The sequence below is a fragment of the Chelon labrosus genome (assembly GCF_963514085.1).
Source record: "Chelon labrosus genome assembly, chromosome: 11".
NCBI classification, from domain to species: domain Eukaryota; kingdom Metazoa; phylum Chordata; class Actinopteri; order Mugiliformes; family Mugilidae; genus Chelon; species Chelon labrosus.
Window position 1 is genome coordinate 2,559,117 of NC_140344.1, and position 266,970 is coordinate 2,826,086.

The 266,970-nt window shown below is 40.6% G+C and overlaps 5 protein-coding genes across 6 annotated transcripts; 3 read left to right on the forward strand and 2 right to left on the reverse strand.

Moving 5' to 3' along the window:
- Window positions 1-2,098: 2,098 nt before the first annotated feature.
- tdrd12 (tudor domain containing 12) lies at window positions 2,099-25,006 on the reverse strand. Its single transcript, XM_084555916.1, has 35 exons — window positions 24,974-25,006; window positions 23,891-24,055; window positions 23,673-23,809; window positions 23,251-23,370; window positions 23,026-23,081; window positions 22,430-22,515; window positions 22,142-22,304; window positions 21,019-21,125; window positions 20,818-20,930; window positions 20,489-20,540; window positions 20,214-20,296; window positions 19,970-20,152; window positions 19,262-19,330; window positions 18,830-18,890; window positions 18,338-18,445; window positions 16,319-16,501; window positions 16,073-16,226; window positions 14,807-14,934; window positions 14,512-14,703; window positions 14,176-14,304; window positions 13,516-13,633; window positions 13,229-13,368; window positions 11,567-11,796; window positions 11,054-11,135; window positions 9,908-10,089; window positions 9,240-9,447; window positions 7,782-7,874; window positions 7,372-7,544; window positions 6,966-7,265; window positions 6,623-6,678; window positions 5,716-5,794; window positions 5,408-5,521; window positions 4,065-4,218; window positions 3,905-3,965; window positions 2,099-3,799 (listed from the first exon to the last, which is right to left on the reverse strand). The coding sequence occupies exons 1-35, from the start codon at window positions 24,995-24,997 to the stop codon at window positions 3,726-3,728; spliced, it is 4,377 nt and encodes a 1,458-aa protein (XP_084412042.1). The 5' UTR covers window positions 24,998-25,006; the 3' UTR covers window positions 2,099-3,725.
- Window positions 25,007-28,692: 3,686 nt separating this feature from the next.
- On the reverse strand, window positions 28,693-34,154 carry LOC311495293 (serine/threonine-protein kinase pim-3-like). The gene is made up of 6 exons (XM_084554688.1): window positions 34,023-34,154; window positions 33,052-33,143; window positions 32,163-32,213; window positions 31,365-31,728; window positions 31,025-31,201; window positions 28,693-30,274 (listed from the first exon to the last, which is right to left on the reverse strand). The coding sequence occupies exons 1-6, from the start codon at window positions 34,084-34,086 to the stop codon at window positions 30,075-30,077; spliced, it is 948 nt and encodes a 315-aa protein (XP_084410814.1). The 5' UTR covers window positions 34,087-34,154; the 3' UTR covers window positions 28,693-30,074.
- A 5,185-nt stretch (window positions 34,155-39,339) lies between these two features.
- Window positions 39,340-40,965, forward strand: kbtbd13b (kelch repeat and BTB domain containing 13b). The gene has a single exon (XM_084554617.1). It carries the CDS (start codon window positions 39,368-39,370, stop codon window positions 40,808-40,810), a length of 1,443 nt encoding a protein of 480 aa, XP_084410743.1. The 5' UTR covers window positions 39,340-39,367; the 3' UTR covers window positions 40,811-40,965.
- An 8,777-nt stretch (window positions 40,966-49,742) lies between these two features.
- LOC311495630 (peroxisomal succinyl-coenzyme A thioesterase-like) lies at window positions 49,743-58,023 on the forward strand. Of its 2 annotated transcripts, none has more exons than XM_084555151.1 (11): window positions 49,743-49,881; window positions 50,935-51,136; window positions 51,246-51,345; window positions 51,426-51,616; window positions 51,835-52,004; window positions 52,968-53,087; window positions 54,385-54,467; window positions 54,629-54,722; window positions 55,578-55,658; window positions 56,425-56,566; window positions 56,897-58,023. In XM_084555151.1, the coding sequence occupies exons 2-11, from the start codon at window positions 50,941-50,943 to the stop codon at window positions 57,016-57,018; spliced, it is 1,299 nt and encodes a 432-aa protein (XP_084411277.1). In that variant the 5' UTR covers window positions 49,743-49,881; window positions 50,935-50,940; the 3' UTR covers window positions 57,019-58,023. The 2 variants fall into 2 exon arrangements, with proteins under 2 accessions (XP_084411277.1, XP_084411278.1); XM_084555152.1 differs by having other exon boundaries at window positions 49,825-49,881; window positions 50,940-51,136.
- A 16,237-nt stretch (window positions 58,024-74,260) lies between these two features.
- Window positions 74,261-195,865, forward strand: LOC311495063 (metabotropic glutamate receptor 8-like). Its single transcript, XM_084554374.1, has 10 exons — window positions 74,261-74,911; window positions 115,334-115,550; window positions 142,890-143,025; window positions 143,563-143,717; window positions 143,798-143,935; window positions 157,327-157,527; window positions 172,926-173,065; window positions 173,549-174,484; window positions 192,936-193,182; window positions 195,337-195,865. The coding sequence occupies exons 1-10, from the start codon at window positions 74,372-74,374 to the stop codon at window positions 195,384-195,386; spliced, it is 2,760 nt and encodes a 919-aa protein (XP_084410500.1). The 5' UTR covers window positions 74,261-74,371; the 3' UTR covers window positions 195,387-195,865.
- Window positions 195,866-266,970: the final 71,105 nt, after the last annotated feature.

Here is a 266,970-nt window from a genome sequence, read left to right on the forward strand (position 1 = left end):
TCCACAATCACTAACCTAAACCTAACTGATATAGTTTGGGATGCCTTGGCTCAAAGACTGAAGGAAAACAGGTAACATACTGTCAGCATGCGACAACTTCAAGACTGGAAAAGATCAAGAAGACTGCCTCTGCCGTTTGAGAGAATGAAGAGTGTGCAAAGCTGTTTTCAAAGCAAAAGACAGCTAATATGAAGACTCTAAAATGCATACGTATGCTTTTTGGCTTCCATAGATGTTACTTTAGAGTTCTGGGTTCAATAAACAATGATTAAAAAAATAAATACATAAAAAACTTGAATGAGTTGGTAATGTGAGTTTTTACTGGGAAAAATCCTAATTGTGTAACTTCAAAAGACCCGAGAAGGCACAAGAACTAATTTCAAAAGCCATGAGTGAACATTTTTGAAACTAACTGTATTATGGCTATAAACACAAAAGAAAAACACTGTCCCTTCAGTGGCACTGGAAACACAAATATTCTCAAGAATCTAGTTCCTTAAACAAAACACAAACATATTTTACTGTGTACCTGAGCGTCATAGATAGAACTACGAGAGGGTGGGGATTTCAAGTACAATGGCAGACAAAGTCTTTATGTTAAAGGTACAAAAAGTATAATACTTAAAAACAAAAACCATTACACACTTAGTGTTTTACAATCAGCTCATAAACTCTACTACACTTCCAAACTTTTAACTATTAACTAAACATATACAAAATAAAAAGAAAATCATGTCATCTGATCAGCTGTTTCACAAAAGCTACTAAATTGACCTTAGACGATGAATGTTTTGTCAAATTTTTATACTCCTTCAAAATCTGTGCTGCTGTGTTTGTCATCAGGTGGCAGGCTGAACTTCAGCACTGAGAAGAGTACGGGCAGACAGGACTATGGGAGCATATGAAGAGACTGATGAGAGCACGCATGTATGTCACTTTGGTTTCCATTCTAAGTTTTAAAGTCCCCCTTTACTCATCTTCACTCAAAAATGTGTCTGTCTTTGCTACATCGCCTGGATCTCTAAAATCTTAAAGCCAGTTTGGAAGTACACCGATCAGCCACAACATTAAAACCACTGACAGGAGAAGTAAATAACATTGACCATCTTGTGACTATTCAATATTCTGCTGGGAAACTTTTGGACCAGGCATTCATGTGGATGTTACTTAGACATGTACCATCCACCTAGACCAGACCAGGCACCCCCACCCCATAGCAATGACACTCCTTGATGGCAGCAGCCATCCCCAGCAGGATGCAGCCTGACACAGACACACACACACACAAAAACGCTTTAGGAACAACTTAGGAAAAACATAAAAAAAAACAGCACAAGGTGTTGACCTGGCCTTCAAATTCACTAGATCCCAAACTGATCAAGTATCTGTGGGATGATCCACAGGGGCCCCATTCTCTGATGAGTCACAACTGTTTTGGAGACACAATATTAGGAAGGTGGCCATTATGTTATGCCTGATCGGTGTATATACAGAATTTTCTGATGACTCAAAACATCAGATTTTCACAAGTACAGAAAGCAGACAAACAGAACCCAATCAAAGAAATTAAGCAGAAATATAATGTTTATATTATTATATGTTATAATATTATATTATTTGTTTAGTCAGGAAAATGAGTCAACATAACATATCTGTGTGGTACGAAAGTAAGCGCACCTCTAGGATTACAAGACTCAGGTGTTGTCCAGTGTAAAGAAAATCATGGATTCGTCACAGTCTGATCTTCACAACACATTTGTAGAAATGTATGATGGCACAGACCAAGGAGCTTTCTGAGGAGCTCAGAATAGTTGTCGGTTAACAGTCAAGATGGTTAACAAATGATTAGATTTAAAACATTTCAAAATGACGGCCACCCTCCACAGGAGTGGTCGACCAACAAACATCACCCTAAAAGTAAGATGCATAATAGTCTGAGAGATCACAAAGGAACCCCTGATAACTTCTAAGCAGCTAAAGGCCTCTCTCAAACTGACCAATGTTGATGTTCATGAATCCATCATCAGGAGAACATTGGTGCACATGGACAAGCCAGAACACTACTGCGAGAATGTTTTGACACATGAGACCAAAGTAGAATTTTTTGACTTAAATGAGAGACTTATGTCTGGAGACGAAACAGCTGCATCTGGGCCAGGACGGCTTGTCATCACTGATGGACCAAAGAATTCTTAATTATACCAGTGATTTCTAAAAGAAAATGTCACGACATCTGTCCATGAGCTGAATCTTTAGCCCTCGTGCTACCCTCTCGCATAATCTCTCTCTGTCTGTCCATTCACTTGGGGTCCCAGAGACCCCAAAGGTAGCACGAGGGTTAAAAACACTGGGTCATGCAGTAAGACAACGAGCCCAAGAACACAAATAGTGCTACAAAATGGTTGATTAAAGAACAAAATGAATTGTATGGAATAACCAAATCTTGACCTTTAAGGGTAACTACTATTTTTTTTTTTTTTTTTTACAACCTGGACCTTATTTCTGGCATAAAATACGATCGTTTACTCATCCATATAACTTTTGTGTCATTTGTAGTTGTTCGGGAGATAATTAGATCAGCGTTAGATCAACTCATTCATTTCACCAACATTTTGTTATCGTATGCTAGTGCTATTCCCCGTTGAGTCCGGAGTTACCCATTATCATCATCCGGGGTCTGTAGATTGACCTACTGACCCCAGATGATGTCTTCTGACCTGGATGATGTCATCTCTGAGCGCCACGCACACCCGTGACGGTCGGCTTGTTTACCTGTAATTTGCTACTGCTATGGTTCGTCCACAACCTCAGAATCAGAAAAATTTTCAGTCATGTTGCAAAAAACTAGCAGTAGCAAATTACAGGTAAACAAGACGACCATTGCGGGTGCGCGCGGTGCTCAGAGATGACATCATCAAGGTCAGAAGACATCATCCAGGGTCTGTAGATCAATCTACAGACCCCGGATGATGATAAAAGGTAACTAACAAAATATTGGTGAAATGAATGAGATTTAGAGTTATTTAGAGGCTGCGTTTTGGTGCCCCAGTCACTCCCACTACATGGATCTAAATATCTCCCAAAAACGTTATATGGGTGAGTAAACAATCGTATTTTATGCCAGAAATAACATACACATACTCTCATACTTTTGCAACACACAGATAAGTGATTTATTTTCATGAGTGAATAAAAGTACAATATTTCTTTTGGGTTCTCATTGTCTACTTTCAGGATGTGTGAAATCTACAGAAAGATTACAGTTCAAAGCCTGCCAGATGTACATTTATTCAACTAAGAGGTCAATTTAGAAACAGTAGTTTGTATTGGGGTATTGTATTATGCCATACAGCATGAAGGTGTTTCAATTATTTTGGGAGTTGTTGCTGACATAACTGTGAATGGTAAAAACTTAAAAACTAACTAGGTCTGAGAAAGACAGAAAAATGAACTACGCTGTCTTTTTTCTGGATGTTGCACATATCCTAACAAAAGTTGTGGCTAAACTCCTTCATGGCATGAAATAGTATCAGAAACTTTGAACATGAAAGTTTAAATTACAAGGTCCAGTTCACTATACTTGACTGCTTAAGCTGACATCCCCAGACCTTAACAGCACACGCTTCAACATCAAGCTGTTTGCCACAGTGCCTGCACTTCAGATGACAACAATATCATCACCATGACAGAAACTTTACAGGCGATACAAAATGAGGCCTTTCTCTTCAGTCACTCTCACTGCCACTCTCAGAATTCACATACCAGTTATCATCTCCCATGTCCTCCACAAACCACAAACCTGAAAATCAAACCACAAAACGCACACACAACAACTCAATGTAGCTGGACAGTCATAATAATATCATAGATTATATTCAAATATCACAGTTTTCTGCAACATTACCATTTGGTGTCCTGTCTTCATCTTCCTCAAAGTGCTCCATGTCATAACTCACAAAAATATTCTATGAAAAGAATGACTTTTTAAATTCAGTTATTTTACAACTGATGTGAAGATCATCATTTATTACTGCTGTGTATTTACAAGAAAAATATTTCAGTACCTTCTTGGTGAGGAGTCTCTCCCAGTGTCCCTGCTGCTGTTTGACCAGTTTTAGAACTGGTTCATTAGACTTCATTGCCCAGCTGCAACAGTCAGCAGCAATATTCTGGTGCAGCTCCAGGTCGGCTTTGTAGCACTGACCATTCACTGTGCCACTAAACACAATCATCAAAGAGGGTATTAATACACTGAATATAGAGTTTTCTGCATTGTCTCCACTACAATGCACATAGAGCCATTTCATTTACACTCATAAAATCCAGTTCCTGGCATGCTTGCACAGGATGTAAAGTACTACATCCCTAGAGGATGTCAGGTCAGTCAGTTAGAAGCTTGTCTATCAGAAGGATAGACGGATCTGAGGCCTTCAGCACACACAAATGTGCACTCCATTATTTGCTTTTGGTTTCAGACTCACCTCTGTTGAATATATTAGTTGGTGTGTTTTATCTATTAAAAGCACTTTACATATTTGCTTTTAACTTTACACACAGAAAAGTGCCACTTACTTTGATTACATTGTTGTGACAATGATATTTACGAAAGTATATTCAAAAGCATGTTACAACATGATTACTGTGCTGGCAAAATCACCTTGTTAGGCTGATGGATGATGTTCACGCTGTCATTTATAATGTAAACAACCATGTAGTTACACATCTGCTCGCAGATCAAGACAGAACAATGGCAACCAACTGTTGATTGATGAACGTACCACCGCATAATTTTAAAACTTTTTATTAGAATGTAAAATAACTGTCAAATCTATGCAAAGTTTCAACTCAGTCTCAGATTAATGGTGGCGCAACAGAACATCTGGAGAAAAACAAATCAGCACACACTTTTTAATCTATACTAACGTGTGCATTAGTGTAGGATTTAGTGGCATTGAGACTGCAATGAATGAATACCCGTTGCCTCACTGTCCTTCTCCAAGCATGTAGAAGCATAACCTGCAATGGCAGGTAAAATGCAAAAAATGTGAAAGAAGCCTGTGTTTGTTTTGTTTGTTCTGGGCTACTGTAGAAACACAGTGTACTCTATCTAGATACGAAGGGCTCATTCCAAGCTAATGAAATACAATAAATCTTATTTTAAACTGAGAATGCACTAATGAAGATGTCAAAGAGCTGTTGTATTCAGGAACACTAGAAGGGTCAAAAAAAGAATTATTATGAAGTATTTCAAAAATCCTGCTTATGTATTTAATTCACAAATAGGCTGGCCTTGCTAAACATGTACCCACTACCACCAGTGTACAGTGCTCTGGATAAGAAGCTCCACTGCATGTTAGATGAAATGAGAACCAAGTGAGTGATCATTGGTGGTTGGGTCCTGACAGACCTGTAAACGACTCTGTCAGGGTAGAAGTCACAGCGCTGACTCTCCGGGTTTATAAGCTTCACTGTTACAATTGCAGAGTCAGGCGTCTGATACCAACGGATTTGAGGGTGGAACCTGAAAGACAACCAGTAATAAAACATATCAATTCAAAGAAGACAATATAAAGTGAAATTTCACTTTTACATACTGGATACCACTGTGGACTGGAGAGGGTAAAAGTACCTTCATTTTTTCCTACAATGTTTAAACAAAGTTTTAAATCTTACAGAATTTTTTGTAGGAAGGAAATCTTTTAAGCCATCTTGTACCTTTTTGGCAAATCATTGCAGTCTGTTCCATTTGTGCTGATGACTTGTTGGCTGTTGCTTTTATCATCTTCAGGTACGCCTGTGCAAACAAAGATGCACAAAATTCGATACCACCCACTGATTTCAGGAAAGAACATCCTATGTTTTCACCTGCATTTTCCAAAACCAGCAGCAAAGGCTTGTTTTAGCAATTTACCAAATTTTTCTTTGGTAATTTTTTTTTTTTTCCATGAACACCATTTTTGCAGCTCCTATGTTGTGTGTACTGACAACCATCTATAAGGATATATAAAACCACATACACAAAGACGCATTATACAGCTCTTCATATGTAGTAAGCTACATGCAGGGCTGGACATTAACTTTTTGGGGTCCTTCTCCTACTTTTCCAAGTATAAATGAGATAAAGATGCTTTTCACATTTTGGCTACAAATGCTGAATTCAGACAGCTGAAAGCTTCCTAAATGGGGAGCCATTCAGAACAACAAAAATAAATAAAATTTCAAGATATTTATTATGAATTTTTATTTACATCTGAGTCATTATTTCCCTGTCTCTGATCTTTTTCGTTGGTCCTTCTAATGCTAGTTCGCTACGGTCACAGGTCAGCTAAGTCGGGTTGATCCCAGCACACTGCAGAACATTAACCCTTCCTTATAGCACACCCAGTCAAATGACTCTCTGTAGAGCGAACAGTTACTGCTCTACTTGTATCATTTCAGTCATCTTAATGTAACAGTTATTCGTTTAAATAAATATCTGAGTAATGAAGAGCCTTACTGTCAAGCTTGGACATGGCCAGTGTGATGACAGTGTCTACCACTTTAGTGTCCGTCTACAATCCTTACTGAAGTTTGGATTGTATAACGTTAAAACCTGAAGAAGGTGCAAAGACATTTATTTTACCATTTTCGCAGGCAGCCAAGCTGGTTGTTGGGTGAAGCTGATTTCCATCTCTGTCCCTGTGTATAAAAAGCATAAAGTTTATGTTCAGTTCAGCAGCTGGATCAACAGTCATCTTGGGCACTTAAACACTTATGTCAGTATGTGTGAAATGTTTGTCTTCTGTGACATTACTGTCTCACCGTGGAGTTGTACTGTACATAATTTATACTGTTATCAGTCTCTTGTGCAAAGAAGATTGTGATCTCATTTCTCTCTATATAAGTTCCACTGAAGAAAAACTATTTTACACTTAACACACTTTTATTTTATGTCACTGAAAAAAATTATCAGTAAAGACACCAACCTGTCCATAAGTTTGGCTGACTTCACATCAGGAGGGTGAACAGTTCTCTGTCCATTGTCAATCTGTTTATCCAGTTGGGAATATGGATCACAACCTGGGACAAGGTAGAGTTCAGGCACTGGTGATGCTCGTACCACAGAGTGGCTTGTTGAAGATATTTTACTGAGAGGCTCACATGACCCAAGGTGAAGAGGGTCTGGAGCAGCAAGCTTCCTACACGCAGCATCTTTGAAGGCTTCAGCCAGGACTTCTTCCTCAGCTTTGATCCTGACCCCCAGAGACGACAAACCATTCTCTAGCCTGCAACAAAAATGCATCCCTTCAGTCTTGTTTCAGTGGTGGCTGGTATATAAGGACATATTCCCTCCACTAAATGATGGGATCCTTTTGTCAGTTGTTTCCTTACTCAGATGTGTGACCTGTCTCCTTGTTGCTGCCAGCCAGACCCTCTTGGCAGAATATCCGCAGCAGGTTAAGATGCTCTGAGTTGCTGACTCCCATCCCTGTTTTCAGGATCTCAGACTGGACGCTGTATTCACTGATGACAATTTTCATACCTGGCAACTTGGTGATCCGGACCTTGGGAGAAATACAAAAGTATGCCTTCACCAACCTGTTCCTGAGTCATAGTGTTGAATAATAGCAAGAAATGTGTTTCTCGGACAACATTATGTCTCCATAAAGTTGACATTTGATCATTTGGATATAAAATGCCATAATTTTGTCAATTTATCATCCTATTGCACATTTGCATCAAGCTTTGTGCAATAGAAAATAAATTGTTAATTATTATTCATATTCAGTATTTGAACATACCATAGGATCAAGAAAAACTGTGTTTCCCAGACTGAGAACTGCTCTGGCTTGATGCTGCAGACCTCTGATCTTCTGACTGATTGCTCTGGTGACCTGAAGGACCAAAAGTGTGAAATTATATGGCGACCACATCTTGCGGTTATCTGTGAGTGATGACTGGTGAATACACAGGTTCTCAAATTTTGGCAAACTGAATATTTTCCTCCTTCAAAAACGGCCATGCTGCCCTAATGCAGAATTGGTTTCGAGCTGCCACAAACATTTTGAAAAGCTCTCCTGGTGATTTAAGTCTTGTATACTTTAACTATATTTAACAGTTGATAAAGATGCAACTTTGTTAACAACACAGGTTACATTTAGATTTTTTGTTCCTCAAAAGGGTCTCCACTATGACCTCTTTCACCACAACATTGTTATGAATAAAACGTCTTCTCCAGTTACACCACAATCTTCTTTTCTCTTTCGTGATTCAAACAGCGTAAGACTAACCCAGTTAAATATTTATGGTTCGATGGTTCATAAAAATTATCAATAGTTTCAACCGTCCAAATGGGTAGCATGTCTTTCCAGATAGTAAATGCCAAGACTTATGCAATGTCTCTCTTTCAGTGCCCTGTCTCGTGACTGCTAAAGTTTGCTTGCCTTTTTGTTGTGGTTTTCGGTTTCTTTAGGAGCTAGCATTACATAGCTTTAAGAAACTCTAGACCACTGGAAAATTGTGCAACATGTCAGGAACTTGTTTTAATCGTATGTATTAAGCCAGTGAGGAATGTTATGGCTCTAGAATGTGAGTTAGACACCAATCAAGCATAACATTATGACCACCTTCCTAATATTGCGTAGGTCTACCTTGTGCCTCCACAACAGTTGTGACTCATCAGAAAATAGACATGGTCCTTCTGAGGGTGTCCTGTGGTGTCTGGCAACAGAATGTTGTTAGTGGGGGCCTTTGGGTCCTATGGGTTAAGGGGAGGGGCCTCTGTGGATCATCCCACAGATACTTGATCAGTTTGGGATCTAGTGAATTTGGAGGCCAGGTCAACACCTTGTGCTGTTCTTCATGTATTTTTTTAGTTGTTCCTAAACTGTTTTTGTGTGTGTGCCTGTATCAGTCCGCATCCTGTTGGGGATGGCTGCTGCCTTCAATGAGTGTCATTGCTATGGGGTGGGGGTGCCTGGTCTGGTCTAGGTGGGTGGTACATTTCCAAGTAACATCCACATGAATGCCAGGTCCAAAGGTTTCCCAGCAGAACATTGAATTGTCACAAGATATAGTTCTCCTGTCAGTGGTTTTAATGTTGTGACTGATGTATAAACCCTAGTAAAGTTTTTGAAATGGTATATAATCACATAATTAGCTAATCAAATTAGCAAATGGAATGGCTAAATATATAAAGTGAACGTAAAAAAAAATCTAAAGTGCAAAGTGATTGCAAAGTGTCAAGGAAGAGAGAAAACCTTGGGGTGCCAGTTGGTCTCAGCATCAACTGGCTTGACGTGGCAGACAACGAACTCCACGGCCTGGGCAGGCAGAGAGTGAAACTGCTCTGGCAGATGAAGGATCTGATGGGATTTGACCTCGTCCTCCTTTCCCACATCAATGAACCGAACAAAGACGCCAAAAAACAGTTGGTCACCTGTGTTCAGTACAGACAGGATCTTCACCCTGCCAATGAGAACACAGTTACATGACATATGGGTGTAACTTACATGTCACAAAGCACTCATTTAGTTTAGTTGTTCACTCCACTTGCAGGAGCATAGTTATTTGCGATTTATGGTTTTCTAACATTAAGAACTAGACACTCAAAATGAATGTAAATGAGTAGGTATGAGCATATTAGTGTGAAATAAAATTAAATACAGGAACACTGTGAGTATGTTTGTTATTTCATGTTGTGTTATTTAATACTGTAATTAAACTGTTTCATTCCAAATGCAAATGAGGAATAGGTATACAGTACATACAGCATGAGTGCTTTCATTTTTACAGTAACGACTAAGGCAATTAAAAGAAGTCAACCTTACATAACTTTTAGCTAGTTAAAACTAGCATCAATCAAGCTTTATGTATGGTGACTGAAATGGGTGTTTCCTTAAGTTTGTATTTAGGGTTAATGTCAAACCTGTGGAAGACGTCATCTTCCTGTACGGCATATAAGCCCCCTTCCAACAGTTCCTTGGCTCCTTTTTTCTTGTCAGCATAGTAAGAAGCCATCTTGGAGGCGATTATGTTAAAATCATCATCCTCCTTGCTGATGATACGACCATAGAAAACTGATGCAGTCTTAATGTAGAGAGGTAAAACCTGGGAGACGTAAAGATACAGAAATACTAGTTTACACATGTATGTTACTCTGCCTTGGGCAAGGATGCAAAGATACAAGTGGTCCCCGTTGTTCAGTGTTATCTATGAAGCCGTGTTAGAGAAGTCTAGAGGGGATACTTACTATTCGACACATATTTAACAACTTCACATGTATGACATGGTAAAGAATAGCCTTATCTGGACATATAAAGAATGTGAATCTGCATTGGATGTGGTGAAATTTGGCCTGGCACTTGGGGTAGGGTTTTGAAGTGAGGTGGCACTGCACTGTTAATCTCTGGTCTACTCTTTATCAAGCTGTGTGAGAAACTGGGTTTCCTGATAGTTTCTGCTTTTAAAATCTGAGGTATGTTATGTGATTAATAGAGATTAGGAACAAATATTTTAACATTTGGGTATTCATTTAATCTGTTGTTGATTATTTTGTGATGGCAATTGGTGACAGAACAGAAACAGTTTTTACGCATTTCTGAGATGGGATTTATCTATATCTCTATATATCTGCATCACATGATCTACTTCACAGTTGGAGGATGCTTTATTGTGGGCCCACGTAAGTGCACTGTCCAAATGCAAGCCATTTGAATGAACCACCATCATATTTTCACTAAAATACTACTGCCCTAGGCCATTATGGGGCCCCAGAAGAATGACAAACTTTTCTCTAAATTGTGCCAGAGATCACAACGCTCTATACCGTAAACAATCAATGGGCAATTTGAAATGAAGGCCAAAGTTTAGCATTGCCAGGGTATACAACATTGGTCCTGATCAATACATCTGGTGTGACAAACGATGTGCAGAGTGAAGTTTGAATCAGTAGTCCTCCAGAAAGCTGCAAGCAACAATCTGCCTGTTCCCAACAGGCACATTTTGACAGAGTACTGCACTAGTTTAGAGTGAAAAGCTCACACAACACAGAGAGATGTCCCAACATGCTCACTTCTATGAGTCCAGATGCAGGTAGCTCAGACTGATCCAATTTGGAATCGAACCGGTGACGGTCAGGACACACAGTGCTGTCTCTGTAAAAGAGAAGACACGCCATCATGTTAGGTTGTTCACTTTCGCACTCAAAGGTTAATACAACCTTTTACTCAGAGCGGCTCATCCTCTCAGTAAGAAAGTGTTCTTGAGAGTAATGAGCAGCTGATGTAAAGTCCAAGGTGGTGAATCTTTTTCATTCTCAATTACTTTCATTAAGTCTGTGTAGTCTTCTGTTTGTCAGAAAAGCTACCACTGTTTGGCATTCCAGTTCAGATTTCAGTAGAAATTCAGATGGGTGTTTCCATGTATTAAATATACTGAGCCTCCCATACAACTTATACAGCTTATTATTCAATAGATGAACAGACATGCAGATCACATCATCACATATCACCAGAAATATAAAAAAAAACATAAACCACAAGGCATGCTATTATACATTATTGTTGGAAGAAGTGAAAAAATAGACCTGCACACTCCAAAACTCTTCAGGTAGCTGCACAGATTGCGGTCTGTCTTTTGGTCTTCCCGTGCAATGTGCACACCCTGGGCGAAGGACAGTAGCTCAGAGGGAAGCGGGGCATTAGTTCGTCCCAGGTAGCGAAGAACCCCAACTACATGGCGGGCATTCCTCTCTGAGATCAGCAGCACTGACCTGGTGACATGAGGGCAGCTCTCTGGTTCATCCTTGAGGCAAACCTCAGAGATCAAAACAGAAAGAAAAAAAAACTTTTAGCTGCAAACACAAAGCTGGACCTGTTGTTATGCCTATGCATTGATAACATAAACTCACTGAAGTGTTTATTAGGAACACCATTCTAATAAAGCATAGGGCCTCTCTTAACCCTCCAAAAAAGACATACATCTTGGTGACAAGAACTGAAAAGAATGTTGAAAGCATCTGTTTAAAGGGGAACTCCGGCGCAAAATGAACCTGGGGTTAATAACACATGTGTACCGAGTTCAACCGGTCTCTGGTATTTGTTTTCATGCATTTGTTTTGTTAGTCAAATGTGACCAGTTTTCTTGCAAAATGCTATTTAGCGTCTAACGCTAGACTTCGGGGCACACCTACACATAAAAAGAAATCGCTATTTCTATACCACTAACAAGGCTCACAATATCACCACACTTACACGGTAGCATAACTAGGGTCTCTACATGTAAACCGAAGCATTGAGAACTTTGCAAGTATACAGGCAGTTTATTAAAAAAGGAATACAGTACCGTTCGCGTCCGGCTCGCTTATCCAGGCGGGCGCCATCTTGGGGAAACTGAACTGTCTGTTGCCGGAAGAAAGCACTGAGAGCATAGAAGCACTGAACGAAGAGAGTTCAGTTTCCCCAAGATGGCGCCCGCCTGGATAAGCGAGCCGGACGCGAACGGTACTGTATTCCTTTTTTAATAAACTGCCTGTATACTTGCAAAGTTCTCAATGCTTCGGTTTACATGTAGAGACCCTAGTTATGCTACCGTGTAAGTGTGGTGATATTGTGAGCCTTGTTAGTGGTATAGAAATAGCGATTTCTTTTTATGTGTCGGTGTGCCCCGAAGGCTAGCGTTAAACGCTAAATAGCGGTTTGCAAGAAAACTGGTCACATTTGACTAACAAAACAAATGCATGAAAACAAATACCAGAGAACGGTCGAACTCGGTACACATGTGTTATTAACCCCAGGTTCATTTTGCGCCGGAGTTCCCCTTTAAGATTCTGACAAAACAGGTAGACATTTGCTTTGCTACATTACATGATGATAAACAACAGCAGAAATACTCAGTGTGGTATTCTAATCATGATTGACTGGTATTACGGTGCTTTTTTTTTTTTTTTTTTAAATGTCAGATCAGCAGTTTCCGAAATGCTGAAAATGATCAAATGACCAAAATGATCCTCCACTGCTTAAGACAAAGACAAAGTCACCGAGATCACATTTTTTCCTTATTCAGGTGTTTGACATAGTCAAACATTAACACATTACCTGTACTTTTAGGCTTTAATACACGTTCTGCTGCTACATGTGTGGCTGTTTAAGTGACTGCATGAATAAACAGGTGTTACTAATAAAACACGAGAGTATCCAGTACAAGAAAACTAATTTATCCTATCTGTTCTGATAGGATCCCATCTTACTCGTTGTGAGAGGTTTCTGAAGTTTTCTGCCATGCAGAAGAGACGGCTGCCAAACAGTTTGGGTGAAGAGGGAAAACTGTAGTGGACAACACAAGTTGCATCTCTGATGCCCAGTGCCTTCAGACACTGGTTGGTGGTCACTGGAGTTGAAAGGTCCAACAAAAACAATGAGAACGATAGATACAAGCATGTGCTGTGTTCAAAGAGGAATTTCAGTGAATGGCTGTAAATGTCTTCACTCTTGCTAATGTTCTGCATACAAACAGAAGTAACTTGTAGAAATTTACCCAGAATAACGTGAGTGCCAGTACTGATGTTCTTCCTCCATTGCTGGATGACAAAGTCAAACTGGTGTGTTAACCCCTCGTGGGTCTTGAGGCAGAATGCTGATTTGTTGCTCACAGCCTAAAGGACAGACAAAGTTAGGCTGGTAAACTTGAACACACACACGTACACAAGGTTGTGTGCTATTAAATGCACCTAGATGACTTCAAATTAAGGAAAACAGTAAGTACTTCACAGGAAAAAGGTTCTCTTGAAACATAGCCAATAACCTAACACACCTCCACATGTTTGACTATTGTTTCAACAACTAACTTTGTGAATCCTGTTTACTTTCACACTTTATGGACTAAGAGTGTACTTCAACCTAACAGTCTAACTTCATCTGGTCCCTGACCATCATTTCAGCGGCCCAGTGTTATGGAGATTTAACAGTTCTCTCTTGAGGATAACGTATTATTATTATTCCAGGATGTTACAGTGTTTACTATTACTGTAATGACTTCAGAGAACTTTTTCACATCTCTTGTGTTGGTATTGTTTGACAGAGGACTTGCATATCTTAATTTTGCCATTTTGGCACAATTTCTAACATTCAAAAACTTAAAACTGAAATTAGAATTCATTAAAATAATGTGATTTGTATGTATAAATGAAGCAGTCACCTTGAACACGTCTTCAACCTCCTCAACAGAGTCTACCACAATCAGAGTCTTCTGGCCAACATCAGGGTTGCAATCCAATGTACTCAACAATACTGAGATCTTACTGCTTTCAAAAGTCATGAGGATGATCTGCAGGAAAAAAAATAATAATAATAATAAATCACTTTAAAACTAATACTAGGCTACAACTTATGACAGATGCACAGTTTGTGTTTTGAAACAATTTCTAAGAGATATAAAATAGTATATATATGGATATCATATATAGTAACTATTTCAAGATTTGTTCAGACTTGTTTTCAAGATAATATTTTTATTATATGGGAAATGACTGACCTGCTGAACATTGCCATAGAGAGCAGCTTCTTCAGGGACAGTAATGACAATGCAGGAGTATGGCATGTGATTGGTTAGCAAACCCTCCATATGACTGGTCCACCTTTTCGCCATGACAACCAACTGCTGAGGACAGGAAGATTTCTCCTCGCTGGAGGTCACCTTCTTAAAATGCTGCAAGATAGTTGCCATCTGACAAGAGAACATTCATCAGGAAACAATTGAACAGTCTGTATTTTCTGTCAGAAGGAAGGTACTAGCAAGTATTAAATGAGTTCAAAGAATGAGCCGTCACCTGGTCTGGAGCAAGAGCAAAAAGCTTGTCAGCTTCATCTAGTAACAGGTGGTACAACCGCAGGAACAAAAAGCAGTGACATGACAGCAGTCGGACCAGTGTGAAAGGAGTGGTCACTAACAGGAGGCCTGTTGGACAGAAATTATATGAAATTATGACAAATTTGCAAAGGAATTTGCAGATCTTCTATAATGACCTCCAAAAATGTAATTGACAAACAACTAGTACATTGATTCTAAAATGGTTTGCAGTGGGTTGGGGGCCTTTGCAAAAAAATAAATGCATCTAAAGAATCAAGAACACAAACATTTTGTTTTAAAAAGTGGAGGTAACATAATTAGTGAACAACACATATGCGAGTTACGCGAGTTGACTGTGCCGTTTTCTCTGTCAGGTTAAATTCAATACAGAGCAGGTGAGGAGAGTTGAGTGTCTGTGGGGAGACAGCTTTGGGAAGGAGATTAAGGGAGAGATGCTTTCGAGAGCAACAGGGAAAACAACGCAAGCACAATGTTATTTGAAACGTGCAAAAATATTTCCGACCATGGTGGAGTAAATTAGACCCTGGCCGGCTGCCATAGTATTAACATTGTATGGGAAACACTCCTGTGGCAACAGCCTAATGATCAATGGCTTATTAAGTGCTACCGATTGAATATTATTAATACAGGGTTGTTCAGTATGTATCCACTGGCATAGGTTTATCACAGCTACAGTCAGTAATATTCTAGAAACCTCCCTAAAATGCACTTTGTCTTAGTAGTGTAAAAGGGAATATTTTCCTCTGTAGCATCGCCACCTGCTGGTCATTTTGGTTTATCGTTAAATTTGACATTCGGTCAGTTTGTTTACCAGTAATTTGCTACTGCTATGGTTCGTCCACAACCTCAGAGTCGGACAAATAATCAGCTGTGTTGCAAAAAACTAGCAGTAGCAAATTACAGGGAAACAAGCCGACCGTCGCACACCGCTCAAAGACATCGTCCAGGTCAGAAGCTTATCATCCGCGTCACGTGACCACCTTGTAATCGCGCAAATTACGATTAGAAAATCATTATCATATCGCGATATTATCGCAAATGCAATTAATCGTTCAGCCCTAACTCAGGTTCAGCCTCTTATCATTAAATAAATTAGAGAGGTTGAAAATTTTCCTTGATTTGGGTCACGGCTTGTCATTAAGGGGTGGTGGTGGGTCCCGAAGCCAGACCAGTTGAGAAATTCTGCACTAGTAGACCAAGATATGACGGAATGTGCTTTGCTCACAGTTTTTTGGGATCTTGACAGCTTTGGCCTCATCCTTGCCAGTGCCCAGCAGCACAATAACAGGGTGCAGAACCTGGGCAGTTTTGATCCCCTCCAGGAGCTCATAGACCGCCTGGACCTTCTCCCAGCCTGGACAGAGCAGCACCGCTATGGGCTGGACGCAAACACATCATCATGAAGTGTACAGTTCCAAAAGTGATATCATGTTTAATATTATATTTGAAGGTGCATAGATTCTGTACTGACCCCTAGGCTGGAGGTGAAGGAGGTGAAGATAGAGTTGAGTAGAATGTGAGTGAGGAGCGGGGTGAGATAACTGAGAGGCTGGTCAGCGTTGTGAGAGACTGTGATGGTGTTGCATCCTCGAGCCACTGCTGGCCAGCTGTAACAGTCAGCTGGAGACAAAGTGTACCGTTTCCTCTGCAACACCTGGAGACAAATCGGTCAGTATGTTAACCTGACTCCGATCCTAGTTAATGGCTACCAAAACCGTTTTGAATTCCCTATTTCAAGTAACTTCTTAGTTCTTCTCCTAAAATATCATAAAATACGTAGCTCTATCCACTGCCATTTCCTAGTGTTTCACAGCACATAAAAGAGCTTTATGTTGCATGACTGCAATGTGCAACAAAGTGTAATGTAATAAACCTGGGAATGGCCAGAAGTACAAACTATCTAAGAGGGCTTTCGCATCTCTTTTTTCATTTCAATACAGGGAGCTATTTGATACAATGCTGCATTTAACCTTGATTCGGTTCGTGTTCACAGGGCAATCAAAACGAAGCAATGGAGACAAAATTCTGACACAACCTCAAAACAGTTACGTTACTGCTTTTAGTAATTTTGATATCAGGAAATAATCAGATCATCAGTGGGCACTGTCATTTATTGCCGTTCTGTGGTTCATGTACCAGTGTTCTGTATATGAATGACATGTTCAGTTTGATAGAGCATCTATATGCTGAGAAGGTACACTGTTGCTACCAGACACCTTCTAAGAAGGACAAGCTGTGGAGGCACACAACAACCTAATTTTATTTGTCCGTGGGTAATGTGTGACTACAAACGTAGCGATGGCAGTCGGGCTGAGATCATCCTTTTGAACTGGTCTGACCTCGTTGAATTGTTCTGGAAAGGACTGTGATTGCCGTGTTCACATAAGCTCAACTGAACCGACCTGGGGGATGAACGTTCCCTGTTTTGTAATAACAAACTGGGTGTGAAAGCATCTGAGGAATCTGGAAGGAAAATCGTCATAAATGTCAAAAAGAACACTTTTGTGAAGATTGTGTTGCTGAAATTGTTTCTTCGAGACTTGAATATTCCAATTGCAGCTGAGGCTTTTTATTTAAAGTCAAGTCTTTTATGTCTTTTATAGACTTTGAAAGGGTTATCCATATTTTTATCTCATCTTGTCTTGAAAAATTTGACATAAATTGACACTGACATCAAAGAAGGAAGTTTGCCTATGGCCATTTGAAACATGGCAATGAGTTTTGGAAATCTGTCCTTTAGTCTGATCAACTGGTTGAGAACATGGAAGTTTGACCTTAACTGTAGGTGCACTAGCAATCAACGATTGGAGGAAATTTGGCAATGCCAGATAAGGCTAATGGTGTGTTCAGCCTGTAGGGGAAAAAGCAACTGGCTACAAATCATTTTCAGGGTAAGCGATATGAAGCGACATACAACGAATCAAAAAGATTCGGACGCACCAACAAATCATGTGTTTCCCATTGACTGCCTAGACTATGGTGTCCCACTAATTCATAGCAAACTATAACGAACAAAAAACATGAACAACTTTGTGGAGGTGTTGTGTTTTGCACCATTCCCACAAGGCATTTCACATAAAATCCTGTGGGAATCACTGTGGGGACCAATTTCCAGTTCTGTTGTATATTTAATTAAATCCTTTGTTGCTCATAATGTGACATAGCAAACGCCATAAGTACACTTTAGTTAAATTAAGGATTAACAAATAATTTGGACATCCTTATCCATCTTTTCAAGCCACAGTAGCATTTCAGCTTTGGCCTTTCCTTCTTGAAAATTATGAAACTGCAACTTTGTCATCAACACTGAAACCGTGAAATATCTCCAACTCACCCCTGTCACCAAGTTAATTTTTTTAATCACACAGTTGAACTCTCACAAATCCTGCCATGTAGGATTTTTTTCTGATTATTTGAGTTCCTGTCTTATTTCCTTTTTTATTTTCATTTCACTGCCTAAAAACAAAACTCCTGGCAAATTCTTTTTTACCAAACGTAATGCATCTGTGATGGGGGCATCATCCAGGTTGTTACAGGGTTCAACTGGGAGTGCAGAGTGAACCAGAATTCCATTCCTCCTTTCATCACTGAGAGTAACCTGGAAAAAATACAGAGGGAAAGACAAAGACAATGCTGAGACTGAGATTATGTTTTCTTTCTACTTCTGTTTAATTTTATATGGTTTGGCTGAAATGATCAATACATCAACTTGGTATATTCAACTGTAGAGTCTGACTGTTTATACGTAGTCGGACCACCTCAACTTAGAAGCAAAGTTGGGATTGTAAAAAGCAAATACCATGATTTGATTATTTGTAGGCTATTATTTAGTAATTCCACTGAATATTTTATGGATATGGATTCCTTCTTGCAGTGTTTGAGTTACTATTGTGCCATTACAACAGGAACCATAAACCTTCAGACCACAATTTAGAGCAATACATTTTGTTTGTAAAGTTTAGTATTAACTGAGGAAACTTACCCAGTCATGCGTAGGGTCAGGATCATGGTGAGGAGGCCCTGGGTTCAACCACTCCAATAGGCTAACAAACAGTCAAGAATGTAACAATATTTATTACTCAAATTCTGGATATCTAGAAATACTGTGGGAAAAATTAAATTGTATGTGCTTTTCCCAATGTGAAAAAATACAATTAAGGGATGCCACTGGACTCATGCAGTTATACAAGAACAAGCACAGTTGCGTTTGTATATTGATGATATTTTTAAGAGAAGGAGTGCTTAAGCGCCAAAACTTTTTTTGCGAGTGACTCTGGGTTCAGCTCAAGGACACTTTAACGTGTATATTCAGACGATAGACCATAGCTGATTGAGCTTGTTCACAAATTATTGTGGGTAGCCCTCATACATGTTTGCCTGTCATAACAGAATTTCCCTCCGAGCTGCAGCTCACCGAGAACAGGCCCAGTCCTCTTCAGTCCTCCACTTCTCGTCTGCCTCTGCTGGTCCTGACTCAGCTGATCTACTGCATGGAGATTAGCAAAATGTACTTTACACCTGGTAGCAAAATGTACCAGTTATGCAGGCAGAAAGTTTTCTGCAGCAGAGATTATATCGGTTCATTGTCATTTAACAGATGCTCTTAGTTAGATGGAAGGTCCACACAGGATAAGCCTAACTCTTTTCCCAGTTTACTTACCTCTTAATAACTGTTATACTGCAACCTGTGTTCATTTACACCTTTTATGCCTGACTGAGAGTAATGTGACTACTACAACATGCCAGTACTTCCCCTCATACATCAGGAGTCTAACTTCCCAACAAAAACACTCATTTAGAACAAATAACACATACATATGCAATTAGGTTACTGGAAAATAACTAGCCTGTATTAATCCATCTGTTTCAGTATGTTTTTGCCTGTCATTTTTAACAAGTTTTCATCCAATCTACCTAATAAAGACAAGATTCAAGCAATGGTTGTTCCTTAGCGCACTTCAAATTACAAAAATACTGTGAAAAACAAAAAAAGAAACCTCTTTATCCACAAGGAAAAACTGGACAATATTTTAATCTTATTACACAACTAATCTTAGCTGGATTCGTTGTGTACTTCCCATCTACTCTGCAGTAAGTTATATCAATAAACTGCTATTAATACAGAACACTGTACCTTGGTTCTTCATCTGCCAGACAGTCAACAGTCTCCAGATGAGCTTCAGCTCCACTTTTTTGAGTGATAAAAAGAGAAAATTGTATAATATACATGAATAAGATGTATGTACAATTACACTGAGAAGTAAAGTGTTCTACCAACTTTAACAGGATAAAAGTGGTGACATTTCTCTAAATAATAAGTGAAAACTGTATTCTATTGAGTTTCTGAAGACATTCTATTAGCATACAGTTCTTGTTCTGGACAAGGAGCATTGGCAGTAACAGGCATCTCTTCAGATTGACAGTCATTCCGCTCTTCATTCTTGTCAACCTGGAAGAAAAACAAACCAAGCAAGCTTTTGATTCTTGACTTCACACACCACATCAAGTGGTTACTGCTATACCGCCAGCTGAGTATGAACCTAAAGTTTAGAACCATGAGGATATAGGACAACTGTAAAGTGTACCAAAGAGTCTTAAGAGTGCTGTTGCTTTGCTTGAGAATCACTTGAAATGTACTCACATGGGGAGCCCCTGGTCGGTAGATGCTTCCAGGATTCAGAAACTTCAAGAACCTGTTGAAAGGGCAAATGCTATGTCAGTAACCACCTGTCAGATACGTTGGCGTGAAATGCTCTATGTTTCTATATACTGTATTTTGTTTGGCTCTCACTTTAACAGATTGAGGTTTTTGGTCAGAGCTGCAGCCAGAGACGAGTCAGTCTCCTCAGATGAGTCACTGCAATATCAGAGCAGGACAGTCAACTACTCTGTACACATGTATTCTAGCATCATCCTTAATAGCATTTCTGTTCAACAGGAAACTGCTGAACTAACTAAGTAAGCACTTGCCTCTCTGCAGCAGCGTCCAAACCATTCCTCAATTGGCTGCTTGGAAACAATTGTTCTTCTGGGACCTTTGACCTACCGTCACCCTCGGCGGTCACAACCTCATGTTGATGGCTCTAGAAGATGAGTCTCAGAGATGTCAGCGGGCAACAAGTGTGGCTATATACTGGAGTACTAAGAATGAAAATGAGTAAAGATGCAAACCTTTGGAGGAGTGTCCGCTGTCAGCCAAACGCCTGCTTCTGCTGCGGTGGCAAACTGTGACTCACTGTTCACTGAGGGTAAAACCCGATCAGAATCAGTGGGCACCACTGTAAAATGAATCTAATTAACAAAACTGTCTCACTTCATGTTAAAGCCCTGGGACATAAAATATCACATCAGAAAAGACACTTCTGCTCAGATTTCATTATATATAACAGATGGCTGAAATAAATCCAAATTGACCAGTGTCTGGAAAGGACAAACATTTCATATCTACAAGGTCTACTGATCTACAACGGTTATATCCTAAACTTCAAACCGTCTTTAAAGGTTTATATCCAAGTACCGTATTTTCCACACTATAAGGCGCACTTAAAAGCCTTTAATTTTCTCAAAAAACGACAGTGCGCCTTATAATCCGGAGCGCCTTATATATGGATTCATTCTGGTTGTGCTTACTGACCTCGAAGCGATTTTGTGTCGTACACGGCGCTCACGGCGCTCAAAGCCGCACCGCTTGCAGCATTACGGCTACCGTAGTCAGGAGAATCACGGAGCAATGCTCAGCAATGCAGGACGAAGGCAGAAGCATTAAACGAGGTGAAAATCATTATAAATCGGGTCATGTCGAGAGCTGTAGTTACACCAAGGGAGTTTTGGTCGGTTCTGTACGCGCCAGCATGCGGGACTTGTAGTTCGTTTAATTACGTATTTTCCATAGCGTTTTACTTAACTATCTGGCGACAAACTGTGACATTCTTGACATGTAAAATCATTTTTTATTCTGAAAAACAACATATGTATAATCCAAGGCACAAGTCGATCGGGACCAGAAAATAATTTATCTTTCGCCATAGACTGCCGTTCATATTTTTTCAAAAGATAGGTCCCATAACCCGGAAGTAGAGGGGGCGGGACTTCGGCTCTCTTAATGCGCCTTATAGTCCGGTGCGCCTTATATATGAAAAAAGATCGAAAATAGACCATTCATTGACAGAGCGCCTTATAATCCAGTGCGCCCTATAGTGCGGAAAATACGGTAATTCATTGTAGTGTACTGGGCAGGTATAAAGAGTCTTACATCAAACAATTCAACACGCAGGACTCTAAGAAGCCAGCTTACCAGGTGGTGGTTCATTCAGCTTGTTAGGGGCTGTCGACCCAATTTGGTTTAAGATGCTGAACATGATAGGAAATCGGTCTCCCTCATCCATGCCGCCACTGTCAGTAGAGCCCCTACTGTAATAGGCAAACTTCTTAGACACCAAGTCGTCATTCACACATATCTGGGAATAAAAAAAATAAATAGTCAAATCCAGGTCATTTGTTTTTCTGACAATAAAAACGACAATGTACTTATATCTGTATAAACTTCTTTATTAATAATAAATGTTTAAGATTCAAAGTTCACCTTGATGTTGCCGATGGTCAGGTAGAGCTCAATGGAGGTGGAGTCCGACTCAGATTCGAGTAACACAGCCTCTGTCCAAGTCGAACCTTTGACATGTAAAGATATAAACTTTCATAACTTTCAAGTCATTTTGCAAATAGGTTTTATTAGTTACTTTCAGGACCAATCAAATGCTGCTTTTAACATGTAAAATCCTTTAACGTTAAAATCTAAAAAAAAAATAAAAAAATCTAGAAATTTAATACATTACGATGTCACAGAGAAGCTGACCTTTGACTATAAAATGTCACCACTTGATCATTTTATCCCATTAGACATTTGTGTGAAACTCAATGTCATAAATAGCATTCACATTTTTGAATTGTGGCTTGAAATAACTCAAGAAAATTACTTTTTGATTCAACACTGATCTTTGACAACTAAATTCTCATCACTTCATCTTTAGAATTAACATCTGTGCCAATTTGGAAGCAGTTCCCTCAAGCTATTCCTGAGATACTGCATTAAGAAAAATGTGACTGATGGACAGGCTGCCACTGGCACAAATGTTTCAAAATCATCCCAGTTGCTGTCCATTTATCTGTCAAATTGCTCACCTTGCAGCAGTTTGTGCAGGTAGAGTGTGGCAGAGCTGTCCCACTGACTGGATGGACTGCAGAAGAAAAGAAAAACACATCAAGCTGAAGCTGAATCTAAGGTTACAGATCAAATATACAGTAAGCAGACAGAAAAGCTGGAGAGGCTGTTCACACGACAGATTCAAACCATAATTTATGTTTCGTCATTTTGTGTTAAGCTTTTACTCAATGAGCTTCTCGTACGCGAGCTCTGCCTTCTCCTTGCATACAGACACTCGCAGAGTTGTTGGTTTGATCCCTGCTAGATGGAACTTCCTCACCCAGAAAGGCAGTTGAAGAAATTCCGGCATTGCCATTTGGATTCTTGTTAGAAAAAGACCAGAAAAGGGGAGTTAAAAATCTATGATAAATCATGCTGGGCTGGCACAAACCAAACAACACATGTGCTTTTGCATAACGTCGCCACTAGATGGCACTAAATCCTAAACACTGCACCATTAAAAAACCTTAGCCTTACTGTACAGCATATTCCCCAAGTTTTCGGTGACCTTAGGTAGATCAGGGAATAATACTGCTGCTATGACATCCAGTAATTTACACCTGCCCCCTTATACAGTAGATCCAAGCCCCAATGGCCGATGACTGATGCGGATGCTCAGTCTTACTGGTCTGAGGGTATGAGGACTCGTTCTCCGTGGTCGACGAGGAGACAGCGAACTTTACAGGATACAGAGTCTCTGATGATGGATTCCACCACAGCCCGACACCATGTTTTCATCACCGACCAGTACACCACACATACCTGAGAGGAAATACAGAAATATACATATCCAATCGAGGTGTCACAGGAACAAATCTACTTAACTGAGGAGTAGTGTGTTACCTGTCCTTCCTCTAGTGATTTGGGCTTCAGCTTGCCCAAGTCAAGAGTGACATCTTGGTAGAAGAGGTTCATTTGAGTCAGCAGATTGTTGTAATGTTCTGCGGTCTCAGGGTTACCACTGGGACCGTGAATGACCCGACCCCAGAGGCAAGAAGGGTTCTCAATCTGAGAAGCCAGATGAAAAGAAATAAAGCCAAGTTTTAAAACAATATATCAATCAAATACCAGAATCTGTCACTCTTCATTTCCCTCAATGTCCTCCTAATAAACTTTTCATTATTTTTTTTCCTCCTTTGAATCTACAGATTGTAAACCATACACTTGTGATCAAGTTGAAGGAAATTCATTGTATCAATAGAAAATACTTTTCTGTATTCTGTAATTTTCGTCATATACCTTTTCCACTCAATTTTTGATGAAAAATATTTTAAAAAAACAGAATATTCTCAAAGTAGTGTTACAGATGAGTACGAATAACCATGGTTTTGCAATAACACGTTATCACTAACATTCCAAATAACTTTTATTGTGTGGCAGTTGTTACATTAATTTTGTGCTGCCAAATAAGGATATTCAACCAAAACGGGAACCAACATGCACACCAAAAAAAACTGTATTATAAATGAACTAATCATTTCAGCACTAATGGCCAATCTTCGTGATGTAAATTTAAATAATAATCGAGATTAACACACGACTTTGTGCACTAGTAATATTCAGATTTATTGAGATGTTGTGTTGAATTGATAGGAACAGTAAGGATGCAAAAGTTTGGTTTATTGAAAGTATCCCAACGTCTGCCTAAGCCGGTGGTTGATGGTGTTAACAGCAGATCGTTTATGGATAGTGAAATATGTTACGAATTTTAAATTGTTTTAACTTTTTGTTAGGTTCTTCTACCTTCTTACGGAGAAATCATTGTCACAAAAGCAGATCTTTGAGGAACTTACACAACTCAGGAGTGTTAGCTTCTAAAAAAATACCATTAATGGCGACACTCGTGGTCAGTTAAGCTAATATATATCAACCGCTCCAGCAACTGCCAATTTACAAAAAAAAAAAAAAAAAACTGAGGTCGCTTACCTTCAAAACTGATATTTTCAGCATTTCTTGGGTTCCTCGGTCCACGCCACCGTCTTAAAACATAAAAAAAGACACTGCAAAATGCACGGCTGGTGTTAACAGTTTGGATCGAAACCAACTGAACTGAAGTCTACCGTTTGCACTTGAAAGTGAACCGCGTATGCTAGCTAGCCGGTCAGCTCATTGGCATTATGCTAGTTATCTCAAAACTAACACTAAACAAATGCCTACACAAAGCGGACATTGACGGGTTTTGTTTTATGCAACTTCTACCACGGTTTTGCCATATACCTTAAAACGTACAAGATACCTGTTTTGGAGCTTTAACGGTCAGAGACAGCCACCTCGCTGTTTGACTAAAAAGAGAGGGCTGGTGTAATTCTGGTTCTGACCGCTGGAGGTACATGGCGCTCGCAACCATATGGCTCGCAACAATCAAAAATCAAGAGTTTTTTGTCATTGTGAGAACATAACGAAATTTTGCAGACTCCCGGCTTAAGAGGCACACATATAAATAACGTAGCATTTAAATAAAACACTCGTGAAAAATATAAAACACCCTTAACAGAAGAAGAAATGTAAATAAAGTGCACCTTAGTGCAAGTCCCAGTTTATGAGATGTTGTGAGTGTGTGATTGTCTTACTGCTGAGGACTGGTGGTCTGTTTGATTGTCAGACTGGTAGAAAGTCTCCAGCAACTTGTTGCAAACGTTAAAAGACCTGGGCCCGTACTCCCAAAGATTCTGAGAAACCTCTCAGAGAGCTCCTAACTTAGCCTAAAAATTTCTAGCAAGGACTCTTAGCTTAGGAGTTGGTGCAAATGGGCATAGAATAGACCATCAACTACTACTTCAATATCCTACAAAATGTGTGAAAACTCAGGCCCACTTGCACAGTATGCACATGCTGATAGTTCTATGTATTTGCTTCCATTCATTTGCCATGCTAGTCATTTTTGCACTTCATCCATTTAGTATTAACGAGGGTAATGTGGCTCAGCTTTCATCAATTTCTGTGATTGCTAACCGGCCTGTAAGAAGCAGTGCTGGTTGGCATTCAAATATTCCGCAAACCAAACAGCAATGGAGAAGAAAAGAAGCAGGAAACCCAGCTGGACAGAGGAACAGTGTTTGCTTCTGGCTCAATTGGGCAATGATGATAAAAGTGTTTAAGCGGTGGATTTGGCCACCGTGTCTCACTACAAGCCAAGAAGCAGGCATGGGAAAATATAGCACAACAGATAAATGCCTCCTTTCTGCCATTTTCTCCTCTGCTTAAGAAACTCCTAAGCCTCTTACAAGTCCTCCTCCCTGATCTTAACAGATCTGACCTTAGGATTCTTCAGGAATCCTGTTTATCTTTACTAGGATCTACTCTTAACTTTGAGGGGAAATTCTTAGAAAACATCATGATTCTAAGAATTTTCTTAGAGCTTGGTCACTAGGAGCAACTCTTTGCGCAAAGAATCTTTAGGAATACGGGCCCTGATACTTCTGTTAGACTTTTCATCTGGTTTTTATGGCATACCCTTTATTTCCCTTCACAGGACAAGTGGTTACAGAAGAAGATTTTTTTTTCAAGATCGATGGTAGATATATAGCATATATATATGCTATATATCTACTGTAATACTATACTGTATTTGTCCAGTATACCTGTACAATACTGCAGTTTGAGGTACTTGGTGATCGGGCAATATGCAATCAGTCTCATGGCAAGAAAGAGCTTTGCTTTGCAGTGCATAGAGAGGATAAGAGTGGTTATTCATAATGGCTTTCAGACCTCCTTTCATCCTCCACCAAACTGTCCAGGTCCATCCCCACTGCCAGTCTGCTCGTTTGCCAAAAATAAAAACAGCAAAGAAGAAGAAGAAGATAATGAATGAAGGCCCTAAGGTGGAACAAATAAGCCTAGCGAATAAAATAGCTGTGGCTACATGATGTACAATAAATTATTAGCAGCATGACAGAAAAAATGTAACATTAAATTGGCTGTATATCATGAAAAGTAGCAGCATATTGAAAAGGGTGAAGGTGGTAGCATGATTGAATAGCACCAGATGCGGTAAAGTGCTTTTAGCGCAGTCCTTAGATGTGTTTGTGTGTTAAACCAAAGGGCATGAGGTAGGGGAAGGGAGTGTGGAAAGGTTCCTCCCTACCGGCCTTTGTGGGGATGACACTCATTTATATATTTTTTATGTTTTTGAATCGCTAAAGAGGGCAGCACAGGGGCAAAGTGGTTAGCACCGATGCCTCACAGCGAGAAGGTCCCGAGGTTCGAATTCATGTGCTGACTGGGCCTTTCTGTGTGGAGTTTGCATGTTCTCCCTGTGTCTGTGTGGGTTCTCTCCAGGTACTCTGGCTTCCTCCCACCGTCCAAAGACATGCTGGTTAGGTTAACTGGTGATTCTAAATTGGCCGTAGGTGTGAGTGTGAGTGTGAATGGTTGTCTGTCTCTCTGTGTTAGCCCTGCGATAGACTGGAGACCTGTCCAGGGTGTACCCCGCCTCTCGCCCGATGGCAGCTGGGATAGGCTCCAGCAGACCCTGCGACCCTTCACAGGAACAAGCGGTTACAGAAGATGAATGAATTAATCGCTAAAGTGTCATTAGCGTATCAAATAAGGATTTCTACAAAACGTAAGACCTTACTATGTAAAATATGGCCACTGAAAGTCACTGATATCTACATTGACTCTTTTGTTACTGGTGCAGACCTCAACTCTTTATGTACAAATTTATTTAATTTGAGGCAGGATATTCTTGAATGGCACATCGAGGTGCTCAAATGTGAGATAAATAATATTGTATGGGTTATCCTTGCCTTCAGAATCCATTTAAAAGGTTGCAAAAAGGAAGCTGTCAGTTATGTGTGACTTATTCATTTGCTGCAACAAATACATCTGACTGAAAAGCAGTAGTAACACAAGAATGAAAGCTGTGGGGTGCAAGCTAGTATATACAGTCAATGGGTGCAAGCCATAGTAACACTTGGATGCATAGAGAGAAGAGAGTGGATAAGGGCTCATTTGTTGACGACTGCCTTCACTGTTGTCCATGGTATACTGTATCTAATGCCTATGACTTTATTCATTTGTTCTTTCAACAATGAGATCCTGTAAACTCTTTGTGACTCTCTCTTGTAGTAGCAAGCAGCCATTTCTTAGAAGAAAAGCTGAGCTTCAGTCGCTTCCGACGAAGACGTTGTATTATTTCACAAGGTTGAAGATAATCTGATTCTCACAGTCAAATACCAAAATATGCAATTTTGTGTACAGTTATGCTATTAGATTATACACCGCTCAGGCATAACGTTATGACCACCTTCCTAATATTGTGTAGGTCTTGTACCTATAAAACTCCCAAGTTGTGACTCATCAGAGAATGGACATGGACCTTCTGAGGGTGTCCTGTGGTGTCTGGAAACAGAATGTTGTTAGTGGGGGCCTTTGGGTCCTATGGGTTGAGGGGAGGGGCGTCTGTGGATCAATCTTGTTCCAGTGCATCCCACAGATACCAAACTTTGAGACACATAATTACAAATAATCATTTCATGACAATCAATTGACCAGGGTTTTAGCACTATTTGGGGAGAAACTGGTGTAAATCTGATGCTGAGAGATGTTAGACAAAATGAAGGAAATCAGACTAGAAAAATACAATATGTACAAAAAACAAAGTTTAATTTGAAAATCTTTGAAAAAATATTTTCTTTGTACATGAAGTGAGAAAACTCAAATCATATTTTATTCTTGTTTTCAGCTCACAAAGAAAAAATACAAAAATGTGAAGTTAAAAAAATAGCTATGTAAGGAATGTAATATTAAATAAATAAAAACAAATGTACAAAGATGAATGTTTGCATTGACTGTGCATTTTACCCTGACAACTGGATAAGGATAGAACTGACTTCAGGTATATCCTGCAAGAGAGACACGCTAGAAATGAGAAGGGTTGTGGAACTTCAGAACCCTTTGATTAAAAAAATAAATAAAATAAAAATAAAAAATTCTTCAGTCAGTTCTCCATGTGTGCATCTTAAATCTTCATGTAGTATCAACACTGAAATTCACTGTATTTTCAAACAAAAACCAGCTCTGCTTGACAAGATAAACTATCAAACTGTAGAAACTAATGTAAACAATGAAGAATGAGGAAAAACATACACAGCATACAAAGCCATGTTGCTTGGGTCCTGAGTCAGCCCCATCTCAACGGGGCTGTGCGTGTTTGGGTCTGGTATTTCTCCTTGTCAGCAGGAGAGTGTCCTTCATTATTTCAATGACGACATGACTGGGTGGATGGCTCAGAAGAAGACTGAAAAAAACCCATTTTTTCCTGCAAATGCTAGCCGATTTTCAGTTTCCCCTCACCATTACTTTTGTAACAAGATATCTGGAGCAGTCTCCTTGGACTCTGTTAACGAGATTTTGCATTTTTTTCCCATAGGTCCACATTCTGCTTGGCTGAACACTATGAATCTAAACCTATCAAAGTAAAGTATGGTATGTACTAAAGCGTGGTAACAGTGGCAACAAAACTGAACATTTAAGTTCAAGGCCACACAAGTCAAAATGCAATCTGCAAAAGCTGCTACCTCCTGGGCAAGTTAATCCCCATAAAAAGCTTAGGCCAGGTGACTTTACAGCATAAACAAACATGTTTACAACCTGGTACAAAAGTATTTCAAATCTGAATTATGGACTAAACACTTAATTGAAAAAAATACTAGGTAAAAAAATGTATATTTTTTCAGTCTCTCTGTGACCCGCCATTTAAAAAATAAATAATGGAAAAAAACATTTGCTTCGTTTTTTGATTTTTTTTCCTCCACTGGAAAACAATCTGGCTGAACCTCTGAGGAACCATCCACCCGTCAAGACTGACCCCTTGACAGTCTGGTTTCTGCTGCACTTATTACCATTTTCTCACAACAGCTTTTAAACTCAAGGCACTCTGAAAGAAGCACAGAGGTGCTGAAGGATCCAACTTCATTCCTGAACTGAGACCATGACTTTACAAATCCATATTCAAGAAAATGTTTCTGGGCGGATGGGGGGGTGTGGCAGCTTTCAATCAAGTCCGTGCTACGCTCCCAACCAATCAGAGGCTCTCTTGGCAGGAGGAGGAGGAGGAGGAGGAAGGCGAGGAGGAGTCAACTGTGAGAGGATGAAGTGTGACACTGCCAATGTCTGTTTGTTGACCATCACTGCCCGTCACCCAGGGGTGGAGAAGGATCTGCTCCAGGGTTGGCCTGTCGGATGGCTGCTGGCTCAGACACCAGCCAATCAGCTGCTGGCACTCTGTAACAAAGACACAAGAAGGTGAAGAACTGCAATCTTAAATGACGTCTCCATCACATGTCCTGTTTAAAAAGAAAAAAAAATCCTTTTCATTGTTAAAAATGCGGATTAAATTGCGGATCTTGCATTGTCATAAATTTTAAGATAATTTTTCAGGTAGCTTGACATGGCAAGTTGTATTCTTTTTACCTGATAAATGTTCTTTTTATGAAACTTCTGTTGACTGATCTCAATAACTAAATTAGTGCAATCAACCTTAAAAACACTGTTCACAACTAACCTCCTACCTTTGTCAGTGACAGGCTCTGGTCCACATTAGGACCAACCAACTAACTGCTGATGACGTAAATAAAGATAATGTTGATTTATGTGGATTTACAGTATGTGCAGCTTGATGAGAAAGGCTGCATTGAAACTCACAGAGGCCACCAAAACACAAACAAGGTCTGTCTCGTATTCAGAGCTCCTTTTCATCTCAGTGGGGTTGAGGCCAAGGCTCAGTGAAAGCTCTTCCACTTAAGAAGGACCCAGTTTTGTGCACAGGAACAGCATCATGTTGAAACTGTAAAAGTCTTCCTCAAACTATCCACACAGAGATGGAAGTATTGTATAAAATACAACACACATTCCCTGCACTGGAACTAAGAGGTGTAGACTCAACCAAGGAGAAAAAAGGCCCAGATAAAGGTGTCCACATAACTTTGTTTGTTTTTTTATCTAAGCAGAGAAGCCTTGTGACATTAGACTGACCTGTGGAGATTTTGAGTCTGAAGTAGATCTTTCCTCTCAGGATCTCATCGTCCTCTTCGAAGGGGATGTCCCCGCACACCATGTCATACAGCAGCACACCAAGCGACCAGATGGTGGCCGACTGACCGTGGTACTGACGGAAACGGATCCACTCTGGAGGACTGTACACCCGTGTCCCTGCAGGGCGGAGGGAGTGCACTTTAGGGATTTTAAACATCTGACAGAATTAAACTGTGCTAACCAACAACAAAACTCTCTCCTTCCTTCACTGCCACAAACGTATAAGGGGGCTTAGGCTGACAAAGCAGCTCTCATTGTGTCGTGATGTGGTCGGACTCACCATCAAACTCTGTGTAGACGGTGTCTTTGAGGAGGGCCCCTGAGCCGAAGTCAATCAGTTTGATCTGTCCGGTCCTCAGGTCCACCAGCAGGTTCTCATCCTTGATGTCACGATGGACTACACCACAGGTGTAGCAGTGACGCACAGCCTCCAGCACCTGCAGGAAGAAACTGCGTGCCGCCTCCTCGTCTAGAGCGCCGCGCTCTGTAATGTAATCAAACAGGTCCTGCCCCAGCTCAGGACGCTCCATCACAAGTAGCCAGCCGTCGGCCCGCTCCCACCAATCCAAGAGCCGCACTACTCCGCCGAAAGCCCCGTCCACCTTCTTCAACAGCACTATCTCTAGAGGAACCACGGAGCCGCACTGGAAGAAAAGTTAGAATAAATAAATTGCTCGTTTTAAATTATAGACTACAATAAACAACACAAGATGAACATCACATTATATTCATGTAGTGCAAAAGATTAAAAATGATATTTCTCCTTAATTTACTACTTATTTTTCCTAGTACTTCACTACTTATTTAAGTGCACCTGCCACAACATTGTTGTAATGTATTTTTTATTTTTTTGCACTGGTCACCTTCTTATCTCATAAACAAATTTGTTATTCTGTTTACTGCGTACTGTGATGGTGATAACTAATCCAAAACGGTTTCAAAAGTTAGTATCCCTCCTGCACTCTCACACCTAAGTTTTATTTTCAGTACCTTCATATTCTTCCTTATTTATTTGACCTATTACCATAATGAAATCACATTGCTTTTCAGTCAGCAAACAGGAACACTGCTATCTTACCAGAGAGCCCCACTCAGTCACTCTGTCCCTGCACACATGTTTCACCGCCACCTGCATATAAACAAATACAACATTAATATATACAACTTCCGCAGAGTATAGAATAAATGTAGTTTCTGTATTAAAAGTGTCTAACAATCATAATAAAGCAAAACAGCAGTTACGACACAGATCTGTGACGTAGCAACATGAAGCTTTTTGTTTACTGCCTCCGAATTTGGTGGTTGACGTTAATTTGTGATTAGACTAATCTTTCCTCACAGGTTTGGCTAATGCCATAGAATCGTTGTCAACACTTAACTGCTTCCTGAAGTTAAACTAATATTTTAGCCTAACTACAACCAGTCTCCTTTGTGAAAACAAAGACACATGCCAGGCAGGACTGAAATCTGTCAAGTTGTCCAGCTGGCAACAATAAAAAAGGAAGTAACAGATAGACAATAGGTCAGGCCTTCAAAATAAAAGCAGTTTTGCTGGAGCTGTAGCACCATAACCTGAAAATGTTTTAGACGTTACACTAGATATAAACTGGTAGTTTCAAACATTGTAACACAAAACAAAAATTTCATTAAATAAAAAATAGACTACTGAATAGATACGAGTGTTAACACAAGTTTGTGTTACAAATGGATGTAAACCAGCAGTCTATAATACAATGTTTTGAATTAAACAAAGTACAGAAGCTCACACTTCACCTGCGAAATATGTGTTTGGCATTAACGCACGGCAAACAACACAGTTATTATAAACAAATTAGTACAAGTACTTTAATATGTGGCTTTATTTCAAGGGTTCAAACAGGAAATTCAAATGCTTCCTGAATAGTAACTTGACGCCACGAGTCGCGGCCATGTGGTGGGACCAAAACAAAGCAGCAGCCCGCTCTTACCGGCAGTCCGTCGGCCAGGCGAACAGCAGAGTACACGGTCCCGAACCCCCCGCTGCCGAGCACCGAACCCAGTCGATACTGCTTCTCTTTGGCTACAGGGCACATGGGAGAAAGTCCGGGTTATCATTAGGTCGGTTGAGACACTCTACAGAGTTGCGCCAAAATTTCAGCCCCCCCCTTCAAAAAAACAAAAACAAAAACCACACACACACACAAGCGATTCCGAGGATGTCTCCTCGTTTTACGGTTATGTTTAGCCACTTCAGCATCACAGCCAGCCCCTATTATAACACGTTTAACGAATACGGTTGCCTATATTCTACAAAATACATGAGAAATCACTGAGCACACAAATGCTTTAAGCGGCTCATGCTGTTCTTGAGTCGACCGTTTAAAAATGGCTGTCTATAGCGACATCTCTAACACGGAAAGAAAATAATATTTAGTTTTTTTAAATCACCTTTTAAACTTTAGAGGTCATTTAATTATATTATTACTAAGAGGTAGCCACACATTTTGCCTCAACTTCAATCTCAGAAACAATATAAAGATTGTTTTGTTTAAAAAAAAAAAAATCATAAAGTAGCAACAATCTGCTTTACGACTGGTGGACTAAAAAGGTCTTAATTTAAAAATGACTGTCGTCTGTTCAGTAGAAATACTTGAAATACACTAGGTTTCTAATGTTTAGCACTATTAAACAGCCCTACCAAACACATATGTTAGCTAGTCGCGTAACCAAGTCAGTTTCCCCCAGTTAAATCGCCGGTGCACGTGTTACGCCGCATTTGACCCAGATTTTCTGACCTGATTAGACATTTCATTTTTGAAAGATTTATTTGCGGCCAGGTTTGGTGTACCACCAATAGCAGGTTAGGTAGTGTTGTGGGAAACTAAACTGGGTCACAGAATCTAACAGCTACCGAATGTGTTGTAACGCGACAATGACAAGACGCCCCCAACAGCGTTACCTTGCTGCAGCTTAGCCGGTAGATCCATGCTGGACGAGAAGGAGCCCAGTCTGGAGAGCAGCATACTGCTCGTGAATTCTCCCAGAAAACGAAACCAGGAAAATATTCGGGCAGAATATCTCAGAACAAAACTCCGCAGTCCTTCTTATTGCCAAGTTAGTGCCCAAACACGGTTAAAATCCGTCGTTACTCCGGTCATGTTCTGTACACACGAGGGAAGCCTGTTACGGTATCCAGACAGAGTAGCGCGCCCTGCCGCTGCCAATATTTACAAAGAGCAAATAGATCCCTCCGCCTGACCCACGATGAACATCACATGGCACCACGGGACTTGCCGCATCCCCACCACGCCAACACAGCACGATTAACAATGGGGTGCCGAATCGCATCGACTCGTTGTGAATTCTAAGTCGGGGACGTGAATATGGAGCCATAAAGGAATGAGGAATCACGCGAACTAGGACAGGCAGGACAGGCGCAGGGATCCAGAGGGTCACTGAGCAGTGCTACGCCACATTAAAGAGAGTAGAGGTTTCCCTCCCAATAAGAACATCACAACATCATAAACAACAACAATGATAATAATAATAATTTAGTTAATACTACACAACAAAAAGTGTAATCCAAGCATTGATATCGGATTAAATTGTTAAAATTATCTCCAAATGTTGAAATAATAAAGTTGTGAAGTTGTAAAATTGTGAGAACAATACAAATGTTTGTGTGTGTGCACAGTGAATCTGGGAGATAACAGACAAAAAATAATTAAATGTACAGGTGTTTCATTGCGGACAGAGATCTTGCAGGCATTCATTTATAATTTAATTTGTAATCATTTTCAGTTTTAGCTGATGGACTGAAGTCACAGTTAGAATCAGTCTGACATTATTTAACTTAAATTGTCCAAATATCTGGGGAGACTATCCAAACAGACTATCATTTTAAATATCTAGGTATTGTCCTAGAAAATAAAGGGAAAAATGCATTGCAGACCGCTAGATATAACCTGTCAAATTTTAGATATATTTGAAACTGCTTGACGACACCTATTGCAAAACTTTTCATGAACGCAATGATCATTCCACGTTTAACGGATGTATGACAAGTTGGACCCAGGCAACAAGCACGACACTGAAGCCTTTTCTACCACTGCATGAGCAAGCTCTCAAGGTGCTGGATAGAGAGCCCAAACTCTATCATCACTGTAAGATTCTTGATAAACTTAACATCCTTAGTTGGGATAATTTAATAAAACACACTGATGCCTGCATACTGTTTAAAATCATAAATGGTAAGGCACCACCACCACTCTGTGCCTTTATAAAGCAGAAAGATTCCAGCAGCAAAGTAGCAAGGCCTGTCCTCAGAGGGGACTGTGTGATCCCTCATAGATCTAGTGCCTTTAGTCAACTGTGCTTTTCTGTGAGAGCTTCTAAACTATGGAATACAATACCTATTGACATAAGAAACTGCACCTCTTATTTTACATTTTCCACCTGAAGGACTGCTTCTGAATAACCAAATATGCTGTATCTGCCTTATAGCCTGCATGTTGTTGTCTACTGATAAGATAAGATAAGATAAGATAGGACTTTATTTATCCCTGTGGGGAAATTAGGATTAGGGTATTGCTCTGTTTATGTTGTCATTGTTCTGGTTTCAGTATTTGTTTTAGTTTTGTATTTGTTTTAGCTTTGAGCCACCCTAATGGCTAATGCCTAGTGTTTAGTGATGAATAACTCCCTTTTTTTCACAGATATGATAAAGGTTCTTAAAGCATCTTACCAAAAGGACTACAGCTGAAAATTAGCCAGCCGGCTAACACTGGCACATTTACTATTAACTAGATTAATGTGCAATATCCTTTTTAAATAAATAAATAAATAAATAAAATGAAATGAACTCCTTTCAGTCACTAGACACAGTTCATGACCGTAGGTGAGGATTGGAACAAAGATTTTCCCCACGACAGTTCGACACTCGCTCCAATTTACCATCACCCGACGACCTTCTGGCCACAGCTCCTACCAGCCACTTCTGCAATGGAGGATTTGAACATGGCCCACTCGGATTCCATGTCAGTTCCCTCCCCCGGGATGCATGAGAACATGAAAAGCTCTTCCAGAGGTGGGAGTTGAAGATCTTGCGAACAGGGCCCTCCGCCAGTTGTTTCCAGTTCACTATCAGTTTGGGTTTCCCAGGTCTGACAGGTCAGGTAGTGATCAGTTGACAGCTCTGCGCCTCCCTTAAATCATATGGCCGCAGATCTGATGACACAACCACAAAGTACCATCGATCTTTGGCCTAAGGTGCTCTGGTACCAAGTACACTTATGAGCCACCTTATGCTCAAACATGGTGTTCATTATGGACAATCCGTGACTGGCACAGAAGTCCAACAACAAAACCCCACTAGGGTTAAGATTACGAAGGCCGTTCCTCTCAATCACTCCCCTCCATGTTACTCCATCGAATGCATCGTTACCCACTTCAATGCCACTTCATTCTAGCAAATCTGTTGTGACTCATCTTAGTCCCCAGTTTACAGCCTGACATCAGGTTATGTGTAATACCAGGTATTACTCAATGTTGCATAAAGCTGCAGAATGAATAAATCCCACCTCACTAACAAAGATCAATGAATATGTATTTATTTATCCAACACCATCATTTGCATTTCAAACCCACAGTGTTTAGCTGGTGAGCTGTCGTGGTAGGGCCACATGTGGAGGAAGCTGACACTAAATTACTGCAGAGTCACACACAAATTCAAACACATATTTAATAAAAGATTAAATACCATAACTCACAGAACATACCTGGACTAAAAAGGACTTAGGAGTACATATGATGGCTCAGAATTTTGGGAGATATGTTATCAATTTGCCCAATACTTAATGCCATTCCCCTCAACCTCAGCACTACTATGAATATCATGCTGATTAGTAACTCTTAGTATGCCAAATTGCTACACTAAGGTCATAAAAATGGTGTCATACCTGCTTCTTAGGAACATGTTGGAATTTTCAATGTGACTAAGTGCTATGTTAGCAGTTAGCCAGGGGTCTGCAACCTTTACGACCAAAACAGCCATTTTGTCCTCTCTCCCACAAAAAAATAAAATAAAATAAAACTTGTCTGGGACTACAAAACATATTTGACCCCCAAAGTAATGATAACACAATAATCTAATCTTATATTGTTATACTACAGTTGTTTGCTCAATATCATTTCATATGACTCCACATTGGTACTTTCTTGTCACATATTAAGCATTCAGGTAAGACAGGCTCGCTGGTAGCAACAGCAAATGAATCTATGCACACAAAATGTAACTCTATTATCCTCCAAGACTTTACCGTTAGTTTACCCGGAGTGGGGGCCAAAAGCAGGCAATGGCACATATTTTGTCAAAATATGAAAAAGATTACTATTTGTTTTTATTTCTGTGTCACTGAATCACATTGAACTCCAAGATAAGAGTGGCCTAGGGTAAGCAGGTTCAATTCTTATTAGATTATGAGTTTTGTAACACCAGAGATTTCCTTATAGTAATAGCCCACACAGAAAGGAATACCTCTGGCCCTGGTATGGCAGTTATTCTGGGTATTATTATTGTTATTATTCATTCATTCATTCATCTTCTGTAACCGCTTGTCCTGTGAAGGGTTGTGGGGGGGCTGGAGCCTATCCCAGCTGTCATCGGGCTAGAGGCGGGGCACACCCTGGACAGGTTGCCAGTCTAACGCAGATTACTATTATTATTATCATCAGAAATCTAATGTAAATGTATGTTAATTAAAATGCCAGTAGGTTTGTAAGAGCTTTTAGCTGAAAACTGCCCACTGTTGTTGAATAAGCTGAGTCTGAACCACACAGTAAACAGACAAATTACTTCATATTTCTATTTTGTGTATTTGACATCCTGTCTGTGTGCAGTCTTCTTTGTGCAGTAAGTATACGGTATAGTTTAGCAGTAGCCACAGTCTCTTTGACAGTTCAAGGAAGCCACATAGCATTACATTAGCTGCATTGTATGCGCCCCAGCGAGCTCAGATCTGGGTCAGTCACTTCTTCCTCCATGCAAGTGAATGTAAAGACAGAGATCTATAGGACATAGATTTTAAGACGCATGAGTGCTGCTGTTATTGTCAGGACAAAAGTTGGTTGAAATGATCTGAGCTCAAGCACAAACACTCGCTTGATGATTATTAGGTTAGATTATATTCTGCTATTCAGCTAGGAGAGTGCTTACATGCAACAGCCTGTGGCTTTACATCATGAGCTACTATTAAATGTGTAGTTTATATGAATGTTAACATAGAAGACTTTCACCACTAGATAATTATTTAATCTTACAATCTTACAATCACTGAACAATCATCAAATTCTATTGGACCTTTGGTAAATCTAATTATTTGCAATGCCAGCTAAGAATCTCCATACCACCCTAATTTTAAATATGAGGGTAACAGCTCGCAACATTACCCTGGAAACGTATTAGCCAAAGGTAGGAAAACAATCTCCCTGCCAGCTCCACTAAACCTAAGAGATTAGTCGCTCATTTATATAAAATGTTTTCAGCTTTTTCTTGGCTAGATACACTGGGGGATTTATCTCCACGCTAGCTGTTCTCCAAATTCCAGTTTATATGCTAAGCTAACTGACTTCTAACTGTGTCCCTCTATTAATCATACATGATACATGACACAATAGCATTGACCTTTGCATCCAACTCAAGGCCGTAAAGCAACTGAGCCTATTCACTGGATTTGACCATATTATTATGAGCATGCACTGATGATAAATGAGACAAACTGTGAACCATCTCCTGGTTGCTGATCATACTGAATAGTAAGGTTCCCTCAACATGTTGCTCCCCCAAATGAATGACTTTATTTAATGTGAGTTTCAGCAAGTGTTATCCTCACCGTGAATATCTGATTGTCATATTAAACGTCTTTTGTTAAATATACAGTCTCTGTAGTCTGTCAGTAAACTATCACCATGCAAATTGTTATGCTCAAGTCAGTGTTTTCCAACATTCTCTAACAGTGTAAGGACTGTTTTTGTTGGGACAACTGAAACGACCTTTAAAGTTTGCAGCAGAGATCTCTGAATCTGTGCTTGTGTGTCCTTGTCCTGTCCACGACATGAATGTGGCTCGCCATCATTTGTTCAATGCTATGTTTAGCCGTTTCTATTTTGAATGCTGTGAAATAACTGATCCTCCCCAACTGGAGTCAGTGCTCTCCAGCTCCAGTGCGAGTTGTTTGGAAATGCTTCAACCTTTCGTTTCATTTTGGTGGGGGATATTTTCTTGAGTGTCGCAGTCACAGAGGAGTAATGTCGGTGCCCAGAGTTGGATCAGAGGAAAGCAGCAGCAGCTGTGACGGTGCAGACGTTGAAAGGCATCTGCCATGTTCTAGCTCTGGCTTCGTCTCAGCTAGATTAACTGTTGTAGTTGGAGAGACACACTTCTCTGAGGAGAAAATGTTACTTGTTCAGAGCTGTGACTATTTCCGGGCTCTGTATCGATCTGGAATGAAGGAATGTCAGCAGGAAGAAATCCACCTTAAGTATCTGCATGCTCGAGGCTTCCTCATTGCCTTGGCAGTTTTACGTGGAGGAACGCCAATTTTGGATGGAGACGACATTGTTGAAGCTATTGAATGTGCTGCATTCTTGCAGGTGATACCGCTCACCAAGCATCTTATCAACCTCATTGATGTTGACAACTGTTTACTGATGTATCACACAGCTGCCACCTTTGGCCTCATGGATCTTTACCACGCTGCTGCGCTGTTCATTCGAGACATGTACAGTGACCTGGAAGCAGAGGTCAGGAAAACCTTACCATCAGAGCTTACCTCTTATGTTGAGTCTCTGACCCCAAGAGTTTTTGTGGCTGTGGGGGCCCATGTGACCTGCGGTGCAGAAGATACTGTCCACGCAGCCTCCAGGACGGTCTGCTATTTGGATGAAACTGGCAATACCTGGAAAGTATTAACAGATCTTCCACTAGAGGCCAGCACCTCCATGGCTGGAGTAACAGTTTTAGACAACAGATTGTACATCATTGGAGGTGTCCATGGACTCCATAAACAAGTCGCAGAATCTTTTTGCTACAACCCTGAAAACAACAGCTGGAGCAGGATTGCCAGTCCAGCTCAGCTGCGCTATAATCTCAGCCTTGTGGGTGTAGATGGTTGTCTTTATGCCATAGGAGGAGAATATGAGCGGACAACAATGTCTTCTGTGGAAACATACAATGTAAATACCAGGGGTTGGACATTTGCTGCTCACTTACCACGACCAGCAGCAGGAGCTGGTTGTACTAAAACCATGGGCAGGATATTTGTTTGTTTATGGAGACCAATGGAGACCACAGAGATCTACGAGTATGTTCCAGGGAAGGACGAGTGGCAGCTCGTTACCACGATGATCAGGCACCAGAGCTATGGACACTGCATGGTCGGCCACAGGGACAACCTCTACATCATGAGAAATGGCCCATCTGATGACTTCCTAAGATGTTTGATGGACTGTTACAACCTGAGCTCGGGCCAGTGGTCATCCCTGCCGGGACACTTTGCCAACAGCAGAGGTTCACTGTTCACAGCTGTAGTGAGAGGCAGCTCTGTGTTCACGCTCAACAGAAGCATGACACTTGAATACATAGTTGACGGTAATAGTTGGAAGCCCAGGCGACAGATGAAGGGCTTCCCCAGAAGTGGATCTGTGTGGACATTTCTGCTGAGGCTACCAGAGGCTCTCGTGCTGAAATAGTGACTTTATTTGCAGTAGTATGTATTTTCTACAGCCCAATGTACAATTTTGGCTCAACCACATATTTATACTGTTCTGTCTGCTATTTCTGTCTGTTACAGGCCCAGCTACCACTTCATGCATCAGCCATAGAACCTGTTGTGTCTTATGTAGTTTTTAACAAGTTTAAAATCGATGAATTATAAGGCACAGTTCTAACTTGACTGCAAAATGCTTCCATCTGCAAAATGACTGAATTTATTTTTGCAGTTTGTCCTTGCCCTTAACTTTTGAGTGTTCTTTTACTACCTCTTTTGTGTTTAGGATATTGAACTTCCTGCATTGTTTGTAGATCCTGTAATCAATTAAATTTGAAAGTCTGTAGTTGTGGATACAGGGGACAAGTTGGATAGCAATGATAATTCTCATGGCTCCTTTTTTGTAATATGATAAGCGATCATAAACCGAACCCAAATGGACATTCGCGCCAAACTGAAAGAAAATTCTTCAAGGTGTTCCTGAAATTTTGCATTCACAAGTTATTAGTTGATTTGTCCTTCAGTCCAAGTGAATATTTGTGTCAAATTTAAAGAAGTTCTGTCAAGGCATTCCTCATAATGTCTGCCATTTACAAGACGGTTTTTAACCCTTTTTAACATTGCTGAGTAGTTTGTATTGACTGACATCTACAGACCTCAAGGAACGTCATGTACAGCATCTGGGGAGATTTTCTGCAAAGTTAGTTTTTGATAGAAGAATATAAATGCATGGGAAAATATAGTATATTGTAGAGTAAAATAAATAAATAAATCACAAACTTTCAAATTTTAAGAGGACATCATAAACCTATTTTTAAACTGCCTTTTAAGGCTTTTATGTAAATATACAATAGACAGCAAATTAAAAGAAGGAATTCAACTGTTGATCAGCATAGTACGTCACTCTTATAAAATTACTTTCTGATGATTTCATGTTCCATTTCATACAATCTGGTTCCCAAATAATTCAGTGTTTTGAAGCTACAGTTTAAATTGCACAATAGTCATGTCCCTTGTGTCAAATAATCGTTTCTCTCGAAAGCCATGAACTGATACAAGAAAAAGAAAAGACACAACAAATTTAAACATTCAGAGGACTCAATTTTGTCTATTGAGCTCTTGGATGTTATAACCACATAAAATAAAAATTAAAAATAGTGTTTGACTATGAAAATATATGAATAATTATATTTTATTAACAACAACACGTTTCTTGAAACATGACATGTTTGTTTATTACGATGAAAATGGGCACTGTAGTTCTTAGGAACTGGCTCCATGTGAAGTCCAGTGTTTGTCCACACACAGAGCTTCTGTTTCCTGCAGCAGCCTCTGTTTCCTGTTGGCACAGAGCGACCATGATGATGATGCTGATGATGGAGGTTAATGACAGGCAGAGCCAGGCACCGCGGTCTGCTGGGCAGGATGCCAACCTCAGTCAGTAATGCTAAATCTGACAGAGAATGATGAGTGAGGCCGGGGTCAGGCCGGGACACAGCGTTCAGGCCGACGCCCTCCACAACCCCCGAGCCACAGGGACAACCTCTGCATCATTCAAATAAAATTTCCTTAAATGTTTCTGCTTCTACAGAACAAAACCTAGACTACTAAAATAAAATGACTAGCCAGCTTATCATCTGCCTCACTTGGGCATTTATATTCAGTGCTACTATATACTTTAGGGTCGGGGTTTAAACAGGGCTTTTGTTGCATAGATCGTGAAGGTTGTCTGCTACACTTATATGTCAGTAAAGTTTTAAGGTTCAGCAGATCCCATTTATTTTAAAAATCATGAAACAAATTCACATAAAATCAAACATTTCAGATATCAGAACTAAAAGTCATAGCAGCTTTAGCTTCATGTGCTATACAGAGCAGTCTCCTAATCATCAATGCTTTGGGAACAATGTTCCTTGCCGCAGGTGAAAAATGTGCCAAGAAAGCATATGGAGGCAACATGGCAATGTTCTTTTTATGTAAGGTGTCTTTGAGTATCTTGAAAAGCGCTTTTAAATAAAATGAGTTTCCGGTAAGTAACTGGTTAGAACCTATACTTGCAATGTAGCAATCACACAAACCCGTTTAAGATGTCTGTGACCATGTTTACACTTGATTTTAAAACTTTCATGCTTGTGCAGCGTCTCTTTGAATCTCTGCCATTAGAGGAAGAAGGCCTGCTTGTTAACAGTGTGGGGCTCCAGGCCAGTTGGGCGCTAACAAACTTTAATCAGAACTGCCTCTGATTATAAGTATAAACCCTCATCCCCCACCCGACCAAGGACTCCTCATTGTAGCCTCGAGAGACAAGTGTTTTCCACTCATCTGAGACTGACTCATAAACGGTCATATCCCCTGAGTGTGGAACATTTTTTTTTAGACTGAGTAATGCAAGCATATTGTGTAGGACGCAACATGCAGTTGTTGCAATGTCAAGCAGGGAGGTAAGACGTGGATGCAGGATACACACAAGGAAACAAGACTGGATGAAATAATATAGTTCAGTTTCTCATAACAAAGGTAACAGATGGTACTGCAGAGTAAAGCATGGTAATCCAAAAACCACAATAATAATAATAAAAAAACAACGGAAATCAACCAGAAGCTCCCAGGTACATTGGGCATGCATAACAGGTATATCTAGGGAGAGCCATGGACTATATATACACTGAGAACTAATGAAGGAACAAGACACTGGTGAGACCAATTAAAGAGGAGCAAACAGTCACAGAGGAGGGAAAAGTGTAAGGGACCACTTCCAAATAAAATTCGAAACAAGGAAAACTAAATGCACGTTGCATTTCAATTTGAAAAGTCTCAGTTCCGCAGAAAAATATCCCTCAGCCCAGAGGATGACAGGTGTCTCTCCCTTTGTGTGCTTCGCTTGTGAATGAGACCCCACCCACCACTGTCTGTATAAGGAGACAATGCTGTGCGACTCCCATGAATATTGAATAAATGAATATTTTAAAGCAGCTGAGCTTTTCTGTCTGCTTCCCTTTAACCAGTCCATGGTTAGTGTGTGTGTCTGTGTGTCTGTGTGTTGGAGGGGCGTGGCTCAAGTCATTTCTCACCAGGCTAGAGACAGCTGACCCTTGACCTTTTAACCAGATTCAATATGGTCGCCCCTACATATACACTGAGTTGTTATTCATTTGATTAATGTCATAGCATCCTGGAGGGTGCTGGTTGTCAGAGAGCATCGTACAGATAAACTGCTGAAATAAATGAGGATGATTGTCAGAGACACTCAACACATTTATTACAGTCATCATGAGGCAATGAGTGGTAATGTATCAAAACATTGAATTCATAGACAATGGACTCCATCAATGACAGGATTTTAAGCATGTATGAAGCAGCATGACAGGAAAGCTCCGCAGCTGTAAAACAGAGGTAAAGTTAGTGGTCTGTTAGTTTAACATAGCCAAGGTCTATATACTGTACAAAAAACACATAACAATGTGTATACATTTTGTTTATTCACAAGAATTTGTGTTCAGAATTTTATGGTCAGGTTTAAAATCATGATCCAGTGTTAGATTTAAGGTGCGTTCACACTAGCAGTAAGAGCGCGACGAGCTACAATACATTTTGAATGGATATGAAAGCTGATGTCCAACACTAGACGCTATGTGTCAGGCAAGACTCGCATGAAAGCTGTCTCAACTTTTTTTTGTGGTTCCTCTGACACAGAGATGTGTCAACCAATCACGTGCATTTGCTTTACCCATTGGCATGTTGTATATACAATCAATACCCATTCCAAATGTTCATAGTGTGACCGAACCATTACAGTGCCATCACAGTGAGATCACACTATCAGGGACAAGAAGCTACAACTTGGTCAGCGTTGCCAGCGACATTCTCACCACTGGAGTGTCACTCAAGCGCTTGGTGACAGCAGCTCAACTTCTTATCGCTGCTAATGTAACCACACCATAAAACTATAACAACAGAAAAAGTTCAGTAATATATACAATGGTGTCCCAAAGGCTAACCTCATCAAAAACATTCCACATTTTATAAAAAAAAAAAAAATCCAATGCTTGAGGATTTAGAAATATTTACTTAAATCAGATTTATGTAAAATAATGCAGAAGTGCTTACAATATTATGGCAAAGCATAGCACTCCCTGTGGAAACTGGTTCAGCTGTATCCAAAGCACAATCAGACACAATCAAGTATTCTACAGAGACACACCACCACACCCTACGGTTTCCATCTTTGTGCAGAAGGATTGCTGCAGCACAATAATGAGCCCAAACACACCTCAATTGTGTGTACTGTCTTTGGCCCCTCGTGAAGCCAGAGGGCCCCCTGATGGACATATGTTGCTGACTGACAACCAGTCAACAACACTTTGCAGTTGTGCGCTTAGTTAGCTAACAGCAGCACCTTCCCCTCCGTGTTCCCTTCAGAGGTCAAAGGTCAGCATGTGTGCAAGGCTGTCTGGAAATATCAGACCACCTAACTGCTGCTTTACATCAGCATCATTTATTCATGTATTCAAACATATAGTGTGTATTATTTTTTTTTTTATTATTTCATCCTTGTGTCCCATTGTTTCCATTTTCACTATTGCCCCCTGAATGTTACTGAATGGGACTTTGTCATGTCAAAGCACCTTCCCTATGCTGTTGCAATATAAACTGTTATAAAGGGGGATTTAGTGATTCAGTGCTATGTAGCACCACAAAAGGTGATTTGTGTCTCTGCTGTGAATATAGTCATTATTTGCATGTTCTCCCTGTGTCTGCGTTGGTTCATGCATAGGTGTGCATGTGAGTGTGAATGGTTGTCTGTCTCTCTGTGTTAGCCCTGTGATAGACTGGAGACCTGTCCAGGGTGTACCCCGCCTTCACATTTGAACAAATTATCAATGGTTTACAACGCTTCTAAATCTTATTAAAAATTCCTTCTGATCCAATCAGATCTGTTTTGATTGAGGTGATTATATGTTCTCATGGGCTTCTATTAATGAAAAAACAGTGTCTATCCTCCTCCTCACACACAAAGCCCTCCATAACCAGGCCCCCTCCTATCTCACTGACCTGCTCCATCGCCACAATCCATCCCGCAGCCTCCGTTCATGTGACGCAAACCTCCTTACTCCACCACTCAAGACCAAGCATCGAACCTGGGGCGACAGAGCCTTCTCTGCAGCTGCCCCCTCCCTCTGGAACTCTCTCCCCAAACACATCCGCGACTGTACCGACCTTCCTACCTTCAAATCTCTGACGAAAACACACCTTTTTAAAATTGCTTTTAATGTTTAGCTCAGTCTATTGTGTTTTTGATGTTATATTTCACATTGTTTTGCTAATTTGATGTTCTTTTTATGTAAAGTGTCTTTGAGTATCTTGAAAAGCGCTTTTAAATAAAATTTATTATTATTATTATTATTATTATTAAATGGAACCAGTGTTGCAATGCTACTAGGAACTGTACCAAAAAACTTTCTACTAAAATAGTAAAATAATGTTGTGTTTTTGATCTCATCTCATCACATCTCAATCTGGTGTGGCTTGGAGTATTTTGGGGTTTTTGACTTTATTTTATATACTGATTAAGTGTTGAAAAATCATTAAGTGTCTATTCAGCATTTTTAAAGTCAGAGTAACCATTTCAATGCAACAGAAAATCACACTTTAGGTTACGCATTAGTGTAAATGGAGGACTTTTAGTTTGTAAAAAGTATAAAAAGCATTTTATCTTTAAACTATAAAAGCTATATTAAGCTATACAAATAGTATAACAAATGTGGAGAAAATGTGAAGTTTACTAAACATCCATGCAAGATTTTCAAAACTATAAATGCACATAGTATATAATTAAGAGCATATTTCTTGCTGATAAATTAAAATGGTACTAGCATTATTAAACATGCTGCACCCTCTTGTGGACCACTACTGTCCATATAGAAACTATAAAGAAAACACTTGAGTTTATTAATAAAATCAAGTAATACATGCATACACCACTGATGCAATGGTGCCATCAAGAGATGACATGAAGAAACTGCAGGACACTGTAGACTAAATAAGAAACCGAAGAAAACAGAAATAGTTTGGGGCTCAAACATAATAAATATGTAGTATGAATTGTTTTCTGTGATTTTACATGAGTTACTGTCTTTATAAGGGAACAAAATGATATTCACAAGGGGCATGGAAAAGTCTTTCAAAATATTTACCATGCATTTGCACATATTACTGTTATTACAACTGTGGACATTTGTAGATGATCTTCACATTTATGCAGATTATTCATTAGTAATGTGGCATTATAATTTCATATAAAATATGATTCACTTTCTAAATGGGTCCACTTTAATATCCAAATTATCTTTTCATTGACCTAATCATAAATAAACTGTGAATAAAAAGTTTAAAGACTTTAAAGTTGAGAGCAATCTGGATATAAATATTATGATATGATTAATCACTGACATTGGAAGAACTGATAAAAGAAGAAGCACAAACTTGATCTAAGCCCTCATTGTGATTTGATCCAGTGCTCTAATGGATCAGCAGCTAGCGTTTGCCCAATAGCGACACCATCTGGCAAAATAGTGTGATTTCAATTGGTGGCTGAAAAAAATGTCCAATCTACATTCTCTTAATGAATGAAATTTTCTATGTTTATTGAGTCTGTGTTTACGTGTTTATACACGTTATCTAAGAGGAATGTGTCTGTTTTTAGGAAGGATGATAAATGTGTTGAGTTAATTTAAGTAATTTTTTGTGTTATCTGTCTCCTTTCAGACAAATGAATAGAGACAACAGAAAAAGAAATCTACATCTAACCTTAATGTGATCTTTCAGAGTGATTGATAATTATTGAGATGCTCTCTAGATCTCAGCCTGATTGAGCATGTATTTCATACACTGAAGACAAAACTAAAGGGAGAATTGCATCAACAAACAACTGAAGACGGCTGCACTAAAGGCCAAAGCATCACAAAGGAATAAACTCATTCTCTGTTGATCTTCATGGGTTCCAGGCTTCAGGCTGTTATTGCAGGATTCTGCAACATGTTTACATCAATATTACCAGTTTATTAATATTCTTATTCAAGTAAATGATGTTAGGGTCCAAATGGGTTCTTTTTATAGAACTGATAGATGCTCGATCAAACTGAACATGACGTTCATATACAGAGCACCAGTACCACAGAACAGCATTAAAAGCCAGTGCCAACACTCACTGCTGATGCACCTTTCTTAATTTGATTACTTCCTGAAAATTTAATTTGCAGCAGAATTATAACCAATCACATGACTATTTGCAAGCACGTAGTGTTGAGGGTGTGTCAGAACTGTGTCTGGATTGCCCTGAGAACTCAAGCAGAATATAGTATGGTATCAATTACTCTGTGAATCTGAACCGAGCATACCTGTGGGTGTGAAAACATCAAAATGACCAAAGTGCATCTCAGATATATCTGGGATCAAGTATACATTCAGTGAACATGGACCAATGTTACTGCACTTTGATTTGGCCTAGCTTAAGAATATGAATCATAGCAACATGTGGACAGGTTAATATCGTTTTAGGATAGTTCCTCTGTTTTTGCAAAGTAACACATGGCTCATTTATCAAAATAAAGTGTTTAATTCTTCATTCACAGCACTGAATTGAGTATGTCAGTTGATGCATTGAAACTTAACTTGTCCTTTTAACTTGGATTTGATGTTAAGAAACATGTGGGCTATGCAAAGAATGAAAAACAAATTTATGCTAATATACTGTATGTTCTCTGTAGAAATGTTAATAATGGTTTGTTTCCATACATTCTGTTTAATTTTACTACAGGATATGTACAGAGAGTAGAACACAGTGTGTACATGCTTGACGGTGTATGAAGACTCTGCTTAATGGTTAATGGTAGTTTGCGCTGTTCTGCAATGCAATGCACATATAGAAATACATTACACAGAACAGACAGCAGCACCAACTAACGAGCAGAGTAACAGAGTATGAGTTAGGGCAGGCTAAGATGTAGGCTCTGTGTAGATCTATTGCAGGAATATAAAGCAATCTTAACATTGGGCTAACTAACCTTTCACTGAACGATTAGTTTCAACTATCCAAATCAGGTAGCAATACCACCAGTAACCACTGGATTGCTGCCATTTATCTGTTCTGCCGTTTTGGATGTAAAGGCAATCACTTCAGTAGAATTAAATAGACTCCTCACAATCAGGAACTACTCATACATTTTATTTAAGACCAGTGGCACAGTCAAGTTACAATAAAAATTATTCTTTGGCTATTCAGTAGAACTTTTCAATTCAATGGAATGAAAAGGCCTTTGGTGTTTGGTGATACCTACAGGAGAATTAAGGCATTTATTTTGATGGAGGGGCCATGTGGTCATTTGCCAACCCCCTTTGATAAAACAACAATCCTAAAATTAAACGGCCCATGTACTTCTTGGTATCTCAAGTTTGGCTTTAGACTCTGAAATAAAAAAGTAAGATTTAAGATTTAATTTTAAAAGCAAAAGTTAAAAATGCTAAACAAGACTTTAATATTTGACAAAAAGAAAACAGAAAGAGAACTAAACGAGAAATTTGATATAAAACCGGACTTTATGTATGCGAAGAAGACGGTAAAGAAGAAATTAGTTGTTCACATTACTAATTTTAGACTTTATGAGACAAGCACCAGGAAAATACGACTGTATATGTATATATTTTTTTATGTTTTTAAATCATGTTTCTTTTTTGGATAGAAAAATAAAAAGGTTTTCGAAGCAAACTTAAAATACGTACATGCTGACCTGTTTCATTTTCTCCAGCCAGATGCAAGACGTTCACGCCGAGTGGATGCGCGCTCCCGCGGTCGATTGCGCGCTTCCTATCAACGGGAACGCGTCTGTGGGTGGAGACTGTCGCTCCACGGAGAGGCGGCTGTATGAAGTTCAGATTTAGGAAGGGTTCCACAGAAATACAGATCCTGTGGCGAGTTCAGCACTCCGAGAGACACACAGAGCAGAACATAGCAAGACGACGAAGTCGAGGACAGCTGCTCTAAGGTCTGCTCGAACAGTAAGTGGGTTAAAGACGTTATTTAAAAAGCAATGGCGAAGAGTTGTGGACTTTGATCTTTAATATTCACATGTTTGTCTGGGGGTACGTATATTAGTCTGTTTTAAACTGTGTGTCCTGCAGTAGAAACCCCATACTATGTTAATGACTTTATCTGCGGTGGCTGTGATAGAAAAAAACAGTGCGTAGGCTACTTACGATGGTGAGTAGTCCAGTAAGTCAAGAGCGACAGTTCTTCGGTCTTATGGTTCATATATGGTAGATTTGGATAATAACATTGTCTTGTTGAAGTACGTCCAGCAGCTTAAATGAATAACGTCACTGACTGGACTTTACACTGTCACACCACTACATCAGAGAGCATCTAAAAGCTTTTAATGAAGGCTTAAAAGCAGTGGAAATCTAAAAAAATATTTATGCCACACTACAAACACTGATGTCTTTGCACTATTTTCAGTTACACCTGTAGCACCTGTTGTTTCCGTCTCCTAGCATTGAGAGTACACTGTATATTCCTATACAAATGTTTGCAGTTGAACTAGGCCCCAGAGCACATTCATTAATGGCTCCCAAGTGCAAATAATGACTAAAATCTATCTCAAGTCTGAACAAGAAGTGTAGCTTTTTTTTATCTGGAGCATTAGAAACGTTCGGGCTCTTCCTAGGTCAAACCACAATTGTCTCCGTCCTACCCCTAGTTTTTGTCACGTACTGTTTCTCTGTCCTTCTGATTAGTCCCCTCTTCAGCTCTGGTATTGTTCTTTACAGTAAAGTGCATCACCACTGATGAGCCAGGACACGTATGTCGTCACAGACATTTGATTTAAAAACGTGGTTTATTGCGAAATACAGAGAAATGAACCTGGTGCTCAAAGGCTTAATACGCATTCTTTACTCATTTAACAAGGGCTTGAATGTTACAGATATTAATATCTGCTACGATTTGGGTAAGTGGAAGAAAACGGATGGATGGATGAATAAAATGAAAACTAACCATGTGCATTCAGAGTATTAGCCCAGAATTTGATGTGATTCTTTTCTTTGTCTGCTCAGTTCAGGATGGACAGGAAGCAGTCCTGTGTGAAGCTGTCAGTTCAGCCAACCAGAGGACTCATGGATGAGAAGTTCATCATCCTGGTCCAGAAAGTCTTCCCTGGTTCTGAGCTGACTATCCACGCCCTCCACAAGTGTGAAGATGGACACAGTTGGGAGGCGTTTGCTCACTACACTGCTGACGCCACTGGGACTGTGAACGGTATGTTGTTTCTGCTTCAGCACCGAGACATGGAAACGTTTTAGAAATGGAACAGGGACATTCATACTGAAGTGTTGCAGGTATAGGTACATGTTTGTGCACTCTATAGTTTCACAGGATTGCAGTCTGGGTGGATCATATTCTGGGGTCGAACCAATGGGTCTTCTGTGGAGCCTTAAACCAGTCCCAGGCAGCAAACCTGGGCTCAGGTAGGGCAACTGTGTAAATGACTCCAATCAGTACACAATCTATTGTCAATGTCAAAGCTGACTGTCCCATCACTCCTCAGAATGAGGAAGAAGAACGTCCAGATTCCCATGGAGGTTTTAATTTCAGTGTACCAGGGTCACCAAACTGAAGGATTTGTGGATCAGGTGCCACTGGCCGGTGTAGTGGTGGAGCGCTGGCACATGGCACCTGGCGTCCGCAGGATCCCGATCACAGAGGATGGACTCACTGCAACCCTCTTCCTGCCCTCAGGTAGGACCAGAGGAGAGTTTGGAGAAAGGTGTTCTCAGGGTGTAGGTCAAATTGGCACTAAATATGGGCTGCATCAGGGAGCCAGTGTAATGAATTTCACCAAGTTCAAGATAACTAAGTAAAAATGCTGCCAGGAAACGATCAAACAGCTGGAACGAATCCAGAGTTGTAGAAACATGGCGAATGCAAATTATTACATTGTAAGTTATTTTCTGAAGGACCTGGACCCTTCCCTGGCCTCTTGGACCTTTGGGGGGGTGGAGGGCAATTGGTGGAGTACCGTGCAGCAATGCTAGCCTCCCATGGTATTGCTGCTCTGGCCCTCGACTACCTGACAACTAAGTACACCATGGAGACCGGAAAGATGGTGGACAACCAGTACTTTGAGGTAAGTCAGATGAACGTTATATTTTGGTCACATGGGAGCAGAAGAAAACATCAATTTATTTTTTTTTTTTCATTTTCGAGGAATTATTTGTTTTTGCTAATGCTTTTTCAAGTACATTATCATCCAAGTTGTCCTCTCTCACTGAAAAAGACAATCTGAAATGCTCCGGGCATTGCACAGGCTTTTGAATACACACTGAATTGACTAAATGTAACTTAATCCTCTGTCAGTCATTGTGTCTCCTATTTGTGCTATGGGTCAATAAACCTATAAAAACAGTGAAGTTCATTCACCTTTATAGATCCTTTCCTTCACTCACATCATAAAGTACTTAAACTAAATTACTGGCGTAAGCATGTAATATAAAATCTGTTTTCATTTCATTTTGTTGTATGCAACAGTAAACTTTATATATAAAGTATAATATATAAAATATATTCCCTAAAACAATATATATTTTTTTAAAAATGGTACGGTGTCTGGTAGTGTCCTTAAGCTAAAGATAGGCAGCTCACTGATATGTATTTATTGTTCATTTGCTTCTGTTTATTCTGCTTATGCTTCCTTAATGAATTCTGATTCTTGTGATAGTTTTCACTCATCCACTGTACTGTCAATATTTACCGTGGCTTTTCAGATGCTATGTACTCCCCTTTAGGACAGAGATGTGATTTTTAATTTTTTGTTTCTTGAAAAAGACTGATTCTTGACAGTCCTTTAAGGTCACACAATGTGATTGAAAAAATCAGTAGGACAGATAAGATTAAGAGGCCGCACCTTTTTAGTTGCCTATTTCATCTTGGCAGCTGTCAAGATGTGATAAAAGATGGTGAACTTGATAGTTCTTTGAGGTCACCAATGGATCTGTGATGGATGGAAAAACAACCGGATGAAAGATAAGATTAGATAATGAAAGATGTGTGGCCTCTAAAATAATTTTTTTATTTTGTTTTCCTGCTGCAGAAGGCCTACAAAGTTCTGCAGCAGCATCCCCAGATCCTCGGCAGTAAGATCGCCATGATGGGCCTTTCCTTTGGCACAAGTGTCACTCTCAAAATGGCAGCGTACTCTGAGGTTGTAAAGGTAAGATTATGTAGCTGAAATGTATTTTCGTCATTTGCTGTGTCCTCAGCCTCCTTCTGTACTCCTGCTACAAAGCACAACACTGCTCCAACACCGTTGTAACATTCACAGATGACACAGTGGTAGTAGGACTGATTTCTGATAATGAGTCAGACTACATAGACAAGGTGGCGATGCTGTCTTCATGGTTTAGAGATAATAACTTGGACCTGAATGTCACCAAAACAAAAGAGGTGGTGGTTGCCTTCAGGAAAAGAAGGCAAGACCAACCTGAGGATTTTCTAAATTTCTTCCGAGCTCTGCAAGGTCTTCTACAACGCTACGATCTTGTCTGTACTCTCTGGGAGCATTTCTCCCTGGTGCGGAAACTGCAGCTGCTAGGTCAGGAATGCGTTCCAGACGGTCATCTGCTGTACAGAATGTATCACTGGATCTGCTCTGCTCAACCTGAAGGACATTACATCAGGCGACGCAGGACAAGGGGATTATCAAGTCCATTCAACATCCAAACCACAGACTATTAAGCTGGCTTCTCTCTGAGGAGTGCCTCTGCTCCATTAGGTCCAGGACTGAGATGCTGAGATAGAGGTTCTTCTTCTTCCCACAGGCTATATGGATTATAAACATAAAATAATAAACCTTAAATCCGTGAAAAAGGCAAAGATTTTCATTGCTTTCTTGCAAGTCTTGAGAGTTTATGAATGAAGACTGTTCTTATTCCTGTACAGTGAGCATGAAGATGCTAACAATATCTTGGAGACTGGAAACATGAGGCATCACAGTGCTCATTGTCAGGCAGGCAGGGCTGTCTATGGGACTCCTCTCAGGAGCTGGAGCAGAGCTGGACCTTTTCAACTTCCTGATAGTCCTTTATGAGTACCCCAGTGGCAGATAACGGCCTGACAACTCAGCTCATGCTTCATGATGAGGATCCTTGTCGTGTGGGGAAATCTTTGTCCTTGTCCACATTTTTTTTTTTCTCCACCACTGTCAGGAGCCCTGCAACGGCTTTCTCCATTTCCTCAGCTGTCTGTTGGCCATATGGCTGCTGCTAGGCAATGTTTCACAAGCACACTAGGCCTTATCAAGGGCCTCTCAAGCCGGGACACCTACAACCTGGAAACATTCTCTAAATTTCCCCTACCATGGCCTGGTTTCACTAAGCAGACTTTTGTCCCTTCACTGAGGCAGTCTGCTTTTGACCCTAGAAAACTGTTTGTGCTGTATGCAATACTACAATACTAATGAAAGCAATTCTAAGAGTTTCCTGTGACGTTTGTGTGTGTGTGTCTTCCAGCTCAGTTGTGCAGTGTGCATTAGTGGGAGTCATGTGCAGCCTATTGAAGGATCCCTTGAAGAAATCATGAAATACTTTTTCAAGTAAGTTGACATGCTTAAAGGTACTTTATACTTTTGGTTGAAGCTTACGTGAAGCATATACATTTTCAAATTGAACTGAAAGAAAGATAAGGACATGAACATCTTTAGCCATGTCTTGGTTGACTTTTTTTCTTTTTGTTATCACGCTTCTGTCCAATCAGAAACCGTGAGAAAACTCGCATTAATGAAGAGAACCAAATGATTTGGCGAGATCTGCTGCTGCCCATCCCCACCGACCCTGCATTTAAAGTGGATGTGAGTACCGCCAGGGCAGCCACACTGACTCTTTTGAACAGCATTCTTACATTTATTTGCTGGGCGGTCTTGTTCAGGTATACAGTCATTTTGTCAAGGCACTTTTTCATGGAACTTTGCTTGTCCGAATGTATAAAAATAAGCCAACAATTCCATGCGATGAAAGAAACCTATGTTTTCCATGACTGTATCTGGTTTGATGTCCATGACTGATGTACCTTGAGCAAGCGCGTCATAAAAAAAAACAAAAAACCCTGCTCTTCGCTCCCTGGCTCCTTTTGTGGCTGAGAAGACATTTCTTATGTGGACATACAGTATATACATGGGAAATAAAGCTAATTGTATTACCTGATTAGTTGTGCGATGAGCTGTTCGTAAGCATACAAAGTTAGCTGGAGTAAGCTTCAGTACGTTTCAGTCTTTGCAACACCCACCATGTGAACCTGAGGGTCTAGTTATGTGTTTCACCCCTAGGATGAAATGTCAATACTGCTTTCGAGTTGCTTTTCTGCATGCTGTCCTATAATTGTCTGTAAATCACGTCAATTCCTCAATTTCTTGCTTGCTGTACAACTTTGAGTGAGGTTCGAGGACCTAGTTTCATTCTTTTTCATTTCAGTTTTCAGCTATATACATTATGTTTATCAGTCTTATATTACATATAATGTATGTACTATATGTCCTAAAAAATCTTCTGGTACACACTTGTTACTGTGAAGTATTTGTGGATTAATTCCCCTCTCTGTGGTTTACCATCTCAAAATTCCACAGATAAATTACTCCTCATGTGATACATAAATATTTAAAGGGACAATAGAGAAGTGTGAAAAGCTGCTGCTGTTTGTCTCTGAACAGATGGGACGGATCAAGTGTCCTCTGTTGCTGGTTGTAGGTGAGGATGATCAGAACTGGCCTGCCGACGACTCTGCAAAGGATGTGAGTTTACTGATTTGACAGAATTGTGTGTGAATAACATGAAGTTTAAAGTCAGGTCAACAGGATGACAGAAGTCCATTTGACATATAAAAATCCAAAATGAAAACATCTGAAATAAGGAGCCAACACTTTATGAAATAAAGGAGTAGCTTATTAAAACCCACCAGTTTCTTTGTAGTAATAATATTATGTAAAAGGCCAAGCTAGCATATTCTGATATGTTAAGAAATAAAGCAAACTAGGGTTGTAATATCTGCTATGTTTTTGTTGCCAAGCAAATTATGTAGCGTTTACCACAATTATCAACACAAATCTCAACAAATTATATTTTGTATAAGTACAAATTGTGTGCGTTTGTGTTAATGCAGATATGTTATTTTAGGATTACAATCAAGTATTGAATTCTTACACACTGTCAGTCCTGAGTAGGTTGGAGCAACTAACTGGAAAAATACTTGGTTTGACAGTATTGTCCAAGATTCATAGAATACTACACCTCTTTTTACTATTTGTTTAACTTTTTGGCGTGTGACTGTCAACCTCACAATTTTAAGAGGGTGTTACATGTGTGATACTTAAAATTGCTTCAGTTTGGTTGATAGCTGCTTAGAACTTTGTGACAGACTGAACAATAACTCTTTCAATGACCAGAGGTACAACATTCTGAGACCAGGGGTGAGCAGGTTTACTGCTGTAGTTATCTCAGCATCACAATAACTAGATGTCTGACAATATGAGCTCAGGTTTTGAACTTTTTTTATTCCAGATTAAGGAGATGATGGAGCAAGCGGGGAACAGCCACCTGCTGACTGTCCTGTCATACCGAGACGCAGGTCACCTGATTGAACCGCCATACACACCTCATGCGCGAGCCAGTGCCTTCAGAACAGTAAACTTGCGTGAGAAGGGTTAGTGAACATTACAGACCTTGAACTGCATGTTTCTTGTCTGTGGTTGTGACCCCCAGCAGCCAGTTATCCATTTGTACCTAACTGTTACGCACAATTTTCCAATATCTTTATGATATATCACAAATTCATACTTTACCCCAGCCTATTCACCTATAATGTAACAACTATTATCACACACATTAGAAAAAAAAGCTATCACAGTAAGTTGATGAGCACACTGTATACCGACTAAGCAGTTTTCTCTAATAAATACTTTAAATCAATACTTTATGCATCATTTTTATCCATTAACACTTGACTTCTGATGGCTGTTTCTTTTGTTTCTAGTAACGGCTCTGTGGGGTGGAGAAATGGTGGCACATTCTCGTGCCCAGGAGGACGCCTGGAGGAAGACATTGGTCTTTCTGAAGGAGAATCTGTACGGTGACGCAAACCCTGGTGCAACCTAATTTTCCCACCTATGATCAAGATGACAGCTAATGATTGTAAAGTTGCAAAAAGTAGCTGAAATGCCAAAATCATTCCCCCAAAGACACAGTCAAGGGATTCACATTGGAAATGCTTCTAATGCTATGCAGTGACTGTTCAGGTGATAATTCTCTGTGGGATCATCGCTATGTGCCTCTTTTTGTAGAGATATCATATTGTTATAGGTTTAGGAATGTGATTCAGCTTTTATAAACTCAGATGTAATTTCATGAGCAGCTCTCCATGGCAACGGACAAGTTGAACAGGTACTATAATAGAGGCCTTTCGCCATGTCATTAAATGTTTATTTTTCTGTTGAATAAAAATGAGGACATTATATTAATAGGAACTCAATGAAAAACAGATGAGAAACCTGCAGACCTGCACACCTTCCTCTATGGGGTGCAACAACATTCTATATTAAGACACCCTATGTTTCAAGTCACACTCAGGAAGTGCCTTCTGGTGAATGGAATGTAATTGACCAATCAGTGGTTTTCCTCACTGTTATTTGCAAAAGCTGACAAACGTTCACTGCACTTAAATGTCATGTTAAATCAACCGCATTAGGAGTGTGTCTCATAAAAGATCAGTTCTTAAAATAATCTGGTTGGAGTTTGTGGTGGTTTAATCACTTAAAAAAGAAACTACTTTTTTTTTTTTTTCACAGTATTGATCCTACATTGGGAAATCTTTCTGCATTTGACCCATCCATTTTTTGACTCACATTTTCCATTTAACACAGTAGTCTGTACACTCGGGGGAGTGGACTGTATGAGATGAAGCACATAAAACTCACATTATTGTTTGCTAATTCACTTTAATTCAGCTCTGCACAAAAAGCTAGGCACTGTGACTTTTAAACTGATTCATTTACTGTTTAGTGTAAAAAATATCCTGCCTTGAGTTTACAGTGAAACAAATACTGGAGGGTTTGCTGAGAGCAGTGACAATCAATGAATCATTCTTCAATATATATGTCTGATTATCATATTGTATCATCATTACTTTAATAAAATGCTAAATTAATTAATGAACAAGTGTCTGGGAAGTCTTATTAGATTCATACTGACTGTTTAATACTATATTTATAACCTTTGTTACATATTCTCAACTGTGAGGAGCAAACTGGTGTTCCTGCCTCTGTCAACATTTAAACCACCACACTCTGTGCAGTGCTAAATATCCTGCTGAGCTTTATCAAAAACAAAATAATTAAAAGAGCTCAGATTTGAATGAATGCGTGGAGCAGTGGACACAGCAGAGCAACAGGTGCTGGAAATGATCATCTGTATCATCATCACCCCAACCAAATTCCCGCCGTCGCCGCCAAAATCTCACTCTGAACACAGTTCAAAACTTGAGAGCCCTGATCTTGTGACAATTCAGTGTTCTGTTGGGAAAGTTCTGGACCTGGCATTCATGTGGATGTTACTTAGACATTTACCACCCAACTAGACCATACCAGGCACCCCCATCCCATGGCAGTGACACTCCTTGATGGCAGCAGTCATCCCCAGCTTCAATTCGGCAGTTGGTGACTACACTGGTCGTTATTTTTTTATGAAATTATTATGTAAAACTCACATTTCTGGTTGATACTAGGTATACTACATAAAGCATTATGTATTTTATTTATTTTTTAACTCAGCATTCTGAAATGGCTATTTGACGATGTTAAGCTAACATTTTAGCGGCAAAGTTTTAGTTCTTAAAGTTCTTATTTCGCATTTTAAGTCATAAACTTTATGCATATGTACTCTCTGTGCTAACCAGCCAAAGTTAAGCTGTAAAACCCCTTACATTAAAGCGTAAAGTCGAGTTTACACACGTACCGTTCCTAACTCTCCTGGTAGACTACTTCATTACCCTATCAGATTTATTCATTGTCTGACGCTGTTTTATCTGAACCACGTGATGCTGCTAAACTCTAGTCTTGTAATGTTACTGTGATAACACGTTTGGACTATAAGGCCGTGTGTTGGTACCGTGTCATTCCAGTAATGCACAAGCTGTTCTGTCAGTCTCATATTTCACATTAAAAAATGTTGTAAGCTTTAAAAACACAAACCCTGTGTTGTCCTCTCCTCTGTTTTGTTATAGATGGCAAGGCTTTTAACAGCAGACACTGTAAGTTTGAACCCACTTGTTTATGTATCTATATATTTACTCATTCTGAAGATTTAATTTCTTAGTCACAAGAGTCGGGGCAACTTGTGGTTTGGCTCAGCATCTGGGTACAGCTCGTGGCTCTCTCACAAAGGAAGAGCCATCCGATCTGGAGGGGAGCATTAGGTGCTTGGCCTTCAGATGGTTAAGGACTTCTCCCAGCCTGCTGCATACACAGGTAGGTGATGTGAAAATACTCACACTTTGTCATGACTTGTAATGGAGCTTTAAAGAAACCCTCTACCCTCCTTCTGCCATGTCACGGGAGAGTTCATCAGGATGGAGTACCTGTACCAGCAGACTCACAGAGTGCTTGAGGATGTCAGCTTGGACCCCGAGACTCTGGAAGAGGCTGCTGCCGTCGAGCTCAGATACCACCTCCACCAGCACGAAAGGAGCAGCTTGGTCAGGTGATGCAGCTGACCAGCTTGTTTAATTGTTTTATTTTACATGTAATTTACTATTTTCTTACTCTTAAACATCTATTCTATTCAGTTCTTGTGGCTTAGGGCATTATGCAGTGTCAGGATATCGCCAGCTGGCCAGTGCCCTGGTGGAGGCCAGGAGCCTTATGAGGCTTTCTAACAAGAGTGTAGACGGACGCATCAAACAGTGAGTTGTCTACTTTTCCAGATACCGGGAAGGGCAGCCCAATGGACAGCTCAAGGCAGCGAAGGGGAAGAACACCTTCGGTCTTGGGAAGGAGAGTCTCGAATGGTAGGGCTCTGTCATCAGCGGTGTGGTGGTCCCCGGAGAAGTGGGTATACTCTCAATTTTGCCCTTTGTCATGTCCTGGCTCGTAAGCCATGGCAAAAAAAGGAGAGACACAGATTAAGCGTAAAATTTAACCACTTTATTTAAATAAAGTCAACAACCAACCCATAAGGTGGGAGTATCAGTATGTCTGTAAAACACAGTAACTAGGCCGAAGCCAACATAACAAAAACGTGATGCTGGAGGGATCGAGGTCGAGAGGAAGAGACGAAGAGCGAGTGAGGGCTGTGACTGCCAGATCTTAACGGATCAGGGAGACTGGCCAGGTGCTCCCGATTACTCAAACTGAGACTTGCCCACTAAGGTACCTGTAGAAAACAGCAACAACATGAGAAGGAAAAACACAGAACAGGCCCTACAGCAACAGGCAGCCGTCACACCCTTTTAAAGAAGTCTAGAAAAATGCACTGTTGTAGAAACATGTAAGACTACTCTATTTAGTTTACCCAGAAATCTGTCAGTTGTATTTACTCACTATTTACATTTACATTTTGCATTTACAACACATCAACAGTGACATACTGTCTCCACCCAGTACTGGGTTTCTCCTAGTTGGGTTCTCCCAGCTGCCAGGGCTGCTGGTTTCATGGCTGGGGTCTGTCTGGGCCTGATCTGGGTCTGACTTGTGCTTCTTTACAAAGAAGTCTGGAATATTTCCCTTTCCTTTTCATTGTTATCTGTCCCTACACAAAATATCACAGACATTTCAGGGAATCGGCTTCTTTCTTATTAAGGTGACCTAGCACTAGCTACATTAGCAGCAAACTCATACATAGCTTCAAAGCCAGTTGTCCTACAATCTAGCTATTGACATAATTTACTCACAGTCTTTTGATTTTTCATTTAGGTGGAGAATCAGAACATGAGAAAACAAGCCGTTATCCGTTTTTTTTTTCAGTTTCAAAATGTGAATGAGTTCAGAATAAACTCTTTCGCGTACCCCCTACGTCACTTTGCATACACGTACCCCAGAATGGGAATCACTGTCCTAGAGAATTATCAGCTCAACAGTAGCATAGCCATAGAAGTGCTTCCATTGTGAGTCATCTAGCATTTTTCTTAAATGCTATAAATCAAGTTTTTGCAGGTTATCAAATGGCTGAGCTATTCATTTCACATTCAAATGTATCTTTAGTGTGACTACAGCTCCCATCTGGTAAAACTGATAATTAGCCCTAGGTAGTTACAGAAGTGTGGATTACTCATGAAAGACTGTATTTCTACATAGTCAATGTTGTCTCATGCCATTTAACAGTGGTGTCCCAAAATATATTGTGACTAGGGATGTCAACAGATTAAAATATTTAATTGTGATTACCGGTAATCACATTTCCATAGTTAGTCTCAGGTAACTAATGCTGCTTTGCCGTAATGCATATTAATTGCACATTTTTAAATTGGTTTTAAATATAACTGGAAGGGATCATTTTAGTGTTTCTGTTCCTCTTATCAACATCTCAGCGGTTCAGAAAGCTCCCTACTCATTTCATAACTCTGTAAATGCAGAAAACTAAAGCTAAACTTGCCGTTCAAAATATCTGTCTTTATCATGTCTTTATCCATTTCTGCTTCTTTGCTCCTGCTTGCTTTCTTCTTCTACTTCTTTATGATTTTTGCCAGTTTCGAATTATCTACTCCACCTGCTCTTCAGATTCTGCTTGCTTTCCTCTGCATAGAATTGAAGAAGCTACTCTACAAAAGAGTGGTGATAATCATTTGCAGTTTGCATTAATAAGTTAATTTTGACAGAAATGATTCAGCTCAGACTGAAAGGCTCAAGTCTTACATTTAGATCTGTTTTTGTTCTAATTTGAATTAAATTTGTTTCACATCACCTTTGATAGAAATTGCTTGGTACCTTTAAGGAGATCAACTTACTTTTCATAGATACACAGTATTTGTGCAATGGATCCATTCACAGACTACACATGGCTGTCACTAATACACACCACACATCTAGGCTGGGATATACAAAGACACAATTAACATACTGTGCAAACATTTACACAGGATAAACTGAAGGGAACCTGATGAGAAAGAGTTTTAATTGACGAACAGGTTCCAAAGAGTAATATGGGACAAAGAAAAATACACAAAATGATAAGGTAACACACAGTGTTACAGAACTAACATCAAATCAGCAAGAATTACTGTTATTACTGTTGTCTTATGTTTGTCTCTGTATTACTTATAGGCTTTTCAGTGTTTTCTGTCGAAATACTAGTTTATTCCAACAGTACCAGCTCAAGGGTGACAGGAGAGTCCTGGCTAAGCTGTCCTCCATGCTGGACAATGAGTCCCACCCCCTGCATGGTGACCTGACAGAACTGAGGAGCAACTTCTGACATACTGCTTCACCCTCGCTGTGTGAAAGAAAGATGCAGCTGCTGGTAGGCTCAACAACAACCCAGTTACGCCTGGTCTGTGCAATATCTGACAATTCATCTGTGTAATTTGTTTTATCCTATTTGATTTCCTTATTTATCTTTTATACGCTACTCTTATTGCTCTTGTTATTTTTTCTGCCCTTTCTGTATGCAATTTCTTATGTTTTGATGATTTTGACTTTAGTTTGTCATTGTTGCTATTAAAATTATGATGATTAATTATTAATTTGTATGTATTAGTATAGTATTTGCATGGTACAGTCAGCACAAAAGACCTAAGGAATATTGAAATGTGACCCATAACTTATTTTTTTAATTATATCCTTTAAAAAGTAAACGATGACTGTATTTAAAACTATATAATAGTTTGTAAACTAGCCACTAGTACCTCGGATAGTGATGAGCCTAGCTCAGTAGTCTGAGCTAACACGGCAGCGGAGTGTTGGGTGGGCGGTTTTCAATGTCTGGGCTGCCTTAACACAACACCCCTGGCCATGTTTGGAGTGTCCGACGAGTGTGTGTGGAGTATAGCAAAACCAACATGGCAACTGCAGGCTCTGCCCATTTGAGGGCTTCATTTTGAATTTCAGAATCCAATGGGTGACGTCATGATGGGTTTGTATATAGAATCAACGGTCTGTACGTGTAAGAAAACAATACACAAAATTAGACCAACATCCCCATAACTGTGAATGGCAGTTATTCATAATTCATACACCTCATCACTCCTGCTGATAGGGGGGGACAAACGGGTCTGCTGTCCCGGGCCCAGGGTAGGGGGGGGCCAGAACTGGGCCCTCATTAAATTATGGAATAATTAAAAAAAAAAATAAAAAAAAAAAAAATAAAAAAAATAAAAATAGGCCTATTTGTGGAAAAAATATGTAATATTTGAGTTACATAAAAGCTTTTCATTTGTTTTCTTCCTAATTGTTCTTGAAATAGTGGTCAAGAACCACCCAGCCCCAACACAAAAATGGTTTGGCCACTGATCAAAATTTGATGTTGCTGTTTGATTTGAAGTTCAGTATGCTCAAAATGTCCGGTCAGCACAAGTTCTCTATAATTCAGCCATTGTATGTAAAGCGATTACGTGTTGTTAGTGCCATTTTCCATATTGTAATTTAGACTCAGATTTAGGTATAATATTATTTTGATTCATATTTACTGATTGTTTATTTTAGCATGATATTGATTGTGCTATGATTGCATTATAGTATTTTATATTTTACATTCTAGTTCAGTGCACATTTAGTGTACATGCATTGCAGTACCTAGACTGACCAGAGAGGCATAGGAGTGCGTGCTGAGCCATGACGTGGTCAGTTCGCAGTCAGAAGGAGAGGGAAAAGGCTGTGATTTGTTTTGTTGTCAGTATTCAATAAAGGACGGAGCGAACACACCGTTTTCTACCGTCGTTCAACATAAACACGCGTAGAGACTCGTTCTTTCCGTCTGAGAGTGGTTAATGAATGAATATGCTGTGAAATACTTACCGATCACAAGAAGGAAACTTTAGCCACTACACGTGTTCTGCCGTAGAAAGGACAAGGTCAAGACAATATATGTGCCCATGTCTTCTGCAGGCAAATAAATGCTGGAAAACTACCCCTTGGATCGTGTCTTCCTCTATGCCCTCACCACATCCGTTACACCGTGTGCTAAATGGTATTTCTTCTAATCTCAGATGCCGCAGTCTTTAACTTTAGTGTCCCCCGTCACCACTGGTGTGCCCCAGGGCTCTGTCCTGGGGCCCCTTCTCTTCATCATCTACCTCCTTCCTCTTGGCAATATCTTCCGTAAATATAACATTCATTTCCATTGCTACGCGGATGACACCCAGCTCTACCTCTCCAGCAAACCAAATTCCACTCTCCCACCTTCCTCCCTCACTGACTGCTTCACCGAGCTCAAATCTTGGTTCTCCTCTAACTTCCTAAAACTCAACAGTGATAAAACCGAATTCCTTCTGATTGGCACCAAATCAACCCTCTCTAAAACTGACAGTTTTTCCCTCACCATCGACCACTCCTCTCTCTCCCCCTCCCCCCAGGTTAAGAGTCTGGGTGTCATCCTCGAGGGCACATTATCTTTCCAATCCCATATCAATAACATCACCCGGTCTGCATATTTCCACCTACGCAATATTAATCGCCTTCGCCCCTCTCTTTCTCCTCACTCCACTGCCATTCTGGTACACAGCCTTGTCACCTCCCGCATCGACTACTGCAACTCCCTTCTCTTTGGTCTACCTCACAAATACCTCCATAAACTCCAACTGGTTCAGAACTCTGCAGCTCGGATCATCACCAGAACCCCCTCCACCCACCACATCACCCCTGTTCTGCAGCAACTCCGCTGGCTCCCGGTCAAACTCCGCATTGACTTTAAAATCCTCCTGTTTACATTCAAGGCCATCCACAATCTTTCCCCTCCTTATCTGTCCGAACTCCTCAACATCGCCACCCCTTCCCGTTCCCTCAGATCTGCATCGTCTGTCCACCTCTCTGTCCCTCCCGCCCGCCTCGTCACCATGGGGAGCAGGGCTTTCAGCCGCTCTGCCCCTCAACTCTGGAACTCACTCCCACCGGACCTCAGGAACTTGGACTCTCTCACACTCTTCAAATCAAGACTAAAAACTCACCTATTCCGAACTGCCTACCCAACTTAACCATCTTCATTGTCTCTTCTTATCTGTTTCTTATTTCTTCTTAGTGTTTTTATTATTATTTATATGTTGTACGGTGTCCTCGAGTGCCCAGAGAGGCGCCTCCAAATAAAATGTATTATTATTATTATTATTAGCCATTGACGTGAGCCATCACACTGTTTAATTTGATCATGTCTTGTTTTAACATCACGTCTCCTCACGTGGTATGAAACCCTACCCACGCTGACGAGAGCGCTCAGTCTCCAAAGGCAAACCACCTGCTCCAGGGTATTGGCCGAGGATCTGAAGATCGGCGGTTCGAACCCCGGTCGGGACAGTGATGGAGAGGCGCTGCGAGGAAGCTTCGTTCAGCCAAAACACCTGCCCTGCAGAGCAGAAGACGCTGGTCCTGAGTACACGCTGCCAAGAAGGAAGGAGGACGATACAGTGAAGAAGCCAGGTAGGTTTACCTATGGGCTGAGCACCTATCAGTGCAACATAAAAGTGAGCTTCACGATCAGAGAACAAGGACGAAGGTTGAAGGATTTCATAATTGATGAGAGAGTTTACCTTGTGTGTTAAGAAATTTGCAATTACTACTGTTTTACTGTAGTATTTATTTTTTACTACTGGCTGCAGGTACAAGAATACATTTCACTGTGCATTGTACTATGTATAACTGTGCATGTGACAAATAATAATAATAAAAAACTATCTAGCCCTATCCTATCTAGAGAGTTAGAGGTGTTTCATGTGAAAATGTTACAAAAAGGTAGACGATTGTGCCATGCTACTTATTGGGCGCGGTTGGCGTTCATGGGTCCCCGGCCTTACCTATGTACGTCAAGGCTGCCGTAGCACAATGCAACAACCTGCTCCCGAAAACTTCAATTACTCGGCGTGTATTTATACACCTCCAATGAAAGCTTCGTCTGACTTATGGTGCACACTCGACTTTTCTTCTCAGGTCACGTCCAAGTCTCAGACTTGGATTATTAATTTACCAGACACCGTTTTAAGGTGTCCAGGTGATAGATTTGACGCGATTTTAGCTTCAAATATGCTTTAGTTGCAGCTTGGAATTATGGGTAACTGCTCAAAGAATGCTGCGCAGGGGTGTTTTTTAGAATTCTCATGTCATATCTGTAAAATATATTCAGATATGTCAGATGGACTCTATTTACTTTTCTAATTTCCTGTGGAGATGTCCGTCCTGCATATTGCCCGTTGTGTGCCTCTCAAGTTTCCGTAGCTCCTTCCGGTTTGCCACCGTCCACTGTGTCCAATGCCTTTGAGGCGTTGCCAAGGTTACTGGTGTGGAAGGTTAGCGAGGGGGGGTGTTCTCTATAATTCAGCCATTGATGTTATGCATTTGTATGTAAAGCGATTACACGTGTTCTGCCGTAGAAAGGACAAGCTCAAGACAATATATGTGCCCATGTCTTCTGCAGGCAAATAAATGCTGGAAAACCACCCCTTGGATCGTGTCTTCCTCTATGCCCTCACCACATCCGTTACACCGTGTGCTAAATGGTATTTCTTCTAATCTCAGATGCCGCAGTCTATAACTTTAGTGTTAGCCATTGACGTGAGCCATCACACTGTTTAATTTGATCATGTCTTGTTTTAACATCACGTCTCCTCACGTGGTATGAAACCCTACCCACGCTGACGAGAGCGCTCAGTCTCCAAAGGCAAACCACCTGCTCCAGGGTATTGGCCGAGGATCTGAAGATCGGCGGTTCGAACCCCGGTCGGGACAGTGATGGAGCGGTGCTGCGAGGAAGCTTCGTTCAGCCAAAACACCTGCCCTGCAGAGCAGAACTCGGGAAAGGTGTTGAAGAGGGCACACTGGTGGTGCTGGCTGCACATAATTTATGTTGTGTCTTAAGACGAAAGCATTAAAAAGAATCCAGGAGATGTCAGTAAGCAGGCTTTTAGACAACTTTGCTGTCAGCAGTTATTATTCATTCAAACACGTTTGCACTGTGTGGATATATAAACAAATAACACTAATCAAATAAAGAAATGACAAAGACGCCAGGAGCACTGCATCGTCTGCCGCCACATGTTGGTCCCTTAGACGCAGCCAGAGCCGCAGCCGCAGCCTTAAGACGTCTTGTCCTTCCTGGAGACGCTGGTCCTGAGTACACACTGCCAAGGAGGAAGGAGGACGATACAGTGAAGAAGCTGAGCTTGAGGAAACTCGGAGAGGTGCTGCGGAGAGCTGGGATAGAAGAGAGACCAGCTATGATGTTGTGAGCTTATCCAGCATGTTGCCAAGACAAACTCCAGCTTACCTCATTGCTTCTCCCTGGTACTCGATGCTGCATTGCCATCCACACATCCTCAAGCTAGGTGATGCAGTTATTATAATGAGCACTCGCTGCAGGAGCATACCTATAGCCAGGAACTCTGTCCCAGTGGTAAGGACTGTCATGAAATTGTGTTAGAATCTGTACTGTGATTCATTGATCTTATAATAAAAACTCAGGAAGCTAAAGTCAGTCTATTTGTCTTTTAACAAGTTCTCCAAGCACCAGAAACACTGGACCAGGGTTGTGCTGGAACAGGCAATTGGTGTTACATACAAGTAAGAGAAAGAATAACAAACATGTCTGTGTGTGCACACAAAACTTACTCTTTGATGAATTTCCATGCTGATTAGGTTTTGTTTTGTTTTTGCAGGCTATCTTGTGACCAGAGGGTGATTGTGTAGCTGAAGTCTATCACTGTAGGCACAATGCCACTCAGATGAGAAAAAAGCCAAGATCATGTCCACCTTCTTTACAATTATGAAGATGAATTCGACCAAAAAGGCGAGCAGTGTTTTCAACAGTTGTTACACTTGATTCATGATCTTCTCACAGCTGCTCTGATGCCACAGCTGTCCGTTCTCATAACCACAAACTATGTCTTTATGTTCAGGTGACAAATAAGCTTACAGGTACCTCTTTTGATGTGGCCGCCTGGGTTACCAACGTTCGTCATGTTGGTCCTCATCAGTGTCCTTCCTCTGAGGGCTCTGATAGCCTGTCCAGACTGACTGGTATGGCAGTACTGACTTGTCGGGGTACCTTCCCCCATCTTATCTATGTGGGCCGTGACTGCTGCAGCAAAGACGGTGTGTTGAAGAGAGCTGCATTATTTCCACTACGACACTGATATTTTTTATATTTTTCAGCAAATTCTGAAAGAAAATGTCAGGACATCTGTCCATGAGCTCAATATTAAGAGACACTGGGTCATGCATCAAGGCAATGAGCCCAAATTCTACAAAAGAATAGTTGAAGAATAACAAAATGAGTGGTGCGGAACATCCAAGTCTTAGCCATTATCCAGTAGACCTGTTGCATTTTGCGAAGGACCGGAAGTTCATGTGAGGAAACCCAACAAACATTTTTGAATTGAAGCTGTTCTGAACTGTGGAATGGGCTAAAATTCCTCCAAGCAGCTGTAGATGACTGATCAGCAATTATCAGAGATGTTTAGTTGCTGTAACTGTTGAACAAGGTAGTCACACCAGATACAGATGACAAGGGCTCACTTACTTTTGCACCTCATAGATACAGAATGTACAAATTATACTTTTTCTTGAATAAACACTTACCAAAATATAATATTTCCTCTTTGTCTACTGTCAGGAAATCTGCTGATGTTTTGAGTAATTTCTATGCAGAAGTGTGGAAAATTCTGAGGCGTGGAAATACTTTTATGGGACACTGTAGGTCATTGTGACAGTGTCCTTTGGTGTCTATAGTAATTATGACGGGAACAATAGAGTAAGTCAGGTTGTGGTACTGAGCCCCAAATTCCACAGAGAGAGGAACATGTTGATGCTGATGGGTGGACAGACAAAACATTTGAATTTTGTTGCACCCCTTTTTCCACTGGAAACATTGTGGCCACTCAATTATCTTATGTTTATCATTACAACAGTGACCTCTGAGCTATATTTGAGAGGGTAGGAATGACATGAAGGTTGGAGGACTTGTATTAACAAGTTAATATGCAGCTCAGTAGCACTTTGTATATACATAATTTGTATACTGATTTTTTTTTCTTTTGGATGATCTACACATCTATATCTATATATTTATATATAAACTGATCAGCCACAACTTTAAAACTACTGACAGGAGCAGTAAATAACGAAACAAGACCCGATATGCACTGTTCCAAAAAATTAAGGAACACTTTGAAAACACATCAGATTTCAATGTAAAAAAAAAAAAAAAAAAACCTGCTGGATATCTATACTGATATGGACTGGGTAATGTCTTAGGAATGAAAGGATGTCACATTGATGGATTGAAATGAAAATGATCAACTTACAAAGGGCTGAATTCAAAGACGACCTGAAAATCTAAGCTAGTCCTTTTTGCTGCAATTTCATTGCAGCAACTCAGAATGGCACTCAGTAGTTTGTATGGTGCCCAAGTACCCTTTCATGTCTGTCACATGTGCTCAGGGTGAACCTGCTTTTATCTGTGAAAAGCACAGTGCGCCATTAGCAGATCTGCCAGTTCTACAACAAATGCCAATCAAACTCCACAGTGCAAGGCGGTGAGCTCAGGGCCCACTAAAGGGCATCGGGCCCTCAGGCCACCCTCATGAAGTCAAATACTGTATATAAGATGTAATGAAGTATCAGATTCTTGTTGAATAACATTAAAGTAGCACAAAATGGAAACACAGCTGTAGGTTGGTAATATTTAATATATTATTATTATTATTATTATTTTTTATTATTTAAGCTCCCTGCCATAATATCCACAGCAGCAAAGAAAATGTATTCTTAGACCACAGCCACAGACAAATACAGGCTATAGTAAAAACACAGAAAGTACTCAATTTCGTATTTGTTGTAGGTAGTTCACGCAAGGTGTCGCCATTACCACAATTTGCATTCCGCCATCGTGACACACACACACACACACACGGGCGCGCACAAGGTATACTGTTTAGAGTAGGCCTGTTTGTCTTGTATTATTTTTTAATTGCTGCGTGCAACATGCAAACATTGTGAAAGGCAATAGCAATTCTAAACTTACACATCTAAAACCTTGAATTCAATGAGTCTGGGGAAAACAATGAAGATCTGTATGGGAATGTGTGTGTTTGATGCAGTCACGTCCAGCATCCGGTTGTGTGTAACTGTAGTGTGTGTCCGCTAGGGGGCGTCCTGCCTCCGTGTCTGTCGCTTCAACCCTCAGTAGTTGCTCTCCCTGCCAGGCTGCGTGATGAAGCTCATTAACTTCATGTGAGACTGCACGAGCCGCGCACGCACTCTTCCTCTCTGCCACGATGTCAGGACGTGCTTTTCTCTCCAAGGAGTCCGGGATCATGTAGTTCCAGGTCAGGCTTGAGAAAAATTCTGCTACCGGGGAACTTGAGGACACCCTTGGACTCTCATCAGCCTTAACTCGGCTGGTGTGATGAGCCTGAGAGGCTCCTATGTTTTCAGTGACGCGGGACTGCCGCGCCGTGCCGCACCACACCGCGCACTTTGAAGAGCTGCAAGAAGCGGAAAAAAAACGCGCGCTTCTCTCTTCTGGAGTCACCCGCAGGTGTGATCGGGGCTGCAGTTTAGAGGAATTTACCGACTCTCTGTCAGGACAGAGATTCGCCCTGTTCTGCTGCAGCAGAAACGAAAAAAAGTGGATATTGGATTGAATATTTTTCTTTATGGATGCTGATGCGGAACTGGCTGCATGGAGGAATTTAACAAAATAATGTTAACGTGTGACCAGCCGCTGGGGACATCTGCCTGACCTGTGACACCAGAGAGGAACGGAGAAGAGCGGCGTCTGACCGCGTCACATTCATTCAGGGTTGAAAAGATTTAACAGGTAAAAACAACTCATGTTCAACTGTGTGTGTGTTAAAGGCTGCTCGTTCTTTTTTTTAGGGTTGGATTATGATAGAGAAAAGAGCTCGGTCGTACTTTGACACCCTCCAGATATTGTTACTCCACTTGTAAAATCAACAAATGAATCCATCAGCACCAGCCAATAAAGCTCTCGTACTGCAGCACGGGCGTCATGCTGTGCGTTTCAGCTGGGTTCAGATCAGGTTCGGGATTTTATAGCTCCAGCTGATTCTGCTACAGGGCAACTTGAAGATGTAATGGACTCAATTCTGCGCGTGCACCAACGTGGATCAACGTATTTTATGTGCGTCTTGGCGGTGTGCGCTCCTGAAATACTTCTAGTTAAGATTTGAGAGATGCATATATTCTGAGAGCAAATTTAAAAGAAAGAGAGAAAAAGAAAGAAAGAAAATAAATGATGCCATTTAAAAAATAAGGGAAAGACAAATGGAGGCGTTACATAGAGACAAAGAGCTTCGTAAAAGTGGAGAGCGAGAGAGAGAGAGGGTGTGTGTGTGTGTATGTGTGTGATCTTTCTTCCTGCAGGATCCAATAAGAACATGATGCGTGACAGAAAGAAACTCACATCTTAACCATCATCTGTTTAACTACACTACATGGCCACAAGTATATGAGTGCCTGAACACATATGAGGTCACCTGAACATGCCATACTTCAAAGACACAACAGTCCAACTCACTTCCAGATAGACACAACTGATTCATCACTTTAAACAGAATAATCCCCTTACTCTTCAATAATATTTTTACATTTAAGTGAATAAGTGCATTCATTGGAGGAGCAAAGGATTGCATGAAAGGTGAAGTAATTATACATTGACAACATGCGCATAAGGAGGGGGTCAGGGTGGACTGATTGGTCCTCACAACAAAGGTATTGAGGACCAATTTATAATGTAACCGTAACTGATCTATTCTTGTGTAGAACCAAATTATTCTTGTAGTTATTCAGACAAATATACTCACATTTTACTGTGGCATTGAAAGCATGGTGAAGCATCATCAGTGATGGGTGACCAAGGTGACCCAGCCAGGGTTAATCTGGCCCCAAATTGTGTGCCTTTAATCATGGGTCCGCCCTCTTTATCCATAGCTGCCTGGAGGCTTTCTCAGCTGCCTCTGCAGCCCACCTCCACAGCAGGACAGTGCACGTGCCACCACTGTCCACTGCGCTCCTCCAGTCAGCCCTGGACCTTGGTGTTCTGAGGCATTGGCGTGGTGCCCAGGCCTGACCTTCCTGTCATCATTGCTCCGATCCACTGCCTTATCCATGCTACTTAACCAGGTGTCCAACTCTTTGACCGATGACTGGGTGAATACTGCATGTCTGAGGCTGCTGAGTTGCCATCCAGAGAAAGGTGCTTTACCTTAGCACTAGTGACCTGTACTTGGCAGGCTTGAAGTCCATCCTTGCCCATTTGGTGAGCCTCCTCCTTGGATGTACTCATATTTAACTCAACTGTCTATAAAAACTTAACACAACCTGAAATATGTTTTTCCATGCCAAATCTGTTTCCTGCTTTTTACATGCACACTGGCCTGGAAGCTAGCCTGACTTCCTCCATCCACAAAATGTTAAGAGTAACAGCGACATAGTCACCCATGTCATGGAGTCATGGGGCGCCATGGAGCTGAAATAGTTTACAACAAAATGACTCTGATTGGTTGTTGGGCTGTCCAATTGTGTGCAGAGGTATTTTTCTTTCTCCACAAACACACTCCACAATGATACCCAGAGGGCATGTTAGACTCATATTTGATAAGAATTGAGTTGAGCCAAATAAAAACAGTATCTGAAAAGCCCTAACATTGTTAGAAGTCCTGAAGAATCCAATTATACAATCCTTTCAAGCGGTGGACCACCTGCTGAGCACAGTCAGCTGGATTGCTCCACTTCAATCTTAGCCGATTGTTAATTTGTAACTTGGTGACAACAAGGAGCCAGGAAATGCTAAAACAGATAGTTCCACCACAATGGTATATTTTTGAACTTGATACATACAATACAGTCATACAATGCAATAAAATAAAAATATACAATATTAAATCCTATGGTATTTTACAGTATTGCTTTCTTTATTTTATTTTATTGTATTTTTACACCTTAAACCTATTCTTTTACTAGTGATATAATGTTTCTTTTTTTCTAAGTGACAAAGTTACTTAGAAAATGATTTTTAGTTACCATTTCAAAGGCTACCGGTTCTATTGTCTGATGACAAAAAAAGAAAAACATTAACGTTACACATATACAAGGATTTTTTGCTTTCCATTTACCCTGTCCATTCATACACAACTTCTTCTCTCCAACTTGTCTCCTTCAAAACAGTTTTGAACCAGCAACCTAGGGATCTATGCCATCTGCCTGTATTGTCCTCTGCTATACCAACTGAGCTATAAAACAAACAAGCCGAATATGTACGGTAGTTTAAAAAAACTCCCTTTTACCAAGAAAAAGCCTTGTGCCTTACTCAGCTGACATGTAGAGGACGGACAGAAGCAAACAGATGTAGGGTTCACACAACTCCTGCCCCCATGCATCCATGCCTGCCATTAATAGTTAAGGCCGCATCATATTAAACGACCCCAGCTAGTTCTGTATGGCAGTTTGGATGTGACATTATGATGACGTAAGCTGATGTGTGCGGGCTGTTGTCTGTGACATATTGTTCTTGTTCCATTCTGCAGCCTGATTCATGATATGTATATGATGTTTTTCCAACCGCTTCTGCATCTTTCTCTCCTGGAATTCACACCGTTCAGTCACCAATTCACTCTTAACACATGGATATATTGTTAAAAATACCCTGATAGGGAGGATCCTAAATGTTGTACCTCCAAGCAAGGAAAGCATCAGCTTTAACATTGGTAAAAGCTAAACTTCTGATTAATTTTTCATTATTTTTGTGCAGCTATTTGTCGTCTGTATAGTAATAAAACTGTCTATTCTGGCAAAAAAAGGTCTCTTCATTTAAACATAAATGATAAGAAATCAGCAGTGCTGCTATGGTGGGAAGATACCGCATAACAAGAATATAAGTAATTAATTGCATTTATATAGGTGCACTGATAGAAGGGAACCAAGGTTTTGGTAGACTGCATGTTTAGAAATTTAAAACAGACCTTAGACCTTTGGTTTGAAGACTGATTATTAATAACATATTGATTGTTGTCTGTTGTCTGTATCTTCACCAGGTTTTTTGGGATAATGTGATACTGAAGCAGTAGAGACTCTGAAGTTCTGCCTCACACAGGTATGCTCACCACATGAAACTGTACCACAGGAAAACCTCAGGGTCGGTGCTCGTAGGTTGAACTGCCCACCGTGGTCGGCGGTGCCCTGGACTTCATGTTCTGGCTCATCCTGCCCTCGCCACACTACCTTCATAGCCTTCACAGCCACCTGCCAGCTGAGTGTGCAATATTACTGCTCTGTTTTCCTGTAGTTCTACTGACCACAAGATGGCAACCGGTTTTAAGACCCTGACCTCCAGCCACTGCTTGTTCTCACTGCTTGTGCTGAAGAGCTGCTTGCTCCTAGGCACCACCTCCCAGAAGCCCCTTGTGTTAACAGACGGCCAGCAGCCTCTGCAGGAGTATGCCCATTCCATCCGTCTTGATGGCGACATCATCCTTGGCGGCTTGTTCCCTGTGCATTCTCGTGGCGAGAGGGGTGTTCCCTGTGGTGAGCTTAAGAAGGAGAAAGGTATCCATCGACTGGAGGCTATGCTGTTTGCCATCGACCTCATCAACAAGGACCCAGAGCTGCTGCCCAACGTGACACTCGGAGCACGCATCCTGGACACGTGTTCACGTGACACCTACGCCCTGGAGCAGTCGCTCACCTTTGTCCAGGCGCTCATTGAGAGAGATGGCTCTGATGTCCGCTGTGCTAATGGAGACCCGCCCATCTTTGCCAAGCCAGATAAAGTGGTGGGTGTCATCGGGGCATCGGCCAGCTCTGTGTCAATAATGGTGGCCAACATCCTGCGCCTGTTTAAGGTAAGAGAACACTGATGTGTTTCCTTGAATTTGTTTGCATTTTGATATGTTGTGCTTATTGCAGTACTCCAACTGTGACTCAACTTTGGTTGACATCTGGTTTGTAGCAATTGTCATGATGAATGGCAAACAACCAGAAACAGCAGAGACGTACCGATTCATTGGCCATGCATTGATTGATTACCATTGGCCTATTGGCAAATGTTCACCAGTGGCAGTGGCTGATGTTTATCTGATGTAAGCGGGGCGGCTGTGGCTCAGTAGGTAGCGCGGGTTGTCCACGTTAGCGGTTCGATTCCCGGAATGTGCCACATGCCGAAGTGTCCCTGAGCAAGACACTGAACCCCCAGTTGCTCCCAGCGCGTGGCACTGGTGTGTGAATGTGTGTGTGCTTGTGTGAGCGAATGGGTAGATGTGTCTGTGACTGTAAAGCGCTTTGAGTACCAATAGGTAGAAAAGCGCTATATAAAAGCAAGGCCATTTACCATGTATCAGGTTTTCCATGGCTAAATGCTTAAGTTTAATAGCATTATTTTACTTGTGATGAAATTATTTTCACAGTCATTTTAAACACTGTATCAGGACTGGTGTTGTGTCTCTCTGACAAATTGGAATAAGACTACAAACACAGGCTTGCTGGGCTAGACTCACATAGCAGGTGTAACATGGTTAAGCTAAACCTTGAGTAATAGAGCAAAAAAATAGAGCTCATTCTATTTTATTCTATTTTTTTATTTAGGTATGTATGCGTGTAGTATATATGTGTATATGTATATGGGTGTGTATATGTATGTATATATAGATACATAGATATATATATATCTTATATTTTTACATTTTGTATTTGTGCATTTTGTGTTTAAGTTGCTGCACCGTAGGCCTTTGAGGAAAGTAATTTCAATCCTGTTATGTGTTGCACATGTCAGAATTGACAATAAAGCTGACTTTGACTTTGACTTTTGACTTTGAAAACTGTGGTACCCGAGTCCCACATATTGTTAGTTGGTAAACTCAAACATAACAGCAGGCACAGAACCTGGCCAAGGTACAGCATGGATGCTAGATTTATCTTCTAGTCCATCTTCAAAAAAGCCTGTGTTTGGCCACTTGTTTGGATTTAATAACCCAAGTTGAGGCTAACACCCTCTGCAGGAGTTGTGCAGAAGTCCAGAAGATGTCAGGATAACTGCACAAACTAAGCGTATATACTTGTAGAGAGGCAGAATATTTTGATGGGAGAACCTTATTAATGGTAAACTAGTTGGGAACATGGAACATGTCGACATCTAGACAAAAATCTTGTCTTATATTATCTAAAATAAGATTTTGTCCTGATTATTAAATCATTTCAAACTAAGATAAGCAGCTATGCCTAATTCCATAGATTCCTCATTTGTTAGACTGTTAGGTACCTCCTTTCCTAACCTTTATCAGCGTGTCATTATCTTTACAACAATTTCCTTGTTTCTCTTGGAGGAAATTAGGATGCGTGTGGGACTGCAGTTTTAAAGCAGAACAGACAGATAAGTGTTTGATCACTTACTGCTGCCCATTTTCACAGCCTGTATAAACGTCGTGTTGGCCTGAGAAGCTGCAGGCGTGCAGAGTTTGAAGAAATATTAGTCAAAAAACCTGAAGCTGCTCAAATGCGACATAAGTAAATGCAAACTATGTGACTGTGGACATAGGTTGGAAAGCACAGTGAGGGGTAATAGTACAGTAAATATGTTATACAGACAATGATGTTCAAGATGTAGAGCAGATGTATCAGACAATTTGGGCACAACTTCTGAAGTGTCAGTAGATAACCTGAGTCTCAGTACCATATTTTGTTGAATCTTTTCCCCAGAAATGTGGTTTGATCACTGTTATTTTGGAACGAAAATGTGCAGAATGATCTAAGAGCCATTTATCTGCTGAAGGTTGAAGTTTTCTCTGTGCTAAAATCTCTGTTCAATGCTTTGATATACAAGTTTGTTCTGTAGTGTCACAACTAGTTTTCGAGCCTGTCCATTATGAAACTTTGCTTTCGAAAACTGATTTTCATTTATGAAGTAGGAGACATGTTATGAAAAACAGAATGTTTTTTGGCATATTCTGGATTTTTCCTTGAGGGTGAAGGACCAGATTTCCCATTAAGACAACGTTTACGTCTGAAAAGACGGTCACCATGTCAGATTTGATAATGAAATTATTTAAATTATTGCTGTGCCTCAGCCAAGATAGTGTGGTCTGGCCAGACTAAATTCTTATCAAAATATGAGTCCGATAACACACAATGTGGATTTCATTATGGCTGTTTCAACTGATACAGAGAAATAAAATACCTCAGAATGCAAGTGGATAGTCTTACAATCAATCAGAGCCATCTTGTTTTAAACAAATTTAACTCAACAGGGCTCAGATAACTATGTTGCTGTTGTTTTTCTGTCCATCATTACATAAAGCCTTCTTAAACGATTTGACTGACATGGCGAGTCTGGTTTCCAGGCTATAGCCAAGGAAGTGTCAGGGGAAAAATATAATGAATGACTTGGCTGTGAACCCGTCACAGGAAGCAGACAGTTTAAATGTATGGGTAAATTTCCTTGATGCACCATTTTTGATCACTGTCTTGGAACACATTGTAGAAGTTGTCATACAAGACCGATCAGGCATAACATTATGACCACCTTCCTATTACTGTCTAGGTCTCCCTTGTGCCTCCAAAACAGTTGTGACTCATCAGAGAATGGACATGGGCCTTCTGAGTGTGTCCTGTGGTGTCTGAAAACAGAATGTTGTTAGTGGGGGCCTTTGGGTCCTATGTGTTGAGGGGAGGGGCCTCTGTGGATCATCCCACAGACACTTGATCAGTTTGGGATCTAGTGAATTTGGAGGCCAGGTCAACACCTTGTGCTGTTTTTCATGTTTTTTTAGTTGTTCCTAAAGCGTTTTTGTGTGCGTGTCTGTGTCAGGCTGCATCCTGCTGGGGATGGCTGCTGCCATCAAAGAGTGTCATTGCTATGGGGTGGGGGTGCCTGGTCTGGTCTAGGTGGGTGCTACATGTCTAAGTAACATCCACACGAATGCCAGGTCCAAATGTTTCCCAGCAGAACACTGAATTGTCACAAGATGGTTAATGTTATTTACTTCTCCTGTCAGTGGTCATAATGTTGTGGCTGATCAGTGTATCTGACAATGCAGTTGTGGCATCTGCAGTAGTCCACTATGGTACACTAAATAAGTATGAAGAAACAATTGTCATGCCTGACACCCATTTGCTGACCTGTTGTCAGTCTGTGGTCCAAGGTAGTCATCACTGCTGATCCCAACAAGCCTTGCTGTTTTGGAGATGTTGCATGCAGATCACCTGGCTGTGAGGATGTGGTCCTATTCAAAGTTGCTTCGTTTCTCAATTTCTCAAGACAAACAATTTATTATTCACTTATTGTGAAAAGTCCTAAACCTTGACATGTGCCATTGCTGCAAGCTTAACTGATTTGCTTCATTTGTCATGGTCATAATGTTTTGTCTCATCATGTATTTGTGAATAGAAAATGTATCATAGTTGTTTTATGTTTATAGTCATACCCCCTTTGTGGGTTTAACCTGAGCAGATCTCACTACTACTGCAGGCCAAGAGAAGCTTAAACAGTCAAACCATTAAATTATTTAACCGTTAACCTAATAGTGGCGGAGAACAGTCTTTTGTTCTCCATTAGTTTCATCCTTCCTCCGAGCTGAATGCATCATAGATAATGTGTTCAGAAGGATGTTCCTCGGATTGTGTTGACATAAGAAGTTTACTCCAGCTGTTGACTTCTCTGCAGCGCGTGCAGACAAACTGCCTCTGAAGGTGGTGTGTTGCTGTGCGTAGCAGTGAACAAATTCCACTGTGTTAAATTAATGATGAGCTGTATGATGCATGTGTATGTGTTAGAGCCCAACCAGCCTAATGAGGACAGAAAGACCCACCAACATCACTTATCTAAAATTAGCAGGAGATGCCTCCGGGGGAGAGGAGAGGGAGGAGGGGTGATAGGAATAGCCTAAATGTGCTGACGCAGAGGTTTCCTCACCAGCGCTGTCACAACCTTCAGCTGCAGTCAGGAGTCTGACAAACCACATCCACTGATTGGAGGAGCTGGTTTTAGTTGAGAATATTCCCAGTTGACGTGCTATAATAGACATCTCACTGATACCCCATGCATACCGGGCATTGACCTGCAATCTGATCACTGGATCCCAAAATAAAGGAAAAACCATGACAATGACCTGTCTCTCTCTATAAACTAGTAATAACAGTACATTAGTTCAGCTGTGGGAAAAAACACTGGAGACCTCATTCCAGAGAGCACCACGCTAGTAATGACCCAGTATCCAGGTACTGTATCTAGATAAAGGTCACAAGTTAATAGCAATACCAAAAAGGACGTTAAAGCGGCTTCATGCACCATTTTTCCAAATGAAAATACCGTAAATACAACCGAATCCCTGTAGGGATATCTGGTGTCATCCCTCTTTGCCACAATAATGGAGGAAGTATTCAGTAAATAAACTGAAGACCTGGAGTTGCGTGTTTCCTGTGGAGCTCCATACTACATCTGTTGTCGTGGTCTCATCAACTTGCCCAGTCTTCATGGCCTCCTGCAGTTACCCACTCCTACCTGAATGAACAATTCTCCAACCTGCCTATGATTCCTCTTACATTTTCAAACTGTCATGTAACATCATTCAGTTTGTATCATAAGATTCCACGTGTACGCTTTAGTCAGATATGACAGATGTATGTTTATCTTGTTCCTCCTGCTGTTCTCTTCTCTCTTTCTTCTGTCTGTACCCGGCTGTCCTTAGGCAGATGGGTCCCTCCATATGAGCTGGGTTCTGCTCAAGGTTTGTTCCTGTTAAAAGGGAGTTTTTCCTTGCCACCGTCACCTTCAGGCTTGCTCTGGGGGTTTCAGGCCGGGTTTTGTAAAGCGTCTTGAGACGATTTGTATTGTTATTGACGCTATATAAATAAAATTGAATTGAACTGAATTGAAATCAAGAATGTAAAGAAATTGCAAAAACGAGTGTCTTTTGGTCTTGTAGAGATATCTGTGGAAGTTAACATACTAACTCGCTAGTGGTGGCCCTTTCCCTCAATTAATACCACTTTATACCACAAGGTTAGCCTGTTAGTCAATGCAGCAGCTAAGGAGGAAGAAAATCTAGCATCACACAGAAAGCATTGCACAACAATCTGTTCAGCCATTATACTTGGGGAAGGAAAGCAGGATTAAAACAGATTCCTCCAATTAAAGTTGAGTAGCTGTAACAGACCCAAGTCATGCGAGTTCCAAGTGGACAACACCCACAGATGTTTCAATTTAAACCCCAACTCTCCACCGACTCTCTTGTTTAAACTGAAGAAGCTACTTGGATAAGTGGCAAAACATCTTCAAGAAACCCTACGAGTTGGTTTCAGCATTGTTTTTTTGATATACCACAACCTGGATGTGTGAGAACCTTCACAGATGATGGCTGATTGTCTTGACAAACAACCTTTGAAGAGCTGGATTGTTGAGTTTGTTTGAGTTTGTTCTTAGTCTAAAATTGGGCACTGTCTTGTTTTTTGTTTTTTTTTTGTTTTTTTTTCTCTGATTGGAGGCCTGCCTCCTGCTGCTTATTCATGGAAGTTGGTTGTTGGATGGTTTCTGTGCTTTAACAGTGTCTGGCGATGGTGCTGTAGACACTGCTGCTTCTACAGTATGTCTATGTGCCATGAGAAAGAAAGAAAGTTTTACCAAGAACAAACATTTAGGATTTGGATTAGGTTAGTAGTCGCTAGTTCTAAATGGGTCTAACTAATATTTGAGTCAGAATTAGTGATACACCAATACCGTGTGGTTACAAACTAGCGCATTACTTGTTTCATACTTCAGTATCTCAGGGCTATTAAACAGAAATATACAGAGAAAGGTATTAAACCATTCTTGCAAACCATTTAAAGAATTACACCTTTAATGCTAGATTTATTTGGCCACTTGTCTATCACTTTGGTCAATACATGGTAAGAATTCAAAAATGTGATTGTGACAGGTCTAATTTTGCTACTACATGACATTTCTAGTACACTACTTTGTTCAATAACCATATAACTATAACTCCAACAGCTGCTCAGTGTTGCTGGTAAGAATGTCATGACATATCTTAATCCCTTTCATGCTCTCAAGAAGATGAACCTTTCAGATGATTGAATGATTCTGTAATCTTTCCTTTTGAACAACCATGAGGATAAATATGACATTTGGAGTTCCAGTGACAATAAAATTGGGCAAATCTGTCCTGTGTTTATTGGAAGGAGTTTTGCTGTTAACAAAACACACTTCCGCCTCTCCAGAAGCTTCACTGAGTATGTCAGAGGTTAGATACTTCATCCGAAACTGTGATATGCTCTCAGTGCATTTGCATAATATTTGCGCATCCCCTTCACACAGTATAACACAGTCTGAGCACAGACTTGTCTTCAGGAGGACACTCTGCTGCGACAGTCACTCACGCTGCTGCGCTATATTTCCATCACTGCGTGGGTGAGACGGAACCACAGAGTCTCTGTTTATGAGCTTGCTGCTGGATCAGCCAAAAACACAAACTAAAAAAAAAATGAAAAGAGGCGAGAAAATAACAGAAGGAGGAATGAAAACAGATGGAACCTTCGTGCATCGTTCCATATGAACCGTCAGAAGGGACAGAAGAGCCGAGTCTCCAGCATCACGACTGCCTCCTTCAACAGAAAAAAATTATAAAAAAAGAAGTGATCACAGCCTCACTATGTTTGAGTTCCCAGTTGACCAGAAGCTCCACCTTTCAATACAAGATCTCCAACTGTTCTTCAATCTGATTCCCTCATTGCATAGAACAACCACAGACACATTACGTCTTCTGTTTAGCCACAGTACTCACAGAACATCCAGTTTATTTGGTAAATCTAATAGATGCCTTCTAACACAATAATCCTGCTGTAAACCATACCTTGAACTGAACTGCACTGGTTTCTGTTGAGTGATATAAATGTGCTATAGTTATAGCTGCCACATGAATCATAAAATCACAGAATAAACTGGTCAAGTATTTCACCTCTCAGTATAACTGCAAACTACATGCTCCAGCGTATTCAGGTTCAAGTATTCATGTCAAATTGCCACCTCTCTAAAGCAGTTTAGACTAAAAATTTTAACCTTCAGGAAGGAATGATTTATTTCAGAACAGTTGTATCAGACAGCTTTAGCTTTAGCTAGGTAAAATTTCTTGTATGTATAGAGCACTTTTCTACCTATTGGGATGCAAAGTTCTTTACCTTCACAACGACACATCATTCACACAAGCACACCATGAGCTGTAGTAACGCGTCTCCACTTCCTCCCAATAGCCACACTGATGCTATACCATCCTGGGCATACAGGCGGTGCCATTTTGCGAGTCTGGAACCAGAGTCTGTGCTGTACTGTGCGAGAGTGGAGCAGCATTATCGATGACCCACCCATATTTCCACTGGACTCACTTGCATTTGATTAATACTGCACACTGCTCTACCTCCACCAGTTACAAGGAAATGTTGGATTATACGCTGCATAATGTCCACTACACTATACAAGGGACCACATCACGGAGCGGTTGTCAATGGCAGCTGTAAATGGGCTTCATCTTGAGTATTTCCACACACTTGATGAATCACTGCTAGTTTTCTGCAATGACCCACTGGGCTCCTCACCTGTCTTCTTGGAGGCGTCAGTGTTGTTATTATCATGTGGTCATTAACTAGTCGACTTCCTGCTTAAAACGTCATGACATAGGAGAGAAGTCAACTAGTCGAATGGTTGGTACACCCCCTAGTTTCTACAGCATCAAAGAATTAATTACAACAAAATGTCTCAGAAAAATGACACTTGAACATGCGTCAGTATTATATTAACTACATAAAATGACAGAAACCATCATTGAAAAAAAATGTATTTGTTTTAGAAAGTACCTTTCACTAACATAGAGGGGGTGGAGCTTATGACCAGTCACCAAGGGGAGCTCCACATGCTTTGACTTGGCGTCATGGCATTTCCTACAGTCTGTGGAGCACGCTCACATTCCCAAATGTGTCTTGGTGTATGGTGATGTACCGTGGATCAAACCTCCAACCTTCTGGTTTGTGGACAACCTACTGAGCCACAGCTGCCCTGTCTAGGTGATGATGTGTGCTGTCCGTGATCAGTCTATTGTACATATAAGATTTGGTCAGCACAGTGACCTTTTATCAGTTGTCTACTTAAATTTACTGATAGTAACCAATAACAGGCGATGTAACTCCAGGTCTGTGTTCAGCCTCCTAGAGCCAATTACAGAGAGATAAGCATACATGTCTCATCACCTGCCAGAGTGACCTCAATATCTCAGTCTGAGCAGGAACATTGCATCCATTTAGCAGCCTCACCTCACATTAACATCTTAAAGCATGAACATGAGGGTGAAACCGCTTCACCACCTATTAGAACAAATGCACACTTGAGGCGTCTGTCGGGTATTCTGCCCCGATCACCTGATCATTCTGTTGTTGGATAACAAATGAAATTTCTTTGCGAGAGGAAGGAAAACAGAGGAGAGGGTGGATAATGGAATTTAATCGGGGGAATTTGCTCATTGTAGCAGCAATTCATTAGTGTGGCTGATAATAAGGACCTCATTAAGCTGTCTGAAGCTATTGTCCTGATTATTGTCAGTGTTAATTAAGCCTTTTGTGCTTCATATTTTGATGGCCTCAATTTGTAATCCATCCAGTTTTTTAATAAACCATTCGGAAAACTGCCAGACTACAACCAGACAGATGTCATGTGTGTAATGGAAGGTGATACTTACCCAGTGCTGTGATAGTGTACAAATGAAAGGCATACAAATGTAAAAACAACTGATTGAGGTGGGAAGTGTTCCTATTGGTAGCCTCCTCTCTGAGGTTTATCTTGAGACCTCTAACATTCAGTGACTTGAAACATGACTTGCACTGTAAAACATTTCTATTCAGTAAAACCTAGAAACGAAAGTTCAACTGCTGCCTTAAAAATGTGAGTAAACTCAACCTGAAAACAGAAAACCTGTGTTTCAACACAGTTATAACTAATGGTCATTTATTGTTCAACTTACTATGAGTTAAAACAGTTTATTAGGTTACATTATCCATTGAAGAAAACTCATTTTATCTTGTCAAATGAACTCACCATTTCAACTCACATTTCCAAGTTAAGATCAAAATTATATTCATATCGTTTGCATATCAAGTTGAGAGCACTAATGTTTTTGTTTCTATTTAGATTTCTCATCTTGACAACTGATGGAAAGCTGTAAAGTTTACCTAAACTCCAGATAGATTCAACTCACATCTCAGAAATTTAACTTATTCAGGCCGTTTAGAGCGGATCCACCAAAACCAACCACTCTTCCTCCCTGATTGTTTTTTCAACTCAAAACCTGAAGACATGAGTTAAATGAACATGAACCACACAGACAAAACTCACCAGAATCGATCTGATCTGACTCATGACACAAAACCTTTCTTAAGCTACTGGAAGCTTGAATCAGTTGTCTGTCCAAAGACCTGAGACTCTTCTCTGACTTGTTTCAACGAACTTGAGGCTTCCCATGGCCATGCTTCTGTTCCTTCATTGTAAACAGAATATATAGTTTTGATATATAGATTTTAGCTGTAATTTGTTCAGACCTCTACAGTGGCAGTGTAAAGACACTTCAGTCATCAGTTGAGAAATCTGATCCATGTGGGAATAAAACGCTCAGAGTGGATCTCAGGTAATACGCTGAAATTTCACACGCCAGAGGAGTGACCTCTGCAGATAGATTATGCATGATCAGCAGAGCAGTGACAAAGGTCAGAGGTCATCATAGGTTTCATATCCACAAGTGTTGATTCGTCACGATGGAACACAGTGACTGATATTTAGACATATTCATATTAATTTACACAAAAAAATCACTTACACGCAAAGAAGAAGAAATGATTCCCTCTTCACTGCCATGTGTTGGATTTCAAAATGACAAGGAGCACAGTGAGTCATTTGGCAAGAAATGAAATCGAGTGATTTTACAAATTAGAGCATATGATTACCACTTGTAGGTGTTGCACTTAGTGGAAAAATATTTGATTAAAGTCACTTTTTAAAGATATCTCCCTATTGTATACTAGAGTGGAATATTTCAGCTCTTATAAGGTGTAAGAAAATCAGATTGTAGGCGTATTTGAGGAATATTTCCTTAAAAATCATGAATACATGAAAAACATGTATTTTATTATTTTTAAAATTTAGGGTTAGCAAAATCTGCGATGGACTGGCGACCTGTCCAGGGTGTACCCCCGCCTCTTGCCCGGTGACAGCTGGGATAGGCTCCAGCAGACCCCCGCGACCCTTAACCGGACTAAGCGGGTACAGAAGATGAATGAATGAAAGGGTTAGCAAAATATGACGTGTCATTACAGATTTGTAGCTGTATGCTGGGATGTCTACAAGGATCAATTTTATTTTTATTTTTTTATAGGGGTGCACTGATTGACATTTTTGTAGCCGAAGTGCTATTGGCCTATATACTGATCGCTATTCACAGGGTCTGTCTAAAGCTGCTTCAAAACATACCTGTTTTGACTTATTTATATGAGTGAGGTTCCCATACAGGTTAAAATCAGTAAAATGTGTTTTTAATAATGTATGTTTAATATATATTTTAATCTCTCAGTTGCAGTAGTGGGCATACACTTCACTCCTTAATTTAATTCCATTAGGTTCATAGAAGAAATGAAAAACAGTCTTCTTCTTGTATACAATATGACCTGCAGTGCTGAAAAGTCACTTACACTCTTCACTTGTACACGGTGAACAGAGGTGTGGTGCTTGGGCCAGAGTGACAGTTTTATATCATCCAGTACAACATCATATAATGTAGCGCAACACTACATTATATGATTAATGGGAAAATTTGCTTTTTATGTGAATATCCAATCAGTGTGTGGTAATTGTAGTCAACTGAGGCAATAAATACCTCTGTGCCTTTTAGTTGTCTTCGTAGCACAACCATTATTGCACTGCATTACAAACAAGCAAGAGGCCCAGTTTGCGGAGGTGACGGTTTCAAACCCAGTGTGTCAGCTGTATCTTTGTACAAAAAGATAAAATATATTACCAGACTGTTCGACTAAAACACAGTGAAAAAATGCATAAACAGAATAACACTAGATCTGGGAAACAACTAGCCATGCAGAGGCAATTACTTGTATCACCACCACTACTTTTAGTTATTTTTGTAGTTTTTTACTTTTTTTACGTGACAAAAATAACATTACTCACTCAGTCTCTCATCTGCCCTCTCAGTGCTGTTGATTTTAGTTGTCTTTTGTCTTTGGGATTTTGAAGAATGTCCTCAGCACACCTCTGTCCAAGTGAGGAGTAAAACGTTCACACATTGTAAGCCAACTCTGAAATGTATGGCAACAGAATGTTTTTTTTTCTCTTTTGGCAACTGCACCTCCAGTTGCTCCCGGCAGCTCAGTTTCAGGATGGTTTCCCCGTCAGCCATATCCTCTAACACACTTCTGCAGCCTCAAACCGTTTGAGCTGCTGGATTGAACACGCTGTAAAAAGTATCCTATCCTCTTCAATAAAACTCATATTAAAAGATGACATTTTAGCTTCTGGAAATGTAGTTAGTTTGCAATACAAGCAAGAATTTAAGTGGATTCTAGAGTGGCTTTAAAGTTTAGTCAAGTTTTATGTGTAACACTTATCGAGATAGTTTAACTTGCAAATTAGAGATGGGATTTATAGCTATTTGAAGGGAGACGGAACTTGTGGATTCGTTCCTTTCAAAGAGATGTTCAAAAGACTGGCTCGTTTTTATATTTATTTATATTTAAAAGAAAAAAAGAAAAAACAACGGCTGGCAAATCCAACTCGGTTCCCATTGTTTGTTTTAAAAAGCAACTTATGAAAGAGCTCGGCATCTTTCTCATCCTCTTCCTTCTTTAGTCCATTTAAGAGAAGAATATCAGTGAACTTGACTCTTCCTCTCCTCCTCCACTCCTGTGGGAGCTGAATATGCTTTGTCTCTCGTCCCTGTGAATGTCAGACCTGCTGCAGCTCATTCATCACTAGCAACCAATCCATTTGCTTTTCGTTTCATAGATCTGGTGAGTGTATGTGTGTTTCCAGTCAGTGGGGATGTTAATATAGTAGATTCAGCAGGAGGATGTAAAACACAACTGTAACAGTGTTGAATTTAACAGGAAGGTACATCACTATGATTTATATAGCGGCAATAACAATTCAGCTTTTCAGAAACTAGAGCCTTAAACCCCCAGGGCAAAAACCAAGGTTACTGTGGCAAGGAAAAATTTCCTTTTAACAGAAGGAAACCTTGAGCAGAACCCAACTGCTTGAGGCTGGCCGGGTAGTGACAGAAAAAGAGAAGAGAGGAGAACAACAAAGATGAAACCATAGACTGTATAGAGATGGATGACAGAACAGCTCCTCAAAAGCGAAACCAAATCAAGTGCTACTTACTTACTTAGTTATTTGACGCTATAGAAACATGTGACATCATGATGACTACAAGTTGCCATGCCAACCACTCTGTGAAGCATTCTCGTAGGGCTGTGAAAAAATGAATAAATAAATAAGTACAGTGTATAGTCCAACATTTCTTTGTAACGGGTGGATGTAGAGCAGAGCGCAGTATTAAGCAAACGAAAATGCGAGTGAGTCTGGTCGAAGTGGGGGCTGGTCTTCGATAACGCAAATCTGCATGGCTCCACTCTCGGACCATACTGCCCAGGCTCCAAACTCACAAGATGGCATCGCCCATATCCCTGGGAAACTGGCTTCAGTCTGGCCAATATAAAGAAGTGGGGATGCATTGTCCATATTTATATACAGTCTATGGTTGAAACAAAGCAACATAGTTCAAAGGGCACACAGAGAAGGCTCTTCTCGTTTTACATTTTCACATCTAAATATTTAATACAAAAACAGTTTTACAAGTGCATGATTATTTCAATAAAAAAAAAAAAAAACTGCTGACTTACTGATCAGCATCATTCAGGAGAGGCCAGCTCAGTGCAGAGGTTTCTAGTTCTTCCTAACTTCCTGGCTTCCTAGCAAATAGTGGACTCTTCCGGTTTCCCCTTTTGAATGATGAATACAGACCACTACCACCTGCTGGCATGAAGAGTTATTTTGTTTCGGACATACACAGAGCACATGTGCAAGCTGGCCTTTGGCTGTGGTCCTTGTGGTATGTTCAAGTGCAACTGTTTGGACCAGACACATGCGGTGTGAGGTGACATTAGGGCCTTCATTGCCCGTGGTTCTTTGTTTTTTTGGTGTCCTTATCAGACACGTAAATAGCATTAGCAACTCATTATTAAACAGTCCCACCCAGCCTCACCTGTACTTGGTGTCTTGTGTTGATTAGCAAGTTTACTAAAAACCAAGAAGGTACACAAATATGCCCTTTTAGCATGACTATGTTAGCATTGTCATCTTAATCAGGTTAACATCCTAATGTTGGCGCTTAGTTTGAGATCTGCCTTTTGAAGCTGGAAACATGAGCTGTGTTTTGATCAATAGGGAGACCAGGAGACATTTACATTGTACGACAATTACAGACTACTCGAAAATTCTCGAAAATTCTCATTAGTTTTTTAGGTTTAGGTGTTTTAGGTTTTAGGTTTTTATAGTTAGTGATTAGTTACAGGAACATTTTTTATTTTTATTTTATATGGTTATGGAAAGCATATTTAATTAAATTATTATATGATAATCTACCTCATGTATGCAGTAAAACTTAAATCCCCACCAACCTACACAGCCACATCAACTCCAGCTGTTAAAAAATAGAACAGCTCTGTGAATATTCATATTTGTATGCCGGACTGTAATTTTCTTAGATTTTTACCAAAAATATAACAAATATGAATCTGTTTGAATATTTGGATATGACTCTGTAATTGACCTGGACAATCCGCTGCATAGGCATCTAAAGAAAGAATGAAATGGAAAACTAGAGCATACTTAACTGTGCCAAATGGAAGGACAAAAACATTTCACTCACCTTCAGCACTAAATGCAAATGTAGCCTATAACTGCCAAAATCTTTATGATATCTCCTTAGCTTAGAGGCTTCTTTTTATGGAGGTAGTTTGTTAATCATTCTGATAGAGAGTTTTTTCATGGCTGGTCTAGGCGTCCCACCCATTGTCTTTGACATGTTTGGAAATGTGTTAGTTATGAGTGCCGATTGTTGAGTAAGCGTAAAACAACACTGACGAATGCAGAAGGTAACCTGACATTTATTGGGCTGCTGATGTTTCTGTGCCTGAATGAGTTGCTCAGAGGAGGAGGGAGGACCTGTCATCTCGGGAGGTTCTCTCAAGTGGAGAAGCCATCTTCTTCTTCTGTCGCTGTACACACTTCATGCTTCATTTGTGTTTCCTCCAAACTCCCACGCTCGTCTCTTTCTCTGCTGCTTGGTCGCCATATCTAAATGTGTCAGCAGCTCCAGTCGCTGTGGTGGAAGAATCTATTTTGCATTCAGTTCTGCCAGATGATGAGTTGCAGTTGAGCAGGACCTAAATTATTTAGAATAAATCTTTGATAAGGTGATTCATTACAAAACAGCAAAACATGTTGATTCCCATTTCCCAGAGGCCAAGATGAGGTCTTACAATATCTGGATTAAATTAAATTAAAATAAAACTTAATCAAATATGGGACTTATTTCTTAATTTTCCCTCTGTAAATTAATCATTTTGGTACTGACCAGAAGCAGATTACTTCCCTGCATATTATATAAACTGTTAAAATCAGTGGTTAGATGTGTCCCAGTCCTTTACAAAAGTATCATTGTCATTGTAGCTTTGCACTGTTGGAAAAATGTATAGAAGAAAATGTAATGGCACAGAAGTAATAACAGTAAAAGTACAGATGCAGATTAGATTTTTGCTTTTAGCTCTTCTTATTCTTACAGTTTAATAATCCAAAATGAAAAACTTTGTCCTGAGGGTGCTGATAGACGATGGTTTATGGGAGCATTAACTTCTTAAGCCCTAGGGTGCAGGGAGGTTAAGCTGGCCTAAAGAGACATACCCAGAATAAATAGGAAATAATTCCAAAACTATCAGGTCAATATGCATGAACCTGGTCTGTATGCATAGATAAGACTTCAGAGAATGGATTTCCAGTTCAGTAACATGGTGGTTGTTACTATGCCTGGTTTATTTGCGATGAACTAAAAGAGAAATTAAAATTTTTATCCTCACCTAAAATTTCTTATATATCAAATAGTAGAAAACACCCTGATAGCAATTATATCATGCGCAGAGATGCCACCGAACTTATCCAGTAACCTTGTAACGAAAACTGTCCCAAGAGTTTATAGAAATACCTAAAAGCACACACTCAAGAACCCAAAGTGTGCCAAACTGGGTAATTACCTCTCTATAGGTTATCTGGTCACAAATACTACAAATTCCCACAGGAAGATGTACACGATTCAACCTTTGGCATTTGATTTTAATTTACTCCACGTGGCTGTTTCCAGGGAAATGAGTCTCTAGGGTATGTTACATACCATTGCGAAGGTCTTGTTTTGTACAAGATGGCTATATTGTGTTTGACATCTGTATTCCCAACAATAACCCACTACATAGAGGCAAAATACCATTATGAAACTGAGGCACAGGGCTCAGATTCTGTCAGGCAATTCACCATATGGTTGATGGAGAATAGTGTGCATAGGACCACAAAAGATAAGAAAAACAATGTAATTTGTATTAGTTGTCAGTTGTTTTTGGATTTGATTACATATTAAGCCATAAGAAGAAATTCTGACATGCTGATTAGTTCAAAATTTGGCTGAGGCTAGCTGCTTAGCTCCAGGTATGTGTCACATTCTATTCTGACTGCCATTTATGCACTGCATAAGGAACACCACACACCACACCCCATTGTATGACCTACTTATTGGCAATTAGTTATCTGAGATTCAGCCAGGCTGATACTGGGTTTGGCAGGTGGAAGGGTTTAAAATGTAAAGGCTGCATCCTCTAGAGATTTACTGACACTCAAGATTCCTTTTGTTGTAGGCAGGTGGGTCACCAGAATCCTTAAGATATATCCTCTGTGGACCATGACAGTTCACATTTTCGTCTGGCAGCAGGAATCTAGGGATGGTTAGTTGTTCCACCGACTTTGACTCCTGTACCACCATGAGGTTCATATTGTGGTTAGGTGACAACGGTGGATGTTTTATGTACGGACTCATTCCCATCACCCCCAGGATAAATGGTAGTAATCACTTCTGTGACTTTTCACCTAGCACTGTGTAAATAGTCCTAGTTGGTTTACACTCTCATTTATGAGCAAAATCCAAAAATATTTAAATGACAGTTCCTTCAGCTGCACTCGTGTTCATAGAGAATTAGTAAATGTTAGCAAAACTAAATTGAAGAAGGCAAACATTGTCACTGTGAGGGTGGGATGGGATGATAAAATTAGCATTTAACTCAAAGCAATGCCGGAAGACTTTAGTCTTAATAATTTGCTCATTTGTGATCATTTCTGACATGTACTCTGACAGCTTGATGTCAGCTGGTGGCTATCTGAACTCAGGCCCGTGCTGGTTTTTGGAAGATAAAAGTGACTCTTTCCTGTTTTTGTGGCTTCTGGTTTTGACTGAAGAAAATAACTAATGACAAAGTCTGACAGCAGCAGATTAACTTTTCAAGCTGATGTGAACAGCTCTAGGGCTGAATCTCACTGCAGGACATAAGCATTCATGTGTCTTCAGTAAATATGACACTTCTCCTCTTTGAATCCCTAACCTGAACTGAAGCTGTCCGGCTTCACTGTCTGGGTTCCGAGACAGACCCTGATTCTTCTTTTATTTAAAATGCTTCAGGGAGAAAAAAAAACACAAGTTATTCAGCAAGCGAGACAAAACCTTTAACAGCCAAACAAATCACTGCTCACCCCGCTGTGCCTGTGGCTTCAAGCTAAATGCTTTTCTTCCTCTGCGGAGGAGGCTATTACCTGGATGAGTCCTTCAGTGATGGTTTAATCACTGTGTTTTCCCTCATGTCTTCTGTGTTCTTGCACATCAAACTCCACATGTTGTTGTTTTTTTTGGTCTTGTTTCTGTGTCCTGATTGCCACATAAATGACAGTGGTTATTTATCATTATTCTAGACTTTAAATCCTCATTTGGGTGCTGAGCTTTTGCCTTTGTGCAATTTCTGCCAATTTATTTTTTTTGTTTAATTCTGGATATGTCTATCATGCTCACCACATGACACTTGAAAAGTTGCTCAACTTGACAAGTTGTTATGTACTTTTCAAAGCTCTCCATGAATTTAGAGGCTTCTTAAATTCTTGAAGATTATCTTAGATTTCATTCATTCATTCATCTTCATCTTCTGTAACTTATTCCTGTCAAGGGACGCGGGGTCTGCTGGAGCCTATCCCAGCTGTCATCGGGTGAGAGGCGGGGTACACCCTGGACAGGTCTCCAGTCTATCGCAGGGCTAACACAGAGAGACAGACAACCATTCACACTCACGCAAACGCACACCTACGACCAATTTAGAATCACCAATCAACCTAATGAGCATGTCTTTGGATGGTGGGAGGAAGCCGGGGTACCCGGAGAAAACCCACGCAGACACAGGGAGAACATGCAAACTCCACACAACTCCACCCAGTCGGCCCATGGATTCGAACCCGGGACCTTCTCGCTGTGAGGCATCAGTGCTAACCACCTCGCCACTGTGCCGCCCCTAGATTTCATTTGTTGTGAATTTATTCACAACAAATTCATTTATTTAATAGGCAAATAGGAAACTCTTTTCCTTTGTGGATTTATTATTATTTACAATATTTTCTGCCTGAAGTAAATATTATATTAAGTTCATTCTGGTATCATTTTACTTTGTTTCAGGTGTATTCTGATTTTCAACGTCATTGCCTTCATTGCTGGGATATTTTCACCAATTTACAGTTATCCCTTACTGATGGTTAACCTAGCAATTCTGAACATCCATATATTTTTCAGTAATTTTTTAGGTTTTTAGCTTATGTAGTTCTATCCCTGGTTGTTTAAGTTTTAAGGTGGTACTTACTATTTCTTGATATACACTCTGACATAACACCCTGTGAGCACATTTGTGATCCACATATTTATTGGACAGACATGTTCTCACTAGGTCCAGACAGGTCAGTTGGATTTTTTTTGTTTGCTTCTAATGTGATTTGACTGACATTATCCTGAAAACTAAAATTCTCGTCTTTATTTTGCATCACTTTAATATATTCTATTTGGCCCAGTTTTACAGAAACTGTGTCCAGATTCTTAGTATTTAAATGGATCGCTGGGCATGCTGCTACATGTGTGTCCTGGACCGAGTTGTTCCCGGCATGCATCCTCATGTTTCCCCCTGGAGGCTGCCGATGGTCGCAGGACACCATGACGATGGATGACGATGTCACAGCATGTCATTGCTAACGTTGTTCTTCCACATTATCATCAAGCGTCTCCTTAGATCCGTGTCTTCACCTCTCACAGCGGCAGGCCAGCGGAGCTGTGACGTTTTGGGGTTAAGCTGTGGGAGGACGGCACTCCCTGCCTGCCGCTGAATGCGATGCTAGCTGACACGTGTCTGCTTGCACTCAGCTGTCACGTTCAGCTCAGGAGAAGCTCATAAAGTGGACTGCATGGTGGACAAAACACAACTGCTGCTCATTTCTTTGGCCTTAGTGAGATGAAAATCAGTCAGAGTGGGAGAACAGTTTCAGATCATTTAGTGAGTTTGAAAAAATATTTTATTCAAATGTCTGCGTAGGTTCTTTGTCATCTGGTTCATGGTAATGGTATATCTAAAAAAACAAGATACTGTATGGTGTGCCATCAATCTACAACAAAGTCTTTACATCTTTCCTAAAACAGTTTCACCCCTGGTCACACTTTGAGTCTGGAGTCTCTGGCCATTAATAGATAATGAGAGTGCCATTTATTTGAGAACGAAAACAGAATCAGAACCAATTCCTCCAATTACAGGTAGTATCTGCTTGTTAACAGACCATTTCATGAGAGATTCTGGTGGTAGAAATGGTTCCTAATAACAATAATAACCGCAGCTTCCCACCAGTCATTTAGAACATAAGAGCTACTTGGATGAGTGGTGAGATGTCTTGAAGAAATTCTTGAAAAAAAAAGCAATTGTGAGATTCTGAAGTTCCCGGAAATGAGCAAAATTTCGGAGTAAACTATCAGGCTGTAACTTCAGAATGTATGATATCATAGTCATTGGTATTGTCAGTAATGACATCTCGCATGTGATAGTTGAAACTTTTGGGATGTCGTTTAAAAAATGTTTTTAGCTAAGTATTGGTGAAGAGAATTCCCTCTTGATCTGTTCCCTGTCCCATCACCCTATGCAGCTCTCTGAGCACTGATGCTCAATGGTCCTGACAGCTCCCTGGTGCTGATTGGTCTACTAACCCTGACTCCCCTGCTATCTCTATACCCACCCCCTCGTCCTTAGGGCAATCCTCCCGCCTCGCTGGAGATCAGCTGAAAACCTGCTGCCTGTCATCACACTGTCACTCTCACGGAGAGAGAGAAACTGAATGTACCAACAGCTCACATTCACATTCTGTCAATGTTGCTTATTTCCAGGATCAGTTAGTATGAAAAAAAGAAAAGCAAATGTTTCTGTCAAGTTCAGCAGTCGGTATATACTGGACTTACTTTAAGTTATCAACCTGACTGGATGTGGGGACCAGCAAACTAGTTGTTGGGAGTGGGGGTGGGGTTCCAGGCATGTTTTAGGACATATAGTCCATATATAAAAAAGTCTGGAATAACATTTTCTGTATGACAGGGTGTTTTCATATTTCCAACAAACATGAAACTGTGTTTAGTCACAAGTCATGTCTCCTACATTGCTGAAAAGTCCATTCTCACTGATTGGCAGTGATTTTGCTTGGATTTGTGAAAATAAACTGCACATACAATACATTAGTCTGTACTGTGAACCTCAAATATAAAAATGTAAGAAAAGTAAAAGTAGAGAAAGTAAGAGTAAGATCTTCAGAGACATATGGATTTAGTCTTGACAACATGTATACGAAACTTCTTAAGCAGTTGACTCCATTGTTGACTGAGTGGTTTAAAACCTGATGATTAATTCAACAGAAACATCAGCAAGTACAAAGCTAGTTGGTCATAGCGAGGGATCAATGGCAAACATAGCAGAAGAATGCAATTTTTACAAATTTTCCCATTCCTGGTCATCGATTTTTCATTCCAGATGAGCGCTGGAGAATAACGGCAGAAGAAGAAGTGAGACTAGAGACTAGAGTAGAGAAGTAGTCAGCTGGAGACAGGATGTGGTTAGCTTAGCATAAAAAGCTGGAAGAAGGAACAGTTGGGCTGTGTCCAAAGTTAATATAGCGAGGGTCATTATTTAAAATGTTGCATCTCAATATTTCTCCTTTGTCTCAGTTCAGTTCATTTTTTGAACAACATGTTTTGGAACAACTCTTCCCTGAATTCCCTGAAGTATACATCACCATGAGTTCAACTGGCCAATTCTCAGGCAAATTCTGGAGCTAAAATGATCGTCTTCACGGGGGACATTAGTGACACTCTTGTGTAAGTCACACTCAATCCAAAAATAAATGTATCGTGCCTACGGTCCTCATTATGTTTCAGAGAAACAGTGTGATTTTAGGTGTAAATTGAGACAGTTTAAAACTACCTCAATAACTCCATTCAGCTCCAACTGATGACTATCATTAATAACTGAAAATGCCTTCAATCCATGGCCCAGTCACTGCTCCAAGTCTCTGTTTCTCATGGTTAGTTTAGTTGTTTAACTCTACTTCACCACTGAGAAAGTCTGTAGCACCACTCCCGTTGCTTTGATTACCTGTAGTTTAACAGAACTGGCTAAAGGCAAAGGCTAAAGGTGAAAGCACGTTTGGAAAAATTAAAAGACACCTGACAGCCCTTAAGAAGGCAGGGTTGGTCTGCAGTTCCAGAGTAAATTAAGACAATCCACATGTAAATGACCACTCTGTTGATTCAGCCTCTTGGGACAGCAGCTGGCGTTTCAGGGCTTCCGGTGTAGCCAGCACGTACCCAGGTAACAGACAACTGATATCTGGGCCAAGACTGCCTGTTCCGTTTAATTGGACATTGTTCACAGTCTGACTGGAGATGCGCGAATGGACCCCACTGCAGGGGCTTTGTTTCAGGTATTTGAAATGTGTTAGCTTGGTTACTGACAGTACGACAAGGCGGACATAAAAAAAGTGACCCTCATCTTTCAGTCAATCCACCTAAAGCTGTGATCATAGCCACACATTTGTCTCTAAAGGGAGCTTTTGCTGTGTGTAATATGACCCGCTATATCTGTCTTCTCTTTGTGGGTCACTCTAATAGTCCACAAAGATCAACTGACCGTTCACGGCCTTTTCTTTTAAAATTGACCTCTGACGTGTGCTCCTGTGCTGCTCATTTAAAACTGATCAATAAGAGAAGAAGCAGAGACAATGTTCTTTTTTTTTCAAGGTGCTGAATTAAGAGCCAAATGTAGTGAGCAGGAGTGGTGGCATTTTGCTGGCATTTCAGTTTGCTGTTTCCCCGATAAGAACGCTTTAATAACTTCAGAATGACTCAGATCAGGTTTACTGGTCAAACACATTCATGTCCTCATCTCTTTGAGCTTTAGTCTGACAAACTGCAAACATGGAGGGGACTTTTGGATTCAGCAGGGTACAGTAACAAGAAAGCCAAGTGTTTGTTTATTTAAATGTGGGATTCAGAACAATTATTTTTGTAAAAGACAGTGTGATGTAACAAACAGCTAGTAAAATTACAAAACACAATGAAAAATCCAATGGCAACTGTTGACATTTCCAATAATTTGAACAAGCGCACATTTAATCCGCTTTGAAGCATTGCCTACAGATAAAGGTCAAACTAATGACACAAGGAAATGTTTTAGACATTTAAGTGTCTGGCATCATCACCGCCAGCTTGCAGGCATTGATTCAACCATGAATTCTGCACCATTTCAAAGAGTGCTTGAAGATAATGTGCAACACAGCCCTAAAGCATTTTGTAACTGAAGGATTTGTGCATGGAAGAGTGGTCTGCTAATGGAGTAAGAGGAGCTTCTGAGGTAAAGTGTGTGCTTACTTTTGGCACAGAATAATATTACATTTATATTGTTGTTGAATAAATGATTTCAAAATGTGTGTGTTGATCAAGTATACCGGCTCCACCTGCTGTACATGTACATTTCTCACATGACCAACCTGTGCTACTGCAGTGAGGCTCAGACTATAGCCTCAGTCTATGGCTCTCCTCCAGTGCCATTAGGTTAGCTGTGGGGTCGTCAAATGGAATCTGCCATTCACTGATGTTTTAGCCCCTGTCAGTACATCTCCTGGAATGTGGGGGGCAACGGCATGTTGGGGATCGTCTCCCTTCTGTGAGATGTACTCTTTACATAAGTGTTAGCCACAAACCAACCTCCTTCATCCAGCGCCAAAGCCTGTTGCTGGATTTCTCTGCCTCTTCCTAAACCTCCTGCAGGTCTAAACCTGTCATGCCAGCACCACTGAGCAGCTGTAGCACTGCTTGGCTGACAAAACAGTGCAGTGGCATGAATGGTAGGACGTTTTATTTTAACATTCAATTCAGGAGGAAAGGCTCTAATTACATTTTTTGAGTTAAATTGTCATTTCACTTTTTGTTGCATGTTGTTAAATGCTAAATTTGGCACTTGTTGTATTTGGTGGGACTGAATAATACTTATAAGTAATCAATAGTAGTTCATATGCCCATTAGTCTGTCTTAAACATGATTGTTCAGTTTAGATTTTTGACATGAAATGTAAAGCATATCATCATTGGTCTTGTTTCAAAATATTACATTTTATTTTGTTTGGTTTTGTTTGGTCATCAAAGGTAGATAATAAGTTAATATATTTTGTCACAGTATAAGGTTTTGAAATGCTGGATTTTGCACAGCCTATCATGCTCTTCAGCCAATCTTTTTACCTTCTGTGCTAAGTAACACGAAAACGCAGTGTCTTTATTTGAAAGTGTGACTCAGTAAAATGATTTAATGTGGCATTTACACACACTTTGTTTCTGATGCTTTTATAAAGTGTGATCTATCAGTTGATAAAATTACAAAACACCATGAAAAGTCCAGTGGCAGTTGTTGGGAACGTAGTATTTCCTTCACTGCCTTGGTGTCTTTGTTAAAGAGGTTAGTAGCACATAGATATAGTTTGTTGGTAAAATTGTTTTCACAAAACAGACAGAAATACATTAGTTTTTACAAATTGGAAACCTAAGATTATAGAAGTGACCCATTACAAATATTACCTAGAAAATCCAGAGTTTGTTCAAAAAACGAAGTGTGTAAGGACCATTTCCAAAGAAAAGCTCTAAACTGATCAGAATGACTTTTTATGAGTCACTGTAAACAGTTGCAGCTATTTGGCAGCCTGCTCTTTTAAAATGTTCCACTTCAGTTGTGTTGTGTTGTTTTATAGGATGCGTGAAGATGCGAGCTGTGTTCAGCACAAACCCTTGTTAAAACCGGCACAGTGAGAGGTCACACGGGCTGGCCTGGCTCAGTGTGGAACATCGCTGCTGAAGACATTAAGTGCTTTTCAGACATTGAATAGAGCTTGACAGGAAAGTTAAAGTTGCTTTGTAGAAGTGATCCGATCTCGATGAAGGCAATATTTCTGCCAGACTTCAGCCATCTTTCTTGGGAATTATATTAAAGACATTTCAGAGAAACAGAAGGGCAAAACACAACCTCCTTCCAATTTTTTCTTGCCGTACCGTTCCAACATGTCAGTCTTTAATGAAATTAAAGTTTACAATGTCTTACACCGGAGGGCCTTAGTGCCACACATTTCACGCAAGTCCATAAAACACAGTAAAGTAGTAAGTTTAAATTATACAGTATCACTATTACAGCAATATATTACTTTGGCACAGTGTATTATTGTTGGCCTTTACATTTAAGGCTACTACAATGTTAGTATTTTAACATTTTTCAGGCTTGCTAAAGGTAACCTTGGCTGATTCATGACTGACTGGGTGCACAGTCAGTAACTTTTAAAGCAGGCAATCTTTCCGTAAGCTGACAGCTGTAAGCGCTTGAACAGAACAATAAAAATGTTAATAATGTGGTTGTACTTTTAGGCAGATAATGTATTGCAGGTGTGGATAATTCAATTGGATGTTTTTGTATCACATCACATTTCCTCAGTATGTTAATGTTAATAATGTAAATACATTGCATTTCCTTCAGGACGTATATTATTTGCTGGTGCAAATTGGCTGTTTATTAAAGTAATTTCTAGAAGACATGGTTGAGCCTTGAGTATTCATGTACTGACTACAAATTCTGTTGTCCCAGCAATTAGTAATTAAAGCCACATAAATGTGTACTGCGTGTGTCCTTGTCAGAACAGTAATTGTAGCCTAGTTAAGGTCTCTGCAGCCTGGTTGTTTGCCTCTCCGATTCTGCAGCTGATGCATGATCTGTGAGTGTGTGAGTGATCCCTACAGATGAATTTCATTCATCTTTTCATTCATCAGACTTTGTTGATCAGCGTTCCACCTGTGTGATAAACAGGACTGACATACCTGTTTCCTTTCTGATTCCTCCTCTCTCGTCCTTTGTAGTCTCACTCCCTTCCAGCTGGATTTGCTGTGGGGCAGCATCACCTGCTGTTTGGCCGTCAAATGCCTCCCTGATAATTACAAAGTGACAGAGGATAGAGAGCCCACTTCAAAGGGTTCCTGTGGCGCAGAAAGACAGTTTTAGAAAACCACCAAACTGGCTGTTAAACTGGTGTTTCAGATCAGATGGAGACTGGCAACAGAAAGAGTTTGATAGAAGTATACTCAGAAGGGTTCTGGATATATTTGGAAACGTTAAACTAAATTAACAACCTTACTGTAATAACACATCATCTTTGTCAGTCTCTCTGTGCAAATCCTTATCCTTTAAAATGTGAACAGTTTCACTTAACGTTTCCTTACTTCTATCTAAAAGGTGCTAATTTTCTTCTCCTTCCCCCGTCTGTAAAACTGCCAGACCTGCTAAAATCCTGCGCTCATCCACACGTAATGAGCCAGTGCTCTCGCCTCAACAGACGCCCCCAAAACCCAACAATTAAATCTCCCTGCTCATTGTTATTTAAAGAATGGTCAGTAATTAGATGTATTGAGCCGAGCTCTCAGAGAAAGCCCGTGTTTCCTCTGGCAACCAGGCTTTACCTCACCGCTGGAGTTATTGGGCAGAACGTGGCAGAAACTGAAATCCTGTGTTCTTCCAGCTGTGACTGAGGATCAACAGGTTAGACGGGTACGATAAAGATGACAGTCTGATCATAACGAAATTTTCCATGTCTTGACATTTAAAAGAAAAACATTAGATTAGATTAGATTCAACTTTATTGTCATTACACATGTACAGGTACAGAGCAACGAAATGCAGTTTAGCATCTAACCAGAAGTGCAGTAGGCAGTAGGTGCACGTGGCATAAATATTATGGTAAATAAGAAGTATGGTACAGGTTGTTTTTACAGCGTATGGACAATATTTACAGATCAAAACCTATGTACAGGTGAGACCATACATACAGGTGAATGAGCAGGATATACATAATGATTGAATGAGGTACTATGAACATATTATACAGATGGATTTGTTCGTTAAATGTTAGTAGACTATAAACAGGAACTACAACATAACATAATTTACAATAGAGGAGATGGGCAGATGATAAATTAGGCGATACAAAAACAGATAAAGTGAGCAATTTACAGTGCAAAAATAAACAATAAGCAGTAGCTACCTAAGGTTACTAAACTAGTGCAATATTCGGTACATAGTACTGTGCAAACAGATTATTTAAAGTGTGCATGTGCAGAGTAGTCCAATAGTGCAGTGGTGATGGTGTAAAAGTCTTTGGTCAGTGAGGGAATGAGGAGTTGACGGGAGTGGGGGACAGGGGTCAGCGGGGGTCCGAGTTCAATAAGGTCACAGCTCTGGGAAAAAGCTATTCCTCAGTCTGCTGGTCCATGTCCGGAGGCTTCTGAAACACCTGCCTGAGGGCAGGAGGGAAAATAGTCCATGTGCCGGGTAGGAGGAGTCCTTCAGAATGCTGTGGGCACGACGCAGACAGCGCCTCTTCTGGACGTCCTCAATGGCAGGGAGTGGAGTTCCTGTGATGCGCTGGGCAGTTTTCACTACACACTACAGGTGTTTGCGCTCCGCAGCAGAGCAGCTTCCATACCAGACTGTGACACAGTTGGTTAGGATGCTCTCACCAGGATGGCTGAAGACAGATGGTTCTTCTTCAGTGTCCTCAGGAAGAAGAGGCGCTGGTGAGCTTTCTTGACCAGGCTGGAGGTGTTGGTTGTCCAGGACAGGTCCTCCGAGATGTGGGCCCCCAGGAACTTGAAGCTGGAGACACGCTTGACGGCCATTCCGTTGATGTGAATGGGGTCATGCGTGCTTCTTCTCTCCTTCCTGAAGTCCGCAATGAGCTCCTTAGTCTTGCTGGCATTAAGGAGCAGGTTATTGTCGGCACACCATGTGGCCAGGTGCTGTACCTCTTCCCTGTAGGCTGTCTCATCGTTGTTGGTGATGAGACCAATCACGGTGGTGTCGTCTGCGAACTTGATGATGGAGTTGGATCCATGCACAGGTCTGCAGTCGTGGGTGAAGAGGGAGTACAGAAAGGGGCTCAGCACACAGCCTTGTGGCACACCGGTGTTGAGTGTGACAGTGGTGGAGCAGATGTGGCCTGACCTCACGTGTTGTGGTCTGTTGGTCAGAAAGTCCATGATCCAGTGGCAGAGGAAGGTGTTGGTGCCCAGGGCTCCAAGTTTGGTGATTAACTTGGAGGGGATGACAGTGTTGAATGTTAAGCTGAAGTCAGCAAACAGCAATCGTGCGTAGGTGTAGTTATTGTCCAGGTGTGAGTGCACAGAGTGCAGTGCTGTGGAGACTGCATCATCTATGCTCCTGTTGCTGCGGTAGGCAAACTGGTGTGGGTCCAGTGTGGGAGGGAGGGAGTCCTTCAGGTGTGCCAGGACCAGTTGCTCGAAGCACTGCATGATGATGGGTGTGAGTGCTACGGGGCGATAGTCGTTGAGGCACGTCAGGTTGGAGTGTTTTGGCACTGGCACGATGGATGTCGCTTTGAAACATGTTGTCACAGCTGCTCGGGCGTGGGACAGGTTGAAAATGTCCGTGAAGATACCCGGTGAGCTGCTCCGCAGATGCTCTGAGCACACGTCCTGGGATGCCGTCTGGTCCAGCAGCCTTGCGTGCGTTGATCCTGCTCAGTGCTGTGTGGACATCAAACATTATTTTAGAAGTGTTTTTAATTTTCAGTCAACCCTCGCTGATAAATAGGATGGACAAAAATACACAACACCTAACAAAACAATCTCCAGTATCATGCAGGACAGAAGACTGTAGAAAAAATGTACAGCGCATCTCCAGTTCCTCCCATTGGGCAAAATGATGCTAATATACCAGGGATACAGGGAGTGCCATCTTGCTAGTTTGGAGTCAGAGTCTGTGCAGTACTGATTGAGAGTGAGGCCGCATTATGGATGTCCCGCCCATACTTTCTCTCACTGGCGTTTGCGTTTGATTAATACTGCACTCAATACTGCAAGCAACAACATTATGGATTGAGACTTTGTAAATGCTTACCATTGATTGCTGACTTTTTCCCCACAGAACCTTTGATGTTCTACTCCATGTCCTACTTCTAGTACTAGTATAAGACTGCTTGAGTGAGTGGTTGTCATGGTAACTGTCAGTCATCATGATGTCACAGAACATTTAATATTGTAAAATAATTGAAACCAAAGTCCTCAGAAACATTTTAGCTCAAAATGGCCATTAGCTCAACAGCATTCATTCCCGTATCTGCAGTGGCATGTAAGAGTGCTCAATCATTCCTTGTTAGCTATGAACACACAGCTAAGTCATATGGCCAAGAGCTTATACACAATGTCTACCTGCTAACTTTACAAGCAAAAGGAACAATGGAGAAAGACAGCACCATCCATTTACTGTACACCACTTCATTTGCCCAAATTCTGGATGTATACAAGTGCCCACATTATAGTACCTTCAAATTCTACACTTCTACACTTTACTTCTTAACTCTTAACTTAACTTCAAGTTAATTACTGGGTTTCTGCTCTCTATTGCAGACCCATTCTCTTTTTGAGTGAGATAAACAATTTAATGATTAAAAATGAACTGCACCACGGCCTGTAATAACCCTCGTAATTGCAGCAGCCGTAATGGAAGACTTTTTCTACACTGTTCCCATTTCCCAAAAGACAGAAAAGTGTTTATAAAATGATATATTGCTGTCATGTTCAGAAGAGCTGAAACAGAAACATATTATCATTAAAGCAGAGTAGCAATCTGTATCAACAGAGTGAAGGTTCCCTCAGCCGGATGGATGGATTTCAGGACTAAGAATAGAGGAAGGGAGTGTGCAGAGAGCCAACTGCTGCTGGCTTCACACGGACATAAATTAAAATTGCTGGGTGGATGCTAACACCAGAGCCAATGAGTGGCAGTGATGAAGATAAATGTTGTAAACATTCCTGACTCATGTCAAGGTGAACTTGTAGAAAAACCAACATCTCATTTAGGCTGCAAAAGGATTGTGTACGAGCTCTATGAGGAGTACGAAAAGCAAGTCAAAGAACGTTTTGGTGATGTTTTCACCTCAACGTCTTTTCATATGCTAATGTGTTTGGAGCGATGCACAATCTAATTAGACATGCTGAAGGTTGGTGCATCTATCTGACAAAGATACAAAAAATTAGAGACACTCCTTGTCGTGGACTAGGACCCCCCCCCCCACACACACACACACCCACACATGCACAGAAGCCTTCCTCTCTACAGAATAGATATGATTTCTGTCCCCCCTAGGTAATTACCTCATTTTACCTTTGGGTGGTGCAGCAGTAATATTTAGGTACAGTGTTAATGTTACTATAGTATGTGATTAAGCTTCTCTCAAAGCTTTTTTTTTGTAACAAAATGGGTTACCAGATCTTACTGGTATTTCATGTGCATTTGTTTTTTTTTGTTTTTTTAATTAAGAAGGAACAACTTTTTCATTCCAGCAGTGGTCATCAGTGAGTGGTGACACGAGGCTCAGTGTAGCTTGAGTAAAAGTCCAACAAACTGGAGCTCTATAGCTGTTTACATGCCGTGGATGTATGACTCAGCCTTGCTGCTACTTTTCCCCTGTGGTCGCTGATGATATTACAAAGGTTTAAAAGCATTTTCCTCGTAGAACAGTTGACAAGAAACCTCCCTCTGCAAACAAGGTCATGTTTTTCTCTATGAATATACCATCCATTGCCTATGGAAAAGTGGGAATTCCTGATGGGCCAAACATTTATTCCCGCTAGAAAATTCTTGTGCCTTGTGGCCATTTTGATTCAGGTAGTTGTTTTAGTCAGGCAATACATAAATGACTATAACTGACATTGTTTCATCCATCGCTGTGTCAGATCTGTATCCAAGCAACTGACATCTTTTATCTACTTCTACCTATTACCTGTCATGGAGTATTATCCTTAGGCAGTCTTTCTAAAACTAGATTTTCCACAATGCTAGCTGCCTACCGTAATGCTCTTCTTTTCCTATTTGGTCACCATCATATATTCGACTGTGCATGTTTGGAACCTGACCATGTACTCTTAACATTTTCTTGTAGCATGTACAGGATTGTGCAAACCTGCTGTTTGAGTTAGTGTCCAATGGTGCATGCCAGCCCACTAAAGCTAATCTAATCCCCCCCCCCCCCCCCCCCACAGGAATCAACATCCTAATATTGTCATTGTGAGCATGCTAGAATGTAGACATTAGCAGTACCTTAGCAGTTTGCAAATGTACTGTAAAATGTCACAGAACAGCTAGTAAAGACTTGTTTGTCTTGTTTTTGGTTACATTATAACTACATAAGCGCCGAATATCTTAGTATAAAAAAATGATTAATTTGGCGTGATGACAGTGAAGAGGCTGCCTGTTTTACTGTCTATTCAGTCAGTCTTTTTGACTTCACTAGCAAGTGGGTCAGTGTGTGTTTGGGGCCTTCATGTTAAAGTGGGACAACCCAAATAAATGTGTAAAAATATACTTACAATGCAGTAAGTAAGATAGAATGTCTTCCTGCTGTCAGCTACTGACAGAGAGAAACCATTTCTGTTGGTTATTCCTTGTCAACACAACGTGCACTGAGAAAACTGCCTAAAATAAGCTATTCAAATTTTTATTACTAAATTAATCTATTGAATTCAATTCTATTTATATAGCATCAATAACAATACAAAGTGTCTCAAGATGCTTTATAAAACCCTACCTGCACACAAGACCTGCTTCGATAGTAATTTAAATTACTTATCTATTTACTTACTGTTTCTCCTTTTATTAAAGACACAAACTGTTGAACTTCAAGTCTTAAGTCTAAACAAAATCTAAATCTGAGAGAACCTGCAGGAATCACTTGCTGCTGACCAAAAACCTCCTCCAACTGGTGATGATGGGATTCATTTTACCCAGTGTAAGATAATTTGCCTTTAACATTTAACAGTCTCTACCTGGCTGACCTTAGGCAGATGGGTCCCTCAATATGAGCTAAGTTTCTCCCTGTTAATCGGGAGTTTTTCCTTGCCTCCGTCGCCTTCATGTTTGCTCTGGATATTTCAGGCCAGGTTTCAGGTAGGGTTTTGGCCCAGTTTTCTGTGGGTTCAATTTTAGATGCAGACTGAATGTAGAATTTGTTGTAGTTCATTTGTGTTGAATCTAATTTGGTAGTTTCAGGTGACAATTTTCTTATTATTGTAAGACTGTTATCTGCAGAAGTAAAAAATGCTTTTTAAAGATACACAGGAAGAAACTACTGGCGATGTGGCAAAAAGACACCATGGAATTTTAATGAAATGTATGAGATGACAAAAACCTTTGGCGACCAAGGTGAGCGAATCACAAGTTTGCTATTGAGGAAAAAAACAATGCAAAAGAGTAATAAAGCTGATTGACATATGATGCATTTTCAGAGTTCCTCAAAATTCTACTGGAAAGAAACGCCTTCCATGAATTTGGTTCCCACCACCAGCTTGTACCACAGCTGCCATTGTTATTTTTTTTCAAACAGACAGTGGTGATGGAAAAAGAGCTAGCTCAGTCCATAAAAATGTTTTATGTTATACATTTTTCACTTGGAAACATTTGGGTTGGGAAATACAACAGCAATATGAAAGAATTACAGAAAGAACCAGAGATGTAGCAGAATGCCCACTAGTGACGAGCTGTCATCTCCATCATGTCAAATTGCTTTATATATGCCTGTTGAAAAGAAAAAGGAGGCGGAGAGTAGTTTCAAATTCCTACATACATTATGTCTGTCATCCATAGAGGATGGTATATTTAGGCATTGTAGAGCTGTTACTGATCATATTTTAAAGGCGGAAATTTAAATAGCTTTCGGGTTAACTTAACTGAACAGGGCTGAATACAAGAATGAATCGGTACAAGTGAAACTTGCAAGTGAAATAATAACACTCAAATCACTGAACACTTGATGTATAAACATGGCGTCACACATGCATTTCAGGTTTCATTTTTCCACACAGATTTTAGCTAATGCCTGCCTTGTTAAATCCACTCAGACTGAAGATACGAAAACACTGACAGGCTGCAAAACTGCTGTTAACGCATGGAATACACACAGTCTGCTCAAACACCACTCCACTGTCCTCCCACACCCACATACAGAACGTACTTGAAATATCTATATCTATAATGCAACAGCTCACTTTGGTGAGCTGATGTACTGAACATGAGCACGGAAAATGTTTCTTAACTGAAGGACTGTCCTAAAGCTGAGCACATTACATAATCCCCACTGGGCACAGACCATATGAATACTTGGTGTCTTCAGCAGGACGTTAAGAGAATCTAAATGGAGGGCTTGGACTCCTTGGTGTTGGGCCTCAGTGTGTTTGCTGGGTAGGCAGAATAGATGCAGACAGGCTGGTCGAGATGTTTGTTGACTCATTTGTTTGTTCTCTGTATTGGTTCCAGCCTGTCACTGCTGACAACAGGTGAGGGCTGGCGTTGTCTGGTTTATGGAGTCCAAAAAGCCATCCGGCTGCGTCAGGACCAGCTGGCTGTGACACCGAGCCAGAGTAGCAGGGTCCTGAGACAGGACAGAAGTCAGATAGTCAGATAGATTTCTGGCTCTCAGCAGCTTTCTGTTCCTGAGATAAATATTGCAGCAGTAAGCAGTATATGAATGTAGACAGTTAGGAGTTATTTTTAGCAAACAATAGCAGTGCATTACTTGCGACGTTCATTTCAGACTTCAAGGAAAGAAGATGAAAAAGCAATTTAATCAGATGGAGAGTAGCAGTCAAAGCAATCATGAAATATGTAACTGTAAATCTACTGCAGTTTGCATCGTGCATTGTGTCATGTGTTACAAATGGTTCAACCCACAGAACTTTAGTATATATTCAGTTTTAAATTCTAGCTCCTTAAGTTTCCGAAGAAGCCATTTATGTCAGGCTGGGCTTCAGTAATTTCTAATTTAAAGATGCCGCAATAGACACATTGAGTCTTGGAAAATATTCCATTCAGCGGCATTATATGTTTATTCTTAAGACTATGATTCATATTCTGAGCAGTGGAGGCTCCCTCCAGCACAAGTGTATGTCGGATTTTGGCTAAATATTATTTTTAAACATTATTTCATTATATTCAGTACATCTTGTCTTCTTCTTCAAACAGGTTTTCAATGTTCCCAAAGTGCTCTGAGTGACTAAACAGAACCATATAAAGGTTTATCCTGCTTCAGTTTCAGTGAATGGATATTCATGGAAATGGATAAAATATGTGTCAATAAAATCAGCTACAAATTGCAGCTTCATTAAATGTCCAGTATACTGTGGTGATGTTTCTTGCTAAATGCAAGGCATAATTTCCCTCAAATATTAATAAACTGTGGCTTTGTCTTTCATGAATTTAAAAAGATAAACTGTAATTATGCCCAACGCAAAAAGTCTACACTTTGTAAGCTGCGCTTTAAATAGTATCACAACTTGCTAATAATCTTTTCAGATTACTTAAAGTCCTTGGGTATTGTACACACAGCATGTTTAAGACTATGAACTTGTGCCTCTTGAAGTGGTTTGTTCTAAATTTCAGGATCTGTTTTGCATCACTGTCCAGCTGTAGATAGCTGCTTTGACTTTTGACATTTGCATCGAGAATTTGGTAATATATTTAGTGAAAGCTTTTTGGTGTTTGTTACGTTAATTGCTGCTATTTTGCTTCTATTTGTGTAGATATGTGTGGAACAGTTAAAGGATTTACTGTGTTTAACTTTTCTATTTTAACTGAAGGCTTTCAGTTGAAGTTGCTGGCCTGGGGGAACTTGTACGTGCCTACGCCAACACCATGGCTGGCGTACGCTGGCTTCGACAGATATTGATCCTTTGGCGACACATAGAGATGATGCCGGGAAACTGTCATAAATGTGAAAACTATAGTCCGACCGATCGTGACTGTGCCGGTCGACCCTGAGAAGAGCCATGCCAGCTGTCAATGGGCGAGAGGCGGAACCATTCATACTCACATTCACACCAATTTAGAATCACCAATTAACCTAATGAGCATGTCTTTGGATGGTGGGAGGAAGCCGGAGTACCCGGAGAGAACCCACGCAGACACAGGGAGAACATGCAAACACCAGTCGGCCCATGGATTTGAACCCGGGACCTTCTCACTGTGAGGCATCAGTGCTAACCGCCTCTCCACTGTGCCGCCCCCGCATTCAGTCAGGCATATCAGATTCCCATACAATGCATCTGAACAGGTCAACATTAAAGCGCAATTTGCAGCGAGAACCGGTTTTCTGAATGCAGTCGGAGCTATCGACTGCACACACATTTATATAAAAGCCATATCACATGATGAAATTGTATATGTCAACAGGAAACATTTTCATTCGATCAATATACAGATCATATGTGGTGCGCAAATGCAATTAACCAACATTGTGGCACGTGGAGGACAGCGTGCCAAAGAGGACATTTTTGCACATCTCCACTCCAGTGAGTAGCGTCTCCAGTTCGCTTTCTTTTTTCCCGTCCTACTCATTCTTATGTTTTCATTTTCTGATCGTGCAGAGAGGGGAATCTCAGGTGCAGGGTCAATTTAAACATAACTTGCATGTTTAAAAGGGGCGTGGACAGGAAGTTGCATATTTAAAATCGGCGTGGAGGGTCGGGTACGCTTGATTGGAATGTACAAAGGAAAAATGCTTCTAGATCCACGCAAGTCTTCGTACATGAGGCCCCTGATCCTTTAAGAGTAAGTGTAGTTTTCTCTCTGACAGTTAGCAGCAGACACTGAGGAGAATCCGTGTCGTCTGAAACAGTTCCTGACATCTGAACTCCCTCGGCGCACTGTGAGTTGCTTCAGAAGAAAGTAAAAAACAAACAGGGTTTTCTTCTCTTCTGATGCTGATGCTTAAAGAGCCTCATAAAATCCACATATTGTCTGAGCTCAGCTGTTGAATGAACAGTTTCCACTGTTGCATTTGGAAAGCTCATGGCCTGGTCAGGTGGCACATGTTAAAACAGTGCAGTGTCACTGAAGTTGGCTACATTATGCCACTGAGGTGTGTATCTCAGTAAGCCAACACACAACAACACATTCTTAGGACACAGGTTCCTGAATTCTACACTGAAGTTCATACAGAAGACCAAGATCCTACAGAATAGTAACAGTGGCACTTTGACCCTTCAACCCAAGCTGGGATGAAGGAAAATATATGCAGCAGAACATGCACACAAAAATGCAAAAATAAATGCTAAAAATAAAAAATAGAAAAGTCTTAAAGTAAAAAGTACATATGGTGCATATTTTGCTAAATGTCAAATGAAAATGGGTCAAGGCTCACTTTTGCCTGAAGACCTACAAGCTGGCTTATTCAGCCATGTTTATGAAGTAAACTCAGAATGCTTTGGAATGAAAGAACGGAGAATAGTCGGTATAAACATTTAATTAAAAACAGGAAACTGAGTTCCTACCAGGTTGTTGAGTTTGTTATTTCCGGCGGGGTCCTTTCAGCGTGGCAGTGAGTCATTCTGATTTTGTCCCGAATTCAGTTTGAACGTTGCTAGAAGGAAACATTAAAAGAAACAGAGCAGCGACGACAGGAGTCATGTAGCATTTTTCCTCTAGGGTGAAGCTGTTTATTGTCCAGGAAACAGACAGATGACAGAGAACAGCGCTTTACTTTAAATAGGAAATCAGAGCGCAGAATAAAAGATGATGGACGTGTGCTGTCACTACTGATGGATTTTGTCTTTTATCGTTCAGTCGAGCAGAAAGCTTAAGGCTCTCGCAGGATGACGAGCATCAATCACTTCTACAGAAAACAGCCTGACATGGCAGAAAATGTCGTGTGCAACTTCTGATGTTAAAGATGTGTAGAGATGTCCACATACATGTAAATCCGGCTTAAACGTGAGCCCAGGTCTGATCCTGTTTGCTGTATAAACAATAGCACAGATCAGGTGTAGGTGAAGAAATGATTGCTGCCAGGATACAATCTAACAAACAATGCATTACAGGCAGAATGTTCAGAATGTTACACTGAAACTGTAACTTGATTTTAGAAAGTTACTGGAAAAAGTCTGAAACGATTGTCGATTTAAAGGACTCGATGATAGGGAAAGCTGACCTTTTCAAAATGAAACATTTCTTGCACACTAGAGCAGAGTTTTTTCACAGGCTGACCTGACCCCGGTCTGTAGCTGCAGCAACAACCACAATATTATAGAGTTTTAGGGGCAATTCACACAATTCAATTAACTTCCATAACATAAGCTAGCTAACACATTCTTAGGACACGTCATGTTTCTGAACTCTACATTGAAGTTGATGTTCAAGACCAAGATCCTGCAAACAAGTGACAGTGGCACTTCACTCATTCATCCCAAGCATGGCCAATAAAAAATATATGCAGCACAACATGCACACAAAAATAAATTAAAATTATCAATACATCTGGAGAATGTGGAGCAATTTCAAGACTGTTATCCCACATAAAAAAAAAAAAAAATGCATTTGTGCAAGGTGCTTATTGTGGCCTATGGTTAGGTCTCATTGTCACAGCGCCGCGTAGTGGCTGTAGTTGTTATGACAGGAGAACAGAATGAACTGAGGGGATGCTTTTCAAGGAGGAGGACTAAGGAGGAGGACAGGGTGTATGGCTGGGTTTACAAAACATTGTTCTTAAACACAAGAGGCTGCTGCTTGTTTCCTTGTTCCCGCAAACCCATGACGTTACTGTAACCATGAGATTCTCTAACTAACCTTAACCCTCATCTGCCCCTAAATCTAACTACTGATTAGAGGAAACAGACGACTAACATTGGGTTGGATGACCTGTTGGAAATTTATACAAAGTTGGCTGAACAAAGTGAAAAGACGGAAATAGAAGTAAGTAAAGTTTTCAAGTGAAAAGGTTTGAATCTGAAGGCAAATTCAGCTTGATGGATTTGATCCATTTGGAAACAGTGAGTTCTTTCCATCTTTTTTGTTTTGTTTTCTCACCACGATTACTAAAAAGGAATAAAATCCTAGTATTAACAATATTTGTGTTTGTGGTTTTTCAGTTGTTGCACTGTAACCATTTTTTGTTTTTTAACTAGTGATTGCAACACTGAGAGAATGGAGAGGTGAATGCGCTCAGAGCTGATCAGCAGGTTTTCCAAATAGCTGCTAATTAAAATTGCAGTCCTAAAATCGTGACAGGGACTCCTCAGGAAGCTGCCAGCAGGTCAAGTTAGATTTTTCTCAGTAAGTCACTGTAATTTACTTAATAACACATTTGGAACTCTGTGAGAATATCGCACGCCTCGTATTTCACAAACCACATCACTGCCATTATTATTGTTATAATCAACATTTCTATAATTTAATGTTAATTTCCTTCAGCTTGAGTCATTGCAGTTTTGTCCATTTGAAACAACTCAACTCAACATTCTGTTGCTACATACAGTATGGTATAACTTATATTAAATTGCCTAAAACATAAAAAAGTCAAGGGATTTTTTTAAAGAAAGAAGCAGCGTGTGTTAATAATAGGAGCTAATGTGCTTTAATGGAGCTGCAGCTGACTGCGCATCAATAACTGATGCTGCTGTTTGTTCAGCCCACAATGCATCATTAATGCTGATGTCGGGTTCCCATTATATTCCCATACAGCTAGTTATGTGCATCACCTCTGTGAAGCTCCATTACGTCTAGTCTGCCAGAAGAAGACAGCTTTTGCTTCAGAGCAAGAGGCAGATGCTCACATGGCTTTTGACTGAAAATACATGTATTCTGCCACAAACTAGTTTGGTCTCCTCAGCTGTTACAGTCATTGGTGATACACTTACGATAAAACTGTTTTCTTAGGCCCTCTGAAGGTAGTTTTGGGATTTAATACAAAATAAATAAGTGTTAATATAGAAGTATATTGTATTTGAGAATATACCATAACTATAAGACCATATCTTATAATCAAGGGAGAAAAGTATCTTACATATGAAACAATTTAAATATACTAATGGGCAATTGGAACATTTCAGAACGCACTTAAAGGCCGTGACAAGTCCCTGGTTGGCTGTTTTCTGGTGTCTGGCCATCGGTGAGCGTTTGTTGTCCTAGATTTTCCAGCGGTGGACTGAGTCCATGAGAAAGATCACTCTGACTGGCTGTTCAGATTGGAGAACCACTGCACAAGAGGAAAAACTTAAGTAAACAAAGCAACATAGTTCAAAATGCACATAGAGAAGGCTTTTCTCGTTTTACAATCTTATTTAATCTGATATGATCTTCTAGAATCATATCTATATAACTATAGACCAACAGGATTCAGGTTCAGGAGTCACCACCTCTGTGTGACAGCTTGTAGCTGTTCCTAGCTTAGATAGCCAGATAATAGTAGCTCTTCTGATTTCCTTTTTTTCTTTGCTCAGACACAGAGCTGGTGATTGGCTGTAGTCTTTGCAGTGTGTTCAAAAGCAACTTTATGGCCCAGACACAGGCAAGAGGTGACATACCCTTGGCTTTTGGCGCTGTTAGTTGTACGGGTTGTACCAACTTTTAGACTAGTCAGCTAGTCGACTTTACTGCTGTGCCAAGATGCTTATAGCAGGAAGTCAACTAGTCGCCGATCACGTGACATTAACGCCTCAGAGAAGACAGGTGAGGAGCCCAGTGGGTCATTGCAGCAAACTAGCAGTGGTTCATCAAGTGTGTGGAAATACTTCAGTAGAGGTGAAGCCCATTCTATTGTGACATGCAGAATATGTGAGTCCTGAAATACAACCCTCACTGTAATTATTTCCATGGCAACAACAGGACTATAAATCTTTAATGAAACATTTTTCAAAAAGTTCAGCCATGACATTGACAGTCATGACAGTCAATGGCTGTCAAACTGTTTCTCTTTATATCATTATCACGATCTTAGTTGCACAAGCTTTTTTTCTTTCATAAAAACACTGCTTTGTTATATATTTTACTGTGTCAAACACAATGCCAGTATGTGTCTGTCAATACTGTGTTTTATGCTCAGTGCCAGCACACAAAATATTTCAGTATTACATGATTAAAGTTGGAGGCTGTTTCTGAATGGCTGACACTTTGGATAGAATTTTTCCTATTTTACATGACGGTCAGTTGTCTCATGTCAAATGGAAAATGTAATTCTCCAAAATAACTGCAGCCATCAGATGAACAGGAGGAAGTGTTTGAAGTATCTTAAATGTAAACCTCAATTCAGCCTCAGACTCTCAGACATGTTCTTTGAGCCAAGTTGTGGACAAAATAAACTTCAGCTTCTTTCTGATGTGTTAAAGCTGCAGTCCTCTGATAGTGTCAGCTCTCAGACAGGTTTGCATTTACAGTACAGGTCCTTTAATTTGCCGCCTGTCACTGAGCGAGTCAGGCTGAGTGACATTAGCATTGCTGTCAGGCCCCCGGCCGTCCGTCTACCTCCCTTCTCCTTCTCCTCTGTGAATCCTGATTAGGCGTCCGGCAGTGCTTGGCCCAACACGCCCAGCCTTTGACTGAAGTGAAATCAATCAGCCCTTCAATCCTTCTCTAAAGGACCATTATCCAGCCCGCCGGGCCTGTCGGCCTGCCTGCTGCAGAATCTATGACCTGATCCGCCTCTCCAATTCACACGACAGAGCTTGCTAACTCAGAACAGACAAGAAACTGGGCAACAGGAAGCTAAGGAGGGTCACGATTTAATCTTCAAACTTAGCCTGTTTGAGTCTCAACTAATAAACTTCAGTAAGAAATTCAGTAAGAAAAAAATATAAGACAAATTACTCAAAATATATTAAAAGCGTTTTCCCCAAATGTCTCCTCCTTTGCATTGTACCTTCGTTGCAGTGTTAGAAATGCCAATTACACATTTTTTGTCCTTCAGTCTGTTCTTTGGAACATTGAATTTAAGATAATGGACAGCGCATTGAAGTCTCAATTTAAGCGAGTTTGCAGCAATGTACAAAGAACTGAGTGGGAGATATTTCTGTTGAACACTTGGTGCTGTTTATGACTCGACTCAAGGGCTTCAACATAAAGTGGAGACCAGACAAAATCTATTTATTTTATTTATTTCAATGAATTCTTCAAAAATAAAAATAAAATGGGCTCTGCAGCAAGAGAGTGGCCTTCAGGCCTCTGCAGTCATGCCTTTTATCCACATCTTGCGTCTGAATAAGGTACTTAAGCCCATGTGTTGAGCAGAATTGATTATTTTGTGGAAAATGCATTGCAATCAATAATGTGAGTTTTAAGGGTGAATGTGCGCAAACAGGTTGTCCCTGTATACCTCTGCATTCATCCTGTTGCTTCCATCAGCAGTCATCAATAAATGCCAGTTTGTTCCAGTGGCATGCAAAAACATGGCAGTGCTTCATGGCAGAGGCATACCCCCCCAAGCCATGACTTGCGGAGTGTTGCACTGGCCCGTGAGCTGCTCCTTTTTCTCGCTGCACACTTTCCTCTTTCCATCATCTATCAAGATGATGGAAAGAGGAAAGAGATCTGATTTTCAAAAGTGTACTTGAGCAAAACGCTGTTGTGTTTTATTGTTTGTCAGACTGACAGTTATGTAAAAGTAGACTGCTCTATCAGTTTTGGTAAGGTTCCAGTAGATTGAACCCTGTTTTGTCTCCACAGATTCCTCAGATCAGCTATGCCTCGACGGCTCCTGAACTCAGTGACAACACACGCTACGACTTCTTCTCTCGCGTGGTTCCTCCAGACTCCTACCAGGCTCAAGCCATGCTTGACATCGTCACAGCGATGGGCTGGAACTACGTGTCCACACTTGCCTCTGAGGGAAACTATGGGGAGAGTGGCGTTGAGGCCTTCGTCCAGATCTCCAGAGAGTCAGGTAGGAATTCTCAAGCAGATTTAGTCTGTTAACTGAACATCGTGAATCTTACATTTTATACTGAAAATTATTTGAGATGAATTCAGTCTTTTAGAAGTGATAAAATCTGCAGAGTAAAACAAGACAGGCAGGATGAGCAGCGTCTCTCTTGGGTTTAAGCTGCTGCGTGATAAATTTGCTGTTCACTGTCTTGAGGTGTGTTGATGAGTGAACAGGAGGAGAGGTCTTGTAATTGACTCTTGTTGTAATTACATCAGAAGTCGACACAGTTTTCTCCTTGGCTGGTCACCGTGAGGTAATCAGAAGCAGCCCTTGCCGATTAAAATGTTATCACACCCAGACAAGCACTGACATTAACTGGATTATAAGAGGCGTGTTAACATTAATCAGCGGTCACATGTATGTTAGAGATCGTCTGCATGTGTATGCATAGTTGTTGAATTCAGGTTCAGGAGTTCTGCTGCATTTCAAGAATGAGTCAGAAGCTGTTATTGCCAGTGGATGTCTCAGACCTCGCATCACAAGATATTCTCTGATTTCGCATTTAAGCATAACTTATCACCTAATGTCATTAATCTTGTCTTGCATTGAATCTTAAATAAAGCTAAATATATTTTGGGCTTTGAGAGAGAGAAAAAAATATGCTTTTCTTTCTTAAGCTTCCAACTGAATGAATGCACTGCACCAAAGATGTTTGCTTCCCTCTGTAATACTGAAAGAGGAAAAAGTGTAGTTAAGGTTACCAAATTTTGCAAACTTGATAAGCTTTATAACAACAGTGAATTTGCTTCAGCTTATTTCAGCTAGATATGAACCACATCTGTTTGCAAGCTGGGTAGCAAGCATAGTCATTTTGATGTCAACTGTATATGATACTGATTGAGTGTATCTCAGAGAAACTAAGCTTGAGAGGAAGAAAACAGTGTGACGGCCAACACTCATTTTGCGTACTTCTTTTGTATATATTTTCAACACCACAGGAGTTAATGTTGTAGACCTTAGGATTTCACTCCTGGCTGACAGTTACTAGGTTACTACAAAGTTGCTTTTAAAACTACAGAAGACATTCACTGTGCAGCTACAGCTACTAAGAAGCCATCACATCTTTACTTTTCAATTAGACAAACTTTGTTTTATGACAGAAGTTCCACAGAAAACTGCATATGCTTGAGTGGATTTATATCATGTGAAATGTACAATTTTTACCACCACTTATTTTCTGAAAAGTAATGTACTCCTAGAGGGCAGGAGTGTTGAAACATGTTTTCAGCAACAAAGAGTGCCGGCATCACCGTATTGATTATACGGTTGTTATATGTCTGAACTGTAATGAGCATCATGCTGCAGCTCATGTTTCATGGCTGAATTAGTTCAATATAGCAGACACACCAGTTCCTCTGCAAACAAATAAATACTAGAAAAAACAACAACAACAACAAAAAAAACATGCAAAATATAATAAAATTTGTTTTTTCATCTTCTGCCTGTCAGGCTCTCTGCTTTATCATGTTGCTGCTATAATGCCTGCATATTTACCTGGCCCTGAGACACTGCTGTAATCTGTGTGTAAATGGCAGAAGCAGGAGTAATCATGAGGAATGGCTGCGATCGAGGCGTTTAAAAGCGTCATATTAATAATGAGACTCTGTGCAAAGAGCAGCTGTGGCTCCTCTGTGGGATCAATGAGCTTTCATCTGTGTTGCTGCTGTCTATGCACACACACACACACAAATTTACACACCCACTGCAGCGTGTAGAAACGGGTCTGTATTTATATGAACACAGGCAAGGTGCCACAGATGGACCACAGTTGACTCTAATGATAAGATTCTAGTAAAGCACTTTCTGAAAACTCAACCACAGAAGATGAGGCTTTTGTGATGTATTGCTGGGAATGAGCTTCATTGTGTCACATTTAGGTTATAAATACTTCCCATCACGACTACTTAATGGTTACTCTCCACAAGAGGGTAGATGTGATACCGTGTGTGATAGATGTCGCGAAGTAATCTAAGCAGTGGTTGGGGCTGAAGTTTGAAAATAAAAACTAATCTGGGGATGTAGCGTCAGAAAGAAGTGAGCTCTGTGAACCTCTATGGGGAGGGGGGATGCAGATGAAAGGGAAGGTTTAGGAAACTAAAGGAGAGGACTCCATGGGAAGCAGTGGAGGAGGAAAGGATGAAACTGAAGGATGATGAAGGAATGTGACAGAAATGGAAATGAGAAGGAAAGGGGGGGAAACAAGGAAGACACTAAATAAAGGATGAAGTAAAATATACAAGGAAAATTGGAAGAGGAGTAAGCAATAAAGGAGTAGAACAACCGCAGGAGGAACAGATGAAGCTGTAAAGGAAAAGAAGAGGTTTAGAGAGGAAAGGAGCAAATAAGGAAGCAGTGGAGGAAAGGAAAAGAGAGAAAGAAATGAGAATGTGCAGAATGTAATGATGGGGGGATGAAACTAGGAGGCAGAAAAGCATCAAAAAGGAAGAAAATGAGAAGAAGGTGAATGAGAGGAGGAAGCACATGAGTAGAGGGCTAAAAAAAAGTTAGGGGGAAAACAAATTAAAAACGAAGTTAGGAAGTGGAAAAGGTAGTAAGAAGAGGACAGGAGGAGATGAAGTAGAAAGATAGCAGGAAAAAATAGAGAAGGGGATGAAGGGGTGGAGGAGGAAAAGAGGAGAAAGATGAAACAATGACAAAAGAAAGGCAGGAAGAACGATGGAGTGATAAAGGGAAAGTGTAAGAGAGGGGAGGATGTGTTGGAAGGAATGTGAGAAGAAACACTGGAGGACGTAAAAAAAAAGGAGCAGATTTGAATTAATCTCTGAGGTAACTTCCTGCCGTCGCTGATAAGGTTGTTTCTGCAGTCTGATGATCCAGCTGCTGAGATGTTACCAGATGTTAGTGGCGTGTGTAACCTGAGGTCTACAGAGACCCGCACTAATGGCTGCAACATAATACAGGATCACTGCCGCCACCGCCCTGTGAAGCCTGTCTCCATGACAACAGCTGCAGCTCCGACTGCAGTGTGCTGAGCGACTACGGGACAGATGGATAAAAACACTCTGATCTCCCCCCTGGGTTCAGCCCTTCAGCAGGTTCTGTGCAGGAGTTTGAGGTGCTAAAATAAAATGGGGACACTTTCAGAGAAAATGCTATGGTTAGTTTTTATTTATTATTCAGTTTTATAGAAGTGTGGAAAACACTAAACTGTTGCATGACTCCCTCTTCTTCTTGTGGCTGAAGATATTTCTTTAAGACTCTGGCGCACATGGAATACTTGTAACAACCACATCGACAGGTTTGATATTTATTTATTGATCTTCTATAAACTGCAGAAAAAACTATGACCACCTTACTGAAATCCTTAAGTCCTGCCCAGAATGAAAGCTCTTTTGAGAGAAGTGCTGAACTAATGTGATAAGAGTCTGTAATGAAAATCATAAGTAATGTGGTTACAGAAAAAACAAACCCACACAACTGTCAGATTGAATGGAAATTGGTTTCCTGAAAAAGCTTTCTGAAAATTGCTGGAAATATACAAACACAAGCACATGAGAGCTTGCTGCTGTAGGATCCTCAGGTATGCAACACAGGATGCAGTACACATTCACACTCTCCTCAACTACGTCATGAAACAAAATGTCTGCTCACACTTTAAACAGCACTGTGTGAAGGTGAAGCACTGTGTCACACGACACACTTATTAAACTTACAAAACAGTATACAAGTCATATTTACGTTACCACTAGTTTATCCTTTATCACATTCATTAAATTACCGTGTCGCTAAGTTTACAACATTTCATCATCTTTGCTCACCTGGAAATATACAAACAAAAGCACATCAGTCGTCCCCTAAGACACCAAATGTGCCTATGTGAGCTTTACTCATTGTAACAATGAATTATTGCCGTGCAAATAGACATACATCTGATTATAACTAAGCCATAATAATTCAAATTCAAACAAAAATACATGAAAATGCTGGGTTTTCGGTGTCCATCAATACATTTTAGCATGGGTTCCATCCATAAATAAAAAAAAAGTTAATTATTCATCCTCATACACTTCAGCAGAGAGCAGTTTTGCTCCCTCGTCACCTCTTTTCGATCTGATGAAAATGTGCCGCATCTGAGCTGATCATTCAGCTCATAATCAGTTAGCAACACCAAGACTGCCGCTCAGTTCCTGCACAAAAGCTCTTGTAGTTAACAACAGTTTCCTTTGGTTTGGTTTCTATTATGAACCCTGGAGGCTTGACAGACCAAGCAGTGCCACCCTGTTCTGTGCTGTTGCCAAGCCAGCTGGCAGATGACAGCAGAGTTTCCCTGATAGCAGAGTCAGTGACCTCATTGGCGGTGAGAAGCCCCCACAGATTAAAGGATCATTTGCATAAAATGACTGGAAATAAAATTGAGAATTTTTTTCGAGGAACTTCCTCTTCAGAACTGAAGTCTTCACACTTTCTTTTGGGAATATTAGAAAGTCTTCAAATAATAACTTCCTCAGCTTGCTAATCCTATTAACTACAGATAAACTCTCTTTTCTTGTCCATTTGCCTTTGAAGTCTTTGAACTTTCTCTGTGATCAGCTGCAGGGTGTTTCCTCTGAGGTCTGAACACCAGAGAGCCCCGACCCCCCGCATGCTGAGCTTGGTCACTGGCACTGCTTTCGTGTTCACGTGGTTCTTATTCCTGTCCTCAAAGATATGAAGCAGAAAATGATGACATTACACAGCTCCATCACTGCACCATCATTTACCTAGCGCCATGCTACTGACAGCGAGCCGTGAAGGGACCAGCCAGACGAGTGTCATGTTCCAGTAGCTCCGATTGTTCTAGAGTTGGGAAATGTGCTTGGATGGTACAAAGTGGAGATGGTGTATTTACGTGGCAACAAAAACCAAAAGATGGATCATGGGAGCCTTGACATTAATGTCAAACATATACAGTACATGTTAATCAGAAATAAATTCTGATTTGCTCAAAGTGTTAAGACGCTTTTAAGAGATGGACTCAGCTTGCAAGGGATAAAACTGTACTAAGGGCTACTTCCCTCCACCAAGACTCTAGAATCAAGAAATGTATTGTCACTATACTGAGAATTAGACAACAGTAAACAAAAATTTCTATAGCACTCCTGGGACATTTGAGAAAAAGTAATCAGTAAATAATTAGGAGTATTAAAGCACATATTGCAATATGAAAAGGGAGCACCAAGCCACTGCTTCCATCTCCCTGCCTTCCTGCCATGTTTCTGCATACTTTTGAAGATTTTTTGAGTTGTTGGTCTGACTTGAGGGGTGTTTTCCCTGTCAGGTAGTCATGACATGACATCACATGAACACCCACATAATCTGACCTGTAAGTCTGTTGTTGGTGCCAGACGCCAGAGGACACCTTATCAGGTTGTGTACAGCTGGTTTGGCAGTACACAAAGGACCCTCAGCTTAATAGACAGAGGCTGTCATACTGTTTTGGCTTATCAGTGGATGTTCCATTTTTAAGGGCTAGGTGAGGGATTGCGGCTTCTGGATGATCATGTTGGTTGTCAAGTTGAAATGCACTCTCTAGACACTTCTGACTTGAACCATTCCTAACTAGTTTAGAACTTCAGCAAACATCTGAATGTTGAGCTTTACCCTTCGAATGGAGAGCCACATATTCAGAATGGATTTAGGGATAGGTGGTATGTGACACACATCAATACCAGTGACAGATAAACAAATTCACTGTTAAGTATTAAGTTCCAATGTTCAGAATATCCTACTGTGGATTCTCTTAATTCATTTACTGTGATTGTCATCTCAGAAAGTTTTTTCTCAACTTCCCACTTTTGTAAAGTCAGGCCACACATGAGGAGAGCAGCAGGAACCTGAGCAATGAAGAAATTGCTTCAAGATATGTTCAAGGACCTGATGTCAGCAGAGAAAACTCTCACTGATGTCTTTTTCTGTCTATGGCTGATCACACTGTGCAGATTCAACACACAGGTTTTTGCTCTCTGTCAGGCGGTAGAGAAAGGTGTTCAAGTGAAAAGATGGAGAGACAAGAGAGGTTAGCAGAGAAAGAGAGGGGTGGGTTTGAAAAATTTGTACACTTTCCATTCTAGGGTTGATCATACCAGTGTGAGTCCTGAGAATTACAGCCTGTTGCACCACTCTTATTATTATTAATTACAGCCATAATTATTTGGCTTATTATTCCTGTGAGGCTGACAGCTCCACAGTCACTCTGCTGGGCCGCAAATCACAGTGAGATACTTTTAGTCACTGGTTTACTGAGGCCAAAAAAATAAAAACATTCTATAACGTGATGAAAATGTATATGTAATTTTGCACTCGTTTTGTTAATCTCATTGTTCTGCATAGGCAGATTGCAGATCACAGTTACCAAGACAAGACTATACATAGTTTGATTTAGACATTTTTGACATATTTTGTTGACTAATATTCATAAGAGTCCTGTAACTTACATCAAAACCACAAAAAACAAGGGAATTAACAAAAAACAGCCACAAGGCATAACCACTGACCCAGACATATAAGTGAACAGTAGTCGTTCAACTGAAAATCCTAACCTAAGCTCAAGAAAAAAAAATGCACAGATTGAGCATAAATAGAATAGAACAGAATAGAATAGAATCAAATAGAATAGTTTATTTGCCATTTGCACTGATAAAAAACAAATACTTAAATTAGAAAGTGCACTTATAGGCAGAGAATAATATATATACAATACATATAACAGACAAAATCTGCATAATACTGTATAGGCACAAAGTCAGGTTCAAACATGATCTTGGGGTCAACTCACTGAGGTTGTGCAGTGTACACAGTTCAGAGTTGCCCATATTACACATTATTAGGATGAGATATGGGATATGAAAAAGTATTGCACATTGTTTATTGTAGCTTATCTTTTAGCTGTGTTGTAAGGGGAGTTGTGACACGGGGCAGCTGCTTCCCTCCTTAATATCCTGTGCCACTATTGACAGTGGCTGGGAAGAAGCTCTTGTGGAGACGGGCTCCGTGGGCACTGATGCTCACCAGCCTGAGGTGCCTCAGGTTGTAGCAAACAAAGTGCGACAATGTAATGCATAGACACAAGAATTAAAGTTAATCTAAATGGCTGACTTATGAGGCCAAAAAGCTCAAAATGTAGTGATGCATTACTTTGTTAAACAACATGTCGCGGTCAAGAGGTAAAGCCCACATTCTCCTATTAGACTGTTTCATAAGATAATTATTGATATGTAGTAGTGTGGGTGAAATTAAATAATTAGTTATTAATTGGTTTAATAATAATAATAGTACTCAGTGATTTAAGTGGGCCCATACTTTCCTGTACGCAGCACTGCCACTGCTCAAAGTATATCCTCCATCAAAATAGGACTTGTTGTACCCAGTCGTACCAGTGAATCTCACAACCAGTTTGAACCCTGTCCTGTTATTTAAACTGCATTACCCAGGAGGCACCATGTGTCTCTTGTCCTTTCTTCTTCTCATTGGCGTTACACAACGCTGTTTTTTTCTTCTTGCAAAAGTGAAACGTCACACTGTCAATTTGTGCACCTCCTTTTCTTTTCTCTATCTAGATTTAGTACCCTTTCTTTCTACCTTTAGGATTATCTCTCAGAGGGACAAATAATGATAACGCAACTCCAAGGTGATATTGCTAATACTAATTATTCAATGAGACCATAATAAGGCGTAGTGAAACTTTTGACAAGTAAAAGTGAAAAGATTTTCCTCTTCAGTTTTGCTGAAGATGCCACCATAGAGTTCAGTGCAGAAGGAAAACAGTTGTTTACAGTTGTTTCACCACCATTTTGTCAAATGAAGAGCCACTCTGCCAGGGGAATCCAGATGTGGGAAATGAGGGGCGTGTTCCTGTTTGAACCACAGACTGTATTTGAATATGGACAATACGTGCCCACTTCCTTGCATTAGTCATACACTGACGCTAGTTGCCCAGGAGATACGCGCAGCGCCTCTTGTGAGTTTGGAGCCAGAGTCTGTGCAGTACGGTCTGAAAGTGGAGCCATGCAGATCAATGACTCGCCCACACTTCCTCCAGACTCACTCATGTTTCGTTTATTTAATACTGCGCTCTGCTCTACTCTGCTCTGGATTATACACTGTACTTATTTATTTATTTATTTTTTCCAACTCTCACCGTCCTATGGGGGCACTTTATGTAGCAGTTGGCATGGCAACTTGTAGTCATCATTTTGACACATCCTGTTTCTGGAACGTCATATAACCAGCTTATAACTTGAGTATGCATCAGTATTATATTAACTACCTAAAATGAGAAATCATTCTTGAACAAAATTTATTTGACATGTAATTTAGTATTTTATTTTGGCCCAAGTCCCATCAACTAACATGGAGGAGGTGGAGCTTATGACCTATACTACAGCCAGTCACCAGGGGGAGCTCTGTCTGCTTTGGCTTCACTTTTGAGGAGCGATTCCGTAGTCTGTGTTTATTTACAGTCTATGGTCTGACAGAGACATCGCCCACTGCCTCCAAGAGAGAGTATACTTCATGTATATATAACAGATTCATTATTGCAACCATTGTGTAAAGATATAGATTTAGCTTTTTTTTCTTCCAACATAATGTAAATCATCGTTTCCAGTCAAATACAGTGCTCTGTGTTTTTGTGTGAAGCAGATTAAATAGAGGAAGTGATGATTTTGTATTTTTCGCTGACGTTCTGTTGGATCAGCTGCCATGGAAAAACTCTCCTGTCTTTTCTCCTCAGAAGTGTAAAATCCTGCTGGAGATAATCTGCTTTTCTTTCACCACTTTCTCTCAGTTCCTCATCCTCTTCCTCCTTTTTCCCTCTGTATTTCTTTATCCCTTAAACTCTTTTTCTTTCTCCCTCTAGCGAAGACATACTTTCTGTTTACGTTCACCTGTCTCCTTGAAGTGTTTTGCTTTGCTTTCACTGCCGTTTTATGTCATCCATAGATTTACAACATTTTCCATATTTTCTTGTTATAGCCCATTTATTTCTATTCATTTCTCCTGGTCTCCAGGACTTTTCCCATCTTCCTGCTCGGCATACAGTTGGAGGAGTGAATGAATGTTTTATGGTGAGGGATTTCTCCACCTATCCTGCAAGTGAGAACAAGAGAGCAGAGCAAAGTGACTCATCTGTAGTCAGCAGCTCACCTTTCCTCAAACGCATAAAACACCATATTAGTGGTAGCTGGTCGAACACTGTGAGGTGAGGAGCAAGTGAGAGGTAGTGGTAGACACTGAAAAGAAAAAGAAAGGGTTAAATACTGTGAAAACCTCCAACTTGCGACCAGTCCACCTCCATCCACCTAGTCCACATATTATTAAAGGCAGACTGGTCAAAGTAACAGCAATATATAGGATAACTAGAAGCAGGGGTCACCTCCTCACACACTGCAGGTGTAAAATGCAGGGGGTAGCATTGTGGGGTTGTTAATAAATAAATAACAGGAAATTATAACTAAGGATAATCTGCAGTGTCTTCGTGGTGAACAGTTAAAGCAACAAAAGTGAAACAAGGCTCCCATTGTGAGGCCTCTTCTGTCTTTCGCTATCTCAATATAAGAAATTAGCTGCCTTCACTGAATACCTCATCAGCTGCAAGAAACCCCGAGTGCTTTAATTATGCAGAGCTTGTTAACAATGATGAGGGTGCAGCGAAAGACAAGTAGGAACAAAAGTTTCTATTTCTCTGTCTCTGTTTTAGAGAAACACAGAAAGGTGTTTTACCAAAGACCTGTCGGCAACCTTTTGTTGGTTTAAAAATCAAATACCCCCGTTTGCAGAATTTATTAATTGTCTATCTATAAATGCCTTCGAGCTACCAACGGATTACACATACAGATGTAAGAATCAATGTAAGAATGCTTGAGTTTGGTCCTAACTGCTGGTTTTTGCGGAGCATTTAATTCTGACACATTTGGAGGTGTTTTTTTCCCCCTTTTGAACAGATTTCCCCTGTTACTAATATTTAAGTTAAACCAGGCTGACCATGTTTTGGACCAATCTCTCTCAGGTCCAACGAACCTAAACTGATCCAAAACCTGAATCTCACTTGTTTGTTAGGCCGCACGCAAACAACAGCAAAGAACTTTGGCTTCTGGCTGACAAATTCTGCCTTATGACAGCATACAGTATGTGCTAATGAAAGTGAATCTTAAATATTAACAGTTGGACCACAGTCAGCATTTTCTTCCAAGTCAATGCTTTTTTTGTTTCTTTACTTATGGCTTGAATCGGGACCAGAGTAACCAATTTCGTTCCTTCCCATGTACCAACATGTGTCGTAATGACAATAAAGAATCCTTGAATCCTTGAAAAAAAACATGTGATCTCTGTAGCTGAATTTAATGACTGAACTAGGCTAGCAGTAGTGCTTTGCTTCTAGTCTTTGTGCTAAACCAGCTAATCCAGGTCCTACCAATGTAGTGAATACATTCAAATGTTTTAGATGGATATGTAGGTGATGTTGTGAAACTCAAAATGCTATCGAATGGTTGCAATTATGAAACTTCAGTTTGTTTCACTTGTTTTTGTGTGAAGGTTCTCAGTCATCCAAATTCAGTTGTTTTTCAGTATTGGAGGAAATACAGCTGACACATTATGATGTCAAGCAAAGAAGCCTGAGATGTCATCTAGTTACATTTCATGACCTTTCAACAAGAATAAGAATAAGAAAAACCCTTATTTGTCCCACAATGGGGAAATTGCAGTTTGCAACAGCATGCAGAAATGACGGAGATATAATAAATAATAAATAATAGATATATTGCACATACTAGGAGTGCTCGTTGTGGAGCCTAACAGCAACAGGAAGGAAAGACCTTCTGCATCTTTCCTTCACACATCGAGGGTGAAGCAGTCTGTCACTGAAGCTGCTCCTCAGTCCTGTCAGGTCACCATGCAGGGGGTGGGACTCCAGCATGGAGGACAGTTTAGCCAGAACTCTCCTGTCACCCACCTCCCTCACTGAGTCCAAGGGGCAGCCCAGGACAGAGCTGGACTTCCTGATGACCTTATCCAGCTTTTTCCTCTCCCTCTCTGCTATGCCACTGCTCCAGCAGACCACTCCATACATGGCTGAGGACACTACAGAGTCATAGAAGGTCTTCAGGAGTGCCCCTTTCACTCCAAAAGAAAACTGTGTTGTGAATATATATGAATATAGGATATAGGAAAACTGTCTGCCTGGGTTTTATTTCTTTAAGTAAATCACAATGGTCTTTGAGCGGCACTAAGCCCACAAGGCAGCAACGGCGCTCTTCAGGACAGAATACATTTTGATAGAGCATTTAAACATGAGGAGGAGAGCAGTGTTATTGAAATGGCTGATTTGTAGCAAAAGAAAACAGTACCTCTGGAGGAGCTGAGTAGAGGGGATTGGCTGGCTGTACGTGGCTCTGCGGACAGTTATTAAACCAGTGCCACAAGAGCTTCTGTGAGGTGGAGCATTTCAGAATAAGCCACTGGTGCTGCTGCCACAGTTCCAGTTAGACAGAAATTAATTAATTAATTAATTAATTAATTAATCTTCTGTAACCGCTTGTTCCTGTTAAGGGTCGCGGGGTCTGCTGGAGCCTATCCCAGCTGTCATTGGGCGAGAGACGGGGTACACCCTGGACAGGTCACCAGTCTATCTCAGGGCTAACACAGAGAGACAGACAACCATTCACACTCACATTCACATTGTTGCTAGTTCTGAGAAATTTGTTCATTTTTCTTGTTTCCTGTAGTTAGTGATAATGTAGATGCACAGGCTTTATCATTAACTTGCAGAATAAGTTCCCAGTTCCAAGCTTGGGCTTCTCAAAAAAAGTTGACAGCGTTGTGGAAAATCTGAGAAGACTCCTTGTTCCAGCTCGTCTCGTTTTAAAAAACCTTTGAGTCCGGCGAATCCTGCTCCGTCAGCAGGCAGTTTCTCCTCGTGTTTCAACAGAACAGAGATTAATGATTTTTTTCTCCCTGTGACGGACACACAGAGCAACCTTGAAAAGTATCACACAGGTCCTGACTGAGTTGCAGTGATGAGCTGTTGCGGTGGATTTCATCACCTGCTACAGCTGAGAGAGGACAGACTCGCCCCGTCCCATCCTGACGCTTCATCCATCAGCCCCAGTATTTCAAAGAATAAAAAGATAGTTGGAGTTTGTCTATGTGGGAGTAAATCATATCATTAACCTGAACCTAACCCTAAAACTAAACAGCTATACTAGTGTTTTCCCCGGTTTTATTCCATTACACATAAATCATGTATAATATACATCACATGACATTCATTTTCCTCCTCTGTACAGGGATTGGTTTCAGCAAATTTCTGAAATTTCTTCAGATTAAGACTTTAAGATGATTTTCTGTAATTAATCAAACAGATGCAAATTTTGCAAGCTGTATGACACTTTCTTGCAGTTCGTTCCTATTTTACTCTATATCTTTGGCTTGTTATACTTATGATGCTGGATTCATGTAGTACAACAGGATTAGTGGGTTTTATCTGTACAAACCTGTGGGCCTGTAAACAATATCTGTACTGATATACTGCATATACATAGATGAGACAAAACAGTATGTGGCAAATGCACTGTTGTTCCATTGAGTGATGCCAGTTCAACTCAGAACACACAATACACAATTTCATTTGTTAATTTCTGATTGTTTTGGTGTATTTATTAGTTCAGTAGGTGAACTAGCTACATGGACCAAGGAGATGAAAATGCTCTGAATTGACAACAGCTACAAAGCTTTTCTGGAGATCCATCATCCAGTACAGTGATTGTGAATTTTCTCTTCATGTGCTACAGCACGTTGCTCAGCAGCGCAATCCACCTTTTTCCAAAGCAAGATATGAAATTGTAGCACAAAATGAGGGAGGCCATGCACCGCTTAAACCGAGTACATCAGTTGAGTAGGTGGTCCTTCAGTGTGACCCAGGACAAAATGTGTTCACACTGCTGAAAGAATGTGGGCAAATGCGGCCCAGGTGATCTCCAAATGTTGCCTCAACAATCAGATCTCAGTGAGTCCTTAAATGTGCTTTGGGTGTGTTCACAACTGTTCTGAACCCGGACACTTTTGATCAGATCACCTGAGGCACATTTTAATGTCAGCTGTGAACAGAGCCTAAGTTCCAGTTGAGGAATTTGAGTTTGGTTTGACTGAGTTAAGCCACTAAAGTGTTTTCTTTGGTTTCCTAATATTTCATTAGCTAACAGCTTTTAATAGTCTATACAGTTTTCAATGATTCAGTGGGTGACAACATCCCAGCAGATGAGTGTGAATGTGAAACACACTTCTCTCCTCCGCAAATGCATTTCAAGACACGGTGCTCATTTTGTGAAATTTTGGCTGAAGTGTCTGCTTCTGGCAGTAATCAGAAGGTATGCATAATATTTTAAGCCGTTTCTTACTCTATGTGGGCATCTGGGGGCCAGCCAAAGCTTTTACCAAAAGTTCTGCTTCTATTAACAGCAAGTCTGCAGACTGAAAAGGGATCTTTTTGCACTGTAGCTGAAAGTGTCCCCATTTCCTGCTGTGTGGGTATATTTAGAAACATGTTCTTGTCCAGACTTGCTCGATTTGATAGTATCTGATCCATTGCTAAGTAAAAAAAAAAGTGGGCAATAAAAGTTCTTCTACTGGCATATGATTAATATTGCTCATTTTGAACTCACCCTTCTCTTGTATGGCCTTTGAATATCAGGAACTGATGCGCAAAGGCCAAAAGTATATACTGATATTCAGTTTACAGAACATCAGTAAATGTTAGTATATCAAGACTTTTGAGCTATATTGGAGATTCATGACAAACTCGCTATGAAATCTTGTTCAGATGGACAAGTAGCACAACAACACTCATTCCCGGTGACATTCAGGGTGACTTGGTCAGATATCTCAGAACACATTAACAATCTGGAGCTGTCCATGGTCCTGAATGTTGTCAGGGGTATAATACATTCTTGTTTCACAAAAAGTTGGAATGCTCTGTAAGATTACTGAGAATTCGACATAGACGGGGTTGTATAATCCAATGTGGAAACTATCCACAGCATTACATTATATGGTTTTGTCTAGTAAACCAGGATTGACTTTAGTCAAGGATGTATATTTAGCATACACTTTATCTGCTGCACTCTATCAATGCACAAGCAATTTAATCATTTTGAGAATTTTCCTCATGTGGAGGAATTCCAGTGAGATGACCTCGTCACTTGCAGACGTCATGCCCAACAACTACATCTCAGAAAGTGGCAGCACCGCCTAGCGAGGTGCAGTGTCTTACATCAGTGGTTCCCAACCTTTTCACAGCCCCGTACCCCTTCAGACATTTGACCTCCAGCCATGTACCCCCTACTCTCACGCACTTGTAGCAGCTAGAAAAAGAAATGTCTGTGAACCTGACTGGTGGTAGCAGTTGAGGTCTCTGGAAGAGCAATCTATTCGTTTTAGCTATTTATTTAGTATAGCTATATCATCAGGAGATCTGCACCTGCCCACCAATCACAGACATTTCAGGGAATCGGTGTCTTTCTTATTTAGGTGACCTAGCGCTAGCCACATTAGCAGCAAACTGATACATGGCTTCAAAGTCAGTTATCCTACAATCCAGCTATTAACATAATTGACTCACATGAAAAACAGTCTTTTGATTTTTCATTTAGGTGGAGAATCAGAAAATGAGAAAATATGGCTGCTTGATTATGGCAAAAATCATAATCAACGATTATTAAAGATGATTATTCATTGATTTCGGCACAAGCATTCATTGAACTTTTAACTCTGGTATTTCTTTTAATAAGAACTGAAAAATACAAATAAATAAGAGAAAATTATATTAATAAAGTTAATTAAATAATATTTAAAAATAAAAAATAAACACTATCTCAGACTTTGGCAGGTCCAGAGTGGAGAATTTTTTTTCCAACAATTTATTTTTAATACAAGATTCGCAAGCAACAGTACCTCAACCAATGAGGTGAGAGGGATTTCCGCTGTCAGCTCATTGGTCACAGAGCAGGAGACGGCCTGGGAATAAGTTTACCGTACATGTTCATAAAGCGCCTCATTATTGCTTAAATCCACTGACATTTTAGCACGGGACAAAGTGCGTCCCGTGACAGCTCAATAGGAGACACGTACTTTTGTTTGTAAATACGGGACGATTCCGTTTTTCAAAGGACGGTTGGCAGCCTAAGTAGCGTGACATATCTTGCACAATATTTTCGTTTGTTCCGAGTCAGACTCCTCGAAACCGAAGTGTTTCCACGCCACAGAATTGGCTTTACCTTTCTTCCCGACCAAAGGCTGCCTTTCTGACATCTTCTATCGTCTTCTTCTACACCTTTTTTTCCGACGGGGGCAGAGCGGAGCGGAGCGCACAGGTGGAGATGGAAGGGTTCGCTGCATTTACCAAGACACGGCGTGCGGCAGAAAGATCGTTTTATTGCGATTATCATATTATCGAGGGAAGCCAAAATCAAAATCAAAATCGAAATTCAATTAATCACCCAGCCCTATGAGAAAACAACCCGTTATCCGTTTTTTCAGTTTCAAAATGTAATCAGGCTGAGTTCAGAATCAACTCTTTCGCGTACCCCCTTACGTCACTCTGCGTACCCCTGGGGGTACGCGTACCACAGGTTGGGAACCACTGTCTTACATCATAGTCTTGCATCTTCATCGTGCAGATGACTCATTAGCTTTCTGATGCATTTGTAACTAAAATGGAGTGCATGTTTGCATAGGACGCTCCAAGGAAATAAGGTTAGGAACCACTGCAGGGGATTTGGCAGCAGCGTGATGATGGCTTGAACTTTGCCCCAGATGAGAATAATAATGTTCCCAGGCGACATTGTGATGGGCTTGCATCCGCCTAGGAAGGAGCAGCTGTTCTTCTGGCACCCACTTGTTTGACATTACCCAAATCTCACACCATTTGATGATGCCCCTCTGGTCCTGAGAAAAATAAAAATAGTCTTATCTGTAGGTATATGGCTCAGGAGAGAGCTCAGGATCTCTTGTTATCAAACTCTAGTGTCCCCGACAGAGAGAACTGAGACTGAACATGCAATGAGGTTAAGATCTCTAATAAGAAGAGGTCCATCATCTTCTGGAGAGGTGCTAGGCCAGCAGCTGCCAGCCTGCCTGCTTTACCTGAGGTAAGCTTTGTTTTATAAAGGTCATTTACCTCTAGTTTGCTCGGTGGAAGTACCACATCAGTGTTCAATTCAATTCAATTTTATTTATATAACGTCAATAACAATACAAATCGTCTCAAGACGCTTTACAAAAACCCGGCCTGAAACCCCCAGAGCAAGCCTGAAGGCAACGGTGGCAAGGAAAAACTCCCTTTTAACAGGAAGAAACCTCGAGCAGAACCCAGCTCATATGGAGGGACCCATCTGCCTAAGGCCAGCCGGGTACAGACAGAAGAAAGAGAGAAGAGAACAGCAAAGAGAGAAGAGAAGAGAACAGCAAGATAAACATACATCTGTCATAGATACACATATCTGACTAAAGTGTACATGTGGGATCTTATGATACAAACTGATGATGTTACATGACAGTTTGAAAATGTAAGAGGAATCATAGGCAGGTTGGAGAATTGTTCATTCAGGTAGGAGTGGATAACTGCAGGATTCCATGAAGACTGGGCAGGCTGATGAGACCACGACAACAGATGTAGTATAGAGCTCCACGGGAAACACACCACTCCAGGCCAGAGATACTCACAAGAAGAGGGGGGAAGAGGGGGGAAGGGGGGGAAGGGGGGTGGGACACACACAGCAGTAAACATTCTACATAGTAATAGCACAGAATTGTATGACTAGTAGTATATAGGAAATTAGAGGGCAAGAGCTCTGTGCCAGAGAAAAGAAAGTGGAGGATGCGAGAGAGGAGAGAGAAGAAAGAAGGAGGACATGTGTTTGGTGCATCGTCCCCCAGCAGCCTAGGCCTATAGCAGCATAACTAAGGGATGGTTTAGTCCAGCCCTAACTATAAGCCTGATCAAAAAGGAAAGTCTTAAGCCTGACCTTAAAAATAGAGAGAGTGTCTGCCTCCCGAACCCAAACTGGGAGCTGGTTCCACAGGAGAGGAGCCTGATAGCTGAAAGCTCTACCTCCCATTCTACTTTTTGAAATTCTAGGAACCACAAGTAGGCCTGCACTTTCAGACCGAAGTGATCTGCTGGGATGATATGGTACAATAAGGTCTTTAAGATACGATGGAGCTAGGCCTTTAAGGGCCTTGTATGTAAGGAGGAGGTTTTTAAATTCTATTCTAGACTTTAAAGGGAGCCAGTGAAGAGAAGCTAAAACTGGAGTAATATGATCTCTCTTGCTAATTCCTGTCAATGCTCTTGCTGCGGCATTTTGAATCAACTGGAGGCTTTTTAAAGAGCTATTTGGACAGCCAGACAGTAATGAATTACAATAATCCAGTCTGGACGACACAAATGCATGAACTAGTTTTTCAGCATCACTCTGAGACAGGATGTTCCTAATTTTGATGATATTACGCAGGTGAAAGAAGGCAGTCCTGGTCACTTGCTTTATGTGACATTTAAAGGACATATCCTCATCAAATATAAAACCAAGGTTTTTTACAGTAGTACTGGAGGCCAAGGTAATGCCATCCAAAGACACCATGTGATTAGATAATGAATCTCTGAGATGCTTAGGACCAAATACAATAACTTCTGTTTTGTCTGAGTTTAAGAGTAGGAAATTACAGGTCATCCAAGCCTTTATGTCTTTAAGGCATGCTTGGAGTTTAACCAACTGATTAGTTTCATCTGGTTTCATAGATAAATATAGCTGGGTGTCGTCTGCATAGCAATGAAAGTTTATGCCATGTTTTCTAATAATCTTGCCTAATGGCAACATGTATAACGTGAAGAGTATTGGTCCTAGCACAGAACCCTGAGGAACTCCATAACTTACTTTTGTATAAGTAGAGGAATCATTATTGACATGAACAAACTGGAATCTGTCAGATAGATAGGATTCAAACCAGTCTAATGCAGTTCCTTTAATCTTGACCTCACTTTCAAGTCTCTGTAGTAAAATATTATGATCAATAGTGTCAAATGCAGCACTAAGATCTAGCAGAACAAGTATAGAGACAAGTCCACTGTCTGAAGCCATGAGGAGATCATTGGTAACTTTAACCAGAGCTGTTTCTGTACTATGATGAACTCTAAAACCTGACTGAAACTCTTCAAACAGACCATTCCTGTTTAAATGGTCACACAACTGATTAGCAACAACTTTTTCTAGAATTTTGGAAATAAAAGGAAGGTTGGAGATTGGTCTATAGTTGGCTAAAACATCTGGATCTAGAGTGGCTTTCTTGAGTAAGGGCTTAATTACAGCAACCTTAAAAGACTGAGGCACATATCCTGTTAATAAAGATAAATTTATCTGGTTCAATATGGAGGTGTTAATTAATGGAAAAACTTCTTTGAGCAATTTAGTTGGGATTGGATCTAGAAGACAGGTTGATGGTTTAGATGCTGTAATTGTTGAAGAGAGCTCAAGAAGATCTACTGGGGAGAAGGATTCCAGATATTGATAAGGTCTTACAAAAGTTTCTAATGTCACTGTACTTACATCTTTGACAGCTGGAGGAAGGATGCCTTGAATATTTTCTCTAATGCCGACAATTTTATTAGTAAAGAAGCTCATGAAGTCATTACTACTGAGGGCTAAAGGAATAGATGGCTCAACAGAGCTGTGGCTCTTTGTTCAAAACCATTTTTTGGTCTTTTCGGCAAAAGGACAAGCTTTTGCGGTCCATGTGGTTCTGATGTTTTCTCTGGATTTGAAGGATCATTTACTGTCTGTTACTGTTGTCTACACTGTCTTTAAAGATAGACAGATGAGATGTCGCCCTTTGGTTGACACCTGAGTCTATTTGATGCCCATATGGTTGGCTTTTCCACCTTCAAAGCTGTGGTCTTTTCCTAAGACTGACCTTCCAATACCAGTGTCCATGATTTAGAATACTTTCATTATCAGCTACACAGAATGTTGATTTGACATGGGTAAAGTTTTGCCTGGGAGATTCCAACTCCTAAAGCTGACAAGGGAAGAATCCCAAGGAAGCCAGGAAGACGCTTTGAAGTTCAAGGATGAGTTTTGTCTTAGGACGGACTGAAAGCTTTGTGGACACAGTGCTTCGCTTGTTTCATCTGGCTTTCAAGTCAAGGCTGTGCATGTGTTGCCGAGGAAACCTTTCATGGGCCAGCATTCAGTGACTCTGAGGCAAGGAATGAAAGAGGCAAGTGGACACATACGTCCTGTCTCTATCTACCACTCCAACTCAGTATTTGGAGGACGCGTGGGGGGTTTCACAGTGATAAACACTCGCTGCCATGGTGAGCTGTTAATTGAAAGGTCAGTGTAAAGACTTTGCCAGAGGCTAGCTTTAATGATAACTGTTATTACACATAATTCCATTAGACAGCATGCCTTTGAATGGTGCTGAGCGTGTTTTTTTGGACCGCCTTTGACTGCAATGGTTCCTGCTGCGAAATTTTCCTCGGCTAAGTTGAAAGGCAAAGTGAAATCGTATTATTCCTTCTCTTTGGTCTTATGTCCTTTTGATACGCTTCATTTAAATCCACATCATTAAAACTATGTTGCATGGGAGCTTGAGTTGGTGTCCTCAGCTTGAAAATTCCACACTGGACAAATTGCTAATATTGAACTTCCTCCCCACTGCTTTAAAAAGAAAAATCACTCCAGACTACTATGGTAAATTGTCAAGTGGGAGAAGTTGTTTACTTTCGCAACACTTCACAACAGTTTGAAGGAAGCAATCTTACAAACAAAATAGGGAATAGATGGAAATGGATGCTCATATATCTCAGTGTGTATTGATGTTAGTGTTACCAGCAGAGTGGTGGGTATTTTTAGGAATGTGTAATTGCAGAATTTAGCGTGTGAGCCTTTTTTGAGTGAGACATTTATCCATTATCCAATTTACAGGTGTAGAGTTAAATGTTTTAGCCGAGCTTGGTTTTCAGAGCTATTAAATCTACAACAAGGAGCTCTTAACCTCCAGAAACACTAATACTATTAACTTACAGAGATACAGAGGACATGCTTTATGCTTTGAACTGTGGATTTACTGGCACAGTCACAAATTTGGAAGCAACAAAGTATGTTTTTCTTTTTGTCTTGATGTAACTATATATATATGACTAACTTTGAGTTCATATATATATATATATGAACTCAAAGTTAGTCAGTTTAGGATGAATTTAAGCTTTGTTAAAATCCGTCTGCACCTTATTGCAAAAAAAAAAAAAAAAATTTTAAACTTCCCATAAAGTCTGTCTTCATTTGCATTTTGCGACTTAAATAAAAACCAGCTAAAGATGAGTGAAAAATGTCTTTTCAGACTTTGTGAAATTGAGCAGAATGTTGAGCTTCTCGGGAGATTTATCACTGTGGCAGAAAGCACAAGGAACCAAATAAATTCACCAACTTAAAGAGAGCATTCAGTGCTGTCAGACACATTAAACAGTATGGAGTTAAATTGAATCTAGACAATAGCAATTTCACGAAAAGTAATGAAAACTTAAGCAGCACTGAATGACATGCTCCAGGTGCTGACTTTCTATTTTCTTTTTCAAATAAATGTATTTGTAGTGTTTAGTGAATTAACTCCTTGATTTCAGTTGAGCAGCTTATGGCAGAGATGTTCTCTGCAGAGCTTAAAATAAATCCTCAGCCTGTTAGAAACGGCACGGATTTCCTTATCAGTTTTCAAGGAAATGGGAGCACATTCCCACATTATCACATCTATGTGAGTGTGTGTTGGAGTGCAAATTGTACATGACAACTTTTCATCCCAAGTCTATTATTTCCCACTTCGTCGCCCCAGATTGGATTTAATGCATTTGAGCGCAGCAGGAGAATCCCTTGCAGCTGACTTTCCATTTTGGTTGTCTTTTATTGAAAAATGTCATCTAAAGCTAAAGCTTATTAGCTCATATATGTTTTGAACCACTGCCCATAAATGTGGAAATGACGAGGGTAGAAACACGGTGGTTTTGCAATGTGTTTCCATCTTTGTCATTTCCACATTTACGTGCAGTGGTTCCCTCAAGAAGCTCGAGAGAGCCCTTCCCAGACTTTACAGACAAATGTTTCCTGACACATTTTAGTCACAAACAGTGAGTGAGAAGAGGATTAAAAATGTGTTGCTGGTATTTATAGCCATCATGTAAATGTAAATATGGATAAAATAGTGTTCTGATATACATATATACACAGAAAGGTGCATTCATTTTGTTAAAGGCATTGTCTCAGTGTTTTATATTTGTAGCAATGTGAATGTGTGCATCAATCATTTAGCTTGTTCTGTGTTTGGATGTGTGTCAGCTACTCTGCAAGCTCCTACAGCTACCAAAGTCATTTGCTATTAACATGTGTGTTCAACTATAAGTCCAGCTTTAAACATCACTGGGCCCTCCCTAAACAGGTTATAATTACTGTCCTGAATGCCCATTTGGTTCTTCAGCTGATGGTTCAGCGGTTTCTGACACATATAATGAATTGTAAGGTGGATCTCTGACTATCCTGATTAATATGAACACATTAACACAGATACACTGCCCACAGGAAGATTGGATGTAAATAAAAGTGAAATAAAATTGCAGCCCAGAGGGCAAAGTGGACAGCTGCAACGTGAGCTAATGTTCACATGTGTAACAACACCTCAGGGCCTGGAGAGTGCATTGTGTAATACTTACAGCCCTTTTCCATTGTGTGATATACTGTTCAGAACAAAAAGTTAATACGTTTTTGTAGCTTGTGCTAACTGTTGATTTGATCTGTTATCTGTTTATCTGGGGGAACTGCTGTGCTAATTATGACTAAACTGCACTGAGCAGCATCATATTTCAAAAAACTTGCGAAACAAGGGACAGAAGGAGCTTTATTTATAGAACACTGATCGGCGTTAAAGAAGAAAAGCAGAGAAGTGATATTGATTTGAAGCAACAAAAAGCTAAAGCTGCATATTCTGTTGTTGGAGGGTGAACAGAGGTTGATTTTTTCTCATGTTGAGAAATAAAATCAGCCGTTCCTGGATTTAAACACCATTTAGGAGAGTGAAGGTGAAAAAGTACCGCAACACGGGTCCCTATTACTGAAATCTGTAAGTGTGTTCATCATTCATTAGATTACACCCATTGCTTGAAGCTAAAGAGCTGTTTAGCGCAGGGAGTTTTGGATACATCTAATTCATGTGTTGTGTATGTTTTAAAGCATGAACAGAAAACCAAACAAAATTATAAAAATGTTGCTCATAGGTGAAGGGCACTTGCCTTGACTCCATCTCACATATACCATGCTGCTGGAAATACCCAATATAGCGCCATATAATCCGTCCATAAAATAGTCCCCAACAAATGCACTACTGCAGTTTGGGTAATATTTGCTCAAAATGACAAAAGTTAAGTGCTAAACGATATAGTGCTAATTATTAATGTTTTTGTTTTAGTAGGAACTGGGGTGGTTGTAGCTGAGTGTGACACACTAAGGAAGTCAGAAAGTTGATTGTTGGTTTGGGGATTTTCATGAAACACTGAAACCGAGACAAAGGAAATATTATCCTGTTGATCTCACGGAGCGACCTAGAGAATAACGTTATTAAAAAAGAAGGAATCACCGCAGTTTGGCAGACAGATGATTGATGGATGCTGAAGGGAGGTTAGCTGCCTGCTTTAAAACACAATGTAGCTGTCAACAATACGTGATGCAATAAAATCACAGGGCTGAGTAAGAGACGGCCTTCAGTGTTCCATAGAATACAAATAACCAGTAGACGATTGAGCTCTCAAAGATAGGTTGTTTTATATGGCTAAATAAATGAAAAAGACACATAAAAAAGACAGATGTCCTACTAGGATATTTAAAACACAACATGAAAAGAAAGGTAACTCTTACTTTAGAATCACATCTTATTCAAATTTGGTTTCAAACTTTTCTAGTTTCTTTATTTCTGTCTATAAAAATGTCTCACCAAGTGTTCCAAGCGATTTTGGGAACAAAGTTGGTACACAGTTGGTCGTTTGTTTGGGCTGCTGCTGAAACGCCTACCTCCACAAGCTGAGCAGGTTGAGCCCCAGATTCCCAGAGGCAGAGATGAGAACTCCAAGCTGAAACAGCTTGCAGCAGAAAGCAATAATGTAAAATAATTTAAACCTGCACAGGAAAAACGCTGAATATCGCAAAAGTACTCGTTTAAGTGGAATAAGTTCACTTCAGTGTATTCAATAGGACTGTGATACAGTTGTGTAGGTGGACATGAAGTCAAACACCATGTCAAATATTTAGTTGAAAATGATTTTCAGTCAGTGAACCCACATGTCCATGTCCATTTTATCATCCCTGGTTTCACAGCCATCTTCAGCTTCTGCTTTTTGTCTCTTCCTTTAGTCTAGTAGCCAAGTGTTCACCCAGTGGATTGCAGCTTCTGATTCTGTCATATTGTTTGTCAATTCTTAGTTTTCTTCCTTTTTAAGAGAGACGTTTCTCCTGATAGATTATTTTGTTACTTTGTTAAGCCTCATTGTTATCTCCTTCACGTGCAGGGTCACCTCTTTACCCCTCATTTTCACAAACAGCTCTGGCTCAATCTAAATGGCAAGACAGGCTCAGACAAATGTGAGCCCTTTGTGCACAAAGCAACACTGACATTGGGCCTTGCAATTCCCATATCTTATTTAAAATGAATGTGCTGAAGTCTGAAGAACAAATGTAGAATTGTTTAACTTCTACTTCACACACAATTTCACCCACTATTGACTGGGACCTTGTGAGGTTACATTTTTGTTTTCGTAACCAGCCAGGGATCAAGAACAGTAAAGTTACAAGAAACAAAAACGCTCACTAAGATGTGAGTTGAAATTACTACCATTACACTCTTGGCTGCCTGACCTTCAAATCTTCAAATGCATAGTCCCTCAGCATTGCTATAAAGGAGCCTGTACTAGAGAGAGGCGGCAGCTCCAATCTGACGCCCTGATGGTCCTGTGTAATGCAGGGCTGAGTTCACAATGGAATCAATTTTACTCTGAAAGCACCTGAATGAAGCGGTGTCTTTGGGGAGTGACAGCAGATGGCCCCTGAGCTCCTTGTGGACATTGTGGGGATGGTGATAATGGCAGCAGGGTCTTAAATGTTTGATCTCCATCTTTGTCCCTGCAGCCTCCGAGATCAGCCTCAACAGACGAGATCTGAACTCTCTCCACTTCTCTTTCTTCAGCGGCGATAACAATTCAACCCTATGGCATTCTTATGATAGAAGACAGTACTTTAACTCCGCTGCTGCTTCAGACGTGAAGTGATTGCTACACTTTATTTTATACGTCCAATATTTGTGGTGAATTTTCATAGAAAGAACCATCATCAAGTGACACTTGCAGACCGGATTTTTCACGTTTCAAGTGACTACATGCTGTATTGCCAGTTTTATAGTTCCCAGAGAATATAATGTATATCCTACTGATTTTACATCTAAATCATCTGCAATGAAATTAAAATGGTTGCTTGTATGAGTGGAGTAACATTCATTTGGAATTTGCATTATCATCAGGCGAAGATTTCAGTTTACATTTTGGGACAACTTTGACCGTTTCTCCCATTTTAAATTCCATCTTTGGTTTGCAGGAGGCAACAGAAACAAATCTGTCTGCTTGGCGTGAACAAAGTGTCATTTTTATAACCGTTTTCTCTTGTCACATTAATCTTTAAATGTCAGTTTTTACTCCTTTAGGAAAATAACCAAGTGCGGAACAGTCTGACATGATTATTTTCAGCAATACTCTTGTTTCTTTTCCCCTCGAGATTACTGCGATAGTTGGCAGTCGAATTGTTTTGTCTTTCTGGCCAAACCCCCAAAAAAAATCCTCTCCAGAGCCAATTAAGTTGGGACAGCTTACGGGCTGTGATTTGGTTCTTCGGCTGCCTCTGGTGTATTTTACTTCACTTCATGTCATGGGCATAAACTTCATCTTCACCGCCACTTCTCTAGTTTAGCTGTCCCAGAGGCGACACTCCAGGAACAATATCATCAACTTCAAGAGTATTTTTTACTTGAAGAAGACTTTCACTTTAAGTCTTCACTGTGGACAAAGGAGAGAGTTTTTGATGACAACAACAAGGACAGCTTTTATCAGCAGCTTTCAGCAGTAGGAAGTAGTCACAACATTACAGATGTCATGTCAAACCTATTGTCTCCTTTTATGCCACATTTCAGAGAAGCAGAAGAATCCGTTCTTAACCTATTTAAACCTCAGTGGCATTACGCAAACTCCATTTGTCTAGTTTCTGAGATGTGACTAAAAGCTAGAGAACCTAGTACAAAACCCTTCTCCTGTATCCCGGGTCAACTTTAGACATTCAAGCACAAGATAATTCAGAGAGTTTCAAACATTTTGAACATTTACCTGTTATTTCAAACACAGGAACAATCTACAGCATTTTTTACAGGCATTTAGTTATAAAGCAGAACACTGGACAGTCATCCTGGCATTAGATACAATATCAAGTTATCACAGGCCACCCTCAGGAGGACATGTTTGAATAGCACCAAGCAGCAGTCCTTCCAATAGTTTCACAGATGTGTCCCTAAAACCAAAAGGGTTCACTTAAGTGGCACAGAAGGGTTAAAAGGCATGAGACCACCAACCAAAGTCATGCAGTAATCAGCTGTCATCGTTGGTGCTCCTTCACGTTCGTGTCTTCCTCCTCTCAGTTCTCCTTTTATATCACCCTTTTGCCGCTCCTCCTTTTCCCTTTTGGCTCTTTCTACTTGTCATCCTCTTTTTCCTCATCATCAGCCTACAGCGTTAAGAAGTAGAATATAGCAGATGAAGCTAAGAATAGGCAAGTCTTTAGAAATAGATCAAACAATCTCCATATATAATCTCAAACAATTTTTGAGAAACTATAAATTGCAGACTGTGAATCTGATTAAACAGTTTAAGAAAATACATGTCGAATAAATGATTTAAGGCATCATAGTAAAAGGAAATGCAGAATCCCACTGGCACAGTATCATTAGTGATAATCTGACAGTGTTCTGGGTCTAGTGTGTGAAGCATTAATAAACCCCCTGACCTTTGTTTCACCGACAGCAGATGAAAGATTAATGGTCCTTGTGGTGGCTCGTGAGGCAGCACAGAGAAGTTAAGAACAAGACAAACGGTGAAGATATTTAAAAGAATGCAGCAAAGAAGTGATGTAATATAAATAATGCAACAGTCAACAGATAAATGGATGAAGACGGAACATGTTCATTAGCAGTGACAGAAATAGATGTGTTAATGTGTTTGCAGGCAGATATGCAGGTTGTGAAGGAAGCTGATCACGTAAAAGAGGTCTTGTCTGGTTGACTCCAGGCACTGCAAAGTCACAGCACTTCTGTTGAAATATCCTAACAATTTGATGGATGTCTATGAAAATTTTAACCGACGTTCACTTGATAATCCCCTGACTTGTCAAATAGGGAAGAGAGGAGCAGTTTAAAATGTTTGGTTTTTGGTGACATTCTCCACGACTATGGGATGGAAGGTTAGTTGGCCGCAAGAAGGTTCTGGGTTCGAATCCAGGCCGACTGGGCCTTTCTCTGTGGAGTTTGCATGTTCTCCCTGTGTCTGCGTGGGTTCTCTCCGGGTACTCCAGCTTCCTCCCACCATCCAAAGACATGCTGGTTAGGTTCACTGGTGATTCTAAACTGGCCATAGGTGTGAGTGTGAGTGTGAATTGTTGTCTATGGGCCAAATGTGAACACCAGTTTTCTTTAACCCTGAACACGGAGAGGAAAAAGAGGAATGAAGGTGACAGTCTGCTCAAAAATTGATGCCTGTCGCCGAGAAGTAACCCATCATCACTGTCTGGCAAGTGTGTGAAAAGCAGACAGCTCTGATTGGATTCTCTGATTCGAACATTCAACCCTGGAAATTTCTCGTATTGTTTTGGACTCGAAATTGAACTTTCTGAAAGTACCAAATATTTTCTGTATTAGACATGGACATTTATATTTAAAAACTAAATTAAATATCGAAAAGCTGGACTGGACCCCTTCTCCGGGACATATTACCAGCATACTGCATGTGTCTGAGTGAGCCTTATACCCATAATTTCTGACTATGACGGACTAATCTGCGACAATTACCATCTAAAACAACTTAAATATTTTCTTTGCTGATCCAGGTATGAGTTTAAAATGTTATATTAAATATTCATCGCCTCTCTCTCTCTCTCTCTCTCTCTCTCTCTCTCTCTCTCTCAGGTGGCGTGTGTATTGCTCAGTCTCTGAAGATTCCTCGGGAGCCGAGGCCCGGCGAGTTTGACAAAATAGTCCTCCGTCTTCTGGAGACACCCAATGCCCGCGCCGTCATCATGTTTGCCAATGAGGATGACATCCGGTAAAAATAGTGGCTCATACAACCAACCTTTTGGTCAAAACACATTAATTAGTTGACAATAGTGAATACTCTGGGAGAACAACGTCTTCAGAAAGCTAAAGGGCCTTAAGGGTAATATTACTATCATGACATTACAACTACGAAAGTAAGAAACCAATGCAACACTAGACTATAAAATACTGTTGACTGTTTCAGGCTGTTAAGAAATTAGATCTATAAAGCGGAAGGAACTTTCACAGAGGGCCAGGATTCTTGAAGCAGAAGTCAGTTTGCCTGGTTTCATAAAAGTTGAAGGTACTGAACAAACTTGCTTAGATATACTTTTCCAGGAAGAAATAACCCTGAAAGGTGCATTTCAGCATGAGCCTAAACATGTGATATTCAAAAAACTACAGCTACAATCTACAGCTTAAATCAACTTTCGTTTAAACAGCAGCCATGGTGCCACATCTTCTCTTTTGAATTCCCTACTGTTCTGATTCAGAACAAACTCTCTCTCTTTTTGGCTGTCTCATCTGTCCCCTGTGACGCTAAAAGACGAATCCTGGATGCAGCGAAACGCAACAACCTGACTGGTCACTTCCTGTGGGTGGGCTCTGACAGCTGGGGCTCCAAAATCTCTCCGGTGGTCCAGCAGGAACAGGTGGCTGAAGGCGCCGTCACAATCCTCCCCAAGAGGGTGTCTGTGGACGGTGAGGAAGGAAGCATAGTGCGCAGCACGTCGTGTAGCAAACTATGCTGTGATGGTTAGATGTTTTCTTTCTTTCTGCAGCATTCGACCGTTACTTCAAGAGCCGCTCTCTGTCCAACAACCGCAGGAACGTCTGGTTCGCTGAGTTTTGGGAGGAAAACTTCAGCTGTAAGCTGGGGATGCATGGCAAGAGACCTGGCAGCCCCAAGAAATGTACAGGTAGGAGGTCAAAGGTCAACAAGAACTTTATTATGTCAGCAGCAACGGCTTTTCTTTCCCCCTTCCTTTCCTTAATTGTATCCTCTTTTTTTCTGTGTCCTCTTTCTGCTTACCTCTTTTAGTTTTCCACGTTCTACTTTCCTTTTAGCATCTTTCTTTTCTTCCCTCCTTCTGCTGCTCTCTACTTTATTTTTTGGTCCCTTGGTTCTTCCTGTCCCTCTCTATTTGATCATGTGCGTATCTGCCTCCCTCTGTCCTTATCGCACCATCTCCTTTCCCTCTGTGGCCCAGCTGTGGGCCAAAGATACAGCCCGTTTTATTTGGTTTAAAATGCCTTTGAGGCTGATTTGCAGCTAAAATTGACTTGACTCAAAAATCTAATTATTAACTTTGCCCTATATGATTTTTTAGACACCTTAAAAAAAATGTATGCGCACTGTCACTCACACAGCCCCTATATTATTCTCCCTGAAGCAACAACCAAAACCCACACTCTAGAACCTCCAAAACTAGAAAGTGATTTGGTTTAATTCTTTGTTCCAGGCTCAGGGCGATTTCAGGGGGCAGTAAACCACGGTACTTTTTCCGGCTGCAGATATAGCATTCTTAATTGGTGCAGTGAGGGAGGGGAATTTACATGGAACAAGGGTTAACTGCTCTAGATAAATTCATTCATACATTTTCTGTGTCTGCTTGTCCTCTAGAGGGTAATGGGGGGACTGGAGCCTATCTGTCATTGGGTGAGATGGATTCAAACCCGGAACCTTCTTGCTGTGAGGCATCAGTGCTAACCACCATGCCACTGTGCAATAGTACAATTATGGCAAAACAGTACTTAAATAGGACCACAATTTGAATCTACTCCATTACAAGTCCTGCACTCAAATACTTTTTCGTTTTTAAAACATACGCAGCATTTTACTCTTAACACACCTGATGCAGTCAGTTTTAAATACTGTTTTTACAGTCCATTGGTTTCCAACTGCATCTTTGCCTCTCCACATCCCAGTCATTCCAATTCCAGAGTAAATATAAGCAAATTTCAGACATGTGTGTTATTTTGTTCATATATTCTGAAGCTTACGCACTTCCAGTAATAACTATTATGTGGTTGTGGTTGTTTTGAATTGTGTAGAAATGTCACCCAACTTCAAGCACATTTTATGTGTCCCATCTGTGAATGTTACGTTTTTTTGGGTGCTATTAACGGCATAAAAGCATGTGTCCGCAAGACTGAATGGCATAAAAGGACACACAAAAAGCCTAGCGATAACACTTGGGCTCAACTTTTCTCAAGCAGCTGGTGTGTTTTACCTCCTTTGCTTTTCCACCTTTTCTCTTCATCTCTCTTCTCTGTGTGAGGACAAATAGAAGCTGCTGATAGCTGTGTCAGCCACACGGTCTGATCAGATTCGTGTCTGGGTTTTTTTTTTTTTCTTTTCAAAGGGAATAAATCATCAGACTGTGACAGCATGATAAGAAAAACCTGCACAGCTTTTGCTGTAAGTTGGGCTGCGTGATAAGTCATAAGGGAAGCTGCTGGAAATGTCTTCTGCTCAGGATGGTTTGGGATTTGTATCACTGTATAAAGTTTTGCAACAGTTCAGTTAAATATGTTGTGGCGCCTTCAGTAGTGTTAATAGATAAATTCTTTTTGACAGTGCAGGACGAGCAGCCAACAAACCCACCCTGGAGAAACAGGAATTAGGTTCTTTGTTTAGCAGAATGCTAAATAGTCAATTATGAAAGCAGCTCCAGTCTCTCTAAACTTTCACCAGGATTTACGGTATTTCTGCCTGGAACTGCAAACAGCTTGTTGTATACTCAAATCAAAAATTGCCACATCTAAATCCATCATATTTGCCAGGAAACTACCCAGTGTTTTTTTTTAAAAACAGTTTGAGTAGTACATTTTATTAAGATTATATCAGATTATATAAAAATAAAATAAATACGCACAAACCTCACTGTTGGTGTTATGAGCTAGTGTGTAATAATTAAAGGCTACATTCAAAAATACATTAAGCAATAATACATTAAACGAAAGATTAGGAAGGCAGTCAGCCTCACTCATACATTTTCTGTGTCTGGTAGAGTGGAGCTGTAGCTGTGCATATTTCATAAGATTTATCCATGCATTTAATCTTTTCCACTTTGCTGAAAATAAGGACACCTCAGGTCCCAGCCTCATAGGATGGAGGAGAAGGAGAAATCGTAGTGTGTAGTGAGTAAGTAGTGTGAGTCGTCAGGCTAATAGGGTCAGGAAGCTGTTGATGCAACTGGATCAAGAAAGGCCTGGAGTACCTGCTGGGTAAGATGGGTAAGACCAGAACACACATTTGTCCCTCCTCAAACCCCAGTTGGTAGGTACCTATCTGTGCTGACCAGGGACAGCTGACAAGCATTGCCATTTCAGGAACTGTACCAACTCAGTTTGTGATTTGTCTCTTGTCAAATTCCTCCAGGTCTTTATGTCTTTCCATTTTTTCTCCACTCGCCACACTGACTATGAGACCTAACTGTTCACTCACCTTTCACACCTGAGACCTTGGCATGTTTCATTGTTATGAAATAATCAACACTGGAAACGAATAACACAAAAAGAACAGGAAATGAATGAAACATCACCTTGAACACATTCACACGTTGGGGCGGCTGTGGCTCAGTAGGTAGAGCACGAACATTCTCTCCACGAATAAGAGGGTTAGCAGACGAATGAGTAGACGTGTCACTGTGACTGTAAAGCACTTTGAGAACCGATAGGTAAAGAAGTTATAAAAATAGCCATTTACCATTGACATGAATTTGAAATAACTTATTTTATTATATTTAAGAGAAAGTACATACAGTCCCTGACAAAAGTCTTGTCACTTATCCATTTTGTAGAAACAACAGTTTATAACCTGACTTTTAATTAATCCATTGGTTTTAGAAATGGCTCATATGAAAGCTAAAACCCTCCCAAATTATGTTTGATATACTAAAATAAATTTGCTTCACTGAAGAAAGATTGATCATTTAATGAACACAGAAAGGTCAGATTTTGGCAAGACAAAAGTTTTGTCGCCTACAGAAAGTAATGTGAAAATTGAACAAATCATTTACTTCAAATACAAAAATATGATGCATAACATCAGTGAATGAAGTACTGGTGCTGTGAGATCCATATTTAATATCTTGTATGACTTCCATGAGCTTGAAGGACTGCATCCATGCGGTTCGACAATGATTCATACAATTTATTGATGAAGTCGTCAGGAATAGCAAAGAAAGCAGTCTTACATGCCTCCCAGAGTTCATCAAGATGCTTTGGTTTCGTCTTCCATGCTTCCTCTTTCATTCTTCCCCAGACATGCTCAATGATGTTCATGTCTGGTGACTGGGCTGGCCAGTCCTGGAGCACCTTGATGTTCTTCGCCTTGAGGAACTTTGATTTAGAGATGGAAGTATGCGATGGAGCACCATCCTGCTGCAAAATTTGACCCCTTTTATGGTTGGGAATGTAAGAGGTAGCTAATACTTCTTGATATTTTACGCTATTGATATTGCCTTCCACCCTGCAAATCTCTCGCACACCCCCATACTGGATGTAACCCCAGACCATGATTTTTCCGCCACCAAATTTAACTGTTTTCTGGGTGAATCTCGGATCCATGCGAGCTCCAGTAGGTCTCCTGCAATATTTGCGGCGGCTGTGATGTAATTCAACCGAAGATTCATCTGAGAAATCCACCTTCTGCCACTTTTCCAGCGTCCATCCTTTTAGCAGGCTGTGGGCCTTGGCAAATGCCACACGTTTTTTTAATTGCCTTTTGTTTAGTGCTGGTTTCTGGGCACTGATTCTACCATGGAGGCCATTTCGAGACAGAATTCTACAAACTGTTCTGGTTGACACGGGGACTTGAGGTGACCAGGCCTGGTGGAGCTCTGCTGCAGTGGAAAAGGGGCTGGCCTTGGATTTTCGAGCCAACAAACGGTCCTCCCGAGCAGTTGTCTTGCGGGGTCTGCCGGACCTGGGCTTGTCAAAAACATCTCCAGTCTCTTCAAATCTTTTTCTTATTCTTGTAAGACTGCTTTCTTTGCTATTCCTGACGACTTCATCAATAAATTGTATGAATCATTGTCGAACCGCATGGATGCAGTCCTTCAAGCTCATGGAAGTCATACAAGATATTAAATATGGATCTCACAGCACCAGTACTTCATTCACTGATGTTATGCATCATATTTTTGTATTTGAAGTAAATGATTTGTTCAATTTTCACATTACTTTCTGTAGGCGACAAAACCTTTGTCTTGCCAAAATCTGACCTTTCTGTGTTCATTAAATGATCAATCTTTCTTCAGTGAAGCAAATTTATTTTAGTATATCAAACATAATTTGGGAGGGTTTTAGCTTTCATATGAGCCATTTCTAAAACCAATGGATTAATTAAAAGTCAGGTTATAAACTGTTGTTTCTACAAAATGGATAAGTGACAAGACTTTTGTCAGGGACTGTAGAACCTGACAGACTGTCGGTATGCTATTTTGTCATGGCTGTCAAGCATCTCCCCAATGTTGGAGGGTTAACAGGCTCTGTTGTTTCTTTGGGTCATTCCAACACTCTATTTATATTCATGAGCTGGTTTTGTGACCACTGCTGATTACCAATTAACATGCTGGATAATCATTTTGGGTGTAATAATGAATATGAACCAGTGTTTGTAAGGAACAAATGAGCATTCATAAGGGCCAAATGAGCACTGCATGTTAAGCTACATTCTGATGGATGAGATTTGCTCGATTTACAAAGGAGATGCTTGAAATGTCATCTCTTTGATAGGATTTAGGATTTAAAGCAAGCCAAAAAGAGAACTTAAATGAGTGTTCAGATAGAAAGATGTAACTGTGCAAGCCAGACAGACTGAGCCCTACAACTGCAATGAAACGATGTAGTTTGGTGCCTTGACCTAAGTTTTCAGAAGACAAACAGCTTTGCTTTGACTTGCAGAGGGACCAGGTTTAAACTTGTAGACACCGGCAACTACCATTCTGGTGGAGGAACGTTAATATTCCTTCTAAATTACCACCACCACTAATGAGGTTCTTCATGCAGGCTGTCTTCCACCAGAAAACCTAACACATAACTTGTTGAAATTAATCTGAATAGCTTGTCATCAAATCCTTATGTATATTTTATTACACTGTATTACTGAATCTCTTGAGTCTTGATGTCTTTACTGCCTCCCCGCTGGCACAAAGATTAATTTTTGTTGCCATGGTAATAGCTGTTTGACAAAACACTTCCATCCGTCATTTCTGGCATTACTGGCGTTAAATCCAGATAACTCTTTCACACCTTATAAATTGTTTTATCTCTTGATTTTCCACCATCTTGACTTTCTTCTTTTTCATCTGCAAAGTCATCGTCATCTAGTTCACTGATAAGATATCAGGTTGTCAACAGATCAGAGTGACTTAGACTCAGACTCAGAGTGAATTTCAGGTTTAGCAGACTGTGAACTTTAGACAAAGTGGAAGAATGGGAACTGATATTAAAATGTTTTTACTGGAAAAAGTATAGATTATCCATTATTATAGTTGAAATGCTAAATGGGTGGGAGTGCCTGGTCTGGCCTAGGTGGGTGGTAGATGTCTAAGTAACATCGACATGAATGCCATGTCCAAACGTTTCCGAGCAGAACATTGCATTGTCACAAGATGGTCAGCTGTTATTATCGTCTCCTGCCACTGGTTTTAATGTTGTGGTTGATTGGTGTATACACAACTGCAAGCAGATCATTGCAATGAGCTGCAGCATCCAAATATTTCTAACACCAGGGTCAGTTGACCTGATTCTAGACCTCTTCCGTGGCTCCTCAGACTAATATCTGCTTTAGGATGTCTTTCAGGATGAAGGACTGGAATGATTTTTGTAAATGAACAATCATATCAAGGATCTGTGATACTGTCATGAAATCTACAAGACCCCTAAAGGTTTCCACTGACATCTGGCCACAAGGTGTTGCAGAAGATCTCTTTAAGTTCTGTAAGTTTTCAGCGTGGAGTCCCTGTGTATCAGACTTAGCTCCAGCAAATCCCCAAATTCTTGTAAACTGAGTCCCAATACAAGCTAGTTGTAATACTACTAACAAATTAACAGGCTAAGAAGATACACTTATAGCTCAGGATGTGCCAAAACCAGGACAGAGTGATTCAAAGGTGTTTGAATAAGACTGCTTAAAAGCTAACCAAAAGGAAGGTGAATCCGATCTGAAAAAATTATTGTTCACGTCCAACACTCTGCTGAGTCTCTCCCTGCTGACTGTGCCTGCTGCAGCAGCATGTAATCCTGCCCGATCCAGGAGGGCTTCCTCTGTGGAACAGTGGGCCACTGAGGGCCAAATCGTTTACAAACATGTCCGACACACAAAACGGGATTTGTGGAGGGTGGTGGGGCAAATACCTGTGAGCGTCAGCCCCCCCTTCAGCTGCAGATAGAAGTGAAACAACAGAAGAACAGCGTCAGCATTCTGGGGAAAGCTGCAGTGTCCCAGCTGCTTCTCTGATAATGCTGCGAGCTTTTACCTGAGCTTTGATCAGGCTGCTGCTGTCAGGTCCCAGATTTCACGTGATTGTGTTAAAGGCTCCAGATTGAGTTTTGGAGCTTCAGCAGTCATCACACAAACAGACAAACAGCTTAGCTAGCAGTTTAGCATTTGTGTGTGTGTGTTTGTGCGGTCTGTCTTTCAGGCCTTTAAAAAGCTGTGAGTGCTGAAAGGCTGCATGCGTGCATGTGCTTGTATGAGTCATAGCTTCTTTGCATCACACGTTGTCAATTTAATTAATTAATTTATTTTTGAAAATGGTTGGAACCACACCTGAACTTATTGATAAAATGCCTCAGATTTTTTGTTAGTTTGAGGTTGGATAAATAATAGCACTCTTGCATCTGTCATTAAATATGATGCTGGTTAGCCTAACATAACACAAAGGCTAAAAACACAGCTTGTACAAATTTATCAAAATCCAGACTTTGCTCCTTCTTTGCAGTTGCCAGTTGTCAACTCTGGGAAGTTGCTTGTTTGTGCAGACAAATAATTGTATCAAACTGCACACATCACATCAGCCGTCTGCCATCAGCCTGGACATTTATCTTAGAGCAGCACAGCCCCGCAACTGTAAATCATCCAAAATCAGGAGCTTGATGACTTCTGTTGATGCATCAGTTCACTTCAAGAGAATAACAACTCCACCAAGTCAAAGCAATCAGTGGTTTTCAATAAACTGATCATCCTGTTCTATGTTAGCAGCTCCTTGTATTGATTTCTTTCTCACACCAGGGTTTACTGCACAACAAGCCAGAATTCCCAACTTCTAAAACTCAGTTTGTGCCTTTTAAATAACGCTGAAACCATTTCAGTTTCAGTCAAAGTAAAATAAAATGTATGAGGCCTGGAATTAATGATTTCTTTTAATTTTAATTAAAATTACTTAATTAATTACTTACTACTGTCATGCCACTCTCCATCTCAGTAATATCTCACACAAATAATGTATGGCCTAACAAGCCCTCATGGTTTTCATGTGAATATAGACTGATAATTACATGTAAAAACAACACCCACGTCTCTGTGGGATTTAAACATCAGCATGCTTAGTACGATGGGTCTATGAGAGAAGGTCAGCTCATCAATTTGAATTAATTAGGAAAATTAAATATCCATTAGAGGGGGTGGGTAGGGTCTGAGGGTGATGCTCTATCACCCGCAGATCAGGAGTAATCCAGTACGTTCAGGATCACCGGCTCTGAGCTCCGTGTCTCCTGCCAGATCGAGTGTGTCGCTTTTAAAATGCAATCCAGTATTGTACTTATACTCCAGCCTACACTTCCTCCCCCTCCTAAACATTTAAATGAGAGTAAATTACAAAGCTAATTTTTATATTATTAGTCAGTGCCCTGTTTTAATGTCTATTTTTACTTAAAGGTTATATGAAAGGGTTAGTATACATATATAAGGTGGTTCCATTTTTTGCTTATATTGAAATGTTTAATTTATTCATTCATTTCCCCCTAAAGTATTATTGCAAATATTCCAGTGACACAACAGTTAAGGGCAGAGGGATGAGAATTTGAATGTCAAACAAAGTGATTGTGTCTCAAGTGAATTACTGGAACATGAGTGTAGTATTCCACTTTTCCAGCTGACAGAAAAGCAGCTGTGAACCAAATCACCCGTCAACCAAATCACCGGCATTAATCTAAAAAAATCACTCTGTCAGATTCTTTTCACAGATGAGCTCCTCTTCTTCTCTGAAGGTCAAGATCTGAACCCCTGCGCCCTGACATCATCCCTGATCTCTGTAGCCTTCAGCCGATGGATTCTCTGTCAGCCTTTCATTGATTGTGATCTATAATTAGTGTTCTGTTTGTTCGTGTGCGAGCAACAGCAGCCAACAGAGAGGCTTGTTTGGATAATGGGGACAAGTGTGTCGTTTCCTGAGTAAGGTGTTGACTTACAAGTTAGAGTAGGAGTCTGAATCTTAATGTTGTCCTGATGCACCTTTCCGGACAAATCTTGACCAACACATGTGTCACATGTAGGGTACTCAGAAAACAGTTTTGCTACCTTATTACTTATGACTTTAGGAGAGTCAGACCATGTCAGCCAGGCGTCATATGTAATATGTGACGTATATTGTAATGGTGCGTCCACACTAGAAGTGAGAGAGCGACAAGCTGCAACACATTTTCTATGGAAGCTGCCGTCACTGTACTTGTTGCTATGTGTCAGGCTTGGCTTCAACTTCATTTGTGGCTTCTCTGATGTGGTGACACTTCAACCAATCAAATGCGCTTGCTTCACCTGTTGTCGTGACACATAGTCAGTCAATGGCTAATTTAAACCGCCACATCCTAATGTCACTGAGCACTTGTGTGACTCTGCAGCAATGCTCCTCAGAGCCATGTTGATGGTGTATGTTTAACCATACCAATGTCAGAAAATGAATTGATGATGCAAGATGAAACAATGTCCGTTTCAGAGCCCATCTTTTAATCTATTGGTTTTGATTTTGGTAAAGTTGCACCATTTAAAAATACGCAGAACTGACTATTAGACATGATTCTCCGGTGTCAAGGACTATCTTTCCAAGGTTTTTGACATTGCCATAAAGCAGTGCTTTCCAGTGATTAGCAGCACTCAAGAATGATTTGTAAAATGTGTGAATGTTTTTTTCATTTCACTTCTCAGTATTGACATACTGATATGAACAAAGAGTGTTATTTGTATTTATGTTTTTTGGGTTTTAGTTCAGCATGAAATAAGTTGGTTCCATTAGACCTCTGACCCATAAATGTTGTGTTGAGTGGTGAGGAGGTAGGACCCAAATGCAGACACAAGGGGAGGGAGGAGAAGGAATCAAACAAACTTTGATGAAAACTTACTAAAACTGGAACAAAAAGTGCTGCAGGGTAGGCAGTGTATCCAAAAACAAAAGAGAGGCAAGAACTCTGGGAAGCACGAGGAACTGAAGTGAAACACTAGGAAACATCAATGAGGCTAAATCCACAGACTTAACTAAACGGATGTAACGGGGATAACTCCACAGGCTAAACTCAATAGGGGAAACTTCACAGAGGACTTGACCAGGAACAAAGAAAAAGACAGGACTATATAGTACACATGGGCAGAGGTGCCAATCAATTCAATGAAAGCAGGAAAACACAGGAAGTGCCATAAGAAACAAAACACCAAGGAAGAAACTTTCAGAACAGACACAGGAACTACAAAGAAAACCAAACAGGATTGCAACTGTCTCAGTCATAATTCGTGTCCTGTGAGCTGAAACAGAGCTCATCTTAATGGTTAGTGTTGGTGTCAAACCATTAGTTATTGCAAACACTCCGGACACACAGTCTTGACTTTAGGTCTTTTCTTGGATCTTGGTTTGATCCTCAGTTGTCTTGACATGTTCATCTTGGCCTGGGAGTTGGCTTGTGACCTCTGGCTTGACTCTAGGCTTACCAGAGGATTACCTGAGGGTGCCAGGCAGAGTGGCTATGTTTCATGCTGTCATCAGTAAGACTTCATACCCCAGAGAAAGCACTTGAGGAGCAGAGCATTTTGTCTGCACAATTTCTCATTTATTTTAAAAAAAAATTTAAATTGACCGGCTTTGCTTTGCTGTTACTGCGTCTTACTTTCTGCCCAATATCTTGGTTTGGGCTCAAGACTGATGACATTTCAGTCTCAAGCCCTAAGATGATTTATGTCGCTTATGTGCTTACTTTTTCTCCGTGACACGTCATTCTGTCGGTCTGTTGTAGCAGGACACTTTCTAAATAGAGAGATAAGCAAAAAATGAATGACACCCTTTTATCATAGAATAAAGGAGAACATTCGGTGCTGATGTGGTTGCAGCAGGGATTGAATGTTTGAGCAGCTCTCAAACATGTGTCCCGGATTTCTATTACTCGTAGTCAAAGTCATGTTGTGAGGAAACATATTAAACCTCTGCTGATAAGTCTCCTCCAGAATGACGCGATTAATAAACAACAGAGCCAATGAAAATAACTCTATTAATGTAAATGTATTCAGGCATGAGAGATGTCACAGCACGGTGTGTTTCCCCTGAACTCCTCCCAGTCCCTGTAACCTCTGTAATTAGTTTGCTGTTTATCTAATTTCAAAATCTAATTGAAACAGAAGGATGCCTGTGAGGAGGACGTGTGTGTTTGTGTGTGTGTGTGCGGGGGGGTGTGTGTGTGTGGAAGGGTGGAGTGGGATGAAGGGGTACAAATGTGTCCATCCTGTTGAGAAGGAATTAAATTCACCCTGTAAGTGATGTGTAATTGAAATGCCAACAGCCGAGATGAAGCTGTCTGTCCAGCATGCTGCTTCTCCTCCGTACCTGTTAGTTTCACCACCAACATCATCATCATCGATCATCGAGGCTCATTAGCTAATAGGGAGGCGAACGTCCCTGTGGCCCGTTACTACCTGACCACACACGCTGCTCGCTTTCAGCCAGTAATAATGTTCATTCATAAGGTTTGAAGGGGTGAATTCATAATGCATTTGTTGTAGTGAGTGGGTGAGGCCGTTAAATAACTGCAATTTTGTGCAAATTAAGCTGATGTTTTGAAGCAGGTTATGCATTTTATGCAAGAGAAAAGACTAGCTCAGTTGCACATAAAAAGACACTCTTGAAAACCACTAGTAAAAAGAAAATTAGGTGTAAGATAGTTAAAAGAGGTATAATAAAATAAAATAAAAATAATAATAATGGGCACCCTGCGCCCCTTTACAGAAATAAGCGGGTACAGAAGATGAATGAATGAATGAATAATGGGCAATAATAATGGGGGCGGCAGTGTGGTTAACACTGATGCCTCACAGCAAGAAGGTTCCGGGTTCGAATCCATGGGCTGACTGGGCCTTTCTGTGTGGAGTTTGCATGTTCTCCCTGTGTCTGTGTGGGTTCTCTCCAGGTACTCCAGCTTCCTCCCACCATCCAAAGACATGCTGGTTAGGTTTATTGGTGATTCTAAATTGACAGTTCATGGAGATGCATTTCCAAGGAAATAACACTGACAAGAGTCAATTTAAATAAATTCCCACTACTGCACACTAGGGGTTCAGGTCCGCTTTATGCTTAAAGCGTCATGGCACAGGAGTGAAGTTGACTAGTCTGTAGAAATACAATATGTTATGTGCTGTTCTGGTTGTTATTTATTACATTATCCATAGGAGGCTGTCTATGGATAATGAGACGACATCTACAGACGACAGTCTGAAACTAATCAAAACAATGCTAATGTCTGTGTGCTCAATTTGAGTTATGACACCAATAGTAACTTCCTTACATGGACCCTTCCTGTTCAGTTGTTAAACCTTTGTCTCATGAATTGAAAACTTCTAGAATACACACAAACGTTTCATGGAAAAGGGCTAATGGTACAAAATGTAGCCCAAATTATAACAATAATCAGTTTTACCTACCCAATTAAAGAAGATATATGTCCAAACCTGGCAATACTGCTGCCAGTTCCTGTCCCATTAGTCTCTTGTATATTATCTTGTGATTACGAGAGTATTCTCTCCCCCCACTTACTCCTCATAATGTGCCATTTAAACAGAAAACAAGACATTACAAGAATAAAATCTTGCAGGGTTTGAGAGTCATCATGATCCTATCCATGCACACGACAACCTAGGTTTAAAATTATATGTATAATCATTACAACCACCAATATAATGTAGTTTTTGCACTAAACAGTTGCTTTCCCTTGCTTTTTCACTCGGAGCTGAAGTATTACGAGAGTATTATGGGAGAAAACACTGCATTCAGGCACCATTTGAATTTCTGCGATCGAACATGTGCATTCTTTAAATATTGAGGAGTCGCTCATAATCTGCAGTTGGCCGTACATCTCCTGCGTGCCCCAGCTCTTTGACATACTCTTCTCTCTGCTCGCCGTTTGAGGCTCATTCATTACTGTCCTACAGACGTGTAATCAGTCTTTACTGCCGGAGCAATGTCTCCCCTCAGACAGATCCCTGCCGCCTGCCCGCTATTAAAATTAAATTGGATTTCATTTCTAAGCTCCTATTAATTCAGAAAAGTCTTGTCGGTTGATGGAGAGTTCAGTCCAGCAGTTAGTTGCGTCCTCTTCTCCTCTTTCTGATGGGGGTGTGTGTGATTGCAGAGCACCATGGCTCTAATAGCAGTAATTAATTTTTTGGAAGAGCTTTGCAGAGCTTCCAAATAAAATATGGTGATGTCTTCTCCACTCTGTTATTCAATCACAGATAATGAGATTGAATGAGTGTATTTTTTATGTTAATTGGTTTGTTATAGGAAATGTGTCTCACTTCATATTCGCATAATCCCATGATTCCTGTGATTTACACTCTGCCTGGCGGCAAGGACGAGCTCCATAACCTTTGGGTTCAAAAAGAAAATAAAATGCAGAGAGACGGGAAGAGATCAACTCAGATGGAAATCAAGTCAAGTTAGTTTAACTGGTTTTGTCTGTGTTACTTTCTGAATGTTTGGTGCAGTCTTTCATATTTTTCCAGAACATAGCATTTCTGGAACATTTCAGGAAGCGAAATTATACTTTTATCAAAGAACTGAACCATTTCAATTTTGAGCAGCATCCCATAGATGTTGCAACCATCTATAAAGCTGACAACAATCTGGACAGGCAGGACACTCAGCTGTTCTGGTGTTCCTATTATTTCACACCATCTTCCTCTGCAGATTGGTTGGACCATTTGAGACAGGACTTCTTGTGCTGTTTGAAATCTTTTGGAAGCAGCCAGCGTTGTTCTGAGAGGGTCCACAGTAGACCCCCTAGTGGTTAGATTAACTTTCATAACCCCTATCCTTGTATGTTCCAGGGCTGGAGAAAGTTGGCCGTGACTCCACCTATGAACAAGAGGGGAAGGTGCAGTTTGTGATGGATGCCGTTTACGCCATGGCCCACGCTCTGCACCACATGCACCGCGAGCTCTGTGCGGGTTACCCCGGCCTATGCCCACGCATGGCCAACATCGATGGCAAGGAACTGCTGGCCCACATCCGTGCAGTCAACTTCAACGGTAAGAACTTCTGCTGGGTGACTGAATGGGCCGTCAGCATCAACACTACACAGTTCAACACAAACACAACTCAGTCTCAAGAGTTTACACAAATTCTATTATCTGACACTGTAGCAGTAACTCTCAACAGTAAGGCTGCTGCAGAAGAAGAAGTGATAGTTCTTTGTTTTTCTTCTTGGAGTTTCTTCTTGTTCTTGGAGTTTATGCTGGCTCCATGTCCTCACTGTACAGCATGTGCACAGAATTCTATTTGCTTTGACATTCATCAAGGCTTTATAAGAACATTCGCTGTCTGGTTGTGTGTTCGGGAAGGAGGCGGAAAAGGAAGTGAGTGGGTCAGGGTTCCCGAAGACCTGTGAGTCATTCATCAACAAGTAGCCTCGCACAGTTAGTGTGGTGGCAGACCTTGACGTTTCAGATCCTGAGAGTCCTTAAGTGAGTCTGAGATCAACCAATAACATTAAGCACTGTGACGATGAAGCATGAGATGGAAAAAAAAAACATGATAAAACCCTGTTAGTCATCCTGACCTTCATTCCACAGGCAAAGATCAGTGTCTTTTGTCATAATCTGATTACTTCATTTTCGGATTTACCTGCATTTCATCAACACCTAGTAGGATGACACATCCATTCAATCCTCCTCCTCCTACTCCTCCTCCTCCTCCTCTCTATTCTCTTCTTCTTCATTTCCCTCTCATCCTCATCACCGTGGTGTGAGGACTACTTGTCATGGTGGGCCTAAAGGCGAGTGGAAGCCTTTGTCAGCAGGAAGTGCGAATGCTGATCCCATCATCAGGGAATCCTACACTCATTATTAAACGCCAAATATGGTCTCTGGGTTTGATTTGCTCCCGTTTCCCGATTCATTATTCTCAACTCAGTGGGAGCTGCCGTAGTCGGATGAGCTGTCTGCTTTTACGCAACTTTAATAATCACACAACTTAAATACTGGCTGTGAAGTACTATGTGTACACTTAAATGGTCATTTTACACATCCACGTTTACTAATGAAAAGTGCGTGTTCATCATCTATCAGTAAGAATAGTTTTGTTCTCCCAAAGTTAATATCTGAGATCTGGGAACAAAAACATTTATTTTATATTGAGAAGTCACTTTTTTATGCTTTGCTTTGCTGCTGCCCAAAGTAAATACAATACTGACTGGTTCCCAAGGCCCACTATATATTTTCCAAAACTGGGAAGTGTCTGTATTTTTTAAGGAGTACATATGGAGGACTGGATTAACCTGTTAAGGGGCCTTGGATCCAGTCCTCCTGAAACAATATTTAATATGCCATTGTGTGTGGTAAATGGATCAATTACAAATGCATTGAGGAATATGTTATTCGTGAGGGAATAAATTAAAATTAAAAATGTCTTGACACTAGAGCTGGGCAGACGGCTCCTACACAATACAGGACCAGAAAATTAGCTACTAATGCCTGACTCACCCTAGCGGATATGGTGTTGTAGTTGTTTGTATCACATCCATGTAACTAATAATTATTACTGAGCACAAATACTTACAAGACAGAGACAAAACAGTTTGTACAGAACACAACAAGAGAAAGAAAAGACGTTGCTAATTTGGTACTTTGTGTATTCTTAGATTATGATAATAGTCATGGCTGACCCACCAGAGCCTTTCCAAAACAGCCACAAGACCCTGAGGAGAGAGCCTGTTTATTGGGGAACTGTCAGTCTCGATGTTGTAGGATGTAGAGAAATAGGGAAGATAGTGGGCTGGCCCCACTGCATGATTTACAGTACTTGCCTGTTTTGCCTGAGTGGTGATCTCGCCATCGTCGTGTGGCCTGACAACACCACATCCAACTGAGACCTCAGATAAAAAAGTTTGAATTAGCGGCACGTGGTCATGTTCAGTGTCTGCAAGCCTACAGTTTACATCTATTAACAGTGTTGGCATTCTTCATAAACTGTCATTGAATCAGCTGAACCACTTATAATACTTAACACAGCGCACTTTATATACTGTTGTTATAAGGGGTTTGGTAATGCTGTCAGAGATTTATTCAGAAGCTTTATTCACACTTTACCAAAATGTCTAGCACAACATCCTGCAGCAGCTCAACTTTCTGTTGGATTTGAACAGTGACCATCACTTGTTTACCATCTGGAGAATGAACCAAATGAACCCTAGAACCCTAACCCTGCAACTCTTTAACATCAATTGCTTGGATCATCTCCATATCAGGCTGAAAGTCTACTGCAGTACCAAAAACATTACTTATGTGGACATTCTCTTAACTCTTCATAATAGAGCTGAGAATGTTGTATCGGACTGTCTTAATCCAAATTACACAGAGTCTGCTCTGCTATCAGTGAACAGTGATCTTGCTGTACAATCAAGTAAAATCTTCTGTCAGGTGACATCAGCCCTAACTATGTGGTATGAAAAAATCCTGTCCTGACTAGCGATAGAGGTAATTGTGTGTATGCATCTCACTTTGCACAATTATCATACATGTTTGCTATTACTTGGTAGTAGACGATAAACTGGACATAATACCTTTGACTGGTCCCTGTCCCTATCCCTGTCAGGCAGATCCTTTTTACTAATCATTTTATTACAGATGATTAACTTGACTTTATTTTTTTATTTAACTAAGATACAGTTGGATGTAACCCCCTGAGTGTATTCAAAAATAAGATGTTTATTGACAATTTGTACTTACAACTCCTTGATAAGATTATTTCAAAGGTCTACTTAAGCAAAATGTACCATGCAGGACAGCCCCACAGGTGGGGAGAATGTGAATTGAATAGTGTAATGTGCAATCACTTTGCTTTAACAGGTTATATAGTACTAGCAGTGCTTCCTCACCCACATTCCACGGCAACCAAGCAGAACTAATCTCGGAAAGTTAATCCATTTTGATGTCACATGTCTTGAAGCAAATTTGCGTCTCAGACTGAACATGTGCTTCCTTGATTCAGTGCCTTAATTTTTTTTTTATGACAATTATTTATAAAGGTTTGTAGTTGCCATATTAAAGATAGTCGACATTTCACTGATTTCAGGATGTGCCCTAAAACTGCAATCAAGCCACTTTAAAAAATGTATCTGGATGCATCTGTACAACGACAGGCTTGTATAAAACCTGACATTTGTTAGAAAATGACCGTAGACAACTCAGCAATTTCCTGGCACTAAATAAATACACTGACACTTTCCAGTCTGCGTTTAGGCCCGATGCGGCACAGAGATTGCTCTTGTCAGTGTCCTGAATGACATTATTCTCAGAATGGACATTTTAAGGTTTTATATTACATTAACACCGATGACATGCGACTATAGATGAAGTTATCAAATGAACACAGTCCTACAGACTATAGACAGAAACTGTAACTGGGTGTTCCAAAATGTTCTGCTGTTAAATGTGGTCATTGTTTTGACTTTGAAATGAAGGAAATCTTAAAGTCTCTGCTCACTTCTGCATCAAAATCTTTAGATTTGGTGGCATTCTAGATTCAGACCTGAATCTCAGAAGTCACCTGAAAAATATCACAAAGATTTGAGAGTCGATGTCAGAACCGGTTTTAGAGAAACCTGTGTATGCTTTTATCTTTAACAGGTTGGACTACTGCTACCAGCTGTTGACAGGTCTGTATAAGACAGCAACCAGCCAGCTTCAGCTGAGCCAGGTTGCCAGCTTGTCACTGAATCAACTTTAAAGTCCCTCTGGTTATCTGTGAATTACTGGACAGCTGAAGTCCAAGATAATTATCACATCTTCTGACCCTGTGCAAAAACTTGCTCACCTGTCTGGATGACTGGTTCAGGAACATGGTGAAACTGCCTCTAGCTTTTATGCTGCACTTTGGCAGAATAGCTCAGACAGAAACAATGCAGGCTAAATTAAATTAAATTCAAGTCCTACATGTTTTTTTACTCATCGTTTAAAGATTTAAAAGTTTAATTTGTTTTGATTATAAGTTTTACTATTTTTAATGTTTTTATTTTTTGTGCATTTGCTTTTTTTTCTTAAATTGTCCTGCCTTGATGAGTGCTTCATCAGTTGTTGCTTACTTCACTTCACTACTCCACTACTGTGCAATACATTAGGCCCAAGCTAATGCTATCTGCAATACAAGCTCATGGTTGTGTCTTATACTTTTGCATTCAAATACTGTATCTAATATTAACCTTCTCACTCTGGTTAAAAATCATAGTAAAAGTAGTTTGCAAGCCAAAAAAGCGTGGGAACCCCTGGGCACCCCCCTAACAGAAGTTTATTTTTTTTCCCCCTCATTCATTTCTGATCATCACGGTTTATTGCCATGGTTGGCTTCCCTTTATGACTCTGTGAGGAGAATTTCTCTCATTTAAAGCGGAAAATTAAAACATGCATTCCAAGCACGTTCCTCAGTTTCTTCACTTGTTTTCTTCTCTTCAAGGTCAAAGTGTTTGTTTACAGCTTACAGGAACCATCTGAACACAATTGCAAAAACCCAACACCCTCCTAGATCTCAGTTGTTGACACATGAATTATTATTTTTTACATACAAAAAGAAACAATAGAGAAGAAATAATCTCCAATTAAAAAAACAGTTTTCAAAATATTTGTTATTCTTTTTAGATATGTATACCACAAATTTTAAAATGTAACTGGGAACATTTGTGAACCTCAACTGGAGAAGGAATCAGATCAGAAAATGGGCATGGGTTGTCTATAAAATCAGTCTGACTGGACCTGTTTGTTTGTTTGTTTAATTTCATTTTTCTAGTCATGTCACCAGGTTTCCGGTCTCAGCTATTGATTAATAATCAAGATAGATGTCTTATGTCTACAAGACAGTACCATTATAAAAATAATGAGGAACAAGTGAAAGTCTACAGCCAGACTTGAAACGGCCACACTGAGATTCATGGTTGGCGTCTATGTGAGAGACATATCTCTGGGTCTCTCTGCATTTACTGAGAGAAACATCTTAGTAGTGCATTTCTCTCAGAAAGAAAGTTTGTGTCTGTAGATATGGAATGGTACAGTCCAACAATATGCAAGACATGTCGAATGAAAAATCTTTCACTCAGGCTAAAACAGTTGATCTCATCTAAAGATGAGTTATGAGCTTCACTGACAAGAGACAACAACAAAGAGGCAAGACTTAGGGATTAAAAAATGTTGAGTTTCTACACCCAGAGGCTGTTTGTTAAATTAAGAGAAACTACAAACGATCTTAGCCTGGTGTAGCCAAACTCATTTCTTATCGGAACATCAGTCTGTTAACACACTATTGGGATTTCATTATGGGGCATGTTTCAGGGTTTCAACCGATAAAGAGGGAAAAAAAAGAAAAAGAAAGACAAACAAATGCAACCTCACGGCCCTCAGGCAATGTGTGTGACTTACTCTTCTGTCCATCACTATATAAAACTTGCCTAAATGATTCAATTGGCCTGGCAGCACAATCAGTTCCCAATGGAGCGACTCCAGACCAACTGTCCGTCACAGCATATTTGTGGGCGGGGAAAGTTTGGGCTTGCTTCCATGCTACAAATGATCCAGCAAACTGAAGCAAGTAATGCAAGGTGAAAATTCACTTTGCTTTCCACCTGCTCTATTAGTTCTGGCAATATTAGCTGGAATCAGCTCAGAATAAGAGTTTCAAGTTTTATGTCACTAAATCTATATAAAACCAATCAACAGATAAATCCATTCCTCTGTAAGCATAAAATCCTCTTCTTTATTCTTCTCTCTGGTATAGTTGTCTTCCACTCCACTGTAATCCTGCTGTGAATTGTAATACTTCAGACTGGAGATCCTCCCATATGTCTCGCTCCTCTCCTCGGCTTGTCCCCTCACTCCCAGACTCCTACTTTCGGATAGGAGATTGAATTTGAATAATTTTCCTGTATATCTGCTCAGCACAGCGAGATATAGGACGCAAATCTAAAACAGAGGGAGGAGGAGATAGAGCAGACTTTGAGTTCTCATCTCTGTGTCGGGCCTGATGGATGTGAAGAGCTGCTGGATGTTATTTCTGCAGGAGGAAGAGAGACATTAAACATTGAATCAGTGGTGAATTTCACCCGCGGGGCCACAACAGTAAATCTGTGCTCAGTGAAAGCCGTGTGAAAGGATGCATGGCGTGACTTTTAAACATTAAACAGTTTGTTACTTCAGTTGGTGAATTAAAGAAAATGAGGACAGAAACAGGAAACATGTCACAGTCTGGAAGATTAGTTTGTCATTTTTTCAGATTAAAGCCCAGAGGAGAAATCTTCACTGAGGTTCAGAATGTATTCATTCTAACTCAGTCTTTCAGCCGTGTGACATATCCTGCTATTTCCACTTAGCTTATCACCCTCTTGGAGGTTTTCGCTCTAAGATTTGAGCAGATGGAATGGAATATACTCCATGCGAGGAAGTGAACATACATCTGTGACGGCAAGAACAAATGCGCCACCCTGGTGAAAATACTCACTGTGTGCAATAATGCACCAACAGAGACAATGGACCGAAGTCCTCAAAGAGGTGATATAAGACGGTTGACACTTCTTTGACTGTTCCAAAACATGACATCCATAGAGAAATGGTTACTGACGTGCTTACTGTCCCGAAGAAAGAAAACAGCAAACGAGACTATTGAGTGGCACAAAACCCAAATGAAGGGACAGCTTTCTTTGTTGCTTCATGCTATAAGGAGCCCCCAGTTTGCACTTGCACTAGTGTTTTATTTTTTCATGTGACACTTGACTCATGTGCAACAATGCTTGAAACTGATTGGATAGGTCAGAGCATTTTCCTTTTATGTACTCGCCCTTGCGTAAATCATGCTCCCAGCTGAACTGAGCTCTGTTATTGAATTTTAGTTTTTTTACAGGTGAGTGGAAAGCCAGTCAGTAAAGGTGGCAGAAAAGGGTGGGGCTCAGTGCCGGGAAGAAGGGCATGTCACAGTATTTAGAAATTTTATTTGGAGCACTTGTTACTTGTCACTCACTTTTCTTGCCTTTAGCCCACTCAGTGACAGGAACGCCACCACTGCTGCCATAAAACACACACACAAAGGGAATTAAGATAAAGAACACAAAACCCTGCCTCCTCCTTTGCTGATTTTGTCTCAGAATTAACATGTTGGTTTTGATTCATTTATACCTTGTTTGTTGTCTCCAAAGTTTTCTAATTAATGTATGTTTAGACCCTCAGGCAGGCGTTACAGAGCGCTGTATGCCAAAACCACCCGCCACAAAGACAGTTTCTTCCCCCGGGTTGTCGCTCTGACAGACTCTGAGCAGTCCCAGAGTGTGAGACCATTCACATGAACAATAACAATAACTCTGCATTAATTGTATATACTCACTATATAAACTCCTGGATCGCTGTATATATCTGTACTTATCCTTTATTTTAAAATTTTTTCATTTTATGTACAGATTGAGATTTATTTAAAGATTTTATCAAAGTTCTGTGTTTTTTGTACAAGAGAAACATCCAGATGGCAGTTAGCATGTCATTTATGAAGTATTTTCTCAAAAATGGTATTTGGTTCCAGCTTCTCTAGGGCATGGCTTCTTGTTTCTGTTTTATGTCACTGCAAGTTGAATGGTCTTTGGCTGTGCACATCTAAGTTCTGCCCCTAAACTGATCAAACCAAATTGAATATGACAATGAGTTAGACTGCAGCAACCTCTATGCAGATCCTGAGTGCTGCAGCAGCACACGTGCATCGCAAATGCATCCTGGCTGAGCGGCATGTGTGTGTGGTTTGTGCTTGATTGAGCTTTTTCTTATTACGACCGACACACACACAATCACACACTGACACGCATGTCAGACTGTGTTTGGGGCTTTCCTGTGTAATCTGTGAACAGCATGCTCGGTTAAACATTCACATACATCAAACGTTGACATAAATCAAACTCGAGCTGCTTCTCTGTTTTTTATGCTTCACTGCCCTGAACGCGGGACAGTAGGGTTACCCATAATTCCGTGTATGAAATGCAGCAAATCCAGGATGAAGGGGCGCTCCTTGGCTGTGGCAGCCGGGAGGCTAATCGGCAAATCAGCCGTGTGCTCCTCGCTCCGTGTGCTTATTTTTAGAGGAGCGTCAGGAGGCTAATCGAGACACTTTTGCTAATGTTAGCACTCACTGTGATAAAGCCATCTGCATGAGGTCTTTGTAGTAATGTCCTGTTTGAACACGTTTAGCAGAGCGAGGGATGGCGGCGGGTGAGGAAGGAGGGGGAGGACAGCAGGGAGATTCCCTCCTGATTCATTTGGACAGCGAATGCTTACTAAGAGGCGATAAAAGCTTGTTGTTGCCATTTTAAGGGGGATGCTGCCTGACTGGCCTTGCGGAGGTAGAGGAAGAGAAACCCTTTACAGTCAGATCAGTGGTCGAGTGAGGACGGGAGGGAGGAGGGGAGGGTCAGATACCGTACGCGAGTGAAGTGATGAATATGTGAAGAGCTTACTCCTGCTGTGACCTCCCGTCTAATATGCACCTTTTAATAAACTGTTGAACAAAGCCAGAAGAGAAAACAGCCAAAGAGATCTTTTCATCCTAACTGCCAGGCTCCCTTTAAAGCTTTTAAACATTCTATATCTTGTTTGTTTAACAGTAACCAGAACTGTAGAAGACACATACCCCAAAAGGCCAACTGGACTTCTGGAGTTTCTTGAATACATTTCACCATCCATCCAAGTAGCTTCTTCAGTTCTAAAAGACGGGTGGGAGGCATGTGGATGTTGTCCACCTGAAATTCGCATGACTAGTGTCTGTTAACGAGCAGCTACTTACCTGTAATTTGTGTGAATTGGATGAAACGTCTTGGAGGCAGATGTTAAGAATGTGTGGCCTCCCTAAAATCATCTGTCTTCTCTGGCTAACATGTAGAGGTGGACAGCTGAATCCTGGCAATACTTTTGCATTTTTGCACACAAGATAGATCTTCTCAGTGCATTGGGGCCTCATCCTTGATGGTCTCAGGTGTCATTGGGTGTTTTGGGTCTGGAACACCATCTCCCAAGTGAGTTGTTGCAGTGATAGCAGATAATGTGCCATCATACACTGCCTCCACAGTAGGTTACATTAGCAGCCTCTAAGAGCCTCTCAGCAACATGATCCAAGGATCCTCTTTAAGAGCAAATTGTGAGATGTATTTTTCGTGCCCTACTTGTGTAGGTTTGCCAGGCTTGGCAGACTTTAACAAGGAAAACGATTTGGATGCAAGAGCAGTAGGTTTAAATACAACAAATAAGAAGAAAGCAGCTCAAATAAAATGAATAGATAAATAAAAATTATTATTATTATTTTTTTTTTTTTGCCAAACTGACATAGAATTCAATTCAGCTGAATTCAGTTTATTTATATAGCATCAATAACAATACAAATCGTCTCAAGACGCTTTACAAAACCCGGCCTGAAACCCCCAGAGCAAGCCTGAAGGTGACAGTGGCAAGGAAAAACTCCCTTTTAACAGGAAGAAACCTTGAGCAGAACCCAGCTCATATGGAGGGACCCATCTGCCTAAGGCCAGCCGGGGAATGAGATAAACATACAACTGTCATAGATACATATATCTGACTAAAGCGTACATGTGGAATCTGATGATGATACAAATACAAGATATAGCTGATGGTGTTATATGGCAGTTTAAGAATGAATATAAATAAAGCTGTTAGACACAGCAGTTGTTCTAACACAGGTGAGTTAGCTGCTATAATTATTGAATATAAGAGGATGATGCATTCAGGTAGGTTGATGAGGACCAGGACCATAGATGTAGTATGGAGCTCCACATATCAGAAACACACAACTCCAGACCAGAGACACTCACAAGAAGAAGGAGGAGGAGAGGAGGGGGGGAGGAGGGGAGAGCTGAATGAAATAATCAGTTTAGTGAGACTTACACTTAAGGTAACAAAAAGCACTGTAGAGTGAGACAGGGTAAGACAAATAATCCAAAGAGAGGTCAAAACACAGAGAACAAGGGGACACAGGGAAGGGACCACAAGTGCAATATCCTGGGAAGAGCACAGATGTACTGGTGAAGAGGGAGTCAGGATGAAATATATACTGACAATAATGAGGGAACATGACACACGTGAGACCAATTAGAGAGGAGCACAATCACAGAGGAGGGAACAGGGGGACAAAGACACAGGGCAGGGGACAAAGACACAGGGCAAGGGACCATTTCAAAATAAAACAGGAAATGTGGTAAACCAAACATGGTGACAGAGGAAGACAGAGAAAACAGAACAAGAAGAGAAAATGTTCAGAAGTCAATGCCATGTCACATTTTTTAAATATGCACTGGAACTGGTACCTGGTGGTGTCTTTAGCTACTTTTCATGGTCAGTAGTTAGCAGTACTGCCTGATTTCTCAAATTCTCAATGGGTGACTTGCAAAGAGAGTGTTGAACTCTACATGTGGAGTAGGGCTGCCACAAAATGTCCCGCAGGTTCAGAATTTCAGTTTCAAAGTTTATACTGCTGAAAAATTCTTCCTCTGCAAAATTACAGCCTATTGTGAGCAACCATAATTGGAATCTTTGAATTAGCAGGTGTCAACTTTTCTTCAATTAGGTTGTGCTCCAATGTAAGCTTTTTATTTATTTATGTTACTTGGATTTAATTATGGAGCGTGTTTCAACCGATACAGAGAAAGAAATAACTCTGGAAGCAATTGGATAGTCCTGTAACCAATCTGAAACATTTTGTTGTCAACAAATTCAACTCTGTGACTCTCAGATTACCTATACCACTACATTGCTGTTACTCTTCTTCAATCAAATATATATGATTTTGTTGTGCCAGCAGATCTTTGATTTGATAGCTGATGAAAAGGACACGTGCAAAATCAGAGCAACGTTGCAGAACTACAAGCGGAGCGAATGTGCAAAAAGGCAGAATGTGCAGAATGCGTTCAGACGAATTAACACACAGATGAATGGAGGAGCTGACAGGCTGCAGCTGGAACTGTTCGATAAAACTCAGAGACCTTGCCGCGCTGTGCTTCCTGGCAGGGCACTGAAGATCTGCTCGTGTCGAATCCATTCAGGTCGAACACAGGGATTAATGGAGTATCAGGTCTGTTTCTGCTTTGACCTGATGACAAACTGCTGCAGAGTATTGACAACCTGACAGTTAAAGTCTTCCGTGTAAAGTCCGTCCGAAAACCTTGGTTGAGTATTTCTTGTGTAGATGGGCTCATTGTAAAACAATTACAAAGTACAGGTGAAGAAAATTGAAGAGGGAAGGATGGTTGTTCTAGGTGGTTCTCATAAAGAAGCTTTTTATCACCTCTGTCAGCTGTGTTTTTGTTACACATATTTATTTTGTTGCCTGATCTGGGGCCAAACTATGGCTTTGTGCATTATTTAGAAAAGATGATGGATCCCAATTCTGACTCATTCTGCCCAAATGATAACAAGACCTAACTCAAGGCAGTACCTGATGTAAAGAGTCTATCTCAGGGCGAACACAGAGAGACAGACAAGCATTCACACAAACACTCACGGCCAATTTAGAATCACCAATGAACCTAACACGCATGTCTTTGGACGGTGGGAGGAAGCTGGAGTACCAGGAGAGAACCCACGCAGACACAGGGAGAACATGTAAACTCCACACAGAAAGACCCCAGTCAACCAATGGATTTGAACCCGGAAACCTTCTTGCTATGAGGCATCAGTGCCAACCACCACAGAGAGACCCTGCTGATAGAAACACTGAGAATGATTTAGACAGCACACATGCTGTAGGAACCGGGCTCAACTACACTTCACTGTAACTGGCTGGTTCAAACTACCCCTCGACTCTGCTTGTGTTGAAAATGATTGTCTGGAGCTTTTCTCTGATTTGAGCAGCTTATTTCTTGGGCAGAACAGCATACGTACTGGTCAGTGATGGGTTGAGGCAGCTCAAACACAGGTGTTTAAAAAAATCTATCCAATAGTTATCCAATGTTTCTGATTAGATGTACAGAAAACACAGGCACTGCCCTAGGAATCCACCAGCTTTATGTCATAATTTAGTACTATGGCCCTAACTGAAACCTGCTAAAAGTTGCTCAAAGTTAAGTGGAATAACAAAAATTGTTAAAAGTTACATCTCCCCTTTAAAGACGACTTGATTATCAACAGAAGGTGATGCTGTTTCAGTGTGTTAATGGGAGATACTTTTATTTTTTTTTTTACAATGGATCTAATTTAACACCGTTTCTTAAGGAGCAGAGATGCTTGAAGGGAGGTTTAGTTATGGATTTAGCTCCATAGGTTCTTTATGGCCTGAAGCCATTTGGAATGACATTCTTCATGCAGATAAAGTTTGGTTTGAGCCCAACATTAGACATGGCCTAAATAGACCCGAGGATGTGGACATGAAGATCCTGAACTGACCCGAACAGGGCGAGGATCCTGTTTTTCTTTTTGTGTGTCAATCTGGCCATTTGGATGTTTCTTCCAGAGGTATATCTATTGGCATGGACACTAGCCTGGATCAGGCCATCTAAGATTCTGGGTCAGGGCTGAATTACAGACCTCTGGTTGCACTGACATCAACATCTTAATCCTAGTGTCGCCTTACTTAGCAGTTACTGTAGTAAAGGAGTTGTTTAAATTTCAGCGAGCTAATATATGTGTAAACTTGGTGGTATGGCTCTTTAAAAAGACTTTATCATGCATTTTAATGTAATGTCTATTTTTTATTCTACAGAGCTGCAGCATGTGTCACATCAGAGCTATCATGATTACGATGTATGGAAATAATGTGGAACGAGGATGTTAATTCTGTATCAACACCGATTCTCTGAAGTGAAGTGAAGTGAAACGAAGCGAGGGATAGAAAGGAGGAGAAATGAAGGAGGAGGTAGTGACGGTTTGCGGGGGGGGGGGGGTTGCTACATCCTGAGGCAAGCTTTGGTGATTCATCTCCACACTGATGTGATTTGCGCTGCTTTTATCCATACTGAAGAAAGAAATCGGGGCAGGATTGAATCAAACCGGCGCCCACTCACTTCATTATGAATCTGTTTCCTTTTTTTGTCGTTGTTGTTGTTCTACTCTTTAGCTGCAATCTGCTGCTCTTCCTCACGGCTTCAGCAGTTTCAAATGAAAGTACCTCAAGTCCAAGACTACTGATGTAAAATTTTCCCTGTAGCGGGGAATGCAGCGATACTGCATCCAGCAACACCGTGAATGCAGCAGCGTGGGATTAACTGGTCTTCTGGATGTTTTTGTGTTGTTCAAATATGCTGCGATCCAACATTTGGATTTAAAAACTGTGTTACAAAATAAATACATGCCCTTTATTAACAACATTGTGCTGGATTTTATGTGTAAACAGATCGTAAACCTTAATTTATTATTTTTTTATTATATATTTGATTATTGAAAAATTCACATATTGGATTTTTCAGTTTATTACAGGAGGAGAGGATGACATTTTAAAGAATTGGAGTATTTCTATGTCTTTAAACATGGTAAATGCTTTGCTGCGAGCATTTTGCAGACACATTTATTGTCAACACTTTGCAGCTTTCCTGGTATGCTAAAATAATTATATTACTCCAAGTAATCCAAGGTATATTACATTGCCTATCAAATATTTTTATAATATTTATCTATACGCATATTTTAGTAGGACAGAAACACACTTTTTAGAATTGGAGGCACCCTCTGTGAAGATGATGTTGATGGTGTTTAAACTATAACAATGAAGGCTTTTAGAAGAGCCCTTTAGCTCTTAAGCCCCTAGCTCTTTTTTCTAGTTTCCATCTGAAAAAGAAATCCCCAACTTCCGTCAGTTACAGCTCCACAACTGTAAGGCCAACGTGAACAACACTGGGCTCTGTGTCACATCTGAGAGAATATTTAAATGCAGTAAGTCTGCTTGTCGTCACTTCTATGCCACGGTGAGATTTGAAAACACCTTCTTTTTACTTATGCCTAACTTAAATTTAAATAATTTACAGCCTTATGACATGGAGACAAGTAAACACTGATGTTGCTGAACCTGTTCTTATCCTCAGATGCAACGCTACAAATGGGGCGGCTGTGACTCAGTAGGGAAGAGCGGGTTGTCCACGAATTGTTAAGATATATCCAGGGCTTAAAGTATTTCGGCATCGTGCCGGATCTCCGAACTAATATTACTAGCGAATCATAAGTAGGGTGGGGGCGGGTCCCGGAAAATCTTAATTGAGATCCAGCTGCAGTTGATGCTGCGTTCATGACTTGGGGATAAAACGACCTCTGAGTTGTGAAAAATTAATTGAACAGCGTCAAACTCGGAAATAACAGGTCGGAAATTACACGCATATCGTCTTTTTCCAAAATAAGCATAAATTGCTGCTGCATATGTTTTGTGTTCAGCAAATAGTGACACTATCCCAAACTTATTTTTTCTCCTCCGAGTTAATCTGTAGCTTGAACGCTGATTTATCGGTTACTTCCGAGTTGTCTTGAACGCAGCAGACACAACGCAGTAGTCGAAAGATGGAGAATAAATTCATGAAGCCAGGGGAAGACGTCCTGACTCCTGACTGATAAAGAACTTAAAAATAAATGGCGCTGGGCGTGGACAGAAGAAAGGGACAGAGACGGCAAAGGTGGCAGAAATTATGAGAGCCATGTGCTTGTTTTTGTGTGTTGTGCTCGAAGAAGCTAATTTACACTACTAAAAAAAAACACTACTAAAAAAGTTCTACGGCGTCACGAAGGAGACCCCGGTCACAGAACAGCTGTTCACGCATTCAACACACAAGTCGTTTGCCGAGAACAACATCCACAGCTGACGCACCGGCGACAATGACCGATCGTGTTTGTGACTTGAAAATACGTGTGTGCTCGTTCATTCATTCATTCAGAACGTAGCCTACATTGAAGATCGCTCGACCGCTTGTTGATCGGTATAAAAAGTAGCTGTTGATAAAAATGGGACCAAATATGTTTCAATTTGGATTATACAGAGTTTTGATTATCCAGTTGGGTGTGTTTTTTTATTTTATTTTTAATTTTGTAAATTTAATGTGCACAAATGTAATTTTGGTAGCCTCACAACCTCAGAGCAGACAAAGTTGTGCGCACCCCCTGCGGACCCCAGGTTGGGAACCACTGGCTTAAAGGACCTCCTCAGAAAGAACAGCCTGCTCCTTTCCCGTAGATGACCTCTGTGTTGAATGACCTGTCCAGTCCGCCTGAGTAAACCATCTAAATTAGAGCATTGGTTGTAGCAGTTTTGCTGAGTATTGTAGACTGCCTATGGTGTAAAACGTTGTCATTCAGTAATCTTATCCAACTCAGTATTATTGTAACCATGATGACAATGATTATCTGTTTTCACCCGAACTCTGTACTTGTCAGGGTATTTGTTTATCGTGCATCTCATGTTTTCTCGAGGTAATTTCTGTGTTGTGTTTTTCCAGGAAGTGCAGGGACTCCGGTCACCTTCAATGAGAACGGCGATGCTCCTGGACGCTACGACATCTTCCAGTATCAGATTAACAACAGATCGACTGCAGAGTACAAGGTCATCGGGCACTGGACCAATCAACTGCATCTAAATGTAAGAACCTTGCGATTTTGAAAAAATGTTTAAAATCCAGCATTTTCAGGGTCATTCATGAGCATAACCTCTTTTTGTTGAGCAAACCTAAAAGAGCTAGAAATGCGTCGAGTGAGAGAAAATGTTGACCCAAGGTCCACTTACCTGCTTGGTGTGGTGCTTTAACCTATATGTCATGGTCTCTGAGTCTACCTTTGACGTACTACCTTGCAAGCAGCAGCTCAGCAGACATCAGTCCTCTTTAGAAAGCCTGGGACCATGGAAAATATGTGCATATACTGCAGGTAAAACATTGACTATGACTAAGTAAGTTATACAAGAAACCGTTAAAACAATATAACACATTCACAATTAGCCAACACTCACAACTCAGGTATCCATACCTTTTGGTCTCAAGCCTTCCTCTCTGAACTGTGGTTTCAAACTATTTAACGCAGCTGTTGAGGATTAGTTGACCAAGTTGTTCCTCATCTTTCTGCATAGATTGAGGCGCTCCAGTGGACTTCAGGGGACTTCTCCCTACCGACCTCAGTTTGCAGCTTTCCATGTCGCACCGGCGAGAGGAAAAAGGTGGTGAAGGGTGTCTCATGTTGCTGGCACTGTGAGCGCTGTGAGGGATACCACTTCCAGGCCAGCGAGTTCACCTGCGAGCTCTGCCCCTATGAAAAGCGACCCAACCAGAACCGCACTGGATGCCAGCCGATCCCCATCATCAAGCTGGAGTGGCACTCACCCTGGGCGCTGGTGCCCGTCTTCATCTCCGTGCTGGGCATCATCGCCACGACTTTTGTCATTGTCACTTTCGTGCGCTACAACGACACGCCCATTGTGCGTGCCTCGGGCAGGGAGATGAGCTACGTCTTGCTGACAGGCATCTTCCTGTGTTACATCATCACCTTCCCCATGATTGCTGCACCTGATGTCGTCGTCTGCTCCTTCCGTCGCATCTTCCTAGGCCTTGGCATGTGCTTCAGTAATGCTGCACTGCTCACCAAGACCAACCGCATCCACCGCATCTTCGAGCAGGGCAAGAAGGCAGTGACGGCACCTCGCTTCATCTCACCAGCCTCCCAACTTGTCATCACCTTCTCACTCATCTCGGTTCAGCTGCTGGGCGTCCTCGTGTGGTTTGCTGCCGACCCACCGCACACTTTTGTGGACTATGGTGAACAGCGCACACAGGATCCTGAGAATGCTCGCGGTGTCCTCAAGTGTGACATCTCTGACCTGTCCCTCATCTGCTCCTTGGGATACAGCATCCTCTTGATGGTCACATGCACTGTTTATGCCATCAAGACACGCGGTGTGCCAGAGACCTTCAACGAGGCCAAACCCATTGGATTTACTATGTACACGACCTGCATTATCTGGCTCGCCTTCATTCCCATCTTCTTTGGCACAGCACAGTCGGCAGAGCGGGTGAGTGCACTTCTGATAAATAATGTACTGTCATGTTTTATGAAACATTTAGTTAGAGTTAAATGGAAAACACATCTTCCTGCAGCACTTACACATATTCTTACACAAACTGTATGTATTTGTTTGGCACAGACAACTCCCAAATTCCCAGACTACAGAATAATGCAATTTTGCTTTTTAGTCTCCCTTATTTTTTTCTAATTTGTTTTCATGTAATTCTTGATAGATATGACAGCTATGGATACATTGCTAATGTAGCTAGTACACCACAACTGTTTATATGTTGTTAGCTGGAGGTTGGAGTGAAGTACTCAAGTGAAGTAGTAATACAGTTCAAAGCTCAAGGATAGATCCAGCAGTACAGCCAGCAGTAACTACATAATCATCAAACATACTATAATACAGTAATACAGCCATAACAGCAAAATATGTGCCATCAAAATTCATAGCTATTTCTTCAATAACAGATCCTTAATACCAAACAGAACTATACTCATGCAGCTTTTCATTTCTATCAGCAGGCAGTGGCTGTCAGTGTTGCAGTGTTGGCAGATATCAGTTCTAATGACCTAGTGATAATAAGCTTTGTGAGTAGGTTAAAAACTAAAATGAGAATGAGAGCCCTGTAAGTATGGTATTTACAGTATGTACTTGATGCTTGTATAATGCTATCGGCATGACCCTTGAATAACAATAACAGTGAGTGCAGGATTTCATTACGTGGTGTGTTTCACTAGATTTAGAGAAAGAATTACCGCTGCACACAGTTGGATAGTCCTACAACCAATCAGAGCCATTTAGTTGTAACGACCACATGACCACATCTCTGTTACTCTTCTGTCCATCACCACATAAAGGCCATCCAAAATCTTTGTTTGACCCGGCAGATCTTTGCCAGAGCATAATCAGTCCCCAACAGAGTGACACCAGATCAAATTTTCTCCATAAAAAGCAGGGGAGGTCAGACTGCCTTCCAGGCAAGGTTAGAGCATGATATTGTTGTAGCTCAATTTTGGATGGAAAAAAGATGGACTGTAAACTTAACTCTTACTGGTTAAAACTCAGATACCATGTCATCCAGGAAGAGCTTCACTCCTTGGATCTTCCTGTCCAGGAAATGGGACTTCTAGTGTAATCTGGACGAACCCCAGGAACAAACAGCTAACAGTGTGCTATGTCTTGGGTTACTAGTAGCAGCAATGGGCATACTATGTGTAGCATCTTACTTCAGAACAGAAAAATACTAATCAGTCCATTCTTTAACTTACTTTATACATACTTACTGGGCAGAAGCACTGACAAAACCATCCAAATAGTTTGGATACTGGATTTCTTGAAAAGAGAATAATGCAATGCTTCATAAACAAGGATGGGACTTTAAAGTGCTGTCCCCAGAGCTAAAACTAATAGGTCATTATCCCTACTGTTCAAGTAAACTCAAAATTAAACTGTCTCATTTTCTGCCTCTACACGTGTTAACTGCAGAAGACGTTTCATTTGTGAAGCAATTGTCTGTACAAACCAGATTAACGGTTCAATTCGGACTGACTGATTGATGATTGATTAGTTTCTGATCACCACAGGCACAGCCCAGCCTGCTCTGCAGCCTCTTGACACAAAACTAATTAGAGTGGAATTAAATTTAGCACATTCAGACAACAGCTTTTGGGTTGAGTTTGCTGTAAGGGAGCCTGCCAGATGGAGGATTTTGCTCATTATCATGTCTGTGGGGAGATCTGGAGGACAGGTGGAGCGATTCACTGAGACTTCGTCTAAATGTAGTTTATCAGTCTTTTTCTGCTGCTACTGTTTAGTCATTGAGAATGTAGAGAGTTGTTAATCAGATAAGTGAAAGATTTAACACACCATATCTTTAAAACGCTGTTAAAAGAATACTCAATAAAATCAATATTGGAATCTTGGCCTACCATCCATTGAAATGTATAATAATTATATCATTATTAATTTATCAAAAACCAACCAAACAAACAAACAAACAAAAGAATATAGACCACCTTTTGTGACCTTAAGGCCTTGCAGTAGGTACTTTGTAAACTCATATAAATTAAAGAATATTTTACTATTGTATATATCTATCCAAGAAAAATCAGTACTGTGAGTTGCAAAACTATATCTTATATTAGATATTTTCTGTATGTGGTGATATCGCCTTCTGCATCAATAACAGCAACTTAATGTTTCCAGTTGTCTACAGTGGCTTGGAGGACTTTCCACTGTATTTACTTTTATTTATGTAATATTGTATTGAGAAGATGAAATCCCTTTGATAAACATATGATGCCACTTACATTCATTAATACAGACGAAGAAACTCTACAAGTCCAGTTGCCTTTCTTTTAACGTTTTTGGATTTACCACCTGAATGACTGAGAACTTTCCTTGACCATGAGATGTAGTTGAAAGCTACAAAAGTCTAAGTGGACCAGCTGCATAACTGAAATGTTGAGGTTTTGTCTAACAAGGTCCAGACCTAATTTTTACTCAGAGATATGACTGATGCAGCAGATTCAGACTGAATGCTCGGACTTGAATGAAGATTACGTCACCGTCCCTGAACAGATATACGTGTCACATTAAACAGTCAGCCGCTTCTCCCTGAGGTTTCAGAGAACAAAAATCTTCAGGTTTTTCAGAAGTAATGCAGTCAAAAGAAGAATACAGGTTACCATGCCATACCAGGACTGCCTACTCCGGGTCGGGGAGGAGGTCCTGCCTCAAGTGGAGGAGTTCAAGTATCTCGGGGTCTTGTTCACGAGTGAGGGTAGGAGGGAGCGGGAGATTGACAGGCGGATCGGGGCGGCATCTGCAGTGATGCGGATGCTTAACCGGTCTGTCGTGGTGAAGAGAGAGCTAAGCCGAAAGGCGAAGCTCTCAATTTACCGGTCGATCTACGTCCCAATCCTCACCTACGGTCATGAACTTTGGGTAATGACCGAAAGAATAAGATCGCGAATACAAGCGGCCGAAATGAGTTTCCTTCGCAGGGTGGCCGGGCTCAGCCTTAGAGATAGGGTAAGGAGCTCGGACATACGGGAGGAGCTCAGAGTAGAGCCGCTGCTCCTCCACGTCGAGAGGAGCCAGTTGAGATGGCTAGGGCATCTGGTAAGGATGCCTCCCGGACGCCTCCCTGGAGAGGTGTTTCGGGCATGTCCCACCGGAAGGAGACCTCGGGGCCGACCTAGGACACGATGGAGGGATTATATCTCTCGTCTGGCCTGGGAACGCCTGGGGGTTCCTCCGGAGGAGCTGGCTGAAGTGGCTGGGGAGAGGGCTGTCTGGGTTTCCCTGCTGAAGCTGCTGCCCCCGCGACCCGGACCCGGATAAGCGGGAGAAGACGAGACGAGACGAGACCATGCCATGCCACCCAGATCAACAATGTCACAAAAACATTTAAAACATTTAAACATCTGAGGTGGTTCTTTCACTGAAACCCTTCTGCTGCATTGATGTGAAACAACTTTAAAACATCTTTGTAAGGCAGTACTGTAGAGGATGACAGGATGATTTGATAAAAAGTAAAAACTTTACTCTTCCAGTAAAAAATACTGGAAGAGTTAAAGTTAAGGAATAGAATTAAACACAAACTGGTATACATTTTCGACACTGCCTTGATTGACTTGACTGAAAATCTGAACGTTGTTAGTTTAATACAGTATAAGAACTGAAAGTAGTTTTGATGGACACTGACAACTAAAGATTTAGTTTAAGCCCAAACACTGAAACTTAAATTGCCAGTTGACATAGAATTGAAGAGATGTTGAGAATTTAAGTGGTGAGCACTGAAGGATTTTTTGAAAGTGTAATTTCTGTATCTTCAGAAATGACACAGTAAATGCATCGGGAAATATGTTTAAAACCGACAAAGATGTCAAAGTTTAGCCCTGAAAGCAGTTCAGTCAGGAGATACTCTGGTCTAAGTGAAGAAGAAAAGATTGTATTTAATAACATGCACAATAGAAAAATGTCTTTGGAGATTAGTCCCATCATAGATTTGATGGGGAGGAGTTAGGGCTGTGTTTCGTATAAGAACTTCTCCTTGAGTCTAGAGACTAGTGGTGATGAGAAAAAGAGAACGCTGGATGAGATGAGGAGGGGACTCTGGTAAACTCAACCTTTCCTGTGTAAGTGAATACTGGATTTAATTTGAAATAAATTTGACAGCAAGCCTGACTGATTTAGATCGAGGCCAAATCTGAATGGTTAAACAGGAAACTTTCACAGTCAGCTGATTACATTCATTCATTAATTTTCTGTAACCCCTTGGGTTGTCAGGGGGGCTGGAGCCCATCCCAGCTGTCATTGAGTGAGAGGAGGGGTACACCCTGAACAGTTCTCCAGTCTATCGCAGGGCTAACACAGAGAGACAGACAACCATTGACACTCACACCTACGGCCGATTTAGAATTCACTTCAGTTTAGTTCAATTCAATTTTATTTATGTAGCGTCAATAACAATACAAATCGTCTCAAGACGCTTTACAAAACCTGGCCTGAAACCCCCAGAGCAAGCCGAAGGTGATGGTGGCAAGGGAAAAACTCCCTTTTAACAGGAAGAAACCTTGAGCAGCAGGAGGAACGAGATAAACATACATCTGACTAAAGCGTACATGTGGAATCATGTAACTGTTAATCCAGCCTGGAATTAACAGTTACATGACTGCTGTGTGAGGGCCACACATCAGTTAACATGCTATATAGTAATAGCACACAATAGAATCACCAATGAACCTAACCAGCATGTCTTTGGACAGTGGGAGGAAGCCGGAGTACCTGGAGAGAACCCACGCAGACACAGGGAGAACATGCAAACTCCACACAGAAAGGCCCAGTCGGCCAATGGATTCAAACCCAGAACCTTACAACATGGGGAAAAAAGAGAGACAGTGAGAGAAGGGCTGTAAAAGCTAGTCTTTCTGACTGAACTTACACTGAGCTTCATTTGTAGAACACTTGACATTATTGTCATCCAGAAATCCAAAAGTGCACAAATTATTGAACCTTCCATATTTAAACCTGATAGTAACATGTGATCTGTAAGAATTCAACCCATGGCTACCAAATACCAGCATATTTAGAATTTCCATGAATTACTCAGAAAAGAGGAAACTACCCTGAAAGTCAGACAAGAGATGGTCAGTTTGTTTGTTTAGCAGAAGTCCAACATAAGAAAAGGTTGTAGTTTTTATTAAAGCTAAATGTCAACAGTCAGAAAATAGACGGCATTTATGGCAGCGAATACACAGATGGTCAAAGGTCAGCATATTTTTGTTCATTTAGTGAAGAATTGGTGGCGTTGATCGATTGTCTGCTTGTCAAAGGTTGAAGCTGTTCAGGATCACTGTCAGTTGAAAGAAAATGTGGATCCCAGTTATTTGTTGTTGATTCACGTGGTTTTCATTGTGAATGACACGGGATGTTAGTTCTTGTTACTTTGTCTGTCCACCTTTCATGCTTACAGACTGCCAATACTCCACTTCTGAAATATCCACTTTTTACACTCTTTATTTATTTATTCCACAATCCTCAACAGCTCAGCCTCAGCAGCAAAGTTTAACGCCATAGTGCTAAATGTCCACTTTGGAGACAAATCATTTCCTGGAGTTTCATCATCCTCATTTTTCCTGACATACAGCGAGTGCAGAAGTGAAGGTAAAAACAGCATCATATTGCCAACAAGGACTCAAGTTACTGCACTCTGCTCATCTGCTTTGAGACTGAGCATCAATACTTTCTTCATTCTGATAAGACGTAGCATGAACTGACAGATGTATATTAGCTCTGACAGCAGTAACTTGTGTCTTATGAGTTAGGCTAACTGGAGACTGATGTTGAGGCAAGCACTCCTTCTCTTCCCTCACATCAAACTCTAACAGCACAGATTTAGTCATTTCATGCCTTTAGGCACCGAGGTCTCCATTGTGCTGTATTCTCGCCTGTTCACCAGACATAGTTCCAAGTATCAAATAAGTTATTGATTTCCATAAGTGCAGTTATTTACCTTCCTTGGCAACATGTTTTCTACATGAACTGCTTGACAGACTTGCCGGTAATGGAAAGGAACTAACATTTTTATTCAAATTCAGCATTTAAATGTCGTATTTTACTGTTTCCACCCTGGCGCTCTCTGTACTGGGACCGTGTTCAGTCTGTTAGGAAAACACCTTTAAATGGTTTAATCCTGGTGCATTCAATGAAGGGACTCACTCATACGCCAAGGAATAAAACTGAGTGAGCACTGTTGCACTTCATTTCTTTTGCATCAATTCTGGCATAGCTGCAGTTGAGAAATTTTTAGCAATCACTATTGAATACATCTACATTGATGCTACTTACTTCAGTCTGGTCTGAGTAAGATGTCGTCAGGTGATGTCCAACTATCACGGGGCATTTCGACCCTAAACCACAATGCCCTGCAGGTTGGCGGGTCAGCAGTGGTGGCCAGTCACTGCCCATCCCCTCCTGGCCCCCAGCTCAACACCTCCTTCCTATTCCAGAGTCAACAAGATGCTCTTTCTGCTGCCTCCCCTAACCTACGGACAGCTGCCGTCATCTCCCTTCCTGCTATTCCCAGAGCTGTGAGCATCTTCCACACAGACTGTGCCGGGAAACCCCTGCAACTGATCTCAACTGGGAATAGCCAGGTCTGCCATCCTTTGTCCCTGCACTGCTCAACGAGGTCCTGATACTTTGAGGCTTTCCTCTCATTGGCCTCCTTGCATCCGTCTTCCCACGGGACTGTCAGTTCGATGAGGATGATCTTCTTTGCCTCCTTAGACCATATAACCAAGTCAGGCCTCCATGATGTTTGCCTCCTCCAAGAGACACAATCTTGGAGGAGGCTCTTCTTGGTCTTCTTGTGGGCTGGTGGTTTTTCTGCTTCCCTGATGAAATGTATAGAAGGTGTTGGTCTCACATTGGTCTGACGCTTTTTCTGTTTCTCCCACTCCAAGATGTCGGCCAGTGCACAGAGAACCTTGTCATGGCGCCATCTGTATCTTCCCTGGCTGAGAGCTGTCTTGCAGCCCACCAGTATGTGCACCGTTGTTCCTCTCTTTCCAAATAGCCTGCACAGTGGGTCCTCCCTCATTCCCGTACTGTGGAGGTTCGTTGGTGATGGGAGAGTGTCGTACACCATGTTCAACGGCCCTAGACCATTTCTTCCTCCAGGTGTTGGACCTCGGCTTGGATCATGTCTCTCCTCTGCCTTGGGTCAGCTTTTCCCCACTGCTGGAAGTGGGTGGATCCGAGTCCTTGCCTCCCTGTGCAGGGGTTCCCGATGATGTCCTTCAGCTTCAGCGCGCTTTTGGCTTGTGTCACTGATGTGTCAGCTCCCCATATGCATCCTGATCTCATAGTGAGGCTGACCTTTTCATTGGTGGAGTCTTGGTACATCATTGCGACCCTGCACTTTGCAACCTTGAACTCTTCAACCACTGATGATAGGGGTAGTTGTAACTGTCCAGATCTGATGTATAGTCCTACTGACTTGAAGCTTGGTGGGATTCCGAGCCACTTGTGAAGATGCCTATGACGTTTCCATTGCCGTCATAGGCACTTCATAGATTGTCAGTAGCCACATGAGTCTTGGTAGCAGACTGGTGTCACTGACTTATTATAAGGCTGTCAAAAAATGTTCAGTATTCACTGGTGATGGGAGGCAAAGAAAATAAATAAAATAAGTGTCTCGTATCAACCCAAGGTAGTTTGTTAATGCCTCACAGTTCTGTGGAGCTTACGGATATAACAGTCCCATTCTCTGTAACTCCACTCCATCATATTTAAGACATTTTTTTTTACACCAAAGTGTTTAAATGTCTCTGACATATTAAATGGCCTGAAGTAGTATGTAATAAATCCATAAACAACTGTTGAGGTAACACATTCTTTGATTCTGAAATGAGCTAATTTTATTAATTCTATGTGTAGGCCTGGGGCAGTTTCCATGCAAGCAGCGCAGATATCACTAAGTCAAGAAATAGTCTGGTTCATAACCCCCAATAAAGTAGTGAATTGTCATACATAATAAATAAACATAATATAAGTTCTTAATTTATGAACTTCAGAGCTGCTGTTATGTGTAAGTTATTCATTTAACTAAGTTCATTGTTGAACTTGCAGTGGTGTTGAACTGAAACTGCATGACAAAGAATGTTCTAAATGCACTGAAATGTAATTTTCTTTGCACTGTGTCTGAACCCCACTCTATATTTATACCCACCAGTTTCTCTCCTGTGTGAGGGTCCCTTGGCAATCCCTCGTCACTCTCTCTCCATCTACAGCTTGCTGGTTTTGAGGGTGGTGTTGATTATGGTGCTGATGCTATACATAGTCATTACAGCCCTGAGCCTCGTCTCTTCAGTGCTGACTGTTGGGAGGGACTTAATGGAGGTCACCATTAAAACATCTTATTAAACACAGTTCTGAAAGAGAGCATGTATTGATCTTTGTCCATGCTGCAGATTTTCTTAGATACTAGAAGTTTTCCAGAGGTGGCGCTTGCCTAACCACAGGACTTTCCAGTCGATAAAGATGACGACGGAGAGCTCCTGTCGCCCCATTCAGTATAATTAACTCAACATACGCTCGTCTGCTGCTCTGTCATGTGCTCACCACATTTTGTATCTATTTGAGGAGTGAGAAATTCAGCGTGTGGGTGCACAGTGTTCCATAACATAATCACTTTCTGGTCTGAAAATATCTGTACACTCACAAACACACTGAATACTGTGTTTTTCATTGTCTTGCTTACATACAGTCCTTAATCTATTGAAAGTTTTTCCTTCTGACCACAGTTCTAGCTCACAAAAGTGAGGTCTGCATATATTGGACGCACTCTAAACTGGACCAGTGGAAACATACCTATACCTTAAAAAGAGGTGATGTCACATGGTGGATAATTAGACTCCTCGTACAAACTGTGAAGGTGCGGAACTAATGAGCTGATCTTTCAGGTCAGCCTGAATCTGGAACGGGATGCTCAGTGCTGACATTTACAGTAGCAGCAGCAGCCAGCCATGTGCTCGCTTTGTTCAGGCTGCAGCTCTGGCCAACAGAGAGGGAAGCCAGAGAATGACTAATAAGCACTTCAGAGGGGCTGGTCCCTCAACCCAGTGCTGTCTGCCCCAGGAGGCTTTCACATTCACAGGCAGGTAGACTGAGAGGATTCAGGGCCGCTAGGAGAGAGCCCCGTTGTCTTGAAGCAGAACGAACCGGGCTTTGAAATTCAGCTGGAGGATCCGAGGGAAGATTAACATGCAGCTTCCACCCACAACATTTCACCCGGGGGAATCGAACTCCTCTGACCTCAACTGATGAGCTACTTTATCATATTAATATGCGAAGAGTGCTATTATTAGTGTTATTATCAGTGTCTAGAACCGCTTCACACTGCCAGGATTTACACAAATCTAACAAAGAATTCCCTCCAGCTGCAGTAACCCCAGGGTTTGTGTTTAAAGCCCAGACAAGACCAGATTAGTTGAAATGTTATTTTCTCTTTTCATGGAGCAAGCCTAACATTTTTTAGACTTAGACAGACTATTGATCCACAAGGGAAATTGCTTGGTCACAATAGTTGCACATAAAAAACACTCTTGAAAACCACTAGTAAATAGAAAAAAATGTCTAAGATAGTTCAGATATTAATAATAAAAACAAATAAAAATGATAAAATAACAACAATAATAACAATGGTGAAATGAAATAGAATAAGCAAAAAATGTACAAGATTTGCATATTTAAATGAACAAGAAATAGAGACTTATGCACTATATACATTTTATGAATAAACAAGGTGCAACAATATGGATTTTTCATCAGCTTCCAATCTTTGTGCTTAGCTATGAAAAACATATCCCAAGCAGACAGAGATTAAGCTGATTCCTCTGAAGCATCAGAGCCAATATGGTTTACTGTATAGGGATGTCCCGATCAAGCTTTTTGAACCCCCAATCCGATGCCAATCTTATAATATTAGTATCGGACGATCCGAGTCCCAATCCAATCTTAAATTGACAAAATTTCCTCCCGTGGAGATTGATAAAGACTTTCCTTATCTTCTTTGTATTCTCCTATATATCACGTGTGCACTGTGCTACTCTATTAAGCCCAGTAAATAGGAAACTTTCGCTGGTTTGGTGCAGCCTTTACCTGACTATACTCGGTGTATTCCGTTTTTAGTAGGATAAATAAAGTATCGAATCGAATCGAATCTAAATCAAATTGGTAACACTAAATAACAATCTCCTACTACCACCTCACCAAACATCCACATTGCATAATTTACAAATTTCTGTCTGACTTCATTTTGCAGAGTAAAGTACCTCCACTCAACGGACAAGTCCAAGTATTGAGTCCAGATTGGTATTATCGTATCAGGAGAGTAACTTGTGACAAGTCCTTTATTTGCACCTTATGTTTGAAGTATAAAGGCTGCTGGTCTAATTAGCTTCTTGTACAGGCTAATGTAAGATCTGACTTTAAACTGTGTCGAGCTTAGACAACAGAGTGGACTCTGACATAGAACAATCCTCAAAGCTCTGTGTGAGGTTTTTCAGAGGGCTGATGATAAACATAAAAACCTCCCATTTGTGCCTTTTCACAACTACCAATTTATCCTGCTTCTTCTAAAAGAAGAAAAGGGAATGTGCGTGAGCAGCCATTAGCTTTGCTTCACTGCTTATTTTCTTCACAAGCCTCAGACGTGAGGAAAGGAAGTCAATACTTAACACAGTGTTATAGCCTGCCTTCCATGGCCGTTGTTTGAGCAGCATTTATTTATTAATTCATTTCATTGTTGCTCTGAACCCAAAGATGAGAACATATGAACAGCTTACAGCGAGATGAGGAGGAGTAATGTTAATCCAAAGGTCTCCACACTTCTCATTGAATTCTGACAAGAAGACAACAAAATGCTGGATTTTACAATTGAATAATTCCAGTAAGATGTTTTATTTTATGCATAGCTCTCTGCTGCACAGCACACAAAATAGACTTGTAAAGAAATATTTTCTGCATGTTCACAATGCATTTCCAACTGCAAAGACAAAGTGTGAATCACATGGTCTTCAATCAGTGCAGTTGTTACATTTTCTGTTTTACAGCGATTTTTCTGAATGCTTCGTCTGTTGTAATCATGGTAGAAGCAGACAGCCTCTTCACTGAATGTGTCACTCTCAGCAGTCTTCAAAAAAAACAGCAGCGGGTTTCTTCTGTTATCCTTTGATAACAGATACAGCCTGGATACAGCTGGGACCTCTGAGGTGGAAAATGTTTAGAGTTAGAGAAGCAGAGGCCTCATGTATTAAGAACATGCAGGATGTGTCTTTCTGAATACACAGCAGGTGTCATTTGTGGCAGCAGCAGTGTCCCCAGTAAGTCTGGCGTAGCTACACTCACTTCGTAGAAGAATATGAGACTGGTAACACCAGTGGGTTTGCATTATGTTATATTCAACCGATACAGAGAAAAAAACGCAGGCAATTGGATAGTCCTACAACCGATCAGAGAGATTTTGTTCTGAGTGATTTATATGTATGACTCCATTTTTAAAAACAAAATAAGTGACGCTCATTTTTGCGGGTTTAAGGCACTTCAGCATCCCTCCTGCAAGCAATAGATGGGTAACAATAAAACTCCAGAAACATTCAGATTCTTTGTCTTATAACTGGAACTGCCTGTGACTGTTTATTTTACTGAAGTACAGTTCATGCCATATGAATTTATATATAAATTTTTTTTTTATAAATTACATACAAATTTTCTTGTGGTACAGTTTGTTCTTTTGTTGTAGGACCAAATGTCAGAATGTGATTAAACTACAGAAATGTAGAGAAGAGCCGGGGTTAATGTTTATTCATGACACACAGACAGGCTCCAGTTACTGTCTTTCACACTAATGAATTCTATACATATTTATCCAATAATCTATTGTGTTGTTCATATTAATGATCTGCTGTTCCAGTCTTGCCTCAGCTGCAGTCTGAGTAATAGAATAGTCTTGAGGTTTAAACCAAGCGGAAAGGTTGCTCGTAGGTCACAGAAACAGGCACCGTAGTCTTTATTGGCCTTCCAACCCATCTTAAACGACCTGTTTAAGTTGGAGTCAGTCAAGTGAGTGAAGCCTTAGCAGTTACTGTGGTTGCATCATTACATCAAATGGAAATATTTTAGACATCTTTCTGAATAATAACCCTCCTTCTGTCCAAACAATCAGCAACTCAAAGAACTGGGGATTGTTTAAAACTAGATTCTACTTCTTGGGCTGATTTTCTATGACTTCAACTATGCCATCATGTTCTCACTTCACCCCAAGTTTCTAGGGGAAGGTACTTCATTTTCTATTACTCCATACCTGACCGACACCAAGACGTTAGCAGCTGTATTTTCTTGAGTTGATGCTTCACTGTGTCAGACTTGTTCCAGGTAAAATGACTTGAGTGGATGGAATGGATTGTTAGGGAGAGCATACTCAAAGCTGAAGGAATCTGATTCATTGAGCTTGTAAATTATAGCTATTAAACAGACTTTTTTGAATAAATCTTCTCTTTTGGAAGCCAACGCAAATTGTATATGTTATACTGCACATAAGATTGCATGTGTTCCCCTTTCAGAGTGTAAGGTGACAGTTTATGTTATTGTATTTCACTACAGGGAACAAGATCGACGACTAGCCCAACGTGTTAACAAAGTTTAACTCTTCTGTGTCTCATTTCACCACAAATGTCACTTGAGTGGTTAGTCCACGTCTCAGCCTTTAGAACACTTCCTTACATTTTTCCTTTAATCCTCCCTAAAGTGTCATCAGACTCCTCTGACCTTCAAACGGCTTGCATTATTGGTTTTTCAGCTTGTACAGTATCAAAGAGAATATATAAATCACCTCAGGGCTTGTTTCTTCTCTCAGGCCCACAAATGACTGTATGCTAGTGTCTGTCATACATTTTCATAATGATTCTGTGAAACTGGAATCACAGACATGGTTGTTTTCCCACTCTTGGGGAAGGAACTTGCCATCTGTCTCTGTGTTTCTCCATCCTCTGGGCCCTGGTGGCTGAGCTGAGCCCCGCAGAGAAATCCCCGCTGTCAGTTTGACACTCTGTCAGAAGGCCATTAACCCAGGCCTCAACTTACCTTCGACCAGTGCTATGGCAACGTGGGTGGCCTCCAAGCAGTGGGTAGCAGTAGGTGGTTGTGAGCCTGAGCCCAGGTGTGTTCTGACAGATGCTGCAAGGTGGGTAGAGGAAACAGAGGTTTGTGCTGCCTGGTCTAGCTCTGCATGGTGTGTGTTTCTGTGTGCGTGTCTGAGTGTGCGGTTGAGCGAGTTTGAAGCAGGCTGCTCACTTTCTGATAACTGAGCTGAGTCCATGTTTTTTTTTTTCCCTGCTGCAGCAGACAGTTGTTTTTTTCACCCCGAAACAAGTTCTGTCACCATCAAAGGCGAGAACGAGAGAGAATACAAATGATACTTTAATGCTTCCTGTCACAACTGAGAGCACACAGATTCCTCTTCATTTTACACACAATGTCCACTGGACGATGCTATGTCTCATTTCCACTCTGTTGTAGTTGTTGGAGAGGGTCTGCTGCAGTTTTCACCTGGGGCCTCATGTACAAAGACTTGCGCAAAGAAGCACATTTCCTTTGTGCATCTCAATCAATGTGGAACTGAGCGCACATGTTGTACCTGACGCCCCCCTGTCCAAAAAGAAAACATAAGAATGAGTAAGGGGAACTACTGTTTGTTACAACTTATTTCTGGCATAAAATACGTTTACTCACCCATATAACTTTGATGTTATTTGGAGTCGTTCATCAGATATTTAGATCCGCGTGTATCCATATTGTGGGAGTGACTGGGGAACTGCAACGCAGCCTCTAAATAACGCATTATCTTCCATGAAACTTGTTCATTTCACCAATATTTTGCTATGATACACTAGTGCGATTCCCCATTGAGTCAGGAGTTACCTGTTATCATCATCTGGTCTGTAGATTGACCTACTAACCTCTGACCGGGATGATGTCATCTCTGAGCGCCACAGGGGGTAATTTGCTACTGCTACTTTTTTGCAACTCTCTCATGGATAAAGTAGTTGAGGATGACGCTGCTAAGTCTGAAGATGAAGAGGACAAGAGTCCTAAGTGCAGGATGTGCAAACTGTCCCTAAAGAGAATGGGGGGCATGATTAAAGGGTTCTTTGTGAAACCTTCATTCAAAGAACCTCCTGCTGGAGTCACAGTGTCATCAACACAGTCAACAGACGTCCCACGGGTGACCACTGTGGAGGTCATTGTACCTGAGCAACAGTTTCCAGATGTTGCTGCTGTGGTGCTCATTGTACCTGAGCAGCAGTTTCAGGCAGGCACCACTGTGGAGGTGGTCTGTGAAAATCAACACTTAGGGATTTTTTGCGAAAAGGATTTTCAAGGTGCGACCTGCTGTAGTCAGATCAGCATCAATAAAGTCATCAGAAGTTGGTGCTGCAGAGAGCGTTGGGCCTCAGCAGGAGGTCCTTACTCTGCTGGTCACTGTTCCTGATGAGCAATTTCCAGAGCCCACCACTGTGGTGCTCATAGACCCTGAAGACAAACCAGCCCAAGACATTGAAACCTCCTCTCTGGATAGCACTGCTCAGTCTGAGGTTGAAGAAGTCCAGGGTCTGGAAGAAAGACCTGCTCCAGCCACACGTCCAAAGTCTAGGAAGAAATTGTCTCTGAAAGGAATGAGTACTGCATTTAGTGACTTCTTTGTGAAACCACCTGCTGTTACCCCTGACCACATCTCACCAGAGGCCACCACCGTGGAGATCCTTGTGCCTCAACACCAGTTAGTAGTTGAGGACAGCACTGCTCAGTCTGAGGTTGAAGAAGTCCAGGATCTGGAGGAGACACCTGCTCCAGCCACAAGTCCAAAAAATAGATTTTCGTTTCTGAAAAGATTGAGGGCCGCATTTAGAGGCTTGTTTATGAAACGATGTGTTGGAGTGGCATCAACTCAATCAGACATTACCCCTGCCCGCATCTCAGCAGAGAGCACTACCGTGGAGGTCACTCAACATCACCAGTCATCCAAAGACAAACCAGCCCAAGGCATTGAGCAGATGGATGCGTCCTCTCTGGAGATTAGGGTGGTGGAGAATGAAAATCTGAGTCTGTCAAGAACTGGAGAAGAAGAAAAACTTGATGAGGCCTCAGGAGATGATCAAGAAAGGTGCAAACTGTGTGTCAGCATTTTTGTTGAGAGCCTAATTTCACGGGCCTTTGCAAAAGTAAAGATAACATATGGTAAGGACGAGTTTGAGGCCATCAGCTACAGGCTGTTCATCAAAATCTGGGATGAATTCAATTGAGACAATGTTAACATACCCTCGGAAAGGTTCAGGAACCTCCACAAGGCTGTCTTGAAGGACCTCTGCAAAAAGTAGAAATCTGAGGACAATGTCGTGCTTTTTATGGATCTTGGCCGACCAATGATTAACAGAGTGATCGTGGCTTCTTTCAAAGAACATCTGATGAAATCTACATGCAAACTCAGCAGCAAGCTCTTCAGCCGTTAAGTTAAGGTCAGTCCCGTGTAAATCATGGGGACACCTCCTGTTCTAGTGGTTTCTGCAAGCAGGGGTTCCGTTAAACGGGAACTACTGTTTTTTAAAACCTGGACTTGGCATAAAACAGTAGTTCTCCTTTAATGTAGGTCAGTTTTAGAGTTCTAAGACTCATCTCGCTAGACAGTAGTACAACCTGACAGCTACAAGACGAGGGCTTGATATCCTGTCCTCAGTTTTTGTCAGCTTGTGCTGCTGTCTACATTGGTGCGGAGGGTTTTCCCCGGGTACTCCAGTTTGTTCCCTCATTTTTCATTTTATTTCCTTTTATTCCTTTTTATTTCCTTCCATTGTATTCCATTGTATACCATTAAAAAATCAAAAAATAACATTTGAGTTCCTCCTTGTCTCTTCTTTTTTTGTCAAATCAACAGTGCGACTAAATTTCTACTTTTTCTGGTTGAAAAGACTGCGTTGTTTTGGGGGTTTAGTTTTTCTTTCTATCAAATTAAAAAGCTTTGTACAGACACTAAAGATGGTTGCATGGCTCAGTTGTATTATACAATAGACTCTTTTATTTCCTACGTCACAGCTTCGTCACGGTGGTTCCTCTTACTGTGGTTCCCATTACTGTTACTACTATATAATACTAACCCTGCATATACATACTTTTACATATATTATAATAAAAAGAAACACATGAACACCATGATTCCTTTAAATGTCTATGCCTCGCTAAAACAACCGGATGGCTAGCTGAAGATAAGGCTACTCCCTTAGCTGGCTAATTAGCTAGTTAACTACTTCAGCTACCAGGCCAGCTGTTTTGGGCAAAGATACCAAACATATAAATATCCTCGAAATTCACTTACCGATAAAACTGGAGGACGTGTTGGGTGTACTGTTGGTTCAACTGCAGCACCATTAGTCATTAGTTCTGGTGAGGGCTAGCCGAGAGACCACAGTTAGCAGCTACTGAGCTAATATCGTCACTCAAAGCCCCTAATTATACAGAACTTTTAAACTTTCAAAATGTAAAATACTTGAAAGTTGATGAACAGACTCCGTTCAAAGGATCGTCTGCCTCCATTACTGAGACCCGGAGGTTGAGATAGCTTGGATGTGATATGCAAATGATATGTTAATGAGAATAATAATGTGCAGTAATAGGAGTTGGTGCTTCCTACAGTAAAAAATTTTAGATTTATAGTTCGCTGGTATGTGTGTATTTGTTCTGCCAATGCCGACGTGAATGCCAAATATCCAGAAGAAACAATATTTAACAAGAGAATAATGCTCTGCTGCAGCACAGTCGAAATACAGGACAAAGAATGTCATCAGGGATTTGTAGGTGCTTGCTCAAGGTACCTCAGCCACAGACATAGACGGGATCTCATAGTCCCAAATCTATTTCTCTAACAACTGCCCACAGCTCCCTCAAAGAGGTGAGCCTCTAAGCAGAGAATAGTTTCAGTTATGGCCCCATACTTCTGCTGCACCACTCAGATGCAACTACAGTGAAGCTGCTACAGTCTGCATAATAATAATAATAATAATAATAATAATAATAATACTGGATCAGGTCTCAAATATACTCGCTGTCAGGAACAGCACTGCAGACAAAGATAAGAACACAGAATCAATAGTTTCGTTCTGGCTCATAAACGCAGCGTGGAGCCTAATGATGCCTTCAGGATCATCTGTCTATCTGAGAAGAGGAGAGAGTCCTGGCGTTTCTCTGCTCTGAAGCTGATCCTGTTTAAAGATTATCAAGGAGTTATCAGCATTATCAGGAGTAAATAACAGCCCAGCTGCTCACATGATGGCACACCAACAGTTAATCCACTTCTGAAAATTTGGGATTTATACAGCACACAGTTAACAAGGTGAGGAGAGGAGGCACCAAATGTGGATTATGAGCTTAGTATTTATGAATAACTTTTCCATTGTATACGCTGTGTGGATAGTTATGGTCTATTTACCTCTGTGGTTGAGAGACCCAGGTCTATATTTGAAACAGACTTTTATTTGAGGAAGGCTCAAATAATCGAAGACTCGATTTTCTCTTTGAAACAGAAATCCTGTTTTTGTTACTTGCTATTTCCACTTACTTCTTTTTCACCAAGTTATATTATCACTGCTAATTTTAACCCTTCCCTTTCTGCACTGATGTTTTCCTTACCTATAGGGTTTGATTTTGAAGACTCTACAGTGTTGTGTTTCATTAGCAGTATTAAAAATTATAAAACTTAAGTATTATCCAAGTATCTGATGGAGCAGACAGTACCATCGGTAACCGAGTGATCAGATTGATTCCAGTAATTGAATCCAGCCCACTCAGCCATCTGGTTATTCAATAAATACTGATAGAATTATTATGTTGAGTTTATGACTTCCTTCACCATCATCCGGTTTATCTGCATGTAGTGAACTGTCAGCGGAAATCTTTATCCTCTCTCAAAAAAAAAAAAAAAAAAAAAAAACACACACACACAAAACTAATGAAATAATGTTCCATTTAAGGATCAAATGACTTAATGTCACAACTGAGTATGAGCTAAAAATATAGGTGAATTTAATGACTGTTGAGAAAGCACAGAAGATAAATTAAGAGTAGTTCACAGCCATTTCTCTTATGAGAACAAATACAATATTCTGAGGAATGATCAGGACATACCAATTCATTTAAAGACATATTCATACATATTCATATATTAAAAATATTTTGTTTGTCTGTATGCATGCATAATGGTAATTTAGGGGTTAAACAGTAGAGTTTCACAGATTATAGAAGAGATAGACTAAAAATAGGATCCTTCTTTGGATATTTTTTACCACTATCATTGACTATCCTCTCACATCTCTCCCTTCAATTTCCTCCACAGATGTACATCCAGACGGCCACGCTGACTGTCTCCCTCAGCCTCAGCGCCTCTGTCTCTCTGGGCATGCTCTACATGCCAAAGGTGTACATCATAATCTTCCACCCTGAGCAGAACGTGCCTAAACGCAAACGCAGCTTCAAGGCCATCGTCACTGTTGCCACTATGACCAGCAAGCTGTCGCAGCTAGCAGCCGAGCGGCCCAATGGTGAAGTGAAGACAGAGCTATGTGAGGGCGTAGAAGCTAGTGGTGAGTTCGTCTGAAATTGTATCTTTGATAGTTGACATTGTGTTTTGGTGCTTGTGCTTGTTAGTGCTTGATGCAGTCAAGGCAAATTTACAACACAAGAAAAGCAAAAGGAGTCCATTAACAGCTCTAGCAGGACAGAAAATTGTTGAACGAAGGATGGTGCAACTCCTCCAAAGTGAAGCCAAAGCAAGTAGAGCTCTCCCTGGAGTCTGGCTTCAGTATAGGTCATAAGCTGATGCATGCATATAATGCTGATGCATGTTCAAGTGTTAATTCTTTGGATAAGTTTCATTTTAGTTAGTTATTTGAGCTATAGAAACAGGATGTGACCTCATGATGACTACCAGTTGCCATGCCAACCACTCCATGAGTATAGTGTATAATCCAACATTTCTGATGGAGGTAAAGCAAAGCATCAGTTTAGTCAATGCAAGGAAGTGGGGGCATGTTGTCCACATTATGTACAGTCAGTGACCTGTACACATACCTGTAATTAAACTGCATCTTCACGTGAATCCCAGCCAGCACTTGAGATCCTATTTTAGTTCCATGCTCTGTATGCAAATATACACCAACAGTGTTTTGCGGGCAGTAGAATATTATACCATCTGCTGTCTCTAATGGATCGTTACTTACTGCCTTATCAGAACCATGAACAGCTGTTTGTCGTTTTGAGTGTCATGATTTCCATATTTTGTAACAAGTTGTGAAGTCTCTCTGTCATTGAAAGCACGCACGTTATTATATTAGTAACTATATATAATGGGGTATAAGTGGCTCACATTTTGTTGACTGTCAGTACCACGGTTCATTAAGAAACAGGATATATCTCAGACCTTCACGTACACCATTTTTACAAGATAATCAAAGATATTCTCTTCTGAGAGAGGTCATGTTGCCTTGGTTCATCTGTACTAAATTGAAAAGAGCTTTCAGTTGTAGCTAAATATTAACTTTACCGTCATTAAAGTTTAGAATGGTTTAAAGCCATCCAACTTCAGACAGTCCAGTAGTAGTTTTAAAGAGTTTGCGTCGCAGAAGTTTCTAAGGCAGGTAAACTTGAGTTAGCCTTGCTTGTCTTGTAAACTTTTACTCATCAGAGATGTTCTGACTGAACTGATCTGCTCTATTTAAGAAGCAGCAGCTGTGGCAATAATGACAACTGCTGGCTCCACTTGAGGCTCATTATTGCTGCATTAGCAACTGAAAATAATCTTGGTGCCACAGCCTACTTACATATTGTTGCTGATCAGTATTTAGGTGTTAAGATTATAAGAGATAAGCTTATCCTTTATTTATCCTCCAGGGCACTGGAAGGTTGAGCTCACCTAAAAAGACATACCCCAAATAAATCAGGTGTAGCTCCAAAACTATCACGTGCATGCGCATATGCATGACCCTGGTCTCTATGGATAGGTAAGACTTTAAAAAATGAATTACCAGTTACACTGTGGCAGTACGTATGCCTAAATAATTTTTGATACATTTTTGTCCTTACAGTAGAAAAACTCCCTGATAGCAATGATATTATGCACAGAGATGCCACTGAACTATAAGTTTATAGAAATAGCACATTGCACACTTATTCTACAAAGATTTTTATACAAAATACCTGGCAGACTCTCCATTTGGCCATTTGGCCAGCCAAAGTAACCAAAGTGTCCCAAACTACGTTTTTACTTCTTGAAAGGGAATATAGCTACAAAATACTGCTGCTTCCAATTACAGCCAATATGCACACAAATCAACCATAAAAATACTGATTTTCCCTCCATGCAGCAGTTATGCACGCATGTAACTCCCCCAGGAAACGAGTCACCAAGCCATGTTGCACAACATTGCAAAGTTCTCCTTAGGCGCAATATGGCTATACTGTGTTTGTTATCTGGTATAAACTATTTTATGGAGCTTAACAGTTCACAAGGTCAGATCAAGCAGCTGGTCTGTGGGTGCTCACTTTCAATATCAAGACCCCATGAGCCAGACTGTTTATAGTTCAGTGCAATTACTTGAATGACAATTGGGTTAGGGTTCTCCTCTGTTCCAAAATTAAAATCAAGCAGTCTACTGTAAAGTGATGTAAGAACTTGCAGATAACTAATAGAAATGAAATCACTGTCACATTACTAACTTATTGTTCTTTGTCCTCCACAGTGCCACCAACAAAAACCACTTATGTCAGCTACACCAACCACGCTATGTGAAGAAATGCTTTCCAGACAGGGATGTCCTGGGTCACACTGATTTCTGTCAGAGACATCACCACGGACTGAGACAGAAATGAGGTGCTCCAAACACTGAACCAACACATCTGTTGTGTTTTTCTGTTTACAGAAAGCAGGGAACTGGCCTCAACTGCGCAAAAATGATCATAAAAAAATAAAAAATAAAAACATCCAAGGGACATTAAACTTTAAAAAAAAAAAATTAAAAGGAAATTCAAAAAATAGTTGGGACCAACCATATTTGTTGTTATTCTAATTGTATGTTTTAAAAAAAAAACTTGGTTGTGATTGTGAAAATTTCTGATTCTTGTCTCATGTCTGTTCGTCGACCTGCATTATGAGATGAGTCTGTTCTGTTTTTGGCTAACTGAACGGTAGCTTTTGGTTGTGAAATGTCAAAATGCCATGGTTGAACTGAAGCATGCCCTTTTTTATACAAATGATCTATTTATAATAAAGGAATGTTTCTCAAGTCGGTGCCATGGTTGGGTCTGTTTGAAGGGGAAACATTTGAACAAAAAAAAAAAAACTAAGAATAAATTGAGAAATTGTGAATTGTTGTTGCCTTGTTATACTGTAGGTGTTGGGGTTTCTTTATTTTCCATTCCAATCACTGGGGGAAAAAAATGTTGATGATTCATTGGTGCTGTTAATTCTTTAGTACAAGACTCTGCTTGACACAAGTGTGATCTCCATAAACTAGGGCTGACTAGCACACACAACAGCCCTGCTTCATCTATGCTCTTCTAACCCACAGTTTGGCACATATTAATAGGAAAATATTCTAATTGTTTTTAGAATTGTTTTGCTCTTATATGCGAGGCAAAACTACAATAACAACAGAATGTCTCCTAGGTAGGCAGCTGGCCATGTAAAAAAATAATGTTTCAGTTAAGGATCTTCTAATACAAGACATTTGGTAGCAAATACTAATCTGACAAAGCCAGACTCAATTCTTAAAAAAATGAAAAAATACCTGTGCCCACAAATGGATAGTCAAACAAACAATCAGAGCGATTTTGCTGTAAACTATTTCAAATCCACGGAGTTCAGATGATGTGTATGACTACGGCGATGTTACTCTCCTGTCCATCACTGCTTAAAGCCCGTCCAAATGTTTTGATTGGCCTAGAAATTCCCAGACGAAAATTTTGTGTTCATACTCCAGTACAGCTAGGTATAGGTAGTGAAACCCTGCTAATATGTATCCCTCCTTCCTCAAAGGTCAGCACAGTTTAAATCTTTAATAATGGTCAGCAGTGCAATTTACTTCTCAAATTTCAGTTGAATGCAACATAAAAACTAGTTGTCCTTCATCACCTTGAGCAAATCCACTGATCACTGGTATACCTGTACCGTAGGCCTTTCTTTGGCTCTTCTTTGGCTCTGACTGGCACACTGACTGCTATCAGGCTCCCCACAAATGCCTTTTAGTTCTCGACCTTCAAAATAATTTATTCTCAAGAAATTTGTCCAAGTGAGGCAAGAGACCACACTGTAAATGCAAACATGGTATTTAATTAAAAATAGTAAATTGACTTAAATCAGTTTTTATCAAAGTGCTATTAACACTCGCTTTTAGTAAGTTACTTGTAATTTGTGGTTGAAAAATCTCACCGGCTCAGTCTACTCGAGCTAGATACACTTAGAAAAAGTACGTCTTTGATAATTGCGCTTTTTTTCTATGGATTTGAAAACTTTTTTCGACCTTTGGGCATGCGCAGACCCGTCCTCTCCTCTCTGCGCTTGACGATACATGTCAACAACATGCCCGCAACGGACGCGGTGGAGCTGGACCGAGCTTGACCTAATTGCTGCAACGGCACTCGTGATAATTATTTTCAGCATTCTTGTGCTTGGCACACTCATTTGGTGAGTAATATTTTACCCTTGTTTAGACCGTTTGGTTTCTGTAAGTAAGCGCATATTTTTCGTGCTAGCTAGTAATGATGTGTGTCGTAATGTCAGTTAACGCTATTAACTATATTATAGACATAATGTGGCTAAATTTTGATGAAACTTGGTCAGTACTTTATTATTTTTTTCAACCCACGTCTTGCTTGTTATTGAAAATAGATAACATTGGAGACTTTTGTTACGTTAAAGTTGAGGAGAAACTTTAACGTAACGGTCGCGGGCGTGCTCGTCAAGTGCACCCGCACACCCGCTGCCGGAGTTGATTTTTTATTTTTTATTTTTTTGTCGAGTTGACTCAAGATGAGAGACTGATCCCGGCGGTTTGTGAGTTTCCATGAACAGGAGGTCATTCACATGGCAGAACATCAGAACAAGTCTGGATGTGTCATTTTATTTTAAGCTAGGCTGTTAAGTTAGGAACGATGCTAACTTAGCTAACTTTAGCTACCAACAATAACAGTCTGTGCTTTTCAAAGACAGGACTACCACTGTGTAGATGTACATTGTTGGAATGTTAACACCTCTGCCATCTCTCCATCCCTACCCACCCCTCTCAATACTTTTTCAGGTGTTTGCTGAGTTTAATAGAATCGCCAGTAAGGATCTTGAGGGACACTTCTTTGAGGCTTTGGACCAGTTCGCCCCGCGTTTCATCGAACTTTTCAAAAGGGAACTGTTGTCCAGAAACTCAGTGAGCTGATGCAGCACATGAGCTGGATGGTAAGTAGGTTAATTTTGCTTTTGATCTATATGATAGTTCATCAATCAAATTCTAAATGAGATGATCCAGACCAACCTATTCTATTTCCTGTCTGACTTGTGCCTTGTGAATTACTCTGTTAACTGGTCTTTTCTCTCTCTCTGTATTATTAGACACCAGACGTGACAGTACTTCGCTCTGTTGTCCTCAAAGGCATTCCCATTTTACTTGGTGACGACTCCAGTGAATTCTTCAAGACATGCTCTGTAAGTACTTGCACATAAGAAAAAGTTTGGTCTGCATTAATATAGAACTGTATCTGTGCTGACATAGAAGATGTAATTCTACCTGCACAATATACAATATACATTTGAGTGTGATTGATGTATTTTGTATAGCATTTCCTCCACAGCTAATCTAAGAGGTATTTAAACAGCCAGTAAATAAAAATGAAATCTGCCACATAAACGTTGTACACATTAATACATTTTAAATCTAAGGAGCAGGAGTCAAGGTTGAAAAGTCAGTGTCACTGTTCAAGAACATATGGACCTTGTGGACCATAGCTTTAGTTTAAACTACACCACATTTATTTTGTTGGCTATATTACAGCACTCCAGTGTGAACACATATTTAAAATCATATTCTCTATCAAATGCTTTCAACACTCAAAATGAATATTTTAGAAGAGTACAAATTGCCATGCTGAAGAACGTGTGTGTCTTTGTAGGATACAGCAAGAGACGAGGCCCTAGAATGCATCACTGTTGGTGTGCTGACAGTTGTCAGTGAAGATAGTCCTCACGAGGGTCCAAGTTCAGTGGACCTCCAGCCCATCTCCACTGCCACCATTCTGGAGGGAGGTATTATCATGGCTTGTATTAAAAACTTGCCTCAGGCAGTTTGTTTGTTACTTGGGCTTACATATGCTTTGCATTTGGATTGGTTGGTTTAAACCTTGGACTGATGCTCGCTTTGGGACACAAAAGCATTTGTTGTACTTGTAGTTTTGATCAGAAATGCAATGAATGTAATGAATAATGAATGCCTTATTGTAAGGTTATTACATGAGTAATAAAACGTTTATTCTTCAGCCTAGATCTCTCAATGATGCAATTATTTTTTTAATAAATGTTGTAATACAGCTGAATCAACCAGTGAGTGTTTTTTTTAAGTATATTTTTGTGGTGTTTTTGATTTATTAGATAATAACAGCTAAAATAGATAAGAAATGGGAGAGAGAGAAGAAGGACAAGGACCCATTCAAGGAAGTTGATTTGTTTAATTTAAGTGAACTTTATAAAAATGAGTTAGTAGTAAGTTGTAGGTATTTAGTAATTCTAAGTGGCGTTAAATTTATATCAAGCAGTCCACACAACATGAAAAAATTAAGTTAACAGTAAGCATGGCTATTAAGTTACATGAACTTAATTTTTTCTTTTTAGTTGTACTACTCCATTTAGTACTGCACACTTAAAATAAACAAGCTTTTCTAACTCACTAATCTTAAGATTACTTTGCTTAATTTTTTTGAGGCAACGAGTTTGCATACTTTTTTTAAGTAAGGTCAACTAATTAGATTTTACAGTGCAGTGTACATCACTGAGACATATCTATTCACCATCTCCACTGAAAATCATCATTGCTTGATTACATCTACATTTGCCCAGGAACCTACAAGCAGGGGACTGTGTAAAGGTCACTTCTGCTTTAACAGTAAAGAATATTTTTCATGTGTGTGTGGAGGACAGATGTTAGAGTGGATATGATACAGGAGAAAAAAATCAACAGCAAATGTTACTGGTAAAAGCTGCAGAGCAGGAAGTGGACAGTAACTACATCCACACTAGATTTGACCTTTAACATTGTACAAACCTGTGTCTGGCAGGAAACTCAGCACAGTGCACGCCTCATTACGGATTAAAAAAAAAAAAAAAACGTCAATGTGATCAATATGTGCCGTGGAACAGGAGAGGTCGGATCAATATTAGCTGCAAGAAAGAACTCCTCATGCATGTAATGAATATTTCTGCATGTCCTGGCAGAAAAGAAGAACAGGTAGAGTCTGAGTGATCATTCCTCTAGGCATCCTGTTTTAATTTCCCTCGATGCATCTCTTATTGGGCGGCACAGTGGCGAGGTGGTTAGCACTGATGCTTCACAGCGAGAAGGTCCTGGGTTCGTATCCATGGGCCAACTGGGCCTTTCTGTGTGGAGTTTGCATGTTCTCCCTGTGTCTGCATGGGTTCTCTCTGGGTACTTCAGCTTCCTCCCACCATCCAAAGACATGCTCATTAGGTTAATTCTAAATTGGCCATAGGTGTGAGTGTGAATGGTTGTCTGTCTTTCTGTGGAAACCTTGCGATAGACTGGAGACATGTCCAGGGTGTACCCCGCCTCTCGCCCGATGACAGCTGGGATAGACTCCAGCAGACCCCGCGACCCTTAACAGGAATAAGCGGTTACAGAAGATCAATGAATGAATGAATGAATGTATCTCTTATTTCTTGCATTTGCAGCCAGCTGAAAGAAAATCTTTTGTCCACAATGAAGCAGACACTGAAGATGAAACAGTTTGTCTTGTCATGGTTTTGGAACTGTATTGTCATTTTCCCTTTCATTTGTGAGTCATTAACGTGTCTCTGTTGGTGTTACTTATTTGACGTGTATTTTAATGTCTTTGTTTGGTCCAAGTCCCATCCACTTACATGGAGGAGTTGGAGCTTATGACCTATACTGCAGCCAGTCACTAGGAGGGTGACGAACCAGAGGGTTAGTGGTTCGATCCCCGGAATGTGCCAAATGTCGAAGTGTCCTTGAGCAAGACACTGAACCCCCAGTTGCTCCCAGTGCGTGGCACTGGTGTGTTAATGTGTGTGTGCTTGTGTGAGCGAATGGGTAGATGTGTCTGTGACTGTAAAGCACTTTGAGCACAATAGGTAGAAAAGAGCTATATAAAAGCAAGGCCATTTACCATTTACTTGCTTTGGCTTCACGTTAGAGGAGCAGTTCCGCCTTCTATCTTTATACAGTCTATGGTTCTTGCAGGGAAACAAGCAGTCCAAAGTTGACGAAGTTGATTGCAGAAAATGCAGTAGAGAAGTGGTGATGTTAGCCCTGACTTTTCTTATCTTAACCACAAACACAGATAAAGTTATAGGCACATCAGGAGGTGAGGAAGGGACAGTGTTACTGATGGTGACAAACAGGACTTTAGGATTACGTTTAAGAGAAAGAGAGAGATAATGGGAGGAAGAGAAGAAAGCAAAACAGATGAGTGGGTTCTGATCTGTGTAGGGGTACTTGGGGTGATGGATGAGTGGCTGTGAAGTTATGTGTATGTTCTTTTGTTTGGCTGCTCCTTACTTGGTTCCTTCAGTCTACGAGGGATGAAAGGGGTCAAAGTAATGAGATGAGAAGGGTTGGAGGGATAGGATAAGAGTGAAATGTAGAAACTGGAGATGGTCTTCGCTTGTTTAGATGGAGGAACCCAGGGAGTGAGGGCGGAGGCATGTCTCTGGAAGCCTCGTCTCCGTGTCCCCCGGTTCCTGCAATGAAACAGGAAAGAGGTGGAAAGATAAGCAAGGGTTGGAGGGTGAGTGCTGGCCAAAATTGCGGACCAAAATTTAATGAACAAATATTTACTTTCCCAGTTTTGTTTCAATTCTGTTTCCTGGCTCTCAGTCCTTGCCAATAATAGTCTGGCACAAAAGCATGATGTAATTACTCTTGCGCCTGGATTTTTGCACAGCTTAAGCAAAGCGATACGTATGTTTCAGTGAGTGAGGCTGAACATGGATTTTGACGCCTCTGTGCAGAACCATGCGAGTCGAGTCGTATCAATCTAACATCTAACCCAAAATGACAAAATTATTTCTACTAACTCCACAAACTCTTCCAGCACTGAGGGCACTTTGAGAGCAGTGATGTTCAGAGCATTGAATGAGCTGAACTGATTCTGTTTCCATTTAAGATGAAGTGGTAGATGATGAAAATTGATCCCAAAGCAACCCATTAAATGCAGGGTGATGTCCGTCCCTGTTCTGTCTGATACTTCGTTCCTCAGTTTAAGGAATTTTTGCTATTGGTGTTACAAGTACTGTTCGCCATGGTGAAAGAGTGGATGATTGACATAAAGACCATGATTGACATCTTGTGGCCGGTGTGTCAGAAAGTCTCCAACTAGTAACAATAATTGCGTCTGCGTGACTGGACTCAGCCAGTAGAAGACCCACCTGAAAGCTGAAATGTGACTGACCATTTTTTAATGTGTTTCCACACACAATCGGAATCAGCAGAGCAGGCTGGCAGAACACGCTGCTTGTATTTAAGCAGCAACTGCCAGAAAGTAATCAGCTTTAGGGTGGACCCTGCCAAAATAATCAAGAAAGGGAAAATTAAGTACATCATGCTGAGGTGTCTAAATTAAGGATTTGAATAAGACAGACTGCTCAGCTATGTTAGATGAAAAGAGAGGAAAACAAGTCCCAAAAATTCTGACAGTAATTTTTACCCTGTAAATATTTGTGATTTTTCGTCCTTCTTTGATTAGTCTGGAAGCTAGACCACTTCTCCTGGCCACAAAATGTCTGCAGCAGAAACGTGGTCTGGGGTCACTCCATTAGGAACTGAATATGCTCCAGCAAAGACCTGATATCCTTTAACTAATGAAAATCAGACATTGATTTTGAATTGTGGTTCAACAGAACAATTTAAAAATTTAAACTAATGAAACTGGTCTGGGGGCGGCACAGTGGCGAGGTGGTTAGCACTGATGCCTCACAGCAAGAAGGTCCCGGGTTCGAATCCATGGGCTGACTGGGCCTTTCTGTGTGGAGTTTGCATGTTCTCCCTGTGTCTGCGTGGGTTCTCTCCAGGTACTCCAGCTTCCTCCCACCATCCAAAGACATGTTCATTAGGTTAATTGGTGATTCGAAAGTGGCCGTAGGTGTGAGTGTGAGTGTAAATGGTTGTCTGTCTCTCTATGTTGGCCCTGTGATAGACTGGAGACCTGTCCAGGGTGTACCCCGCCTCTAGGGATAGGCTCCAGCAGACCCCTGCGACCTTTAACAGGAATAAGCGGGTACAGAAGATGAATGAATGAATGAAACTGGTCTGGACAAAAATGGTGGTGTCCCTAACTTAATATTGTGTTCCACAACCATTTGAGGCAATCACTGCAATCAAGCAATTTCTATAACTCTCAATGAGACTTCTTGACCTGCTGACAGGTATTTTGGTCCGCTCCTTGTGAGCAAACTGCCGCAGCTGTCCTAGGTTTGAAGGGTGCCTTCTCCAGACTGCATGTTTCAGCTCTATCTATCTATCTATCTATCTATCTATCTATCTATCTATCTATCTATCTATCTGTCTATCTAATAGGTGTTCATCTAGATTTAGATCAGGGCTCATGGAAGGCCATTTCAGAATAGTCCAATGTTTTGTATCAAAAACGACTGAGACCAAGCTTTCTGACACTGGGCAGCACATTTCACTGCCTTGATTGTCTTGAGATTTCAGATGCAGCAAATCAGCCCCAGAACATAACCGATCTTCCTCCATATTTATAACACTGTACACAGTAGGTACAGTGTTCTTTTCTTTGGATGCTTAATTTTTGTGTGTGAACATGGCAGTTGTGACTTGCCAAAAAGCTCCAGTTTAGTCTCATCTGTCCAAAGGACATTCTCTCACCATTGTGGTTGGTCAATATGCATTGAGGTAAATTCCAACCCAACAACGTAGTCCTCGTTGTTTGTCGTCCATTAAGTCCACTTTGGCTCAAACAGCAACGCATGGTGCTATCTGACACTGATGTACCTTGACCTTGACCAGTGGTTCTGGGCTGTTTGGTCCGCATTCGTAGTGTCCTTCCCTTCAATTTGTCATGAATTTTTCTCTTGCAGCCACATCCAGGCTGGTACAGTTCTGTGGACCTTAAACTATATGTGCAACTGTTGTCACAGGAACATTTAGCTGCTTGGAGTGACTACTTTTCACCCTTTAAATAGGCAGACTAGCTGATTACAAGTTTGAAGACATCTGTGATGCTAATTACAGGACACACCTTAGTTTAACATGTCCCTATGGTCAAATGATCTTTTCTAGGGGTACCATCATTTTTGTCAAGTTTCATTGGTTTGTTTTTTACCAGACAGAGAGAGATCATGCAAGAGGGTAGCACGAGGGTTAAAAGGATTCTGTTGAACCACAATTCAAAAGCAATGTCTGATTTTCATTCATTCATTCATTCATCTTCTGTAACCGCTTGTCCTGTGAAGAGTGGCGGGGGTGCTGGAGCCTATCCCAGCTGCCATCGGGTGAGAGGCGGGGTACACCCTGGACAGGTCTCCAGTCCATCGCAGGGCTAACACAGAGAGACAGACAACCATTCACACTCACACTCACACCTATGGCCAATTTAGAATCACCAATGAACCTAACCAGCTTGTCTTTGGACAGTGGGAGGAAGCTGGAGTACCTGGAGAACCACCATGCCACTGTGCTGCCCTGTCTGATTTTTATTTATTATTGCTTTTGGCAGTTTCAAGTTATTTCAGTGACTACCATGGGTTTGTCCATATAAACGTAGAAACAAAAGGTCCTACCCTCCCCTGCTGCACTTGAACCCTCATAATCTATGGGCACTACATCTCAGACACACACAGCAGGGTACGACGCAAAGAAAGAGTCAGTATATCCTCTGACTGATAACAGTTTCTTCCTCTCCACATCTCATCTCCAGTAAACCAGTCTGACACTGGCAGGAAATCCTGCAACATCAGCTTAATTGGCTCTTTGACAGACACTTTGTAAGTCTTTCTCATTGCTAAGCACTTTCATGCAGTGGCTGTAGGTGGCCCCGGGGCCAATTACTCTCTGAAAAGTTTACCTTGTTTTACCGAATCTGCATGTTGTTCCAGAGACAATGAGGGACCGCTGATCAATTCCTGTAGGCTTCACCCGTTATAAAAGACCAAAGGAAAGCTAATTAGTTTCATACTGAAATGTTGAAAGCCGTCACATATTACGTAATTAACATCGACTGGAGGCGAGGGCATCAGTTACAGCCTGACACAAAGCTCAGAGCTGGACTGGAAACACTGTTTCAACAGGAATCTGCCCTTCGGCCATACTATCATCAATATTAAATTATACCCATTAGCAGCTGTGCTCTCAGTCAGTCACCAGCTTTGTTCTGTGAATTGTCTCTCCTCTTCATTTGGCTTGTCCGGTAGCATTTAATTTGCACATTAAGCAGTATTTGTGTTGCTGTTCACGCAGTGCAGAAAGTGACCAGTGTTGTCAATTTGGCAGCTTTGTCACTAGATTTGGTAACTTTTAATTCTACTTCCTTTCTTCTCCATGTGAATGTGCTCTCATACAACCACAATATAGACAAACCAGAGACAGATGCAACCAGGTGTTGCATCTCAGTTCAGAGCCCAGATTTGTAGTTTAACGGCTGGATTACGTACTGAACAGGTTTTACTCTATATAGTCTACAGGTATGTATGTCTATAAGAATCAGCAGATAATGGAAGGAAGTTTGCACCATTGGAGCACAGCATCTGCTATAAAAAGAATCATCAGAAGAAAAGTGTTGCACTTGTGGGTTTGTCAGTGACGTGCCAAGGCTTTGGGGTGAATAATGGTTGGATTATATTGTTCAGATCATCAGCTTCTATTTTCTATACATCTCCTGAGTGGAAGTAGCCATTTCTTTGGTGAGCCTGGTTCGGGTTTGATCAGCCTAATTAAGGGAAAAACTTTACAAGTAAAAAAAAGTTTACAAGCTCCCCTTATTTCAATAATGAAGCAGAGATGCAAAAAACTGAAATGAATACGGTTGAAAATGCGCAACAAATGAAGTACACAAATTAAATAAAAAAAGATGAAGACATAAAGAACAAGATGCAAAAAATAGGCAATAAATACCTAACATAGACGAATAAAGGGGAAATGCATAAATTGGGGATTTAATAGCAAGGTAAATAAATACAGAATGAAATAAAATATAAATATATGTTGAATTTTTATAAATTGCCAGCATTTATTTTGAACATTTTTGGTAACTTTAATATAAATTAGATTTATTCATATTTTTTAGATTGTGTCAGTTAAGACTTCTTTAAAGATTTTGTATTTGAAAAATGCCACAATCACCACTCGAGTTTTGTCTCACAGAGAGGATGGCACTGAAGAATTATAAGAGTTTAAATACTTTGAAATTTGTGTTTAAATACATCGAATCTAGTCTAATCGATTATATGTATATATGAATACTTTGTTTGGAGAGGTTTGGGACATGAGTTTGAAAAGCAGTGGAGCAGTCCTCTAAATGCTAAATTCCTTCTACAGCCGTGGAGGAATCATCTATAGGCTGCTCAGACACTGTCATTTCCCAGAATCAATATTTATTGTATTTATAACACAGCTGCAACTGCTGCTGTCTTCATTAGCCCTGACATGAATAATGCAACCATTGATTCTTGATTCTTTTTTAGCCTGCTTTCTCCCAGGAACCCTGCTGCATGTCATCAGCTGATTTCACCACTCCTCAGCTCTGATGGATTCTGATGTATGAACATGGTTTATTTTAACCCACAGATATCGATTCAGGGCTCTGGAGATCATCAGGGGTGGCGTGTGTGTGTCAGAGGGTGCTGGGGGGTTGCAGCTTTGCTGTGACTGAGATTTTAATTGGCTGCAGGTAGTTTCAGTCCCAGGCGGTTTGCAGTGACACATTCAGCGATCATGGGTCAGGGGACTATCGGTTGACTCATTTAAAAGCACCAAGCGTAGCTTTTCTTTAAACAAATGCAAATTTAGCTGCCTTTTTTGTGACTTATGTTTACTCAGAAGTTCCACATTTATGATCCTCTCTGATTCAGGTTTTATTTTTGGTGTTGTTTGTTTATGAACATAACTTGGGCCTAGTTAGCCAGTTTTTCACTCAAGACATAATACGAATAATTTTAAATTACTAACAAATGTGATATTTAATCAAGACTATGGTTATTATATTTGTTATATATCACAAAGGTAACTGGGATATAGACAGCCTGGGACCCTGTTCCAGCAGGAATCTACACAAATTAAGCCCTGGGAGCCATGGTTCCATTAATGTATGTGATGAATACACTGAAGTATTGTATTATTAAAAAAACAAAACTGTGTGAATAAGTCTTTATTCCCGCTTATTCGGGTGACACTCGAATGCAGCTTTCTCTGTCACCGAAGGATAGGAGTCCCATTCTCTCTGCTAGAGACTAAGCAAACAAACTAAATGAGAATGGGCCTGATCTTTCTCCAGCTATATGCAGACACAACGAGGTACCTGCCTTCAGAAGGAATGTCTCTTGACATGGCAAATTAAACAGGACTGAAATGGTCAGGAACGCCACTCCATCTGGACTTGCCGATTGGAAATGTCAATTAAATATTATTAAATGGGCCGTCTCAAACAAAACAGATCTAAACAGAAAACACACAATACATTTAAATATTTTATATACAGTATGCTGATGTGCAACCTCCCCAAATGTCTCACAGTTTTTTAAAGCTGGCATACAACAAGAGGTTTTTCCCCGGTGCAGCCGCCTACATCATCCTGTCATCCTAAAACTGTGAGCTTCCCAATTGCTCCCATTTTCAGCCATCACGCTGAACGAAACCCCCAATTCCTCTGATGGGTTGAAAGCACAGTGAAAGTAACTTCACAAAAGAAAAAAGAAGGGAAGAAAGATTTTTCTGCTGTTTGCTGCTTTGCTGCCATCCATTTAAATGTTACGATGACAATAGAAGAGCTAGAAAAACGTAATCTGCAGAAACACAGAAATACGCCAAACCTTGACTGTTAAATTAAATCTTCTTCCTTAATACCAGTTTTGCTTCAGTTTTGTTGGTTTTCCTCCCGAATCATAAGTTTCCAATATATGGAGAGAGAATAGTAAATACAAATAGCAAGAATTGCAGAGTTTTGTATTTAACACTCTTGATTTATAGACAGAGCCAATAGAGGAATTTCTGTTTATTTATTTACCTGAACCCAAAATGCTACAGTATCTGTGGTGTAATTGCATGCATATGTAAAGAGAACCACAAAAACCATTACAAAGAAGAGAACCACATAGCTCTTCTCTGTAAACTGTCCAGAAACTAAAAATCCTCACAGGTTTTAATAAAAAACGCTTCTCTTTTTCCAAAAGAATAGACAACATTATGGAAAGAGGACAAAATTAGGGCATTGTTTCTAGCAGATTCATGTCCTGCGCAAGGCTTGGCACACTTTTGTAATTTATATCAGATGTAAATGAGATGGCTGATTAACAAGTGAAATCTGTTGTTGGCAACTCACAGGCCTCTGTGGTGACAGTTATTAAACCACGCAATGGAAAATGGTTTTAATGCAAGCACATACGTGTGCCTTAGCCTGCAGACGGCTCACAGCTTGTTCTTTCACTGGATGACAGTAGAAACACATCACGGTGCTCTCTGAAGTGTCTGTTGGATTAATGGACTGGCTTAGAGTCAAGTGTGTTAGTGCGGGAGAGCTTTTCATCACAGAAGCAGTCAAGAGTTATTAAACAAGAAGTCAAGAGCAAATCAGCTGTCAGACTTTAACTGTTTGTTAAAGCTGCTTTATGTTATTTATGGTCACTTTGTGCTTGTGTCTTTCCACCTGTTGAATCTAATATTTGCGTCTTTTTTATTTCGAACGACTGTGCTAATGTAGCCATCTTGATTGCTAATTATTTTGAGGCACGCATAACCTAGCATATGATGAATTTCACAATAAGGGATTCTGCCTTCTGTTTTAAACTTCTGTTCCCTCATCTTTCCTTCCTTTTCCACCGTATTTATTGTTGAACCGATTGCTTAACTCGAAGGGCACAGGAAGCACCTTTTCTTTCTGGTTTCTAATCCAGGTATCTGAAAGTGCAAACGTACAAGGATGTAATCATAACCAGGATACTTGTGTGCATGTAGATGTGTTCCTTGGGGCTAACGTGTCAGTCATAATCTCTTACACGCATATACGACCAACAGACACTCATCTTCACCAAAGTCCCTTCACGCATCCTCCACTCATCATTTGAGTGGGTCCCCTCCAGACGGCGGTTCTGCTGCCCCGCCTGCATAATTCAGAAGAGGAGGGAGCGCCAAACTCACCTTCTCTCTGTCTTCCCCTTGCTCACTTTGTTCATGCAGCCATGTTTACATCCTCTATTGATGGTTTGAAAAGTTTTAAACATTTATTGCATAGTTTTTAGAGTATATTGTGTATTGTTATATTTTTTGTGACTTGTTTACCACATCACGCTGCTTACATGTGCCTTAAGTTTTCTGAATCTGAATCTGAATAATCTGTATAGATTTTTGGCTATTACAGCTGCATGACTTTAAGAAGAAAACATTAGATTGATACTGGACTATCTCAGCAGCTCCTGAATGGACTGCTCCTACATTTGGTGAACATGTTACAAATCCTCACAGACCTAGTCATATGATGTTTTTTCATTTCATGTCAATATTGTTTCCTGATATCAAGGGTGAGCTGTGGGTCACACAGCCTTGGATATGGTCTGTAATAAACAATGTGACAAACATGAATACCACCACACGTGCAGTCCTGCATCCTTTAATAATCCTTAACTTTAAGTACGGTGCACTGCAAAAAGACACCAGCTCAGTAAGTTATTCTGGCTCGTTTCTATTATTTAAATCAACTTAACATAATGAGTCAAGAAACTCAACTTAATTTAATGAACTTGAAATTTTCATCTTGATCTGATAAGGGACTAATAATTATCATATAAGATCTTTTAAAATACTTCAGTAGCTCCATCTGGTTGCAGCTGCCAATTAACAGAATAAGAGGAACACTTGTTGTCGAGCAGATGAGCAGAGCACGGTTAAAGAGAAGTGGCGGAGGGCTACTTTTTGTCAACAGAGTAGTGTGTTGAATTACGACGTGACTTAAGATCTCTTTTCTGGACGAGCTGCAGGCGCAGAAGAGAAATTCACGGGGAACAGGTAAGCGTTGAGTGAATTAAGGTAAGTGGCTGCATTTATCTTTTTTTTTTCCCAAACATTTCTTTGCAGGACTGGATGGCCTTGTGCCAGGACTATTGCCAGTTTACAGAGCATCGACCTGGAGTGGAAGGAAGCAGTCGCTCCAGAAACTTTTGGACTGCCTTGAAATAGATGTAAGTTGAAAAGCAGATGACTAGAAAGAGACCAATTTTGTTTGTTTTTAACTTTGTCATCTTACTGCATGTTTCTTTGTCTTGTAGGACACAAGTGGTAAAAAAAAAAAAAAAAGTTATTAATTAAGCAATTTATATAACTTACCTTATTGAGTTGAAATAATGCTTTTCTCAAAGTTGAGTTTACTCATGTATTTAAAACAGCTTTTGAACTGAATTTATTACAGTGTGGCTCATTAGCTGCAAACAGAAATTTGTGCTGCTGTGGCTCAGTAGGTAGAGCAGGCTGTCCATGAACCAGAGGGTTAATGATTTCTTCCCTGGTACAAACCACATGCGAAAGTGTTCTTTAGCAAGGCAATGAACTGTGTTGCTCCCAGTACTTCGAATGAATGGGTAGATGTGTCATTGGAACTTTAAAGCACTTCGAGTACCGGTAGGTTGTTTCTCTCCGTCATCGTTTTGCTTTGTGGATTGCAAATTTCCTATTTTCCAAACTGTCTGGACTCATGTAGTATAATCACCGCTCAGTTTAGCTGCATGGACGGATGAGCGTTTCTGCTACCGAGGATATAAGCCCTTTGCAGACTTGTCAAAATGTCCAGCAGCGAAAAAGGTGTAATATTCACTCTTGAAAATGCAGAAGTTCTCATTCGACACACTGTCATCAAAAACAGCACAGTATTCTATGTGGCCATGTGTGCTGAGGTACCTGTTGCCTAGAGCTAGGAAAGGGTTGATTGATGAGAGTGAACGGGAACATGTGTGGAGATATGCTAAATCAGTTTCAGTTTGCAATTGTACCAAATCATACAGCTAAAGATGATACACGGAATGCACATATCCCTACTTTTTCAGCCTCGTGCCATTGTTTTGTGTTCTTACTTGTGCTGCGAGGAAGAATATCTTACAGCACTGGATCAGTGAAAAGGAACCAAGTGTGAAGTGTGTTTGATTTAGTGCCGCTAGAATATATTATGTGCACTCAAAGTCAGATGCATTACATACAGCATTTGGGAACCCTATTTGAATTATTTGGAGCCTGATGTCATACAGCTAATTAGACATTACTGTAATGTTGGTTGTGCATATGTGACTGGGCTGATAATTATTCATTTTTTATTCTTTTATTTTGTTTATTTGGTTATTTGCATTCTTCAGTGGATTTTTAGAACAAAAACTAATAAATACTTGTACATCCTAAAAAAAACAACAGGGTCTGTGAATCCATCTGCCATTATATCCAGATAACGGGTGTTCCAACCAGCACAGTGCGGCAGGTAGTCCGGCAAGTCTTCTGACTCCATGTGAGTCAGTGAATCCCACAGGTTTGGATACAGCTGGAAACTTCTAGTGATCAATACTGCAAATATGAATTTCACCATCACATAGTCATTGTGTTTACATCCTAAGGCTGATGCAAACAAATATAATAAAGTTAAGTGATCTACAACTAGCAAAGGAAACGTGCTTAATACACATGACATAAACAAACACATTCCTGCTGATACACACCTTCACATACAGAGTTTATCAGCCTGACATGTACAAACATACACTGTGACTTCAGTAGCCTCCTCTTCATCATGGCGCTCCTGGGTAGAGGCTATAATTAGCTGTGCCCCTCTGGGGCTCCTACAGGCATAGATGACCCATACTAGATGCTCTAAAATGAATTATCCGCATGCTGTCTTGTCACACACACTGTGCATTATTTACTGTTAACTTTGGCTGCGGAGGAAATGCTTCATCTTTCTTCATTAAGGCGTCAATCCCATTTGTGGGACTGAGAATTGTGGGAAACAGAAGCCAAGGACAACATGCATGCTGAAAGCTGTGGGGTTTGTTTTTTTGTTTTTTTTGCCCCTTCCTTTTCATCCAGCCATCTGTCTGCAGATGTCATGATCAGGACCTTTCTTTCACAGTCGTGCACATAATTGAGGGCTTCTGCAGTCAAGGCTCAGACTGGTCAGAAAGCAGCAACAAACAGGAATCATCTCATGTGACCTCAGTGGATCCTTTTAAAGTAGGTCCTGTAGTTGCAATTGGATGAACCAACCAGACTTCCCAGGTGGAATCACTTGCAGTATCACCTGAACACACAGGGGAGGGGGGGGGACAAGAAAAATACACTGCCCCTGACTGGCACGTAACACTCAGAAAGAAATAACTCACCTGCATATGACTCACAAACTTAAAACAAATAACATAGTCTGGGACTTTATTAAATCCATATGCATACCTTTATCAGATTTTATTAGATCCTGTTTATTAGAAAAGTGAAGTTATTCTGGAAGGACTGCTTCTGGAATTAAATACAAATTCACAGAAATCGTGTTATGCAGACATTTCAAAAACAGTACTCAGAAGACTGGTGATTAGCAGCTAGTTTTATTGCATACTGTGTGTTTTGCTTGTTGCTAAGAATGTGTGTAATAATGCAAGTATCTTATAAAAGAATCACTTTTAAATGAACCAACTGTACTGACACAACAGACACAGGCACAAACAAAAACGAGAAAATCTGCTTGAAAGGAATTTTTCTGCCAAACATCCAAACGCACTTGTTAAAACTTTTTAGCTTTCAAGCGTAAGTCCAAAGTAATATCACATGTCACTTCTAGGGAGTTGACTTGCTGTCCCTTTTCCTATTTTGGTTGGCCCTTGTTAGTCTTGGGTACAGACTTTCATAAGAACATGTTCTGCAGGCCTTTTCGAAAAAGGCTGCTCCCCATATATTTGGATCCACTACATGATGCCACTACAAAGTACTTATGATCACATTGAGGCCTCAAACTGATGCTAGCAACCTCCACATCCGCCATAATGCATAGTGCCGGACTACTAAAACAGCGGAGCGGTCCAGGGAATGCTGGTAACTCTGCACTATTCATGGCCATTCTTCACCCTTGTCTTCAACGTGTTCCCAGCAAGGCCAGATGAATAGTGGAGCACACGGACACCTCCCACTAGCCCATGTTTGTTTGTTTTTTTCTCTCTAGGTCACTCAGAGGCATGTTCCCCGTCAGTGACTGGTCCCTGGAAAAGACAGTTGTTGAAAACTGAACAGTCACCATGTTAGCCTGGTTCTACTATTCCAGCAAACTTGGCAGAGTCAACAGCAACATGTACAGCAGCAGGCCTGAAAACAATATTTTTTTGTCGATTCACAGGTCTGAATCATGTGACATGCGGGCCTTTTTTTTCTATCATATATCATATCAAACCTTACTCACCTGACCCAGCTTTCAAAATTATTAAAACAACTAGATATGTGCGCAGTTAATTTTTCCATGCATCTCTACCCAAACCTTGCAAACTGCTCATAGTTGGTTTGTGTACAATTCACAGCATTGACTATAAACAGGCCAATTGTTGTTCAGTTGATATGCATATTTCAAATATTCTGTATCTATTTTTTAATGGTTCTTAAACCCTTCACATATAGTCAAACCCACATGTACAAAATCGGAAAAATTTTCCATTTGGTAAAAGGCCTCATTTGGAATTTCCAGAGGAATATGCTGGTTACATGACACATATCAATGGCTGCAAATGAGACGCAAAGGGAAGAGATGATCAAAGACGCAGAGCAATGCTGGGACATGCCAGGCTGGAGGAAAGGAGGGTGGAGAGCCTCTGCTGTATTTCTGCATTGAATTATTTTTCAAGTGTTCTTGTTGATCATTTACACTGCTGCCTACAGATAGTTTAAAAGCTATTATTCAAATGCGGACCTGTGTATCTCTAAAACATTGTGTACAGCCATGTTGTTGAACCTATTGCTCACTTTTGTGTGACCAAGCTGCACATTTGTTATTTTGATAAGATGTCAAAACTCACTCTGGCCTGGAGTGGTGTGTTTCCTGTGGAGCTCTATACTACATCTGTTGTCGTGGTCTCATCAGCCTGCCCAGTCTTCATGGAATCCTGCAGTTATCCACTCCTACCTGAATGAACAATTCTCCAACCTGCCTATGATTCCTCTTACATTTTCAAACTGTCATGTAACATCATCAGTTTGTATCATAAGATTCCACATGTACACTTTAGTCAGATATGTGTATCTATGACAGATGTATGTTTATCTTGCTGTTCTCTTCTCTTCTCTCTTTGCTGTTCTCTTCTCTCTTTCTTCTGTCTGTACCCGGCTGGCCTTAGGCAGATGGGTCCCTCCATATGAGCTGGGTTCTGCTCGAGGTTTCTTCCTGTTAAAAGGGAGTTTTTCCTTGCCACCGTTGCCTTCAGGCTTGCTCTGGGGGTTTCAGGCTGGGTTTTTGTAAAGCGTCTTGAGACGATTTGTATTGTTATTGACGCTATATAAATAAAATTGAATTGAATTGAATTGAATGTCACCTTACATAACAACTGCAAAGTGAACAGTGTAGGCCAGGGCTATTCAATTACAAATTTTAAAATCAAGAAATGTAGCCGGGCCATGTTAGGCTCCCAGTAAGAAGATGGTAATAACAAACTTGAAACCAATACAGATACACGTGATGAAAAGTATACACTTTTTATTCATAGCCTCCTTTTTAAACTTGGACAAAGGCACATCAAAAAGCACATAAAAACACAATAACAGAGCTGTAATTGAACAGCATCTGAGGTAGTGGAAATAGTTTTTCACTTAAATGAAAATATATTAAATCGAATGAAAAAAATAAAATGAAATTCTGTACAGAATAATTTTGGTCACATCTTACCCAGGCACACAGGGTTAAATCAGTGGTTTTCATTGTCAGTTCTATGTTTCAGAGTCAAAAATTATTAGACTCTAATTATTATTTAGACTCGGTATCTTGGCACTACTCCTGTCAGCACTGCAATGCATTCACTGTCTGAAACACTGTGGGAATTTCTGAAACCTTGTAAAAGGAGTTGCCCTCTGCATCTTTTCAACTCAATTCAATTCAGTTTAGGTGGGCTGGGCCACTCTGGGCTGTACTGGCCGCTAATTGACTGTTATTTGGGAGTGAAAAATATTTGCACTTTAATAACTTTTTTATTTTTCATGGAGGGAGGAAAGAAGAATAATTGGGTATGACAGTTGGTTTATTTGTTTTATTATTTTAATTACTTGGCAACTACAATGCTAAGTTCTAAAACATGCCTGGAAGGTGCATCACTATGGCTCAACCGTCTGTATGTAATGAATTAGAGAATAAAGTCTACAAAAAAATATAAAAAACTGACCACAGCTGACCACAATATGGTGTAATAGGATCAACTTCCTTATACAGTGCCACTCAACATCAGAATTTTCTACATTACTGTATAGGATTGAGTCCTAGAAGTAGATAAAGAGAACCCAGTCAATTAAATTAAAGTCAGAATTCTTATACTGTTTTTGTTTAATTAGAAAATGAGCCAATATTACATATCTGTGACACACACCTCCAGGATTACAGGTTCATTTTAAGGTCAAATTAGAGTCCACCTGTTTAGAAGTGTTTCCAATCAAAGTAATGACACTGTTGTTGTTGTTTTTTTGTTGTTTTTTTTAAAGTGGGATTTGCCTCATTGACATTCACAACACATATTTGTTTAAGTGTATGATGGCACGGGCAAAGGAGCTTCTGAAAAAGAGTTGCTCTGCTCATTAGCAGAAATGTATAAATGTTTCAACCATTTGGCTTTAATAAAAGGTGCTTTACAGCTAACTTAGAGGTTTTCAGCTAAATATCACTGAAACAACATTTCCTCAACTGCTATCTTTCGAGGAGTAATCATCTGGATTCATATGATGAACCAATATGAAAAAGTCTGCATCTGCTATGGTGAAACATGATTTAATTTCCAGGTTAAGTTCTTCTATAGGCTTTCTTTGACTCATTATCCCATTGACTACTTGACATGCGCTCATGACATGAGTTGATGGCACACCTGAACACACACTGTGCACTGTCATCTGTATCCTGACCATGATTAACCCAGTGGAACATGAGCAAGGCAACAGCCAGCGACAGAGAGAGTCAGCTGCCAGCGGAGATCAGCGTTAAACTCTCTGAAGTGGTGTGTCACATTTACCTTCCTGAACCTGCCGACAAACTCTCGACCTCACGCCGACAGTTTGTGATTAAGATAACCTTCCACAAAACAAAACAAGGACACTCTTTCATTTCTTTTCCACATCACTGTGTTATTGATTTAGACTTCTTGAGATGTTGCAGATAGAACTGATTTGTTTCTCTGAGGTCACAGTCATTCTGAAACAGAAAATAAAAACTGTGCCAATTTGTTGTTTATATTTATTTTTTGTCTTTGCATTATGCAAAGATAGTCAAGGTAGGAGGAATCAGCACACACTTTAGTTAACATAAACTATTTAATTTATGATTGTAATCTTTAAGAGTGCATGATGTTTTATTAACTCATCATTGATCAGGCATAACATTATGACCACCTTCCTAATATTGTGTAGGACTTCAAAACTGTGACTCATCAGAGAATGGACATGGGCCTTCTGAGGGTGTCCTGTGGTGTCTGGCAACAGAATGTTGTTAGTGGGGGCCTTTGGGTCCTATGGGTTGAGGGGAGGGGCCTCTGTGGATCATCCCACAGATACTTGATCAGTTTGGGATCTAGTGAATTTGGAGGCCAGGTCAACACCTTGTGCTGTTCTTCATGTTTTTTGAGTTGTTCCTAAAGCGTTTCTGTGTGTGTGTCTGTGTCAGGCTGCATCCTGCTGGGGATGGCTGCTGTCATCAAGGAGTGTCATTGTTATGGGGTGGGGGTGCCTGGTCTGGTCTAGGTGGGTGCTACATCTCTCTATCTCTGTAACATCCACACAAATGTCAGGTCCAAAAGTTTTCCAGCAGAACACTGAATTGTCACAAGATGGTTAATGTTATTTATTTTTCCTGTCAGTGGTCATAATGTTGTGGGTGACCGGTGTATGTCTTGCATGTTAAATCTGATTTTTGAATGAGGAATGATGGTCCGTGGGGGATTATTAAGGGGTTGGTAGGGACTTGCAGTTGCAGGAACTGCAACAGCATATAGAGAGGAAACTGTCCATCAGACAGGAAACGCCCCTCACACTGACAGAAGGACGTGTTTTGAGTGTTTCAAATTTTGCAAACAGAGACACTTAAGCAATTCTGGGCTGCAGACCCACCAGCTGCTTGGTTTCTCTCTTCAGATGACGAGAGTGTGGAATATAAATAGGACAGCAGGGCTAGAAGAGAATCAGTGAAGTATATCTGGGCGTACAGGTGTACTGTTTGACAGGGGATGAATGTTTTTGGTGTAATGCATTCAGAATGAGCCCGGAGGCCGGGAGGAACACATGCCGAGTACAGATAAGTGCGACGAGAAACATCTAAAAAAACATTTTCTGCAGAGAAAGGCTTTTGTAATTGTACAGAAATCCTGCAGAGGATCATGGGTAGTCCCTGCAAGATGACGATGTTTGAACAAACAGACCTTCAGTAGCTCATTCTGTACACAGGCCTGTATACATGTATATATATCTGGATTTGAGCTACTAAGTCTATTCAAACTCAAGCCTTTTCAAAAGTCAGGGGAGGATGTGATGCAAATACAGAGCTGAGAAGAGGAAGGTTATTTCAAGAAATTTGTGAGTTTGATTTCGACAGTTTTGAGGGACCACAGCCTGACCAGAAGTGACTATTGGCACAATGTGGGTTATTTTAGGCATTTCTTAAATAAAGGAAATATGATTTAGAAGATTACATCTTCATTCTTCAGTGGGCATAACATGTAAGTTGTCTTGAAATGTTGTCATTTCTTTTTAAAATGTAAAACGAGGAATGTTTGAGGACAACAGCCAACCAGAAACAGTGTTTAAAAAAAACAGACAATAAGACAGATACAGCCACACATTAAACTTAGTTTTAGAATGTTTTAAGAACAGCTGTGCACCAAAAGAAATGCATCAGTGTTATCATATTATGATCTAGATGAAGATCCGCAGTCAGTGTGGGCTACCGGGTCAGAAACAAAACAAGGCCCACCCAAATATGTTTTTAGAAAGCATCTGTTCTTTCCCACTGGGAACTGAAGCCATTCTTTCTTACATTTTTCATAATATTAGACAAATATAACCTAAAAGAGTGGAGCACTAGTTGCAGTCTGCAGCAGAATTCACTGAACCATGAAAACGTTACTCTTCGTGTTTCTTGTCAAAGTAAAGCTGTTTAACATTCAGCCCTGAAATGTATGGGTCATTTCCTCCTACTCTCTAGCAACCTGGCACATATTATATGTAAGGCCCCATGTTTTAAAGAATATTTTACTTATAACCTTTTCAAAGCATAATATTATACAAAAAAATATTTTGTTTCCCCAAAATGAATGAATATTTAACATTGTAGGCTGAGGCTGCATGTTTCATATTTATAGGTTTTACACACAGCCAACTGTGTCTTCTTGTGTAGTGGTATCTACCAACCCAAATTAGTCAGCACAGTAATTACAGCCACAGTCACATGGTTGTGCTAATTCCAACACAGCTGTCCAACATCATTTTGTAAATCATGGCAACACATGTTAAGCTTTTTGCGTGTCATGATATTATATTTTGAGGTTGCACTACCTCTAACAATCTCTCATTGTTAGAGGTAGTGCAACCACATGGGTCCCAGATCCAGTCCTGACCTCGTCTGATTTTAAATGATCTAATATATGAATGACTCTAATTCTTGGTTCTTAATCTTAATCTTCCTAACTCTTTAACAGCAGCTTCAAGTGCATCTTCGCTTGCAGATCTGGTCAAAGACGATGCATTGAATTCATAACCCACCATCATGTTACTGTGATAATTTGATTTAAACGAAAAAAAATAAACTGTGCATAGGATTTCTATAAAACTCAAACTTTGATTTAAAACTGTTGCTAGTGTGTCTGATGAGCTGAAACATATCAAGAGTGCTTTAGAGAGTAGAGTATAGAATTCTTATCTAGAATAGAATAGAATAGAATAGAATAGAATAGCCATTATTGTCTACAGAATACAGGTTGTACAGTGCAATGCGATTTTTGTACAGCTCTGCAGGATGCTCAGTATAAACAGTGAAAAAAAATTGCATTCAAAAAGATACAAAATAAACAGAAAACAATATCTAAATCAGTCAATGCAATTGAATTGAACTGACTGGAATATATATATGAGTATAAATAGGAATAACAATATAAATATGACTGGAATAGAAAATATGGCTATGGAATATATAGTTATATGTACAGTAGTGCGCAAATTGTCATCCAGTATAGATTAAGGGTTATTTAAATAGCAAGTGGTTCTACGTTCTAAGATCTAAGTTGGTTAATAGTTACCATAATGACAAAAAAAGGTGGTAACATGTTAAAACACAGTATAACTTCAAACGTAAATATCTGTTGAATTGTTAGTTTTGACCGACCAATCATATTAAACACAGAGATACTCCTTTTACTGTCATAAAAGACCAAGAACAGCTATTAACCTTGCCCTGTACATTTGTTCTACCTGGCAATCTCACATCATTCAGCATGCTCATTCACAACCTGAACTCTTCAAAACCAAAATAGCACATGCGGTTGTTTTTGTTTTGTCCCACGTATCCCTGATTCAGATTACAATACGGCGTGATGTTGCCGTCCTGAATCTGTCAGTGCAGATGAGTGGTGAGGCTGCACCGAAGCCTTTAGCTCATCTGTTACTCATCAGTCATCTCCTGCTGTCATCCAGCCATGTTGTCTTCAGACGTCGCATCACGAGGACACGCTGCGGCCGAGCCCCATCTTCTTGCCTGCGTGCATTAAAATCAAATATACATTTGTGTACATGCAATTGTGTTAAAAGCAGCAGTAAGTCAGATGAAATCCTCATTTTCAAGCCTTCAGTCTCCGTCTAAGCTTCATTAGCCCAGACAACCAACATGATGGTAACAAAACTAAATATCATAACACTGAACATTCACTGGAGGGAATTACTCATCCAACTGTTGATAGTTTATATTCTAGAAGTTCAGGTGTGTGACTGGGATTTATCCTCTGGCACCCATCAAATGACAGATGACAGATAATAGGTCTACATATACAGCAGTGAATGGAATTACTCATATAAAGTAGGTGGTGTAGTGAATGAAGTGGTGGGCCGTGCTTTTTCTACTCAGGCCTTCAATGACCTCCAATGACCTCCAACCATATTCAAAACATCTCTTAATACGATCGTTATGATGCCACTGCTATAGAAACCATCACCAACACGTGGATACGCAATAAAACAGGACATTGGATCAGCAAGATGAATGCCATTACTAAAGCAAGAAACTCACTTAAAACTATTCAAAATGTCTCTTCTCACTCATCGCAGCCACCTCTGCACTACAGCTGCACACCAGCGCCTCGTACATTAAATCCAGCAGAAACATCAATGACGACCCAGTAAAATGGCAAAAACATACATAAAACATGTATAATACATTTTACTCACCAGAACTTAAAAAAACATTTAGAGTTCTCCTCGGAGCCAGCCAACCAAGGGTAGCGCTCATAGTCGCTGTCCTGAAAGTGTCCCCCTCTGGGTCAGCTAGCTCCAGGATTGAGTGGCCTTTCCTCACAATATCCAGCTTTTCCGTCAAAGTCCACCGTGACAATGTCTTTCTAAGAAGATCTCCAACTAAATCGATAGCCTCTCCTCCTTCTGCCATCATGGGTTCAAAAATAGCTTTCAAAACGTTAACGGGGATAATTTGCTTGTGCAGCTCGCAACACACGAACCGCTAGCTTGGCTCAAACGGAGCGGCTCTCTGACCCTCCAATCAGAGGATGCGAAAACACTGACACTGAAGGCCTGAGAATATGAACTTAAAATGTGATTGGTTAAAGGAACAACATCATTACAATGTGTTTCAAGCTTCAGCCGCCTGCAGTGTTAGTTGTGAAGGCTCAGGTAGATTTCTTTGACTCTGGCAACACATGACGGCTGAAATTTGATTGGATAAAAGCTCTAATGCAAAGTTACACTGCCAGAAGCACCATGCCATAAAATGAAAAGAATAGGCTATTGGGAATAATTTAATAAGATTAATGGGAAAATATTAAAATGTAAAGCAGTGATTTTGATAACGCTTAGGCCAGCAGAGAAGACTTTGCTGGGTCTGACAACCCGCCACTGTGTGAATGTCTGACACTCAGACACAAATGTGTTCATTCTTGACCCTTTGTCAAGCTGTGACTTCAACAGCTGCATCTGTAAATGCTTAATACTACCGATCTATGAGAAAAATGATGGACTGTTTTATTCAAATGCATGTATGCAGAATGTGTCCACAGAGAAGCTGTCATCTTCTGCCTCCTCCCCTAGTTTGGAGGTTTTTCTTTTTTCTTTCTCTCTCTTTGTTCTGCCTTTTGTTTGCTTGCAGGTGTGGGGGAGTGGCTTTACCAGCTGTCAGCCATAGCCGTCAAGAACAGCTCCAAATGGCGGGCTTCTTGTTTACTACACAGCTGGACTGTTGTCTGTAGTTGCCTGGTAGATACGATTCAGCCTCCATATTTTGACAACCAGGCCTCTGACTTTAAAAGCTAATCTTTTTCTTTGTTTTACCTACTCCCGTTTTTTTGGCTCCCTCCTTCTACACCGCCTGCTTTAGTTCCTGCTTGCATTCATTGTGCCTGGATATTCTCCAGCCCGGGAAGCACTCTGCGTCTAGCTCTGTTCCTTTTAATACACGCCTGTAAACTGTGCCCACCAGCATTTTGTGTCCTGTGCATTTGGGTTCAGTTTCTAGTCATAAAATCTGACAGAAGCCTCATTTGCTGTTAGTGGAAGTGATGGCCAAAAAGTACGGTCACAGGGTGGAAATGCTGGTGTACGTCTGGGTAAGTAGCAAACCCGTATTGCAATGCTTTCATGTACGAACATCAGTAGGTATTTTTACTGACTGTAGCAGGGTTGCACTGTCAGTGTGGCTGTCCACACAGCCCAATACAGAGGGGACGTTTCTCCATTTATTTTCAGAAACAAAATCTACTCTTGGATGGTGTTCTGGTTATTATGGGTATTTATCAATATGCGTTCGTCCAAGTACTGTTTCAGTTCAAAGTAGGCATCTGACCAAGTAGAGTCCAAATAACTGGATGCATAGGAAGGTAACTTGTGTGAACTTGTTACAGCGAGGTGTTATATGGTGTAGCTAGGAGGTAGGACTCAAATGCAGACACAAGGGGAGGCAGGAACATGAAACAAAAGGACTTTAATGAGACTTACAAATCAGGAACAAAAGCAATGCAGGTAGTCCAAAAAAACTAAATAAAAGCAAGACAAAAACCCAGGAAACCGGTAACCACAAGCGCACATCAACCAGCAGGTAACTCAACAAAGGGCTTGACAAAGGGAAAACAATACAAATATGGGCTGAGGGCTAAATGAGTGTCTAATAATGAGGGGGAACACGTAAGGAGAAACCAATCATATAATCAGAGGGAAAACACTGACAGGAAATAAAACAAGAAACAAAACATAGAGGAAGAAGCTTACGCCTCAAAATAAAAAACAAAAATGTAAGGAAAGCTCAGTCTCATGAATGGTAAAAAAGTAAAGTACACTGTGTACCTAACCAGGTACGAAACGGCCCACCAGTCAGATACTCAGCCAAACATTTTGCCACCAAATCAACCAGCCAGTCCACCCACGAGCAAATCAACAGACCAGCCAAACTAGCAGTTAACACACCAACAAGTAACCAACAAATAAACCAGTCAGACAACGAACCAACCAATAAACTGCTGGTCTCCTAATTGGGGGAGCTCTGTAGAGTTCACAACAAAATAATATGTCTGATTAACTTTTTAATGTGTCTGAAGAAGATGAGTTTTGGGTCTTCATTAAAATGCCATTTCAGGCGTAGAAGCATCAGGTGGACATAGGTGCAGCTAGTTATGGAAAAAAATAATGCGACTCAATTAAGTGCTCAGAATAAAAATTAGAAAGTTGTCATTTTAACAAATTAAAAGAGCTGAACCATGTGCTGAAGCACTGTCAAACACCATGTGTGTAATATCTGCTGAAATTAGTTTGATTTGAAATCCTAAACAAAAATGATCGTCAGAATGTTTCCTTCACCTTCTGTGACTTTCAGGTGACAGCAGCAAAACAAAAACATCAACATTTTTATCAGATACAATAATGGAAAAATAAATGGACGTTGCCGCCTCTCAGAGTGACACTCCAACAAATGGAGAAAAAAAATGGGGCCAGACAAATGTTGAAAATTCACTTTGCGTCAAAACAATTACGGCACCTGCGAATGACAGGAAGAAAATGATTTGGTGACTTCACAGAGACGTTAGCGGAAAGTCAAAGACGTGCAGCTCCTCAAGGACAATGAGCAGACAAGGCCTTGGATGGAGTTTTCACTGTTAAACAAGATTTAACTCTACATTGTTACTGACATAGATATAGAGTAAACATTATTTTTAGCTGCAGGTGGAACAATTTTTACCTGTGGGTTACAATGCTGTACAAATGTGCCACAAATGCAAATAGTGCAAATCTTAATTATACATAAAACTGTAAGTTTTTTCAAAGCTTTTATCATGCATGTCCGTCTTAGACAAAAGATGATGTTAAATGTTACATTATAGTTTAAAATTGCTGTACAGTCTTTTAAAAACCTGACAAAACATTCCCTCATTCTCACATTTTCATTCATGACATATTTATTAATAGCTAAGTTAATAGGTACTGTAGATATTGCAACAAAACAAACACTGATAATTGCCTTCTTCTTTTTTTTTTTTTTTTTTTACATATAAATGGTTTCCTTTTACAAGCCACAGCACCAGCAATATCATAACCAGCAAATTGGCTATAATTTTCCACAAAATGGGAATTTCTCTGGGGACCATATGACCCATCCTGTAAGACATAGATTACTATAGCTGGCTACCTTTTTAAGATCTCACAGGAAATGGTTATTACTATGAAATTATACTGTGGCTCAGTCGGTAGAGCGGATTTTCTATGAATCAGGGGCTGATCCCAGGTACATGGACCACATGCTGAAATGAGCAAGCTGCTGGTCGGTGGTACTGGTGCGTGAACATACGTAAGTGTGCTGGAGTGAGTGGGTGAATGTTACATTGTGACCATCATTATCTTTTACTGCTTATCCGCTAGAGGGGGGCTGGAGCCTGTCCCACCTGTTACTGGTGAAAGACGGGGTACACCCTGAACACAAAAAGAAAAAAAACATTCACACTCAAATGCGCACCTATAGCCAGTTTAGATGCATTTCTTTGGGCTGTAGGTGGAAGCCAGAGCACACAGAGAAAACCCACGCAGGAACAGGGAGAACAAACTACACACAAAAAGGTCGAAGCTGGCTGGGTCCAAACCCTGAACCTTCTTATTGTGAGACGGCAGTGCTGACTACTCTGAGTACCAATAGAAGAAAAACACTATATGAATGCAAGCTTGTTCACCATCTTATATATCACAAACCTTGTATTTCACAGAAACATCAAAGTGTCAAAGTGTTTGTGTATATCCCTTGAGGCGCTGGATGTATTTGTTTCGTTACAATCTATTTGCTGAACAACATTTTACACAGCAGTTTTATTCGTTTTACCTTTGTTGGAACTCTGTTCTATTTTTTAGCATGCTGCAGGTGTCTTTTAGTGGCACAGTGTCATTAAGGACTTAAGGGGCTCCATAATGCTAACTTTTAAGTTCTCTTCAGAAATACAGTGCCGCCTTCCATACAGGCATGACCTCTGATAGATTAGACTTGTTCCCGATGTACTTCCTGATTGAGAGTTGTGGATAACATTAGACTATTTTTTTTTTCAACTTGTTCCAGCTGCTGATTAAAAAATCTTCTTTTAGCAGGGAAACCATTTAAATCTCCCGCAGAGACAAATAATGAGGTCTGTAATTACACTGTAATTGTGAGTGGTTTAGAAAAAGGGATAATGAGTGTGTGTATGTGTGTGTGTGTTTACGCAAAGCAATGCCTGTGTGTATTTATCTGTGTCTGTTTGTGTTTCTGCTTTGAAGCGGAAAGTCCATATCCTGAAGTGGGGCTGTAGGCAACATCCATGTGTTGTGCGTGTGTAAAAAGCCATGAAAATGTACAGTATATGTGCAGATATAATGAGTATGGCAGCAAAGCTTACTGAGAGCGACAACACCTGAGAAACATAGCAATTCAAAGGAGATTTAAAAAGTTTTTGATGAAATTTCGATCATTTAATAGTAGTTGCCTCCGTATGTGCGCAGAACCATTGGGTTAAAAATAGATTCACTCTGTCGTAGTCCTGACTCAAAGCACTGACTTGAGTAAATCATTCAACTGTGAAACAGAGAACAAGAGGATTCCACTGAATGAGTTTGCTTTAGGTCAAGTCTTTCAGTACTTCCAGCATCACTGAAGCAGTTGCTGTAGTGCATCTTGTCAGACAGTCAGACCAAGGAGGTGAACCCCATTTAAACTCATGGAGACAATGTTCTTTTGTCTATGAGAGCTGTTCTGGTGTGTCAGAGGTTGAGTGAGGGTGTGAGGTCGTGCCACTCTGTTGGAATAATTACCAGCTGATTCGGAGGGGGCAGCATGACCAAAATCTTAGGTTGGGATAGCTTAGACATTATATCTCCACCTTCAAATGAAGCCAAAGAAACCTTTAATGCTTCTGTTCACTCATCTCAGCAAGATACACAAACAGTGGCCTGCACACACACATGCAGCAATTAGACAAAATAAAGAAGCCATAATGAAACATAACGAAAACGAGCGGTATATCTCCGAAGCCTTTTCCGTGTATAGCAGCTAAAGGTCTAATAACTTCAGACAATGAAATTCACCAGCAAATTGTTGATGTGCAGCCTCTTTCTCTCTGTTACCACAGGATGTTTGGTGAAGTTGTCAAATAGACTGCTGTCCAGAGGATTTGGACCGTTCCTCTGCTAGCATTAGCTGATGTCTTTTCAGATGAGTGTACATTGCAGTAGTACATTTGTTGTATTTCAGGACTGACATGTCACAGTAGAATGGGCTTCATCTTTACTGAAGTATTTCCACACACTTGAAGCCACTGCTAGTTTGCTGCAATGACCCACTGGGCTTTTCACCTGTCTTCTAGGAGGCATCCATGTTGTTATTGTCACATGATCGGCGACTAGTTGACTTCCTGTTTCAAGTGTCATGGCACAGCAGTAAAGTCGACTAGTTGACTAATCGGTAGAACCCCTCGGTACTTGACATAAAAAACAAAGAATTCCCCTGGATTATGGTGTAACACTTACAAGAAGTAACAGATTACATTAAAGATGTACTGAGAGTTCAGTTGGAGGGCATACAGGGGGAAAGGTGGGTGCGGAAATCCAATGTCATGAACCGGCTGTCCTGAGCTGTTGTTTTGCCTCCCATGCTGAGAAGAGGCAAATTGAGCTGCTCTTTTTTCTGTCAGTTCCATAAACATAGGGTGATGAAATATTATTTGTCCTAATCCAAAACACAATTTAACTTGAAGCAAAACATAATACAGCAGTATTAATGTGTGATTACATTTTTTTTATTTGAGGGTAGGAGAGAAACAAAAATGTCCTGTAACACTGAAATACGAAGGATGGATTCCAGCTTTATGTAAAAAGAGAGCTTCTTTCTCTTCTGGTTTTAAATGGGGATTGTCATGAGTGTTAACGCAGGTGCAGCATCAAGCCTTTCCCTTTTATTGCTACTCTTACAGGTATTTTACTTCAGAAAGCCATTTTCAGTCCCAGATGGCAGAATTTGCTGCAGAAAAGCTGCGAAATACGGTTTGTCCCTGGAGTAGTGAGAGCACTTTTGGAGTTTGTGTCTCTGAGCCTGTTCAAACTCCCTGAAGCATTTCACATTTTCTGCCCCGCTGGAGGGAAAGCAGCAGTTCCACGCTGATACATTAAAACACCTCTGGAGCTTCACAAATGATTTTACTGGCAGGGAAGAGAGAGAGTGCAGGTACCAAAGCACCAGTCACTTTATTCTCTAATAAACAAATATGCCTCTCTGAAGCATTCAAGATGGCTTAACTCTCTCTGGCAATTTTATTCTGTTTTCTTTGACTCATGGCTTAGTGAACGTAATAAAAGGCATACTATGATGCAGCTCTTCTTTTTCTTTTTCTTTTTGATAGCCTTCATTAGGGTCATTTTGTCTCATTGACCTTTTCAGCTGCAAAGGAAGCCTTCCAACCAGGACCTGATCAATCCCCCTGCAGGGAATCAACGACCTCATAGTCATAAATTATGACTGCACTGAACTCTAAGCTGACTGCAAAGAAGCCATTGGATTTAATCAAAGAGCAAGAAGTAAAGTTGACTGGGGAAAGAATTTTCAGCCAGCTCACAGAGCTAGCTACAACTGTTCAAATCTGCCAGCAACGTTTAGACCAGCCTTTATTGTCACTGTATTAGAATATAGAACAAGATTAGGGATGCTACACCTGAAACAAGTGGCAAATATTCAATCAATAAAAGCAAACAAAAGACAGACCACATACAATATTAAAATGTCAATAAATGATGTAAAATGTAAATAAAATACATAATATAATAAGAAAATACTGCACCAGTTTTTAAGTCTGTTAGTGCGTGCCTTTAACTTTATTCAGTAGTCAAGTCAAGCCAGACAGTCAAGCTGAAGGGCAGGAGAAAGAACAGTTAATGTCCTGGATGGGAGCAGTCCTTCATAATGTTTCCTGACAGCATTCCTAGATCAGGCGTTTTTGAATTTTATTTTGTGGGTAAATATAGGGTTTGTCGGGTGCACAACATTTGGTTCAACGTTTGGGATATTTTGTCGTTTTTTTAATGCCACTTTGAAACAAAACCAATGTGCATTTGCTCTTTCTATGACTGTGTGCGTGAGCGCTCTGAATGTGGACTGCTTGTACCCCTTTCTAGTGAGTCTCTACTTTTTAGAAATAGAATCTGCGGACTACATGTCATGTGTAGTTGTGTTGGTTGGCTGCTGCAGTTTGTTGTTGGATGCGTTCTATGCTTTGATTGCATTGTTTTTACGATAGGTTACAGTAGTGTAAGTAATCTTGGTTAGTTAGTAAGTAAAAAAAATAAAAAATTGATGTTGTGTTTTGAGCAGTTCTTTGTACATTCTGACAGTTTTTGAACAGTTTTTTGGGCTGAAATTCATCAACTATATATCTGGCAACACTGTCTACAACAACATTAGAAGCTGGAGATGTCTTCCAGTGAAGGCGTCTAAAATATTGTAAAATGTGAATAAAATAATGTAAAAACATAATAACTAAGTAAATACTGCACCAAGTCAGGCAGAAAAGTTTTAGATTTATCAACCTGATGGCCCACAAGTAGAAACAGTTTTTAAGTCTGTTAGTACGTGCCTTTAAGCTTGAGCATCTTCTGCCAGAGGGCAGGAGAAAGAACAGTCAATGTCCTGGATGGGAGCAGTCCTTTATAATGTTTCTTGACAGTATTCCTAGATCAGGCGTTCATGAATTTTATTTTAAGAGTTGGACGGGAGGACTAAATTTGGGCTGGTTTGGATCTATTGACATTTTTTAATGCTGCTTTGAAACAAAACCAATGTGCATTTACTCTTCCCATGACTCTGTGCGTCTTTCTAGTGAGTCTCTACTTTTTAGAAATAGAATCTGTGGACTATACGTCATGTGTAGTTGTGTTGGTTGGCTGCTGCAGTTTGTTGCTGGATGATTTCTATTCAATTGCATTGTTTTTTATGATAGGTTACTAATGAATACTAATGGATTAAAAGAAAAAAAAAATGAAGTATTGATCTAATATTTCGGGCAGTTCTGTGTGCATTCTGGCGGTTTTTGAACATCTGGCAACACTGTCTACATCAGCATTGGAAGATGGAGATGTCCTCCAATGAAGGCAGTGAGTAAATGGTATTTTTTTTTACTTTTATCAATTTCTGCAGCTTCTTTTAGTTGTCGGTGTAAAATTGTAGCAGACAAAATTTGACACCAATGTTCCCTTCCCTTGTCTGTTGAAGTAAATCAAAATCAAAATGAATCATTACTTGGTGTGGCTTGAGCACTCGGGTGTGGCAACATATGCCAGCAAAGATCGAAACCGTCAACATATTAGTCTAGCTGTCCATACTCCTCATGGCCTGTCTAAGCCAAAAGGCCACTGATTTCTACTGAAAAGGTAAATGGTTACAAAAACCAGATATATCAGACTTGTTAACCAATTAATCAGTCGTTGGCGTGGTTATACACCTGATATTGTAACAAAATTACCAACTTGCCAGATGTCTTTACAGATTTCTCCTGTTCCTTTCCATTTCTATATTTGTAACATTTCTGAAATTAAGTCATTTATAGTTGAGCAGGCTGTGCAGGTTACTGACGTCTTCATAGAATCAGTGTAGCAAACAGAATAAACACATAAAATAAGCACAGTATTTGAACAAGAAATGAATAAAACACCCTTGACATTTCTCTTCCTCCTTTGCTCTGTGTTTAGTGAGGAACTGGCAGCCCCTCTCCAGGCCTGATGGGAAATGTAGATCAGTGGGTAAGCGGATGTAAATTTCCTCTAGTGGAGAAGCTGTTCAAGCTCTGCAGTGCATCAGATTCCAACAGCATCAATTATTAAATGTGTTAGGATTAAAGACTGGCACACCTCACTCCCATTTAAGGTTTTTATGCGACTTCAAATATTAATGCAGAGGATGCTTGGTCACTGCAGAGGGAAATCATTTGAGTTTACTGAAGATTGAAGGGCAGAAAGTAAAAGGAGGGTTGGCAGGCCTGTAAAAAAAAAAAAGAAAACGTCAATTCAAACATGACCCTCTGTAGGACGCTGATAGAATACCATCAGTAGGTTACTTTCAGGTAATAAGGGACTTTTCTCTCCAATATGGTTGTTAAGCTCTCTCATAAGTCTCTACAGGCTAGGGAAAATCTCATTCCTGTTTTTACAACAAGTGACATAAAACTGGAGTGTGATTTGATGCTACAAGGTCAGTTGCCAGCAGACCACTGAAATTGAACATCTGCTGTATTTCATTTCATTTCATCTTATTTTATTTTATTTTATTTTTATAGTAAACACAACGCTACTGCATGGATAGAAAATTTTAGCTTGCCAATCTTTAATGAATGTAAAAAGCAGCCGGAAACCCTCCAATCAATGTAAAAAAACTGCAAATCAGTTAGCATTCAAGTTTCATGACTTTTGGAAATATTTGATTTTTAGATACTAAATTGCACATTTGATTAGTTGCATGTCAGAGTCTGCTTGTGGCTTGTTTGACCAGTTTTGGAGTCATTTTACTGTCACTGCAAAGGCCTACCTTTCCAGAAATATTAAGATTTACCATCTAAACCTGGGGTGTCAAACTCATTTTAGCTCATACCAAAGTCCGCACAGCATGGTCTGAGAGCGGATCCAAGCGGAGCCATGTTATCGATGACCCGACCACACCTCCCCCAGACTCACTCACGTTTTTGTTTAATTAATACCGTGCTCTGCTCTACCTCCACCAGTTACAAAGAAATGTTGGATCATACACTGTACGAAGCAATTGTCATGGCACCAAATAACAACCTAAAACAAAACTTATTATAAAAATTGACACTTGAACATGTATCAGCGTTGTATCAACTACCTAAAATGACAGAAACCATTCTTGAAAAAAAAATGATTTGACATGTATTTTAGTGTTTTAATTTGGCCCAAGTTCCACCGAGTGACATAGAGGTGGTGGAGCTTATGACCTATACTGCAGCTAGTCACCACGGGGAGCTCTACTATCTTTGGCGTCACTTTTAAGGAGCTGTTCTGTCTTCCATCTTTATACAATTTATTGTATGAAACTATTGCTAATATACTTTGTTCTTGGGGCAGTTAGTAAGTACATAATGTGATTTATCCTACACAAGACCTCCACTATGAAGTCATCCACTACGAAGGCGTAAATGATCTGTGTTTTTACTCAAAGTTGTTTCTCCAATCCAAAAAATGTCTCACCTCATTTCTCATCATCATCATCATTGCCTGCATTTTTACTGTAGCCACTAAAGGGTGCTGACACAAAGAAATATAACTATAAGTACAAATTAGTGCTTGCACAAGCAATAAAGCTCATCTTTCATGGGATGACATTCTCAAGATATCCTGCCACCTGCTGTAAAACAGGTTTAGAGTCACCAATGTGGTGTAAAGTGCGTGAAAACATCATTATATTTTATGTCCCACACATATAGCTGTCAAGCTGCACCACTTGTCCCATTTCTCACCAGTTCTCCGGAAAACCAGCAAAATTATCATTTTCTCTCCCCAGATTGATTGACAGTACATCCAAACCACTATACTCTGACTAGTTCTTCTGTGTGACACTGTGTAACTTGGTCAGTGTATGTTGCTTTCCACACGCGCAGAGTCCTGGATGGCATTCTTAATGAACAGAGCCAAAGATCATGAAAATATAACATAATCTTTGTTTTCCCGTATGAAGAGATGGGCATGTGACTGACAGCATGTGCTTCATAGGTGTCAGAGATTTTAAACAGATCCACACTAGTCTTGTTGACATGGGAATAACAGAGAAGGTCTCCCTCTCTACGCAGCCTATTTGTAGTCGTTATGCAAAATGCAGAACGCAACTGATTTGCATACAGCAAAGCTGCTGTAATTGCAAAATATTTCATGTTGAAGCATTGTAAAATTAAATTTTTTATTTGAAGTTATTTCAATTTGTGATTGACAAATGAGAGTCTGGGATTATTTAAATATAACCGGTGCAAAGCTGTCCTCCAGGACTCATTAAATTAAACCACTTTATAAATGTAAGTTATTGAACAGCGACGCAGAATGCTGACTGTCTTTAATCAAACATTTACACCAGAACAGTTCCAATAATGAGCCGTTTTTCTTTCTTAACACAGCTCCGGTGTTGAAGTTTGATAATTGAGGCTCTGTATGAGGGGAATGGCTTTCATCTTTCAAATGAAACCCAATGAGAGTGTTCGGACAAGTAACGCAACTCTTTAGTCTAACTGGGCTGAGAGGAGCATCCTGTCACACTCACAGCTTTAATTAAACATCTAAATAAATACTGCAGCATCTGTAATGGTTCTGATGATGGAGCTGCCCATGCAAGCCCCATCTGTTCCCGCTGTGTTATTATGAAAAGCAGACAACAATACAAAACTCAACTGTTGCATGGTCCAAAGGTAAGAAATCTGTTACTATACTGATTCAAGCTACAAGGTGAAGGTTTATAGAACTAAACAACAACCAATGAAAAGGAAAGCATGTCCTGAGTGAGTATTTTAATCTTGACCACCCTTGTCTGAGAGGGTGTTTTTAATTATTTCAAAAGTGGTAATTCAATCATTTCAATTGTTATACAATAAGTGCACATATCTCCTTATTTCAATTACATAATTCAATTAAACTGAAAAGCTGCTTGTCTCTTTTCAAAGTTATGAATTGATCAATTACCTTCTCTCTGAAATCAAACATGTTCCTGACTAGTTTTGCAGAAGTGTTTTGATTGGCAGCTAACTGGTAAGCCATAATTACAAAAAAGGGTTATGTATGACAACAGTAGTCCAAGCTCCCCCAGAACCCACTGTGATTACATTGAAGCTTCTGCTGTTTGAAAAATCTCTGCCTTAATATGAGAATGTATGAGAACAACAATAGACTGTATATTAGACAAGGTGTATTGTCTATGGAATCAATCAGGTATGCAGGACCTAATCATCTTGGTTGCAATAATAAACTAGTTTTTAAGGGTGTAGGAAGGTTGTGGCAAAATGTCATGGTGATTTATGTTCAATGATCGACCAACCCACCAGTGTTGGTAAATCATCCTCCTGAGATGGGCTTTGCAACTCTGTAACTACCCCACAACACCTCATTTCTCATCATCATCATCATTCCTGTCATTATTACTATGGCCACTAAAAGGTGCCATCATAAAGAAACATAAGTAAAAGTAAGTGCTAGCACAAATAATCAGGCTTGTCTTTTTATGGGAGGTCATTCTCAAGCTATCCTAACACCTAATGTGATACATAGAGTACATAAAAACATCTTCATTCATTATATTGTTTTTTATATAGTCATTATATTGTTGTTTTTTTTTAGTATAGTCATTATATTGTTTTTTATATAGTCATTATATTGTTGTATTGGGCATGTCTTTTATAGGAGGTCAAGGTATCCTAATTCTCCATGTAAAGCACGGCCAGTGAATTCAGATTTTTCTGACTAATTGAATATAAGGGAGTGTCTTGATAACTAGCTAACTGGCTGCTACAGTCATTAAAATAATAATAAAAAAATAAACAGGTTATATATGTCTAAAGTGCATCAGTACAGGCATCCCAGAACCCATTCTGACTGCACTGCAGCTTCTGCAGTTTGAAAAAGAAAACAACAACTAGAGAGCCTTTGAGAACAATCTGAGTAATTTGAGACCAACCTGAAATCACCCCCGAAAGGCCTTGACACTGACTGGACAATTATCAGAAGCATGAGGACGGTCAACAGTTTTAAAAGCTAGTAAAACACTGTGATTGAATGTGGTTTCAAAACAAATCCCCTTCTTCCCAACTTTGGTATCACCGGATTGATCCAAGGAACAAGGTTACGTCAAAAATAGATTTATTTTTCACCATTCTTTCTAGAGAAGCTTATTTACCTGTGATTTCCTACTGCTAGTTTTTTGCAACATGGCTGAATATCTATCCGATTCTGAGGTTGTGGACGACGACTTTGTTTATGATGGACGTCCTTACCGTTTTGAGCCAGAGTATAGGGATGAGGAGCTTGATGAAAGGAGGATGTGGAGGCAGAGAGAGGAACAGCTGGCCAAAGAACAACAAACCGCTGCACATCCATAGATAAGAGGTAACTCCGGACTCAACGGGGAATAGCATTAGCGTATCATAACAAAATATTGGTGAAATGAACAAGTTTTGCAGCAGATAATGCGTTATTTAGAGGCTGCGTTGCGGTGCCCCAGTCACTCCCACTATGCGGATCTAAATATTGTCCGAGCGACTCCAAATGACAACAAAGTTATATGGGTGAGTAAACGATTGTGTTTTATGCCAGAAATAAGGTCCAGGTTGTAAAAAACGGTAATTCCCCTTTAAGGGCTGTGGTTCAATCTCCCTGCTCCATCAGCTTTATCTTTGGTCACAGCACAGGCTTACAAAGGCACCAACATATCAAAAACACAAAACCTACCTGAGGCTCATGTGACAAATATTCAAAATATTCATGTTACTCTTCTGTGTTAAACAACACTACTTTAAGTAGAGTGAGCGAGTTGGGATTTATGATATAGAAACAGTGCTGCACTGAAGTGGATTTGAAGTGTAATGGTACTGTTTATTAACTATAAACAAAATGAATCGTGCAGAGCTGAGTCAGTAAATCTTTCTGGTCCACTGTATGAACAAAGATTTAATGACAGTGCAAGAAAGTCCAGCAGCATGAACCTTGTACAACAGCTTGTTATAAATAAATGTGAAGACTTGGTGTAGCGCGATCATCAGATGAACTCTTCAGCTTGCACTGGCCAACACTCTGGAGACTTTAAATCATTTAAGAAACCATCTGAGCCTGTCCAGAGGTCTCAACATGACACTCTCCTGCTGTCACACACCCACTCACACTTCACACACTTCTGTACTGGCTCCATAATGATCCTTCTCCGTGGCCTCGTTATATCTGTACCTCTGGTCCAGCAGCAGCTCATAAAGATGACGCTTGTTCCATCCCGAGGCCTTCTGCTGGCCCGACATTCAGAATAATGATTCTCTGAGGACAAGGTGTCGACACTGTGGGAAGCTGCGCAAGACCAGGTGAGACCGCTAACGGTCACCGCTTGCCTATTTCCTTTATTACCTAGAGATGGTCTGCTGAGCTCAGACTCTGCTTAAGCGGTGACTGATTATACGGTTACTCGCCTCCAGCTGCTGCAGCTGTTCAAAGGAAATGTGTCCACTTGGAATTTACAGACACGCCTGAATGACGTGAAAACTGACTAAAATTAGAAGAGGAAGAGAATTTCTACTTTCAGCAGCACGCTGTAAGCAGTTCACTGACATTTCGTGACAGAAAGGACAGTTTGCAAGCACATCAGACAATCATGACAATGTGCCCATCAATGATTACAGTGTGGATGATGACTGTAAGTAACATTACTGCTCTTCAATACTTGATTGGATGATACATTACCATCTACAGTATACTGTATATAACTGTTACGACCCAAAGTATTTCTGCGTGTTTTTGTCTCTATGTTTGATCTGTTTCAACTGGACAACTTCAACTTCCTGGTTCCTCCCCGATTTGCCTTCATCTCATCCATTCCACCAATCCGAAGACTGTCTCCATCACCCAACTGGTTTAGAAGCATCGTTCTATATCGTCCTGTTTAGTATAGAGCTTGAATACTTTTGTTTTGTTTAGAAAGTAATCGGTTTCTTGTTTTGGGCTTGATTTGAGTTCTGTTTTGATTTCATATTACTGCACACACTTCTGTCTTGTGAATTCTAACACTAGGGGCCCGTCCACACGTACGAAAACGATATTTTCCCTCTCCGTTTTCGATCATCGTTTCAAGAAATATCCGCGTCCACACAGGTCCGTTTTAGCTCGACCGAAAACGCTACTTCATATTCCAGGCCTATAGGTGGCGCTGTTTCAGTTTCAGAAATTCACCAAAAACGGAGAGGAAGAGGCGGAGCATGCGCACAAATCTTCAGCGCTGTTTACAAATCGCCTTTTTTGCTCAGCGTGGTGGCACAGGAGCATGATATTTTGCCCTAGTAACCCTAATAGGCTCAATATCTTCTCCAGCATGAAAACTAGCTTGTAGTCCGCCATTGTTGTTGATGTTGTTACGAGAGGTCTCGCGGGATGTGGAAGGCTGCTCGGGAGTGTGGCGATGACGTCATCGTTTTCCCCGTATTCGCCGTCCACATGAAAACGCAAGAGCCGCGTTTTCGAATTTCTCCACCCTGGGACCCGTTTTCAGAAAAGTGCGTTTTAGGGCTATGCCAGGGCTCTCAAGTGTCACGCATTGAGCGTGACAGTCACTCATTTCGGTCTTTTGTCACGCACTCCCGCCACACATTGAATTTCTCACGCAGAAAAAATATTTATAATATATTTAATATGCCGCAGCGCCCAAAATTTCTCTGGTCGCGCCTCTCTCACTGTGGAACACCTGTTGTGCCGTCGTATGCACCCTTGCCGTGAAAAGCACCCCCTCGCGGGAGCGCGCTTGAGCCGCTCCGCTGTTGGAAAAGTGAAGCAATTCGCCTCAATATCGCAAACAAACACTGGGGGAAATGCTGCCTCGTGATTTAATGATTTGTGAAGGGAATAGAAGGGAATGGCATTGGTTCGCGGGAGTTATTGAGCTCTAATGCTCAGTATAAAATATATAAAAATTAATATAAAAATTACATGTGTTCAAATGCAATAAAAACAGGTGAGAGTCATAGAGGAGGCTTAGATCTTCTGTTCTGTGTTGATTTTGAGCAAATGGGTCACATGACCTGGGAGTTATTGAGCTCTAATGCTCATATTTACAGTATAAAATATATTAAAATTAATATAAAATATTGCATGTGTTCAAATGCAATAACAAAGGAGTGTATCAGAGAGCAGGCTTGGCTAAATATTATGTAGCTTTTCCTGCAATTCAGGTTCATTTAGGTCAACAACAATAACATTCTGATCTTGTGGCCTGCAATGAAAAGGTAAAGGTGAAGGAATTTGAAGTGCACTGATTGTCATGTGTTTCTCAATATTAAAGGATATGCTCTCTCTGTCTTGTTTTTAAGATATGAAATATTTTTCATGCTGCTTAATAAAATGAAATATAATAAATATATCCACATCTGTAGCCTACGCTGTTTAAAGTACCTGATGCTGGGATAAAAGAGGCAGGGCAGGGCTGTGTTTTTCTACTTGCCACGATGTGCACCCCTGGTTAACTTGAACTAGGAAAGGTCCACATGGATGAAACTCACTCTGGTTATACACACTAGTCCCATCTCTAGACTGTGAAAAGCATTTGATGCTGGGATCAACCAAAAAGAATTACTGGGGGGGGTGCTTTTCAAGGCAGGGCTGTGTTTTTGTAATTGCCACGATGTGCACCCCTGGTTAACTTGAACTAGGAAAGGTCCACATGGATGAAACTCACTCTGGTTATACACACTAGTCTCATCTCTAGACTGTGAAAAGCATTTGATGCTGGGATCAACCAAAAAGAATTACTGGGGGGGGGTGCTTTTCAAGGCAGGGCTGTGTTTTTCTACTTGCCACGATGTGCACCCCTGGTTAACTTGAACTAGGAAAGGTCCACATGGATGAAACTCACTCTGGTTATACACACTAGTCCCATCTCTAGACTGTGAAAAGCATTTGATGCTGGGATCAACCAAAAAGAATTACTGGGGGGGGTGCTTTTCAAGGCAGGGCTGTGTTTTTGTAATTGCCACGATGTGCACCCCTGGTTAACTTGAACTAGGAAAGGTCCACATGGATGAAACTCACTCTGGTTATACACACTAGTCTCATCTCTAGACTGTGAAAAGCATTTGATGCTGGGATCAACCAAAAAGAATTACTGGGGGGGGGTGCTTTTCAAGGCAGGGCTGTGTTTTTCTACTTGCCACGATGTGCACCCCTGGTTAACTTGAACTAGGAAAGGTCCACATGGATGAAACTCACTCTGGTTATACACACTAGTCCCATCTCTAGACTGTGAAAAGCATTTGATGCTGGGATCAACCAAAAAGAATTACTGGGGGGGGTGCTTTTCAAGGCAGGGCTGTGTTTTTGTAATTGCCACGATGTGCACCCCTGGTTAACTTGAACTAGGAAAGGTCCACATGGATGAAACTCACTCTGGTTATACACACTAGTCTCATCTCTAGACTGTGAAAAGCATTTGATGCTGGGATCAACCAAAAAGAATTACTGGGGGGGGTGCTTTTCAAGGCAGGGCTGTGTTTTTCTACTTGCCACGATGTGCACCCCTGGTTAACTTGAACTAGGAAAGGTCCACATGGATGAAACTCACTCTGGTTATACACACTAGTCTCATCTCTAGACTGTGAAAAGCATTTGATGCTGGGATCAACCAAAAAGAATTACTGGGGGGGGGTGCTTTTCAAGGCAGGGCTGTGTTTTTCTACTTGCCACGATGTGCACCCCTGGTTAACTTGAACTAGGAAAGGTCCACATGGATGAAACTCACTCCACTTATCTGAATCAGTCAGATTTATTGTCACAAACCATTTACTTAATACTGAACAGATCACAATAAGCAACATTTTTTGAACAGTGTCTTAACAATAAAATAAATAATGAGTAAATAATAAATTAAATACTGTTTAAATTAGAATTTCAATCTCACATCAACGTGGAAAAAGTAAAAAAAAACAAGAACAAAAAAAGATACAGCAGAAAAAACAACAAACTTATGTGCATCCAAGGCACAAGAATTCCTCATCCACGGAGGGCCTGTTCACACATCCGTGATGGTACCACCTCTGGCAGCTGTCACAGCAAATCTGGGCAAACAGGGATGTGTAGTGGTTAATAAGTTTTACTTTATATAGGGTACCCCTAAATATATGATACCACAAAATGTATTGACTATCAATATCCTTAATATTCCTTAAAATATTTGATGCTCACCAACATAAATAGTGTTCCGACAAAAAATTGAATTTCCTATAGCACGTTGTACAATTGAAAGTAAGTAATCTTACAGGTCAATAGGAAAAACAAGCACATTAATCATGCCTTTATTACATTTCGGGAATGCAGAAGGTTGTAATTACGTCTGCAAACCTAACATTGACAAAATCAGAAAAAAAATGCTTTTATGATTTTGTCAATGTTAGGTTATGAAGGCATTACCCATTGTGCTTCATCTTCGTCCTGGTCCTCCACTCCACAGTAAAAGCACAGGCTGCTTAGTTCATCTGTTCAGACAAACAATATTCAACAATATTAATTAACTTGCTTATAGTTGCATATTTATGAGATAACATGCATAAAAAACCAACAACATGAAGTGATTGAGATTGTAGAGGAAAAAGGAAACAGACCAGATTCTTCGAGGAGGCAAGTGGCTATGTTGAACCTCAATTTCTCCACTGCCTCCTCTGACGTACTGATGTCGATTGCCTCTCCCTGCAAAATCTTTTCTGCAAACTTAAGAGAAGTTTGATTAGTAGATGGTGTGAGGATTGCATCTGTGACTTTTTCCCTCTAAATGACTACATACAAATCAAACATGAAATGTAAAGTATTGGTATACGTATAACACCTACATAGTCAATGCAGCGATTTTAAAACAGGTGTAATATGCTAATTGTAAGTTATGCATGCTCTTTTTGGGAAGACCAGAGAGCAGGGCATTACAATAATCTAAACGACAAGAGATAAAAGCATGCACCAGCACCTCCGTGCTGGCCTGAGAGAGAAACGGGTGGACTCTGGCTATATTCTTAAGATGGTAAAAACCTATCTTTGTTACGTTTTTGATGTGTGGAATCAAAGTGAGCTCAGAGTCAAAAATCACGGCCAGATTTTTTACTGATTTTGAGGGTTTAAAATCCTGTAACTTTGGTAAAAGTTTTTCTCTCTGGCCTTCAGGTTCAGTGACTTCACTGTAACTGCTACTGAATTTGAGTTTGACAATGATTAAAGGTAATTGGATTGCACACTCACTTTTAAGGCAAGAACTCCACATGATGTGCCATCTTGTTGGCAATCATGAGGGAGAGTGCTGCATGTCCATCTGGATACCGGGCAGCCTTTTTTCCTCATGAAGGCTCTAAAGTATGGAAATAATAGGCTTCATGTGTGAAAACGATTTCACATTATCATTTAGTAACTCATTGGATAGAAGTACAACTACATTTGAGAGTCAAATTTACCACGTTGACTCCAGGCACTTCTTCATCTTTCCTGATGTTTCCCCGAGTGGATCAAGGAATACTGTTTTTCTCTCATGTGGATACATAACCTTTTATCATTGGAACATGGAAAAACAACATACATTAGTCAGAAACCCCTGGTTTTAGTGATATTACTGAAATTCTTTGAGTCAGGTTTTGTGTAGAACTTTTTAATAACTGAGTGTATGTAAGCATAGCCAAAAGTAAAATGGCAGTAGCAAGAGTTGTGCAGTGCTCCTCTTACCACCAACATCCAATGATGGTTCTCATTGACAATTCCCACAATTACATCATGTGCCACTGGATCAATCTGAAAGCAGTCATAAAAATACTAAATCCCCGTTGCTTGAAAAATGCATATTTGCAATATTTACAAAATTTAAAGTCATTAACATCCGGTACATACCCGTATTTTTCCAAATTTTTTCTGCCATATGGCAGTCATCGCATATGTGTCAATAACAGTGGCTTTACCAGCATTGGATTGGTTGTATTTTTGCACAAGCACTGTCAAATATGCGTTGATCACCTATAAAGAATTGTTACAAAAAACGCATTACGTATTGCACAGAGGCAGTTTCACAGAAAAAACATCTACTGCATTGTTGTAGTGTTACTGAATTTCTTTGCATGATCTAGGTAACTGCATTACAATGTACTGTAACTGTCATTGCTGAAATATTCGCCATTAGGGAGTGGAAAATCATGATTTTATAAAATAATGAAAAGGTGCTACCTCACTCTCAAGCTCCTTGTTGGGAGCAGTGTTGCTAATGTCCCAATAAAACAATTTGTACGGGCCCACTCGGGAAAGAAGCACATGTACATCTTTTCCAGCCCATGCCTCCTGCACATCTGAAAAAAATACAGTACAACATTATAACATTATTTGCAATCAATATTATTGTACAAGATTTGTCCTTTTTTAAAATATAAAATTACTAATCAAATTTAAAAAAAAAACAGTATCAAAATACCTACATTTTTCAGCTGAGGTGTGTGTATGAATCGGTGCTGGTGAGGTGGCTACTAAGACAGGGCCTGTTGATGGTGCCTCCACTGGCGCTGCTGGTGGTACTGGCGCTGCTGCTGGCGCTGCTGCTGGCGCTGCTGGTGGTACTGGCGCTGCTGCTGGCGCTGCTGCTGGCACTGCTGGTGGTGGTACTGGTGGTGCTGCTGGTGGTGGTACTGGCGCTGCTGCTGGCGCTGCTGGTGGTGGTACTGGCGCTGCTGCTGGCGCTGCTGCTGGCACTGCTGGTGGTGGTACTGGTGGTGCTGCTGGTGGTGGTACTGGCGCTGCTGCTGGCGCTGCTGGTGGTGGTACTGGCGCTGCTGCTGGCGCTGCTGCTGGCGCTGCTGGTGGTGGTACTGGCGCTGCTGCTGGCGCTGCTGGTGGTGGTACTGGCGCTGCTGGTGGTGGTACTGGCGCTGCTGCTGGCGCTGCTGGTGGTGGTACTGGCGCTGCTGCTGGCGCTGCTGCTGGCGCTGCTGGTGGTGGTACTGGCGCTGCTGCTGGCGCTGCTGGTGGTGGTACTGGTGGTGGTACTGGTGGTGCTGCTGGCGCTGCTGGTGGTGGTACTGGCGCTGCTGCTGGCGCTGCTGGTGGTGGTGCTGGCGCTGCTGCTGGCGCTGCTGGTGGCGTGGCCGGTGGTACTGGCGCTGCTGCTGGCGCTGCTGGTGGTACTGGCGCTGCTGGTGGTGGTGCTGGCGCTGCTGCTGGCGCTGCTGCTGGCGCTGCTGGTGGTGGTGCTGGCGCTGCTGCTGGCGCTGCTGGTGGCGTGGCCGGTGGTACTGGCGCTGCTGCTGGCGCTGCTGGTGGTACTGGCGCTGCTGGTGGTGGTGCTGGCGCTGCTGGTGGTACTGGCGCTGCTGGTGGTGGTGCTGGCGCTGCTGCTGGCGCTGCTGGTGGCGTGGCCGGTGGTACTGGCGCTGCTGCTGGCGCTGCTGCTGGCGTGGCCGGTGGTGCTGGCGCTGCTGCTGGCGCGGCCGGTGGTGCTGTGGAGGCTGCAGCTGCTGTGGCCATTTTTCTAGGGATTCGGGGCAGCTTCACTTTGGCAATTTTTAAATGGTCAACATTTATACTTTTAAAAACCGTACCATCTTCTGCCACCAGATCAGCACTTTTGCCTTGCAGTGCCACCAGAGTGAAAGGGCCAAGGAAATTTGGCTCCAGCTTGCCACCTTTCCTTTGCTGACTCCTGACATTCTGTCTCCATACTTTGTCTCCCACTTTCAATGCAGGTTTGGCAGCACCCTCCTTCATGCGCCTCTTTGTGCTCTCCTGCTGTTTCTTAATGTTTTCGTGGAGAATGTCTTTTATGAGGTCAAGGCGCTTTATGTCCTCTGACACAGCCTCCTCACCAACAACATCCTCAACACTGCTGTCCACCTGTGAACACATGTTTTACACTCTTTCAGTCCATATTTTCAACACTTCATCAATCTCAAATCAACTCAAAATGTATTTACAATATATAGCACATTTAAAAACAACCTTAGTTGCCCAAAGTGCTGCACAACATACAAGTGCTAGCAATATAGATAAAAACAACATAAATCATCAACATAGATTAACAATGCGATAGGGCAATAAGAACAGTTACTAAGATAAGGTAAAACAAATAAAAGCTATACTAAAAGATGAAGATAAGAGGTCAGGGTGTCAGGGTGAAATGAAGGCCAGAAAAAAAGGTGGATCTTTAAGAGTGATTCATATTGAGACATGTTTACCGACCATGAAATCTTCAGGCACTTCAATGGGATACCTGGCTTCTCGCCCAAACATTAAAAAAAATGGGGAGAACCGAGTTGTCATTTGTTTTTTTGTCCTCAACCCAAACATGACGGCATCCAGATATTCATCCCAAGTGTCTGGCTTTTGGGCCACCAACTTGCTGAGAGCTCTAAAAATAAACAAAAAAACAAGAGAATTTTTACTGACTGAATAGGCATCTCCCAAAAACATATTTATGGTCCCACTTGCATTTGTTACTGTACGTATGACAATAATGTCCATTAAGTATGTGAATTTATGTTAAATCAACAATGTGGAAAATCCCCACCTCCTTCTCCTTACATCAGTGGAGGGCGGAGTCCTGAAGTCTACTTAGGCAGCCAGTTCACCTGTGTGAGTCCTTTTTCCCTTGCCTGAGAACAAAGGAGCTGGCTGGCCTCATCACTCATCCCCAACTGTTTGAGCTGTGTATATGATGTAAGCTATTCCTTCTATTCCACACACTCTTAACATATATATTAATAATTTAACTATTAAATATACTAAGTTCTACCTTTGAGCAGTGTTTTGTTTAGATCAAATTTCTTCTGTTTATTTGTTAATTGATCCTTATGTTTGAGTTGTGTGGACCAATATTAAGCTGTACTTTAATTTTCTCCCTTTTCTATCAGAGTTCAACCAGCTTAAAACAATAAATGAACATAACTGGATTCCCTGTGTTTGTGCATTGTTCTGACCAACAATCCAATGCGTTGATCCACCATAACTCTGAACCAGTTACTTATCCCTCACCAAGTCAATATTTTACAAACAATTTTTCAACAACACATGGGGCGGTGTTTACCCGCCCATGTGTTTGAGGCTATAGTCCTCACTGCAGGTGACCTCCACTCGATTCCCGCGCCGAGCGGTCCTATCCTGCGTGTCTTTCCCCCCTCTCTGCCTCCCATTTCCTGTCTCTCTCAACTGTCCTGTCAATTAAAGGCAAAAAAGCCCCCCCCCAAAAAAATAAAAAATCAATCAACCATTTGCCTCACCTCTGTATGGTGCCATTCAAACGCTCTACCAGGCCATTGGTTTGCGGATGATATGGTGAGCATAGACTGCGTTTAATCCCCAATATGGCACAGACCTTCTTGTTAATCTGTTAATATAAAGAACACGTGTGTTTATAACAATAAGGCAAGGCAATTTTAGTTGTATAGCCCGTTTTTACAAACAGTTTGTCTCAAAGGGCTTTACATGGCATTATAACATCCTCTGTCCTTAGACCCTCACATCGACTGAGGAAAAACTCCAGGAAACCCTTTTAACAGGGAAAAATCAGAGAAACCTCAGGATAAGTAAGAGAGGAGGGATCCCTCACCCAACACAGACAGACGTGCAATAGATGTTGTTACAGACAAGAAAACAACACATGTTGATCAAAACACAACTGAATATTTCTCCAACCTATTTTTAAACTTACTGCATTCACAAACTCTCTCCCCTGGTCAGTGAGGATTCTCTTTGGTGCCTCAAACTGGTGAAAGAATTTCACTATACATTGAGTCACTTCTTCAGCCGTTTTGGAACGCAGAGGATATGCCTGGGGCCACTTTGTAAGGTAATCCACCATTACACAAATATATTGATAACCACTTTTGGTTGTCCGAAGCTTGCCAATCAGGTCCATGCCAAGCATTTCAAATGGATGTGTGACCTGTAAAAAGCAGTAGAAAATAAGTATGATATCATTCTGAATATAATGTTTGTAAGCATTTCGTTGTTTAAAGAAAATAATTTTGTCAGGGTTGAAGTAGCAGGCAGGACCCAAATGCGGACGAGCAGGGTAGTGCTTGTCTGCACTACCCTGGCTACCCTACATGCACTACAGAGAAGAATGTAAAGATTTTTTGCAATAAGAATACAGTAAAAAAACATTGATTTTGAGAACAATACCTTTATTGGGGTATACTCCACCTCCTGTTTAATCAATTGAGAAGCTGACTGGCAGACCATACATTCTGACACCTGTTTGAAACAATAGTTAACATTTTTCACGTCACATTTGATTTGGCCAAGTAGAATGCGTTTTAAAATTTAGGCATATGAAATCTCATGAATACGTGTGTGTGTGTGTGTGTGTGTGTGTGTGTGTGTGTGTGTGTGTGCTGAAACTCAAACAATTCCAAGAAACAATGTTTATTTTTTCTTCAATGGCAGTGCTTACTTACCCATTTGTCTATGTCTGCCGACATGCCAGGCCAGAAGAACCTTTGTGAGATACTGTCTCTTGTTTTTTTTTGCCCAGTGTGAGCACCCGTGGAGCTGTCGTGGAAGTCTTTAAAAATGGCATTAGCCTCTTCTGTGCCTTTAACCACTTTCGTTTTGACGGTCTTACCAGGACCTTTCAAATAATACAGTGCTCCATCTAGGAAATAGATGTATTAAAGTGTATTAGACATTCACATCAGCAAACACAGATAGTGTGTTGGATGGAATATTTCTTCAAAAGTGAATCATCAACTATTTTTTTTTCTTCATATTTGTTTATTGTTCACAAGGCACACAAACTACTCTTTCACTGGAGTTAAAATAAATAAAATGACAGTTTACTCAGACTACAGGCTAGGATGAGTTTATTGAGTTGCTTAAAAATTAGTTTTGTTTCACATACACACAAATGCCACTTTATTTGGTACAGCTGTAAAATGTGTCGCAATACAAGTACAGCACCTTAAATGTGTCCTTTACTAAGATAACGTGGAGTTGTGATTGATACTGTGAGGTGTTCATTTTATCAGTGGAGGCTGGTCCATAGAGGCAGAGGTGGTTGGTCCTCTATTTTTGAGAGGCAAGAGGAAGATCCATATATTTTTAAGAAAGGGTAACTGGTTGAAATAAACCATAACCAAATCATTTATAATATATTTATTAATCTCTTTTATGGAAGAAAATCCACTAAATTCATTTAAAACGGTTCAACAGCGACACCTGCAGGCGGAGGACACAGAGCAGTCAGTGTGAGGAGCAGGGAGGTGGGGGCTATTTATCTGCCACAGCAAAGCTTTAAAAATAGTAAATTATGTAATTTGAGTGGAGCATTTGCTTTATTATTATAAATTCCAGATTTTCATGGTTTTTGTTTTTCCTTTTAAAATCAGAGTGTTGTGTCCCACTGTGACATTTACATCCATGATAAAGGCTCTGTCTTTTTCATTAGGCCTGTGTTAATCTGAAAACAGTAGGATTGAATGATGTTGTTATTAAGAAATCTTGCAAGACATTGTTTTACTGTTTAATTTTCATTGAATAACAGAAAGTAGGGACACTAGTCTAAATAAAATAAAATAACAGCCATGGACTGGTGCTCATGTCCTCCCAATTTTTTTCGGTCACTGATACTTATCATTGAGATTGAGATTTTAATGGACATTTTGCTACACAGAGCGGAAGAAAAACACTATAAACACCTGTCAATACAAACTAAAAAATGTCCGAAATATATCGAGACCGTCGCGTAATCTCGCCGGTGTGTGCGTCGACGAGTCAAACGAGAAATCCTTACCTTCCAGGACATACTTTGAAGCCTTTCGTCTAACTTCGTTTTTCTCTTTTTTAGTTATATTAGGCTGATAAATGCATTCAGTCTTGTAATCCAGAATCGTCCGATACAACACTGGATCCATTGCTGTCAACGTGATTGTTTGCTGTCAATTTTCAGGTCTTTAATGGCATAGGCCCATTTATCATCACATGCAGTATATGCGTGTGCGGATATATACGCGCACGCGCACATGCACACGCACGTATGTATACTGTATATTTATGAATAAATTATAACAAAATTAGTTTACAAAATTGATTAATTATAATGTATTTACTGATCTATTACTATGCAAATACCATATTATTAAAAACAAAAAAGGGGGAAATGCATACAGTTAAACTAAATGTTGTTGTTTCATATGTTGTGTATGTTACTTGATGTGCAAATGCAATTCTGTGCAAAACAAAAACATCACAAACAATGCTGACAAGTATTACCCTAATATTTTCATTAAAGTGGTGTTTTTCTCCCAGCATGTGGGAGAAATGGGGAAAAGTGCAGTGATGGTTTTGATATTAGGAAGTTGTTGATGAAATATTTCTATATTTCCTTTCCATAGTTTTCACACCTCATTCATTGAAACCAAATGTTCGCTGCACATTGTGGCAGGCAGAACAGCAGCCCTGCCTTGAAAAGCACCCCCCCCCCAGTAATTCTTTTTGGTTGATCCCAGCATCAAATGCTTTTCACAGTCTAGAGATGAGACTAGTGTGTATAACCAGAGTGAGTTTCATCCATGTGGACCTTTCCTAGTTCAAGTTAACCAGGGGTGCACATCGTGGCAAGTAGAAAAACACAGCCCTGCCTTGAAAAGCACCCCCCCCCAGTAATTCTTTTTGGTTGATCCCAGCATCAAATGCTTTTCACAGTCTAGAGATGAGACTAGTGTGTATAACCAGAGTGAGTTTCATCCATGTGGACCTTTCCTAGTTCAAGTTAACCAGGGGTGCACATCGTGGCAAGTAGAAAAACACAGCCCTGCCTTGAAAAGCACCCCCCCCAGTAATTCTTTTTGGTTGATCCCAGCATCAAATGCTTTTCACAGTCTAGAGATGAGACTAGTGTGTATAACCAGAGTGAGTTTCATCCATGTGGACCTTTCCTAGTTCAAGTTAACCAGGGGTGCACATCGTGGCAAGTAGAAAAACACAGCCCTGCCCTGCCTCTTTTATCCCAGCATCAGGTACTTTAAACAGCGTAGGCTACAGATGTGGATATATTTATTATATTTCATTTTATTAAGCAGCATGAAAAATATTTCATATCTTAAAAACAAGACAGAGAGAGCATATCCTTTAATATTGAGAAACACATGACAATCAGTGCACTTCAAATTCCTTCACCTTTACCTTTTCATTGCAGGCCACAAGATCAGAATGTTATTGTTGTTGACCTAAATGAACCTGAATTGCAGGAAAAGCTACATAATATTTAGCCAAGCCTGCTCTCTGATACACTCCTTTGTTATTGCATTTGAACACATGCAATATTTTATATTAATTTTAATATATTTTATACTGTAAATATGAGCATTAGAGCTCAATAACTCCCAGGTCATGTGACCCATTTGCTCAAAATCAACACAGAACAGAAGATCTAAGCCTCCTCTATGACTCTCACCTGTTTTTATTGCATTTGAACACATGTAATTTTTATATTAATTTTTATATATTTTATACTGAGCATTAGAGCTCAATAACTCCCGCGAACCAATGCCATTCCCTTCTATTCCCTTCACAAATCATTAAATCACGAGGCAGCATTTCCCCCAGTGTTTGTTTGCGATATTGAGGCGAATTGCTTCACTTTTCCAACAGCGGAGCGGCTCAAGCGCGCTCCCGCGAGGGGGTGCTTTTCACGGCAAGGGTGCAGTGTGTGCAGTGAGAGATCGTCAGGTGTGCCGTGGCAAATTATCCAGTTTCACCTAATTGATCTAAAAATATTGGCCTGTATTCCATTAGCGGCCGGGTCTCGCTGTCAGCGGAGGTAAATAAAGGCCGGTCTCTAATAGCGGCCTGGGCTATTGTTAGAACCATCTCGGCGGGTCAGGGTTTCAGCGGCACGGTGTGGGAGGATCCCCTCAGCGGGACCTCTCCCCGGCGTCGGCCGGCCCCCGCCGGGCCCATTTCCTCCGTGGCGGTGCGCGGCCTGTAAGTGCTCGGGGCGAAGATGGCTCGACGGCTCCGGCCGCGAGCTTTACAGCGACCCCCCGCATCTCACCTCACCGCTTCCCTGGGGTCGTGGAATCAGTGCTCACTGCGCCCTCTCTCCGTGCGGGGAGGGACGGGGCCCACTCGCTCCCGGCGCGACTGCCGACCTGCAGCGGACTCACTGTCCTCAGTGCGCTCCGACCGCGTCGCGCCGCTCATTTGTTGTTAATGTTCTGTATGCATACCATGTTAAGGTAACTGTACGTTTTTAATAAATGAACCTAGTATTTTATAGGTTCAAATAGACACAAAATCTTGTTTTTATTCATTCTACTCGTAGTTCGTTTTGCTCAAATAGAAATTAAGGCCTGCCTCTAATTCTGGCCTCCTTCCAATAAAAATCGGATATGAGAAGGAATCAGATTTGAATCAGATTCGTCTGCAGTCTGAACGCAGCCTAAGCATCACTTTGAGCACAGAGTAAGTCAACTCCTGTTGTAATGTTACAACAAATTCACAACTTGTTTGACACAAACAATGAGTGTGTGCGACGACGGACGGACGGACGGGGGGGGGGGGGGGGTTGGTGGATGTCACTCTTGCCTGTCTTCAAAACTTGAGAGCCCTGCTATGCGTTTACAGGATACGTGTGGACGAAAGGCCAAAACGATGAAAAACTTATGCGTTTCGGCGTTTTTGCGTTTCCGTGTGGACGGGCCCTAGGTTTAGGGGTGCTACTCCGATCCGTTTTCTGTTTTGGATGAGTGTTTACATAAGTAACTTTGGTTTGTTTGAGAGATTCATTGTCATTGAATTTAACTTCGGTGAAGTTCTTCCTTTGTTCCCGTTTTAATGTGTTTGAGTAGCGTCCCATCCACCGGCCACTTCTGCTCGTCTTTGTTTATGCGTTTTATTTATTTCTGAATCACTGTACATTAAAGGTTAACCAACCAACTGTGTGCCTCACAGCAAGAAGGTGTTGAGTTTGAATCCATCAGCTGACTGAGATTCTCCAGAGGACAAGCGGTTACATAAAATGAAGGAATGAATGAACCTGTTTCACACCTGGTTCATTTACGTCCCATCCCTTTACCCCTGGTGAGCCGGGTCATAACAATAACAGGTAGTAGAGCAGTTTTGTACATCGATGTTTAATGATTTTGAATAACACTGCTCCATAAAAGGTGACAGAACACAAGAGAGTACTGGTGAAAGTGTTGACCATTTACATGGAGACTGGTAAAACATCAGTCAGCATGATATTATGTACAGTATAGTGTATGTAGCCTCCCACTGGATATTATATTTACAATCTGTACAAACTGCTGGTCCCCATAGGCCAACGTTACAGTAAAAATAAGCATGTTTACAGCCTGGTAGAAAAAACTGTTCTCGCTTGATAGGTAATTTGCCCATTCGTGACAACTATACGGTGGAGAATATCGAATATATCGAATACTGACCTAATTATAGCACTGCATGAAAATTTAAGAAATCACAGATGAATGCGTGTACTAAATTTCATGTCAGTGTATCCGATGGATATGAAGAGATGCCAGTGAGAATCCTGAATACCAACAGTACCTGGCAACAGCACACTGACAGGTTATTGAAAGCTGTGGTTTTAATGTTGCAGACTTCCAATGAATATTAATTTCATCAGACCGTTTGGAATGAATACTCCTCATTTCTGTCTGCCTGATTAGATTTGAGATCTTCTAAAACTCTTTTGTGTCTGTAATTAGCGAGACATTCATCTCTCATTGTTGTGCTGTTATCAGGCTCCCAACATGCTCCCCCACATCATCATTGATCAAGGAAATGATCCACTGCTGAAGTCTCTTTCACACTATCAGCCCGCAGCAATTAACTCCAAAGAAAAAATATTTGAAATTTCCCTGTTAACTCGTGTGTTAATTCTGCGACACATTACCTCCGATTCAGCTTTGCCAGACTAATTTCACTGATGGTCGTCAGTCGTGACTGAGCTAAACTTGTCAACCAGAGTTTCAGAATTGTCTTCATTCTGTGCAAAACTATATTCCAAAGTTTATTGGAAGTTAAATGAGGCTTTAACATGAGACTGGAAGCTGACACAAAGTAAAGGATTAAGCCTGAAATAAAAGTTCTTTGATTATTTTGTGACCCAGAATGGACAGAAAAAGCCCAATCTTATACTAAGCATAAAAATACATAAATAAATAAAAACGAAATCTCATCACATCTGGACAACCTAGATCAAATGGACAATGAAAATTGTAAAGTAATCTTCAGTTCTTGACTCCTAAGTAATATGAATACTAATTTGATTGGACTTTTGCTTTTAAGGTACAAACCTGCAGACATGAACTTTTTCTTGGTTTTATACTGTCCGATGCAGTTATGACCACATAGTACAGGAGCTCAGGTTGTGTTTCAGTCTGGTTCGCAGGCCTCCATGCCCTTGGCTCTTTGTCTGCCTCAACCATCAACTGTACACTCGCTTCCCAGCTCATTAGGTAAACTAGTGCATATGAATGCATTCAAATATAACAATCCTGCACTAAATCTTGGCTTCATGAAGGTTGTGATGTTCGGCATTAACTGAGAGAGCTGAATTGAATTATATTGTGCTGTACCGACACATTTGTCTGTTATTTTGACAACCCCATTTTAGTCAGTGGGCTTAATGACACCGCAGACTACATCCTCCATAATCCAGTTTCATCCAGTTGAATGCCACCTTTCTTTTTAATTTGTTTCAACTTGATAAAAAAAACAACAAAGCCAAAGTTTGCCAAAAAAAGAATGAATAATTTCTTCATGTTAATTATATTGCCCCATTTATTCGTTAACTACCTCTACTATCTTCCCTGTTTATTTATTTGTTTCTTTGTTCATCCATGTGTGTATGCCAACATTCATTTATTTTTTACATTTATTTCTCCTCATACACAATTCATACGATTCACAAATAGAGGACGACAGGTGCTTTTGTGACTTAGAGCTGCCAACTCACAATATCTAACTTCAGGCTTGGAAAAAAATAAATCAAAAACAAACTTACAAGAAACACAGGAAAACACCAGTGTGATAAAACGTACTTAGTATGGGGAAAACCATATTAATTAAACATTATGTGCTTTGATTTTTATCTTAAAAATCTTATCTTATTATTAGTTCAACTCTTCTAAAATAGAGGCTGCAGTTCCTCCAGCCAGAGTTCACAAGTCCTATTTCCTAGCAGCTGAGAATCTAAACAGGGTCTAACCCAATGCCATAGTCTCCCTACCTGGAGTATCTCAACCGGCCTAGAGGCTAAGGTAATTTGAGGCACAAGAAATTGTCGTGTGGATTCAACGTAGCCTGATGTCAGTGTGAACAAACACCCAGACAGCAACAGGGTCACACAGCACTGTATGGAAATTGTTGCTTTCCATCTGCAAGACAGTTTCATGTACACGGTTTATTGGTGATATCTTTCACTGAGGAGGACGGCTGATTAGAAGCATAAAGCAAGAACAGAACCTCAGGCCTTCTGCTGTGATGGGTCTCTGCAGAAGAAACTCATTAGTGCTGAGCAATGAGCCTCCTGATAATACAGCAGCAGAATGATGCTCTCTATCAGAGTCTCTGCAAGTGTTTGGCATTTTTCAAATTAATTAAACAGTCCCTAATCTGCCTCTAAATGCTTCTTAGGTTTCCATCCGCAATGTAACATGGATATGATGCAGGTTAGAGCCCAGAGCAGAGCTAGTGTCTGATGAGGGGAAGATGTTGTTTTTGCCATGAGCGTAGTGATTGTCATTGATCCGTACTGATTGCAGAAAGATGTCTCAGTTATTACTCAACAGATTGGTGTGATATTCACTATTGATTTTCATGCTTAATGAGCAATGATTCAGAATGATTTTCGTGACCTCTCGACAATTTCTTCTATATATCTGGCTAATTTAAGCCCCACCTCTCGTCAAGGATAAAAGCTCTGAACTGTCCACCACTAGCTAGGGCACAGAGAAAAACAATAAGGCTCACGCTATAACGAGCAAAGACAGCTGGAACAACAGCATTTACTACATGTACAATATGTTTTACAGTAGCTTATATTTACTTGAACCTGAAAACTAATGTGATGAACTACACCGTGTTTATTTGTTCTAAGAGCTAAATGTCCACATATGTAAAAGGTTGAAGCCTAACTTTACCTTCAGTCAGACAACTACAGTATACTGTCACACAGTGAGATTTGTTTCCGTTCCTTTTTGTCTCATGATTTACTGTTTTATTTTGAAAAATAACTCTCTCGTTTCAGGTCACTTGCCCTTCCCTTGTGTGTCACCGGTCTGATTGTCTTCCCTGATTCCTGATTGTTTCCACCCGTTCCCCATTACCCTCCTGTGTATATATAGTCTGCATTTCCCCTTGTCTTGTGCCAGAGTGTTTCATTCCTTCGTGCACCCCAGCAGTTTTTTCACGTTTATATCTCAGGCCACAGTTAAGTGTTTTTTGTAGTCTTGGGCCTTTTTCCTCCTTGTGAGAGTTTTTTTTATTACTTTTGTAATCTAGTTTTTGTATCTTAGTTAACCTGTTTTCCACAATTGTTTTTGTTTGCCTCCTCGGGGAGGCATTTTGAGTTATCTAGTATTTGTTGCCTGTTTGTTTTTCTCTCCTCGTTGAGAGTGTTTTTGGTTTTGTGAAATAAAGTATGATCTGCCAAAGTCCTTCTCTGCGTCTGAGTCCAGTTCCAAGTCTCGGCCTGACATGTACTGTATATACCAAAGTGAATTTGATCCTTGTATTTAGTTTGTAAATTGCCAAAATTTACTCTAAACCAGCAGACCTGACTCATAGGCCAGGTAAGCAATGAGACCTTTTATTAGATTTTCCTTAAAGATCCAGATTAGTATCTCTCGCCTCACTCTGCTGAACCTACACTTGTGGCTAAAAACTTGATGTAAAAGGCTCAAAAGCTGTTTTGTGTTTCTGTTCTCTGCAACATGGTGGGCTCAAAGGAAGAACATCTATTTAAATACAACCTGGATTTAACTAAGCAAATAGGTACGAGCCTCCTATTGAATAATTACTGCATGGGGAGATTATCTTTCAGTTGGCAACAAGTTATTTAACCTCAACTGATGCAATGAGTACCTTCTCATTTCTTAAACAACCATGTCTAAAGACACATCCCGTGGTCGTGGAAAAGATGTTAGTCTGTTTGAGAAGGGTCAAATCATTGGCATGCATCAAGCAGAGAAAACATCTAAGGAGACTGAAGAAACTCCTGAAACTGGGTTAAAAACTGTCCAATGCAGATTGGGAAATGCCAGATATGTAGACTATGTCACCGACATGACCTAGTTGGCAGGAAAATGTTTTATTGATAGACATCCCAGTCCTTTCACTCAAATATGTCAAACTGGAATCTCTCAGTGTGGGTTTTTAATGATAGTGAGGCCTGCTACTTCAGCTGCTGACATCATTTTGACTATTGGATGGAGCACAGCAGCAACACCTCCCAAACACATCAATCTCAAGGTGGTAGAGTCACGGAGTGTGAAGTTCTCAGTCTCTGCTGACACTTGCAGAGGCTGAAGTCAGAGTGTGGAGACACTCAGGATAACCTGGCTGATGCCAGTCTTACACCTTAGTTCGTCACATAGTGCGGAGCAGTTATGTGCGCAAAATCTGCTGAGGTGATATTTTCTGTCGAAATGTTTAAAAATAGAATTCATTGGAATTATTTCAGTGTAGGCACTAAAAGTATGTGGTGTGTAAGTAACGTTAAGTAACACTGGTATTAATATGTTCGTTTGTTATTGTTTTTCTGTGTTTTTTTTTTTTTAAATGTGGGATTAATTGTGACGTTGTTTATTTACCTTATTTTCTCTATATTTCCGTGTATATTTATTTTTTTATTTTTATTTTATCACGTAGGTAACAGTTCTGGCTTTGGAAGTCGTTGCACGCATGCGCGTTTCAGCAGTAGCCTGTCAATTCGAAACCTAGCGAGGGAAAACAAACCAAACTCCTGCATCTGTAAGTTTCTCTTGTTTTAATGCCAGAAATGTGACATTTATTTCCGACGGCTTATAAAAAGTCCCGTTAGTGTTTTGTTTAGCATTATACAAATTCTTTGCAATAGCTTGCAGAAGTTAGTCCAGTGGCAGCCTGGCGCTAGTCAAGACTCCCCTGTGTGCGGCCAGACCCAATCTAAAATCTTAATGTTTTTATTTTGAGTTACTTACCGGCAAATCTGCACGCTGTGTAGAGTACATCTTTAGACGAATTAGTAATCTGTATGTTCTACTCAAAATTTCGTCCTACACCTAAATTCACAATGCAATTATTTTCTGAATAAAATTACGTTTTTAATGTCAGATTTGTGGGTCCTCGCGAGCTGTAGTCCCGTACATAACGCCAATTTCCGCCGCTTGGAGTCCATGACAAATGTTGAAATATAATTAAAATACGCGGTGTTTTATGTAGTGGATATATGCCGAAATTATCAGTATAGTTTATATATTCATAAAAACGCTTATAGTATCCCGTACTTGTCGTGTATGTTTGCTGTGAGCCTATCAGCTTTAAAGCTAAGAATTTGAATGGAGTTTGGCCTAACGTTACTTTGACAATAGAACACAATATATGACACTCAGCAACAGTTTTTCTTTTATTTATTTTTTTTGCTTGTAGTGCGTGGGGTTGTTGTGACGTGTATAATTGTCAATAATCAAGTACTTAAACGATAATGAGTTCGTGCTAAACCGGAGGCTAGCTATAGCTAACTGCTCTCGGTGCTAGCTAACTAGCTAAAAGTTAACGTTATGTGGTGGAGCGTCAGACTTAGGTTACATATCTGCGGTAACAGCATGCTGCATTGGTTCCTCTGCCGAGGGGTTTGAGGTATACGTTTTTTACATGTTGTCACTGTTCAGGGTGGTTGTGCATTGCTTAGCAAGATAGCTGACAAGGATGGTGACAGGTGGATCTGCAGAACTCGTACCGTAATACTTCTTTTAGTGGACCATGCAGATTTTGAGTATTATGTGTATGTACTGCAGGCTTGTGACCCCTGGGAGGTCTTTGGTGCTCCTAATATTCCCTGTACCATATGGCACTGAGCTGACTATCTGCTGCCTGTGTTAGAGGGGTTTTAAGTGTAATATGTCTCTAGAAATTATATACTTACATGGACTCTTATCTGCCTCAACTTGAAGAATTAAGAAGTTTTATTGTCATTGTCCAGTGAAAAACAACAAAATACAGTTTAGCATCTCTTGTTTGTGAGCATTAAAAAATAAAAACTATAGCAGCAAGACACAATAAAATGCAATATATACAATAAAAGCACACCACACAGTAGCACCCCAATGAATGAATGTAATTAGTACAGTGAGGTATAGCAGCAGTTTAAAACCGTAAACAATAGTGCACATGTATCCATAGTAGTGCAAACGTGTCTGTTGAGTGTAGGTGGACTGGGGAATAGGTATGGGGGTTATTGCACAGCAGTCTTATGAAGGAGGAAATTACATTCTATGTTGTGCTATATGCAAGTGAAACACTATAATGATGGATGTGCCGGTTGTTTCAGCATATCAACTTCTGTTCTGAGTTTCTGTCAACTGAATTTGTCCCTTAAGTAATTAATAGGACTACATTTTTCATTGTGCATTTGCAGTAATATGTTGATGTGAGACCCTTAACATGGTTGGATGTAAAATAGGACTTGGAGCATAGGAACGTCCACGCAAATTCTACAAATATTGGCAGACGGTGAGCTCTAAACAGCAGGAGTAGACGAAGCCATAACTAACTATGTTTACATGGACAATACTTCTTCAGTCCAATTTAAATAATGCTGATTAGAGGTTCCAACTTAACTGTTTACATGGACGCTAAATAAAAGAATCCAATAAGATATAAGAATTTACTGCTCCAAAAAGTCAATCAGAATGCAACTTATTTGACATGGCCTGGCCAAAAAAAAGTTGCCACCAAAACAAAATGTCACACTCTCTAATATTTCGTTGGACTGCCTTTAGCTTTGATTACAGCACACATTCTCTGTGGCATTGTTTCAGTAAGCTTCTGCAATGTCACAAGATTTATTTCCACCCAGTATTGCATTAATTTTTCACCAAGATCTTGTATTGATGATGGGAGAGTCTGACCACTGTACAAAGCCTTCTCCAGCAAATCCCAAAGATTCTCAAAAGGGTTAAGGTCTGGACTCTGTGGTGGCCAATCCATGTGTGAAAATGATGTCTCATGATCTGTTTCAACTGGACAACTTCTTGTGAAAGAGTGGTTCACACTCTTTCACAATCTGACCCAGATGAATCCTGACATTGTCATCTTGGAATATGCCCGTGCCATCAGGGAAGAAAAAAATCCATTGATGGAATAATCTGGTCATTCAGTATATTCAGGTAGTCAGCTGACCTCATTCTTTGGGCACATAATGTTGCTGAACCTAGACCTGAGCAACTGCAGCAACCCCAGATCATAGCACTGCCCCCACAGGCTTTTATAGTAGGCACTAGGCATGATGGGTGCATCACTTCATCTGCCTCTCTTCTTACCCTGATGCGCTGGTTCCCCACTATCCTTCCAGCTTTTAATAATGCGTTGGACAGTAACCCAATTTTAGTAGTTTCTGCAATCTCCTTAGATGTTTTCTCTGCTTGATGCATGCCAATGATTTGACCCTTCTCAAACAGACTAACATCTTTTCCACGACCATAGGATTTGTCTTTAGACATGGTTGTTTAAGAAATGAGAAGCTACTCATTGCATCAGTTGGGGTTTGAATTTTTGCTTTCCATCAAGTTCTTCAGTAGACTCTCTTCCACTGGAATTTGTTTTGGTCATGCACCACTTTAAGTGATCATTTTGAGCATGCTGGGCAGAAGAATTACTTCAGTTATAGTTTTGTCAGACTGCATGGTTCTGCAGCTCCAGAGAATTGTGGTTATTGAGTTAAACAACATCTTCTCTGGCTGCACCACAATCTTTTCTCATGTTTATTTGTACAAACGGGGCAATGTTACCTCTGGAAAATATTTACAGCTAGATGGCTCTCACTGATTGTTTTCAACATCTTTCCAAATGCCGCTTTTCGAACGTGTAAATGGATGCCATGTTTTTCCCCAAATGAAATGGAAATGTTTCTCTTAATTTCCTTCCACCAGCTAGCTCCCTGTCTTGTCATGTGGAGTGACAACGGAAAAGGAGCCAGCTTAAGTTTCTGCTTTTAAGTTGTGGTTTTGGAACTGGGTCAAGAGGTAGTACCATAATTTTGTGTGTGGCAAGAAGCTTCACACAGCACAGTGGCCAGTTGTATGTTGGACACAAACTGAAATAATTTCCATATCACATCATTGCAAAACTCATTTGCAAAACTGCAACAGCTTATGTCATTACAAAGAACTGGCTGGTGTTTCAGTTGTAATTGGGACATTTTTTACAACATTCAAAAACTAAAATTAATTTAATACACTGCCGAGCCCTTATGTAAACTATCATCTAGTAACTACATGAATGATGATATTTGGAAATAAAATAGTAGCGTTAGTACCTTTGTTGACCTATTCCCTCAGAAACCCTTGCTGCGTAAAGAGTTACCTGATGTCACTAATCATCCTTTGTTTCAGTCTGTTGATTGTTACGCTCCTGGGTTCTCCTGTTTGTTGCTCCTGCAGTATGGAGCTCTAGAGCAATATTAATGAGCTTATTCATCCTGTCTCCACCTGCATAAAAATCTAGTCCTCCCTCAAGCTTTTGAAGTGGCAGCATCTTGCTGTGGGATAGATCACACAATGTGTGACCCCGGCAACCCCCTGCTGGACAGCTGTATGGGGGGGTGAGGACATTTTACTTTCATGTGCCTGTGGTGTCCTGGTATTTCTCCTCTTTGCATCGATGGCTGCTGCATGAAAGAGATCACCTGCCACGTTATCGCATGACAAATTGTTGGTTGGAGTGAAAAAGAATGAATCCAGGCTTTGGCTGGTAAACCTGATAAAGACGCTCAAAGATCAGACTGAATCTGTCCAGCATGTAACATCTTTGCATTTTTGCTTTTTGCTGACACAAAATATATTCACACACTGATTATAAGTTGTATTTAAATTGCCCTCAGCATTAGTTACCACTAAGACCAAGTACAACGTATATTTCAATGTTATTTCTTACTCTTTCTGTTGTACAGCAGCTTTAAAGTAGTAGTAGTAGCAGTGATGGTGGTAGTAGTAGTTTCTAAAAGAAATGTTGCAAATCGGCTGTACAGAAAGTACCCTAGATGCTACAGGTACTAGAGATACAGGACACGAACAACAATGTGGAATGGTGGCAGTTTGCTCGGTCCGAAGCCGTGATCTAAACAGTGGCATTTTTGGCATGCCCAATCAAGCTGTAGATCCAACTGATCCAGTTTCAAGTCTTTGAAAGTGCTGCTGCTCCTTTAGAAACCTTCAGTGTAACCATGATTTCACAATGAATGTATTGTCTTAGAATGATAATTTGACTTCTGACCACTTTTCACTTTCTACTTCTATTATGGTATTTGCCACTCTCAAGAGGCCACTGTTCACCTGGCTGAGCACAGCTATATTTGTGAATAATGTCTGCAAGTTGATTCCCTCAAAAAAAACCTCTCATGTGTAGAGTGTTGTGAATGCTGCAGAAAGTTGCAGTATACTAGTCAAACATAACACAACTGTCTATATAATACCACCCATTCCACTTGTTTAACATCTTAAGATGTTATGTCATTTTTTCAGTAAATGCGGAAAACATACCTAGCTGACTGTATAACTGGATTAAAGGAATAGAGCATAATACATTATCTGAATAATAATTTAAATATAAAGTAATCATAATTTGCATGCCAGTCAAAAGTTTCATTGAGATAAATGCCACTTGTTTTTCCTCTGTTGGGACCTAGATGAACTAGTAATATCCCAAATGTGAAGGTGCTATCTTTAGGTTGACAGGAGAGGTGGCAGGGGAACGGAACAGGAAGTGGCTGTGTTGTAGGTGGGCTTTTATTGGTGAATGTACTGTAAGTTAGCTGATAACGATTGATGATGAGACTAGCAAGAGAGATTGCTCCACTGTAGATATAATTTTACTCTTTTCTCCACATGAATTCCAGTGGCTGTTGTTTCTGTTGAAACTCTTGCTCTCGTAGAAAGGAGAACACACAAAGATTATGCAAATGTGGAGCATGTAAGGATTGCGTCTTGGCAAACACTCCAGCAGGTACTGGCTGAATGAACAGAGAGGACAGTTTTGGATTTTGACACACAGTTGGGAAGAAGAAAAATGGGAGCATCTCAGCACTGCCGTCACTCTCCATCTCTGCCTCATTCTATGCTGATTGCTTGAGGTTTGGTGTGATGAATCACTTCACATCTTCTGCTGCCTTGCTTGCTTTTCTTATACTGAAGCTCTGTAAAACCAAACCCTGCAGCTTACTATGAAAATCATTTCTATACCTCTATATATATATATATATGGCACAATGTCAAAACATTCTTTCAGATCAGCGTCACCCATTATAACAGTTATTTACTTTAAACGCTAGATACATCTGTATATTTTGGTCACCTCCTGTTTTTATATCATGTTAAGATAGCTATAGTCATCACTGATTCATTGTGAGGACCTCACATTACATCCTCTGTGGTTATTTATTTAGTCTTACTGGACCTGACAGCAGCAAACCTCATTTGCTTTTGAAGACACAACCACACATGTGGACAAAATTGTCGGTACCTTTACATTAAAGAAAGAAAAAGCCACGGTGGTCACTGAAATAACTTAAAACTGACAAAAGTAATACTAAATTAAAAAAAAAAACATGAACTCATGAAAATGAGTCATTGCTTTTGTATTGTGGTTCAACAGAACAATAAAAAAAATAAAAATAATGAAACTGGCCTCGACAAAAATGATGGTACCCCTCGAAAAGATTTGACCATAGGGACATGTTAAACTAAGGTGTGTCCTGTAATTAGCATCACAGATGTCTTCAAACTTGTAATCAGTCAGCCTGCCTATTTAAAGGGGGAAAAGTAGTCACTCTGCTGATTGGTATCATGGTGTGTACCACTCTGAACATGGACCACAGAAAGAGAGATTTGTCTCAGGAGATTAGAAACAAAGTTATAGGAAAGCATGTTAAAGGTAAAGGCTATAAGACAATCTCCAAGCAGCTAAATGTTCCTGTGACAACAGTTGCAGCACGTATTATTCAGAAGTTTAAGGTCCACAGAACTGTAACTAACCTTCCTGGATGTGGACGCAAGAGAAAAGTTGATGACAAATTGAAGAGAAGGATACTACGAATGCTGACCAAAGAGCCCAGAACCACTTCCAAAGGGATTAGAGGTGAACTCCAAGGTCAAGGTACATCAGTGTCAGATCACACCATGCGTTGCTGTTTGAACCAAAGTGGACTTAATGGAAGACATCCGACGAGGACTCATTGGGTTGGAATTTGCCTAAATGCATATTTGCATATTGACCAGCTACAGCTACAATGCTTCTGGGAGAATGACAGATAAGACAAAACTTGAACTTTGTGGTCACATCAGCTCTATGTTCACAGATGCAAAAATGAAGCATCCAAAGAAAAGAACACTGTATCTACTGTGTACAGTGTTATAAATATGGAGGAGAATCGGTTATGTTCTGGGGCTGATTTGCTGCATCTGAAATCTCAAGACGATCAAGGCAGTGAAATGTGCTGCCCAGTGTCAGAAAGCTTGGTCTCAGTCGTTTTTGATACAAAACATTAGACTATTCTGAAATGGCCTTCCATGAGTCCTGATTCAAATCCTATTGAACATCTGTGGATAGAGCTGAAACATGCAGTTTGGAGAAGGCACCTTCAAACCTGAGACAGCTGGAGCAGTTTGCTCACAAGGAGTGGACCAAAATACCTGTCAGCAGGTCAAGAAGTCTCATTGAGAGTTACAGAAATTGATTGATTACAGTGATTGCCTCAAATGGTTGTGCAACAAAAGATTAAGTTAGGGATCCCATCATTTTTGTGCAAGCCAGTTTCATTATTATTTATTTTATTTTTTTATGATTCTGTTGAACCACAATTCAAAATCAATGTCTGATTTTCTTTAGTTGATTTTCATAAATTTTTTATTATTACTTATTTTAGTGACCACCATGGGTTTTTCTTTCTTTAACGGAGGGCTACCAACAATTTTGTCCACGTCTGTATCTCCTTGTACTCGTTGACTGCTGTTATTTCATCTTCTTTTCTGATTGTCTGAAAAGTACCCACAGTGAAATAGGGATATGTTAAACCGATTTGTTTCAGTCTTTGCAGATGTACAGTAGATCATCACAAACAAGCTTTTCATTTGGTTCCTCGTTGGATAGAGTTTTCAGTTCTTATGGGTTGGTTCTCATCTGACATAACTATACAGTTTATGGCTTTAAAGATGTATACCATGTTTTACATGTTGCCCATGTTGCCATACCAGCTAACATCATTGATGAGTAGATTTTGTTGCTTCTTCCAAGACATACCCTTATTGTCTTGGCGTCTGGACTGCTGAGAAAAGTCAGAATAAATAATTGTCCTTTGATCTATTCTGTAACTGTCCAAATACTTCCAGTCAGGACTGGAAATGTAATTATCAATCATCAAACTCAAGGAAAATGGCTTCATCAGTGCATCTATTTATTTCCATGAAGGACATTATGTACACATGTTCATTTTCTTTATTGTCTGTATTGGACCTCAGGGGCATCAGTATTTGTATTATTACAGTGACTTATGTCTGATTGTTGGTTGGTTTTCAGTGATGTGCGCGGTGTTCATCTGTTGTTTTTTTGGTCAAGAACTCGACATACTGAATGCTATCCATGCTAATTAATTGCAGAATGTAGTAAACAACACTTTTTTATTTTTTTTTATTTGGTCTACAACGCATTAATCTGAATTGAATCCAACTGTGTAGAGATTAAAGCTTGGATTCAATTTATGTATTTATTTCATGTTTAAATATGTTGTTTTAAGAAAATGTTTCAAAAAAGTTTGAAAGCTCAATAGTGGAAGTTAGGTTTATTATTTAGATGTAGGTCAAGCAATAGATTAATCAAACAAATTATGACCAGAACTACAGAAAACTGCGGGAATGGCTATATGACATGATGTGCAGCCAGGCATTGTTCATTTCAAAATAATGATTAGAGACTGTTTTCTGCTCTCGTCCACAGAGAGTGTGAGACTCCTTTCATGAAGTATGGTTTTAAATGGTTTAATAAATGGGTTTCTTGGAGCGGTGCAGTGCTGCGCTCCCTCAACACACTCCCTCTGCTCAGCACTCGCAAGCTGCTCTTGACCTGATAAAAACCCCTGGAATCACCTGCTGTGCTGTATGAGTTTATTTATTTTTATCTATTCAGTAGGTAAAACCGCTAAAACATATGCCTGTGGAAGAGTTTTTCTGTTGCATAAAATGAACCTCCAGAGCTTACCTATGTGTTTGAGTTCATCTACGTCCATTATTATTTCCACCTCCTTTGGAAAATTGGAGAGTATGCAAGTTTACTTTCTTGGTGGATGGTGGGAAAGGGATGTTTGGGTAAATATTGACATTGGTTGCTCAAAATGTGTCAGGATTTTTTGTTTCCAATATTAATCAAATAAATTAATTGACTAATTTCTCCATCTCCATCACATGGTCTTCATCGTTCGAGGTTTTACTGCCATTTCTTTGTGCGTTTGTGCTGGCTCTATCGATTTTTTTATTCATTATCAATCTAAATCTAAATGTTTATGGTGCATGGATGCTTTATCCAGGTGTGTGTATGAATTCATCTGCTTCCTCTGCAAGCTCTCTTCTCCTCCTCTCCTCTCTTCTCTGTCTTTCTGCCTTTACTAGGCTGTCCTCAAGCAGATGGGTCCCACAATATCAGCTGGGTTCTACTCAAGGCTTCTTCCTGTTACAAAGGAGTGTTTTCTTGCTGCTCTGCTTACTCTGAGATACCAGTCTCTGGGTTATGTTAAGTAGCTTGTGATGATTTGGATTGTTGTCAACGCTATATTGTATAAGTAACATTGAAAGTGAAGCGAAATTGTCTGTCCTATTTTTGTGAAGGCAATATCTCAGGGACGCCTTTCTTGAAATTTGGTGCTAAAGTCCGCTTGGATTCAAGGATGAACTTGTTAGAATTTGGCTGTCAAGAATCCATATCGTAATGATGCACAATGTCATCAATTCATTATGAAGTGAGGACACAGCCAAAGCCCTGCAACCCATGTTTAATGAGTGTGCCACTTCCTTCAATGTAGGCTGCAGAGAAGGTAGTTCTAGCTATAATGCTTTGAGACCTTCAAGTCGAGCAATCAGACTGCAGGATTAAAGGCTAGATTATGCTTCCGCGTAGTGATCACGCAATGGTCACGCAATGGCCACGCAGTTGCTTGGACGCAGTCGTGAAGCCCAAGTTATGCTTCCGCGTTGACACAGCGCGAGGGCGCGTACGGACCTATTACGGACCTATTGCGTCCTTTCGGACCCCCGTGCATCCTACGCAAGGGCCAGACGTGCACCTCCCAAAAATCCTCGACGCGCGTCGAGGCGACGCAACAGCAATGCAGCAGCAACGCAGCAGCAACGCAGCGGCATTGGCTGTGATTGGTCCGCTAACTACATCCGCTGGAGACCGCTTTTCCGGTTTCCACTCATAAACATCATTGTCTCCTTTGTCGTGCCCTAATTTGCAATAGAAGTATTTCTTCCTCTGCTTGAATAATTTGGAGCTCCAACGCCAGTCTCTCTGTCTCGGTGTCCATCGTACACTGTGACTACGACAATAACTATACGAGGCGAGATACGTCACAAGAGTCTCGGTCGGTCGGTCACAAAAAATCATAGCGCCCTCTACCGGTGTGGCATTGAATTGCATTGTGACGTATCTCGCCTCGTATAGTTATTTACCTTCCGGCTTTTGTCGTAGTCACAGTGTACGATGGACACCGAGACAGAGAGACTGGCGTTGGAGCTCCAAATTATTCAAGCAGAGGAAGAAATACTTCTATTGCAAATTAGGGCACGACAAAGGAGGCAATGATGTTTATGAGTGGAAACCGGAAAAGCGGTCTCCAGCGGATGTAGTTAGCGGACCAATCACAGCCAATGCCGCTGCGTTGCTGCTGCGTTGCTGCTGCGTTGCTGCTGCGTTGCTGCTGCGTTGCTGTTGCGTCGCCTCGACGCGCGTCGAGGATTTTTGGGAGGTGCACGTCTGGCCCTTGCGTAGGACGCACGGGGGTCCGCAAGGACGCAATAGGTCCGTAATAGGTCCGTACGCACGGACGCGCTGTGTCAACGCGGAAGCATAATTTGACCTATCCTCATTGGAAAGCTCTGTAAAAAAAAAAAAAAAACAGAGGAGCTCTAGATTATGCTGATCATTTGCTGTCAGTTCATAATTTTCTATACTATTAAATTGTTTAGGTTCATAATTAGATCTTAACTTATAATTTACAAGACCTCTAACAGCCTTACCAGCCTTTATCACATGTATCAAATCCAAAATATTTCAGATATTATCTGAAGCATCAAAGATCTCTTTTCATGATAAACAGTTGTGCTGTGCTAGTGTTTTGTTGTGCGTGTTCAGTTTGGATTTTACAAAAAACTTAGAAAATTGCCTGAGTTTGAAATACACGGTGAAATAAAATTGAAAGTGAACAACATTTTTAGTCATTATTAAATGTGCACTTACCAAGCTGGTTGGGATCTGTGGAGAACATGTCAGTCATATTTCAGTCTGTGTGATCACTGACGTCCTTCCACCCCATCAGTGGTGTGTTGTTCAGCAGTGAGCTGGTATTAAGAGATTTATCCTGTGTCCCTGCGCAGCCTTTCCAGTCGTCATGAGTGATATTGTTGGGATGAACTTGTGTTGCCCTCTGAGTTAATGAGTGTCCTGGAGCAGCTGAGCAGCGGGTTTTGGGGATGCTCGGACGAACAGGAAGGCTGCTGTCTGCTAGGGTGGCCTGGTCGACATTTGGCAGGGATCTGCTGCTGTCCCACTGCAGGGATCAGCTGAGTGTTTATAGCCAACTGGTGGTCTCTGTGTTGGTGCTTTGTGAGGAGGACTTCTGCTCTCAGCTCTGTCTGAGGATGACCGATAAACCTGCAACATGATGCTGAAGATGATTTAATGCATGCTCAGGTGTCACGCTTTTATCATGCAGTTTGTTTTGCAAAGGTACCAGAAGGAAGCATTTTTAAACCAGATGGCTGCTATAGAGATTCAGTTAAATGTATGACCACGTGATGGTCCTGAAGTTGGACGTCATAACCAGAACTGCATCTGTGGTAAATGTATACAGACTTACTTTCCAGTTCATTAGGTACACTAGTGAAAGCAAATTCGTTCTAATATGGTCCTGCACTAAATCTCAGCTCAGTGTAGGTTATGGTATTCAGCCTTCACTTCGGGTAACTGAGAGAGCTGTCGACTCAACTGTGTTTTTTTAGTACTGTGGTTTGTAGGACAATTGAATTATATTGTGTTGCACATTTTTGTGTTAAACTCAAACCAGTTTAAAAGCATCACAATCTACATCATGAGTATTATACTGAATTATTTGTGACAACTGTCAACTATTATTTCTTCTGACGTTTGTTTGATAAAAAGTAGACAGTGAATTCCAACCTGTAGTGAAAAGGCAATTGTCTGATGAGAAATAATCAATATATGTATTCACTGTTTTGACAAGGCCACCAGAGTAAAGTGTTTTTTCAGCATTCATTTATTTTGCGAAATGTTACATTAAATGTCCAAAGTCTTCACTTGTAACTCCCGATGTAACGAACAGAAAGTAAACATTTTTCATGGGTTCATTGAGTTTCCATTTGACCTGCAACTTGACCCATTTTAAACCTATGCTATGTTTGTTGTTCTGGAAAAGGAAGTATGTTTGATATAGCACTGTGACCGGTCACAGGATTACTGATGATATTTAAGAAAATGGAAAAATTCTCATGGAGGTTCTGAATGGTCCTTTTGCTATGAACCTTTAGTTGCAGTTAGGGTCGTTGTCATGAATGTTAGTTGATAGGACTGCCATACATACATATTATGTATAATACATATTATTAGTCTTTCTTTTGTAAATGCAAATTTCAATACTATCCAGTTCTCAGAAAAAAAAATACAGATAAACATAATTGTATTCACATTAACCACTGGTTTTATGTTATAGCACACTGTTGTATATTTGCAGTGAAGTGAAATGACATACCTTTGCTTTAAATTAAGAACCACATTATAAGGAAC

Coding starts and splice junctions, on each gene's coding strand:
- tdrd12 (XM_084555916.1), bottom strand. CDS start 24,997: ATGCTGAAAATATCAGTTTTGAAG. Junction 7,545..7,781: donor CAGTTTTTCTTGATCCTATG/GTATGTTCAAAT, acceptor ATTTCTCCCAAG/GTCCGGATCACCAAGTTGCC. Junction 3,800..3,904: donor TGAAGACAGGACACCAAATG/GTAATGTTGCAG, acceptor TTTGATTTTCAG/GTTTGTGGTTTGTGGAGGAC.
- LOC311495293 (XM_084554688.1), bottom strand. CDS start 34,086: ATGCTGCTCTCCAGACTGGGCTCCTTCTCGTCCAGCATGGATCTACCG. Junction 31,202..31,364: donor CGTCTACACAGAGTTTGATG/GTGAGTCCGACC, acceptor TCCGCCCTGCAG/GGACACGGGTGTACAGTCCT. Junction 30,275..31,024: donor CAGACTCAAAATCTCCACAG/GTCAGTCTAATG, acceptor TCTTTGTTACAG/AGTGCCAGCAGCTGATTGGC.
- kbtbd13b (XM_084554617.1), top strand. CDS start 39,368: ATGTCGGTGCCCAGAGTTGGATCAGAGGAAAGCAGCAGCAGCTGTGAC.
- LOC311495630 (XM_084555151.1), top strand. CDS start 50,941: ATGGACAGGAAGCAGTCCTGTGTGAAGCTGTCAGTTCAGCCAACCAGA. Junction 51,617..51,834: donor AACCCTCTTCCTGCCCTCAG/GTAGGACCAGAG, acceptor TATTTTCTGAAG/GACCTGGACCCTTCCCTGGC. Junction 52,005..52,967: donor TGGACAACCAGTACTTTGAG/GTAAGTCAGATG, acceptor TTCCTGCTGCAG/AAGGCCTACAAAGTTCTGCA.
- LOC311495063 (XM_084554374.1), top strand. CDS start 74,372: ATGGCAACCGGTTTTAAGACCCTGACCTCCAGCCACTGCTTGTTCTCA. Junction 74,912..115,333: donor ACATCCTGCGCCTGTTTAAG/GTAAGAGAACAC, acceptor TTGTCTCCACAG/ATTCCTCAGATCAGCTATGC. Junction 143,936..157,326: donor CAGCCCCAAGAAATGTACAG/GTAGGAGGTCAA, acceptor TGTATGTTCCAG/GGCTGGAGAAAGTTGGCCGT.